The sequence below is a fragment of the Vidua chalybeata genome, chromosome 6, assembly GCF_026979565.1.
Source record: "Vidua chalybeata isolate OUT-0048 chromosome 6, bVidCha1 merged haplotype, whole genome shotgun sequence".
In the NCBI taxonomy this organism is placed as follows: domain Eukaryota; kingdom Metazoa; phylum Chordata; class Aves; order Passeriformes; family Viduidae; genus Vidua; species Vidua chalybeata.
Window position 1 is genome coordinate 36,666,678 of NC_071535.1, and position 243,850 is coordinate 36,910,527.

At 39.9% G+C, this 243,850-nt stretch overlaps 8 protein-coding genes and 1 long non-coding RNA gene across 10 annotated transcripts in view; 8 read left to right on the forward strand and 1 right to left on the reverse strand.

Moving 5' to 3' along the window:
- LOC128789466 (cytosolic phospholipase A2 epsilon-like) overlaps positions 1-774 on the forward strand; it is a 20,447-nt gene extending 19,673 nt beyond the window's left edge. Inside the window, exon 21 of the mRNA XM_053945481.1 lies at positions 262-774. Coding sequence (XP_053801456.1) covers positions 262-500 — 239 coding nt within the window. The 3' untranslated portion in view covers positions 501-774. The remainder of the gene's footprint in view (positions 1-261) is intronic.
- Positions 775-6,896: 6,122 nt separating this feature from the next.
- Positions 6,897-40,211, forward strand: LOC128789468 (cytosolic phospholipase A2 epsilon-like). Its single transcript, XM_053945484.1, has 21 exons — positions 6,897-6,951; positions 7,389-7,424; positions 13,393-13,465; positions 17,139-17,275; positions 17,979-18,110; positions 18,893-18,933; positions 25,177-25,219; positions 25,675-25,738; positions 27,066-27,208; positions 27,366-27,455; positions 28,180-28,217; positions 29,830-29,965; positions 31,823-31,959; positions 33,121-33,343; positions 34,264-34,378; positions 35,180-35,317; positions 35,590-35,697; positions 36,506-36,697; positions 37,155-37,324; positions 38,328-38,514; positions 39,422-40,211. Exons 1-21 carry the CDS (start codon positions 6,925-6,927, stop codon positions 39,628-39,630), a joined length of 2,439 nt encoding a protein of 812 aa, XP_053801459.1. The 5' UTR covers positions 6,897-6,924; the 3' UTR covers positions 39,631-40,211.
- A 2,653-nt stretch (positions 40,212-42,864) lies between these two features.
- LOC128789467 (cytosolic phospholipase A2 epsilon-like) lies at positions 42,865-69,141 on the forward strand. Its single transcript, XM_053945483.1, has 20 exons — positions 42,865-42,937; positions 44,870-44,942; positions 52,346-52,482; positions 52,778-52,909; positions 53,265-53,305; positions 54,150-54,192; positions 54,778-54,841; positions 56,204-56,364; positions 56,580-56,672; positions 57,304-57,341; positions 58,010-58,166; positions 58,636-58,772; positions 59,231-59,453; positions 60,603-60,717; positions 61,407-61,544; positions 62,393-62,500; positions 63,593-63,784; positions 64,250-64,416; positions 65,834-66,017; positions 66,835-69,141. Exons 1-20 carry the CDS (start codon positions 42,911-42,913, stop codon positions 67,068-67,070), a joined length of 2,466 nt encoding a protein of 821 aa, XP_053801458.1. The 5' UTR covers positions 42,865-42,910; the 3' UTR covers positions 67,071-69,141.
- A 2,525-nt stretch (positions 69,142-71,666) lies between these two features.
- On the forward strand, positions 71,667-105,972 carry LOC128789367 (cytosolic phospholipase A2 epsilon-like). Its single transcript, XM_053945285.1, is given in 22 exon segments — positions 71,667-71,693; positions 73,393-73,465; positions 81,503-81,584; positions 81,586-81,629; positions 84,883-85,019; positions 88,297-88,428; positions 89,522-89,562; positions 90,002-90,044; positions 90,801-90,864; positions 91,626-91,789; positions 92,061-92,153; positions 92,675-92,712; positions 93,338-93,473; positions 94,989-95,125; positions 95,569-95,791; positions 97,221-97,335; positions 97,840-97,977; positions 101,008-101,115; positions 102,325-102,513; positions 102,914-103,080; positions 104,236-104,422; positions 104,635-105,972. Coding segments are annotated over 22 exon segments (2,547 nt in total). The 3' UTR covers positions 104,844-105,972.
- Positions 105,973-112,917: 6,945 nt separating this feature from the next.
- On the forward strand, positions 112,918-165,683 carry LOC128789680 (uncharacterized). Its single transcript, XM_053945849.1, is given in 43 exon segments — positions 112,918-113,517; positions 114,730-114,819; positions 123,372-123,444; positions 126,651-126,787; positions 127,253-127,384; positions 128,478-128,518; positions 129,876-129,918; positions 130,766-130,847; positions 131,239-131,415; positions 131,544-131,608; positions 132,558-132,595; positions 134,420-134,567; positions 135,439-135,575; positions 136,541-136,763; positions 137,167-137,281; positions 138,347-138,484; positions 139,425-139,532; positions 140,710-140,901; positions 141,627-141,793; positions 143,104-143,290; positions 144,398-144,608; positions 147,999-148,052; positions 148,276-148,411; positions 149,057-149,140; positions 151,786-151,858; positions 152,817-152,953; positions 153,339-153,470; positions 154,945-154,985; positions 155,664-155,706; positions 156,321-156,390; positions 156,586-156,755; positions 156,897-156,977; positions 157,717-157,754; positions 158,398-158,533; positions 159,175-159,311; positions 159,719-159,941; positions 160,636-160,750; positions 161,064-161,201; positions 162,470-162,577; positions 163,114-163,305; positions 163,768-163,934; positions 164,374-164,560; positions 165,131-165,683. Coding segments are annotated over 43 exon segments (5,775 nt in total). The 3' UTR covers positions 165,340-165,683.
- LOC128789368 (cytosolic phospholipase A2 epsilon-like) lies at positions 147,683-155,032 on the forward strand. Of its 2 annotated transcripts, XM_053945287.1 has the most exons (7): positions 147,683-147,770; positions 147,999-148,052; positions 149,057-149,140; positions 151,786-151,858; positions 152,817-152,953; positions 153,339-153,470; positions 154,945-155,032. In XM_053945287.1, exons 3-7 carry the CDS (start codon positions 149,096-149,098, stop codon positions 154,987-154,989), a joined length of 432 nt encoding a protein of 143 aa, XP_053801262.1. In that variant the 5' UTR covers positions 147,683-147,770; positions 147,999-148,052; positions 149,057-149,095; the 3' UTR covers positions 154,990-155,032. The 2 variants fall into 2 exon arrangements, with proteins under 2 accessions (XP_053801262.1, XP_053801261.1); XM_053945286.1 differs by lacking the exons at positions 147,683-147,770; positions 147,999-148,052 and adding an exon at positions 148,362-148,411.
- Positions 165,684-176,223: 10,540 nt separating the features above from the next.
- On the forward strand, positions 176,224-209,296 carry LOC128789681 (cytosolic phospholipase A2 epsilon-like). Its single transcript, XM_053945850.1, has 22 exons — positions 176,224-176,271; positions 176,385-176,486; positions 176,816-176,899; positions 181,287-181,362; positions 191,896-192,032; positions 192,821-192,949; positions 193,610-193,650; positions 194,204-194,246; positions 194,682-194,745; positions 195,699-195,868; positions 195,993-196,082; positions 196,804-196,841; positions 197,869-198,004; positions 199,459-199,595; positions 199,906-200,131; positions 201,816-201,930; positions 202,344-202,481; positions 203,377-203,484; positions 204,495-204,683; positions 205,469-205,635; positions 206,297-206,483; positions 208,506-209,296. Exons 1-22 carry the CDS (start codon positions 176,224-176,226, stop codon positions 208,814-208,816), a joined length of 2,736 nt encoding a protein of 911 aa, XP_053801825.1. The 3' UTR covers positions 208,817-209,296.
- Positions 181,364-188,810, reverse strand: LOC128789370 (uncharacterized). Its single transcript, XR_008431390.1, has 3 exons — positions 188,534-188,810; positions 182,279-182,328; positions 181,364-182,175 (listed from the first exon to the last, which is right to left on the reverse strand). It is a non-coding gene; the product is annotated as an uncharacterized LOC128789370 (long non-coding RNA).
- Positions 209,297-212,447: 3,151 nt separating the features above from the next.
- EHD4 (EH domain containing 4) lies at positions 212,448-239,486 on the forward strand. Its single transcript, XM_053945761.1, has 6 exons — positions 212,448-212,683; positions 220,375-220,551; positions 224,926-225,023; positions 229,158-229,570; positions 232,364-232,528; positions 234,917-239,486. The coding sequence occupies exons 1-6, from the start codon at positions 212,448-212,450 to the stop codon at positions 235,451-235,453; spliced, it is 1,626 nt and encodes a 541-aa protein (XP_053801736.1). The 3' UTR covers positions 235,454-239,486.
- The last annotated feature ends 4,364 nt before the right edge of the window (positions 239,487-243,850 follow it).

Here is a 243,850-nt window from a genome sequence, read left to right on the forward strand (position 1 = left end):
AGATAAAGAGCTGTCATCTCAGAACTCAGCTGAAAAGCTGAGCATACAAAATTCCAAATCTCAAAAAAATTAAATATTCTGATGCAAAACCTTAGTTTAGAGAGGTAAACATTTTGCATGGAAAAGCTTTTCTGCTGGTCAAGTCTGGACTGTAGCCAAGCAGCGAACTAGTGGATTTTATTGTCTGTTACTGTGTAGTTTGCACTACCTGGTAGCAGTTTTCCACCTCAATACCTTTGCTGTGCTTGGTTCTGGTTTCAGATGTGGAGCGCAGTCCTGCAGAGATGGAGCAAGGAAGAGTGGACGTGTCCAGCTGTGCTGCTCCCTATGGCACTGGCCTGCTTACGTACACTGAAGAGAATTTCAACAAGCTGCTTAACCTGTGCAGCTACAACATCCTGAATAACAAACACCTAATTCTCCAGGCTTTGCGAACTGCAGTGCAACGAAAGAAGCAACTTAAAAACTGTTCATCACCTAATTCAAGTAAACACTCTTAAAGTGTATTTAGGAGAAAAAAAAAATCAGAAGGAGATACACAAATGTTTTGGTACTGGACTAATAAATATTCACCAGCTGCAAGCTCACAGCTCTTTGTGATGGCAACAGAATTTGTGATACCAACTCCTTTGCTTTGACTTCTGCAACAATGAGATGGCCGGTGTGTAGCTGCTGCTACAGTTTTATTCCCACTGCCATCCGAATAACAGACAGAATAGCGTTCATGAGATTCTTGTACTTGTCTTAGAAAAATGATTTCTTAAAAAAGTGTAGTTAACTGGTCTTTCTTAGATCTTATTTTCTGATTGTTGTATGCAAAAACATACATGCAGAGTAATAGCTACTGTTCAAATATTAAGTAGCCATGCATAATCTTATTAAAAATAAGAATTTTGTAGTTGAAATCATTGAAGTTTGGGGGTTTCATTAACTTCTATGGTCTCAGCTCAGCTAGTGAGTTGTTCTGGGAAAAAAGTTACTCTTGCTTTTGATACCGAGAAATCAAATATTGAGTGAACAATGAGCTTTGTGAATAACCTTTGAGGAAAGATGAAAGAAAAGCTGTCACTTCAACTGTGGAAAATGAAAAATGGAAGGAAACTCTGCTTTCAAGGGTGCAGGGGACTGGAATGATAACTCAGGAGATAACATTATATGTTGTTACCTCTAAGACAGTCCTTTTCTGTGCATCAGTTCATTTAACAGCAGATAACACCAGCAGTCCCTGCAAAGCTTTGCTGCAATATGAATCAAACCAGTAAGTCTCCCTTCATAAGAGGAAACTGTTGGCAGTAATCTTTGTGTCTCTTTTTCATAAATCTAAAGTGGTCAAGTCCAACAACTTTCCTTTTCCTTAGATACTGATCTTTCTGTTTCACTAGCCCTCTTATGCAGAAAGCCAGCTTTTCACCTTCTTTCCTTGCCCTTGGTTAGCATAATTTGATGTTATGTGTCACTTGTAAGACTGCAATAGTTTTCTGTGAGTATAGAAGAAAAGGAAATGTCATTTTGACAGCTCAGTTATGCTCATTAATTTATTTTTAAAGAATAATGGAATGGAGGTTTTAAAATGTGATTATTTTCTTTTGCAAAGTATCTCTTCAGTATTTTAAAGATTTTCAAGCTTCATTACTAGAGCTCCAGGAAGAATGAATATAAGCAGTTCAGTGTGTGTGTGCCTGGTGTATTCCACCCACTGGTTTTTGGTGGTTGCAACACTTGGCTCTGGACCTTCAGCTTTACTCACCCAAGGTGTGGTGATGATGTGTGCTTTTGGCAGCTGATCTGGAAAAATAGGATGGCTTAGAATGAACTGAGGAAAGATAGTCAGTTTTCAGAAGTCTGGGCCTATTTAGCAAGCCACTGAAAAATCTTAGGTTGCCTAAATGGTCTAGTTTACCAGCTCAGTGTTTTGACTCAAGTCATTCAGATGCTGGTGTTTGTGGTGGGATCTGGTTCCGAGCATCTAACACTGCATAAGACTAATGTTTTAGCTGGGAGAGCCAAGCTTAGTGGTCTTGCCTTGATGGCTTGTGAATTTTCTCCAAAACTGACTAATTTTGTTTCTTGTTTGGGGAAGGAAAGGTCTTCTATTGAAGACCATTGAGGATGTTCACATTGCAGCGATACTTCAAAGTCTTGCCTGTGATGTGACAGTGAAAGGCAGCATGAAAGGACAGGAGAAAAGATATTTATTTGAATGGCTTGCCAGCTATTAATAAAAAAATAACAAAGGAGACACATACATTATTACTGGCAGTATTTTTTAAGGATGGTGCTGAGGCTTAGGCTCAGTGACATATCAGCTAGATTTTTCAAAATGATTCAGCATTGATGCAATTGTTCTATTTAAGACCCAGGTAGGTCAGCAGCAATTTTTTTTTTTTTTTTTTTTTTTTTTTTTTTTTTTTTTTTTTTTTTGTAAACACCTGTTTGTGACCTGTCACACAAGCTCTGCTGAATGTAATGTCATGATCCTGGAAACAATTAGCTGTGAATCTTTACAGTCTCTATTAGGGCTCAAACATTTCTTAGGCTGACTGCAGATGAAGTAACCCCCTTAATTAGCTGGTATTATGAGGTGACTTCCTGATATTTTGAGAATTGGTTCAGATTGAAATTGGCTCTAGATTTCCCTGTAAAGGTCCTGGGCTATGTGTTTTGCCTAATTATTGGGTAATTAGCCGACACAAGCTGGTGCTGGTATTCCTCACACCTGTGGTGTGTTGGGGTTAGGGCAGTGAAACAGCTGCTTGAAGAGTGCCTGAAGTGTTGAATGAACCTGGAAAGGTCAGGCAACCTCTGAGTGCTCTTGCAAAGGTAAAGAGAAGTGCTGTTGGATGCTCAGATCTACAGAGCACAGGGAGGGACAGAGATAAAGGTTTTGAGCTACTGGTTTTTGAGACGAGGATTGCATTTGAATTTCTGTTGCAACAAATCTGAAGGCAGGGTTGCATATATTAACAGCTGGGCAAACACTTTAGTGATGATTTTTGAATGGTAAAGCAGCCCAATTACTTCATGTGAGTGAGTAGGAGGAGTGAGATTTTATCTCTGCAAAACATATCAAGGGCATGTGGAGTTGTTTTAATGCAGTTTCGTAATAGTCTTTTGAAAGCACAAGCCCTCCTTCGTATATGTCATAATCAGAATAGTGTCTCAAGCAAAAATGTAATCCCCCACCCCTCCACCTAGTGTGATCTCTCTCACCAATGACTGAAAGAATATTGTAGAGTTTTGAATGCGTGGTACATAGAAACATGAAAATACAATGCTAACATATTAATCATATTAATGTGAATGTTCTATATATATATCTACATGGGGGAATATTTTTGTTTGGTTTTGGGTGTTTCTGTTTGGTTTTTTTATACCAAAGAGTTCCTTAAAATTAGTGTCAGGCCAAAAATTACCAAGTCAAAGTTAAGTTTTTCAGAGTCTGAAATCTGACACCTTGGGATAGGAAAGTGACACTTGTCATCCCTGGTACATCTTGTCTGTGGAGGTTATTGAGTTCAAGTCCTTTGTGTAACTAGAGTTGGACTTGAGCTGCCTGCTCTTCTTTGACTGGCAGGATGAGGTATTTGTAGATTTTGGAAACATACAAAAAGAAGGAAAACAAAGTGAAAGACAATACCCAGGGAAAATCCCCGGCTACAGATCTGACAGTATGTTTGTAAAATTGCTTAATTTTTTAATACTGATTAATTATTTTCTAATGTGACATCTGGCTATCATTTTTTAACACCTCTAGCATGTGATTTGAATGTTTACCCTTCTTGTTATGTTCAGGGTGTGTAAATGATGACTGCTCCCATTGTCATCCCAAGGATGGTACAAGGTTACTCTTCTATTGCAGTAAAATGAAGTCCCCCATTAGTCATATATTTCTGTAGTCCTCGACTATCAGAAGGTGACAAAGTGGTACATAAGGTAATTGTGGAGTATTGAAAGCGGCTGTTATTCCTCCCTGCAATCTATTGCAGTCAGATATACAATTATCTGAATGTCATGTTGGGGAAACTAGTGTTTGCAGCTGGCCAGTTTAGATCAGAATGATATCTTTTCTCCTGCTTGTCTTAATACATAGGTGCAAAATCATGTGCATGTAAATGTGCACTTGAAAGTGCATGATAGCAGAGGAAAATTACATCTTCCTTTTTACTCTCCTTGTTACTGCTCAGAGCTTTAAAGAGACTGTAGAGTGTTCTGTCATCAGTTAGACAGTCTCTCTAATCTTCAAAAATCCAAGTAAGAGTGTAAGTAATACGTATATGATGATCTCTGGCAATTTAAAATTATTAATGTGGAAATGTGATTGCTAAAAAGAGGTAATATATGGCTCTTTAGACTGGGTAAATTCAGACATGGATTTGCTTAATGCATGCTTTATGGTTGTCTTTGAAATTGTCCTTGAATTGTGGAAGAACTAATGAAAAATGAAAGAAAACCCAACATGTTACTTGACCTTGGAAATTATAATCTTTTTGAAATTATAATCCTAGGTACACATTTCTACTTCGAAAAGTCCAGTGGGACAAATTACAAATTCATGATTTTTTATTTTAAGCAGGTGGTGTAGTAGACACCAGGAAATAAGCCATCAAGTTTTTTCAGTGCTGACAAGGACTTACGGTCACAGGTGTGTGAGCATTCAGTACTTAGTTCTACCAGGTATTCACTGTGTGAATGAGAAAATGTTGAGATCATTATTCTTGCCTGCCATAAAGATGCCAGGTCTTTAAAAGATAATGTATTCTAAAGCCTTCTTGTGTGATGTGGACAGGTAATGGTTAAGGAAGAAAATGCCAGCCAAAAACCTGATGGTGGTCATGAGCAGGAGAGGGAGAATTATTTAGGAACATGTTTTGGGAATGACAATGATGACATTGTTTTGAGATGAAGAAAACAGTCTGAACATCAGGGAACCATTTAGTGGGTAAGATGCACTGACTCTGGAATAATTTAATAAATTGTGAAGTGCTGTCCCATGTATGGATCTTAAAAATAATGTGGGTAAGAGAATGTAGTGTCAGGGAGTCTTGTATTGGCTGTGAAACAGCTGGGATGATATAAATGTGTATAGGTATATATACCTGCTGGTACAACTTGGGCAAGGTGAGCTGGATAGTCTACCCGCTTTCCTTTGATAGAAGGAGTTTTGCAGATGTTTTAATGAAAATGGATTCTTTAAATTTTAATACTGGAATATTTCCAGGGAATATTCTTTCAGAAGCTGGAAAGAACTTGTTGTCTGAGAGGGCAAGTAAGTGATTCTCAGCTGTGACTGCTCCATCTGAATTTTTTCCTAAGGATTCAACACAGATATAAAGACAGAAGTTACAGGAGATATTTTGTCTTTGGAGTAGAGATGCACATGTTCATTGGAAGTACTTTTTGGTCATTCCTTTAAGGAGCATTTCAGATGCTGTAGATTCACATTTGAGCCATTTTCCTTTGATTCTGAGAAGACAGTGTAAAGTGTGCCTATGGAGCAAGCAGCTAGCCATTAAATACTCCAGATAGAAACCACCAGAGTACCTCTTATTCTTATTTTGAATAAGATCTTCTGAAGAGGTATCACATGTGTTTATGACACAGACATCGACATAGAAGGAAGCAACTTGTATCTGAAAAGAGGATTTTACTCCAGTGATGTTCCTTGGACAGCACCTCCTTTCTTCCTCTGTGCAGAACTATTTTGATACCAGCCTAGATGGCACAGGGGAGTGCACTTAGGTGGCATCCACTGCAGTTTACAAGGTTGCTTTCTTTGCCTGCATCAAGTTAATTAAACACCAATACAAGTAAAATTGATTTAAAATAATCACTTCAATTTCATGATGTAAGACTGAGTACTTGCTGCCTCCTATCATCAGTCAGAGAGGCCAGAGTCTGCTCTTGCATGCTCCAAAATCTACCAGCCTGCACATGCATGCTAGTTTAGGGCTACTCTGATACACTTTACAAGGCAGTGAGTCACTGTACACTGGGGTGTAGAGCAGTCAGGGAGGGTTTTGTGCCCTGGAGTTTCTCACAGTGTGTCTGCTGGGCTCACTGTGAGAACAAGCACACACAGATCCCTTTGAAGTAAGCTCCAAGGATGGGTGAACTGCTGTGCTCTCCGGGCCCACGCAGGAGAGCACAACTCTCTCTCCTGCCTCACCCTTCCACTCCCAAGTTTCACCTGCTGCTAATAGCTCCTTCCTTCCCTCTTGTTTGATTTAACATCAAACTGCAAGATTTTTGAACATGGATTAACTTTTTTTTCTATATATACAATAAATATCCAGGTAAAGAATACTTAGCATGTGTTGAGGTTGTTAAATGTAGCACAGAGATGCTCAAAGTAGCTTTGGGGGAGCATGGGTGCTGCAGTTGTTCAGTTGTGGCATCGCAATTGAGTCACCTTGCTGAACTGCAGGACTTACCTGCCTGAACTGTGCTGCTATGGGAAGACTGCTACAGGTATTTGAGTTTATGGTTTGGAAAGAAGCTGCTGACGTCTCTACTACCTTGCAGCATGATGGTGGCAGTGTAGAGAGACTCCCAGAGCTGTGATTTAATTAATCAGAAGCACTTTGCTTGGGGGTTAGAGCTGTTGCATAAATGCAAAACTTTTCATTACCAGTAGTATTTCAAGAGAGCAATACCTGGGCAGAAAGGAGCTTCAGCATCCTCCCCGAACATCACAGTGGGTAGAAAAGGAATTGCTCTTCATTCTGCTGACTCAGTTGAGGTGCTCTAATAGGCTGCAAGAAGCAGGGAGGGGACTGCCTAATGACTGGAAATAATCAGGGGGTGGGGCAGGTGAGCCTCGTCATAAAATCCCTATTCCTCCACCCCTAACCTGCATGAGGAGTTCCTGCCAGCCATATAACTCAGTAACTTTTAACACTGGACTTACATGCACCTGGGGCTGCAATGGGATCAAATTTAAGTACAAGTGAGGTAAGCAAAACAAGGTGATAGCAAGTGTAAAGTGGGTAAAATTGTCTGGTGTTCCAGTGAAGTTGATCACCGAGGAGAACGAGTGGTTTGTGTTGTATGGGCAATAAAGGGAAATCGAGTTTGCTGTTCCTCAGGTCTTGTTGCAAGGATGGGTTTCCTAGTCTAGGCTTTTGCAGGACCTCATGGCACACTTGTGTTTTCAAGCCAGATTTTAGGGCTAGCAACATTGCTTTTTGTGCTTCCCTGTAAACAAAAAAAAGGAAATAAGAAGCTGGAAGAGAGTTGTGATGGTGGTCAGTAAAGCACCTAATGATGTAGTTAAAAGGCATAGCTCTAAAGGTGTCCTTGAATGTGAGAAGTTTTGACATGTCAGCCTAAAGTAAGCATTTAACATGTAGTTTAGTTTTCTTAACTTTGCCTTGTGTTGTTTTTCCTAGACTTTTACGAGCACCTCAGCACCAGCGGTGAGAACGGTAGGTAGCAATTAGCTGGCCCTTCATTAAATGCTGTCCAGTGCTGAATGTAGATCATCAGAAAAAATTCTAGGAATTCAATGGCTCGGGGGAAAACTGTGTTGCAAAGTTTACTGAGTGTTGAAAAGCTGAGCTGTGACTTCAGCTATGTAGATGGAATATTGCCGTGGCTTTCCATAAGCTTTAAATAGTCTGGCCACTGTTGGTGTCTGATGCTTATGTGTTGCACTTTATCTGGGCTGTTTGTACTTCAACTATATCAATTTCTAAATTAGTCCCTTCTTTTTTGATTTCTCTGGATGAAATATTCCCATTTTCTTATAATTTATTCCTTTATAAGAAAAACTTTTATGTAGGTCTTCCAGTTGTTCCCAGTGCTCTGGTATTCCTCGTAGCCTTTCTTTGCAGTGTAATGATCTGTCCTCGAGGTTGCAATTCTCTGTGCAGAACAGCATTTACAGGTAAAACAGTGGAATAAATGTGGCATGTTCAGTGTCATGACAAGCTTGATCTTATCAGCCTAGTAGGAGTAGGATCCCAAACTTCTGTGAAGGCAAAAAAAAAAGCAAAAGGTGTTTTGTAAAGGCTGAATTGGGGATGAATTCTTTGCACAGACAAATTAAGAATGGCTGGGCAATTAGCAGACATTTATGTTAAGAGGTATTAGCATAAAGGAAACATATCAGATCAGCTTCTATGAGCCAGTGAATGGGGGCAACAGCACTGGCAGCAGGATGAGGCTGTCCTCTGGCACTTGCAGTGGGTTTGGGGCTGCCAGTATCAGTTGCAACTCTCTGGGGATCTCTCTGCAAGATGGGCTTTTGCCCCTCATTCAGTGATGTGGGGGTCCCACCTTTGCATCCACATAAGGAAATCAGAGTGATATAGACAGTCTTTTAAATGGTGGTAAATTCTATTTGCCTTGTGGAGGTTTGCTGTTAATGATAGTATCTGATGCCTTTTGTGCCTGAGAGTCACTTATTTTCTCTGTTCAGTGAAATGCTGTGGTAAAGACTTTGCAGAATACCTTCAAAAACTGGCTTCTAAAATGATGTTTAGGTCTCTGTATATAGCCTTGCAGCCCTAAGAGGTATGCTAGAATCATAAACATTCTTATTTTGAGTTCTAGCCTGTGTTTAGAAGATCAGTCTGGGATTTTAATCCGTAGTGCTTTTTACATTGTTTGTAGGTGCAATGTACAATTGCATGGCTTTAGATCGTTACTTTTATCTTCAAGGTATTTAGGGTGACAGAACTGACCTGAATACAGTACCTACAATTTACAGCAGGACCCAGAGCCCCTTCTTTCTGCCTTGAATCTCCAAGGTTCATTGAGGTAAAATTCAGGAAGGATTTGAACTTTATTCCTTTTTTTCCCCATGAAAGTTGGTATTTATGATAACTACATAAGCCTAGTTGCCTGAGTTGCTTTTTGTTACTCAGTGGCTCAGTTGAGGAAATGAGTTTTCATTGCCAGAGTGAGTTTCAGGGCAACTGATAGGATGTGTGGGATTTCAATTTGAGCAGCTATATAAATTCAAAATGTAAAACAGCTGGTGAGAAAAATTTGTTAGTGCCCTCATGCTGACAGTCAAAAGAGTAACACTTTTCAGATCACATAAATTACTGATAAGGACTGGTGTGGTCTTGAGGGAAAAAAAAAAAAAGCATGTTGAACTGTGGGAATACTTGACCTGGTTTCTCAGATTTGGATCCATTCTAACTCATGTCCAGCTGTGGAGCTGCAAACAGGAAGAGGAAAAAAAAAAAAAACCCACATGAAAATTGCAGTCTCTGAAGCCACAGACGTTTTGCATAGCTCTTGGAAAGAAGTAGCCATTGACTCAATGCTGCTCCATTTGTTTTTATTCTGAAACAAACTTGGTAACTTCTACTGACTTGGTAAGACCCAGCTATGGGGTATTTTAAAATGAGTGAAATAAATACAAAATAGCAGTACAAGGAAAAGTGTTTCTTATGCATTTGACTTTGCCTGAGGTGAAATCCTGCCTGCCTTCAAACTTCTTTGAAGTTAAAAGGTGCCACATACCTGACCCAGGTCAGAAGCAAGGCAGTGAGCTGTGTTTTAAGGCCCTGCTACTCTTTCTGATAGGGTGAGTGATTTCTTTGTTGCTTTTCAGAGTTTTTAAAGTAGTGATGAGATTTATATTCCTCTTTGATGAGAAAGTTAAGGGAAGAGTGCTTTCCCCCAAATACATCTGGGCTTTGATAACTACCTTTTCTCTTGACATAACTTGGGAATATTGTATGAGTTTCACTCTTTTCTCCTTAAGAAAAAAAATCTGTGAAAGACTTTTAAGCTTGGAACTTTACTAAAATGGAGCAATTTTAGAGACCAGTTATATAATTCATTCATATGGATGAGCACTCATGTATGTGAACACTCCTATTGACTTCCCTCAGACTAGATATGTGAGGATTGCACAAGTGTGCCACAGGACTTAATTGAATTTTTATCTGACGTAGGACAGTGTGACCAAGTCTTGCATTTGCAACCTCATATATTTAAGTAATTTCAAAAGCAATCATTAAAATGCCTGGCTTGTGTTTCCGGTTTATGAGGTAAGATTCATGTTTCAGATGAAATAAATATAGAAGCCGAAAGTTGCAGTGTGTGTAATAACTGGCCTAGGAACTTACCCAGCCTGTGATATGGTCATCATCACATAAAAGGCAAGGATGTGGAAGTCCTTGCCAATTGCTAGGAGATTATCCAGTTTAGGACAAGTTTTTCTGTGTGACTTTGAGTAAGTGGCTGACAGCTAGACTTGGTAATGCATTCAGGCACCTAAAAGTTAGGAGTTATAAGGCTGGACTTCCAGGACTCTAGTACGGGAATGCACTCCACAACCCAAAGTGAAGCACTGAGGATCATTTCCATAAGTTTGGAGAGTAAAACACACCAAAATGGAATTGTAAGAGCTGAGCAGAGAATTGCATAAATGGTACATCCAGGTAACATGGGCAGCTGGGAACAACTTTTATAGTTCCTATCTCCACGTGGCACTTTGGCTGCAGGGAGATATCACTATCCACTTGAGATTCACCAAGTAAAGGTCTTGGTGCTTGTCTTCCATGAGCTGAGCCAAGGGTAATCCTTTAAAATGGTGTTAAGCCCAGAAATTAATAGAATTTCTACGGAATGGGGAACTTCTGCCCAAGTCCATTTTCTGTAATCAAGGAATGCAAGCCTCCTTCTTTCTGGATAAGAGACATGCTCCACATGTTACAATTTATTGGATGGGGAACCAAAGTAGGGGAAAACATTTATGTTTAGTCCACAAAGCAGGGACCAAACATAAATGTAAAAATCATGCCAGTAGATGTCAGGGATAGACAAGCCCTGGCTGCTGGTCCCTGTGTCTATGAGGGCTTCTCTCTTTTACCCATTAGTATTTTATTCATATAGAAAAGTAGTTGTAGCACTTCAGCTGTATAGTCTGGGCCTGATATCTTTTGGTTGCTTTTGATTGCAGACAGTAATCCTTTTTGTTTGTTTGTTTGTTCATTTTTTCCCCCAAAGAACTTTTTAATTTCAAGTCTAGCCAAGTTATCCTTTGTGGACGTGTTTGGACCAATGGAGCAGATAGAGGTGTGATACAGTCTTTGCGACAGCTGAGATGTCCCACACCTGACAGTGCCAGAGTTTGCAAACTGTGCTCCGTAAACCTGCCCAGACATAGAGACTGGACAGGTCAGATAAGGTAGAACAAATGTGCTCAGGTTGGTGACTGCTCTGACCCTCCTGCTGCTGTCTCACTGCCCCTCAGCTCTGCATCATCAGGCCCCCTGTCAGCTCAAAGGGAAGTGCAAGATGATAACCTAGGGATTACTCAGGTTATTTCTTGGAGACAGTTCGTGTTCTCTGCTGACTTTTCAGAGGTGCTGAGGTTTTCATTGGTGAGGACTAAGACCTCCTTCATTATACTGGCTTATTGTCCAATGTCAGGTTACGGTCCCAGTTGCTTGGCAAAGCATTGTGAAGCACTTCAGGGTAAGTCCTGTGATACTGCTGAAAAGACATAATTTGGCAAAATTTATAGCCCGTATGAAGGAAATAATAGCAAGGTACATTTTATTAGTTAACTTCAGTGTATAATTTTTGCTTTTGCTGCTTTATGATTAATACAGGCTCTTCTGATGCCTGCATTAAGCAATAAAAAGCCCATGTGTTTGTGTTAAGACACTGTATTAACTTTGTGAGGTTATAATATATCTATGAAAATAAGAGAGAGAGGGCTTGTGGGTAGAGGTAGAATCACAGGATATTCTGAGTACGAAGGGATCCACAAATTCCATTGATTCCTGGACCTGCACCATCCCCAGGAATCACACCGTGTGCCTGAGAGCATTGTCCAGACTCTTCTTGAACTCTGTCAGGCTGGTGCTGTGACCACTTCCCTGGGGAGCCTGTTCCAGTGCCCAATAACCCTCTGGAGGAAGAACCTTTTCCTAAAATGCAACCTAAACCTCTCCTGACCCAACTTCATTCCATTCCCATGGGTTCTGTCACTGGTTACCACAGAGAAGAGATCAGGGCCTGCCCCTCCTTTTCCCCTCGTGAGGGTGTCGCAGACTGTGATGAGCTCTCCCCTTGGTCTCCACCAGGCTGAACAGACCAAGTGATCTCAGCCACTCATATGGCTTCTCCTCAAGTTCCTTCACCATCTTTCTTGCTCTCCTTTGGACACTCTCTAATAGTTTCATGTCTTTCTTGTATTGTGGCTAAATATGCCACAATATGTGCATAAAACTAAAAGTGCCCCCAGCACTTGATGTGAGCACACCCCAGTGCAGAGCAGAGCGGGACAATCCCCTCCCTTGCCTGGCTGGCCATGCTGTGCCTGATGCCCCCTTTGGCCTTCCTGGCTGCCAGGGCACTGCTGACTCACATCCAGCTTGCCACAGAGCAGGGCCCCCACATACCTTTCCTGTGGCACTGCTTTCCAGCATCTTGTTCCCCAGGCTGTATTAGTGTCTTGTTCTCACCAACTGCTACAGATAGAAAGACTAGATAAATTTTTGGGCACATTAAAACCTGTTTCTGTTCTAAAACAGAATCAGTAAGTGGAAAGCTAAATACCAATTTGAGCAAGTGTTGAGAGCAATGGTATCTGTACATAAATTGGTTTTAAAATGAAAGATGGTATATATGAAAGAGGAGATATTATTATGTGTGAGAGAGTAAGAAGTTAAGCAGCAATCTCAAAGGTGAAATGGGGAAAGGGTTAATTTATAGCCTGAGGAATATGAAGATTCATTAGTATGAGCCATAAAGGTTATGAGTTATTATAGACTTAATATCTCTGAGCTCAAGGTTTCTGATATCTAGTGGGGTCGTGAGTTAATTCCCAAGATCAACTCTGGGATGATTTTTGTAGCTTTCTGCTGGGGGTCAGAGCTGAAGATGAGAGGTTTACCAGGGTCTTCAAGAGAAGTATCTTATCATTGTCAGCTGCATTTCTATTTTTGGCTATGTGCAGAAGTTTGTGCTGGTGTGGGGGCTTGTGCTGGTGCATGGTATACAGTTCTACTTTCACAGCTTCTGTGACAGTATTTGGTGTCCCAGAGACAATCTGTTCCACTGCAGGCAGTGGTGTGTGAGAGGTGAGGACACCCACAAGTGTGCTCTAGGGGTCTTTATTGTGATAATAAGGAAGCAATGATAGGAAGACATGATCTTTATCAAATCAAACTCTTGGCACCTATCATTAAGTGATTTTGAAATATATTACTTCTATTTCAGGCCTGAAGAGAGTTCTGTGCCAAAAGTCTGTACAGATCTTTCACTGCTCCGCTTGGTTTGATGAATTGCATTGTCTCGACCTTGAAAACCTTGTTCTATCTACATCCTTATAATTTCAGGGTTACAGTAGTCTGTGACTACAGGCTAGAATAATAATGTCATCTTTTTTTCCCTTTTTTTCTTTTCTGAATTTTTGTGCAGGCACCAGTATCTCCCTTCAACTTGCTCACTGTAAAAATACTAAGAGTAAGGAATGCCCGGAAGGCAGATTTGCGTGAGTACTTCTACTATTGTTGGATGGTTCTTATAACGTTTTAAAGAAAATATTTGGACAATGTTATTGTTCTCAAACTGTGTAGGAATAAAAACATGTATTGCTGTAAGTTTGAAAGGATCATTTATATCATAATACTGAAGCACTGCTTTCTTGTTTTAAAGGGGCTGACTCAAGCAAGGTGATGCATTTTATGGGTTTTTTTTTGCATATCTTATTGTGTGAGATATATTTCCTACCCTTCTGACATCAGACTTAACTGTTGATCTGAGATCTTCTCTGGAAACAATGAAAATCCTTGTGTTTTTAAGTAAGAAACCTGAGTATTTCCTACAGAATTCCTGGATGGAAGAAAGGAGAGAACTGGCAATGCAGATGTAAAATCAGCAGTAGCAGGAAAGCCTATGAAAAGAAAATATTTACAAGCAAAAACATTCTATTACTTCTGCAGAATTTGTACATATCCAGGAAGTGATGATAAAATCCAGTGTGTCTTGGAATTTATTTAACCTACAGAATGGAACCATTTAAAATTCAGAAAAAAATTAACATAGCAATACTATGAGTACTAGACAGGAGTTTAAGTGAGGAATAGTGAGGGGAAGTGAAAAAAGGATATCTAGAATAGAGAATTCAAAAGAAAAAGGTGAAATAAAGACAAAGAAAATAAGAAAGTTCAAGTCTAAAGACCACGTGAATAAATCTGAAAGATATAAAACAAAGAGAAAAAGTCCACACTATGTTTCCCTAAATCTTGCTGAACATAGCAATGTGCCGAGCAAAAATTTTAGTTAAGTAATTTGTAATTTTGTTAAGTAATCTGTATTTTGATATAGATTTTAACTTGTGTGATGGGTAAAGAGTAGAGGGGAAACTTACCAGAGGTTGGATTTGGTGGTTTCTGGCAGGAGGGATGTGGTTAGGTCACATGGAAGTTGTGTTTAACAGCAGTATTTTTGAATGACTGATCACGATCAGGGAAGAAATCTCTGCTGCACTTATATGTAGTGTTCTGGGTTACTTAAGCATCTTCCACAATGTAATACTACTGTATTACATTACATGTATTACTGCTTATTTATCTTTTTCCTTTGGTTCATTAGACAAAGTATAAGAACACTTTATAAGGTGTAAAGTTAGGGGTTTCTTAAAGTTCTATTTTTATGTATAGAAGCACACATTCCATGAGCTTATAGTTGTATGCACAACTTTTTTATTTATCAAAATCCAAATTTTAAAGTGCTAAATGGTGTTTTGCACCAACCAAATATGTGATCTGACTAGGCCACCACTGCAATTGCATCTACAAGCCCACATGAACAACTGAGTGTGCATTTCTGTATTCCTGTACATCTGTACTGCCTGCTTGTGTTTCATTTCCTTGTGGCTGTCCTTCCCAGAGCAACTTGCTCACAGTCACTCCTTATCACAGTGAATCATCAGGTTCTTTTTTGGCTAAACCTGTTGGTATGTCTGCCATACCGTATGGCTTTCTTACTTGGTATTCTGGTCTCAAGAAGCAGATGAATATCATATCTTGATCCCCTTGAGATGCCCTAAATTCAAAACTTGGGCATCCCAAGCATTTGTTTAAAGTGTATCTGGCAGAGAGATTTGTAAGCTTTTCAACAAGAGTCTTTCTTAACAGAAAATTTATTGTCTGAAGAAACTATATTATTGGGAAAAAAAACTTGTCCATTTCTTTGTCTGCAGTGGGAAGGCTATTTCAGGCAGTGTTTACTTTTTCTGACACATCAATAAGGCAAACATTTCAGCTAGTTTTCCTTGAAACCTGAGTATTTTCAACTTGGGAAAATGTCCATTTTCTACCTGTGTCTAATAGTAAAACTATGATGCTTGTTGCAATTCTGAGTTAGCATTTATTTCCTTCACTTTAGCTTTCCAATTTTACTGGTTAAATCTTGGCGATCCCTATGACTGTTTATTTCTCTTACGTATATTTTCTCATGATTGGAGTGTTTGTGCTTCATTTGTTGAAGTGAACATTTCTTCTTGTTCATTGACTGCCATGTTCCTGTTTACTTTACTAATGAAAAATAAAAATACTTTAAAAGTATTCCTCCCTACTGATGTTTCAGAACAAGATAATTTTAATAGATTTGAGTAGAGGTCTGAAAATCTAGACTATGTTTTGGACCCTGACATTGACTGCATTATGGGATCTTGGGCAAAGCATAGCATCATAGAATGGTTTGGGTTGGAAGGGACCTTAAACCACCCCCCTGCCATGAGCAGGGACACCTTCCTCTAGATCAGGTTGATCAAAGCTCTGTCTGGGGTGGGGGATGGTCTTGAACGGTTCCAAGAAATTCAAGTTTTCTCAGTGTACTTATTTGCATAATCCTTATATTGCTACTGTGAAGTAATCAGAGTGTCTCATCCTCTTTGAAAATGGAAACTGCAGCATTTAATCATCATTAACCATTTGCATTTTCATCTGCTTACATTTGTGCCTCTGCTGAACATCTGATCAGTTGCAGCCTTCTGATCAGGTGTGGCTTAGGATTCTTTCTGGAAATGCTTTCCTTCCCACAGTCACAATCCAGGTTTTGCTGATTGTGATAGCATGGTTAACAACACAATAAAGGCACGGCTTGGCTCGTAGGAAAACCTAAATCTGTGATTGTTATGGAAAGATAAAGAGGAAATACATGAAGTAATTGCTCTTAATAGAATGTAATAACACTGTTACACATTTTGCGCATGATGCAGGGATTGACTATGAGCTGAATTATTTGGCCTCCTCTGACTCACAAGGCTTCTGTAAGAACCAGGTGACTGGTTGAGCATTACTGATGTGAAATAGGGAGATTGCATTACAGGTGTGAGAGAAAGGCCATCTGCACCTGTATCATGCTTCTGTTGAGTCTCACTCCCTGGAGTTCTCCCTCCAGTCCAGTTTGAGGACTCAGAATATAGAAGAAGCTGATTTCTTCATTGGACTTATGGCTTCCCTCCCCAGCCACTTGTGGTAGCAGCATCTTTCCAGTCTGCAGGCAGAGTAGTAGGAAGGAATTGAACACAGAATAATTTAATTACGGTGATGAAATGGATTTTGTTTCTTGATAGAACACTGAGAAGCACACGACTTCTAAAAACTTTGTCAAATATATGAATGAATAAGTAATAGACACATTCTGATTTGTGATAAAGAAATCAAAATTTTCAGTTTTGATGGGAGAGCACCTTTCATCAAAAAAATCCGTCCTTCAGTTAAACTAGCATGTTAATAAAGGCTTTCATTAAGCTAAGGTACAAAATCTGGGGAAGAAATTATAGAAACCAAGTCTCTCTATTGCCCAGATTGAAAGTTGTGAGGTGTGTTGCCTGTGCCAGCCATTTGGATAATCATGAAGATAAAACTAAATGCAACATGTACTGTCTATGGAGGATAGTGCAATTTCAAGTATAAAGTAACATTTAAAAAAAAAAAAAAAAAAAGCATGTCTGACTAAGAGTGAAAAGGTGGAAATGGCATTGCAAATATGTGAGGATATCTGTTCTCCTGTTAGTGCTTCATTGTATTATTTACACCTAATCCTGTATATTTTAGCAAGAAAGCCCCAACTGTGCTATCTTTGTCTTATTAGGCACTGTGCAGGAATTTTTTCTCTGGATACATTTTAACTGTGCTCATCTTCTCCTTGTACAGTCACCCTTTCAGATTGCTATGTGACACTGTGGCTGCCTACTGCCTCAGCGGAGAAGGTTCGGACCAGGACCATCAGGAACAGCAAAAACCCTGTTTGGAATGAAGCTTTCTGCTACAAGATTGACCGCCGTGTCAAGGTAACTGACATCAGTTCTTTTCACCATTTGGTGTCTGCAGTTAGTCATTAGATTATACAGAACTGCAGTAAACCAATACATGCATAGCTAGTTCCAAACACAGAAGATGTTAAAGATTCCTCAGGAAAAAAAAAACAAAACCCTGTTGCTTACATTCTCCTTTGTGTTGTTCTATTCCCCTTATTTGTAACTTAAACATTTACTATACTGCAATAAGAAGGAAGTGCTGTTCAGAATACAGCCTTACTATTCTATCTCCAATCTTGACATAAACAAGCAAAACCCAAGAAAAAGGTCACACAAATAGCAAAATCACTCAGCTCTAGGTATTGTGAAAATCCTATAAGCCATCTTCGTGTACCTGTGACTGTTTTAAATACTTAGAAACAAAGACCATAAAATAACTGTAGAAACATTTAATGCAATTATTTATCACAACTCAGGAATGTTCTGCATGACCTGTTTGTCTTGTCTGCCTGAGGAAATGAAACAAGCTTGCTTCTTTTTTGTATGAAGAGTTATCAGTAATCTGACATCTAATAAACCCAAGTCTCTCTCCTTTTTCTCTTTCCCTTTCTTCTTTTTTCTCCTTCCCATAAAACTGGAAGAGCAAGGAAAGAAAACATAGTCTAGAGATTTTCCTGCCTTATGGAGCTCTTAGATGTAGTAGTAACTCCATTATGTTCTTAACCTCTTTGTGCAGAACGTGCTGGAGCTGAAGGTCTGTGATGAAGACACGGTCACCAGGGATGATGAACTCTGCACAGTTCTCTTTGACATAGATAAGCTCACTGTGGGACGTACTGTCCGCGTGAAGTTTCAGCTGAATCCACAGGTGAGCAATGGAATTGGTGAGAACAAAAGTAAATTCTCTCCTTCCATCTCAACAGATCCTTTTACAGTGTTTCATTTTAGGAAACATCTATTTAAACTATATTTTGCTGCAATTCTAAGAAAGACTTCAATGAGTGCTTCTTGCTAGCTTTTGTTTAGAAAAAATATCTATGCTGAAAATATAGGCTGGAACCTGCAGCAACTAGTTATCCAGTCTTCAATCTCAATATTTCTGGGATGTTTGTTGGCTCTTGAAATTCATTCTGAATTTTCAGCTCCTTTTAACTGTAATGGTATTAAAGAGGCTAATTCTTTTTGTGTTGGGAATTAAAATCTGAACAAATGGCTGTTTCAGCAGAACAGCAGTTCTTAAGCATGAAGATCACAGAATCACAAGGTTGGAAGAGACTTTCAAGATCATTGAGTCCAACCTTTTCCCTGACACCTCAACAAAACCGTGGCACCAAGTGCCATATCCAGTCTTTTTTTAAACACATCCAGGGATGGTGACTCCACCACCTCCCCGGGCAGACCATTCCAGTAATTTATCACCCTTTGCATGCTTATAAAGCATTTATTAAAAAAATTAATTTTAGCAACTGCTTTTTCAATATCTAAAAATTCAGTATCTTCAGTCAAAACTACAGTTTTCTTATATTCTGGGAATTTTCCTAAATTCTGTTCTAAGTGCATATTTAAAAAATTATATGTAACTGGTATGATGAAAGCTGTTGAGAAAAACAAGTAATCAGTCTTTCTTTTTTTTTAATCTCCTCTCTTCAGGCACGTGAGGAGCTGGAGGTGGAGTTCACATTGCAGAACACGTGAGTAGAATCCAAAATTCTTAATAAAGTGTTATATTCAGTATAAAAATAGTTTGAAAATCTGGTTCATATGTGATCATGCTTCTTAAACCTGCAGTCTCTAAAAGCAGCAGCTAGATGTTTTCATTCAAGTACAGTAAAATGGAATTTTTGAATACATACTTTTAGATTTAAAATATCTGAAATGTGATTTTTTTTTTTCCTGTTTGAATTCTGCCTCTTGGGCAGCAACTTCTTCCTGTTTTCTTTTTTCTCATTGAGTCAATGAGATATACAAGGAAGTATGAGGACAATGACAATATTCAAGAAGTTTTGACCCTTAGGAGTGCCAAGCCTAAATGCCCTAATTACCCCCTTGTTGGGGAATCTGGTTTTTCAAATCCACAACATTATAACATGTACTTGCATAAGCTGATCTGTTCAATTCACCTGGCTACACATGGGGAGCTGGGGTAGAGAAAGCAACCAAATATTCTGCATAAAGTAAGGTCCAAAGACCACTGTGGGAGTCTGAGGACTGAGGAACCAGGAAAGCTGGAGGGGCAGCAGTAGCTTCACTTGGTAGGCTTGAAAGACATTGGTAGAGTTTCACTATTTAGAGGATGTGCTTAAGAGAAGGTACTGCTCTTAGATGGTACTGCTGGAATCTCCTCAAGCCATTTGGGACACTTCAGGAGGCCTAGCAGGATAATACTTGGGTGGATACTTTGAATTCCTGACAGCAGGGGAAATAATAACGTGCTGGTGAAAGGACAGTAGCTCAGTGTTGAGAACGGCGAAGGAAAGATCGTAGTGTTCACACACAAAAGTGCTATCAGAGCTGAAAAGAGTTTCAAAATCTCTCTTTACAACTCATGGAGATGCACGAGGGTGGATTGTTTGTTGTTTATTGTGCACCAGAACTGGCAAAAGGCCCAGCAATATCAAGACAAACAGTGCCTGTCACATCACAGGAGTGTCACAATGGCAATAGGGAAGCTCCAGTAGGCATCGCAAATATCCTGTCTAGGATCCTCCTTCTTTTGCAAATTACAGGATGGGTTATAGAGTTGGTACAGAGAATCACACTCTTGATAATCCTGTCTTTAATGGGGGAGGTCCAAGTAGGTTGTCTGGCTTGGATGTTGTGCTCAAGTGAGTTTATGTATGGGAGCAGAGGCTGGGACTTGTCTTGGAGTATGTGTTTGCTCTGTGGCAAACTCTTCTGTCTGACCTTGCAGCTGATTGCCTTTTCCTGGAGTTGTATTCAATAAAGTCAGAAATGGGACAATTTTTACAAGTGATGCCTGAGTAGGAATTCTACCGATTGGAAGATGATGGTTGGAAGTGTACCACTAAAAATGATCCTCTGTAGTCTCAAGGGAGAGGTTTTAAAAAGCATGATAGTCATGGCTCAGTTGCTTCAGCAAGAAGGCATCTGTTCTACTATTTTTCATTCATTGTGTGATTCCTGAGTGACCAGTGTAAGAGTTGTGGCGTGAAGAGCTCCACATGCAAAGGCAAGAAGGTGCTGCATTACAAGTGAGGGGATGTCCCTGTGAGCTCACAGTAGGACTGAGAAAATGGGCTTCATGCCAGAAGGCAGATAGACCTTTCCCCTACTATCCTCATTCACATTTCTTGCATTTGTGTGGTGGTCAATGCTGTTCTGCCCATCAGCTGAGTCTGTTATAAAGGTCTAAGCACATCTGGATTGATTAAATAAGTGGTCCTGGTAGGCTACTGAGAAGGGTGTTTTTTTCCCTTCACTTTGGAATGCGTGATGTCAGGAGTAATTAATGAAGGGATTTGTCCACTAAAATTGGAGACAATGGATTGCATAGATAAACTAGAGAGCCCTGGAAAGGTCTGAACAACTGAAATGAAGTAGTTGAGATGGGTCACCAGAAAGCTATGGACTCAAACCAACCTCTTTTGTGTTGAACAAGCTCAACAGGTTTTGCCAAGATTTTTTGTCAGTGCTGGATGGGAGAAGTGTTGACAGAGATTAGAGATAATTTTCAGTGGGAAAGAGCCCTCTGAGTACAGCTAAGCATGTGGGATAGTTTCTAGAAATCCTATATTGCGATGGGAACAATGAGAATGTACTTTTGGGGGAGTAATATGGCAATTTCTTTTTGAAATTAATAACTATTCCCACCATCAATTTTCCCTGATGCTCTTTATCCACAGTTTTTAATTTCTTCCCCATCTTCATTCATTCTAGATTTTTCTAATTGCAAGGTTTATTACATTAGCTTGTTCTTTCTTTACAGCATTTCAGATGAATAATACCACACATGAAGTGTAACCCCAGGCCAAGAATGTTTCCTGGGTTGCACCTATGATAGTGGCTGTGCTGCTCCTATTTTTGTTTGCCTATAACCTCACTGCAAAGGTTGTGTTTTGTGTTACTTTTACCAAAAAAGAACATTATAAAAATTACCTCATGTTACATTAGAGGGCTGTATGATAATTTGCTCCTGCATCCACTCCTGTTATATTTTATTTAAAATGGAAGAAAAGCTTCGTTTTGTTAGTGGGTTTCCACAACAGGAAGATGAGCACCCTCTCTAGTTTTGCCTCACCCTTACGCCACTGCTGCAGTACCAGCAGATGCTCACCTCTTTGCTGCAGAGTGGCAGGCACTGAGGGCCAGATGTTTGATCCTAACAACACAGAGAGGAAGGCATACTCCTTCCTCCAAGTGCCTTTTCACCAGCAACCAAGCCAAGGGATTGCAAATGCCTGCCCAATGTTTTCTGGGCCCATTACACGAGCCCAGCTGGCGTGAGAGCTGCCGCCCTTGGGCAGCAGTGACAGAAAAGGTAAGGCTGTTGTACACAGGTTGCTGGTTCATGTGCTGTAGTGCTTTTTGTGCTGTTCTCTGGTGATTATCAGTGGTAACCTGGGCTTTCTCCCGTGTCTCCACTGGCAGGGTGCAGCATCAGAACGAGCCCATCCGCGTTGCTACAGGGACGGGGTCCCGCTGGAGCAGGTGGCTGCGCTCGCTCAACATCCCCCTCCCCTCTGACTTCTACTGAAGGCCACGCCTGACACTGAGGGGCCACAAAGAGGCTTCTGGTGAACTGCAAGGTGATTTGAGTTTACAAGGAAAGGTCTAAAAGCCCCAGGGTATTCGCTGTATCTGCTGATCATTTCGGCGTCTTTTATCTTTCAGATGTCTCAAGCTGAGGAAGTGCATCTCTAGCAACTCTTTGAAGAATGAAGGACCACTCTTACACAACCTTTCATCTCCATTCCCTCTCCCTTTTTTTTTTTCAAATGTGAAAGACTATGTTTAAAACAAAGCCCAATTAACACAAATAAATGTAAATAGCTGTACAAAAAGCTGTATAAAAGTTAAATATTAATTATTGAAATATGGCAAAAGCAGAATTTTTAGAAAATAAAAGTCTTTTTTTTCTTTCTGTAGTTCTGCTGTGTTATTTTGAGAATTCCTTCTCATGTGAAGGGGGATCCAGCAGATCATGCAAGCCATTTGGCTTGGGCACTGCTGAGATACCCTCAGGCCGAGTCTCCATTAGTTGGGGACCAAATGTACTGTTTGTATTTATGTGTGGAGGAGCACTGAAGGCAAAAGTTTTATGTTAAGAAAGAACCTTTGAGGTGAATACAGCTTTCTTACTGAAACAGTACCATTGCCCATGCTTCTCCTAGGCTGTCAGCTCAGAAAAGTAGCCTGCATTATTATAGAAGCTACTAAAGGAAAGAAAAGCTGGATCTGACATGAAAGGGTTCAAGTTTTTTAGATAGGTATCAAAAATCCAGATTCTCTGGATTTTTCAATGGAGCATAGTAGCCTGTTCTAAATGAGAACTGCAATATAAGAATCTGTGTGACTGCAAGTTCCTGTTCAAAATTATCCATTCCATTATAAGTCAGTCATAATCCAAAAATGAGAAGTCAGAAGCTTGATGTATACCAGGTGTTGGGAAATGATCCCTGGATTTATAGAGTCCACTATGGCCTTAGGCATTCCTGCAACAGACTTTTCGTGAAGAAGGATGCCCAGAGCCTCTGTTTTTTGTCTTTCCCTGCTACAGGCCATAATATGCTCCCAATTCTCCTAATGAATCTGAGGTCTGCAATAAAAAAAGCCCACAAATCACAAACTGTGATGGAGAAGAGAACAGGAGCATAACTCTGTGTGATGAGAGCTGTCTAATAGCAGGTTGGTTTTCAGAGAAATTACCAGCTAATCCCAACTAATGGAATTTATTCAGTGCTCTTAAGGTAGGCAAAATATTCAAAGATCCCTGCCAACCTGAGCTCTTCTGTACCCACCTCAGCTATGTTTCTAGCCACAGCTGATTTCCTAAGATTCAGAGACAGATGAGTGCCCTTGCTCTTCTTAAAACAAAGGTGTGGGCATCAGGTTAAAAAAAAAAACCCAGAAAAAATAAAGTGTCTGTCTTATGCTGTGGCTAGTAGAAGCCTTGAAATTTGGGATATAAAAGTTAAAAGAGCAGTGTGGGGAGTAACTAACAAGTGACAGCATCTGGGCGTCCTTACAGTGGTGGCAGCAGAGGTGACAGCCCAATAGAGACATCTCAGCCATTGGTCCTTCATGACTGAGGTGTCCTGGTTCTTCCCAGGGGTCTTCCAAGCTCTGCTCTGTTCTGTACAATAATGCAGGTTCTCCCACCCTGTTTGAAGATCAGGGTTTGCCTTGGGCCTCCAAACTTTGAACCTAACTTTACACTTTGCTGATACCAGCTACTCAAATAATACTACACTTTACTGGATGTTTACCTCCATGAACAGATATCTTTACCTGTCTTTGCACTTTCATTTCACCAGGGAATGCTGACTGAAGTCTTTGAATATCTATCATGCTGTTTCTTGCTTTACTTGATGTTTTAATGAGTTATTTGAGGACAATGACACCACATGTCATGTAATGTTACAACTATCTGACTACAAAATAGTAATTAAGTACAAAAATTTGTGTCTAAAGCAAAACTGGAGTGGTGCTTGCACACATTTACCTGTATGCAAATGGAAACACTGAGTACATTTTTACCAATTTCTTACCAATGTTCTTTGAACTCTTTAGAAATACATTTCCAAAAGAAATTACAGAATTTTAAAGTTTATAACTGGGGGGTTTTGACCAGAGGTGTTTGCTTGAGTTTTGTTGTTGATGTTTTCTTATAACGGAAAGTTTTCCAGAATGTTCTTAATGTTCTTTCTGCACTGTATTTAGCCCGTTCATATTTTTCTCTTAAAGGAAATACTGACTTGGAAACAAAACTTCAAACTGTTTATGAGCTTTGCAATTCTGAGTAAATGCTATCATGTGTGTTTATACTGAAATCTAATTGTTGTGGTAAATTTTCACTTTAAGTTGATAAAAACAATGTCATTCATCTAATTTTTAAGGAATTGAATTGTTTAATTTCAGCTGAGATAAAATATATGCATCAAGTACAGAACTAGATGAGACCTCAAAATGTGTAATCCATGGCTTGCAAAGTCTGAATAAACAGCTCATATTCTCTGCAGTAGGTTGGGGAGTCAGTGCTCAGTCCTTGACAAGTTACATACATATATGTATTCACTTTGGAGTAATCTCAGTTCTTGAGACATTATATGAATTTAAATCTGTAATTTAATGATATGGTAACTTATGAGATATCCTTAATGAGACACTGCCTGGTTTTTCTGATGGAAAAATATTTTAGAATGTAGAAATTGTTGGCTGCAGTATATGAATTCACCCTGCCCCTAGATGTAGAAACACATCTATACATACAGTGACCTATTACAATCTCATGTGTGATTTGCAGTCACTTCATAGAGGTAAGTACAATTTTTCCTGCCATTAGGGTAATTTTTTTATAGATGTGGAAAGCTAGGCAGTTGTATTAGTTTTTGAAGTACAAAAACCGGGGTAAAACTCTGTAATGCTCAAAAGAATCAAGATAGATTTAACAGCTGCAGCTGTCCTCAAAATCAATATGTCTCATACCAATATTATTGCATGGTTTACTGAAGCAAATGTGTAAGACCACAGGAGTATAAATCCAGCTTCATATTTTATCATGAGTGGATGGAAAAAACTGCAACTCACCTTATCATCTAATCCTAAGCTTTAAAGTATTTTTGAGTGAGAATGTTAAAGTCAGAAATGTCAAAGGTCATGTGAGACCTAATGTGTTAACCATAGACTTAAGTATTTGTCTGAGTTTTCCCACCCATGACATTATCTTCCTTTTTTTTTTTTTTTTTTTTTTTCAGTCTGGACTTTCCTGATGGCATTATTACAAATGGAGTACTAGTGGTAAAGTACATATTTATTATGATTTTTCTTGTGTCTGAATAACAAGTGTTCATGTTTCTAACTCTGGAAACTTTGAGCTGTGTCCCAAACCCAGTACTGCCACCTACTTTCTTCTATAAATGACAGGCTCAGAACTATCAGGAGTTAATTAAGAAAGTGTTACAATGCTCATAAAAATAGTCCCATATGTTAATACAGTCATTATTTTGAATAGGGCTCATCTTCTTTGCTTAATTGTCTCTCCAAGTTCAAGCAGCTCATGAGTTGTTCCTCTGCATTTCAGTTTTGGAAAGAAATACCATATCACTATTGCCCTCGTGTTATCTGAAGTCATAGTAATAGATAATGATTGTCTTGCTCATTGATCAACCAGAGGGGTTGGTTGGGAACAGAATGAATCACTTGCAATGACATTTACACTTCTCTCAATCATCATTCATCCTCTCTTGCTGCAGGCACGTGAGGTTTCCTGTTTGGAGGTTAGAGTGGATACAGGGAAGCTGAAGCAGCAATCCACAAGTGAGGTTATTGCTTCATTAGCCTATTGTTCTTGTGTTGTGATTCAGTCATTGTAACAGATGTTGAAAAAAATTAATAATCTGTTGTGCACATTGCTCTGTGTCATATAATACTTAGTTTTGCCATGCCCCACCTTGCAAAAAGATTGTATCTGTCAAAATTCAAGTTTGTCAAGAGCTTAGTTATGAGGCAAACCTTAAACCGATGCAAAAATAGAGCCACGTATACTAGACTGAAAAACTTGGAAAAATGAGGTTCATTCTCTTTGTTTATTGTTTGTTCAAAACAATTTTTTCTAAGTGGAATCTTTTAAAATTATGTTATAACTAATATGTAGAAATCTTATCCCATGTGTTTGATTTGGGTTTGAGTATGTACAAAGTTTGTGCATATTTAGGGTTCTGAAGGAGACTTTTTTTAGGTTCCTTAATAAAAATAATCAACCTAAGTTTAAATGCAAAGTTGTATCAAAGGGGTCTTCTCAAATTGCAGGGAAGACGTCTGCTACCATTGAATCACCAAAACAGTGCTTTGTCTATAAAATATAGCTCTAACAAATACAGCAGGATTCTTCACTAGTTTTTACGTTTATTTAAATGAAGAGTAGCTTGTGTAATGCTGCTCCTGGGGCAAATCTCAAAGACTCATGACTGTTCTGAGTTAATTTGTGAATGGAAAATTGACTTCTATGAAGAAAATGGTAGCAATGACTGAATTGCATTACAGGAAGTTTCAGACTGAGATGTAACGTGGGGAGGAAAGGTTGACCTAAAATTACATGTCTCTTGGCTGTGATCTTGCAGGAGAACAGCATATGATCTCTCTGTAAACATAAAGGCTTTTCTGTACAAGAAACACAACCTGCAGGTTGTTTCAGTTTTGGTGGTGTGGGGGCACATGCCAAGTAGTCTGATTGAATTTTGGGTTTATAGAATTATTTGTTAGTCTTAATATTACAAAATGTGTACTGTGAACCAGAACAGACTGACATCAAATAAATGACTTTTATGCAACATGAATAATCCAAAATGCCTTTAAACTGACACTCCTCTAAATCCAAATCTTGGTTTAATTTATTCATGGAAAGCATCTGACAAATAGCAAGCTATAGTATTTTAAAAACCCGTGAATTCTGTACATTGATTATTTATATAGATTCACTAAGATATTTAGATCAGTTTTCACCCTATTTTTGCCACCTGAAGTCTACTTAATGATTGTAGTGTAAGAAAAATTCAACAAAAAGTGAAGGTTGGGTTTTTTAATTAGTTATGTGTGATTGCTTGCAATAGCTAAAATTCTGCTTGTTCCTTGCCTCTCTGTTTAGACCCAGAGCTTACATTTACAGTGAAAGGATCACATGAAGGAAGTCAGAAGATTTTGCTGGACTCTGGCCCCAGCCTTCATATAATCATATTTCACTGCATCATAAATGACCAGACAAGGCTGGATGTCATATTACCAGAAGAGGTAAGTTCTCCTTCTGTCTATTTTTATTAACTCAAATGAAATTAGAATGAGAAATTAATAGAACCAGTATATTGAACTAGCCTTCTGAGTGGAGAAGTTCTAGAGATGATAAACCTTTCATGTATTCATACCCAATTGCTTTTTTACATTTTTTCAGCTGGCTGGTGGAAATGAAACAGAGAAATCTGGGGTCTTTTCTTTCCCCCTGAATTCACTCCCTTTGCAGAAAGAAGTAATACTAGAAGAGGTGAGTGCTGTGAACCTTTTGAAATATGTATTTTAAAATGTACTTAATATTGTCCTGCTAGAAATAAACTTACCATGTAAACAAAATCACTGTATAAAATTGTGCAGCTATTCATTAGAAATGTTAAAAAAAAATTAAGGTTGCCATATTCAGCTTTAAGGAAGAACAGGTTAACCATTATTTTAATAATACAACAGTCATTGCAAACCTGCATCCTACAGTTAGAATTAAATGGTTTCAAGGAACAAGAAATGACTGTAAAATGCACATCCATGCAAAACCACTTTTTTTTTTTTTTTTTTTAATATATTGGGGTGATACTGGCTAAGAACTGAAAAAAGACCAATCCAGATTATGGGCTTAATTCAGATTTTAGTTTGTCTAAATATTGATATTGGGGGTGCTTTTGTGTGTATTAAAAAAAAAAAATTAATAAGGTAACTTTTCTTATTCTTGTTGTCCCTCCTAAATGTGCAAACTAGGAAGTGGAGTAAGCATGCAAGCTTGTGGCACACTACCTGTCCCAAACACACAGGCTTATTAGAGAAGAGAAAATTTGATTCCAGGGCAGGGAGGCTTTGGTTATTTGTATAAAAATAATGTCCTTAGCCAAATGATTTATTATTTGAGGACCAGCTCCCTTAGTCTGAGTGTCGCCCGAACTTGAAGGAGAGAAATGTTTTAAAATTTGGTAGTAATTACCTTTACCTTTCTCATTTTCCAGGATAATTCATTTCACTTGTGCTTGACAGCGAGAAAATGGTAAGATAGCCTCTTTTTGTCCTGTCACCCAGGACTACTGTAAACTGGTTATGTAGGCTTTTTCTGTGATAGGAGCAGAGATGAGCACGTACTGCGTGAGTGCTGTGTGCTGTGCTCACGTGGTGCCTGAGGTAAGTGCAAGTCTGCTGCACTTACAGCACTGTGCAGTTCAGCAGGAGTCTGTGAGCCTTCATTCAAAGTAAATTAGTTGGCTTTATGCCTGTTGTTCTCACACATGAATAGAACTGTACTATTCACATATTATTTTATTCCCCATTTATGTGAATTGTCAGATCTGCACAAGCACTGGTATAACCTCTATCAGTCTTTAACTTTGCCAAGCCTTTAACTTTAGCCTGCCTTCTGCCCCTTCTGCTTCACTGAGCAGAATGGGAGCTGAGACCTGACCAGCTGCACCTCTGCCAACCCACTTGCAGGGACAGAATTGCACCAGTGATAGGTAAAATTGAAGACAGTGACATTTTATGGTAGAGCTGAAAACTGCCTGTGGTTCACAGCACCCCCACTATGAGATGATTTACAGAAGGAAAGCAGGGTGGATTTTCACAGCACGAGAAAACTCCCATAACAAAATATATTGACCTCTAAATTTAACAGACACAAATATAGAAAGAAAGCAAGAAAAATGTTAATCTACTGCTAAAGGAGTTGTTTGTTTTTGTAAGGTAAATAATTTGACCTTATTCTGTTTTCAAAATTACACTGTGTGATAAATCAAATTTGTTGGAGAAAAGAGGTTAGTAGCATTAATCCTTGAAACATTAATATTGTGAAATATTGGTAAAAATTATTTTCAGGACAGAGTTTGCAGCCACCAGAGGGTGATGTGACCCAGAAGGTTTGGTCAATATTTAGTGTTATTCTCAGTAATAAGTGTATTTATGTTACTGTAGGCACATAACATTAGCTGCAATTTGATTGGGTTTACACCTTTTTTCCTGAATTTTCTTTTGCTTGTGCTTCACATTACTCAAGGGACAAAATTCCATGTGTTCGCACATGTGAAAAAAAAAAGTGATGGCTATTCTTGTATATTGCAGGATGAAGCCTGTGAGTACTTATCTAGGAATATGTTCAGGACACAGGTGAAAGGCTGGAATTCCCAAGAGATTGAGGAAGGGGTGATGCTTGCTCTGCAGTTCAAGCTTCATCACATAACTCATTAGAACCCTCACTTTAAATGCTGTTAGTGGATTGTCAAAACCTGAGAACAGGTGATAATGTTATCACTTGAATTTTCCAGGATGTTATAGATAAACAGGAATGGGTACAGAAAAAAATACTTTTAAAATTAGTCCTTTTGGTGATCTTTCCCTGACTTGGGTGTCTTGTCTTTTTGTCCATGTTCACAAGAGATCTAAAGTACCTTGGAAACTTCTCTTCATCCACACTGCTATTTCTTGCTGGCAGTAAATTTTTTTTTTTTTTTTTTTTTTTTTTTTGTTGGTTTGTTTTTCTTCTTTTGTTTATCAATACACAGACTTGGAAATAACTTGCTTTACAGATTTTTTTTTTTTAATTACGTGCCCTACAGATCTTGAAATCAGCTATAAATGATGTGTGCATCCATTTATCCCATTGTCTGTTCCAGCTCAGGAGACCTGGATGTGCGCTTGGGGTTTAGCCTGTGCATGGAGGAGCAGAACTTCCTGCGGAAAAGGAAGAAATATGTTGCTGCTGCTCTGAAAAAGATTCTTAATTTGGAAGAGGATCTGAAAGAGCATGAGGCAAGCCAATACAGTCCCTGATAGCAACTGCTCTCAGGGGAACAAATTACAACAGCAAATAAAATCCCAGCTTAATTAGTCCTGTTGATGTGGGCCAGGTTTGGTCATCTAGGGCCAGGCATGAGCAAGACAAGGTGTGGTCTGTTATGTAGCGGAGTGGAGGAGGCAGGATAATGTCTTTATGGATCCAAAAACTTCTCAACTGCTCCTCAAACAGTACATTCCTGTTTATTCTGGATATTGTTCATGGGTCTCAGGAGGAAAATTTATAGTGGGTAGACATGGAACAGCTGGGGGATGCTGCCTGCAAAACAGAGGGCCTTAACACAGAGATAAGGTGGTAGCCATGGCATGTGTGTAAAGGGTTTTGAGGGGGAGAAACAAAAGTTTACACACAGATGTCTGAATAAAAATTCTTGGAGTGGTTTCTGCAGCATAATAGCTGTATTGTTGGGAAAAATGAGGAGTAGAATAAAACCATCAATCTGGCAAAGAAGAGTGGATCTTACAGCATCACTGAGTTGTAGAAGAAATATCTGATTGTAAGTTTAGCTGTATCACTCTTGACCCTGTTCCTGCCTCTGTAATTGAGTCATAAGCTTTGCAACCGCTGATGCCTAACTGGGTTGCTGACACTCAGAAAAGTACAAATATACCAACAGCAAGAACACTCTTTAGCTGACAGTTAAAAATAGAGTGCTGTGGAAAATGTGATTCAAAAATATTAGTTTGGATTTCAGAACAGAGAATAATACAGGAAACAAAGTTTTCAACAAAGTTGAAAAAAACATTTTTAACAATTTTTACAAGCTGTCTGAGAGTTTCCTCACACATAGAAAACTGTTTTCTGAAAGATCTAATTACTGTGGCTCTCCTATTCATGGGTTTAATTCCAGAAATATGGGAAAATATCCCCTCTACCTTATTAACTGACTTATATTTGAACTGAAAAAAAATCATTAGAGTTTTAACTTTTAAAAACATAGGTTAGAAAATATAAACCCCAGAATATAATTTTTGGAGTTTATTCTGACTTTAGTTAAGATTATGAGATTTTCCTCATTATTATTTTATAAAATTTCCTAGATTTAAGATCTTAAAGAGTTTACAGGTTGAAGAACATCTGTTTTCTCATTTTTCTGAGCTTTTGTTTTTTTCATAGAGCAGGAGAATTATTTCCTTCATGTTCTATTCATTGACTTTGGAACACAGATTCCTTTAAGAAATTAGAAGCTAATACTTGAAAGGTATAAATAGATATTTTCCATGGGGTGTGTAAGCATCCACACTCTGGATGCTAACGAAAGCAAAGGGTGTACTAGATCAGGAAAAGATAAGGAGAAGAATAGTCTGTCTCTTCAATTACACTTGGATCATGGAGGGGGAAACCCTATCAATGACTGTGCTTCAGGACATAAAGTAATTAATGGCCTGGGGCCAGGAAGGCTTTGGCTATTGTGTGGTCTGGCTGATTGTAGGGTGCTGTGCATTCCTGTGTGACACTGGTCATTGTTAGAGGCAGAATCATGGATCCCTAACTTGCTCCAGTGTGGAAAATCCTGTATTTTCCCTGACAGCTTCTAATAATACACTTTGAAAAAAAAATTCCAGGGTGATGAGGTTCATTTCCAGTTGTATGTTAAGTAAACACCTTCCCACCCCATCTGAGAGCCTTCCTTCTTACAGCAGTCAGGCGGTGGCGAAAGAGCCTTCTGCAGCAATCACATCCTTTTCATGCCAAGTAGCATCCCTGCTTGTATCAATGCCTTCGACCTGTTATCTGATTTCCACAGTAAGGGCTGTTTGTGTCTAACTTATGCACAGCTTTTGCTCCTTCTGCCTTGATGTGTTGACCAGGTGCCAGTGGTGGCCATTACGACAACCGGGGGAGGAACGAGATCACTCACAGCGATGTACGGCAGCCTGCTGGGCCTCCAGAAACTCAACCTCTTAGACTGCATTTCCTACATCGGGGGTTTATCGGGTACCACATGGTGAGAATGACCCAAACAAGCTTTTTGTGTTCTCTGCTCAATACTGTTGACTCCGTACAATACTATTAGCTTATATGGCACTTAGCAAAGCAAAAGAATTTCCATTCTCCCCACAAGCTACTCTCTGTCCACCTGGAGCAAAGAAACAAAACATACTGAGTAAGAGCTCAACCACCACACTCATCAACTGCTTTTGTCACCACACTGACTCAGTTTATGCCTCATATCTTCATCTAAATGCTCTATTCCCTTTTCATATTTTATCAGTTATACCTTAGACTAAATACAATGAATTTGTCTTTAGACTGGAAATTGAAGATGGGAAGAAGAATTTATGCCTGCCATTTGCTGGTTATTCTCACTTCCATTTTGGATTTACAGTGCATCTCCCTCTGGTAAAAGATGTATTTGGTGCTAGAGGAATTAATATTGTCACAAAAGGCCAACAAATGATATCAAGTTACTGACCTTGGAGAGACTGCAGATATGGTGGCTTGTTGTGATGTGCTCTCTTCTCCCAGTGGGCATAGAGCAGATGATGTCATACTTAAAATAACTGAAGTATTTAATCAAGTAGGTTCTAGGTACCCCCACTCCTCTACACCTGTTTGGAAGTGGAGAATTTTTTTTCACTGAGTTGTGTATCACTTTATGTAAGTCCGAACTTCAATGTAAGTCTAAACTTTCTTTTAACGTCTCTGTATGTATGTGGAGATCTGAATGTACCTGTCTGTGTTATGATTTTAAGGGGACAAGTAAGAATGGTCATATGAGGACATGCCCAGAACTGCCCAGTTTTCTTGCTGGCACAAGCCATTGGCAGATATATGGGAACAGATGCAGAACTAGAGCAGAGTAGTAGTGACTGCTCCGTGGAATACTCCCCACCCTCCAGGAAATAGATTTGATGAATACTTGTGGAACCTTTGAATTTAATAGCCTTGGGTCTTGGTTTCTTTTCTCCCTTGAATTTCAAGATAATTTTTGAACCCCTATTAATACATCCAAACCAGGAAAGCTTGGAGGTTTTGTTTGCTCCTGAAATTATAGTATTTTAAGTGTGAATCCCATAAGAATTAAGAAACAGGTTGCACATCTGTTTTCTGAAAGCAAACCACAGCATTACACCTCTTTCATTGTTTTCTACTAACATTTCTTCAGGACCATGGCCAACTTATATGAAGATGCTAATTGGTCACAAAAATATCTAGAGGATGCAATCAAGGAAGCTCGCAAGCAAGTAACCAAATCCAAGATCTGCTGTTTTTCTTTGGATTGTCTGAAGTACTATTACAATGACCTAATGGAGAGGACTAAAGAAGGACATAACACTTCTTTCATAGACCTTTGGGGTCTTGTCATTGAATCCATGCTACACGATAAGGTATTGCTCCTTTTTTCCACATACCTGCTGAGCTTCTGTAGCTGCATTGGAGAAGAAAATAAATCCTGGATGCCATTCACTAATACTGATGCAAATAATTAGTTTAGCAGTTGATTATATATTATATATTTAGATCCATTATTGAAACATTGCTCTAGATGTAAAGAGAGGCTGACCTTGAAGTGAAGGAGCCATGTCATAACAGTTAAAGGTGTTCTTTCTCCTTAAAAAAAGAAGTACCCTGAAAAAATATTTTGAATTGTAAGTAAATAATTTTGGACATAAAATAGTCTGACTAGAAGAGGCACTTGAAAATTTGAAATAATTTGCTTCTCTAGCATAAATGAAGATATGCATTCATAAAGTGACCTAGGTATAGACTGCATATGGTTCACATAGTGAGAAAGACCATTTTCTAAATATGATACCAAGTTTTAAGAAATTTTATTAATTTAAAAATAGTGTATCTTAAACAGTTTCCTTCTGGTTTAAGTTTGTACAATGAAGTCTTAAAATGTCATGTGCAATAGAATATATTCTTGAATATGCATATATTTGTAAAATACCTTAAAATATGATCAATTCTTTGCTAAGACCCAGCCAAGGAAAGAATTTTACCTTTCACTTAGCTGCGTGATTTTCCCTGGAACTGTATTTTTTTTTTTTTTCCTGGCTGAATCTACAATCAACTTCTCTGCATATCGCAAAATCTGAGAACTCATATAGGGTGTAGCTGCTTCTTATGGGATACTTGACAAATTTGGAATATCCCATGGCAGATATTTCAGAACAATCCAGTTACCTGGGAATGGAAAGGAGAACTTGAATAAGGCTGGCTAGGGCTGATCATTCATGTTATATTATTTGAAGTGCAAGTTGTTTTTCACCTCATTCCATTAACCCTTTTTAATCAAAACCAGAAAGACGAGCATAGACTCTCAGACCAGCGTCAGGCAGTGGATAATGGCCAGAATCCACTGCCCATCTATGTGGCCATCAACCTCAAGTCCAACTATAGTGCCCAGGCATTCAGAGGTAATGGTTATGATTTAGATTTCTTAATAAATGTATAATTTAAATGTTCTAAACTAAGATGATATGGATATAAACAGATTTATTAATACTATAGTCTTTTCATGCCAATTGCAAATAAAACCCCAAATAAGTAATTAAATTTTCAGATAATAGTGACCAAAACTTAAAAAAAAAATCCAAATGTGTTTCATGTTTAGAATTTGAATTCTTTATTTTCCTAAAAGTGGAAACATAGTTATACCACAGAAGATGTCAAAGTCACACAGTTTATCCTGTCACAAAAATGAATGAAACAAATTCTAGATGGTTCCATGTGGTCTTATTTTGAACAATTAAAGAAAAAACTTTGGATTTTTGGGTCCAATGTCAGGAAAATCACTATTTCCTCTACTATTAATTGTCACAGTATTTGTTTAACATGTACAGCTAAGTACATGGCACCAAGTGTATGCTAAGCTCTCTGTCACTAGAACCCTAAAGGAAACAAGTTATGCATGAGCAACACATACTTTGGGGTAAGGTTACGTCTATTAAGGGAATGCCTGTGGTTTCATTCAGACCAGGGCTTTTTTGCTGGAGGTTGCTGTATCACAGCCTAGAGCTGCCCTGCCACAGTGTGGAAGGACATCATGGCATCAGTACTGCTGGCAATACAGATACAGCCACGGCTGGTGAATGGCATGCTCTGAACTAGCCAGTGTCTTTCTCATTGTGTTTGCTTCCTGGAACTCCTCTGTTTAGTATCATCTAACACATTGTCTAACATGTTGCTTTTTCACGGTCTGGCTGCTGTTGCCATAGAGTGGCTGGAGTTCACTCCTTATGAAGTTGGTCTGCTGAAATACGGAGCATCTATTCGCGCAGAACACTTTGGAAGTCAATTCTTTATGGGAAGGATGGTGAAGAAGCTCTCAGAGACTCGGATCTGCTATATGCAAGGTGACTTGCCTTGGGGAAAGATGGTCTACTGGAGAGACAGCTGATATGGGTGAGAACATGGTCTGTGGTGGGCACCACTGGGAAGACACCGGCAGACAGGTTGAGCAGGTGTGACTTTACATTAGCAAGGATGTACTCACAATGTATGCCCACAAAGGCATCTGTACAGACGGAAAGGAAGTATCCAATGGGAAGAACTGAAGGTATGTATCAATTAAGATTCTTCCGAGGCCACTCCATCAATCAGCTTCTATTCCTCTTTCATGTTATAGGCATGTGGAGCAGTATATTTTCCATAGATGCAATGTATGTCTGGAATTTGGCTGCTGATTCAGAAGATTTCTGGTGCAGATGGACCAGAGACAGAGTAAAAGATATAGGTGAGATTTTAAAATTTTTTGCACCCCTGGTATGTATTGCTTATGTTCTGTGAAGATGTCTAATGCATAAAGAAATGCTGTCAAAGTCAGAGAGTAAAAGATGAGGAAAGAGAAGCAGAGATGTCAACTAAGAATTTTTTTCTGCCTGATTTAAAACTAAATTGCGCTTCTTTGAAAAAGCTTTGTAAAAGCTGAACTTTTTCCTGAAGGTCATACAGACACAAAACCAGTCTCCATCAGAAATATAAAAATAATATTGTATCAAAAACACATCTTACAATTGTTAAATTAGGATATGGTCCTCCTTGGCCAGTAATAACATGGGTAGAGAAAACAGATCTTGCAGAGGGCTGATTTCCCCACTGAACTACCCATGGGAAAAGCTTGCTCTTGCTGTTAATTGCACAGGGAACCTGTAGTGACTGGTCTCCTAACTTACTTGACGCTGGGTGACACCGACATGCATTCTGAAGGTGTCCTATTGACAGGTCTCCCATATATTTTGGGACTACTCTCTCCCCTCCACCACATGCTAGAGTAGAGGTGGACATCATTTGAGGAAGCTTAGAGTGGAAGGTGGTCCTTACTGTCTGTCAGCCTTACTGCCTGTCAGCTGGTCATTTAATTCACTGTCTAATGATGAATTTTATTTGGTGGCATAGACCTTAAGGGCTTATAATTATGTTTGATTAACTTTGGAGTGGGGGATGATGATGATACCTGTTGTTATTAGTCACTCAATTTTTAAAAATATTGATCATTTCAGAAAATTATCCTAAACTTAAAATTTCTTCTTTCCATCTTGCAGCAGAAGAGCCCTTTCTGTCTGTGAATCCCTATGAAGTAGACACGTGTCTATTCACTCCCTCAAGTGTCTTCTCCTCCACTCTGCGAGATGTCTTAACAGGACGTCCAACCATTGCACAGTATCCCAATTTTATCAGAGGCTTCCAGCTGCATAACAAGTACCTGGAGAGTGAAGGATTTTCTACCTGGAAAGGCACAGTAAACCAGCATGCTTTTCAGTAATATTCTAAGAAGGTTTAGGTTCTGGTATTCGCTTAGGATTTCCAACAAAGAGGAGGAGCTGAGACTGACTTCTGAAATGCCACTTCTTCTTTTACAAATGGAAAACATGAAAGCCAGATTTAAACAGTATTTCAGTTTTGGTGGGGGCTGTTGAAGAGTGAAATTGTATCTGGTTGTCTGGGGATTATGTTCCTGTGGATAAAGTGAGCCCAGCCTAAGGTAGCAGGAGAGATCTCCCCTCTAGGGCTAAAGCAGCCTGTGGTGCCCAGGAAGGGGGAAGGAAAAAGCAGTAGTATGTCACTTACTCCTGTAAATAAGTACAGCTAGAGTGAGGGCAAAATTCTTGATTCTTTATTCCTCACCTTCCTTCAGAGGAGAAATCAGTTCTTGTGTTTTATTTGTAGTAATGATAAATAATTATGTTTCAGACACAGTGATAGACTCCTTTCCAAATAAACTGATGGAAACAGCAGACAATGAGCTCTCCCTGGTTGATACTGGCTTTTTCATTAATACCAGCTACCCACCACTTTTGAGATCAAAGAGGGAGGTCGATGTCATCCTCCATTTGAATTACAGCGGAGGGTCCCAAACACTGGTAAGAAAAGCCATGGTATCTGAGATCTTTTTCCTTCATGGTCTTTTGGTCTCTACCAATTGTCAGGTAAAACACCTAACTTTTCAGTACTGGAATGTGAATTAGATTATTATCTAATTTATTATTTAGATCATTAGGCAATTTATTTCTCTGTAACTAAGAAGGATATTAGAAGATGATGATGGATATAGGCATTTCAAAATCATCAAGGTCTTCACTGCAGTGGATCCAATAGTTTTTAAAAACGGATGGATTATATTATAAACTGATGGAGTGGTCTGAAACTCTGCTACTGATTTTGGTTATCCTTGTACTGAACGAATTACAAAGGCAGTGGAAAGTCCTGAAAACACTTTAACAGACTAAATGAGAAAACCTGTCTTGGCCTTTATATCTCATACCACTCCTATGGAAATGTAGTGGCTAATGCCAGATTGATTCATAATTTGAAATAATATAATAGTGTTGTATATATAAATATACAAAGGTTTATAGTAAATATAGCTGTTAAAGTTTTTTTATGAGGTCACAAGATATTGTTGGTAAGTGTATTTATTAATAGGGAGTCATTATCAAGGAACACCAATTATGCAGAGGACAGAAAGATGGGGAAAGTGGTAAATAATAAAGAAGTCAAGACAATGATGCAGAGTAATTTGGACTGATGTGTTTCTTCTCCATTCTTGTAGTTTCTTTGCCTTCCCCTTCTGAACTTCTTTCAGTGGAATCATAAAATCAGACCTCTGGGTTTTGGATTCATTTTCAAGTTCAGAGAAAGTGACTGTTTTCTTGTTTTGCCTAAAGCAATGTGGAAAATAAGATAAGCTGCAATGTCTGGTGTGGTTATGATTGTTTCCATCTGAAATTTAATATTTTGCCAGAGGGAGATTCAAACCTTAGAATATTCCTGTTAGCTGCTACAGTTTAAAATATCCAGGTCTCTGTACCAGTTTTGATTGTTTATAATAATTTTATATATATATATCTTTTTTCTTTCATCCAGCCTCTGGATCAGATTGCGAAGTACTTCTCAGAGCAAGAAATTCCATTTCCCAAAATTGAGATAAGTGAGGAAGACAGGGAAAACTTGAAGGAGTGCTATGTGTTTGAAGAGGCTGACAGTCCACAAGCTCCAACAGTGCTTTTCTTTCCCCTAGTAAATGACACCTTCAAGAAATATAAAGCTCCTGGTGAGTCATCTGTGATAGCAATTTTAATAAAAAGTTGTTTTCCTAGTGAATTCTTTCCATTTCACATCTAATGTGTTTGTCACTGTCATCTCTGACCTTTCCAATGCCAGCATGGGTCTCATCACTGAAAAAAAAACTCCTCTGTGTCAGTACATCTGAACTATATGAACTCCAGAGACTTTCTTAAAGCACTTGAGATTCTTAAAGCACAGGCAGTTATTTCACAAGAACAACTAGTTAGTGTTTATTTCACACTACTAGTTAGTGTGAAAGCAAAAATTCTGATACTTCTACACCTTGAAGGGTAGGTTCACAACACAAGATGTTTTGCTCTACAGACATGGACTTGTCATGCACTGCTGCTTGCAAACAAAGATGAGAAAAAACCTTCTGCTGGTTTTTGTGTGAAGCCCATTCATTCAAGATTTTTTCACATATTTAAAAGCAATCTCCCAGACTGAGCCTTGAGTGGGGAGAGATCTTTGGTTTTAATTTAATTATGTCCTCTGTCTGAGTGCAATTATTTCTTCTGAACTTTCAGTGAGGTGGCTATTATTTTGTCTAGTATAAGAGTATCTGGTTTCCTTTTTGCTTGTGCTTTTCTAGTTGGGTAAAAAAGACTGTGTTGTCCCAGCAGTGGTCTAGCATTGCTGCTGCTAATGTTCTTCTAACTTCAAGCTGTTTGAGTGATGTAAATGTCAAATGATGTAAAATCATATTTGGACAGAGGCTTGATCCAGGTGCTGAAGAATACAGTGCTACGAGCACAGTATTTTTACTTGCCTCTGGCAAATTATATCTTTCCTTCCAAGTCCCCCTTTTCTGCCTATATTATGTAAACACAGATAGGAGCCACATATTGCAATAAAACCTTATTGGTACATCTCCCTGTGGTTTGTCTCCTTAGGTGTGGAAAGGAGTCCTGAAGAGATGGCTGAAGGCAAAGTTGATGTCTCCAGCATCCTCTCCCCATTTACAACAAGAGAGGTCTGTTTCAGTGAAGAGAATTTTGACAAACTGGTGAAACTGACAGATTACAACGTCCTGAACAATGAGAAGTTGATTATTCAGGCCTTGCGCTTGGCAGTGGCACGGAGGAAGCAGCGGAATTATTAGCCACCACACACTATCTTCAGTCTTTCATGTGGTGTTTCTTGGGTTGTCTATGGTTTGGTGAGGTCAAGATGTTTGATTCTTATCCGTGATACTGCAGTGGAAATCACATCATCCTAAGGACATTCTGGACTCCACTCTAGTTACATGGCTCTTCAGACAAACAGATTGGAATTTACCAGTGGTTTAATCCAAAACAAACTTCAAAGCAGTACATTTGTTTTTAGTTTTGTTACCAAGTTACTTTACTAATTGTTATGTATTCAATATAAATTATTATAATGTTGTGGAAGATAATAATGAATTATGTGGCACATTAAAATTTGTATCAAAATAGTATTTAAATGGTGTGTTTTCTGTGTGGCAGAACAACAATCCCTTGAACTGGAATTTCTTTGGTAAATAACTAATTCATTGTGCTGGTTTTGCTTATTTAATTATTGAAGGTTGTCATCTCTGATTTGATTGTCTGTCCACTATGAGATTTTTATTTAACTGTCTTCACAAGTCTTTGAAAATAAGTTTCTGAAGTTAGTATCAGTGTTGTTAAAATTTATACAGTTTTCACCATCAATAAAAAATTATCCCTGAATTAGATTATCTTTGTTTCAGATCAAACATGTGCTCTCTGAGCTGCTGCTCCCAGAACCACTTATATTCAGCCTAAACAGTAGACGTATCACCCAACTTTCCTTTACTTTTCTCTTGGAGTTTCTGCTGAGTGTCCTGTCTCACTCATCTTTACCTGCCTTTACTGTTCCTGAAGGATGACCTTGTGATTTCTGCCCGTGTTTCATAAGATGGGAAGTGGCTACTAGCTCTTTGTGCAGAATAGGCAATGCGAGAGACCCTTTTGGGATCTTTTCCAGACATACCTTTCACACCTGTTCAACACTTAGAGGAAAATGGTCTTTGCAGGGATTGTTCTGAGATATTGGTTTCTCATTATAAAAAAACCTAGAGGTCTTCTGGGGGACAGTAGTTGCCAAAGACTCCTCTCACAACTCTCTAATAGGCAGATCACAAGCTCAGTCTTTCCCAACATCAGCCTTGTACTGTGGAGCTGTGATTCATGTAGAGATTAGTCCCAGGAGCTCAGAAAATGTTTTTTATTATCTTCCTTTTGTTAATAAAAGACTTCCACTGTTGCAAGGAAATTCAGACAGTCACCAGGGCAAAGTTAGTATTGAGATCAGGATAGTCTTGACTATCACCAGAAATTACAATTTTTTTTTTTTTTTTAATGGTATGAAGTTCTAGGTAATGGATGGTAGAAAAGGATTATTTGATTTATTTCTAAAAAAATAACCAGCTGATGGGGCATCTAAGAGCACTTTGGGTGGAAGAGGAGAAGGAGAGGGCAAATTTTTTTCACTTATGAGCATGTTCATTCGGTTCATATACCTGAAACTTGAAAGAGCACGGTGTAACCCTGCTTTCAGGTACAATATTGTATGTTTAAATCTAGATTATTGTCCCTCCATGTGTGAGGCAGCTGTAGTTGTGGTTCTGCTTCCATACACTAGAATAGCTAGTTTTTGGGATGCTTCTGGGTCCTTTCTAGAGGTATCTTTGTGTTTACTGTCATGGTTTCCTAGACATTTTTGCTGGAAATGAAACAAAGTAGGATGGAGGATGTGTCAGTCTGTTTTACAGGGGAATCTTGCTCAACAATAGGATGGAAAAAAGCCAGGTAGGTGCAATATGCAGCCTGAGACTGATTAACAGTGCTTTTCTTTGTGTCCTGCTGGTTGACACAAAACCTGCCTTTCCCTCTCTGAGAGTTCCTATTACTCTGAAGCTCTTCAGTTTCCCCAGTGTTTCAATATTGTCTTTTTGAAACAGAGTACCAATAGTGATTGTTATATATATATATATATATATATAAAATATTAAAATATATAAATTATATATATATAATTTTTAATGTCAAGATATTCAAGATGACTGATAAAAACATGCAGGCTTGTAACTGCCATCTCTCTAGGAATACTTTCTTTATGGGTTACCTCCCTTTTACTGCTGCTTCTGTGATCTGTTAGTTACCCATCCTTAATGTGTTCAAAATTTGTCTGGGTGACCTTTGTTGGATCTAGTTCTTAGGTCAGAATGTCTTAAAGTGCCAAATATTTTAGGAAATTAAATTATATCATGTCATTGGAGTTACCTTTATCAATGGATTCTCAATTCATTGCAAAGTGAAATGAGATTTTTTTGAAATTGATTGATCTGTTAATTTTTATAATAGCAAGGATGATTTTAAAAAGACAAAATCAAAATCCAAACTCCCATTTTTTTTTACTTCTTGTGTACTAATTTTGTTTACTCCCTCAATGAAGCAGGGACCAGCTCACATGCTGTGTAGTGTCCTGTGCAGTGAAGTCTTACAAATGTGGCGACATAAAGGGTATGTGAGAATGTGAGGAGTAATTAACATTGATTTCAACATTTATTTAATCCTCCCAAATATATCTTCTTAGAGGTCGCTCACTGAAGCATCTTAATTCAGATGCACAAAGTAACAAAATTTTTGAGAAAGTAAGTGAGCTTTTAAAGCTTTTTCTTTACAAGGGAAACTCTCACAGGTCCCACAGGTGATTTGGGAATTGTTTAATGCAATATTTGTCCCTGCAATATCTGCTTGGCTGAAAGACAATTTACTGCCTGAACAGAGCAAAATGGAAGGTGAGATGGATATGATGAAAGCTTTTTCAGACATATCTTTAAGCAAAGAACACAGACTCCCTAGAAGCAATAAAAGCTACAAAAAGGCTTTTGTATGCACATTGGTCTGTTTGGATGCCCTTGGCCAAAGAAGTCCTGGACAGACTGGCTGCTGCCAGTCACTTCCCCACAAGGGACTGCAGGCTGACCGCTCACCTGTGGGCAAGAGCGTTGTGGCCTCCTCAAAAAGTGATGAGGATGCTTAAAAGTGTAAAACATTTGTTCAGTGCCTATAACCGTGAAGGGCAAATCACTTTTCAGTCTTCATCTCCGTCTAACTCTAAGTGCAGAGACCATCCTTCTGCAGTGCCGGAGCCAGGTGCTTCGGTGCAGGTGTGCAGCCCGCGCTCAGCTCCCGGGCAGAGAGGAGGAGGAAGAGGAGGAGGAGCTGGGATTGCTCAGGTGGTGGCGGCGGGGTGAGGCTGCTCTGAGTCAGGCGCTCACACACCTGCCTGCCGGCTCCTGGCCGCTTAAAGCACACGGAGCTGCCTGCCTGAGACTCCTCCGGACACATCCACTCGCACGTTTCACACCTGGCTCAGACGGGGAAAGGACCGCGATGGGGCTGTTCTACAGCAAGAGCCAGGTGAGAAAAGGCAAGAGGAGGCTCTGCAATGAGCTGAGCGCGCTGCCCTGGGGGCAGAGGGGACCTGCTGTAGTTGGGGATGGTTCACCTCTTGTATCTTCAGCTCTGAGAATTGTCCTGAGCAAAGCAGGGTTTCTTTCTGACTGAGTTTTGTGACTACTTCGTGTTTTGGCCTTCCAGAATGTAAAAACTTTATTGATGTAATAATTTACTATTTTGAAAATTCCTAGTTAATAAGAGAAGATACCTTTTTGCTTCCACCCAAATGGGATAGGCAAAACAACACACTGAGGAAAAATAAGGAGTTATCACTAATGTCAATGAATGCATAGGGAAAGTAAGAAAACTAATATTATGTGAGATGTTAAAGATAGCACTCTTAAAAATGGTGGAAGTTTTGGGGCATAAGGGAATGAATGGTAATGTATTGTTATATACTGATCTATGTATTTGTTGCAGTGATACTCCCTGCTCTGTAGGTAGTGTGCATGAAATGTCTCTTACATGTGTTTGTTGCATCACTACTCAGTTATGTTCTTTTCTCTTGGTTTTTGGTGTGGTTTTGTTGGAAGTTTTTTGGGGTTGGAGTTTCTGTTGTTGGTGGGATTTTTTATGGGTTTTTGTTGCTATTTGGTTGGGGTTTTTGGATTTTTTTTTTGTTTGTTGGATTGGTTTTTTTTGTTTTTTTTTTTTTTTTTTTGTAATTTAAAGCATAAAGTGTGCAATTTTTCCTCCATTTATTCCTTTAAGAAGGACAATTATCTAGAGAAAAAAGTACCTCAATTTCAGCCCCTACATATTAATTATCACATTTTTCTGATCCTTGCTTAAGGTGAGAGGATGACTAAATCAAAGCTGTTTCCTCACAAGTTTGTTAAATGACTTTTGGTAACCACTTTTAGGTTTAGATGGTTTCCCAAAATCATAAAAAGGCTTGGGTTGGAAGGAATCTTAAAAATCATCCAGCTCCAACCCCATCCCTAGAGGCAGGGATATCACCCACTATCCCAGGTTGCTCAAGGCCCCATCCAACCTGGCCTTGAACCACTTCCAGGGATGGGCACCCACAACTCCTCTGGGCAGCGTGTTCCAGTGCCTCAGCACCCTTTGAGTAAAGAATTTCTTTCTAATACCTGATTTAAATATCTTCTTTTTTTAGTTTAAAACCATTCCTTGTCATCCTATAAGTAGCTGTGTAAAAAGTCACTCTCCCTCTTGTTTATAAGCCCCCTTTAAGTACTAGGAAGCTGCAAATATTTCCTTTGATAGATTCCTCAGAGCTTTGCTTAAAGGAAGATTGAGTGAGCTGAATTATTCAAAGAGAGGTAATTAACTACAGAGTTGTGCCTTTCACTCACTCCTCCTGAGAAGTTCGGGATAGGTCTCTGGAAGGCCCTTTCCAGGTTCTTTGTTTTTTTAAAAGCCAGCACTGCTCTATATCAGACATAAGAATGTAATTATATAGCTATAAAGCAGCTGATGAGCAGCATCATTACACCCTGATATCATTACTAATTCCTGCCCTACTAGATTGTTTGCTATTTGTTGTGAAATATAATGGATATATATGACATCCTGTGAATTTTCTCAGACCAAGATGTGTGTCAGCTGTATTAATAACACAGCAAGGTTCTTTATCACACCTTTCTATGAGATTGGGTTGTAAGAGTCAGATACCTGAAGGTTTACCACAAGTGTCCTCAGAATGGAAAACGGAGGACTGCTCAGAGTCAGAGGTCTGTCAGAGGTCTGCTCTGTGGTCACACCTGGCTACAAACCTTTTGGGAAGAAGTCAATGCGCAATAAGGAACCTCAGTTCAGAAATGTTTTTATTGTTTGGAACTGAAACACTAATTCAATTCTATCTCTGACTATACTTCTGTTCTTCCTTTTTGCATTCTCATCCCATGCATTTTGTGTGCTGTTCAACAGACAGAACCGTCTCCATGCAACTTGCTCACCGTAAAAATCATACAGATGAAAAATGCCAGGAAAGCAGACTTGCGTGAGTATCTTTGCTATACCTCTGGAGCATCCTCATGCTTGTAAAACTACTCTCAACATATCAAGTGTCACAAACACTACAGACTATATTTAAAAGGAGAGAGATAGAAGATGTGTGATCCTGGCATGCTGAAGATGAGGTAACACAGTTAGAAGACATTGTTTTTCCTTTATCTTTGTCCATATAAAACTGAAGTGTAGCCACCAGTTGTAATGCAGAACATGTTTGCACAGATTGCATAAAATATTTCAGATCTGAATCTGCAAATGAATGTTCTTTTATTCACAGGAAACATTGCAATAAGAACTTTCTTTCCATGGTTCTTTCTTACAGTAATGTCCACCCTGTGTAACCCTGGGCCTCATAAAGAATATTTGATGTGAGCTTAGGACTGCACACTTGCCATCTCTTACAGATTATCAAATTTCATTCAGCAATAGGTATGGCTCACAGATAGCTTTTTCTATTCTTAAATCCTTTTACAAACTGTCCAGGAATCACAGTTATGCAAATATTTATTAATGGTCCATAAATATCTGAACTGCAAAACATTAGAAAAAAATGTCTCAAATGAAAACCACCTCCTCCTGAGAAGAGGGCTGATTGTCTTGCATCTGTTCATTTATACACATAGAAAGGTCTGAATGCAGAAAGTTTCTATATGAGCAAGGCCAAGCTGAAGTTGTTCACTTAAAAAGATACAGGACAAGATATTTTTGTACCTTTCTAACATTAGTTGCTTCAAGTTCTGCAAGAGTTTGGAGACCAAAGGTATGTGAAGAAGAGTTTTTCACTCTGATTTTTAGTGAAGAGCAGTAAGATGCTTTGTTGTTGATGAAAGTATGGGGAAGAAGAATCCATACGAACCTTCTCACTAGACTACTTGTACAGCATGGAAAGCATATTTGAAACTCAGTTATAGTCTGGAGAGAAATCCCTGCCTACAGCTAAAACCCATTTGAATGTACAAACATTCACACTGAGCTGAAAAAAGAGGTGTGGAAAAATTGCAACCCTTAGATATCTCCCTAGATAATTAGGTTCTATCAAAACATCTGCATAACAATGAGTTTATCAAAATTCCTCTCATCGTTTTTCTCATCTAGATCAATGCTTTTCATTTTAATCTTTAGGATGTTTTTTTTTCTGGATGGGGTTTATTATGTTTTGATGCTGTCCTATTCAATACTAGGGCATGAGACAGGGAGTGAAATGCTCAGCCTTTTCTGCTTCCCAGTCCAAGCAATGTCTCACCACCCCATAGAGCTTTCTAAAGGAGCAGTTTGTGTGACAGAGGTGATTTTGAAGGGGAAAAAAAAGCCCAGGACAGGCACTTGCAAAAGGTGAATGCTTTATTTGCTGTGGATGTTCATTGTGTAGGAAAAGAAAATCATACCAGTCAGGGTGAACTGCCTTGCTCATATATTTAAATGTTGAATCTAGTTTTGACTGACAACTGCTTATTTCCAGTAACATTTGATTTTACTGTGTGAAAATTTTCAGCTGTATTTATCAGAAAGATTTGCTTTTAAACTGTTTGAGGACGTATTTTTCTATGCAGTCAGACTCACAGAAGTCACAGAGTTCAATGACAGGCTCTTTATCATATAATTAAACCTATAGTTCAAAAGTTTAAATGAATTAATTTAGCTTCTGCTTAGCTTTTCTGACAATGTAAAGCTAGTGCGAATTGAATGTCCATAACTTTATAGGACTTCCACTGAGAAGCAGCAAAATGGGAGTCTTGAGATAAAAAAAAATGCAAAGAAAATTTTGCTGGTTTGTGTAAAACCAGGGGAGTATTGTAGAGTTGATTCAGTCATCTTTACAGCTTTCTAGAGATTAGCTTGACATAGGCTTACAAACTCAGAGGCACATGTCCTCCATCACCAGCAGACTTCTGTATTGGACCATTTTCCTAACACTGATTTTTTTCTCATTCTTCCTTTTCTCAGCCCTGTTTTTGTTACTTGCTCTTTCTTGCAAAATTTTATAGATAGAACAAGATTGTAAGTGTCACCTATTTTTGATTCACCTTACTGATTTTTGACATTTTAAATTGGCTTCTTCTATCTCTTGCTAATTGTGCCTAACGTTGCACTAGGTTTCTGTAGAGTTTTCAGATCACTTTGCTTAATACTTATCTAGTGCTTAAAACATCTCCCACCCTGGTGCTGCAGGTTAACTCTATTATTGGTCTATCTGCTCTGTTTTCCAGGTAATAGAGAAGGGAAAATTGATCCATAACAAGAGAATCTCAAAACCTCACGAACATCTCTTATGGAATAGATAGTAAAAGACCTTTAATAGGAGTTCAGTGCATAAGGGAGTATTTTTAAATAAGACAATTTAAAGTTTTGTTCTGCTTTTTAAACCCTGAATCTTTTTAGTGCACCCCTTCCCACTGATTCCTCAGTGTGTAATTTATAACACAAATTTCCACTTGTGTATTAATGCATATCTGATATCATTAATAACACATGTGAATTTAGTGCCTTGTTTGTGTTCTTCACATTCCCCTTTCTCACTGAGCACACCCACAAGCTTATCAGGCCCATTGGGCCTCTTGATATTCCTGGACCCGTGATAGCTTGCCAGTTCCCAGATTTGGGTGTGTCCTCCACAGGCATCCTGATTCCCTCATGTGGTAAGGCTTGGATGTGCATCAATCCAACCCACCCTTGAATACACAGCTTTGTCTCCTGAGATTTTGCAAATTTCAAGATCAACTGCTCACCTTGGGCAACCACCATAGCCCTGGGACAAACAGAAGGACATGACTTTTACAGCTTGGGAGTTCCCCATGGCAAGAGATCATGAATGCCAAAGTTTATGCAGGTTGCAGGCAGAATCTGGAAAAGTTCATAGAAAAAAAAAAATCCAGTTAAAGTAGGCTCAGGAAGTCTCTGTATCTTAAATTGTGAGGGCTGAGAGAGCATTAAATGACGTTTTCCCTCTTATACTCTCTTTAGACACCCATTTATAAATGTGAGGCATGATATCCATCCTTGATAAGACCAAAAGTCTTTCACAAAAAAGTGGACAAAGGGACTAAAAACCAAGATGCTGCAGAGAAATCATTAAGTGGAAAACAAATAGAAAAGCAAGGAAGCAGAGTGTTAAAGGTTAAACAATGTGAAAGTAGGCTCCTTCATGGGGATACTAAGTTCAGCAATTTTAAGCCATCATTCTCTGCTTCCTGGAAATGCCCAAGCCCCCTCAGTGAACATTGAATGTGGGCCCTTGGCTAAATGGACCTTGACCACTATAGAGTTAAAAATATTCTTCATAATTTTCTTAGTAAGAAAATTACAATTTTCAAGCTTTTACAGATTTTTTTAAACTATGTTTTTTTAAATTTGGAAACTTCAAGTTTTGGATTTTTTTATATAAGACAAATTTGGGTACTATATTTTATAAAATCATTAAGTATGTTTTATATTTTCAAGAAAACTTTTTTTACAGAATTGCAGTAGCAATTCTGCCACATATGAATCATGTGATATCACATATCAATTCATGTGAAAGTCCCTTGAGATCCAGGAAAAAAATATAGTCAGTAAAATGCATTATTGTTTGAGGAACTGTGTTCCACCACAATACTTATTGCAGGAACATGCAGACTTCCTCTGGTGTTCTGTTCTTGCACTGTTGTTATTATTTCATTGTTATTTATTACTTCACCATTTAAGCAGTTGCAACTACACACCAGCAGCCTATTGTTCTAGGTGCTGCATGAAATATGATTATAAAATCAGAGGATGTGGACTGATAAAGACAAACAAGGAAGGTTGTTTAGCAACATCTCAACAAAGGAGTGTTACAAGGAGGGATGTAAATGAGATTACATAAATACAATTTTAGGGATACTCGTAGGGTGCTCCACCCAGAGTTAAGGGGAGGGTAGGAGAAAGTGTGAAAGTTTTTTCTTGAAGTTTACCTATTAGAAGATGAATACTGAATGCTCCCTGGGGACAGGAACTGATCTCCTTGGACAGAATGAATTCTGATAGTCCACCTGTAAATTGCCTTCTGGAAGGCCACAGAAGTAGCCCACGTTCTTATTTAAAAGATAGTACTAAAAGTTTCAATGACATAAATTATCTAGTATTTTGCCCTCTAGAAGACAGTGATGCTGACTTGTCCCTCAGCCAGATTGAGACCACATTCTTAGTTCAGGTCCTTTCAGCACAATCAGAAAAAACTATACCTTAAGTATCATGAAAAAAATCTACCTCCCAGAAACAGTGAGGAGCTAAAGGCAGTCCATGAGGAGAAAGATATTTGAGGCTTCTGCCCAGATCACAGGTGGGCTGAAGCTTGCAGCTGTTAACATCAAAAAAAATGAGATGGAATTAAAATGAAGACGTTTGGTTGAGCCCTGTTTAAATTTGAGCTCTCTATGAGGCAGGTGAGATTTCAGCTGCTGTTTGGGATGCAGCATGTGGCTGCAGCTATGGTGTTTTTTAGCATGGGTCATATTGCTGTAATGCTTCCTAATTGTAAAGCACAATTAAGATCCAGTCCTGCCTGCTATTATCCTGGAAGATAATTAGACACTTAGTGTAATAACTGGACGAGGAGACTGTGCTTTCATAAATACCTGCTGCCACACCTCCCTTTGGCCGGATATTGCCCCACAGGAATACCATGGCTGCCATCCCAAGCATGTTTGAGAGCTGTTAACATGTCATGGTGGAGGGGAGGGACCCAAGAGGTGACTGGTGTGATGCTGTGCCGTGTGTATCCTGTGACAGCCTAATTGCTGTAGTTGGGCATTGGTTAGGCTGACATACAGTGTGGTGGGGGTTTGCTCACACGTGGCTGGCAGTGCCAGCCTTGTGTGTGTGCATGCAAAGGCAGAGGGACATTGCAGTGAGACCCACCAGGCAGGGCACAGGATAGGCTGTGGAGTGCCATTTCTCACACACCTGCTTATACCTGGAGGTGGTCAGGCAGAACACCAGCCTGAGGTATCCAAGATGTGTAAAAAAGGTTCCTGGGTGTTGTAAATGCCTCCCTCTTAACATCTGGAAAATAATTTACAAACAAGAGGTAATTAGGTTACAGAGGACAGTTCTGAAGTGCAAAGGGCATCACCAAACACATTTTGCAGATGGGAAAAGAGAAGCACACTTGTCTAGTGGCTGTCAGAAGTCTCCCAGAGAAAGTCAGAGATCTAAATAAGAAGTCAGAGCTCTGCTGTCTGACAGGTAGTTATTTCTCAAAGGTGGATGATACAATGCAGTAGCAGACAGTGACCACTTACAGACAAAAAATAATCGATGGAGTTTCAAAATACTACTGCGTTCTTTGCAACAGATCAAGTCAGAGCATGTGTTACTAATTGGAACATGTCAATGAAATAAACTGATTCACCCATAGACTTACCCATTTGGATCCTTCTGATCCTTCTCCTAGTGGTGACAAGAGCCAATAGCAATCTGTGCTAATATCAGTCTGGGCTTCCCAAAAACGAAAAAATATTTTTGTAGGGACATTTCCTTATGCACACAGAATTTTGGGAGCTATTAGAATTGTTAGAAGCTCAGCTGATTTATATGTATTTTAATGTGCTTTTTTAGAAATCATAAATCTTAATATATATGAAAACTATTACATCAGTCACTCTTCAGTCAAAGAAATCTTCTTTCATTCAGAGTTACACAGAAAAGATTACTTAAGCCTCAGAGAAATCAAGGGCAAAAAAAGGCCGATTTTGTTAATTCTTGAGTTGCACGTGGGGAGTCAATAACGGGTCAAGTCAATTATTTTGTGTTTCACAAAGTCAAGTCTGCCAGTAAAACTAAGTGTGAAAAGACTTCGGCCTATTCAGATGCTGTTCAGATGAAGGTGTGTCTGCTGTGTGATGGCAGGAATGCTTGAGTACATGGCATCACAAAAAGAGGAAATACAATTCTACTAATGGGATTGGCATTTATGGCAATGCTCCCCATGCTATCTTTGGCACTTGTATAGGTTGTCGTTCCTAACTAAGAGATCATGTTCTGTAGGGTGACCATCCCTGACTTTGAGTGTGGGTCCACAAGATCATTAATCTAATGATTCATACTTGCTTTTTTATTTCCTAATAATGATGACAAATATATTTGCAAGTAGATTATTCTGACCTCAGAATGAAAGCGCTTGTTGATGATGCAAGCCCTGCAGACTGCTGCTAACCACTTCTTCCTGCTAAAAGCTCCTACATGGAGGAGGGAAGGGTTCAGGTGGGAAGTCACACTTTACAACTGGCCACTTCAGCTGAGAAAGGAAAAAAACCACTAAAGCTGCCTTCCCTACATCTGGAAACGTTAAAACAAATAGGTGAACTTTACAACCTGTACGTGCCTCGAATGGAAACAGCAGAGCAATGCAATTTTGTACAAAGAAGCAATGTCAGCTGGGAAGAACATGCTGGGAATGACCAGATAGTGCCATGCTGGGAAGAACAGACAAGCTTCCACCTGTACATGAAGTGTTGCAAATACCTTTGCCACTCTGGCTGAGGCACAGAGACGCAGGTGAAAATAGTGACATTAAGCAATACCTGTTTTTATACAGCTTTATTGCTGAAAACTCTGCCCCAGTACAGCTGCTTCTCAAAGCAAGTGTTATCCATCAAACTGTTCAGCATTTCAATGCTTTTCTTATAATCTTCTTCACAGAAGATTAAATTCAATAATTTAATCTCCACTGGTGATTAATCTTATTTTCTTGGATTTTTTTTCTTTATATTTTCTTGAAAAACTCTGTTGCTGAGTATTTCCTTTTGTAACTTTCATAAGGGAAGAAAGCAGACTGAAATCAGGTGCCTTGGTAGAAGATGTGCCTTCTGTGACAGAAATTTGGCTTCATGGGAACCTTGAATGCAACTAGCTCTTGCCTCCTCCACAGCCAGAGCCTCTGAGGAAAAGAAAGAAAGAGGAAAGAAAGGATGCTCAGAACGTAGACAAGACAGAACTTACAGCTAGACCTACTCTAGACATATAAAAGCATGTTCATGCTTACCTGTGGAAGTCCAATGTGTAGGAGCTGGGCTCTGTCCATGTGCAGCCCCTGTCACAGCCGCTAATGTTGATGGTGGGCAGCCCTGTGAGGCCACTGTGTGTATGTGCTGCTATGTGTATGGATGGCTCTTCAGCAACACAACTGAGTATTTTGAATGTTTTTTTTTTTTTCCCAGGACTTGTAAAAAAGTAGTTCTCAAGAAGAACACACTGACAGGCTTTTACAACAGCAAAGCAAGATGGTTTTCTAGCAGCAGCTTGATGGTACCTTAGCTAGTGCCAGGCCAGAATTCTGTGTATTGCTTTATGTACAGAGCTTAAAAATGCCCACCTTACAGGGGACTAGATTGTTGCATTGGACCATTGCTTTCCTGCTTTCCCTGTCTTCAACAGTAAGTCAGTCTGATTGCTACGTGAGCCTGAGCCTGCCAACAGCTTCAGTGCAGCATTTCCGCACCAAGACTGTCCAGAACAGCAAGAACCCAACATGGAACGAGACCTTCCACTTCACGATTCAGAGCCAGGTTAAGGTAAGACTGCAGATACCTCCAACAGCTATTCTTACCAGATATCAAGCATACTATATAGTCCTTCATCTCTGCAGGTCCTTCCGAGATCCTTTGTGACGTATTCATACTCTTTTACTGTACTTATTTAGATTTTGATGGTTGGATAAGACTGTATCTGCCTGCATAGTCAATAGAGTACACAGAGAGTAACTGCAATATTTCTATTTTTTCATTCTTTCCCAAGGTTCTTCTGCTAAAGTGAAATATCTGTAGCATGTTACATTTGTTAAACCTTTCATATTTTCTTTTTCCCCAGAACATTCTGGAGCTTAAAGTTTGTGATGAGGACAAAGTAACTGAAGATGACCATCTCCTCACTGTTTTCTTTGATGTCTCCAAAATCCAGCTTGGAGAAAACATTCAGCTAAGTTTCCAGCTGAATCCACAGGTATGGATAAAATTCAAGGACAAAGCAGAGGGTGTAGTCAGGTGAGAATATGCTTGTGTGGAGAGCATGCCAAGAGGGAGCAGGGGGAAGCAGCCACCAAGAGGCCCTGCAGTATGGATTCCACTTGTCCTGCAAGGCCTACACTAGTAGTCTGCTAAATTAGTAGAGAAGATGCTAGGAGCAGGTGATACTAGAAGTATAACGGATATAACATGAAGAAATTAGGTCTGTGGCATGTGAAGCAACAGAAGGTGGACACTGATTTATAGAGATCCCTGAAGGGCATAGATTCCTGTAGGGTATCTCTCTCCATAGGAGACCAAGCTGTGGTGACTGCCTTAATTTTCTTTTGCAGGGAAAAGAGGAACTGGAGGTTGAATTCACAATGGAGAGCAGGTGTGTAAGATGAAATAGCTGGAGGGATAAGATGGAAACACAAGGGTACTGCTGCAAATCAGTTCACACTTGCAGTCCCCTAACACTGCCAACATCTGAATAAAACAGAAGGTAACTTTGGTAAAGTGTTTAATGTAGAAAAAATGCATGATGGTGCATGGTATGCATGCATCTACATTGGGCATCCAGACACACATAGAAGCAATCACAGGTGCTAGTGGGAGCACAGAGATATCCCTGATGGCAGCTGTTCATCAAGCTGAAAGGCAGATTCTACATAGGAGGAAGTTTTAAGTTTCCCCTCTTGTTCTTTACTGTGGGATCTCAGATGTTTGCTCTGTCATAATAAGTTTTTTTTCTGTGTTTCTTTGCTGACTGTAGAGTTAATGGAGAAAATAAGCATGTATATCAGTCCTAGTGCTGCTGATTTTTAAGGCAAATGGCAATTTCCCCCCCTCTTTTTTATGGCATGTTGGATGAATTCAGCAGCTTTTTAGCTCTGATTCTACAGGTTTGAACTGAGCAATTTTGGCCAACAGTGTGATTATGCTATCCCTGTGTAAATTGTCTTCAGTGTGTCAGAAAATGATCCTCTCTAATACAGTGAGGAATTCCTCACTGTTTGGATGTCCACAACTGTTGCAAAATTCAGACTCTAACCTGTGAGAGGCAAACTGGATTGAATATGCATGTGGAATTTCTGATTCTGTTTATCTATGCTGCCTGTCCAAAGATGCACTTTATCTTTAAAAGATAATGAAATAATGCTTAAAGAAGAGTCAGAAAAAGAGAAAAGTAAGAATGTGCTGGTTTTGAATTGATTGTTTTCCATTTTGTCTTTCAGTCCAGATCCTCCAGAAAACATTATTACTAATGGAGTTCTAGTGGTAATTTTTATTTCATAATCCTTTTCCCTTCTGTATAGGAATGCTTGTTGCAAAGCTGGTGTTAAAGGTACCAGGCCATTGTGGTGGCATGGAGGCATTGACCAAGACCAACATACACGGCCTAAAGCTGGTGTTGGCAATGGATTTCTCACATGGTCCCAGCTAGTGACTAGCGCTGGGAGAGGTTAAAGTGGTGAAGACACTGACCTGCTGCCAGCGCTCACCTCTGCCTTAAGTGAGCTGGGCTCTGGGGTATGACATCCCTCCCTCTCCTGGGGAGAGCTGGGCACCCTGTTTGGAGAGCCTTCTCCTGTGGCTGATCCTCCCCCAGGCCCTTGCCGGGCCACTCCTGCAGGCAGAGCGAGCAGATCCCTTCTCTTTCCTCATCACTATGAATTCTGTTATTTCCCATGGGGAAGTCCAATCCCATCTTCCTAGACCTGGTCGTAGGGTTAGAGGCTGGCACCACCTCTCCCCTGAGGCATATACCCCAAGGCCCTGTGGGCATGTGTCCAGTGGACTGGATGAGGTCATGCTCTGTTGACAGTGAATGCCCTTGTCTTTTGCCCTGGTTGTCTCTTACAGTCTCGTGAGGTTTCCTGTTTGGACGTGCAGGTGAACGACGGGAGGCTGAGGAATGACACTATGGGTGAGCCTTTCACTGGCATAGGGAGCAAATCAGGTTGCCACTTAATGGCAGAAGTACTCAGTGTTTTACAATTGAGCATGCTGGTTTTAAAATTATTTAGGATGCAAGACAAAATCTTACTGATGCCAGTGGCCTGTGGAGGTGGTTGTAGTTGATCAAAAATATACAGATTATTCCTGAATTTGGTGACATGAGCGCATGGTCTGATTTCCCCACAAAATATTTTCCTCTCTAGTGATGTCTTGCCAGATATTTACAATTTTCCAAAGCAGTTATGCAAAGAATTGAGGTTTTTTGGGTCCTAAACTTGAAGCTAACTCCTGTTGTCTCTGGATTCTGGGACAAAGTAATGGGCAGAATGAGAATTGGGCCTCTTTTACCACCTAACTTCATAGAATTTCTTTAGGTACAACCATAAAGACCATTGGGTGAAACACAAGACACAGTATATTAACAATGACATTTGCTGCACACTTAAAGCAGCATATCACTGCCATGTCAAGCCCATACTTGTGGAACTGTGTGCCTCCTACGCAATTTTTAAAGTACCTTCTTCTGACATCTCATGATGACCCAAATCCAGCACACTGCTTAAGCAACTGGATGATCCAGTCAAGCTCAGAGAAAAAGTTTGCCAGATGTGACTGAGAATGTTTAAGTGAGATAATTCTTTTGAAGGCTGACTATATACTTTGGAGTGTGTAGCTTTACAGAATATATTTCACCTTGAACCTTGTGGGTTGATATCTTTCTACATAAAGGCCATTTTTTATTACTTCAACAGACATATCAGATGCTTTTTGCATGAAAGGAAAAAACCACCAGACATTATTTTTTAAGTGCCAGAAATGTTTCAAAAGAAATATTACAGGTTGAAGGAAAGAGAAACATGATAGAGGGACTGAGATTTAACTGATACCAAAGAGAACCGTGGTCTGATACCAAAAAGTGTTTCTCCCAAAAGTCCAAAATTTTTGAAGTATCTCAGCAATAAGACAGTATGTAATACCTCAAACATTATTCTGGTGTAATAATAACGTATTTTGCACATTTCAGACTTTCAGAAGAGAGTGTCCCCCCAAACTATTATTGGCTGTGAATCAGTAGCTAATGAACAGAGCTGCAGTCTCTGCTATCATGTATATATCTAAGTGGAGTGGTGCTATAGCAACAGTCACTATATGACACGTTCTGTACACCATCTCTAAAACGGAAACCCTCAGATAAGTCAGTCTATTTATTATTGCTATAATTTGGATATCAAATTGATGTTGTTACTTTAGGAAAACATATATTACATTACTGTGTAAACAAATTATCCACATTTTTTGAAGATCTTAAGTTTGAACACCTTTGCTTCAGAGAGGAAGTTTGCACTAACTGTGGACGGGTCATACGAAGGAACCCAGATGCACACGCTGAGCTCCTGCCTGTGCCCGACGTCCCCGGCCAGGTTCCACTACATCAAGTACAACCAGTCATCGCTCACTGTGGCTCTGCCGCGGCGCAGACGGCTCAGCAGGGTATGTGAGCACCACTAACACGTACCTCTTTCATTGGGGACCTCTAAGACCCGAGTGTGTGTGCAGATCTGTGTGTGCGTGTAAGTGAGACAGAGGAGATTGGTTAGTGCATGTATGTGAGACAGAGGAGACTGCTTTTACCTTTTTTCTCTCTTTTATTTTTTTTTTTTTAGAATTGGTAACTTGTTTATTTTTTGTCTTACCTCTTTTTCCAGTCTATATCAAGTCAAAATGAAAGGAATATGAACGAATCTGTGACTATACCTCTGAACTCGCTTCCTATACAAGAGAAAATAGCAATAGGAGAGGTGAGAACAAGTCTTTCTTAACAGAAAACAGCCCAACAGGCATTCTATGCAGTGGAGTCTTCGAGTTCAGTGATTCAGTTCCTGTCAAATACGAAGCATGCTGTGGTGTAAGATGTGAATGACAGTTGCTCTGCAACTATGCAGCAGTTACTTTTTCTTTTGTTTTACAGTGGATCCAGGCATGCCCTGTGAAACCCTGTTCTGACTTTAAACTAACTTCCTCAGGACATATCTAATATGTATGTTCATCAACATAGTGTGCACCCTAACAGTGTGACAATTAGGACTTATATTTGCCAAGTGAATACCTGAAGTAGAAGATAAAGTAGAGATCATCCATATGGTTCAGATGCCCATCTTTCAACAACCTTCCCAAACAATGAATGTTAAACTATGAGAAGCTGAGGGGCCCTAAGCCCACCTAGCTTGGGTGAATGTCTTACTTTTATTCAACCCAGACTGTGCTGGAATTTGTGAAGGTCTCTCACAGTCCAGACCATTGCTGCCCAGATTATCCAGCCACATTGCTGAATTCAAAGATAGTGAAACTCAGGCCATAGATGGAGTTGGGGAGGGAGGTGCAGGAATAACAACCTGAGCATGCTTACACTGTTTGTATTGTGATTTTCAGGATAGGACAATTGACTTGTACACAAAGGCAAATGAATGGTAAGTGAGTCTCCAGCAAGACCTGATTCTGTAACTGGGAGGCATCTGTTCCTACACAAAGCTCATTTGAAATCAGCAGGGGTCGATGCAGGCTCAGATGGGAGCAAATATGTGAGTTCATTATGGGTTGTAGGCTTTTATTTGTAAGGTTCTCTTTTTTAATTGATGGCAAATTAAATCATAGGTCCCCTGTTCTCCAAATTTCCAAGCTGCTAGTGCATCTCAGCAACAGGTCTTGGTTTGTGTGCACTATTATGAACAGAGATGAAGAAAGCAGCTCCACAAAGAAATCACATTTCTGAATTATACAAACAAAATAGCTTCAAGGCATGGTAGCTGTTTCTCTAATCTCACAGCTGCAGTGCCTGTTGACAGTGGTTATCTAGTTACAGGATGCATGGTAGCACTACTGAAAAATTAATTATATGAGCAAATAAAACCAGAAGTCTGTAGTAGATTCCATAATGGACAGTGTGTCATGATTTGCTCTGCCTTCCTATTTGCATTTGCATTTTCAGCTACAGCAATTAGCAGAGGCCTGTCCGTGGTGTTGTTTTTTCCCATTTATTACATGATACTGCCCACAAACTCTCTGTTAACACACACAAGCACAGCTAGAGTTGTCCACAGTGACTAATAATACAACAATACCTGTGCCCTGGTCTCAGGACTCAGGGTCTGTGTTTCAGACCAAGAAACCTTGATGCCCGCCTGGGGTTTGACCTCTGCACAGATGAACAGAATTTCCTGCAAAATCGAAAGAAGGTAGTTGCTGCTGCACTAAAGGATGTTCTTCATCTGGAGGAAGATCTGCAGGAGCACGAGGTACCTAGTTAAGGGCACTTTTGGGGGATTTTTCTCTCTCCTTTCCCTCAAGCCTGGAGATGAGGGATGATTTTTTTACCTCCATCAGGATAAGGAGTGAGGATCATTAACATCAGCTCATCCTCCAGCGCACTTTGCCACCAGTGTGATCTCAGCTGGAGAGTTCAACTGTCTGTTTAGATGAGCAAAATCTGTGTTTCCACTCAGCTTACAAGTGAATTATTTGAAGGCATTTCAAACCAATAGTTTGATCTGTGTTTCTTAAAAATCCTCTCTGAAGTGCCAGGACCTAGTATGTTCCACTGGGATATACAGTATAGAGAAATGTTTCTTTATCTCTTAATTTATGTGTTTTATCTTACTAGTGTCTGGATGCTACTTTTGCATTTCTGTATTCTTTTGACATTATTTTTGCTTTAATGCCACTCTTTTATCTATGCTTTCTGCTCTTTTTTTTTGTGTCAAACAGGTGCCTATAGTGGCTGTGACCACAGCAGGGTGTGGCATAAGAGCACTCACTGCCATGTATGGCAGCATTTTGGGTCTCCAAAAGTTGCGTGTTCTGGATTGTGTTTCATACATCAGTGGTTCATCAGGCACAACATGGTGAGGAGTCATTTTGATACTCTTGTTTGGATCTTGCTATATTAAGAAAAGACTATGTTCTATCTTGGATTCAGAAAGGGTAAAGGTGATTAATGGAGTTATTGCTTCCATCTTTGTGCTATGAGTCATCTATGAAAGAATTATTGTGCATCGTGACCTATCCCTAACGAAAAGAGGAGACTTTATTGGAAGTGTAAACATCCTTAATCCTATGGAAAATGTTCTTTTGTTGTTATTAACTGTTTGACAGAAACAGCATTGACAACTGTTGTGTTGCACCTCAGATTAAATGATTTTTGCCTGGTTGCCTTTAGACTTTCATTTCTGCTCAAAGTAAACTCAAAGAGTAACTAAAAGATAAAATGATATGCATCCAAAATTCTACAGGGTGTATTCTCTGAGTTTCAAAAGCATCTTGTTAATTTCTCCTTGCATTCCATCATGTTTCCTGTCTGCAGGACAATGACAAAGCTATATGAAGATGCTGATTGGTCACGTAAGGATCTTGGGGAAGTAATTATTGAAGCACGGAAGCAAGCAGCCAAGTGCAAGATGGGGGCTTTTTGCTTGAAAAGTCTGAGGAATTATTACAGAGAGCTGAGCCAAAGGACCCAAGCAGGACATAAAACATCTTTTATTGATCTGTGGGGGCTCATGATTGAAGCCATGTTAAATGATGGGGTAATGTCTATACATCTTTCTTCTCATAAAGTTCTTGACTTAATATTTACAACCATTGCAAGAAACTAGAGCCCTAGGAAGAGACACCTGGTCAGTAACACTGTATTTGGTGCATAGGCAGAACACCACTTATTTACATTAATAAATTAGAGACAGTAGTATGTCTACATTGGAGCCTGAAGTGTGATTGAATGTGCCAGAAATACTCAGACTAGCTCTAAAGTAAGCAAAATGCTGATTAATACTACAGCTGTGCAAGAAATTGTTAAGGTTCTTGGGTGTTTTTTATGGCCCTATGCTTTTATCTCTCCTCTGCTGCAATATTTGCACAAGCTGCACTCTTAACTTGAATGTACTGCAGATGTACCCATTATGTCCAGCAGTTTGTGACTTAGTGATAAGGAAGTATATAGATCCAGAGCTGATGAGATATATTAGCTGCAGTGGGTGCCCTTCAGCTACTTTGAATTTGATCTCTCAGGATGTTCAGTTTCTAATTTTATTGTAATAACACAAGCAAAAACTTTCTGAACTTTCTCCAGACAGATGATAGCTGGAAAAAAAGCTATTTTATTTCCAAATTCTGTAAACATGGCTTATTTTTATCTAGATGAAACAGATAAAATTAAATACTCTAATTTCATATCATATTTCACACAGTGTTTCCTCAGTTCTACATAGCAAAATTTGTTAGAATTTAATTTGGCTGAAGTATACTCAAAACCTCCATTTCATGTATAAGTTGTTAGTATTGTACAGCTCAAGAACTTTTCCTCTGCGGATTTTAACTTCCGATATAGTATTAAAAAAAAGAAATCTTGATTAGAAGGGTCGTTAACATGCTGCCTTGAAGAACTCTTATCATTAACAGATGATATGATAACAGCTGAATTACCCACATATGCTGCATATTCTAACTTACATTTAACCATACAAAGCTAGAACAGAATGTGAAGTGATTCACTGCTGTCATTGTATACTGAAAGCTGAACATGGCCACTTAGCTTAACAGAAATTGTTCCTGCTTTCTTGTCCTCTGTTATTCAAGCACATGGAAATAAATTTAGGAGCAAATTCAGGAAAATGATGTCTTAGTCTTTATAAACTGATGTAAGCTAACTCTTTGTTTTTTCTTTTTTTCAAATCCAGAAAAGCCACCACAGACTTTCTGATCAACGTCAGGCAGTGAACCAAGGTCAGAACCCACTGCCCATCTACCTTGCCCTTAATGTCAAGGACAAAGTTGCCACCAAAGATTTCAGAGGTAATGTTTCAGTTGTGAAAAAGAGCTATATTTTCACCCAGGGAGATACACTGTGGGGATACAGTAAACAATGATGAATTGTTTTAAATTCTCACTCTGAGCCCAGAGAAGCAGTGTTCAAAAATATAAAAAGTAACTGAGCAGGCACATGATACACATCAAGAGTTCAGTATTTCGTAAGATCTCTTGGTATGTGATTGTGTATTTTCAGGTATTAACTTCAGACTAATAACACAACATAATTCTATGACATAGTCTCAGAAATTATATGAATTCTTCATGAAAGTGATTCACTAGAGCTTTAAGTTTGCTGCGTATATGTTCTGGTCCATGATGGGAACTATATGATCTTTAAAGTCCCTTCCCATCCAAACTATTCTGTTACTCTGTTTCTCATAGCTGGCTAAAGGCAATAGAAGTCAATGTGAGTTCTAGTCCACCTTCCATGAGAAAACTTTGTACTCACTAAATAAAAAGAAGAATTTGAATTTTCTCCAGCCCTGACATAGTTTTTTCACAAACCTGGGGACAGTGTGATAGCTGGTTCAGCAGTGGCTGCTGGTAGGGTTTGCTCGGGACAAATGCTAAGCCAGTTTTCTTGTGAGAGCCAATGTCTGAGAGGCTTATTCCAAACCTGACAACTGGGCTATTTTCTATAGTGGAGCTAACCTTGGTGCATGTGTTGGCAGAATGGGTGGAGTTCACGCCATACGAGGTGGGCTTCCTGAAATATGGCACCTTCATTCGTGCAGAGGATTTTGGCAGCGAGTTCTTCATGGGTCGCCTGATGAAGAAACTCCCTGAGTCACGAATCTGCTTCATGCAAGGTAACTCACCAACCTGGAGGAGTGACAAGACTTTAATAGAAACATTAAGGATTCAGGAATTCGTGCCCAGAAACCTGTTAGCATGAGGCAGCAGAGGCACAGAGTGAGTCGCTGACAGGCTCCCCAGGGAAGTGGTCACAGCACCAAGCCTGCCTGAGCTCAAAAAGAGTTTGGACAATGTTCTCAGGCACAGGGTGTGATTCTTGGGGTTGGCCTGGGCAGGACCAGGAGTTGAGCTTGATGATCCTTGCATATCTCTTCAAACTCAGGATATTCTATGATTCTATGTTTCCTGAGACTCATTCAATTGCCCTTTCCAGCAAAGGTGGTTTTATCATTTGGTCTAAGATAAAAATAAACTGAAATGGCAAATAAATTTTCATGTAACTTTGTGAGTGCTTTTGAGGCATCATCATTTCCTGTAGCTTGCAAAAACTTTTCAAAGTTGGAAATCTATGATACTCTCTGGAAGCCAAAGAAAATGTTGAAAAGAAATCAGTGGACTGAGAAAGAGGAGAATCAGAGAAGGAGCTGGCTGAAAATATTTCTTTAACAGAGGAAAAAGGAAATGAAAATAGAAACATGAAAACTGACTACAAAATTAAAAAAAAAAAAAAAGTTACAGGTAAAACATGATGAGAGGGAAAAGACTTAAAATTTTTTTCTGAAATAAGTTTGCCTAGATAGGTTTGCCTTTGGAGTCTACCACTGAAATACATGTCTGAGCTTATGCAAAAATTGGATAGAAATTTGAACAAGTTAGAGAAGAGCTGGGAAAGGAGCAGAAGGCAGTTTTAAAAGAACTTGTGTTTACATCTGCATTGCTTATTATCTCTCCCACTTTCTAGGAATGTGGAGTAGTATCTTCTCCAAAAATCTCTTGGATGCCTGGCACGCAGCTGACAATTCAGAAGACTTCTGGCACAGGTGGACCCAAGACAAAGTGACTGAAATAGGTAAACGAAAATACCTTCCTCCAGACCCCTCTTATAGGGTAACTGCACTCACATTTCCCATTTTTGAGCTTTTCTGTTGTCCTATTTCTCTCAGTCTTTGGGTATGGGACATACCAGAAAAATTAAGTTATTTGATTTTATTGAATAGTCAGTGCTTTGCTTAAATAGTGAGACTATGACAAGAAGGAAAGGCACCATCAGACAGGCCTTGATATAAAGGAGATAGGGGTGGACACATATGGTGGTCCCTGAACTGTTGTCCTTAAAAGGCTGGAAAAGAAATACTTGTGTCAAAGCCTCATGTCATCTATTTGTTATCCAGAAAGAAACTTGATTGTTTGTTTCAATATGTCCTTGCCTTGCACAGCACATCCCTCCCTCAAAATCTGACTAAATTGAAAGACAGTAGATGTCAAACAAGGTCAATATGTTGGAGCTCCTACACCAGCTTAGAGAAGTAGCTCCATACTGAAAGACCATTCCTTGGAAATACTCATGAGCACCTTCATGGCAAAATTCAAGCAAAGCCAGTAAACAGACATGGGCCACTTTTCTGTGGACTGTATTTTCATAAAAAAACCCCAAAGTCTTATGTTAGAGTTTATATAAATAATTTGCAAGTTTTGTTGAATTCAGGTGTCCACAACTGAACCAAATAGAACAATCTAGCTTTTTAAAAGTAAAAATATTTAGTTTAAAAGTAAAATGCTGAAATTTTTCTATGCTTTTCAAAATAAACTTTAAATGTAATATTTAACCTACATGGAATCTAAAAGCAGTAATTCCTTAAAATGTATTAATAAAATTATTTTCTACGTTTGTTGTTTGCTTGGAAAAGTGAATTACTTCAGTGTGTACCAAAATCATACTGTTTTATGAGAAAAATGTTCTTTTCGTCATGTGTAACCAACCAGAGTTTAGAAAGCACAAGTTTATACTTTTGTCACGAAATTAACTGGAACTCACAGCAGATCATAAGGAAAACAATGCAATGCTGAGCTGTGAACACATGATTACAGAAGACCTGTTGACCTTTGCTCCTCTTTGTGTCTTGCCTCTGCTTAATATGCCATTTATGCTGTGTATCTCCAGAGGAACAACCAGACCTGCCTGAGAAACCGTATGAGATGGCTACGTGCGTTTTCACTCCTACGAGCGGCCTCTCCACGACACTCCGGGACATCCTGACGGATCGCCCTGCTGTCTCCAAGTACCACAACTTCCTAAGGGGCTTCCAGATGCACAACGAGTACATCCAGCATGAGCATTTCAAAAAATGGAAAGGTGTGGATGGCTCTCCTGCCTACATATCTGCTTGGGGCAGGCACAGGGGTTGGGAATTAGCAAACGATGTTTGCAGGTCCTGAAGAGAAATGAGTGGGTTTTGTGGTTACCTGTTAGTGTTCACTGAGAGGAGGGAGAATGAAGGAACTTCTCACACCTTTCAGTAACACAAAGTTCAATTATTTAGTCTTTGGGTACTCAAAGTCCTCACAGGAATAAAAATTGCTAGGGTGGGGCTCTCCATATAATGCAACATCTGTGTAGGTTTAGGTGCAGTTCATGGGTTTAGGAACACAACAAAATGTGAGTGGACATGCTGAAGGGGCTTTAGGATTGCTTCACGCTACCTACCCTAAAGCAAAGGGAAAATCCTGGATGGGAGGGAAGCTCGCCTTCCTTTTGCCTTCTAACTTGACAGATGTCTTTTTGCAGTTTGCTAATAGCTCTGAATCTTCCACTCTTTAGACACCTTGCTAGACAGCTCTCCCAATGACCTGAGAGGCAACTCAGAACACCTGGAGCTGGTGGATGCAGCTTTCTTCTTTGAAACCAGTTACCCACCCCTTATGAGACCAGAGCGGAAAGTGGATGTCATCATACACTTAAATTACACAGGTGGATCACAGACATTGGTGAGAAGTCCTAAAACTGATTTTCTTTCACAACAGCTTTTGCTTTGCTTTCCACTACTTTCAAACAGGTGTCTGTGAAGCATGGAACTTAATGGAATTTAGTAACATGTTGTTTTCAAACCTTAGAAGAAGAATGGAAATTTCTAGAAAGGAAAATATGTGTATTTTTCTCAAATTACTTTTGAAATATCCCTAAGTTCTTCACCAGTGAAATACGGACTGGCAAAGTGAAGTTAAGAAAGTCTAGCTGCAATGTCTATTATAGTCTTATATATAATATTTAACAGCACAAATATAGTTGGAAAACTTTTGTGACTCAATCTGCATTTTGCTTATAAATGTATGATTTTTTTTCTTTTTTATTTTAATGTTGATTTTCTAGGAAGAACAGCCTAGTGAGTAATGGGTTTCTTCATCTCTATTTTAATATCTTTTAATAAATGCATTTTTTCTCCCTAAATAGTGGACTTGAAGTGAGGTATCAAATGCATTTACTGTTCTTGCAGGTATCTAATTTGGTTAAGATGGTTATATACATTTTGAAAGCAGTATTTACCAATAAATAGACAGTTTTAAACTTCAAAATATAAAACAGACTTGTAATTTTAAACCTGTCCCTGAGGGACACACCAAAAACCAGAAAGTTCAGTGGTTAAGGCTGTGTCAGTTTTTCAAGTGGAAGACATTTCAATGATGCAATTACACATGAAAAATACTTGTCTTTGTACTGCAGTGGAAATGATAATATCTTAAACTATATATCTTTGTTGTAGTCTGAAATCTTTTGGACATACTTAATTCAAAATGAGGTGGTACTTTTTTGTTAGATATTTTAACAAAGTTGGTCACCACAAATGGGCTTTCTGATGAAAGTTTTTAGTGCTGTATTTTAAGGTCTAGAGCATGTTATTTGAAAATCTTATGTTATTTCTAAAATTCAAAGTTATAGATATGGGTAGATTGGTCTTAAAACCCTGCTAAAGTTTACTGAGTTCAACTCACAAGTTATCCTGCTATATAAACATATAATGGGATTGGGAATCCTTCTGTGTTAGACTGCAAATTTAGTTTTGCTTAGAGCCACATTTTTCTCACTCAGTTCTCCTTTAATTAATGGTCTATAACATGATTTGAATTTATCTGTTCTGTTCCTACATCATATTCTCATTTTAGAGATGTGCTTTAGTACAGGTTTATACTCTCTTTGCCATCTTGAAATTAGGTGTTTTCCTGGAAGACTATTTCCAAATGGTTCCTCAGGCAACTGGAAATCAGTCCTTGGGGCTGCAGGTGTCCGCATTATTTCTGCTGTCTGACTCTCAGTCTGTTTTGTGCGACTTTGCATGAACTGCTGGGCTTTGGCAGCAGTCTGACCTTTGCTATCTTTTCTATTCCTTGTGCTGCTGCTGTTGACCAGCCCCTGGAGCAGGCTTGCAAATACTTTGCAGAGCAGGAAATTCCATTTCCCTGCATTGGACTGATGGATGATGAGAAGAACCTGAAAGAGTGCTACATGTTTGATGGTGCAGACACCCCAGGAGCTCCTCTGCTGCTTTATTTTCCATTAGTGAATGACACTTTTCAGACATATGTAGCACCTGGTAAGTTAACAGTACCCAGGTAACTTTATTGACTCAAGAAACATTCCCACTCCCTGGGTGTTTTTCCCTCAACCCAATAAAGCCTCCCTTTGTTTGCTTGTTCAAACTAGTAAATAGATTGCAAAATGGGATGATTCAAACTGTTTGCAAAATCTGGTGAAGTCTTGTGCATATTTTTATTTGTGTCTTGGTGCAATTCAGGGAATAGAAGAAATGTGTTCCTCAATTAGAGGAATGGAAACTGATCTCCTCTTGTAATTTCCAAGAGTTTAGTGAATAGAACAAAGTATATTTTTCAAATTATGTGTGGTTTTATGACACTCAGTTCTAGGTGAGAATCACAGTGTAGAATGGTTCTGTGAAGGGCCACTGTGCCTTCTATTTAGGCCATTTAATATGCTTGTTGAATATGCTGGAGTATCAAAGTAATCGTACATGAAGTGTCCTTCTGTATTTGAGATGGAGACTTTGATTTTAAGATGATTTCCAAGCCAACTGATATTCTACTTCCTTCTGTCCCAAATACCTTTATTCCTTTTGTGTTGTACCAAAGAACCTGCCTGGTCAGCCTTGAGCAGTGGTGACCGCGCAAGATGATGTGCCATGAGCTGGCCAGTAGATGGTGCTGATTGCAGTGGAAATGACACTTGTTTTATTCCAATGGGCTTTGCTCAGACGTAGATTTCTGAGAGATCACAGCACTGCACTTATCTTCATAGTAATTGCATTTATGATCTCTCCAAATTATTATTGACCGATGAAAGTATGGTATTTCTGTGGGACTATACAAACACATTCCTTTTTTTTCCCTTGACAGGCATGTTACGTAGCGCTGCTGAAATGGAACAGGGCAAAGTTGATATCTCCAGTTTCTCCTCTCCATACTCAACCAGGGAGGTCTCGCTGAAAGCAGAAGATTTCAACAAGCTTCTGAAGCTGGCTAATTACAACATAATGAACAACGAGAACATGATTCTTCAGGCCTTGCGCATGGCTGTGGCACGGAAGAAACAAGCCCTGAGCCAGCCCTCACAGGCACAGCCCTCTGCTTGAACAGCATTTCCCTGTTCCTTACTAAGCATTTACCAAGACAGCATACATGTGATAAATACTTCACCATTCTTGACAGGGGCCATAGCTTTCTAAGTAACCTTCTCAATCTTGTCCAGAATTGTGGTATTAAATTCAGCATTTTCTGTTGTTAATACCATCTCACTGTGATGTTCAAAAGATGAAGATTCAGCTGTGTGTGATAGTGAAATAGCATTAGCTCTCCTTGTTTGCAATCTCTTGGTGGATAGTTGTTAATATTTTTTCATACACAAAATATTTTGGCATTTCATTGGACTATTGATAACAAAACCATAAAGCCCTCTTCAGACACCAAAGGTGGTCAGCATCAATTTAAAACATTTTACTTTGTTTTAATAACCTGAATGAAATGGCCTTCTGCCTTTAGAGAGGTTTTTTCCCAGGTGCTTCTTTTTGGTCATGAATTGTCATGAAATAAATATTTTATGAAGGATGTTTAATTTTTCAAATTTGTGTTGGACAACAGAGATATGGATCAGTGGCCATTTAGGTCTTTGATCATCTATTCTTATCAATTAAATCAAACTTTAAAAATTTGTTTTGAAGGACTACTGCTGTTTCCTCTCACAGCCAACTGTGTCCTGTCCCAGATCACATATATGTTCTGCAGTTATCTCCCTGAAATGAAATTTTGCTTTAGCATCATTTGGAACTTGTTCAGTACAGTATACTGAACTATTATGAAATCAGAGAGCATGTGAAGGGGATTGCAGGATGTATGGTAATTGAACACTGGAGACATGCAATAAGATGCCAATTTTCTGTTCACTGCATCACAGTGTATTCCATACTCAAACACACTTAAGGCTAAGAAAGGTCCAGCAGAGAGAAGTGTTTCTGGTGAATTCTTCCTTAGAGGTAACTGGAGAGAAAGAGAGAGGTATTTTTTTCTAGATCTGGAGCTGGTTAAGAAGTTGGTTTTTACTGGTTTTACATAAAGAAGCATTGTGAAAGAAGGGCAGATGTTGGCATCTAGGAGTTTGTCAAGGGTCAGCCAAGATGAGCCTTACAGGAGTCCCTCAGAGCCTAAACAACTAGGCAAGAGTTATACAAGAGTATCTTCTTTCCACAAATTTTCCAACAAAGTACATAGATAATTTCTGCCTTATATTCTAAAATCCTACTCATTGTTTTATTTGAGCAGCCACTCATGGACTCAAACTTAAGGTACCTGACCTGTCAAAATGGGTATAATGACTGACTCCTTAATGCCTGCCAGGGAGGATATCATTATATTTGTCAAAGTCTTCCCATGACTGCAAAGTTCTGGGCATTTCAGCAGCTTTGTAAATTCTGCAGGCTCCGAAGAACTCTGGTGCAGTTTCAATTCTCAAATGTTGTTCCTTGTTGGAAATATTTTTGTCAGGATTAGATACTCTGTTTGATTTTGCCTGTGAACTTTTTCAGTGATGGTGAGCACCTGCTCCTTCCTGGTTTTACCAGCCTCATACTGGTTGGAAAAAACATATTTCTGAGACAATGGAAATAGTTCTCTGTAGATGTCTTGAACAGCCTGCTTTACCTTTTGTATGTCCCATCTCAGAATCTGTGATGCACCCTAAAATCTCAGATGATCTGAAGGAAACCAGAAAAGGTAGCTTCTCAGCCACTGGCATGGTGTTCAATTACTTTTTTCAATTTTTTCAATATTTTTCAATTACTTTTTTTTTGCTGGCATATGTTCAATTATTTTTGTCCCAGGTGCCAGTTCTGGCACTACTATTAGATTTTCTTCAAGCAGAGGCACTCGACAGCCAATGTCTGGGACAGGCTCTGTCCAGCTCCATGCCCTGCAGCACTTCCTGAGGAGGAAATTCTTTCAGAGAGAACCCTTGGGTAGGAGAGGTGACAGAGGCCTAGAGATTGGCCCATCCTTTTCCTTCCTTGTACTAAGTTGAGCTAGTGAACACTTTTTTTGTTGGGTAAAACACCTCTTTTTTGTAAAGTTTTGTTATTAATATTTCTGCTGTTACTGTGTGTTTCTTATCCCACTGTGTTTTGCTTTCAGTAAATTGTTATCTCAACCCATAAATCTCTCCTTTTGTCCCTCCCTTGCCAGATGGGAGTGGGAAGAGGGGGTGTCTTATTTGGAGTTTAATTGCTGGCTGGTGTTACACCACCAGCAGTCATTCCCTACCTCAGCTGAACACTGCTGTGTTAGCTCTGCATGGCAGCTTTTGGTAGCAGAGGCCTACAAGGGCGGCCTATGTGAGAAGCTGCCAGAAGCTGCCCCTCTCCAGCAGAGTCAATGCCAGCTGGCTCCAAGACTCACCCACCTCTGGCCAGGGCCGAGCCCGTTGGTGGCAGCTGTGCTGCCTCTGGGATAATGCATTTAAAAACGGGAGAAAACGCTGTGCAACATCAATATCAGTGGGAGAGAGGAGTGAGAACATGTGAGAAACAGGCCTGCAGATATGGAGAGAGAAGAGGTGCTCTAACTTTGGAGTTGAGATTCCCCTGATGCCTGTGCTAAACAATTGTTAAATAAGTATTTAACTGGCTGTCCAATGACCGTGGTGAGGCAGGCTGTCCTTCTCAGCCCTTGTTGGCCCATGGTGGAGCAGATATTCACCTGCAATCCCTGGAGGACCCCACATGGAGCAAGTGGATGCCTGAAGGAGGATGTCACACCGTGGGAAGCCTGTGGCGGAGCAGGTCCCGGCAGGACCTGTGGGCCCATGGAAAAGGAGTCCACACTGCAACAGGTTTGCTGGCAGGGACCCACGCTGGAGGGGTGTGTTTCTGTGGGACTGCACCCCAATGGAAAGGACCCACACTGGAGCAGTTTGTGATGAACTGCTGCCTCTGGGAAGGTCTCAGGCTGGACAAGTTCATGGAGGACTGTTTTCTGTGGAAGAGACCCCACACTGGAGAAAGGGAAGCTGCTGGGGTGGAGAAGGTACCAAAAATCAGGAGTAAAATAAAGCCCAGGAAGGGAGGGATAGGGAAAAGATGTCTTATGATTTAAGTTTTTTTCCTCATTATCCTACTCTGATTTGATTTGTAATAAATTAGGCTGATTTCCCCAAGCTGAGACTGTTTTGACTTGATAATAATTGGTGAGTGATCTCTCCCTGCCCTTATCTCAACCCACTTGCCTTTCATTAAGTTTTCCTTCCCCTGTCCAGCTGAAATAGATGGGGTGTGCATGATAAAGTGACTTTGGTGGGCACCTGCTGTCCAGCCAAGATCAAACAACCACAGCTTCTCAGTGTTGCTTGGCTGTGTTTTATTGAGGGTTTTGGATTTTTTTTTTTGGTTGTGGCTTTTTTTTTTTTTTTTTGTGTGTGTGCTTTTTTGGTTTTTGTATTGTTTTGTCTGTGTGTGTGTTTTTGTGGATTTTTTGGGGGGGGGAGTATGGCAGGGGAAGGGTTTACCTAAGGGGAAAACATATTTTTCCATAGTCTGGCTATTAACAGGTGCTCCTGGCCTCTCATCATCATCATCATGTCCTTTCTCTGGACTTACTTCAACAGGTCCGTATCTTTCCAGCGTTGGCGCTCCAGAGCTGGCACAGCACTGTAGGTGGGGTCTCACCTACAGAGCAGAGGGGCAGAATCCTTCAACCTGTTGGTCACATTTCTTTAGAAGCTTTCCTATCTCTTTAATTGAAAGGTTATTGAGGGTAGATTCCTAATCCTAAAATGCTGGCTTACTTAAATAGTTTTCATTCAGAGAAAAGTTGTAAGGCCAGAAATGACTCTATTGTATATTTTCTTGACCTGAGGTTGGAAGGGGAAGACAGGTTGTGGCTGCTCTGAGCATATTGTATCACCTCCTGCAGTTCTGAAGAGGTGGTTTCATATTGGATGTCTGGGCGTGTTAGTAGCTGGACCCATACAATGGCTATTGATCTGCTGCTGCACAATCTTCTGACGGAAATTTGAAGACTTTGGTGTCATTTTTGCATCATAATTGGATGACACTGCGTTGTGTTTAAAATATTAAGATGTTAACATTTAAGATGAATCAATGTGTGCCTCGAAGTTTTATGTTTGTGGAAGTCTTCTGAAAGCAGGAAATTTATATCCCACTAACAAATATACAAATTAAATTGAGGAAACATCTACCAGTAAGCAACTTCAGCCCCTCTATCTCCAAGAAAATGAAAATAAATGCAATTTGGTTTAAGAAAAAGGCCTTCTAAAGTTATTTAATTTAAAATACTTTTGTTTGCTGATTGAGGTGCTGTGTGCCTACATGTAGCTACTATTATCTTCTCTGGTTTGTTAATTGCTGAGGCTTCTAGAACATAGATATCCATGTGTGTTATCACCCCCTTATCTTGACTTGCTGGTAACTCTTGGCACCTTGGTGTGTACAGCCTTCCCCAAACACACACCTCTGGTATTTAGCTATCAAATAAACCAGCAAACTCCCTCCCCTTTTCTTCTCATACTTTCCCTTTCATGCAATGAGGAAGGTGGGGCTTGGATAACCACTTGCTCCTCAGCAGGTGTCTCCTTAAATTTTGAAGAGGTAGTTTGTGAATCACAGTTGTTGCCTCTGACAGTGAAGTGACAATCCATCTCTCACTTGTATGCAGCTGGGAGCAGGATGGGCTCATACTGGAGTGCTCATGAGGTAAGGATGTGAAAACTCTAGGAGCTGAAGATGGCCTGGGATGGGTTTGTGGCTGGAATTCTGGTGGGGAGATGACTTTTTTTCCTACTTTCTTGTATGTATTTACTTATTTATGTAAGGATGACTTATATCTTTGCTGGTGTTAGTTGCCTTGTGGAAGGCACTCTTGGTAGTGAAGTTCAGCCACAGTGGGTGATCCACATGGAGGCTGGGAACCATTCTGAAGTGCCTCACAGGAGCTTTCTGTGAATTTGGGATGAATCTGTGGTTTGACTCAAGCATTATGTAAGCTGTGCTCTTTCACAGTGCAGCATCTGCCAGCTGGGACTATAAACATATATGGTGTCCAGATAGCTGTGCTAGCCTAAAAACAGTAATTAATAGTGATGTTCTTAGTTTTATATTTGTCCATGACTAATGCAAAAAAAAAAAAAATATCTTGATCTCTCTCAGAAGTTGGGGGGGGTGTGTCTTGTTTGTTTGTTTGTTTGTTTGATGGAACATAAGTGGCAGGGAAAGCCCTAAAACTGTCTGTTGGGTTCCAGGGAATGAACATACTCTGTCTCCTTCTCAGTTCTGTAATTAATCTTCAGTTTGCTATGAACAGGTTATTTGATTATTCTGTGCCCTGCTTCCCTGATTATATAATGGAGATGATAGAGCTTCTCTCCATATACATGGATATGTATTGAGATAAATGTGCATTGATGCTTGCAGACCTCAAATGGGGCATCCCCATGGCTTAAGAAATAACACATGTGAATGTCTAACCAATCTGGTCAAAGTAATACTAAGCATCTACAAATTCATCTTTTTGAACAGAACCTGGCAATGGTCTTTGTGTGGAAAGTATGCACAGAAAGCAAGGAAAGAGACTGTCCTCTCTGCTCTTCCCCTTTCCCTTAAATACTGAAAGAGCATCAAGAGTAAAAAGTAGAGGCTTCTTAGAGATAGGGGGGGTAAGGGGAGACTTTTTCCACACAGAACCTAAACCCAGACAGATGGCATTAAAACATGCCTTCTCTTTTGGAGTTAGACATAAAAATCAGACCAAGATCAGCTTATCATAATTTAAGAGTGATAGGAGAATTTGTGACTTGTCACCTGGATCAATTCCTAACTAGAAAAGGAGAGGAGTGACATAACTCCCTTAAGGAATGCGGTGGAGTCATTTTGCAAGCAGAGAATGGGAGAGGAACTAGGAAATGCTTTCAGTGAAGCAATAGCTAAAGTTTCAGGTACTAAAATCTGCAAGAATTAATAACTGTTTTGAGTCAGGTCTGTTATTTGCCTTTCCTTCTGCATTTGACTTCTCAGCTAATGATCCTTCTGCAAATATCTAGTATCTGGTTTGAGTAGGGAAGTTTCGTTAACATCTTTTCCAAAGCTGTTTTCTGGCATCTGCTTTTTTTCATGTTGTGCTGCATTGTGCTGATGATGCCTCACTCACCAAACAGACAAAAAATTATTTCTTCTGTCAATGACATATATACACAGCAGAATATTCCCTCATTTTTTTTCCATTTTTTAAACTCTACATAGACGTGATTTTAACTTCCAAAGGAATGCAAGCAGTTCATCTTTCAGTTTTGCTGCATAGCTTTGAAAATTGCAACAGGAATTTGTGGGAAAGCATGTTTTATGAAGCATAAACAATTTAACATTAATGCAAGTAATAAACTTTTTCATTTTTCTGCAGAGTGATGAATGCCCCTGCTGTTCATTCTTTGTGAAAATCATAAGAATGAAAAATCTGAGAAAAGCAGATATGTGTGAGTATCACAGTTTTTCTTTGCACTTTTTAGTAGTTCAGTTCTGAAAGCAGAGAACATGTGCTTGCTACTGGCACTGTAACTGGTATCTGTGTATGAAGTGACACCATGGTTTCAAATATTGATGCATATTTGAATTTGAACTATGCTTTGAACACAGTTTTATATAAACAGTACCTTTTGGTTTATAGCATGTTACTATTATTAGCGGAAATAGCAAATGTCTACTGTGGTGTACTGTAAAGTACCTTAACTGCTAACAAGGTTCAGAGCCAGACTGATGAACAAATTCAGGTGTTAATTTTCAGTTGCAGTTTTTGAATTTCTTTTTGCTTAAAAGAAAATAAAAGGTAGAAGGAGCATTATATATCCTACTGTCAAACAACTTCTTTTTCTGTCAAAATTGCACTGAAATGTATTCGAAGTAGACTTTTCAATATAAACAAGTACCATTGAAATGTTCCCAACGACTTGGAATGGGTGAAAGTGGAAGTGAAGAGAGAAAAATCTCAGCTGTTACTCAGGTAGGAGAAACAAAGCTCAATATCTCAAATATCTGACTCAGAAAGAACAAGTCAGGAAGAAAATGGTAAGGAAGTGAAGATAAACCTTTGAGTATCTAATAGGACCAAGTGAACACAGCAAGTATATTTGCCTCCATGGAGATTGCTATTAAATTCCTGCATTTCTGCCATTGTGTCCAGCACAGGGATATTGCCTTTTCTTGAAAACAGCAAATCTTTAGAAAAAAGTGAAAGGATGTTTCAATTCCCTCTCTGTCATTTCTATCTCAGCTGAACAGTTTTCTGGCATGTTACCACCCCAAGGGAATTTTTAAGTTGCCCTGACAGGCAATAGCATCAAGACAACCACCTGCAGAGCTGATAACCAAACATGTGCCTCTAGCTTTAAAATCAGGGATGTTTCTTTCTTTCTCAGAATTTTATAATGGTTGGAAATTATGATATTTACATTCTTATGTACAATAGAACTTCCAGAAATCCATAGCTATTTATCTTAGCTGCTTACCTTTTATTAGTCTTTATCCTTTATCTTCATTTTGAGCAGACGATTGATTACCTGACTTCAGGTTTGAAGCTGTAACACTGGAGATTTGCTTCCAAAGCCAGATGTGGAAGAAGATCTTTGCTAGAAAGAGTCAGAAGAAGCTAGGTGACAGGGTCGTAGAGGAGCTGCTTTATCCATTCCCCATTCCAGTTGCCTTTATTGTGTGCAAGAGAGCACCACGTTTTATTTTCTCTCTGAGAATCAGGACCAAGTTACAGCAGAGAGTCAGTGAGTTTTTATCTCTCCTGTGCATGTATGCTCTCTCAGAACAAATAATTTTGTTAGTGGAGCCATGCCACATGGTGTGATACACACAGAACAAGAAATGAGACTGTTAAAAAGCATTACATTGAATGAGAAAACCAGTGTGAGAGTGTAGTACACTTCTTTATGTGGCTCACATTTATTTGTTTTAATTACTATTTCTGTACAATTTAAAGTTGTTAAGAGAGACAGAGATGAGGACCAAGAGTTGAAAGATGGCACAGAAATAATTCCAGCTGCAAAGAGCCATTGGTGCTCTGCTGGAATCAGAATCTGATTTTGGAAGACTGCCTGTCAAGCATGAGTACACTTTGCTTTCCTTCAGCTGTGGCACTGCACACCTAATGGGCCCTCTTTGTGCAGAGGGCCTGCTACCCGCAGCATCTTGCACACGGACATATAACATAGGACTTAATTTTTTATTATGGGTTAGCTGTGGCAATCACCTATAATCATGCTATTGACCTTTTCCCAGTGTATCAGACAAAAGGTTGTGTTTGTACATGGTGTAAGTGTAATAACAAGGATTAGGCTGCTAATATGCATCAAAGTCTGTTAGGAATAAGGCTTACTTATGAACCAGAAGGAATTGCTTGCTAATTATGAAGGTTATCAGGTAACTATAATCTAAGTAGTACATATCATGAAGACATAGCTGTTGCAACTTCTAGGCATGTTTGAGTTTGGCTAAATTTTCCTAGTGAAAATTTAAAAGAATAGTGATACCAGACCAGTCCAGAGTCTCATTTGAATTGAGAACATGTCCCCAGAACTGGCTTATAATAAATGCTTTGGGGTATGATAAACTCTGAACCATGCTTTTCCCTGCCCCACTTTTCCAAGAAGTCTGTGGTTCTTGAGGTCTGTGGCTGAGAGATCTGGCTTCTGAGTCAACAGTAGTGTTTGCATTTAATTGTCATACCTCAAATTATTTGCTTCTGGAGGCCATTAAGGGATCTTATTTTGATACTTGACATCTCACTTTGCTCTGGACAGGAACCCAGATACTGAAATTTTCAGTTTCACAGGAAAACACCATTCCCAGTTTCAGGATGTTATTCTTTGGGGAGGTCTATATGGTTATATTGCTAACTAAATAGTTACAGACATTTCTTTTTTCTCTTTGCTTTGCATGGGCATGAGAAAAGCCTACATGAGAAAACCTTGTCCTTTTCAGGCTGGTGTGAAAAGGCCTTTTTTGCATATTAGATATGTCAGCTCTTACACCAAGACAACTGCCCCCTTGTATTTATCTCAAGAATTGCAGAATGCTAATCATTATATGACTGCCTCTGCCTCTGGCTTTAAAACAGAGACAGCTTTGTGGCTGTCACAAATCTTCATAAATACACCCAGCATTTCTGCAAAATCTGCCTGGAGGATGCAATTTCTGTGCAACTGTCCAACAGGGCCTGCCTGTTGGCAGGCAAAATGGGGAGTCCCTGAAAGCATCAGGAGCAAAATTCACAAGCTGAGGTGCCTGGGCTCTCCACGTTCTTGTTTTCCAAAAGCTTGTCCACCAGACAAGATCACTGGAAGAGGGCATAGTTTTTCTGTTCACGTCCCACAGTTATTTCACAGAAGCCAACTTTATGCCAGGCTCTGCATTTCCACCATTTAACCATGGCATAGTTACTTTCTGGAGAGACTTGTCTGCCAGCCAAGTACCACTGCATTTCACCCCATATGCTGCTTATAACAAGAGCTGGATGGGTGTTGTGCAGATTCCCCAGAGCAGATCTTGTTTTCAGCGTGGCTGCCCAGACCTGCCTTGTTGTGTACAGTCCCGCTGGAGCACACCCAGCACTCACTGATCCCAGAGGCTGCCACTGCAGTCACAGCAGGCCATGGGCTGGCACAGCTGGCAAATCAGGTTTCACGTGGCCCTTTTCTCAGTAGCTGGGTTCACTGATCTTCCAGGAGATAAAATATCTTCTACACAGCAAATTGGCATCTATGGAAGAGAAACCTGTTTGCTTCATGGGCTACAAGTAAAATATAAATGTAACATTTTCTACATATCTGTATTTTAACAGAAATACTCTATTCAGAAGACAAAAAATGCCTTTAGAATTGGTGACACATCCTAATTGGTACTTAGAAAAGTCTAAGGCTACAAAATGTTTTTCCTGGAATAGTCTACCGCTACTTTTTATGTTTATTTTCTTTAGTATGAAAATATAATCTCAATCAGCATTCTCAGTAGATAAAGCTTTAGGCTTCTCTTTAGGCTTCTCTTTAGCTATAGTATTAAATCTGAGCATGTTGCTATGTAATTTCATAGCAAGCTCACAATGCTACACTGCCTATTGACTTTAAAAGTTGGAAGGCAGTAGTACTAATGTTTTTCCTTGCATCACCTAAACCCTGTGTAACACATCAAAATAACAAAACCCCTTTCAATGCCATGATCTCCAAAGGAAACTGGTGTGGAAAGGACTGGTTGAAGATATGCTCACAACATGCTGTGTATATCTCCTTTTACTTTACCTCTGACTGTAGCACCAGTGCGAGAGGGTAGCAGCAGTTTTTGTGCAAAGAGGGCACTCAGGCAACGTGGGCAGTGCCAACAGGCAGCTGCCTGGTCTGGCCACTACTAATGGCACACTCAACTTTAGGGTGAAATTGCATCCCGTGGTCATTGATGTTTGCAATGGTTAAGAACAATCCTGGGATGTAGTCCCTTTAAAAAGAGGATTAGTGTCTTTTTGGGGCACCTCATTTAGGTTCCTGATGTCACTGCATCCTCAGACAAGCTGATTTTGCATTAATGGAGAGGAAGACTAAAAGAGCCCAAGACAAATGCTTGGCAAGAAGAATCTGCGCAAGGACAGAGAAGTCATTATGTGGACAGCTGCCAAGTTGCAACAAATCCTGTAAACAGGGATTTCCTAACTGGTTAAGAAACTGAAACAGGTATAAAACCAGCCAGTAATCACAAGAAGATCCTCCCTGTGATGTCATATCCTGGAGCAGGGCTTTTTTTACTGTAATTGTAAGCTGATTAGATCAAGTTCAAGAGCTAATTGCATAACTACTGAGGTACCTGTTGAAATGGAGGCCTGGTCTTGACTGATGTTTGTAATAAAGTCATAACCACAGTTAATAATAGGAGTAACAAATGAATGGATAATGTCAGTGAATATTACATGAATCAGTTTCATAGCTGTATTTCTTAACAACTCTGTTCCTTTCTATTCAGTCTTCTTTTTGGTTTCAACCACTCATGCAAACCAAGACTGCTCATGCTCTTCCTCAGTTCATTGTTACCAAATACATACATAAGCCTAGTTTCCCCCAGGTTACCTGTTTTGTATTCTCTAATCTAGAAGATTAATTCCTTTTTTCAAGTCTTTTGTGGCCATGATGAAGTGTAGTGTATATTGTATTATATACAATTTTACTGGACTGTATTAATGGAAAATAGTGTGGAGACAAAAAGCCTCCTCTATGCCTTGATAGCAGCATAAGCTGCCACTAAAAAGGACAATGCTATTTATAATCAAGGAGATCCTTATTTGCTCTGCACATCTCCTTACAGCTGTGGAAATAATTGCTTCTCTTCTGCTAGGTATCAGTGGGTTGTACGTAGGTGTACACACATCTTCTTGCAGCCATGCTGGCGTCTGCGTGTTTCTGTGTGCAAGAACAGAAAGCTGTTCTTGTGGTCAAAGGTGTTGTGTGTGATGCTTCTTCATGGCTTCCTTTAGATTCTTGGTGTAGTCTTAAAGCAGAAGAGTTTCTCGAAACCATAGCTCCTCATTTCCAAAGCCAGGGCTTCAGCAAGGACATCAGGAGCCTCATAGAGGCATTAGGAAGTTGAACTGATTTACTCACTGAGAGACTGTTGAAAGTAAAGAACCTTAGGTAAATGGTATGGTCATCTCTGTCTCAAAAGGAAAGGTGAAATCAGCTACTGTTCTCTAATACTGTACCAGTGCAGATGGCATTGCAGGTATGAACTTTAAGGACTGTAGTGATGGTACTATGTGTTCCTAGTAGGCTTCATTATCACCTTTAATGGGGGCTTCCAGTTAACAAGTGGTTGAAACAGCTTTCAAATTATTTTATAATATTTTAAAATGTCAAAACCTGTTTTAAAACAGGTTTGAAAAGGGTGGAGGCAATGGAAATGAACAAGGGAGAAGCTTGGGTGGAGAAGAGAGGCTGGAATGAGTAGGTGGTGATGGCAGCAATGTAGAACCACATGGTGCTTTGAGAGGACACAGGTCCATGTGGTGATTCAAGATCCTTCATTCTTCCTCTGCCATTTGGCTTTCAGAGTTAAAAGACAGTGGCAGACTCTGCTCAGGAAGTACCTTTCTAGTTTGCACTCAGAAAACAGATCATTATGAAGAAGTGTGTTCTTTGATTTCTGAATAGGATTTCTGTTTACACATTTCCTTGGGCTGAGCTGAGTAACACCTTCTCACCATTTAAGAAAATGAGCTGAGCATTGCCTTTTCACATGCTTATAGTCTCCCATATCTTCTTTGAAATTTTTGTACCTTGAAATTTTTGATCATCCTTTATAAGGGCCGTATTTTACTCTATATCCTGCTTACTGTTGCACAATTGTATATTGAGTTTAGGATCAAAATATACTTTGCTTGACACTAAACATTAACCACAAATTGAATATCAATCAACCTGTGTTGACGGTACTATTATTTGCTATTTAGACATTCAAAGAATTAATAAATAACAGATATTGATAATTCTATTATTCAATTATTATATATATTGATAATTCATAAATAACAGAAGATTGATAACAAAGATTTACTCATTACAGGAATTGCTTCAGGATTTTTTGAGGTATTTGTTTGATGGGCTGCCATGGTTTAGAAATGGTACTTCCCAATTTAGTGCTCCCACTAAGACTCTCTCAACAAAATGCCACTTGCTTCTCCCACTGGGTAGGCTGGAGAGGAGACTTAGAGTCAAAAATGGTAAAGATTATGGGTTGAGATAAGAACAATTTACTGGGAACAGCAATGAGATAAGAAAGGAAGCCGTAACAGTAACAATATTAATGAAGAGACTCCCTTCTCCCTTCTCCTAGCAATAACCTCTGGGTCCTGGCCATGGCCTCTCTTGGCTACTGCAAAAATTAACCCTGTTCTGGCCAGAACCAGGACTCGGGACAAAGGTACAACTTCTCATGTTTGATATTTTGTTATAAAAAATATATTTAAATACATTTTGTTCATTGAGTCCCAATAGATTTTTCCACCTCAGTACCTGTCTTGGTTGTTCTGGTTTCAACAAAAACAGCAGCATTTGCAGTTCATCCAGTTATGAATTATGCAGTGTGACTGATATCTGTCATTAGGGATTTGTTCTTTCTCTGCCCTCTGAGCAGGGACACATTTTGTTTTACGCATCTGTCTCTCTTAGTATCCTTACCAATGGATGTGGATGAACGCTGCTGAGGTGATTGGTATGATCAAAGCACAATAAGGCCTGCGGTATGTCTTGGTCACTGTGGAGGCTCTGAACACCTGGAATAGTGCCAGGGAAAGCCTTGCCCACAGGCAAGATTCTCAGAGCTAGAGGTCCTCCATCAGTGATGCCCTCTGGAGTTTTGGACAACCTTTTTGCTGAACAGAGGACACTGTAGATAAGGACCAAGAACCCAGATGTGATTTGGTATTATGTGCGAGGCCAGTGCAAAGTAGAGAGGTTACATCTGACATGGCTGTGATAGTTTGCACTGCTGAGAAGATATATGAAAATGTCCCCATGGGACTATGGCTCCTCTCTTGGGCACTTTCTATGACTGTACTCTCAGCAGGAGACAATAAAGTAGTGCTGCAGTAAGTAGCCAGTGAAGGTTAAAAGTAAGGTTCACTCCCAAATTGTGGTGCTATTGTTTGCAGCGTATTCTGCAGTTAAATTGACAATAGTTCTGAATATTTTCCTGACAAAGGTGCTCATCTTTTCTTACTTATTTAGGACCAATCTTGACCAAGAATGCCTTGTCAGGGGCATTTCTGGGTCAAAATAATGATGCTTAAGGAAACAAAAAGTTTTAGCTAAACTTTTTAAACAATTTTGTTTCTATTCCCTTATTGGGTGAACAACATTCTTGTGATCACTTTCTGAAGAAAGAAAATTTGTGAGTGTTGATTTGGTCATTCAGCTCTTTCTGGTATTGATTTTGTTCCCACTCCTGTTTTCTTTGAAATCCAAAGCATTTGTGTGTACTGCTTGCAGCCTGTTTCCAAATCTGTTTCTATGATGTTTTCTTCTCATAGTGGTTTCTTTAGATGCACTAACTACCCTCTGTATCTGCATCAACAGTGTTGATGTCTGACCAAGACTTAGTTTTGGCTTGTTTATTTTTAAAAGGGAATGAAAGAACCTTCTTAAAAATCTTAGCTAGCGATAGAGCTGAGATTGTACCACATTATCACCCCAAGATGGTCTAAGGTGGAACAAAGAAAATCTGACTGTTTGATTGACCCCCTTTCCAAAAATATACAACATTTTGAGTCTTACTGGCTGATTATCTGAGGGTGGAAACAGTGAAAGAGTGGCAATGCTTTTAAAAAGTCTAAAAAAGGGTAAGCCTATGGAAATGCATGATTTGTAGTTAAGCTGTGCATAGGCTTCTCTGCATTACATTGTGTTGCTTTTTGTGTTGTTTCATTTTGACAATTGCATTGTGATAGTACCTGGAGACTCTATGTATGGATTTAGGCCTTGTTCCTCAGACACTGAACCTTTTTAGAATGAAAAGGTGGCAACTCTTCCAAGGAACTTAGAGTCTTATTTCATGTGTCAAAGAAGGTTTGGAGTTGTTTTGGAGACAGCACCCAGCTATCTGGTAATTGATCCCTTGGGCTGGTGTACCATATAAAGATGTCCTATCACTTCTTTCCCTGATAGTCAACCCCGGCAGGGAAATGGCTTTGCTGTTTTCCATGGACTATAACTGACATGACATGATTATCCTGTTTTCTGCCTGCCAGCATAAACACGGAAATTACATGGCAGCATTTCCATGTGACACCTTATAGGTTCACCTGGGCTGGTCCTCGTCTCTTGAAGCAGGATGAAATTTAGCTTGTCTGTCACTGTTTCATACATGTCTAAGTACTAGAACAGTCTGAAGTGAGTTACCTAAAAAATTTATAAAATCTCTCTTGCCACTGCTAAAGCTCTAGGAGCTGGAGCAGTCTTCTAATTTTTGCCTCTGTTCAAAAGAGAAACAGATCATTATCCTCTTTGTGTTAATAATTTGGACATTACAGAACCGATTATTTAACAAAAGTTTTGTTATTGTTTGATTAGCAAACTCAAGTCTTTCAGCTCTTTCTCATATGCCAGGCTGCCTAAGTCAAGCCTCTTCAATTTGGATATGTTTAATAGCTGGTAAGAGTTAAAGCATTTTATGGTGGAGAGAGGGAAAGAGTGAAAGAGAATACAACATGGAAGACACTGAGTGAGCGTCCACATGTTCCTCTCCAGGGCTAAAAGTGTATGCAAAAGGATCTCAGTGCTAAATTTCATCACCTACACTTATGTTTAACATTGTATATTTGGGATCTGTTCCAAAATGTAATTAAATTTGTGTTGTTTATGTAAGTTGTCAGATGCATTCTGCAACATTTTAGTTTGGGGTATAATTTGTTATTCTTTGTGCAGTGTCCTGCCTTTAATTCCTGGTTTTCAGAGTCAAATACCTTTGTCTCTATCTACATTCTTGTCTTAGGCTATGTTGAGACGGAGACCTCAGTGGTTGCTAACCTAGTTGGTGCTAAATGGGGATCATCAGATTGTGGGACACTGTTTTTGCTCTTATTAAGGGTAAGCAGCCTTGCTAAAGATTGGACTAACCTCTCAGGTTAGTATAGGTCAGAGAGGATGAAGAACTGAACCTTCCACAACTCTATCCAGATACAAGAGTGTAAGTCACAAGTTTAGCACTTTGATACTCTGAAAATAACGAATGCCTTTCTTCTAAACCAGGAGTCACAGCTTGTGTGTACAACAAAGAGATATTCCAGACCATAAATGAACAAATTCTCTAAAACACACACACATCATTAGTGCATAACTTGCAGTTGCTAAAGAAACAGCCTTCTCCTCTGGTACCACTAACTATGCAAAGCTCTTTCTCAAAGATCTTTTTCAAATGTTAAAAATCAATGAAAGAGTTTTTGAAAATAGTGTGTGGGAGACAGCTAAACAAATAGTTTTATTACCAATAAATTGTTATCAACGGGTATATTGTCTATATTCTGCATTTTAAAATTGCAAATGCAGATGTCTCTTATTGTATGTAATATTGGAATATTTTTAAACATTATTGCAATGTTAAAGTAATCTCTTACCTACTATGGGCAGTAAGGGGAAAACAATCAAGTGCATGCTGAAAAACTGGAAGATGTTTCATGTTCAGACAGTATCAGAAGACTTGAAAGATAAATCATACATACCCTGATTGCACAAATTGCTTTAAGCAATACCTATTCATTGCAGCATGGCTTACCCCACAAGTTTAAAGACAATGGAGAAGGAGAACCAAAAGACTGGTAGAGAAAGAATAATATAATTACTGATCAGACTCTCTTCCTGGGTCACATCCAAGCAGATTACAAAAGTGGAAAGGATAGTTATCACTGTGTTATTGGTGGGGAAATGCAGACGGAGAAGCAAGTTTAAATTAAACCAATTGCCCTGAGTGACTTAGCAGTTTGTGACAGAGCTGGGACTGGAACCAAGCCAATGACCAATGTCATGAGACCTTTTCTAGCAGGTTACCCATACCTCTCAGCATGTATCCCACAGTACCAAACTGCCTGTTATTATACCCAAATCTGAGCTATACTGTAAATACACAACAAGTTTTTAGGGCTGGAGATATTGGAGACAGCTGTAGTTGCCCAGCAGACAAAAGAAATGTCAATTCCTTAGAAAGGACAACATATTTGCTCAAAATGGGAGGGCTGGAAAGGGTGGATGACAGTGTAGAGAGACTGAGCCCCAGCATTCTTCACTACATTGTCAGGGTCTCCGTTCGCTACCACAGGTTCACAAGGCATCAACTCATTGATGCTCTTAGGAGCAAATGCCCTGCATTGCTCCCTGCTAAAAATCAATTATCTCCATAGCAGTGTCAGAGAGATTCCTAACCACCACCAAATACTCCACATATATCAGATTTACACACAAAGTTGCACAGATATACAAGTACCCAACTCACCTCTCACCTGAGAACTCTGGCAACCCACAGGAGACAATTCACCCACACCATGTGGCAGTGCCCAGCTCACAGAGCAGCCTAGTCTAGTGAGAAGTGCCCCTGTCCACAGCAGGGGGGTTGGAACTAGATGGTCTCTAAGATCCCTTCCAACCCAGGGCATTCTATGATTCTGTGATAGCTGTGCCCACCCAGACAGGTCTGGAGACAAAACAAAACCAAAGCAACTGCTGTGTACTAAGATTTAATTCCGTACTTGTTGCTCACTGTGCAACCTTCTGTGACAGAAATTCAACCTTCTTTCTCAGAAATTAGAATTTTCTTCTCTATCAGGGCTCAGGGTTTAAATCACAGTAAGATAAAAGTGCACTGCTGTTTTTGCATATTGTTTTTCATGGTGAAGGTATGTGATCACATATTGGGTGAAATAGTCAGCTCATTACATGGACTGGATTACAGATATGTGGGGGCAGCAGACCAGATGGGGAAGGTGGTTGAAAAAGTATTTGACTATTGAGTAAAGGTTCTCTTAGAATGTGTAGGCATTTTTCTTCTCCATCACAGAATTCTCTTGATTTGCAACCAACAGGGCACGTACCAATAACGGGTTTGTTAGGTCAAACTAGCTCTGTGTACTCTTTTCTTACCAGTTGTCTTTATTGCAGTGGTTTCTTTGAATCTCCACTCATGACCTGAGCTCTGACTTGCAGGAGGTAACAGAGTAGCAAAGAGTTTTGAATAAAAAGCTTTAGTAGTTTTGAATAAAAAGTCAGAAAAGTTATTGAAACATGTCCTTTTTGTAATTTGCTGTATAGATTCAGTGCTATAAGGCTATGCTTTAAGATATTTGTACAACATCTATTTTCAAATACAGTTAGCCAAACTGATTGCTACATAAGCCTGTCCTTGCCCACTGCTTCCCCGGAGACTGTCCGGACCAAAACTATTAAGAACTGCAAAGATCCAGTGTGGAATGAAACATTTTGCTTCAGGATCCAGAGCCAAGTAAAGGTAAGATGCAGAGTGCATTTGTTTTTATTTTGGGGTAGAGATATCACGGTGTGATCAATATGTAGGGCAAAATAAAACCAGAAATAAATATGTGTGAAGGACTACAAGGATACAGGTAAGGGGATTTGGAGTAGAATGTAGCAGCAAAATTAAATTTAATTTTCTGATATGTTAAAATTAACCAAGATATTTCAAAACCATTCCTATAGTGTTCTATCACTTTTCACTTTTTCTTTTCCTTTTTTAATCACTGCTTTTCATGAATAAATGTGAAAATTTCAGAGTAAATTGAATAGTGTAAAAGATATGTATGAATTAGGTAGTGAAAGTATCACAGGGTTGTACTTGTTTACTATTCCTTTGTAATGACTAGAAATACAAAAAAAAGTGACAAAGCAACAGCTGAAATTTGCAAAAGAGAACTTGATGAACTTTTACCATGATGATATCTGTTAAAGCTTAAGAAGATTTGCAAGTCCCACTATCTTCTCCCTCCAAAAGACAGCATCAACATCAGGGTCTAGGAGTTCACAAAGATCAGTGGTAGGCTAAGTAAACCAAGCTTACTTCACACCATGGGCAATCAATCTCTGCTTTACAGCATGCACTGTTTATTTCCTAGTACTGGTGCCAGATTAGGACTCTCTAAGGAGGGAAATCAGGAGGCCAGTCCCCTGGCTCTCTCAAGAATTGATAAACTCCTCTAAAAGAGCATTTGAAATAGCTCAGTGTGTTCCTACACCACAGGGTCTCCAGCAAACCCTCTTGCCTTTGACTGCAGAAGTTGCCCATGATACATGTTCTCAGGCTTTCTTCCACAGTCAGGTGGTACTGGCCCAGTTTGGTAGCTTTCAGCTTTCAGATGTCTGCCCGTCTGTCGCCTACAGCTGGTGCTTTCCCTGCAAACCTAAAAAAATTTCAACTTCTTTCAAAATGCCAGTGAGGCACAATTTCATGAAAGCCCTGCAGGTCTATCAGAGAGGTAAAAGGCAAGGGAAAACATTGCAGCATGGGAACAAACACCCACTGATCTGCACACAAGCACCTGCTCTTCCTGAAAGGTTATTCAAAACTACAATACCACACAGAACAGCTAAAAAAATACCTTGGCCATGGAAGCTGCTTGAACTAGTTCTTCAGGAGTAGTGTTTGGGAAGACCTCATGTTTACTTTCTGTAAATTTGCAGCAGGAGACAAGACATGTGACATTAGCTAGAGTAATTTTCAGTGTGTGGCAACCGCAGCACGGTGGTGGTGGCTGCGGCTTGAGTGTAGGCTGAAAAAATGTATCCTGGGGATCTGGGACAACCAAAGCTCAGCAGTTAAGGCTCTTGCAGGTTTCTCTGTACATGCTGCAATTCCTGCACTTATTATCCTCTGAGCAGGACCAGAGTTTGCTGATCTGGTTATTTTCTTCTTTCCTGTTTTGTGTTTTGTTGAGGTATTCACCTTCCCAAATTATGGTGGCCAGAGCTCAGCAAAACCATATAATGCACTGTCACTGTGGAAGAAAAGTGACTGGGCATGTTTGTCCTGGTTTTTCCCAAGAACAGCAGTCTTTACTGACGGGCATCTATTTTGATGAGTGTCTGACCAACAGTTGGCTAGAAAGGGCTTCCCAGGCTTGTGCTGTAGGCACAATTCCCACAGCTCCAGGAGGGTGACCCTTCCCAGAGCTAATGACACACAGCCCTGCCAAGGGCTGTCTCTGCTCATTACCTGTCTCCCAGTGATGCTGCCTCATACTCTCTGTCAGGAGAGAGAGAAACAGTGAACTTCCCAGACACCCCTGGCTGCTTCCCATACAGCATCCCAGGAGCACAGCCAGAGATCTCCCTTGGCCAGCCAACACCCTGTGCATGCTTCTCCTGGCCAGCTGGGAGTAGCTGGGACTGCAAATCAGTTGGTCACTCAGAAAATAAATCAGTAATTTAAGCCAGATAAGTATATTTTATTGCAGTACCACAGCTAGGAAAACTGATCTGCTCCTCAGTGCAAGCCTGCCTTCTATTAACTGCAAACTATTGCTTTTAAGCATATCACCTCCATCACCTCCCATAAACTTTTACAGGCTATTTATGGCTGGCCTATAAACCAAGGTGCTGTGGCTGCTGGTCTCTGCCTCTTGACAGTATGTTTCTATTAGGAAGTGTCAGGGACAGGGCTGACCACAGTACAATACTTTTAAATGGGTGGCCTTGAAGGTCAACAGCATTTCTGTCCTCTGACAGTAAATTGCAAACTCAAGGTTATTTGCCATCTTTCCCTTGGTGGTTTCTTGCAGGATGATAGATGTCAAAATTGAATGCTTGAATTCTGGAGTGGCTTCCTTTCAGTGTATTTGTCTAGTCAATCACTTATCACATTTAGGTATGGATCTTTCTGAGATACATTATGACCCTCTAAGACAACCAAGTTCACATTCTCACTCTCTTTTATCCATGTGTTTGTGTGTGAGACCATTAGCCTGTGTGTCTTTAATAAACGTCAAGCCTCTTAGCAAGTTGCAGTTAAATCTGATGCATAAGTAAGAATCTGAGATAAGCACTCCCTGTAATTTGCATGAAAATGAGCTGCTGAATATATTGAGGGAGGCCTGAATTATTGCCCCACTGAGAAAACAGCAGTTAAGGTTCACTTGCTCAGCACTCTGGGAGGCATCTTTGAGGCAGCCCACGTCTAGCTACCAATCAGGCATAGGAAGGGTTGTTACCCTCTCCTGTCCATCCAAACAGGCAGGTGACAGAGGAGGGAGAGGAGGAGATTTATACACTGGTATTTGTGCATTTTAACAAAAGCATATCTCTTTCTGTAGATTCCATGGTAATTATCTGCATGTGATCTGTTTAATAATTTACAGGAAAAAATGATGCAACCATGAAGTAATTATATGGTACATACTTAATGTATGTTAATTGCTGCTTATATCCAAGGATTTTTATTCTGCCAATAGCAACAAAGTCCTGACAACTAGTTATTTTCCTACAATTCAGGAAAAAGTGGTAACCTCATACCAAACTGTAGGTGAAACATGGTTTTCAATATTCAGTGATTCTACTAGCTTTTGTCATTTAAATTACTCTGCAGGAAAACTAAACAACAAACCTGACTCTGTGTTAGGTTCAGGATATCTTCATCTCTGTGTGGATGCAAAGGTTGTGCATGCTCTCTCACTTCTCCCCATGCTTTCTCTGTTTTCCTTAACATGCTGAGCACATAATTTTGTGTCTCTGTAAGGTCTCAACATAGGATCCTAATTCTGTACCTCTGTTCACAGAATATTCTTGAGATGAAAGTCTATGACGAAAATGCAGTCACTAAAGATGACCTCCTCTTCACTGTTCTCTTTGATGCTGCTAAAATCCAGCTTGGAGAAACTGTTCACTTGACATTTCAACTAAATCCAAAGGTGAGAGATAAAACTGCCTTGGTCATAGGAAGAAAATATATTTTTTGATATTATCTCCTAAGTAAATTCTTTTAAAGCAATTGTAGGTAGGAGAGTTTGTTTCCTCTTGGTATGCACTTCATATACCCTGTGAAGAACCTTCCAAACCTTAATCAGCAAAGTAGACAAGGACATGATCCTGCAGGCTTTTGCTAACTCATCAAACCACTTAGCAGGTGTTTTTTTTCTGACACCAGAGTTGCCTTTTTTCCCTCTTTCTTGACTCTGTTGCTCAAATAGGTTTTGTTGGAAATACAAAATTTTATTACCATTGCACAAAGTTTCTTTGTTAGAATTTCTTTTCCTGGCACAAGCACTTGTGAGTTTGGGCATAATCTGGCACAGATGCTGCAGTACTCCCTTAAAAACTGATTCCTTGCCCTATAATTCTTTTGAATATACCCAAAAATAATCAGAAGATCCATACTAAGGTACTAAAACCAGCTGATGGCCAGTTGCTCAAACTATTTCATTGTTTCAGGGTGCCTGAACACTTACATGATGACTTCAACATGGGATGTGGGTATTCAATTTAGATATTTCTATAGATTTGCTATTTCACTGACTTTCCTTATAGGGTACATATGGGTATTCAGCTCCACAGTGATTTCAGCAGGCAGTCTGCCTTAACTTGTCTGGGCACTCATTGATGTGTTGTCCATGTTATAGGAGTCCTTTTGATCAGAAGAATTGAGAATGCCCTCTTCTATACAGCAGCATCCCTCTTCAGATAACATTACACAATAATAAGCCAAGCCTTTGGACAGTTTTAAGCCAACAGTTACTGCTGCAGGACTGCCTGCCCTTCTACTCTGCCTCACCACCAAACAGAAAAGGACAGTTTGGTCTGAGGACTAATGGTTAACAAAGGAGGGAGAACATTTTCAAAATCACTCTAACTCAAATGCTTTCACTCCTTGCACTATACCCTGGAGCAGGAGGGAAATTTGATTTGATTGAAGAACTCTTTCAGGAGCCAGAATAATAATTGACAGCCATAGCTAATGAGAAAGAAAATTAATTCAGATGCTTATAATAAATTATTTTTTTACAGACGCAGGAGATGCTAGAGGTTGAGTTTACATTGGAGAGCATGTGAGTAACATCCACGGGGAACCACAGAAGTGCCCCTTTGCAAGCAGTCAAACATATGCTAGCATTTAGTATAATATAGTTTAAAATACTCAGCATGACAGCAATGGCTGGTGTTGATAAGTTAGTTGCATATTGGCTAAAATTCTATATTCCTTATCCACCAAGAATCATTCTAATTATTAATTTATCCTATTACTTGCTGAATGAGGGAGGATAATAAGAATTGCAGTCATCATACTTATTAAAATTATTGTTTATCATTATGATTTTTTTAAAAAAGGGAAAAACTCCTTTCAGATGTGTCCCTAAATTAAAAATCAGAGACATGTTTGAGACCATGCTGGACAAGACAAACTTCAAGAAAGGTATTATTCCTTGATGTTCATTTAAGGATGTATTTAGGATGTATTCTTCTGATTGCATTTTTTTTCTCTTTCAGTCCAGTCCCTCCTGAAAAGCTTGTGACTAATGGTGTATTAGTGGTAATTTTAAACTATTGTTCTTCTGTCTTTGTTTTCATCATAGTGATAGGAATGGTGAATCTGGCAGGTGCCCCAACACCTCACTGCAGCAAGGCTGAAGGGGAGGGAGATGTGGGTTAAACACAGGTAGCTATCCTGTTGTGCTGCTCCCTGCAGGGGGATGTGTTAGGAAAGAATGTGCACAGCCATTTGGGATACTCAGAGACCTGTTCACCACCACAGGCTGATATCAAGCCTATTGACAAAGCCTGAATAGTCTTTCACTGACTTACTGCTGCTCTGTCATTTCTTTGGGAAACTTCTTCTGTGACTCCCTTATGGCCATCCTGTTCTCCTCACTGCCACTGGATGATATGGAACTTGCTTTCTCAGCTGCCTGTAACTCATTACTTAGAGGAGGTAGCACTTGACTGTCCAGCTTCACCAAAGCAGGGCAGCAAGGACATCCCTGTGATTTGGCCAACCAATCAGTTTATCCCCAGGAGGTCTCAGCATACTCCTATTTCCCCCCTGTTATTTCCCTTCTCTTTCCAGTCCTGTCCAAAACCACCACAGCAAGTTTTCTTTCAGTTGAAACCTGTCACATTTTCAGAGTGACAAAACCTGTCACATTTTCTCCTATCAGCCTAACAAACACAGGGTGGACTGTTTTCCAGACCCCAGGGACTCAGCTGACCAAAGACAGATAGCAATGAAGTGACTCAGATATGGCATGTTTTATATACTTTAACCTCTCATTTTTCATCCCTGCTACAGTCTCGTGAAATTTCCTGCTTGGAAGTCCTAGTGGACAACAGATGGACAAAAAAAGAACCTTCAGGTTAGACTTCAAACTAGAAGCAAAACCCCCTTATTTTATGGTTAACTGACTTTTCTTGGTTGATTGCTTGCTTTGGGTTTTTTTTTTTTGTTTGTTTGTTTGTTTTTGTTGTTGTTTTTTTGGGTTTTTTTTGGTTGGTTTTTTTTTGGTTTTGTTTTTTTGGTTTTTTTTTTTTTTTTTGTTTTTGGTTTGTTTTTTTTTTTTTTTAAATAGTTCTGTTTTAGTTTGTTTCATTTGTTTTGGTTTTGTTGGTTTGGTTTTTTGTCTGTGTGTTGTTTGTTTTGTTTTGTCATTTTCTTGTCACTTTCCTGCTTTGTTCTTACAATTAGAGCACAGGAACTGGATGGTTAGGAGTGTATACGTAGGTTCACAGATCCAACAGTTTGTGCTAACTAACTATAAAAACTGGACTTTGAATTAAAGGAATGAATCTTACAAATGCTGTGAAGTAGAAGAAAAGACATGTTTCTATCTCAACTTAGGTTTTGTCCAATTTGCCTGTATGTCTGAGTTTTTAAAACATCTACAGCAGCTTTATAAGCTTTTGTGGTTTGTTTTTGATTTGCTTCTTTGCTTTTCTTCTCCTCCTATTTCTTGTACTGTTCCCTTGCTGGATAAATAGAGTTTGGAAGTTTGTAAGCATTGTTGAAGGATTTATATATAAGCTTCTGAAAGACCATTTAATGTTCCATTTCTGGAATCATAGTCATTAACTCTCTGTATATTTTTAATGTTTGGATTTTTTTTTTTTTTTATTTCAGAAAAAGACTTCTTGTTTTCAGTGAAGGGATCATATGAGAAGAGCCAGACCCTGTCGCTGGGCTCTTTCTGGCAACCTCTGAAACCCCTGAACTTCCATTACATCAAGTACAGCCTGTCAGAGCTGTGCATGGCTCTAGCAGAGAAAAAAACTCATTTCTGCTCGGTATGTGACCATTAGCTTGATTAAGCACAGTAAACTCATGGTCTTCTACACTTGACTCAGGCAAATGGAAAGAGTTTGTATTTTTAATAAAGAGCTATCTTTCATGAACTTCAGCTCTGAAACAGCATTGTAACTCCTAAGACACAGAACTATTAGATGCCAGCTTGAAAACTGTTGGACAGGGACCCCATTTGAAAAAAGTAAATGGAAGACAGTGCTTTTACATGGTGTATACATGAAATATTTCTCTACATTATAATTTATTTTTCAGTGTACTTCAGGTGAAGACAAAAAAGACTGCCATGCATCCCTCACTATTCCTCTGGATTCACTTCCATTCAGTGAGAAAGTGGCAGTAGCAAAGGTGATTGATACCAACTTCTTACAATAAATGTTAAGCTTTAGACCAAAGATCAATGGGCATGAGTTAATTAGATCAGTGTGAAGTAGGGGTTTAGATATGTAACTCTTAGTGCCCTTAGCTTCCTAACGATTCCTGTTATCATGGATCTGTACATTTTCATATAACCTAATAGAAGGTTCACAAAAAAAAAAAAAAAAATCACAAACACATGACAAATGGATTTCTGTGACCACCTCAGAGACTAATGCAGATCAGAGCAAATGCAAATGATGAGGAAGGATGGAGCACATTGGCAGAGCTGATTTTTACTGTATACTGCTCTCCTCATCTTTAGTATAAAACAATATAAGGAAAATAATGTTGACTTGGAGAAGTTTTAAGATTTAGATGGATTTTCTGATTATTATGGCTTTGTGGCTCGATGTGGCTTTTAGAAAAAGAGAAGGGCTTAAGAGCTGATGGTAAAGAAAGAATGTAGAATGATCTCCAGTGTTTATATTGTGCTGGGTTTTTTTTCCTAGGATGAGACAGTCAATTTACATGTGAAGTCAAATGACTGGTAAGAAATTCTGTCTTTGGGTTTTGTGGTTGTGAAAAAAATATGCTTTTTTTTGCTTTCTTACCTATTTCTGTAACAAAGGGAGAAAGTATTGAGTAAATGATTATTTTTACCTATTCACCTATGTTCTTTACCTATGTCCAGAAGGTGGTTAACTGTGCCAGGTGAATTTTCCTGTTATGCTGCTATATGGAAGTTCAATTTAGATGGGATGAATAATGTTTTCTGGTTGCAACATCTGTAGAGCTATATATTGAGAAAAATATGTGTTTGCTTTCATTTCCTTCTTTGTGAAAAATAGAGAGTATTTGTATTTATAAAATCTGGCAGTCCTGAGGCAAGAAATCCTAAATATTCCACTGTTTTTAGTATCCATATATGGATTGCAGTATTTATGTCCGACACTTCCTGAAAATCAGTGTAGTAATAAAGAATATTTCTTTCTGTAAGATTTTGCTGCTTTGCAGTTCATCAGCCTTATCTATGCCATCTGTGATGTGCTTTTGTGGGGCCACAGCAGCAGCTTTTCTAAGCCTCATAAAAAAGTTGCAACTTGTAAGCAAGTATCCAGATATTAATTTTAAGTGATTTTGCACACCCTGTTTAACCCTGGACTTTGTTTGAGGTCCAGAAACTTAGATGTTCGCTTGGAGTTTGATCCATGTACAGAGGAGAAAAATTTCCTACAGAAAAGGAAGAAGTTTGTGGCTTCTGCTCTGAAAAAAGCACTACATTTAGAACAAGACCTACAAGATCATGAGGTATGGGGAGTATCACAGGGACTGTAACAGGAATAGGTTATGCTCCTAGCCTTTTGCATATTGTTCCTTAACTAGCCCTGATACATTCACTACACCATGTAAAGCACTAAGGAATGATTTTCTACATTTTCTATTTTAGATGAAGAGCCAGGATAGCATCAAACCCTCTTGATACACATTTTCCCAGAAAACATAATGCCATAAATCAGAATTTTTTCTCTATTTATTTTTCATTTGTGCATTATTGATCTGGATAGTATGACTGATCATACTGGATAGTATGACTGATCATACTGGATAGTATGAATGATCAGTTTTAGCTGATCATTCAGTCACCAAGACCTCCTATTTTATCAGATTTTTGGAGGGAGAAAATCTAACAGTTAAGGTAATGCATGATACTGGCTGATGAGAAGGTGTCTTATTTTAGACTCTCTCCTCTGGTGCTCATCATCTCAGCTGTAGTTCCTCAAATAGAACAAAGCCATTCAACATTTTTTCTCTAATCTGCTTGTCTGAGTAGTGTTTGTATTTGTTAATGTCCTCACTAGCGTGGGGATGGTTAGTGCTTTAGGGAAGGAGCACAGTCTGTGATCAGGAACTTGAGAAATGAAGAACCAACTTGAGAGCTGGTAATTTTTTTTTCACCTGTGTTTTCTCCTTTTTCCAGGACAGGCAGACCAAAGGCATATTAGCTAATATATGACAGCATGGTTTTAGACATTATAAATTATGCCCCCACTCACAAATTGATCATATTACTACTGTTTCTCATTGGCACAATAGTTTCAATCAAAAAAACCAGCAATTTCTTAAGTATAAGAATTTTTAGGAGAAGTACTTCCAACTATTATTTTCAGATTTTCCAGCAGGTGAATATTTCCTTATAGTTAAATAAATGCAAATCAGAATACTTTGCTTTTACCTGAAACGTTCGATTTGAATCAGGAAACTGTTGAGTATTTAGTTGATGCAATTGCCTGGAAATGTGTGTGGAAAATGTCAATGGGCTCCTCTTCTCTCAGTGGGTTTCTTAGAGAAATTTGTCTTCCTGTAACACAATTTAGATTTCCATACAATTAGGCTTCATCACTGCAATTATATACTCTAGGTACTTTGTAGGAAATGTCATCTAGCTATTATGCCTGACTTACAGAGAGGATGAACTCTGCTTTTTATCAAAACAGACCTCTTAAGAAAAGATGTTTTGCTAAGGAAAATGCAGTCTAACATTGAAATGCCTTGAAACTATGGGTTTTGATAAGCCAGCGTGTAAAAATTTACAATCAAAATTGATAGATTTTGATCAAATCCTCAAAATCAGTTAGTTTTGTTTTGTTTTGGTTTTTTTCTGTGCAAAATGCACAGTTTTCATTTTTTTTTCATCCCTGCTTGGGGAAATAGTGAAATGTTGGAATTTTTTGTGGTACTGACATGCTACATTTCACTCAGCTGTGATCACTTATGCTGGTAAACAAAGTGTTGCTTACCACTCCTGTGTTGATGATTAAACAGGTACCAGTTGTAGCAGTGATGACAACAGGAGGTGGCACGCGGGCATTGACATCTCTGTTAGGCAACCTGTTGGGTCTTCAAAAGCTGGGTCTCTTGGATGCTATTTCATACATCACTGGGTCATCTGGTTCAACGTGGTAAGGAGATCCTGAACAGACATCACTCATCACCTCTCTAGTCTGCTGTGAGATATTTATTCTCTTCATTTTTGTAAAGAAAGGCATGAGTTTCATTCTTGAGATTTTTTTATTGCTGCATTCGAAGCACATTGCCCAGGCCAGTGAATGGCCTAGGTGCTGCTTTCTTTCAGCTCTAGGATCTTTCCTACTGAGTCACTGGGGTGCAAATCACAGCCTTGTGCATCAACCTTAGTAGCAAGGAGGGGCTTTTTTCAAGTCTTCAAGTTTCACTAGTGAATTGGGGAACTCCTCTAAATCAAAAAATCTTTTCAATAATATACTAAGTTCAAAAGATGCTTTTAAAGAAACTCAGCTAGTTCATTTGATGTGGACCTTAAATATAAGTCTAAAAAGTGAAAGTTTCTATGCACATGACAATGCACTCCCTTTCTTTTCCCCAGGACTTTGTCACATTTGTATCAGAGTGCTGACTGGTCACACAAGGATCTATCAACACCGATTGGTGAAGTCCGCAGACATATGACCAAGTGCAAGCTAAGCTGCTTTTCCCTGGAGAGCTTGCAATACTATGCAAAGGAGCTAAAACTGCGGAAGCAAGAGGGATACCAGATCTCTAGTGTTGATTTTTGGGGGCTTCTGCTGGAAAAAGCATTAGATGATGGGGTAGTGTTTTTCCAATCTTTTCTCTAACAGCTACTGAATCCTATTGTGTGGAAAATGAAGCTCCAGGGACAGATGCCTGAGAGCATGCCAGTGTTATCCAGCAGATGATTTCTGCTGATTAACAAAGGGGTTTTAGAATTGTTAAGGTTGGAAAGGCCTCTGTGTCCAACCATTAACCTATCATTATCATGTTCACCGCTAACCCAATTCCCCAGGTTCCACATCTACATAAGTTTCAAACACTTTCACAGATGGTGATTCCACCACTTCATTGGGGAACCTGTTCTAATGCTGACTAGCCTTTCAGTGAAGAAATTTTTCCTAATATTCAATTTAAACCTCTTCAGGCACAACTTAAGTTCATTTCCTCCTGTCTTATTATTTGTTACTTGGAAGAAGAGATCAATCCCCACTTATCTATTACTTCCTTTCAGGAAGTTGTAAAGAGTGACAAGGTCTCCCCTGAGCCTCATTTTCTCCAGGCTACACAGTACCAGCTCCTTCAGCTGTTCCTTGTAAGACTTTTTCTCACGACCCTTTCCCAGCTGCATTGCCTTTGCTCCATGTTGTTCTATGGACATGCTCCAGCACCTCAATGTCTTTCTTATAGTGAGGGCCCCAAAACTGCACAAAGCACATGAGGTGTGGCCTCACCAGTGCTGAGTACAGGGGGACAATCACTGCCCTGGTCCTACTACTACTGCTGACACAGGCCAGGATTCCATTGGCCTTCTGTTCATGTTCAGCTGCTGTCAGCCAGCATCCCCAGGTTCTTTTCTGCTGGGCAGCTTTCCACACCCCCTTCCCCCAGCCTGTAGTGCTGTATGGGGTTGTTATGACCCAAGTGCAGGACCTGGCACTTGGCCTTGTTGCACCTCATATGATTGGCCTTGGCCCATTGATCTAGCCTGTCCAGATCCCCCTGCAGAGCCTTCCTGCCCTCCAGCAGATCAACAACTCCCACCCAGCTTAGTGTTGTCTGCAAACTTGTTGAGAGCTTTGTCCTTATGTATCTCTTAACCCATAATTAGCAGCCCAAGGGGCTTCTGTAGAAAAGAAAACCTATGTCTCCTTCTACAAGCATGACTATCTGAGTACCTAACTAAAGAGTCTTGCTCTTGGTTTATTTTCCTCTGTTCCTCCCTGTGAGAACAAATTTCCATGTGAAGTGGATGTATTTACTAAAAAGAGTACATGACCATTTTTTAAAAAAGCATCCTACAACTCCACCAGTAATTAAATAAGCCTATGTGGATGTGTAAATGTTTAGATCATTCCTTGGTAATAAAAATGTCTGGACATAAAATGGATCGAGAGAATAGCAAAATTAAGAGGGAAACAGCTATGTATTTTGCTGTACTCTTGGAAGCCCATAAACTATACCAAGAAGGTCCCTTGATTTTGCTCTTTGTCTTTCATCAATTCACAGAAAAATAACCACAAACTCTCAGATGAACAAGAGGCATTGAGTCAGGGTCAAAATCCCCTACCTATCTACATGATCCTCAACATCAAAGAAGATTACAGCCTTTCAGAGTTCAAAGGTGATGGCAAAAATGGGTTTATTTGGTGTTTGAACTATCTGCATTATCAGCACTTCAACCTCTTCTACAGCTGACCCATAGCATTTATAAACAGTTTCTTCTCTTCCTTAACTTTTTTTTCCATTTCCAGACTTTATGCCTAGGCTATGGGAGGAACTTATCTTCTGCAGGACAGGAGAAATCTTGGCAAGGTGTTTAAGGACAGCCAAGGTTTAAGGACAAGCCTCCACATGTGGGGTAGCTCAGGCTGACCCCTCTTGGTATAAACTTCCCTTATGTTCTCTCTGGAGAGGGTAATTGGAAAGTTCTGAATAAACAGCACTGCGAAACGTTACTGAGTGAGTGGCTGACACCAGCTGAACTCTTTACTCTGAGGAAGGCCAGTCTGTGGTCACCCCGCAGATAGGGTTTATCCAACAGCTGCCTTTTTGCCTTTTCATTGTCCTTCCATCAGGGAAGTAGGGATAAGATTAAGATTTAAAAGTTTGTTTTATGTTTCTACAGAATGGGTGGAGTTCACCCCTTATGAAGTTGGGTTCTTAAAATATGGTGCCTTCATTCGTGCTGAGGATTTTGGCAGCGAGTTCTTCATGGGTCGCCTGATGAAGAAGCTTCCTGAGTCCCGAATCTGCTTCATGAAAGGTGATGTGGTCTATTGCAAAAATTTGAATTGCATAAATAGGTACTTTATTTTTAATATAATGCAAACTCTGCATATTACAACCAGTGCCCTGCATCATGCAGGACTGAAGCCAATTGTATACCATGTTGTTCTCACCTCTGCCTGAATTCCTTAGACAATGGAGATGGGCTAAAAGTACTGAGAGAAAATTTCAACTATTCACTGTTGCTCTTGTCTTGAATAGTGATGCTCATGCCTGAAGTTTCAGAGCTGCTTGAAGAGGCTAGGTTCATTTTGAACCAACCAACAGCAGAGTTCCACATGAAAAACATTTGTATTTTGAAACCGAAATCTTAAAGTCAAATTTGTCTGTGAATGGCATGATCTTAGATGCCAAAGCAAGGTTGTTAATGAGTTTATTATAAAATACAGCAATTTAGAGTACTTTTGTCAACTGCTACTGATACTTTTGCAAGTTTAATAGTATTCTAAATCCTCTGTAATTTTGCTACCATGATAAATCATTGAAATTTATCATTCTTAATTCAGTAAATTGGGTAGCACCCAGTAATATATGAAAAACAGTTTTGTAGGTTTTATGCAATTCTTGTTTGATTTTTGCTTAATACTGGAACTCTCTACTATGCCCCTTTGTACATTGGTTCTCTGGGGTAAAGCTGTCTGCAGACAAGTCCATCTACTCTTAAACAGATATTTTACATGTAAATAAGCACAAGACACAACAGGACACCAAGAACACAGGTAAAAAATGGTTAACTTATAAAGTGAAAATCCATACAACCAGCAACACCACATGGTATTCCTTATTTGGTATTCAGAGAAGCTGTGAATGTCTGTATTATGCAGAGGAGTCCAGAATCATATTATTCTAAACATGAGACAATAGTTGGGCATAAGAAAGAAAATATTGTGCTCAGTCACACAAGCACTAAATCTTACAGCTTTATTAGCTATGCTAAGAGCTTTCAGTGATGTCATGCGTTAAGAAAAGAGTTGTTTGAGGGAAAAGACTCAGAAGAAAACACAGGATCCAAGAGTATGAATAGATCTGAAAAAGGCAGGAGAAATTAATGCATAGGAAATCCCACTGGTGGTGGCTCTGAAGTTCAGATGCAGCCTCCAGTACTAGAAATCCTAAATCCAGGAGCTTGAGATGCTGGAGAGTACGCTGGAGAAATCCCTTAATTCTTCCCTTTTTCTTTTACTCTTCTATTAAGCACTCTGTGCTGACTGTTAGAGGTAGGAGGTAGGTCACAGAGCTAGGTGGGACTACAGAGCCTTCTTCTGAGCATGTTATGTCTCCATTGCAGTTCCTCAATAGCAGTGGGGTAGTGTACTCATACCCGAGGTGGCCAGGTAGCAAGCACACCCAACACATCCAGCCTGGGCTGAGCTCTGTTCTCAGCCTTAGCACCTGAGCCTGGTGATCCCACAGCCACGTGTGTGTCTTTATAAAGGACAAGGTAGAGAGTTAAAGCAATGTTGCCATCTAGTGATACCACATGCAATGCCCTCTTGGGTAACTATTAAAATGTGCTATTAGTTACAGCGTGATAATTTAAAGACAAAAGCAAGGTGTCATTTGCAGGGAGAGGAAAGACCTTTTCTAAGAGCAGTGGCTAGAGCTGGAAAAACTGGATGAGCTTACAGGGATACAAGACCCTCATGTTTCCAGAAGAAAGGCTGGGGTGCACAAGGGCTTGTTCACTCTCTTCAACTCTGTTGGCCTAATAAAAGATACCATCCCTCTTCACAGTTCTTACTTCAGCCAATACAGGTACAAAGAAAATTCAGTGCAAGAGGTTAGGGCAACTTTGCCATGTAATTATAAACAAGTTCTGAGGAGACAACAATGTTTGAAAGTCATTAAATGCAGGAACAGTGTGTAACTCCAAGGGTAAGGGAACCTGAAGAGTTACAGAGTGGGAAGACACCAAGACAGGAGAAACCAGAGGAGCTGTCTTCTTGTAGCGGGGTTGGACAGAAGTTTCTCAAGCTGCTGAGATGAGGCTGTCTTGACAGAAACTGGCCAGTAATTATGTACAAATGAACTCTGCTTGACAGTTAAGTGTAGATCCAGAGAGGCCCAATCTGATTTCTTGATTATGCATTTGTTATATTTCCTAAGTGAGTCTATTTTTACAAGGACTTCTTCTAAAACAGCAGTCTCTTGGATTTCTGTCCCACTCTAGAAACAAACCATGTTTTAAAGGGAATTGTATTTCTACTAATAATGTATGGGATGAATAATTATTTTATTGTGCAACTCAAATTATTGCATCCTGTACAATGTATGGCTTTTGCAAAGCTTTCACTGGTAGAGATTTTCAAGGCAAAGCACAGCCCTGCCTTCTCTGCTAGAGTTCCTCTTGGGGCCTGTGACAGAGGTGTGGAGGAAGAAATACTTTTTAAAATCCAAGAAACTTGTGGAGATTTCTGCACTGTGAAGACACTTTCAGATGTTCTTTTATGTGGGATGGCAAAAGTGGGAGAAGCACTATGGGAATGAGAATAACAAATAGAAGGGGAAGGGTCTCCCTCAAAAGACTTTGTGCAGAGAGAAATTTTAGAGGGACAGCAAAGATGTCTTTTATTTAGAGGACTTTTATGCAGACTATCCCAGACTGTACTCTAACCATTTGATTCTTGACTGTCCAGAAGTAGATTCCAAACATTTAACTGAGTATCCACTTGTATATGACATATTTTGTAGACCAGACGTGTATTTTATAGGAACTGGCATGGTTTTGCTCACTTATGACAGTTGCTTATAGGATGGATAATGTTGGTTTGTATGTGGCAAGGAATTAGAATGGCTGAAGGCCTCACACAATGTTTTAAACTATTTAGGCTCCTCCTTGACGAAAGAATGCTAATTGCTGAAAAGAAGTTCATACAGTTTTGGTGATAATTTGGAAACCTCAAGACTTTCCAATACTCCTTGCAAAGTTGAGAGATTTTTTTTTTTAAGGGATATTTTCTATTAGAATGTTTCTGAAGAAGTTTCCCTGTTCTCTACCATTGCACAGGCCTATGGAGCAATGTCTTTTCATACAACCTCTTGGATGCCTGGCATTCGTCGAATCCTACACAGAGGCGCTCACTGAGGTGTACCCAACACAGCACTGTTGATACTGGTTAGTTATGTTTCTGTTTTACCTGGTGCCTCATTGTCACCAAATGACACAAGCAAAAATGATGCATCACAGCCTTGGTCACGATGAAGAGACTAATTTATTTTTTCTGACTCCAATCTTTTATAGTTCTCAAAAGATGCCAGTGGATTGGAGGGTGAACGTGCCACCTCTCCAACAACACTGGACAAACTACCTGTACATCAAATTTCTCCGCCTCTATGAAAGAATGCAAAACAATAGGTTATTTACAGAAAGTTGTGTGGGAATGTTCTCTACAAGAATGTAAACTCAGAAGGCTTTAGAAAACTCTTGATAACCAGGGCAACATCTCATAAATCCAGAGGCTTCATGTTGTCAGCTGTATCTAACTAGGTTTCCTCTCTGAATTTATTCATAGCAATATTATTTCTATTAATCTCTCTTATACTGAATTTATGCAAATATAAAACTACTGAAGGTTTTTAACAGATTGTTTTTGCTGGGGCCCTTTGGTGAACCTCCATGTTGTAACAAACATCTCTGTGCTGTGTTCTCTGTCTGCCTCAGCAGCTGGTGCTTTTCATACATTGTTGTTGAAGACTTCAATTGCATGCAACTCCATTTCAATGTTCTTTGATCTTGATATAAACCTTTTTTTTTTTAAGAGGCCTTGGTTGTCCTTTCTGTGTTTAAACGCAGTTAGTGAGTTTGGTTTATGGGTTTCTATCACTTTCTCCATGGAAGTGTTGCAAAGCCTTAAGCTAAATAAATCAATAAATGCATGTGACAGAAAGTGATTGGGAAAAGAGGCAATCTCATGAGGTACTATTTAGCACCACCCTATTTCTCTGTTCTTTTGTGGATGTCTCAGTCTCCTGACAGCATTTTTTTTTTCCTTACAAAGCTGATTTTTATTAATTTTGAAAGGAACAGGTCCAGATTGTGAACCTACCCTAATCTCCATCCAGGGAATTGATCTGTGAGTTCTATCAAAGAATGTATCACTTTTTCCAGTTTTAGTAAGTTTGCTGCCATTCTGTTTCTCATGGAATAGGCTTTACTGAAGACTGACTTTCTTCTTATTCCTATTTTGACATTGATTTATTTGTATGTTGCAATGTCTTATTAGGATCTTCTTTTCCCTAGCTAATATGAGATGCCTTCTATTATTTTAAGTATTGAAAATAACTGTATCAAAGCAACAATTTGTTCATCTCCTCTATCCTTCAGAAGAACCTTCTCCATCAGACAGGAGACATGAGTTGGAGACTTATTTGGTCACCCCTGAATGTGGCATCATGGGCATCATTCGGCGGATCCTGACAGAGCGGGTGATGGTTTCAAAGTTCTACAACTTCCTGAAGGGATTCCAGCTGCACAATGAATACCTTCAGAACAAAAACTTCTGTATATGGAAAGGTAACATCCTTCAATATAATTGTTTACCTTCTTAGATAGTTGGTGTTTTCATCAGTGAAGGCAGATGATGAATATTTGGAAATGAATATTCTAGATAACTATTTAAATTTCATACAGTCAAATCAGCTTCAGGAATTTTCTTGACTCCAGGGAAAGAAAATTACTGTTCATCTGGGGTGGAAGAATAGCAACATGAGAATTGAAAGAACTCTCTTTTTATCTTGAACAAACTTTTCTTTCATGTGTGAAGGCTGAACATCTGTAGTGTTTCAGGGTCTTTTGGAAAAAGTAAATGTAATGGATAGCCAAGAGGCATTTTCCCAATTTTTCCTTATTAGTCAAACAACAGATGTACTGTTTCTTCAGTGAATCGCTCATCATAACAAATATTTCCTTTTAGATACTGTACTAGAGCATTTCCCCAACCAGCTGACAGAAACAGCAGAGTTCATGTGCCTGGCAGACACGGCGGGATACATCGACATTAGCTACCCACCACTCATGAGGCCAGAGAGGAAAGTGGATATTGTCCTGCACTTAAACTATTCTTCTGGATCACAGACTTTGGTGTGGAAAATGCTCTCTTTTCTTTGATAAACAACTGCTGCCTTCTAGCCCTCCTTAACTCCTAAAGATTCAGAATAATTTACGTAGAATAAACTAATTCTGGGAGAAAACGATCCTTGGTCTACAGCTCCCTGTGCAGATGCTTAGGTCTTGAAGTGATGCTGGGAAATCCCCTGAAAACAGGAGTAATACCAGATTTCTACATATTTTATTTGAATTAACCCTCTAATAGCTGAATGCTATCCCCTAGACCTCTGTGCTCCTGTGATCTCCATTTGGCTATCTAGATTTCAGTCACATGGAGTGTTTATGTGGTACTAGTTACCACCACTGATGGACTCATTACAGTTGTGTTGTGATGTTCATATAAAGTTACCCACATGCAGTATAATTAGAAATATTTTGTCCAGTTATCTTTAGAACAGTAACTGGATTTTTTTTTGTTGTTGTTTGAAATTGTGGAAAAGAATTGTCCTTTGACAACATATGCTCTTTCAAATACCATCTGATAACCTGGTCTATAATTCTTGTTACTAAATATGGATAAGACAGAAATTCTTGAGGACTAAAATTTTCATACATGTCAACCAGACTCAGGAAGCAAAATCCTACTTTCAAAAATTGCTAACACAACTGCAAGATTAACATTTTAGTTAAGATGATATTTGCTCCCAGATCACTGTTTGCTTAAATCCCTTTTCAGAACCATCCTAAGGCATCTAAGACAGAGGCTTTTAAAAACTTTATGCCAAGTCAAAAAAAAAATTGTAATTTTGCATTTTAAAACTGTACTATTTCAGATTCTTGCCCATTCTACTTGTTTCGGGAACTTCTCCGAAAGAGGCATCTTTCTGTATCCTAAGCTGCTAGGCCACCCTTCCCATAGTCATGGACTTTTTTCCTATCTTGTAGAGATAAAGGCTAATGAGGAGAAGGAGAAGGTAGAACACCAATCAGGAGTGCAAGTTGGAGGCTGAGTGTTGAATTGTTCTGTTAATAGTACTTAATATCTCATGTAAGAGATAAGGACAGAAGAAATATTAACAGCGAACCCTGTTCCCAAATATTTGTGAAAGTCTTTCAATGGATGCATTAGGAAAAGTGATAGATTGTGGCAGAATTTTTAACATTTTCCTCTTTTCTGTCTGAATTCAGCCTTTGGAAGAAGCCTCCAAATACTTTCAAAAGCAGGGAATCCCATTTCCCAAAATCCAAATGAGTGAAGAAGAGAAGAAAAATCTAAAGGAGTGCTACATCTTTGAAGATACAGAGACCCCAGAGGCACCAACGGTGGTGTTTTTCCCGCTGGTGAATGACTCCTTCAGAAAATACAAAGAGCCTGGTAAGCCATGGGATGGCCCTCCCACCACCTGGCAGCTCTTTGGCTGTGGAATGGGAGACATGGTGTAGCATGGTCTCCTCCCTCCCCTGCTGTGCCTCCCATGGGAGAGAAACACAAATTCCAAGGGAGCGAAGAGTAACGTTGTGCCCCACTGGAAAGTGGGAGGTGGAACCATCTCTCTAGCCCACTGATGATGTTTCTTTATTTGTCAGGTGTGGAGCGCAGCCCTGCTGAGATGGCTCAGGGCAACGTGGATGTTTCCACCATTTTTTCCCCCTACTGCTTAAACAGCTTTACCTACACAGGGGAGGAGTTTGACAAGCTGATAGAACTGACCAGCTACAACATTCAGAACAACCAACATCTGATCCTTCAGGCTTTGAATTCAGCCATAGAGCAGAAACGACAGCACAAAAAATAAGCACTCGCCTGTGATTCAGAAAGATATCTGCACAATTTTTTTTTTTTTTTAATTCTTCTCTGGAGAAGAATCAAGAGCTGTCTTCAAATGAGCATAGTAGACTTTGGAAAGTAAAGACTTGTCTCAGGCTGTGGTTCCTCTCTACCACATGGTGATCCTAGATCAACCAATCAAACAAAATAATGATTAGACTTGTGCTTTATTTATGTTGGATTTCACTGCTGCTGAACTTTTTTTCATGCATATATGTGTATATGCAGTAAATTGAAGGTCAGAAAACATTGGATTTATTGAAAAGTTTTTGAAATGCATGAATCTGGGACAGCAGTACAAATTCTTTCAAAATTTGTTACACTAATGGAAATTGTATGTGAAATGAAGACAAATGAGCTATGGATACTTAATTTATTCCAAATCTAGTGCAACAGAAATATACGTGATAAATGTAGACAATTTCAAAGAACATGAAAACTGTATTTTCCTATAATGTCAGCAAGGAATTTTTGTTAGAAATAACATGCCAAGCTAAACATAATAGATAATCTGGGACTTCACATGAAAAATACACATTTTCTATACTTTTGAATTTAAAAGTTTATTACAGCAGCAGTATTTAGCTTTTGAAAATCTCTTGGAAGCTACTCTTTCATGCCATTTTGTGAGTCAGGATCAGCTCTTCCAGTGTAGTTATAACTATGCAATTCACAGTTCTACTTTCCACTGAACTTTCATGGTATTTAGACGATCCAGCTCAGCATCCATGTCCTGTTAATTTCAGCAGTTTTCATAGTGTTTCTTGTTATTATAAGATGGGATGCTGTGAGAATTAAAACATCACAAACTGAGAGACAGGTTTTGTGGTCAGAAGGCAAGCTAAGTGCTTTACACTGATATCCATGGGTAATTAATGGGTAATCATATAACATTGTCAGTCCCTGCCTGTCTAAAAGCAAGTTAGGATATATGTAACTACTATAAATAGGACAAAGTAATTTGTTGAAACTGCTTATTTTTGAGATGAAGACCAAAACAATTATTTGCTTTAGGAAGAATTTTAATAAGACAAATACAATGTAAACCTGTTTCATTACAACAAAGATACTAATCTAGAATAAAAAGATATAATGCTTCAGTCAGTATCGGTTGCCCTCAATTACTTAAAATTTAAATAAAATACAGCAGCTTGTCTGTGCTGAAGTAACATGTATTGGCAAACACAGAGCTATGAATAATGTATCATAGGAAAAATAGAAAATTAATTTTTAATTCAAAATGAAATATGAACTTCTAAAAGCCTGAAAAATTCTCTTCCTTCTTGTTATCATGATCTATCTCTCTTCCTTCAATCTTTCCTTTATGCCTTGTCTTTCGTCTCCCATGCTCACCTCTGATGACCTCAGCGCCCTTAGGGGTGCTGTGTCCTTACCCCAGCTGCTTTTCCAGGCCCTCACACCTTCATCCAATTTGCAGCCTGGGTTCAAACCTCTGGTGTGCTGAAATGGCTGTTTACTTGTTGGTGCTCATCAAGGGCTCCCCTCTTTGTGATCTCTGTTGCTGAGTCATCTGGTCCCTCTCGGCATTGCCTCTCCTCTGTCCCAGCTCTACTTCCCTCCCAGGCTTCCCTGGTTATCATTATGACAACCCCATTTGGTGTGACACATGTGTTTGCTACTTCTCCCAACTGCCCATCTTACAGCTGAGGTTTCAGGCACCTTCAAGAGCTGCAAATGGAGTTCCTACCCCCATCACCCCAGTCTTTGATGACACCAAATTTCAAGAACCCTGCTTCTCTCTTCCCATTCCTGCCTTTAACTATGCCCCTTTGCTTCCCTTGATGTTCTCTTGTTTGCTGGTTTAACAGTGGGAAGCCCCATTTACCCTCAGTGTGCCACTGAGGTGTTCCCTGCTGCACCTGCCAGGGTGGGTTTGTTCTCCTCCCAGCAGAGCACCTGCAGAAGATTCTTGTCATCTGTCCTTGCAGGCCAGCAGGGAGGTTTTGTGTGGCTTTGTCTGCTGGCATTGTTTTGTTCTGATTCAGCAATTAATAGGGTAGCTTTCCTATGCTCTGACTCTGGGCTGTACTGAAGCATTACAGGAATGTAGGGAACAGTTGCAGATGTGGGCATGTAAAAGCACTTTTTGGTTTTGTAGGTTGGGAGTGTCCCTTTTTACAGGAAAGAGGAGTGACTTCATGGAATTATCCCTTTGAGGAAGAAAACTAACTAGAGGGGAGAGAAGCACTGCAAAAATCTAGGCCTATGCTGTATCATGGTGTTAATACTAGCAGGAGTTTACTTGATTTTTCCTAAATGTGTTAATAGATACAGCTCTTAGTACATGTGGTAATAGGAGCTACAAACACTAACACGCTGACCTCCTTAGTTGTAATTAATATGTTTTGAATCTTTTCTGTGTCTGTCTTTTTATTCTTACCTATTCATTATCTATAGTAAGTGAAGGGATTAGCATGCAATTGCAGCTGTGCCCCAACCCTTCTGATTATCACAATGGTGCATGAAGAACTGGGCAGCTCAGTGAGGTGACTCAGACCACAGGAACCTAAGGAAAGCAGCAATGGGATTCTTTAACTTCTCACAAGGCAAGGGAAAACTTGGGCAGTCCTACTTGGTGAGTGCCACTGAAGAAATAGGAGCCAATGGGATGGTTTGCAGCAGGATTTTGTGCTGATCTGTAGTGCAAGGAGTGATCAAACAAGAGGTTATTGCAAACATTCTGAGTGAAGTGAACTAGTAATTTGTGAGACTACAGGTTGCACCACATGAGTGAAGGGAAATGTGTTTGCCACAGCAGATATAGGAGAATGTGGGTGGTAGAACAGGACTTCCATCTTAGAAACCCTGTGCTAAAACCTGCTCCCATGTAAAGCTCTGCTGTGTATGTGCAATATCCCACTGTCTTACTAGAGTGATAACACTGCAGAGGAGGCCATCAGGGCCTTATTTCCTCATGCCCTGGTCATGCTATGCTGGTCAACAGTTAAAATGGCTGCATCATTCATGCCACTGAAGCTTTGTAGCTTTGAATTCCTCCTGAAAATCTCTTCCTTGTAGGGTTCCTGCTGAAGCCCAGCACTCCTGTAGTCTTCATAAAGTACTTCTCCAGCATTCCTCCCACACCTCCAGCTCATGATATCAAAATTCTGTGATATGACATCTTGTCACGTCTCATGTTTTTTCCTCCTTGGGTCCTGAGTATTGGAAATCAGGGCACCCCCAATGGGAAGAAATGATGATGTCTGGCTCCAGATCAGAAGGCTGAAGGATTTTCTTTATTAAAATGATACTATAATACATTAACATTCTATTTAAAGAGATACTATCCTATTCTACATACATACTTCTTACTTACCTATCAACTAACAACTTGTGACTTCTCTGCTGAGAGTCCGAGACACAGCTGGATCCAGTTGGTCATTGAACCCAAACAACCTTCACCAGAATCCAATCAAGCAATCACTTCAGGTATACAATCTCCATACCAAATTCCACATGGGGAAACCAAAGGAGCAGAGATAAAGATTGTTTTCTCCTTTCTGTGCTTCTCCTGAGAGACAGAATTATGTCTCTCTGTCCAGAGAATGTGAATGCCACATCCTGAGGTCTTCTTTGCACTCCCTCCAACCCACTATAATTTCTCTCCTTTTCTCCATGCAGCTGGACATCTCATCCAGATGTTACAGCCTGATCTCAGCTGCCATAATGCTTGTAGTATTCATGCTTGTTCCAAATATGACCAAACCTCATCATTCAAACCTGAAGCTTCTGGAGAAACAATTACAGTACAGAGGAGATATGAGACAAAGGGGATAGATTAAGAATGATTAAGTAAGATTATGATGGCTTAAAATGTGAGGAGGGAGAAAGGACAGAAGAAAAAACAAATTATAATAACCGACAAAAAGTGCAAAATGGCATTTTAGCTATGAAGTATTGAGATGGACAAAGAAAGAAAACACATACTTTGCAATCCAAGAAGTCAATCGTAAAGAAAATATGGCAGGGAAAAGAAAGAGGAAATCAGGAACTAGAAGTTGGTGGACATAAACATTTAAAACAGAGCTCAAAGTATATCACTCTTCTAATTTTTTTTCAAAGCAGTCTCAATAGGCTGGCCCTTTAAAAAGAAAAGCCACTAAAAATCTCTAATCTAGAAAATTTCATGGCACTAAATCTTACTGATGAGGTTCTGACCATCTGGGCTTACCTGATACACACCCTTCGAGTACTTCCTAGCTCCCAGCTCTCTCTTATTTTTTTCTGCCCTTAAACACTGGGAAAAGATGGTTCCTTGGCCCCTAGCAGTCTAACTTTTCCTGCCAACTACTGCTTTTTGCAGTCTTCTCTCTCCCAGCTAATAATCTGTTTATTAGTTTGCCCCCTTCCTATTTCCTTTCTTCTGCTGAGCAAATGGAGCATCCTTAGAGACTGACAACTATCAAATAAGGACCTGCAAGTTTCTACATATATTAATATGTACTTTTAAATCTTGAGCAAGTTGTTTCTTCAATTCTGCAATTTCTGCTATTCAGCTGGATGACAGCCAGTCTTAAAAGCAGCTCATGCTCCAAATTCCTCCTTGAGCTGCATTTCTTTTAACTTAATACCTACTTTGTAAATATGAGACTATAAATTGGTTTTGACATTTAACAGATTATATGATAGCCTAGAATTTGTTGAAGATTAAATTCGTTGGTCCCATATACAGAAAATAATTCAGAAAATCCTTCACAAATGTTTAACAAACACCTTTTCTAGTCACTCATAGTCTCTAGTCCATGATCTCTGCTGGTGCAGGAGTTGATGGCCTGTTACCCACTGCTGGGTTTGGGCACTGGGAGGAAGAACTGTGCTGGTCATATTGCACTTGTGCTGGTTTTCAGCTCATGGGGATATGATAAACTCACATGTAGTCTGCACAAATATGGAGAATTAACAGTGATTCAAAAAACTTTGGAACTGCTCTCATAAAACTGAAGTCCTGGGAAACTTTCTCCAAGTACAGAAAAACATCCCAAAGTAAGAGAACTCCAAGCACAAAGGACTTACTCACTTTACAGGTAACCACTGAGGACTGTGCATTTGTAACATGCATAAAATCTGAGAGAGATAAAACAAAGTATAAATTTACACTTCAATTAGGCAGCTCAAAGACTGGTATGGTAAGTTTTGGGCTTTATTCAGTGCATCAGTAACTGTAACATGAAAGAAATGTATACAGGTATTTAACTGTAAGTGCAATGATGTACAAAGTCATTAATGATGGTAGCCTCTCTACTGGGAAAGGAATACCTCTCACTATCAGAGGTTTGTTCTAGTTATATGCTAGATGCATACAAATGCTGATGCATCTATACAATGGATGCAAACTGCCATACTTTCTCAGTTATGATCTTAACAACAATGCATTCTAGTATATTTAAACTTTTTAGTTAAAAAATTATTTCCCAGAAGATTAATTTTTACCTGTTGCAGGGGTAATGCCACTGTCTCCTGTGAGTTTTCTTTCCTGCTCCAAATCTCCTTTCTTCACCAACTGCACAAGTGATGGCCTAAGACACCACTCTTCTCCTGCAGGAAGAGCATGTAGCTGAGCCAGAACTCCTATCTGACTCTGCTCTCCAGTGCTATTTTTTTGTATAGAAGTATTTGTATATCTGAGAGTGGTGAGGCGGACACAACCAGTCCTGTGCTTCTATCTTGTTAGAATAATCTCAGGCTCATTTTGCCTGGCCTGTTTGAGGACAGGCAAGAAGATATTGTTGCAAGGCATTTAGGAGGACACTGGCTGTCTGTGGTTTTGGTCCAGTCCAAGACTGTGATTAAAAGGAATTGCAAAGCTACATTTGAACTTGTTGAAAATTTTGTTATGTAGTTCCATTTCTCTACAGCTTGTCTCTGCAGTCGGATGTAATACAGGTACCTTTGCCAAGTGAATGATGCTTCTGCAAACTGCATTGCAGGATGAATAAGAAACCTAAGCAGTAGAGGAAGTAAAAGGTTGTGCTGGGTTTGGCACATTGTGTGATAAACAGATAAAACTGTGATATCACTACACTAAAGGAGTAGTGTGCAATTTGCTGCCAAGGCAACTACATTTAGATCTTTGAAACGGGTGGGTTATTTTCCTTCATCTATCCTTAAATTACTGAAATATGCAATGTAATTAAATTATTGAAATATGCATGATATATTTCCACTTGAAGCCTCTGCTTTTCATTCTCCAAGTTGAAAACCATCCAGCTTTGTACATTCAGATTTTAAATGAGATGGCACTAGTTCAGTTGTTAATGAGAACCTTGCAGTTTTCTTTCTTTACGTTGCTCCCTGTGGAGTGACTCAGATGGGAGCAGAGTACCTTGATTTAGCTGAAGGCTGTCCAGATCATTATAGATAGCCAAGTGTGCCTGTAATGGGGAATTCACTCTGCAGACATGGAAGTCTGTACATAGAATCCATCTTTCTTCTCCACAGGCTTCCTTGAGGACAGAGAATCTCAGCTTTCTTAAGGTTCACCAACTTTAGAGGGATTTCTATCACTTATCATCAGTTATGCTAATGGTTCTCTGAACTAACCAGCCTTGGGAAAGTTGTTATGCTCTAATGAGAAGTATCCTGGTATTTTTAGTATCCCATGGCAGGTTTTCCAAGGTCAACCAGGTCTTCGTTTCTGACCAGATTTAAAGAAAACAACAACAGCAACAACTACCAAACAAAACATTACCAAAACAAGAACAACAAAAACCCCAAAACAAACAAACAAACAAATAACAAACATCAAAAAACCCCCCCGAATGACTGTTGTTCTCTAAATTAAGCTGCAAAAGGAGTTCTCCAGGATGCAGCTCAGAGTGTCTGTGACCTGAGGCCAAAAGATGCTCTTATACTTCCAGTGTGGGCAGAGCTACTTTTCATGCTGGGAATGCAGATGCTATGACACAGCCTACTGTTACTGGAGCTTCTAGTTTGTTATTTATTTGTTTTTCTGTGTTTGGAGACGGTAATTTCCATTGGGTAAGCCTGGAGATGTTCATCTGCTCTTTTGTTCATGTTCTTCAGTTGAACAAATCTCTAAAATAAAAGTGATAAAACTTAACCACTGGATACTGTATTCCATTCATCTTGACATGAGTTTCCCACAGTTGTCATTAGAAGTTCAACTGCCTTTCTCTGGAAAATGTATAAAAGCATGACTCTTACCTGCTTTGCACAGCTATTACATGTTTCCTTGTGCCTTTTTTGCTATATTTAAGGTACTGCTGGGTGCAGCAGGTGTCCTGGGTAATGCCTGGAGCCATAGGCATTGACTTCAAGACCTCTCCTACCCTCTGCAAGTGTCCTTTTCCCCTGCTGTCCTGTCACACCCCGGTGCTGCTGCTCCCAGCCTGTCAATCACCTCCTCACCTTACAGCTCACCTCGGCTAAATGAAGCCCCGGCCCTGCACCCACACCATGGCCTCTGGAAGAAGGAATGGGAGCAGCCCAGGAGGAGCTGGGAGCTGCATGCCCATGCAGCGATCTGCCAGGCGGGGGGAGCCTCCAGGGGTTACCCTGTGGCACAGGGTTCTGCCCCTCTGCAGGCACTGAGCTCAGGTCCCCCCACCTGTGGGGAGACGTGGACCAAAGTGCACAGGGCTGTGCCAGCATGCAGGGAACTCACTGCCAGCTATTTAGATGCACAGGCCTTTTTCAGGGTCCAGTTTCCCCCACACGGAAGGCGTCGCTGCTCAGGGAAGAAGTGGGTTTGAAGGAGCAGGCCTCGGTGGCAGCACCCTCCATGCCGGGACTCCGCTCACACACAAAAGGGCAGCAGCAGTGCAGGACCCGTGGAGCAGGTGCAGGCTGGGAGAGGCTCCCAGCCAGAGGAAGGTACCACATTCCTTTTGGCTGGGATGCTTGTGCTGTAAGGTCCTTCCCTGGAGCAGTCTATCCTTGGTGCTCCACTGCCTTCGCAGTGGGAGGGGAGCCCTTTACTTAGAGAGATGAGATGGGTGGGGCCTCGGGTAATTTTATAAAATAACAAGTCATTGACTCCCACAGGAGTACATCCTGCAAACATGTCTTGGGAAGTGCTGCCGGTGGAGGTACCAGAAGCAGATACTGAAAACGTGTCTCTAGAACCGCTGCCCACGGAGGTGCCAGGAGTAGAGCCTGAAAATATATCTCTCGAATTGCTGCCTGTGGAGGTGCCAGGAGTAGATCCTGAAAACATGTCTAAAGGCTTCCAGTCCCTGGAGGAGCAAGGACTATATCCTGAAAACAGGTCTAAGGGATTCTTGACCATGGAGGAGCCAGGAGTAGATCCTGAAAACATGTCTAAAGGATTCTTGACCATGGAGGAGCCAGGAGTATATCCTGAAAACATGTCTAAAGGATTCTTGACCATGGAGGAGCCAGGAGTATATCCTGAAAACATGTCTAAAGGATTCTTGACCATGGAGGAGCCAGGAGTATATCCTGAAAACATGTCTAAAGGATTCTTGACCATGGAGGAGCCAGGAGTATATCCTGAAAATATGTCTAAAGGATTCCTGCCCACGGAGGAGCCAGGAGTATATCCTGCAAATATGTCTCAAGAACTGCAGCCCGTGGACGTGCCAGAAACACTCTATTACATTAATAAAGGGGGGACCATGATACCATCAAGTGCACTAGAGGTAAGAAAACAGCTTTAAAGTTTCACTTAATGTTCTCTGCATTTGACAGAAAACAAAATCCTGCATTGTGAGTGTTTGTATTCAAGCTAGTGTGCAGATTTGCTGTCTGATGGGACTATACAGCAGTTCCTCTGCCTGAAGGAGTTTAAGGTAAAATTTTCTCTTCAAGGCTGTCAGTGGAAAAACTGCTTCTGAATCAACTGGAGCCAAAGATCTCATCTTCATAGACAAAATGAGAGAAGTCAGAGTAGTATAGGGACAGAAAAAGATAAGAAAGGGGAAAAAATGAACAGGGGGAGAAACTTTCTTCAGGGGACTGAATTGTCAGCCTTTTTTCTTCTGCGATTAAATACTACTTTTATTAAAAAGCTCATATTTCTGTATAAATAGCAAGATTTTATCATGTATAATAATGTGTCAAACCCATTTTTTTGTTGTTGAAAATGGGATAACTAGAGACCAGGAATAGAGAATTGAATTTCACTTGCACGTTCCCTTTTTGGTTCTGATTTTTTTTTCATTTTGCTTTGTATTCTCTGCTTTGTTTCAAGATTTGCATTTAATTTTAACTGTAGTACCTTATGCATTGTTCTGTGTGCTCTCTGACTGGATGAAGGCACATCACTTCAGGAAGAACTTTGGAAATAGAAGCGGAATATTTTCAACATTTTTTTTTTTTAGAAACTGTCCTTTAATGGTGCTCTATGAAGTGCTTCAAAGGGGGCACCCTACATTGTAGAAGTATTTTGGAACTTCTCTTTCCTGAAAAAGATTGAAACATTAGATTTAAAATTTTGCAACTGCAGTGTTTCACATTCTGTGTTCAAAATCACAGAAGATATTCTGGGATATTTTAAACTGAGGTTTAATATTGGTAAGAGCAGATTGCCAAAAGATCACACACAAAACAAAAAGCAAACATTTTTTACTGGGTAGAGACACCTTCTAGGTATCTTACAGCTGTGATGGTCTTCTTTCATTTTTTCATTGAAATGGTACCCCTGACATGGATTTTTGTGCCAGTGTGCACCAAAACATGTGGTGGTTTGTTCATTAATCTGAGTGCAATAACACAGCTGGGTGTAACCAACAGCCCTTCTAATCAAGGTTTCATCATAAATTGTTGCAAGTAGAAATTAATTATCTATCCTGATAATACTGCTGCTGTTGTTTTAACATTATCATTTATTGTTTCTTTCTTCTTTTCTTCAGGGTGGAAACTCAGGCCTCGGTTCCTTGGGAGATGCTGAATGGCAAAAAAGGAAAGACGACAGTACTGGGCCAGACCAAGGTGATTTCAAGGTATTAAGAACAAGAGAATGTAGAACCAAAGAGTGCTAAGGATTTTGTTTTTCTCAAAAAGGGAGAAGGCTTAGGTAGATAAAGAATGATGGCAACAGCTTGAGTGTTACCAGGGAAATGCTCCTAAATTTATTGCTTAAATAATTGTATTCCTCTTATGTTTATAATTTTCACAGAACATAGAATGGTTTGGGTTGAAAGGCACCTTTAAAGGTCATCTTGTTCCAAATTCCTGCAATGAGCAGACACCTTCAAGTAGACCAAGTGGCTCAGTTTCCATAATTGCTTGTTTTATTCCTCTGTTACATTTTCTTTGGAACAGACTGAATATTTAGTATTTTAATGTCTCACTTACTTGTACAAGAAATCTACTGGTGAGCTTTCTGTTCCACAATACTTTTTGTAACTGAAAGGGCCAAAAGTAACAGTGAGACATGCTCTGCTGCAATGGCTTCCATAGCATAATTTCCATCCTTGTAATTTATGAGGGAGTCCTGGATTATTGAACTCTGATCTTTCACAATTCTGTGCTCCATCAGGAAAGAACCGGTAGAGGGATTCTGTAAAAGGAGTGATGCTTGAATGTGCTAGGGCTATTTCTTGGGCATGAGTGTCAGTCAAAGATTTTTTTTTCTGCTAGAAATTACTGGTTTTGATGGGAGTTCCCATTCTGCTACTGAGTCTGCAGTGAGTCTGGGCATTATTTCCCATCTGCCAATGGAGAAGTTCGAGTGATTCACGTAACAATTTTGTTTCATGAAGTGCCTGCTTCTGAGACAGATAATTCTGCGAAAATTTGCACTATGGTCCATGCAGACAAGTTCTACTCAGGCAAAATGAAGCTGAAAAGGAGCTTTGTCTGAAAGTTGAAATCATACAGTGAATGGGCAGACAGGTGAGCTTTGTGATAAGCTGCGTGATTCTGCTGCAATTTGGGTGCTCACAAATTTAAACAAATTCTTATTCATATTCACAGTATTTTTTGGTTTTTCACATACACTCTTCAAAATTTAGCTATCGTGTTTTCCCAGTATTAGGATTATTACTATTTAAAAAAATAGTGATGTTAAAAGATTATACTGTATTTTCACAGAATATATTATATAGCAAGTCTAGGGTCTTTGTGGCATTTCATCTTGCAAATATTTAGGTTACAATGTCTGCTATCTCCAGCCTGGGGAGATACTAATATTCTGGAGCATGTCTAGGATGAAGAATTCTGTAGATAGTAAAAACAGGTGGAAAAAATTATTGATCAATTTTTGGTATAATACCTGTTCCTTACAAGGGGTTAGGAACTTAAAAGCACAATGAGAGAAAGAAAAAAGATTTGAGCTCCTGGGTTATAATTACTTACAATAATTATACATATGACAAATATCTTCTTGTCTCCATTTCTTAATCCCACACAGTGATGTGTTTGTTTTTCCATTGAGTGCTCAGGATATAGACTTAGATCAAAGACATTAAGGGTCATGAAATTTCAAGAGGACAGATGTGACAGTAGCAGGCCAAAAGAATCATCTGATATATTCATAACCTTCTTCTAGACCACTATATTGGTCCTGTCTCACACTGAGGGATTACTTTTTACATTATAAAATTACAAAATTCATGCCAATGCTTTGGTGATGGACTGAGTTGTTTTTGTATGTGGTTACAGAGGCACTGTTTTTGTCTGTGTTCAGAATTCCTCACTCCATCCTATGCACTTGCATGATCATTATTTGGCTACACCAACAATCATTCTTTCATGTAAAGGATGCATATATATTTTTCTCTCCTCCTAATTTTTTCTCAAATATTAATTTTCCATCACTGAAACTACCAGAAGACTTAAATATGAGGGTCTCTGCCTGCTCAGAGGGATTGCCTGTGAGAAACCTACTACAGCATTTGCTAGCAACTGCATGTCTCTTTACACCAACGTGCTGATTTTTATCTGCATTAAGAAATCAGTTTGGGCCTTGGCTGGTACTTAGACCCATGCTAAAGTAACAGGGAGAGCCAGCTCTGGTAGTTCAGTGTTTATACCAAAATATTTGAAGATTGCAGCAGATGTCATATAATAGTGCATGTGAGGGAAGGGGAGGGGAACAATTGGATGCACAGTTCTAAATTCACCATGAGCCATGTTTTAATAAGGCTAAGATGCATCATATCTCAGGCCAAGTCATACCTCATTTTCCTGCCAGACATGGGCTCCTTGTTCTTTCAGGGTTGTGCAGCTGGGACAGCTGCAGCCCTTAAACAGAAGAGGGACAGGTTAAGCTCTCACCCTTGTGCAAAGCAGGAGCTCTGGCTCCTGCTGGGTTTTGGAAGTTGGAAGCAGCTCTTGACATTATGGGAAGAGTGGGGAGCTGCCACACTGCAGAGCAAGATGAGGAGCAAGTTGTGACATCTGCTTCTGGTGCAGGTTGGGCTTGGAAATGTGAACAGGAGCTGAGGCAGGCAGGAGGGCTGGGACCAGGCTCCTTGGCATGGGCTCCTTGACTTCCACAGGGGCCAGAACCTGCTGTCAGGAGCAGCTCCAGCCCCAGGCTCAGCATCAACTGGAATCAGGAGTCTACTCCTGAGCCACCCCCAGCCCCACAGTGCTTGCAGCAGCATGGCTCCAGCAGCAGCTCTGCTCAGCTGCAGAAGCTGGTCTGAGCCCAGGTGCCTCCTCTGACACCCTAAGTGTTGGTATGGGCTTGCCTAAAATACAGACTGCTGAAATTACACGTTCCAGCACACCTCCACCTTCAAAAATGAACCTCACAGAATCAAATGGAGCCACTTCCCATCAGCTCAAAACTTTGAAATATGGTTTGTCTAATCCATATTTGACATCAAAAATACAAAATATCTGTACCAGAGAATGCCCTATAAATGCCCGTGAGAACTGGTAGTCAGAACGAGAGATTTTCAGAGTGTGATGCATGTCCTGTGGTAATGTCTACCTTAGGATGAGAATCCAGAAATGTTCAACAACTGTTAGATGTAAACATTAATTTTACAGTTATCTGGAATTAGGTGTAAAGAGTCTCAACCCTCTGATGGTTCATGCTCAGCCTAGTTTCTTTCTGTCATATATGTTCTACTTAGGGAGGGCAGAGCACTATAGAAGGGCGCTGGCTTTTTTTTTTACTGATGGACTATTCTACTGCTCTGGATACGGTTTTACATACGGAAATAATTTTGAACATGCAGTTGAACAGTTGAAGTTTTCAAATAGACCTATTTTTCAAATCGGAAGGAGTCTGATTGTTAAACATCTGCAAACACTAAAAGATGAAGGTAATGTTAACAGTACTGAAAGGGCTGTGCAACTAGCCTGGGTTATCAAGCAAATAAAAAATCTCTGCAGATTTATATAACAAGGAACAGAAATAATAAATAATGCTTTTATTTATTAAATATAATTATGCATCTCTGTATTTATGGGATCACTGTGCAGTGAGAGTATCCATCTTGTGTTGATCAGTATTTGAAATTTTGGTTTTTGGAAATGTCTTTCAAGCATAGTATAATGTACATAGTCTCATTCCTCCAAAGTTTTCTGAATACCATGATGGATATATGTATGAGGAAGCAATCATCTGAAGGATGCAATTCTTATGACCTTGCATATACCTGTCATGCTCCTGTGGATGTGGAAAAATTTTTCCTGCTGGAACCAGGGTTACTGTGGCTGTATGCCTGAGAGGGGCTTTTCCATCTGGGTGTTGGCATTTTAAATTCATTGGTATCCAATCAAGACTTCTACTACTCCTGATGAAAATGTGGTCTGATCAGAAGAAGAAATGTTACTCATAAAACCCACGAAACACACAGCTGGTGAAAAGCACTGCTGTGGCAGCAGTGATCATCAGCATCACCAGCATGCCCACGCACAGCCCCATAGCCCTCAGCTGAGGTGTCCTCCCCAGCCTGGAGGAGGTGAAGGAAGGAAGCAATTAGAGCACCTTTTCCATCGTGGAGCCTGATGTTGTCAAGAATGAGGAAGAACTTCAGAGAGGTGGCCAAGAGCAGCAGGGCTGGGCAGCCTGCCACGGGGGATCCCGGCACATCCCACAGCATCCCATGGCTGTAGCAAGCTGGGGCAGGAATTGGTGAGTGATGTTCACAGCCTGAAGCATCCTGACTGCAACTGTAAAAAACTCACATACACTCTTTAAGGAGACCTGACTCTCAGACAGCTCAAGATAGACTTTCACGCACCACCAGCTCTAGATGCACCATCAGCAAGGAATGATTTGGTCCCTGGCTACCATCTAGTTAAATTAGCACTTGGAGATGAAGAAAGGAGTGCCCTGCAACATCCTGGGAGTGATTTCATCTCAGCAGAATGCTTCTCCGGGCCAGGAATGCAGGAATACCTTAGACAAGGCAAGGAATTGATATTTGCCAGGAAAGGCTGCTGAGCTAGTAGAACACATAGAGGAATTATTACTGGGTGATTGTAGGAAAAATGTGTGGATAGAGAGGAAGTTTTTTTTCGTGGGGTCCATAGATGACACCTGTTTTTTTCAGGTTGGTGTGTAGAAATGGCTTTTTCAACCATTTTCAACCAATTTACTTTTTCAACAAAAGTAAATTGATTGTGCTAGAGGTATTTTTAAATCTTGTCTGATCTTAGCAGGATGGTTTGTGGAATAGTGTGCAGTGCAGTTGCACTGGAATAGGTAATAGTACCAGCACACTGTTGCACATAGTTTCCTTTGCCTCCTCATCACAATTTTTCACCTAGCATGACAAAGACCATCTACTCATGAGACCAGGTGGAGCACATTCCACATTTCGTGTAGAAAATCAGCAGCTGGTTGGAGGCTGCCTGCTTATTGATGATGATACAGTTTTCACACACAAACTGACTCTGAATTTCAGGATCTCTGCGTTATTCTTCTGTTAGTTTATAACTGCTTTGGAATAAATACCAATCTAAAAAGAGCAACAATCAAGTCTGAGAATGTGTTGACTGATCCTGAAGGTTCAAAAGTAAATTCTCTTCTCTGGATCAGTGTTGTTGGGTGACTGATCTTTGTTCTGGGAAGGCAACTACAGTATTCTGCTATCTAATGGAACATCTATGCTAAACCAAGCTCCCAACACTAAAAAAAAACTTAAAAGCATTCACCCAGCACACATTTGACTGTGTTGTTGTGGAATTGTGTGACTGGGGTAGGCTACAACAAGGGAAGGGATGAATGTTCATACTATTGATATCACAAGCTGGAAAGATGTAGCTAGCAGTCGTCCATGCTGACAGACTCTGTTCGATAAAGAAGCCTAAAGGCTGAAGAAAGCAAGCTACTGAGAGAAAACCAAGTTTAAAAAAAAAAAAAGGTAAAGAAGTCTCATGGACTCTGGTCTCATGGACTCTTGCCTCATTAAGGAGTCCTGCCATTTTAGAGCTCCACAGCCACCTGTGGCAGGATGTATTACACAGCTAAACTAGTGGAGTAATTTACAGCAGTGCTTCTTGAGATGGATGCATGCCACACATACCTACATCTGAATATAAGCATGACTTTAAAGAGGGCTGCAGAGGCACAAATGTTCCAGGAATGCAGACAGCCTGCATCACCAGAGTGCTCATGACAGAGAAATTTCTGTTTTCAAATTCTTACTCCTCAGCTGGGAGAAAGTGGGCATCATTCACATGACAGAGGAATCCCTTACTTATACAAACGCAGTAACTTGGTGCCAAGTATCATACCATGTTGCTCTTTCTCATGGGAAGAGCAATAAAATCGGAAGAAGAGACTATGAGGTCTGTTTTACATTAGATGGAGCTGCTATTTGGAGAATCGCAGTAAATCACCGGGACTTCAGAGAAACTAGCACTGTACACCCTACTCATGCACTGGCACCTCAGAGTGCTGTACTGCATGCAGCTGTGCTACACACATGAGCACAAGTTGGGAAACACCAAATTGAAGACAAGCTGAACGAGTTGATAATCTGCTGTGGTGGAAACCTCTCTGTATATGGAACCTCATTACCAAGCAGTAGCTTTTTTTTTTTTTTGGTAAAGATATCATAATAGGTGTTAAGTAAACAGAATAACAGAATCTCTGTCTTTTGTTTTATACATGCATGACTGCTATTTTCTTTGTCTCTATAACTAGACCCTCGTACATAATGTTACAGTTGTCACAGCTGCTATTTAAATACATTTCTTTTGTTTAAGATGTTACCGGAATTAATTAAAATAGCAAATCCTCCTGGGAGCAGAACTGGCAAGGCCTGATCACCGGGTCAGTTGTACCCTCTCTATTGTCTTTGCTGCACCACCGGCAGGTGCCAGGGCTGCCAGGACGACTGACGCCTGGCTCCTGCCTTTTCCTCGGGTAACTGTCTGGTGGCATCTGCCTCTCCCCTAGTACAAGAACAGGTCCTGATTTCTGTAGCTTCTGTTAAGCCACTGATTTTTTTTTTGTTGTTGTTGTTTTTTTCTGTAAAATTTCAGTAAATCCTTTTGTGAATCCTGTGTGTCTAAGAATTGACTTCCCCATGCTAGATAGGGAAAATATGGCTAAGTTGTTAGAAAGCCATTGCATGGGAAGCTGGAGGAAGATGATCAGATGGTAGAAACCATCTAATATTCCTTAAAGAAAAAAAAATTCTCCTATCTAAGAATCACAAATTTCTTTGCAAATAATGAATTCATTGGTTCTCACTCAAGCAATGCCACTTGTCAGAGGAAATGTTGCTGGAGCTGATCCAGGAGCTGGCAGCACCTTGCACAATCTTTGGAGATAAATGCCTGCTACAATTTCCCCCTTGTTTATGCAGAACCTGAGGAACAATGAGTTTCTGCCTTCTAGGGCATATGCTGAGGTGCCTAAGCTCATTCCTAATATGTGAGTGTGGTGATCCACTTTGCTAATTACCCAGCTGAGAGGAAGGGTAAATTAACAGGGTGTAGAACTATATTAACATGGCTATACTGTTTCTAAAATCTGAACCAGTGTTTTTGCACGGGGTAGCTATGAGGACATATCCTTCCACCAGTTGTCTGCAAATTTTGCGGCTTCTGTAAGGATTTTTCTCTTTTGAGAACAATTGAAATAGAAGGTAAATAGATTTTGTAGGTTGAATTTCAAGAAGCACTAAAAAAGAAAAAAGACATCAATTTCTTGAGATGCATATAAGAGGGGTGGAAACAGCAATGGTTTTTACGAACTCTGTAAAAAGATTTTAATATAACATGATATGTTAGAGGAGAGAATAAAGGATTCTAATCACATATTGGAAAAGTAATTTGTTGTCATGAAAGAGGCATAATTATCTTTCTATCTGTAAATAAGACCCTTTTGCTCTGTTCTCTTGAGAAAAAAAATGGTTTAAGTGAGGTTCTTCCAGCTTCTGTCTTAACATCTATTTTGTCTGGTTGTTTATAATGGCTATAGGAAGTCTCTGAAGTGCTATAGAAATAGAAGAATGCTCCTAAATGAGAGGAAACCTGTTGATAAAAATAGCAATTGTCAAAAAGAATTATTTGTGGGGCTCTGCTGTAACCACTTATACAGGTGGAAATGTTTCTAGGAGTGTGAGGAAATAACCATGTGTCACAGCCACAGGAAATGCTGATTTATTTATTGGCTTGGTCAAAATAACCTTTTGCAGTTAGCTCTGAGCCAGAGACAGGTTTATACAATGAGCCAGCAGGAAATCGTGTTCCTTAGAAGTAGGAATTCACATTTATCTTCTAATAATAAATAGGAAGAGGTCCCTGCCACAAAACTTGGAGAGACTTGTTTTATAGAAGATTAAGGCCAAGATATTTAAAGGGAACAAAGGAAGTTTAGCACTTTCAGTCTTCAATTTTTTTTTGGAGGAAGGTAGTATGTTTTATTTTTCTCCAAAGGCAACCCATACCTAAATCTTTGGATCCTAAATCCTCTGGAAACAATTTGCAGCCATTGGCTTATCTCATAGTTGTGATTTACAAAAGCTTACATTACTATTACTCTTTTTCTTGTACAATTGTAAATTGCAATAAATCTATGTTTTTGAAGCAGAAAAACACCTCTGAAAAAGTGATACTTTGGCTTTATCTCATGGGAGTCCACAACAACAGATATTCTCCACAGCATTTTTTTTCCAATCCTACAGGACCGTATGGGTGGTTACTAGGGGGACTGACTCTAACTCTGACTCTGATGGCATTTTGACAACATCATCATGGAGCCCACCAGTGCATTTAATCTGTTCCAGAGACTTACTGTAGTTATGTTGTAGACTCAGCAATTTCAGACTGAAAGGTTTTCCAAGCATCCCACAGGCTGTGTAAATTGTCAGGGATTTATTCCTTTTTGGAATTCAGAGTCTTTTCTGCTCTGATGAGCAATCTGGAACCTCAGAGTAACAAAGCACAAAGAGTGAAATATATAAAATGTTAAGACATTTTTAACAGCAGAAGCTTCATTCTGCAAAATAGTGAGATAATTGACCCAAGGTTTACTAACTGTTTTTGTGCTTTGTGGCGCCCAGTTAGTTTGCGCATTTGAAATTTTTTCCCACCAAAGGCTTATTCAGACCCCCTTTTTACTGTTCCTCTCTAGATAGAATCCTCTCCTTGCTACCTGTTGACCGTAAGGATCATCCGGATGAGAAATCTCCAGAGAGTGGATGCCTGTAAGTATCTCCATTCTTAATGGTAACTCAGGAAACAGGCAAATTATATATTTTATAATGTTGTAACAACATTTTCTTAGTGTTTCTGAAATAACCCAGTGTTTATGTAAATTAATTGTTGTAAACCAGGTCAGTGCTTGCTGCTGTTTCATTGTTCTCCCTGTGCTTTCTGACTGGTTCCAAGATTTGAATGTGTTTTTGGGAATAAGTACTTTCTGTCAAAGAAAGGAGAGTTTCTGACAGAGGTAGATGAAAGACTCCATTCCATGTTTTCAAAAACAAGGGGTAATTCTGCTGATGGGTTGTAGCACCTTGGGAAATGTGGCTGGGAGGAACAAACCTTTTCAACATCCTCAGTCTTGGTTTTGACAAAGAGGAATTGAACAGGAAAAAGCTTTTTACAATCATTATGACCAGGCTAATGCCATCATTAATTACCCTGAGGACAGTTAAAAAAACATACTAACTGAGGGCGGGATGCTTGGTCCTTTCTAAGGCTCCTGCAGCAGTCTCGCAGTTGAGCAAGAGTGTGAGTCACGTGGCAGGAAAGTGGTGGGAAGGGAGTAAATTGGAAAGGAAAACACCACCGTTTCGTAAAACAACATGGACTATCCACATGCGCACTGTGGAGAGGTGTTCCACACAAAATAGACAAGTTAACAATTTGTTTTGTTTGAGTAAATGGAGCTATGTGACTACCTGTGAAAGGATGCTGAAATTAGTTTGAGAGTGAAGGGAAATTATGTAACCCTCACGATTCTCTTGATTCTCCTGTTTTGCTGTGAGCAGCAGTGATTGGCTGTATAATGTCTTGCACATGAAGAGTCAGGAAAGATCTGAGACACAAAGATCTGGACGTATCATGCAGTACCATTCCTGTCTTACCTTGTGGTTGTCACATGTTTTTCTGGAAGATGTATCAGAGGACTTCCCTGTGTCACAGTTCTGAGTGAGGGAGACAACAGCTGTATCCTAGGTCCCATCACTGGGCTGCACACTCTGCACCTCCTTCCTGGTCCATGGCTGTGGCACTTGTGTGGTGAAGCAAGAACACAAAGAGGTCTCATCAGGGACTCATCTCAGATCTTCTGCGTGTCAGGCAACAAGGCAAATAATGAGGTTGTAGAAAGAGATTGTGCAAGCAGAACTGAGGCAACATTTTGCATTAAATACACAGCTGACTAGTTTGGCTGCATCTACTCGTATAATTAAGGATTGCTTGATATGCTTTGTATTTCAAAGTACAGTTAAGATATACAGGAATGATGAATCACATCAGCAGAATAAAATACTTGCCAGCCAAACAGCCATCAGTCATTGATCTCAAATGATAAAACCAAAGTCATATAGTAGTTACAAAAAATCACTTCTAATGCATTTTAAAATCAGTACCACTACTTCTAGATTATCCAAATATATTGAAATACATATTTTTGCAGTTTCAAAATTCATCAAAACATTATTATCTGCATGAAATTTCCCAGATTAAAAATAAATTAATAAAAACACTTGAGGAAACAGAATAACTTGAAACAACGTTTACATCCAGAGGGACTGAATAGGCTACAGTCCTTAAGAGTGAAAGTGAAATTATCGAGGAGGACATGGAAGCTCTTGCTACAAAAAGGAAGAGGCAAAAAAGGTGAATAAGGAGTCATTTTTCACAAGGAGGCTAAGAAACAAAAGTGGTGGGAAAGTAGAATTAAAGCAGATGATATAACTCTAGACAAATACAGTGAAATTGCTGTCAGAATCTAATTTTTAAAGCCAAACTAAGATATGAAATGTGAAATAGAGCAGGACAGCAGAAGGCTAGGGCCTCCTCAATATTTTCCAAGCAAAGTTTTCCATCAGAGGAATTTGTTTTTACTCAGTAGGAATATGTTGAATTCTCCCAGCTTTTTTTAGGAAAAAAAAGTTGACAGAATTAAACTTTGTTGTTGTTTCTGCCTTATAAAGTTAAAAAGTTCAAAACCAATAGTTAAGGTGCCTATTGACCTATCACAACGCATACATAATTTTGCAATCAGTTCCAGGTTTTTTTCCCTCTTACTTGGACAGAAAAGCAGCAAGGCGTCTTGAACCCTTTCAACAGCATAAAATGCAGCCTCCAACCAGTTTGAGACAGTCAGTAGCTGTAGGGTGACATGAGGCAAAATCTGATGGTGAAGGAAAGAAAAGAAGTAGAGAAAAAGGTCCTGTTGCAGACAGGCAAGATTTTACTTTTCCCCACAGGTCAGTGTACAAGCTCCTGCTCCCTGCTCTGCCCTGCCCTGCTCTGCTCTGCAGAGTCCTTACCTGCTGCTGCAGGATCTTCTCCATTTACTGCTGCCATCACTTGTCTCTCTGAAAAGTCTCTCATCACAGGACATCCATTCTCAAAGCTAGTTACCTTTTGCATTACATAATAGCTGATCATTTTATTGTTGAGAACTGCATCAGAGAGGTTTTAAAGGTGCCGAAGTACCTTGTATAACCTCCAAGAAGAGACACAGTAAATGGCATTTTTGTCTGTAGCTGTTTGAGATATACCTTAAATTAGGTACCTGTGAGGAAGGAGGTGTAAAGTCTTTCACTTTCTCCTGGTGCCTTTTGGGAGAGAGACTGTGTCCCTCTCTTCCTGTAGGTGGCAATTAGTTAAATTCCAATGTCTAATTCAGTGAGCTCCTTCTGGAGGAAGCCGCTGCCACCTCATACAGCAGGTGTAGTTCTGCAGCTCCTTTCACAAACCCTCTCAAAGAACATCACTGCAGGCAAGGCAGAGATGAAGACCTTTTGCAGCTGTTCTCAAAAAGTGGAGGAGGGTCCCAACCCCTCTTATCAGACAACAGCTCAGGATGTGTGTGTGTATGTGTGTGTGTATGTGTGTGTATGCACACATGAGCACAGGAAAGCTTGTTGGCTGAGAAACTGAAGTGGCTGACTGGAAGAAAAAATTCTCAACCTTTTTTTTTAATAAACAAGATCACTGTTGTCTGTAAATCATGCAAGGAAGAACAGAAGCCACCTCCTCTTCTAGGTCATCTTGTGGTCAGTGCTTTTTCCCTCTCAGAAGGGAATCTTGAAAAGTTACACTGCATCAGACTTTTCTATCTTTAAATAACTTAGTCTTGTTTTTGGTACAAGTTGCTGCAGTAACCTCTCCAGTGTCCTGCAGCTCTGCTGCCTTTGCCAGTTAGCAATTGTTTTGCCTCTCCCCTGCCCAGTAAGCCAGGCTGATTGCTATGTGTCCTTGTGGCTGCCGACTGCGACGTGTGAACGGTCACGCACTAAAACTGTGAGAAACTCCGACAATCCGGTGTGGAACGAAACCTTCTACTTCAGAATCCAGAGTCAGGTCAAGGTAAGGAGCCAAAGCTGTCTGCTTGAAGCAGCCTAAAGATTTTGTGTATGTATCTCCTGAATTGTGCCCAGGAATTGTTTGAGAGGTGGCACACGACAAAGGACTGCTCAAAGCATTTAACAGCAGAGATGACAGAGTTCCTGTGTCTGTTCAATGGTGCCAGAGGAGGGCCAGAAAGCGAGCTCAGTTTTAAAGTTTTAGGGAAACGAGAGACTCTTACAAGATGGATACAGAATCTGGGAGTTACCCAAGCTGTTGTATACCTATAGCCAATGTATTTTGTCACAGCAATTAAAATGAACTCGGCAAGAATTAATATGCAGTTCAAGTATGTTTTTCTAAAGGAGGATGATGTTTAATTTCTCAACTTTTCTTCTCAAGCTCATTCTCAGCAATACTTGTTGCCTGGAGCTAATGATGTCCAGCCTGATAAACTATAACAAATTCTTCTCCCTCTTTTCCCAGAATGTGCTGGAGCTCACGGTGTATGATGAAGATTTTGCTACTCCAGATGACCATCTCCTCTGTGCTCTCTTTGATACTGCTAAACTTCCACTTGAAAGAACAGTGATCCTGTACTTCAAGCCTAGCGCAAATGTAAGAGCAACTAAACAATTAAAGCAACTAAGAAACCAGTGGAGAGTTACAGAACAGTTTCAAAGTCTTTCTGAACCTGGCATGGACTACTTATCCCAATAATGAGTACGTTAATTGTACTCATTCAATTTATATTGAATACCCATTCAAATTATAACCACAAAAATGTGGTTTAAAAAAATCTGAATTTGAGAGTCTGAACTCTTCTTTACAATATTTTATAAATTATTAAAGACCATAGGTCTAAAACAGTGCAGTAGGTAGGAGAGGAATCTAATTGCGAGCTACCTCTGAGCAACACCAAGGCCATACAGCTGTTGCAGGGTGAATAATCTGCATATTTTTTTCTCCATGTAATTCATAACCTGAGTAATTTCCATAATTCATAAACCCCTGCCCCTTTGCTTCTGTCTACTTTCAGCCCAAAAAGCAAAGATCAAGCTGCCCCTGTGTGTATCCCACTATGAATGGATGACAATTCACTCTGTTTCTGTTTCCCATCTATAAAATGGGAAAAATAATCTTGATTCCATTTGAGATCTAAGGATGAGATCAGCAAAATATCTCACATACAACTTCTTGCTACCAGGGACAGATTCTGGTATCCAAACCAGGTTGTTCACAATCAGCTTGTACACATCAACACTGCCTTACTTGGGGTTGCATAACACAAATTCTGAATCACTCACTTGTACTGTTCTCTGTCTATTATGGTAAAGTAATGGGTGTAAAGTATGTTTAATTTCCAAAGATAATAGCCAGTACAGTAAGTCATGGCAGGACAGTGCCAGGAATAGTTGGAAGAAAAGGGTGGAATTCAGAAAATAAAGGAAGTTGCAAATTGTTTTTCTGCAGCAGCTTCACTCTAAGAAGTATAGGTTGTTTTGGTGATATTATGAAGTCAGAAGGAGATGAGGAAGGAATCATTTATCATCTGGCTGAAATGTTGATTCAGACCACCCAGTCTGAAGTATTTATCACAGGCTACTCATTGCAACCAATAACTTCAATATTGCCTATCAGGAACTTGGGTTTAGACTAGGGGCAAAGCATTATGTAGCTACTTCATTTAATATCTTCTTCTTGCTTTCAGGCCCAGGAGGAATTAGAGGTTGAATTCAAATTGGAGGTCGCGTAAGTGATACAGAGATTATTTTAAAAACGCAAAAACTGTTAATGATAAAACAAAAAAACAGTATTAGAAGTCATGCTTTGGGTATTTCTGTAAAAAAGTTCCAGCCTTCTCTTACATTATTGCTGCAGTCCCCAACACCTGACAGATTAGCTTGTTCTGTAGCTTAGCTGCTCTCAACAAGAGCACTGCCAGTTACCCAGAGAACTGTGTGGATGCCCCATCCCTGGAACGGTCATGCTGGATGGAGCTTTGAGCAACCTGGTGTAAAGGAAGTTGTCCCTGCCCATGGCAGGGGATTGCAACTAGATGACCTTTAAGATTCCTTCCAACCCAAACTGTTCTATGATTTATCTACCTGGGGACATTCCAGAAGGCTTTCTGAGTGTGCAAGCATTCCTGCCTATCATTTTTTCCTTGCCTATTTCAGGTTATGTATTGGACACATTTTTAGTGTTGAAACATACTAGTTAGGTTTTCAGTGTATCTCCAATTCCTTCAGTTTTCCTTTGCAGTATTCTTTGAATCCTAGTTTTCTTTCTGCCTAAAACAATCACAATGGGATGGGAACTCTTGTAAGGATGTAAAGCTCATTCTCCAGCATCATCAGCCTACCATCCATGAATCATCATTTTTGTCTCTGTGTTGCCACAAGGTAACTAAGACATGGCAGAAAAAGTGACTAGTCTAAGGACAGCTCTCATGCTATTGGAGAGCCAAGGCTAGAAGTCAAGTCACTCCACACCATCTCCTGACTTCACCTGAATGATCTGGAAAGCTTTTGGGTTTTTCTCCTATGTAATTGGTACTGGCTGCCCTGTGCCACTTTGAAACAGGCTCTCCAGGGAAATGGTCACAGCACCAAGCCTGCCAGAGTTCAGGAAGCATTTGGACAATGCTCTCGGGCACATGGTGTGATTCTTGGGGTTCTCCTGTGCAGGGCCAGGAGTTGGACTTGGTGATCCTTATGGATCCCTTACAACTCAGAATATTTGCATGCCAGCAAATACTTATAACTGTTTTCCCAACAAGGACATGCTGGTGTATCAGCTGAAATACATTTATTTCACGTGTTACAGTGAGAAGAATTTGACTGTGTAACAGGTGATTCCATTTTAGATGATCATGAGATTGCACTGTAAAAAAATAACCATGTTAGACATTGCTCTGCTTTGGTACAGAGATGAGTCTCCTCAGAGCAGAGCTCAATCCATGCAAGCAAGGAAAGGAGCTTGTTACATGCTTGCTGGGGTCCCCTCAGACTGTTTTTTTTTAAGTGGGAAGAAAGTGTAACATCCTGGGTAAAGATCAGCAGGATTTGTTTAAATTTAAAAAATCCATGTTTTTATTTTTTCCCAGACCTGGTCCTCATGAAACGATTGCTAGCAATGGAGTGCTGGTGGTATGTGTCTTTCCCAAGATATTTTCTATAAGTGATTCCTTAATGTAAAGGGAAAGGGAGGATGGGGCTTAAAGAAGCCAGTAGGCCAGTTCTTTCTCTTTCTTTCCTCTTTCCTATTTAGATACATTCAGAAGGGGATATTTTATTTACCTGTTCATTGGAGGTATCCCATTTATCCTATATTTCCCTATTTCCGATTTTTCCTATAGTTCACCACACCACACTACACTCACACACACACACACAGAATTTTTCTCTGGTATTAGTACTTAAAAAAATGTACTGCTGTTTATCAGAACACAATGATACAAAAAGGCTGAGAGGTCACATTATAATCTACCCAGCCCCTTCTTTCCCCTGGAGATGAGCCATGCTCTGTGGTTGAGGTCTGTATGAAATACTGACTTGTCAAAAACACATTATGTTGAAGAAGAGTGAGCAGCATAAAAAAAAAAAAAAAAAAAAAAAACCCAAAATGCTAAAAGCAATGCTTCTTCAGAAAACCCTTCCTCTACTACTGACTCTTGATCTCTCAGTGACATATCTTTATTTATTTCCTAGTTTAATCCTTTGTATTTATGCTACTATCATGAAAATGGTCCTGATTTTCTTCCTTTGTATATTCCTCTCACTGTGCTTAATCTTAAGTTATTGTCACACATGTGATCCCTACAACTCCCTCCAAAGCTTTTCCTTTTCTTTAGTCAGAATCTAATGGGAAAAAGCCCAGAGATGCCAGGGAATTCAGAACTCCAGGTGACTCCGAGCTGAGGGGTCCACAGCTCCCTATAATGGGGATGGGATGTGATGATCTTTCTCACAAAATCCTGCAATCTGTCTTTGACAGTGTCGTGAACTTTGCTGCTTGGAAGTTGAAGTGGCAGAGAAGACGAAGCAAAAATCAAGTAAGGTTACTGCTTTGTTTACCAGTAATTGCATGCTTACTTATGAGAAGATGCCCCTTCCATATAATGTGTTAGTGAAATAAATAGTGCTTACAGTATTCAGTGAAGTTAATGTCAGGTAAACACATTAGGTTATTATAGACTCCAATGACCTCATCTAGATATATCTTAATAAGACCTATTAAATGCACAGTGTAGTTGAAATCCCAGTTCTATATCACAGCAGGAATATTCAGAGTCCCCTTTCTATCAGAAAAGCATCCACTTTGCTCTTTTCCCTCTAGTGCCAGCACTTTGTGTCTAGTGCCAGCTCTGGGCAAAGATATGCCACCTGAACCCCGCTTTTAATCAAGCTAGCATATTTTTCTGGTTAATCCTATTAACATTTGTCATGATCTTTGTTTTGCTGCTTTAGAGAAAGAACTTTCCCTCACTGTGAAGGGCTCCTTTGAGGGGACGCAGGATATCGTGCTGGGCCCCAACGGAGCCGTCAGCCCAGCGTGTCCCACCGAGTTCCACTACATCAAGTACGCGGAGCCAACGCTGGATGTCATGCTGCCAAAGAAGAGGCGCTACCACCCTGTATGTTGGAGTGGCCTCAGTGATGGAGGGATTTTGAGTGGCTCTCAAGAAAGTGGGAGGAAGGAGAGAGGGTAAACCTGTTCCTGGTTGTGTCCTAAAGCATGTTGTTTTCCCAGTGGTCCTGTAGGTACAGCACAGAGACGGGCTCCCCAGTCGTGATGCTGAACTCGCTGCCCATGGGAAGGAAGACGACCATTGCAGAGGTAAGCATCCATTCCTGGTGTTGGTATTAAAGGGTTGCTCAAATAGAAACCATTCCTTATAAGGTTGTCCCAGATGGCCGCTAAGAGTGTCAGAAATGTTCTGATTTTCTATGACACTTTGAGGAAACAGGAGCTTTGTTTCCCCAAATGTTTTCTCCACAGAGGCAGGTTGTCCCTGTATTAATCTCCATTATGTGCCAGTAGTGGAGACAGAGACCTACAAGGATATAATAAAATATCATCCTTCCTTCAGAACATCTCCCCCTGTTTACCCAAAGGCTCTGACTCCCGCTTTGCTTTGGGGCCAAATTGAAAGTTGCTCCTCAGACACAAAATAGGAAAACATCAATAAACCTGTCCTTAGTCAACCATATATTTAAGAGGACAATATATTAAAATATGCTGAAAATATTAGTCATAGGGTATGTATTTTAAATAATATAATGAGAATATTGATTCAAAAGAACCATTAAGATATCCTCTCAGAACAAAGCACATTTTGTAACTCAATATGAAGATTGAAATAATGATTTTTAAGAGAGGATAAAGTGTGGGCAGAAGTAAATGCAGACTTTGCAATCTCTTCACTGTGAGACTGTGGCCAGGATGTCAAAGATGTGCTGTGTACTAGAGCTTAAAGAATGGAAAACACACAAAAAATGGTCATTCAGGATGCTGCAGGAAGCTTATGAGTCATACAGGAAATGGGACCTACTGTGTGAGTCTCATAAACCTCTTATACCAGGATGCTTAATGGTTTCTGCAGCCTGGAAGGATTTAGGTAGGGATGTTCCACTAATGATAAGTGAATGCTTTTGGAAATATATGCCAAGATCTCAGACATTTAAGTTTGTGATTGCCAGACTTTGCTGGGTTATAAATTAAGCTGTGACCCCAAGAGAGAAAGGGAAAATGGAAAATTTAAAAATTACACATTCTTGTTTTCCAGGAGAAAAGATTTGACTTGAATGTGACAGCAAAAACTTGGTAAGAGATTTTCTTCTATTCCTTTATACTTGGTTCACTGATTTTGATATTGTTTTAGCCACATGGAAATGACACAAGCAAGCATTCTCAGTCTGAAAACTAGAATGTGCTTATAATAAAACATAAAATACATGCATAATATTTAATACATAATTAGCCTTAGGAAGATTTGACTTTAATCAGTTGATAAAACATTAAAATAAACATGTGTTTATTTCAGCATTATCCCTTTCCTTCTGACCATAGAATATTTTCTTTGGTCAATATCAGTCTCTGAAATTCACAAAAAGAACAAAGCTAGCTGACAATGACAAAAAAAGAGTAGTCAGATGTAAATATTTAGTTTAATCAGGAATTAAGAATTATTTTTTGCTTTACTGTCAATATTCACTGGGGATGAACCTTGTATTCTGTTAAGTCCAGTTATACTATATATTGAGTAGAAACTAAGGTAAACAAATTAACTTGTGGTTTGACATCTGTAGACATGCTCCTTAATACTCATCAGTAAACATGGAGAGACTTCAGGTTATCCATAGCTATATGGAATACACAGAACTGGGCAAACTGACATTTTTTTGTGTATGTCTGGCTAAGAAATAAAAGGAAAAGAATAATTTTGAATTCAAACGGAGTTTTCTGTCATTCATTTCAAACAGCAAGTGGTCAATGATAACAGGAAAATCACTGTTATTCCACAACAGGAAAAACACTTCCTGCTTATTTATTTTACTTTCAGAGAACTTTAGAAACAGTTTGTTCAGATCTTGATTTACAGTAGAAACTGGCTTTTGCAGCTGCACCTAACTCAATTCCCATTGTGTGAATTCATTTACAAATAAGGTTATAATAGTTTATCCAAATTTTATTTTATCCAAATTTGGTGGTGGAGAAAGCTCATAATTAAATTTCTTTACTAGTTTCTTAGAACTTATGGACCCAGTAGAAGAGAGAGGTTCTGTCACTGGAAGAAAAAGCAAACCCCTGGCATTTAGCAATGTAGCTCTGATCTGCCCATGACCATCTCTTGCCTATTGATGTCTTGTAGGAGCAGGACAGGAAGAACCAGGAGGCAGATTAGTGAGCAGAAGAGCAAAAATGTCCAGGGAAATAAATTACAATTGTGGGGCCTTAAGCAATGACTTATTCAATTTTAAAATAGCCTCCAGTGAAATCTTCCTCTGGGAGAAGATGTATCTTACAATTTTTGAGTGAAGGTTGATGTGGAATAGAACTTTCAGCGTTGAGCCCTGAAACAGCCTGTGCACGTGTAGACACAACACAGCAGCAGGGGTGGAATCCTGCCCGTCCAGGATGTCACCGAGGTCTCTCCAGCAAGCTGGGTTCCGCGACCACCCCCCACAGCAGTAATCACCGCTAGAGGGGGATGCTTTCCCACTCCAGTTGCTCAAAAGGAGAATTTTCATTCACATTGAATATGCCAGCCTGTGAAAATTGGGTGTTATTTTAGATTTTGAATGGGAAACTAACTGTGAAATGGGAATTGATACTTTCACTTTTGACCACTTCCATGGATTTTCTAAACTTGTCAATCTTTTAGTTGTAGAATATTTATTTAAATATTTTTTTATTTGTAAATACTGTACATTATTTCTCCCAATTAGCAATAATTAGGAATAAAGCCACTAGTTAGTCTTACTAATTGACATGAGTTTCATACTTTTAAAAACAGTAAAATTATTCTCTCTTTCTCCTGTCATGTTGCATCATCCTGTTTGAAGGGAAGGGTGCTGTAGATTATCTTTGATCAACATCCTAAGATTGATATGGGTGTGTTAATATATGTGTCTGTTTTTATCTTAGTAATTGTTCATGCCACCAAGACCTGGACATGCGCTTTGGCTTTAACTTATGTTCTGAAGAGATGACTTTCCTGGGGAAAAGGAAGAGATATGTAGCAAGTGCTCTCAAAAATGTTTTTCACCTACCACATGATCTGCAGGATCAAGAAGTACGTGTGTGCTGAGGGGATAGAACTTGAATCTCTAGTGCTTTTATGTACTCCTGTAAATGAGTGGTCAGCAAGACAGGCCACACCTATCTGTTGTGCAGGTACCAGCTGGCCCATGTGTCTTAACTACATTTGCTTCTGCTGCCAAGGTTTGTTATTGAAAACACTAGTTGTAGTCACCATCCTTCATTACTATCAATTTGGAATTTTTCATAGTTGAGGTGTGTTCATTCCTGCCAGGCTGAGCTGTCACTGCTTTGGTTCAGAAATACTGAATACATTACACAGCAAAGATTTTTTCCCTTATTCAAGTTTCACTGCTTTGTGAGAGTTTAGGACAAACATCTTTGAGTGCTTCTTATATCTTCTGTTTCTTGCAGTTTTGAAATTCCTTAAAATAGATGTAATTTATTTTAAAATAATCTCAAGATACTGAAGAATAGCAGCTGAGGCTAGTTTACAGGTAGGTATGAAATGAGTATATTTCTTCATGGGATTGGCATGCAGGTTTTCATACAGAAGTAATGAAATAAGAAGAATGGAGTGGAGAATATAAGAAGGTGGAGTGAGAGATGCATAGAAAATACATTGTTGCTTCCACAGAAGGTTTCTTCTTGTTCATCAGTACCTGTATTTGCCCTAGAGATGGGCAAGAATCCAAGTTTGGGTTAATCTCTGAGCCCATGTCTATCCAAAGGGAAATAAGTGGCAGTAGCAGTTGTTGCTGGGTTTTGGAGTCTTTCCTTCTGAAAAGGGACCTGGGCTCTGAGATCAGGACCTGGGCTGGCTGTGGTGACCAGACCCCATTGCAGTATGGGATGCAATTTGAATGCTGTCAGCGTGAATGTCCCATTCTCCCTCTGCCCAACAGGTCCCCGTCGTGGCTATCATCACGACAGGTGGAGGACTGAAGTCAATGACAGGGTTGTATGGCAGCCTCATGGGACTCAAGAAGTTAAATCTCCTGGACTGTATAACATACATCAGCGGGCTGTCCGGCACCACATGGTAAGCCAGCTCGAGCAGGAGGCCTGACCAGGCCTTTGGAGGGTCACACTGCTGCAGAGAGTAGCTTCTAAAAGCAGACAAGATCAGGAGATTTTCTTCAAACATCATATAAACAAGTTTCTCAGTAACAGGCCATTAAATACTAGTTTGATTTGGTGCACACTTTTTCTATAAGCAGTTATTTACTGTGCTTATCAACTCCACATGTGCAGCAGTTAAATGTGCATATGACAATTTCACTCATCAAGATGCTTTCTAGGTAAGTAATTACTGTGGATGTAACTGTGGATGCCCATAGCATCATCCCTCTTCCTTTCTCCACTGAATCCCAGCTATTGTAGTCCCATCAGCTTCTGATACTGGCTGTGATTTCTAGCTGGAAAAAACTGCTGGACAGTGCACACTGACCCCTGCAACCTGCCAGCTTTGTCTTTCCCTGGGCAGTGTTATTCCCTGCTCACAGGACCTACAGCTGCCTAATGTCTGATTGTCCCATGCAGAGGAGGTTGGTAAAATAGAGGTTGATGTTAAAATAAAGCATAGTGATATCATAAGATTAGCAATAAGTGAATCAAGGCAAGAGGCAGCAGCTAATATGATGAATTTAAGGTTCTGAAAAACAAAGAAAATTTCTTATCTCATAATATATCATTTTCTGCCTAATTTGTGATTCACAAATATATCTATGTTCATACCTGGCAGTTTTATCCCTTAAGCTTCTGCCAGTTCTGCTTAAAAAAAAAAAAAAGGTTAAGAACATAAAAACCCCACCTCATTCTTCAGGGCCATTTTTAAAAATAGTCATAGAAACTTGGAAGTGTTTGTTCTGCTGGATGGAACAGCTAAACCAGAGTATGTGTGAGCAGATGGGAATCCCTAAATGTAAATCTCTGTTCTGAAAACACGAAATTTCCAGGGTTTTTTTGCTCCTTTTAACTTTTGCTGTCTGTATTGTCTTTCTCCAGGACCATGGCCAACTTATACAGAGATGCCTACTGGTCACAGAAGGACCTGGACTCACATATTGGTGAAGCCCAAAAACAAGCAACAAAATGCAAGATGGGCTGTTTCTCTATGGATCGCATGAAGTACTACAACAAGCAGCTTTGCCAGCGGAAAGAAGAGGGATACAGGACATCATTTATAGATCTTTGGGGTCTCATGATTGAGTACTTACTAAATGATGGGGTATGATGTCTATTCCATATCTTAAATAACCATGTGTTTTTCCCTAGAGGGAAACTAGTCCATCATTTCAGAAAATGTACCTTGAAGCAGAGGGGAATTCTCTGTGTTAACAAAAGAGCAGATTGTAGTGGTTTTGGTTCGCCCAATCATAGATGTGTGCAGAAATAGTTGTCTCCCTCCTTATCTTTTTGTGAATCCATGCACAAAGCCAGGCTGGAGCCTGGGAGCCTGGTCTGTGATGGTTGGTGGGGGTACGTGCAGTGAGTGCTCCGTGTGGTGGAGTTGCCAGGGCGTGTCCTGCGTGCTGGGGGTGGAGTTGCCTGGCTCCTCCCATGCCAGGGCCAATGAATTCACCATGTGTCCTTCCATCTCCTCTCATGTAACACTTTTTCTTCAAAACTAGAAAGACCCCCACAAGCTTTCAGATCAGCAAGAAGCACTGTGTGATGGCCAGAACCCATTGCCCATCTATGTGTCAGTCTGTGTCCGGGACAGTTACAGCACCAATGATTTCAAAGGTAAGGATGTCTTTTCGGACCTTCTGAGGCTAAAATTGGCAGCTGAATTCCTGTCATCACTCTTCTCTTCTTGGTAACACTTGGAGAAAACAATCCTGATGTGTTAGTTGCTTTTTGGAGAAATAACCATTGCTTCCATACCTTACAATTTTAATACAAGGTTTTGGGGGAGCAGCATTTCCCTGTCTCAACATACATAGTAGAAATTCTGCCAGAAAGGCCATTTTGAGAAATATTGGAATTATCCAATAATTACTTTTTCTCAATGACCAGTTATTGTTTCAGTATAAAGAATGGCCACATAGTTATGGTAGAGTTTGGGAAGGCTCCCATCTGAATCTGTTGCTTTTCTCATTGTTTTGTTTGTTTGTGTTTCTTTCCTATGGAGGATTAGAAGGAGGAGAAGGGGAAGAGAAAAATTCAGATCAAATTTTTTATTGTTGAGGCAAGAAAATGAACCATTTTTGAAATGAAAACAAAATTACAGTCCATGACATTTCTGTCCCAGTTTTCACTTGTGCTGCAGTTATATCAGACAAGTGCACTTCACTTGGAGAGGATATCCAAGAAGGTCAAAGACAAGTTCTGTTTCTATTAGTACCACACAGAGAGAGTATAATTGGTCTCTTACAGAAAAAACAATTTCTGAGGAGCTGAGTACCCATCTTTGTACATAAACAATTATTTAGGGAAGATAAATTAACTGTGTTGGTGAAGTACTGGTCACCTGGACATGGCATATGGAAGGGCAGAGCAAAACTACATAGATGCTGGAAAACCCTGGACTGGTGTGTGCACATGGGGTGTGCAAGGCCTGGAGCCTTGCCATGCCCCCAGTGTGCCACTTGTGCCACCAGCAGCACCACCATGACCAGCACAACTGCTCCTGCCTCCTCATCACCACCATGCCCAAGCTCAGACGCCTCCCTGGAGATCTGCGTTTAAGAGTGAGGCTTTGCAAAGGCAACATATTAAACATAACTCAGACCAATGTATGCCCAAGTTTCCTCTCTCCCTACACCTATCTGGGAGCCCTCTAAGTGTCCCGTTGTGGCTGTATTGCAGAGTGGGTGGAGTTCACTCCCTACGAGGTGGGACTGCTGAAGTATGGCGCGTTTGTTCGCACGGAGCATTTTGGAAGCGAGTTCTTCATGGGCCGCATGTTAAAAAAGCTCCCTGAATCCCGCATCTGCTACCTTCAAGGTGATGTATAGTGTTGTCCTGGCACAGAGGCACTTTGGAGGGGTGTAATGCTCTTAACCAGTGGCTAGATAGTTCTGTCCTAACATACTGAACACTGCCTGCTGGGAAATGGGAGTGGTAGTTTATCCAAAAGTATACAGTAAAAAACCGCGCATATATTTTCAGTTTCTTGTCACTGTCTTGGTAGATGAGTTGTCTGTATCTTAGAGATGGAATAGATGAAGATCCTTAATTCTTTCATTGTAAGTAAGAGCTCCCACTTTTTTTGGTTATTCTTATGATTCCTCTCTGAATGCATTCCAACCTAAGTCCAATTGTGATAGATTTAAATTTACAATGACTGGTGATATAGTGGCACTCTGTTTTGTCAACAAAGCCACTAGCGCCCCTGTGATGAGGCAGAGAGGGGTAATCCTGGATGGAGAAAAGAGTGCACAGTGGAGCTGGAGCCCACTGCATGTGTGAGCCTTTACAAGCTGTGATGTGAGATCTTGTCTTAAAAACAAGCATCTGAAAAACCAGTTCATCCCCTTGTGAAACGATTCAAGGTGTTTGAAAGAGTTACTGATCAGAGTAAGTGCAGAAAAAGACAAGCTGGAGAAAGGAAGATGTGGATGGAAAAGATGTGTTTGTGGTGTATATGTTACCTGAATTCTTTATTTTGACTCTTGAGCAAGTGTGGTTTTTTTTTCTCCTTTACTTGTTTCACATTCTTTGCTCTCTTTACCATGTGGCAGAGCCAGGTAGTAGGTTAGGCACAAAGTTGGTAGTAGCATAACCTGAATCAATGACATAGAGAGTTAAGAGGAATTTAACAGCATGGAAGTTTATAAATATTTGCATTAAGTACATTAAAAAATTAAGCCAGGAGGTCAACATAGAAGGAAAAGGGCATTTTCTTGTTAAAATATATCCTTCTGTTCACTAATTGTTTTTACAGGTATGTGGAGCAGTATATTTTCTGTGAACCTTTTACAAATATGGGGACTGTCCCACAGTTCAGAGGACTTCTGGAAGAGATGGACACAAGACAGAATAGATGAAGTCGGTGAGAAATTACTAAGCCTTTCATTTATGGTCATTTATTTTTCTATGTGACTTTTGGCATCATCTTGTCAACTTTGCTGAAGCTGGCATTATAGGATCTTACTAAGAGATAGTGACTTCTCACACTGAATAGAGTAAGAGGAAGTGCGTAATCAGGGAAAAGCTGCTGTAATTACAACATTTACTAAAGCTCTACTGGTTCCTTCAGAGGAAGTTTTAGAGAGGTCAGACATTTCTCAGGAAGCGTTCCGGCATTATAGTTCTCACTTAGCCATACAGAACCAAGAACCAACAGCAGAGAATATGGTACTTTTTACTGCCTATGAGGAGAATAAACCTATCAACTGCTTGATCAATGTTTCCTGGGTTTTTATTTTATTACTCAGTACAGTAATTACTGCATTGTATTCATACTGACACAAAGATAAATGAGGCCCAGAGGGTATTTTCTGAAGCAATACAGAAACTGTGATTTTATTGCTAAATCACTTGATATGATAGTAACTATTATTACAGACGTCCTGAAAAATACAGAAATACAATGTGCAATTGTGGAAACCACCAAGTCTCTCCTGCTTCGCTGTCAGCTGGCAAAGCACACTGTCATTTCTAGAAACCACACCTTGTGCCATATTTCTGCTTTTCACCCATATGCCATCTACCCACCCCCTAAACTACCCATAGTTTCTGAATATGAATGTATGCCCCAGGTTTTCCTGGGGTGCTCTCACTCTGCTGATTAAGCATGTGCTCATGTAACCATGAGTGATTATTGGGTAGCAGCTGTCACTGTTGCAATGGACACGGTGGTTGCTGTTGCTGCCCATCTGACTGAGCAGCAGCATATTCATCAGCCCCATTTTCTCCATGCTTGCTTCTGTTTCATGTTACCTTCCTATAAGGATATTTAAGTTCTGACAGAACATTTTCTGAATTGCTTAATTCCCTTAAGGTGTCCTTTTTCCATGACTAAAGATTGCTTCTGATGAACTGTCTTCAGGCCAAAGCTTAAGACTATCAGCAGAGCTTTGTCCAGTAGCCATTCAGTTCCCTCAGAAGAGTTTTTGTGTGTTAAGTGAATCATCCCAGAAGAGCTCCTGAGAACTCCTTTGCACCAGGGCAGCCAGAAAGGAACATAAGGCACCAAGCAGTTCACCCGTTTTTCTCCTCTCCTCTAGATGAAGACCCGGTGTTGCCCACAAGACCCCACGAGCTGAGGACTCGCATGTACACCCCCCCTGGCCCCCTGTCCAGCGCCCTTCGGGGAGCACTGACCGACCGCTTCTCCGTTGCCCAGCACCACAATTTCCTGAAGGGCTACCAGCTGCATAACAACTACATGGAGAACGAGCACTTCTGTCGGTGGAAAGGTGATGGTGACTAATATTTAACTGGCATCCTTTCAGGGAGTTTTGGGGTGGGGAATTTAGGAAAGAAGCCTATCAGACTTGGCAGGGGATAAAAATCCTACCAAGAGAACATTTATTTTCTGAATACAGAGAAGACACTAAGACCTCAGTGTTGCCAGGTATTGAAGACTTAGTATTTGTATTCGTTTCCTTCAGCTGAGACCTCTGCAGTCCAGACTGAGAGGGTAGACTTAAAGCTGACAGAACCAAATTTAAAGTGGCAGAGAGCAGAGTGAACATGGGAGAAAGCTTAATTTGGCAAGATCATACCTCTAATGTCAGATGCAACTGAAATATCCAAGAAAATTTTGCCTATAAGAGAAAACTGGAAAGGAATGGGGCTTTCATATAAAGGATTGAAAATACATTGTTCTCCAAAACAGTGACAGATAGAAGATGAAACAATGACTGAAATGAAGCAAGGCAGATTTAGGTTAATTATTAGACATAGCTTATTGGCACTAATAGGTGTGCCATAACAATGCAGTATATTGCCTGGAAACTCAACACAGGTGTTTCAGAATAGGAACTTAGGTGTTTTGCAGTCCTTCTCATGCCTGTTTGATGATTTAGTAGTGTGGCAATTAAAGGCCAGGCCTCTGGAATGGTCAGTTGCACCTTACACTTCTTTTTCTAGTCAAAATACCCACAGACCTATTCTTATTCAAAAAATATTTTCTTTTTAGACACTGTGTTAGACTCACGTCCCAACCAGCTGATGCAAAATCCTGATCAGTTGGGCATGATAGATGCTGGATTTTTCATCAATACCAGCAGTGCACCACTTTTAAGGCCACAGAGGGAAGTGGATGTCATCATCTATCTAAGTTATACTACTGGATCACATTCATCGGTGAGGATGTTCTTGTTACCATGTGTAGTGTTTTACTTGTAAATGCTCAGCCTGTAGCATCCAGAACTGCTGGTTTTATCAGCTGTTCACTTTATAACATCTGCATTCCCCCATGTTTTTCACTGTAGTGATTAATACTGTTCCTGTTTCTTCCTGCCATTCCTGGACTCTTTCTTGATGGTTTATGAACATGTTGAATTATTCAAGGGGGCGTCAGCATGGTCTTTTCCAGAATAATGGGAGGAGCCTCTTCTGGTTTATGCTGAATCAAGCAGGCTTCCAGACCGTGTACAGGAATATTCATAAAAATGAGGAAGTCATTTCTTCTGACTTAAGTTAGAATTTAAAAAGAGTTAATTGAATATTAGCAGCAGATCATTTCTGGGCTGACAAATAAGACGCTATCAGTAAAATATGAGTGATGAGCATCTTCCTGCAGAAAACCCATTTTGTGGAGATAAAGCTAATTAGCTTCTATAAGAGCTGGCAAAAAAAGAAGTTTGGATCTTTTTATGTCAGAAACTGAGGTTAGTTGAAAACTCAGTGTTAAGCACTTTGGCCTTCCTAAGTAGAATTTAATTTTGAGAGTGAGAACAGCTGTGCTACTGCTAATAATCTATATGTTGGATGCAATTAAGTTTTATTTCAGCCTCATTCATTGCCTAGATAAAACTTACAAAAAAAGGCTGCTACAATTTTAAGTACTTTAGTAGAAACCTTTTTCTGCTTGATAGTGTTTGCTATTAGATGCTGCAAAGTAAGCAATACAGTGCATATTAGTACATGATATTTTATTAAACATTTCAGGGAAAAGATATAGCATAGCCTAATACTTCAGATTTTCTCAGTAAAATATTAATCTCCATTAACACTGTGCCATAATGACTGCACAGGCAGCGATATAATTGCACATTCAAACTTAACTTTCTTATCTCCTGGCTTCCAAGCACATATTATACCATAAATATTTTCTTGCTGGGATTTCCTTCTCTAGTTAATTCAATACAATGTATTAACACAGGCTCTTTCATTTGCTAAAACTAATGCTTTACCCTAAACTTCTGCAAATTACTTCATTTTTTTTAAAGGAAAGCAGTGTGCTGGGTGAATTCTTTAATTCTGAAATTGTGTTTACAGCTTGTGATTAGTAATGTGGTCACTATGTGTGGTAATTATATATAGAGTAACCCTTGATAAGACAGGACTCGTCCTATGGATCTGAGTCACTAAACCTTAATAGTAGATGACAATTTCGGGCCTTTGGAAAATGAAGTTGATTTCCAGTGCTGACCATTTTTCTGATCCTCCAGTCTCTAGATAAGGCATCTAAATACTACTCAGAGCAGAAAATCCCATTCCCAACAATTTCTTTGACTGATGAAGATAAGAAAAATCTGAAGGAGTGCTACATCTTCCAAGATTCAGATTTGCCGGGATGTCCGATTGTGATTTTTCTTCCCCTCGTGAATGATACCTTCCAAGAGTACAAAGCACCTGGTAAGTTACAAGTAGTGGCAAAGCATTAAACAAAAGACACCACTGCTTCCCTGACTCAGACAGAGACTTCTTTGCTGCTGGCTGTCTTTGCTCACTGGATTCATGGGGGAGCACTTTAGGTAATTAAACTTATTTTCCCCATCCCTGCCAAAGCTATTATATTCACTCATGTCTTTGTTGTGGCCTTAAGAGAACCAACACAGCCTGTGTCTTCTGGATGGTGTCTACCTTCACCTCTCTCCCATTTCTTACTTGAAGTAGTCCTACCTAATTGCAAAAGCTTTTTTCCTGTGAAAGGTATAGCTGTCTCAGATTATTTCCCACTGCATATATTGTCTATTGTTCAGGTTTTAATTCTACACTTGAGGAACCATAGTGTCACATATGAGTGGCGGGGGAGAAAGAACCTGGCTTTCATGCTGAACTCCAGTAATGTTAAGATCAGTCCAGGGATCATTTTACTGACTGTGCTGTGTTCAGGGCCTTCTACTCCTTTTCTGCCAGGTCATATGTTTTGTACTTCTCTTCTTTACTGCAGGTTACTAGGGTGCATTTGCTCTGCTCCTTGGTAGCCGGGAGGTTAAGCCCAAAATGCTGCTGTTGTGGAATTTTTGTGACACAAAAATCAGAAAGGCAGAGATGGATCCTGGTGGCAGGTGCCCTGGACCTTATTCAGCATTGCAGGAACTTGTTTTCCACATGTTTCTATTGCTCCTTTCTCACTTAAATTCTATTCTCTTTCTAGCAATTAATCTTCCTCAACTGAGGTTCATAGAAAACCCAGCTGCAGTGCATGGACAGGGGCTTTTGGAGTGCCCTTTCAGGCTGACATCCTTGCCTGATCCATGGCTTTAATGAGACAGATGTTTCTGTGTAAGCTGTAGATGAACACTGTGGTGCCATCCCTCACTTCTCCCTTATGCTCTCCTCACTTCAGACTCACAATGTTCTCTTGACTAGGGTGGCAATATGTGACCTGCATTGTTTGCATTTAAACCCTATGAATTTTCTTCAGGAGAAAAGTACTGCTCTTTGACACTTTATGGACAGTTTGACACTGATTAAGATAAGCATCATGTCACAGCAACAACAACTCTTTCTCTCCAGGTGTCAAGCGCTGTTGCTCAGAGATGGAGGAGGGCCAGCTTGATTTGACCAGCTCCTGTTCCCCCTACTGCATGTTCTCGGTCAGATATACTGATGAGAACTACCGCAAGCTGCTGAATCTCAGCGAGTACAACATCCTCAACAACTCTCAGATGATTATGCAGGCCTTGCAGACAGCGATGCAAAGGAGAAGGCAGAAAATGTGCTGATTGCCTGTCCAACTGCCCTTATCTTCTCAGAGGAGTTTTTCATGCTCTAGGACCCGGAAGGGACATAGCTTTTTCAAACACTGGCTGTTCTGCACTACAGAAACCACCCCAGCTGGTGCAGTGGTTTGCTGGGATTTTTCCATTCCCAAGAAGTGGTCTATATAAGCAAAGACGTTGTGTGGGAAATTTTTACTTGCATTTTGTTCCATAAATTAAGGTCATCTGTAGAACACTCTTTGCCTAAAATACTTGTTAGATTTTTTTTTAATAGTGTGATTTTTAGCCTAACTTATTATAATATATGACATAAAGGAAAATAATTTTTTGTCGCCACAGTGCTACAGTTATACAACACAGCCAACACACCTACAGGCTGTAAGAAGGGAGTATAAACTTCTGTTCCCACAATTCTGCTCTGTGGAACACAAGGTGCAACCAGCCCTGCATAAAAAAGAGAATCTAGGACACAACTGGAAGCTGGTATTGGATCCCTGGGTCAACTCTGTATTTCAAGTGTCCCAAAGAGCAGCCACAGAGGCTGGAAACGCAAAGAGGGACAAGTGTGTGCACACAACTAGCCCCATGATTTGCATCCACATCCTGGGCTCTCTTGGGCTGTGAATGAATCATATGTGATGGGAATGAGCAACTTAGGAGGAAGTGGCGTAAGACTTTTCACATAATTTTTTTTTTAAAGCAAAGGGTGTAATTTGGGCACATCAAAATTCCCTGTTGATTTATGTCAGTTTTAATTGGTTTGTACTGAGACAATATATAAAACCTTAACACTTCCATTTGAAGCTTTCAAAATAAAACACCTTGGATCTTGTTTTTCCTGTTGAGTTACTTCTCATAATAAAATACCATTCTTAAATTAAAAAGAGAAAGTATTTGAAAATATTTTACTTCCAATAGATAATGAAAACTTTGCTGTGTTACTCAATGTAACAGTTTAGGTCATATGCCTATTAAAAAAACCTCTAATTTGTTCTTATTTGTTTAGTTCTGCCTGTACAAACTGAGTAGAAGTGAGTCAGAAGTCTGAAACAACTGAGACCATCTTAAAACAATCCGAAGACCATGCATGGGATCTAGCACAAAACCACCAATTCCATTTGTTGTGGGCTTGCATTTTTAAACTTCCTTCCTTTTGCCTTTTATTGAAAGTGCCTTTTTTTAAACTGTTCTAAACTGTGCTGAGGGTGAGCTGTAAAAATTATAGATCTGTAACAACTTTTGTATCACAGGAGCAAGTCAAACTGAAAACACACTTTATTAATAAGTTTTGTGTCCTAAAGACAGCTGGGAAAATTTTGAAAAAAGAGTCTATTCAGCCAGAAAAAAAGTCTATCAACTACATATTATAATGTGGGACTAAAATAAACCAGGGAAAATGCTTGGGTAAGTTGAAACATTTCATATTAATATTTTACAAAACATCTTTGTTTTGAAACATAACTTTTTTTTTAATAGACTGCCTACCTCGTCAGCCCAGGGAATCCAACCTGAAAATAACAGGGTTCATTCACAGCCAAATAACATGTTTGGCTTGTTACAAAATGACACTCTGAGGATTTTCATTTTAGCAAGGAGAGATGACAAATTATCTTTACAAATTGGTTCACAATGACTTTTCCAACATTTTTGTCATTTATTATGTCCAAACAACATTTACATCTTTGTGCAACTGTAGCCTAATATTGCCAGCCTAAAGATGATGGTATAAATATTAACATTTGAAACTTGTCAGGTTTGGAACAACTATGCACTTCTTTTTTTTTTTTTTTTGTTATGTTATATGGTAGTTTTACTAGTCATAGTCAGAAATATAATGCTATGTGCTCTGCATATAATAATGGGAATTGCCTTCATTTTTACCTGAAAACCCTGTTGTGAAAAAGTAAACACAAGTTTTAGTCATAAACTCTTGCCACCTCCAATTCTGAAGAAATGTTATTTACATGCAAAAATTTTGTGTATACAGTACAAGATAATAAAGGCTTGTTTGCAAAATGAAAATTCTGCCTTCCTCCACATATTCAGGCATGCCATTAATATGCTTCAGGTTCACAGTGTGAACATTCCTTGTTCCTGGAAAACAAAACTTTTTATCTCTGCAAAGAGCATACCAAATACTTGCTGTGAGCATCATGGATAAAGAAATGTCTCCTTTAGAGACAGATTGCAGGAGTATGGAGTGAACCATGGTACCTCCCTCATACTGTCGTTGATGTGGATTGTAAATGCTGTCCATGAAAATGAGAGTTTTTTGGCCACTGACACTGTGGGACTGAAAGCCTCAGAGGTCCAGTCCTGGTAAACAGTCTGGTTAATAGTTTTGCCCTCCAAGGAGATGTTATAGTGAAGTACTGTCTGTAAACATGACTGACATGCTAATGCTGTCAATTTTCTGTGACCTAATGAAAAATGCATTTCATCAAGCTACAGCATTGAGCTGGCACCCAGAAGAAACATGCCACGTGTGTATACACAACAATCTTTCATGGCATCACAAAATACTGTACCCTACAGCAAAAATGTATTCTACGAAGTGGGCTGTGATGACTGTTGATATTATTTTGCATGGGAATGTGTAAAGGGGACCTGTGCTGGCTGGTGGCAATGTTTGACCAGTAAGCTCAAGAATGCTCAGGGAATGAGCATCTTTTTGCTCAGAGATGATGTACTGGGGAAGCAGGGAAGCCAAAAGAATCCCTTTCCCCAGAAAGTTTGATCTGTTGTGATCTGTTGATGATGCAACAGTCTTTGGCTGCCTTTTCTAATCCTCTTCCAGTGAACTGTGAGCCATGCCAGCTTCAATGGCACAGGTGTGTGGACAGGGGCAAGTGTCCTGCCCCAGCTGTGGTGTCACAGTTGTGCCAAGGACTTTGGGGAGGGCAGCGTGAGGTGAGGGCTGAGTTTTGCATCTGGCTGGCAGGTTTCATGGGATCAGACACAGGCACTTAAATGCAGCTAGTTTGCAGCCAGAGTCAGTCTGAGCTAGAAAACGGTGCAGAAGTATTCATGGGTGTGGAGCTAAGCTAAGGAAAGTCATTGCTTCAGGACTCTACATCTAAACACAAAAATAATAATAACAAGCCATAGGAAAGGAAAGGGAAGGAATACAATGACTTGAGGAGAGAACCAGCCCTGCTAGACCTTGGGTGAGTAGCTATAAACCACCATATGAGTGTGTTGCTCTGCATGCCTAGACCTGGGATTGTAGGGTCATGTGGTTCAGAAAGCCTTAAACTGTTTTTTGCAATAACCAGGTTAGTTTGAGAGCAATAGTGTTCTCTTTTTTTTTTCTCATTAACTGTTTTTTTTGTATCTGCTTACTGTCACAGATAACCTAAATTCAATTTATGTACTCTTGCTGTATCGTATTGCAGAGTATATATTTCTGTGGGCTTTGACGTCTTGCTACTTGAAAGCTCAGTGCTCAGGTAAGATGTCATCCTTCTCTTATGTTTAGTTTTAAACCTGCCATTGGCCAGTATAGAGCAAAGTGACTCAAACACAATACTTCCACCTGCTATATGGGCAAAGGTATTTTTTCCGACTTATTTGACCACAGGATTCAGCTTCCTACCATAAGAAAATGGGAGGGGAGTAACTGGTTTTAAGAAACCAGTCAGAGGTGGGGCTCTGAGTCAGTTTATAAAATAGTTGCTCACCTGCACCTGGGACATTTGAACCACTGGTGTCTGTGGAAGCTGGGAGATGTGAGATTGCATTGCCACAGATAACACTGGACGTGTGTGTGAACGCGACCACAATGGACCAGGATGGCATTTTGTCTCAGGTAAGAAGGGTGCAGAGCAAAGCAAGGCATCTGGGATCTGAAGTGGTTGTGCTGCATGTAGTGCAAAGATGATACTACTTTCCTGACCTGCCATTGACTATAATGACTCTATGCAGGATGAAGAAAGTCAAGGATTGACATCAATATTGAAACTTTTAAAGTTATAGTAAACCACAGAAAGAAAAAGAAAACTACTTGCAGAGTAAGAGCTTGTTTACAAGGGGAGCATTTTGAATATTCAGGGTTTTATTAATTTGAGAGACATCACACATGCAACTTTAGACGAAGTATTAAGTAACATAGAGGTGTACTTCAAGATGAAAGATTAATAAAAGGGTGTGTTTATGTGAGACAGGTTTGCTGTTCCTTTAACAGCCAGGGCCAGGAGCTGCTTCCCCTCCCGTGTGTCATGAAGGGCGGACCTTACCTGGCTGCTACGCCTCTGCTCGGGCTTAGTGGGGCAAGCACAGCCCAAGCAGTGGCACCGGGCACCACAGGAAACCCCAGTTCCTGCCAAGGCTCTACAGCCAGCACTGACCATGGGCTCCCTGTCCCTGTGGCTCTGAAGTTCTCAGTTCCCAAAGTGGATTGCCTTTAAGAGAATGATGGTTTTTTCAGGGATAATGTTGGCCCTTCTTGTTCCAGGAGCTGATCACTCAAACCTCTCAACAAGGAGACAGAACTATGCAGCTGAATCCTGATGGGAAACAGTGGACTTCTCTTACAAAGGTACCACAAAGGAGAATTTCAAAAGGAAACTGTAAAGGGGACTTCCTTGCTGGGTGGAGGCTGGGTGAAAACAGATAGGGTTCAGTATCTGCCAAACAATGTAATTAGCTACTGTAACCTGTTCAGTTCCCTCCATGAGACACTGTCCCACTTACTGCTTTGATCATTCCACTCTGTCTTGCTTCATGTTAAATTCCTAGTGTGGCTTCCTGTCCTTGGCACAGGGGGATCAATGTCTGTTTAAACAAGACTAACATCTTTAAAAGGATGGGTTTCGATAGGCTTTTTCTATACATCTTGCTAAAGCACAAGGACAAGTTTCCTGACAGTGTAGATAGCAAGAGCTGGGAAATCATGCCATTTATTCTCATAATAGTATGGCAGAATCTTAAAGTGGATTTTCAACACCTGCTTTACTGAATTAACCCCTCTTCTGGCCTCTAGTAAAAACTAATAGATTTCCAGGAGCCTTCAGACATGAAATCTCTCCTTCAGGAAATGAGAGGACTAGATGTATAGATGTGCTAGAAAAGAGTTCTACCTTTGCTCCCTCTAGTTTGAGGCCATTTAGTAATAATTAAGAACTCTCCCTTGTTCTGTTTTGTGATGAGTAAAGTTGCTGAGGGGCAGGTGTTGTGCTCAGAGTTTAAGGAATAGCTAACCTTTTCTTCATTAGCTGAATGGAAAACCCAAAGATGAGAAAATATACCCCGCAATACAACTCTCTACACTTCAGGGGTTGCAGCAGTTTCAGAAGAACACACCAAACACCTCAAATTTTTTAGGCAAAACTCACAAAGCTGACAGGATTTTGGTCATTTGTTATTTATAGCTCTGTGATGTATAAGCCAAGGTTCCTTGGGCATGACAGGGCACATCCACATGCCTGAGTATTTTATTCAATCTGCACTGCCTTCTTGACACATTGGGATTACCATGGAGCCATGAAGGTGGCTCCAAGGGATCTGATCCATGAAACTGAGTTGAGCCCTTCCTGGAATTGCCCTCTCCGAAGCCAGTCACTGGCAGCATCAGTTATTGCTTCTGTAATTACTGAGCACTTTCTGTACCTGCCTCATTTCTGTGCCTCTAGGAGTTAGGTTTTAGACATGAATTCAGCTGCACTTGGTAGTATGATCCACAGCTACTCTTGGGACCCTTAGCAGTGGTTTGACACCCTTGATTTGCACACCAGTGACCTGGTGTGCAGCTGCACAGCACAAATATTCTTGGTGTCTTTTCCCAGAGCAGGATACTTTGGTTACTTGAAGGCTGATTTTACCTGTTTCTTCATTAGACTACTTGCTAACTGCCCCCAATCTCAACATCATTAGCCCTGGCTGCCTGCATTGATACATTCAGGTTAAACATTTAGAGAGACTTCACATGGTGTATTCCATTAAGCCCATGAACACCCCATGATGCACTTCCCCTTTTTTAACAGAGCACATAACAAATTGTTCTGCTCAGACAGTCCAACTAATAGTCTTGCTCTCCTTTCCTGCACTGCCTGTGTCACGCTTCTTTCTCAGTGGGTCTAATGAGGTCAGTGTCTTGCTAATGCCACTTCAGGGCTGGCAATGGTCTTTTATAGTCATTTTGCAGTATAGGTAAAGTCTTTAACCTGTCCATGGCCCCGTAGTTGTGCTAAGCACCTTTCAGGTCTTTTGGAGCAAAATTTTCTTGCAGATTTATATGCCAGTATGTTGTGTCTTTTCTCCCCTCTCCATGACAGTAGAAATAATAAGTTATGTGGAATTGTTTATTTTATGGGAAAGGGAGAGGAGATATGAACTCATATCATCAATATGAGATCAAAGGAGCAATGTGAGAGGCTAAGAAGTCATGCATGAGGTCAGAAACATGGTCTAATATGAAAGAGGGAAGCCGCAAGAAAAAACAGGACTTTCTTATCAGGTGTGAAACACTGTTTACATTTCTTAGGCAAAACAGTGCAAAGAAGCTCGAGATGTGAAGAGTTTACATACTTCAAAACTAGAGAGAAATTTCTCGCAAGAAGTCAGAGGTGACCTTAGCTCAAGAGGGCAGCTATATCCCTGTAAATTAAAAACTCATGCATAGTAAGTAGCATGGTGGAAGTGCAAAGCAGCAATCTCTTTCTCAGATCGTAAAATCAGTTTGGGGATCAGAGGTCAGCACTTAACTCTGCAGAGTACTGTACATTTAAAAGAGCAGGAATATGAGAAAATCATATCTCATAGCCCAGGAGACCGAATATATGTAATGACTGGATAGAAGGTAATCACCACAATAATAGTTCTACCACTTGAAAAAGGTCTAAAGCATGTCTTAATTTTCTACCTTGGAAATTTAAAAAATAAATATTGTCCCAAGCTGGGACTGAATCTTCGCACTTTGTGCTTTTAGCTAAGAAACAAATAAATGCTCTAATAAGATAATCCTCATATCATTCTACAGAAGAAAAGAAGTATTTCAGTCTAGTACTCGATTTAGATGTTAGCAGGAAAACAAATGTATTGGCCATTTCATAATCAAATAGAAAATTCAACTAAATTGTTCCTGAGCTGGGAGTTTATCTCTCTTGATCACTTCTGTCTTCTAAATGTGCTATCTAACTTTACTATTCATTCCTGTCTTTTGTATGTTTGTTTTTTTCCCTGCAGATAGAATCCTCCCTGTGTTACTTACTGACTGTAAGAGTCATAAGAGCAAGAAATATCCACCAGGCAGATGTCTGTAAGTATCTGTCGTGCTCTACAGAGGAGCTCATGGAGGTCCCTCTCACCTCCGTGGGCTAATAGCTAGTCCTGCTCCAAGAAAAGGTGCTTTCTAGATTTCTTCCATGAATGGAGACAGTTCTGTTGTTGGTGTGCTGGTTCCAGCAGTGAACATAGAGTGTGTTGCTCTTCTTTGCATCAGCCCTTGTTCTGAGCTGAGGTAACTCCATAAGGTCACAGCTGTGCCTATCACACACATTTCTCTGTGTCCCCAAAAGGAGCAGTAAAAGCTCTGCAACTGTTGAAAGCAAAAAAATGTGGAAAGATCTCCCATGTTTTCCTCTGGAGTATATTTATGTGACAAAGAACACAAAAAGGTTGCATTAATTGAGTAAATACTGAAAGATGAGAAGACTTGTCTCAAATTTAGCTTGTATTCAAAGTTTTCTCAATGCTAAGTAATCCAAACTACCATACCCTAATTCTCTGTGTGCCAGCATTCCCAGATAAAAGCCCATCAGGTGTTGTTACATTTTGTAGCTCCTCTGGCTTCTGTTGGCCTGGAATCAAAATATAATAGAAGATTGTATGTTTACTTATGCAGAAATCAGAAAGCTTTTTCTTTATGTTCTGTTTGGATAAATGAGAAGATATCACTTTGTTTCCTTAATGCTTGCTGCATTTGTCCTGGATTTTTTTTATCCTTGGCTAAACTTATTGCTTGATGACATAGAAGAAGGAGAAAACCCTTCGCCTTTAATGTATTTTTATATTTTTAATCACATTTATTTAGAGAAGAGTCATGTCACCCTTCCTTTTTCTCCATTCCTCCTACCTAAATTGTATTGTTTATGTTGAACAAATACACTCTTTTGTATCATAGTGTCTCTCTTTGAAAACAGAACTTCATATTCTTCAATTAATTCTTTCTTCTAGAGCAAATGCTCATTTTAAACATGTTTGTGTTTTTAATACAGTGAGCCAAACTGATTGCTATGTGAGCCTGTGGCTGCCAACTGCTTCAAATGACAAATTTCAGACTAAAGCCATCAAGAATTGCAAAGATCCAGTCTGGAATGAAACCTTCTACTTCAGGATCCAGAGTCAGGTCAAGGTACTGAACTGGGACTTTTCTGGTAACTGACCAAGGGAGCTACTAAGACTTTTTATATTTTTGCAAAGGGACATAAGCAATTTTCTCAAGAGGCAAGGAAAGATGCAGAAAGATGTGAGAATAACTCATATCTTCATGATGGTTTCCATGCTGTGAAAGACAATTGTCTCTCTCAGACATAGGTAGAATACGACATTTGAATGTCTATGATTTCCTCTCATTCCACCTCATAGGTACTGACATGGACTTGATTTCCTGTCCACCTCCTTCCCTTCCTGTTCTTTTTCTTTTTGTCCTCCCACTGTTCACAACAGCTAACTAAAACAGTTGTTTCCAGGATCTCTTATTTCAAATAAAACCTAAAGTCCTTTTCTTCCTTTCCCAGAATGTGCTGGAGCTGGCACTCTACGATAAGGATGTGGTTACTCAGGATGACCACCTCTTCACAGTGTACTTTGACATAGCCAAACTTTCCCTGGGAGAGGAAGTCTTCATGCACTTCAAGTGTGATTCACAGGTGAGGTCTGAAATAAGAAATTAAATAGCTTGCCAAGAATGCGTTTGTTAGCTTTTCTGCCTAAATTATTATTTGTAAAATTTTGCCTTTTTTCTTTGTTTTGTGTCAGCTGCCTAGCCACATAAAAATAAATTGGTTTTCATTCTGACGTACCTACACCTGGATCTGTAGGCACATGGAAGGGTCTGGTGTTGGCCACAGAGGTTCACCAATTGCAGGTGTATTGGCAAAATTGTCACTTTGCTGAGCCTGTCCCAATTGAGGATCAAGGAGGGTGTCCATGCCAGTAGCTGATGCTTTTGTCATAACCTATGACTTAGCTTAATAATTAGGAAGTAAAAGCTCTGTGATCAGAACTAAATGTCAAACCAGACTAGTTGCTAATTATGGAATGTGGCATGGGTGTTTAAATAAAGTCTAAGTCATGCCACCCAGCTTGGCAGCAAGAAATAATCCTATCTTGGATGTCCAAGGAGACTAAAAGTTGCATATCCCGTCTCCCAGTATGTTCTGTCTATCATTCTCCTTTTCCAGTTCCCTTCCAGTTTCTGGTGCATCTGTCACATGCCACTCCGTTGAGGAATTACCTTATCTACACACACCCAAGTGCTACACTGCACTTCTTTGTCTTTAAATGCCTTATTTGACAATTTTGTTCCTTGTAAAATGCCAAAGGAGCAGTGTGTGGACTTCACTAAGCTCTGGTGAAATTAAAACTTTGGCTAGTTGTACCCAGATGGTCACTTTGAGTGGCTACAAGTGCCATATCCAAGCTGGTTTTTTTTGTGTTTGTGACTGGTGTGCACAGCCACACCAGTCAGAGCTCATAGTCTTCAAGCCTTTGTAAACTTTTTTGTCCTATAGTATTAACTTCATGGTGTCTTTAATTCAGTGGGTAATTTGAGCAACTAAGTAGCCTACAGTATGGTCTCACTTTGATGGTCATCATCCCTCTGTCTCCACTTTTGTTTTTCTCTTGCCTGTGCTTTCTTTCCCCTGAGGTTTATACTCTTTTTCACCACTTTACAGACCAGGCCTTAATGTCAGATTTACCTCTGTCCCAAAGCCCTCAACTTGTTGCCAGACAAAGATGTTTTCCTCATCCACAACTGCTTTGCATGTCACCATTTCTCTTCCTGACACCAGAAGGCTTAGGCTCTCCCCTTCAGCAGATCCCCTTTCCTTCTGCTGGCAGACTCAGAATGAGACAACATCTCTTCCTAGGTCTGTCCCATAGGCCCCAGCAGAAGCCGTCAAGCCAATCAATTTCTGTGTTAAAAACTGCTATGACAGCCATCCACAAGCTTCCTATCAGTAGAGAATCTTGAGGCTCAAGACACACAGATGTGAGGTGATGTGTGCCTCTATTTTAAATGCTCTGCTGGTCACAAACAGTGCATGCATACCCAGATTGTGAGAATGAGAACTGCCAGTAAACTAGTACCGAAATAATTTTCCTTTCTTAATTTTCCAGAGACGAGAGGAGTTGGAAGTGGGATTTGCCTTGGATAATATGTGAGTAAACATGAAATGCAACATTACCTGGAATAAAAAGAAACAGCAATTCAGAGGCATGTAATAATCTAGTCTGATTGTTCAGAGTGCATCATTCCCAAGGAATCTCTACTATGAGCTGTGTCGACAAATGGGTGAATGCCAGGATGACCTCCCATGAACTTCAGGCAAACGGAGAACACCCTAAAACCTTTTAATTGTCTAATGTAGTGAACATTATTTAAGACCAGAATATTGCTGGCTTGTAATACACTTGTGTTTGAGATCAGCAACAGGGTCCACCTCCCTTCAAAACACAACATGGAATATTGCACTGGATTTCTGATCCAGTGCCTTTATTGCTCCATCATCCAACAAAGCATGATTTTTTTTTTTCCAAAAGTGGATTCCACAAAACCATCCTTGGCCTCAGCTTGAGACTCAGCATAAAATCGCTACATGGTTTGGCCTCAGAGCACCTTTGGCATTTATTTTGCTGAGCTCCAGGACTGGATGAGCCAGTAGGATGACAATTGTGCCTTGACATAGTAGAGTGAGGAAACTTGTACAACAAGTCTCCTGGGACTTTTCTTTCTAATCCAATATGCAGGTAAAAATATGCAAGAGGAAAATCAGGAGAAGGGTGGGGCTCATGAGCTATACTGTTATTGTAAACGCATTTATCTTTCTGTTTCCTAGTTCAGGCCCTCCTGAAACCATCATTACTAATGGAGTGCTAGTGGTACGTGTTGTATTTCATCATCTTTCTTGTCCTGTTGCCACACTTGTTTCACTTGATTCACGGTCATGGGACCACATACCCCTTGACTGAGACAGCCAGCACATTGCCATTTCCCACTTCATCATGACACATCCTTGTGGGTGGCACCTCTGGAGACAGTGTGGCTGGAACAGCATGGGGAGCCCCAGCCCAACACTCCTTCACTGTTGCAAAGGAAACACATGGAAGTGGTTTAGGTCGGAGACATCAGTGCAGCAGTGAATTCTTCCTTAGACATCACTCCTCCCGAATTCCCATATTGCTGAAGAGAGAGAGTTTGTCCTGTCCCATGCACATATAAATTTCCACATTCATGACTGTGCTTTTTACACAGGGACTTCCCATCCCTGGAATTTTCTCTGCTTTGGGAAAATTATCTTTGCTTGCTCATGAATTGTGTTTAAAACAATCCTCGCATCTCTGGGATCCTGAAAGTACTGCCTCCCTTCTGCAAGCTCTGTTCATCCACACTGCACTCCTGCCTTGCCCTGGTTGTGTCCCGTTTAGATTAGGAACCAGAATGTCATATTGGAAAATTACCTGCCATGATGTATTTTACTGTTCACATCTTACAGTCTCGCAAAATCTGCTGCTTAGAAGTTCAGGTGGTTGAGAAGAAAAAGAAGAAAAAAGAGAAGAAATCAAGTAAGGTTATTTCTCCATCAGCTATTTTTAACTGATGTGCTAATATTATGAGCACAATTGGCTTAATGTAAGAATTAAAAAGCCCCAATAAATCCAAAACATGAGAACAGCCTTGTGATAGACTCTGTAAGAATTTTTTGTTACTAGTTTTGATGAGAAAACTAATCTGTGTCTGCTTTTGTGTCATTTTCTTAGAAAAAGAATTCTCCTTTAAAGTGCAAGGCTCTTATGAAGGCACCCAGGACATTGTGCTGGGATCTAATCTGGTCTTCAGCTCTTCTTCTCCTGCCAAATTCCACTATGCCAGATACAAGCAGCCAATGCTGGATGTTACACTACCAGGGAAGAAACTGCATCCCTCCTCAGTACGTTACAACTCAGCTTTAAAAAAACATAATAATGGCATGTAAAATATTAGACACCATAAATAGTAACATCAATTTGCATTGTGGGCAGAGAGTAACATTCCTTACAATATAAACCTCAGTTTATTTGTATTTTTTCAGAATTCACATGTTTGTGATACAGGCTTTCCAAATGTGGAACTTCATTCCATTCCAAGTGGAAAAAACATGATCTTAGCAGAGGTGAGTGCCTGCTTTTTTAGTGGGAGAGGCTGAGAAACCTGGATGTGGAAGTCTGCATCCCCCTGATGATTACCATGGTACTTTCTGACAATGAAAGCCTGCAGACAAAAATGGCACAGCCTAACATTGGCAGGTGTTCCAGCAATTAGGCCAGGTTGTGCCTTGTTCTGTTTGAATAGATGTGGGGCATCTTTCTACTCCATCCTGATCTTACTTCACATTAATGTTGAAGCTCTGCTCTTCCCCTTCTCACACACCAGTGGGGCACCTGAACTGACTGAGGTAGTGTCAGACTCCTGCTGATGCTGACAGTGCTTTACAAAGCACTTTTAGATTCATGGTTTTAAAAATCCATGTAGAATGAAAGGATCATGACTGTTGTGGGGTATAAGCCACAGAAAGGGGGAACAAATACTGCTGTATAGAATCATAGTCCAGCTGGCTGCCTAAGAGGTATTGTTAGTAGAGATGGGTAGGGTGTACATTATCATGACTCTGCAAACAGCAGTTATCCTCAGATGTTACATTTACTAGACAACATCAAAAATTATTGAACAGCTTCCCTTTCAGTAAAACACTACAGTCAATTTGCATAGGCTGCTGGATTATTCAAGCTCCTTATTCAGAGCTCCTGATTTGTACCCACATTGCTAGGATGGCACAAGATAAAATTCCTCCTTAGGCTGCAGGGAAGAAGCAGGTTGTCAGCACTCACATTGTTCACATTCTTGCTTTCCAGGATAAAAGATTCGATTTATATGCAAAGGCAGAAGACTGGTAAGAGACTTGGCCGCTCTTGTAGGTTAACTTTTACTAAGCTGAACTCACCTTACCCTAGGCTCTTTACTGGGGAGGAGGCACTCACAGCAGGACTGTAGGTGGTGTCGCCAGGTGATGTGGCATTCACATGAGCTGGAAGCAATTGCATGTAGTGTAGTGTAATACATGTTGATAACCCATACTGAGACATGAATAGAAAAAATAATATTACATCGATTATGCTACCCAGTGTTATGCTCAGCACAGTCTTTTACCTTTTCTTTAACACTGGGCTAAAGCACAGCCAATCATTGTTGATAATGAAGTAGGAAAAATTTCTCCCTAATTCAAGAAAGGATGAGCAGTTTTTCCTATAGCTCTCAGTTCACTAAAATATGAGAATCCAGATAGCAGGTATCTCAGAAATTAGCTGCAGGGATGTCTTTCCTTAGGTTTTATTTTGATAGCTGCTTAGAAATTTATCAGTACTTTTTTCTATCCTTCTTTCATGCAGCATTGTATACTTGCTTGGGTGTGTAGGAAAGGGACCTCCTGTAAATGTAGTATTTTGTGGATCAGGTTCATTTTATTGCATTGGAAACTCTGAGTATCTCTACCAACAATAAAATGGAATATTCTTTTTTCCTGATCTCTGCTTCAGCCCAGACCACCTTGATGTGCGTTTAGGATTTGACCTCTGCATACAGGAGCAAGACTTTCTCTGCAAAAGGAAGAATTACATTATTCCTGCTCTGAAGAAGGTTCTGCAGCTGGAACAGGATCTGCTGGACCATGAGGTCTGTAGGGAAAACATTTAAAATATCTCACCAGTATCTAGCAGTGAGAGCTTAGTGGTATAATACAACCTCTTTTTCTTCATAGTTAAAATGTTTTCTTAAAACTTGTATATACCTCCAATACTACCCTATGCCTCTAAATTCACCCTGCTGTTTGTGTCCTTTGCAGTTGCTATTCTGAGTTTAACACTTTTCTTGCTACACCTTTCTTGGAAGCCAGACCAGATATTCCATATATAGGAATGGCTTCTTCCACACTTTTTACTCTACTATTGTTATCCTTGTCGATAGTCCCTCCTCTCTTCAGACTGTGAGTTCTCTTTTTAATTCCTGCTTTTTCAGCTGATCTTTTTCTCTCTTACTGTCTCTTTTGGTTCGAATTAATGCATTTCTATTTGTTTCATACCAAACATCTCTGTTGAACACATTGGTGACAAGTGTCAGATACCTAAGCAAAACTGGTCATTGCTTCTATTCCTGTTCTCCTATATAAAATAAATAGTAGGTTATATTTGAGTAGAAATAATTTAGAAAGTAGTCTGTGGCTGGGCACACGTGGTGGTTCCAGGCTTTATGTATCACTCTGTGGTCAGGTGCAGCTGCCGTGTGACGCTGGCCCTTTCTGTCCCTGTGTTGCACAGACCCCGGTGGTGGCCATCATGACCACGGGAGGAGGGATGAGATCCTTGACTGCACTGTATGGCAGCCTGAGGGGGCTCAAGAAGCTCAATGTCTTGGACTGTGCCACCTACCTGACTGGCTTGTCTGGTACTACATGGTGAGTGGGTCTGGGCAGCCCTTGGCTGGAGAGTCCCTTATGACACCAAAGTGCTGAAGGAGGCTGGGGCTGATGTACACTAGTTTACCTATAATAACTTCTCAGCAGTCCTACTTCTCAATCTTCTTCCAAAATTGACAGAATAAAGTCTTTTCATGGGGGAAAATCACATCATTTGCGACTATAGGAAAACAAGTGTTTTTCTAAGAATGGTTTATGGAAAATTGTTCAAGCTGTTTTGACAGGGGTAATGACTGACTTCAAAGGGAACATGACAGTTTCATAGGGAATTGAAGAAAGGAAACACTAATCTAGAATTTCAACCAGAAACCTTAAATGTAGCTATTGCCTACCTCAAGCTTTGGTGTGCTTTTTATCCCTCTTCAATATGTATTTCCTCTTCCTAGGACCATGTCAAACTTATACAGAGATGCTGACTGGTCACGAAAGGATCTCGACAAGCAAATCAGTGAGGCTCGAAAACATATGACAAAATGCAAAATAAATTCCTTTTCCTTGGAATATTTGAAGTATTACAAAAAGCAGCTGGGCCAGCGGAAAAGAGAGGGCCGCAAAACATCTTTTATAGATCTCTGGGGGCTTGTCCTGGAATCTTTTTTGCATGATGGGGTACAGTATATCATAAAGCAGCATTTACTGTGGCTTACCATTTTCTGAACATTTATTTCTGGAGAAGATATTTTTCTGTTGGCTCTGAGAAAAGCAATTTGTTACGAGACTGTGCAAGCAAATGCACAGCCTTTTCCAAAACATTTGGTGCCAGCCTTGTAGATACTCATCCATGGTGGAAATCAGCATTCTTGCTTATTAAATTTTGAATATGTCTTTCTGAGAAAACTCCAAGACTAACATTTTGAAACAGTATTACCATTTAAGAATTGTTTTTCATATTCTGCAAGTTACTTGTTTAGAAATAACAAAACTGCAGACAGTAGGCATGCCCATGAGAGGTGTTAACAAAAGGACCTGCAGACTTCTGAAAGGTGCGAGGTCTTGCATAAAGCTTCAGCACAATGCAATAGTATGTTTTATATCAAAAGTATTACTTTCTGCTCTTTGTTATTTCTTTCCATTTTCATCTTAATGCATCATCAAATAATCTGGCATCAGATTGGATGGATGGCTGCAGGTATTTCAGTAACAGAACACTTATGGGAATTTTGAAAAATATGGAACATTTCAGAAGATAAGCCGAGCACAAATCATACATTAGAGGCAGGAATTTTTCTGCCCTGCAAGCTTAGATGCAGAGAATATTGCCATGCTAATTTTTGTCTCAGTAACTGTATTTCTGGAATCACAGAAAGACAACCACAGACTCTCTGATCAGCAACGGGCCATTGATCATGGTCAGAACCCACTTCCTATCTACACTGCAGTCAATGTCAAGAACAACTACAGCACTTTGGATTTCAAAGGTAATTGTGAGACTTCTGAGAGTCATTTGTCTTTAAGGTGGTAAATCATGGAACAGTCTTTTTAGACAGCCTAAAAACCCCCTCTTATTTGAAGACCAGAATCTCAGCTGATGTGTATTCATATAATATCCTTGTGGTCAGGTAAAAGTTTGACTGTCTATGCAACAGACTCAAAAATATTCCAAAACCTTTCCATGTTCATAAGCTTTCAGTTGTAGCGTGCTTATAACTCATTGTTATTGGTCCAAAATATTAGACTCAAAAATTATTTTGAGGGCTATAATAACATTGTTCTCTGGGTTCTTTTTTACAGAATGGGTGGAGTTCACCCCATATGAGGTGGGATTGCAAAAATATGGAGTTTTTGTTCGCAGTGAGGATTTTGGCAGTGAGTTCTTCATGGGACGATTGATGAAGAAGGTTCCTGAATCCAGGATCTGCTTCTTGGAAGGTAAGATATTAAAAACAACAAATTTTACTGCTTGTTTTGTTTTGGGGATTTAGGTTTGGGTTTTTTTTTTATTTTGTTTTTTTTTTTTTTTTTTTAATGTGAGCTATATAAACACACTCTAATAAAATATTGATGCAGGACTAACATGGCAGTTTCACCAGAGAGGATAAAAATCTCTTTGCTGAATTAATATTTACTATAATGGATTCAGTTTACAGTAAAGAAGAAAATTCAAAGGGACCATCAAATAGTTATTTACACTTTTAAACCTAGTTTTGAATTAAAATATAGTATGGCTTCAGTACAACAATAAAATTGAAGTCCCTGGGAATCAGGGATTTCAGGCCATGCTACCCCAGAAGGGTGAATTTATGAACCTATTGCCTGTCTCACGGGTAGTCAGTATTTTGTATGCTCCCTATAAACATTTTACATGAGCCTTCATGCTGATTTTCCACTGCATCAGGGAGCATTTGAACATGCATTTGAGCATGGCAGGCCCTCCTGCTCCAGAGGAGCATGCCACATGTCACTGGCTCTGGTTTCCACACTGCCTGGGCAAGGCTGGGGGGAAAACAACACAGCCATCCTTTAAACCTTTTTGCTGTTGGCTGCAGGAGAATATGGCTATGTGTTCTCCTGACAAATAGACAAGCTGTCAGCTTGTGACTGATTTCACAAGCAAACTTCTCTTTGACTGGCCACTTCACTGAGCAGGAAGGAGACACTGTACAATTCTAGCCTCAGTCTGTGCTGGATTGTCACATATTTGCACTCCCTGAATGAAAAAACAGTGAGAACTTGCACCCTAATGGATAACCAAAGAAATTGCTTTTCAAGCTCAAAAATTCATGGTCAAAACTGAATCCTTGGTGTGTTAACAGGTTTATTCTCAAATGGGAATCCTACAAAAGCAGAGACTGTAAGATTATGTTGTAGTTATGCTCTTATCAATGTAATTCCACATAAAATCTCTTGGATTGCAAAATTTAATCTTTTCTTTTTATACAAGCTTCATGATACTTGAGGTTTTTTCCCCTAAAAATACAAATTCCATAACAATTCAAAAATATTTCCATCCCTAAATACCTATAAGACAAAATATGGATACCAAAAATAAGGTCTAAAAACCAGCAGCCAAATAAAAATGACATGTCATGTTTTAACACAAAATAGCAAAAACAAACTGAACAAGTTTCATCTCATCATAACAGTCTGAGATTCATGATATGTGAATGTTTGAGTTAGAAAGCTCTTTTCTTTTACAGGCATGTGGAGTAGTTTATTTTCATTCAATGTGTTATATATCTGGAATTTGTCCCATTCATCAGAAGATTTCTGGCATAGGTGGACCCGGGACCATATTGACAATATAGGTAAACAGCCATCCTTCTTTTTCACTGTGTATTTATTGTTAAATGGAGTTATATGTCTCATACTGCAAAGTACAAATAAATAATTTAAAAATCTCTGGTCCTGTGATCTATCAGGGGTCAACACTGATGCTGGTAGATGATTAAAATGTTCAGAAATAATAAGATTGATCTGTAAATTATTAATAAAGCAAAATTATTTTGACTGCTTCAAGTGGGAGCTACAGTAATACAAAGAAGCTCAACACATGTCTTTTTCCAAAGCCTGCATTCAATCTGTTCAACAAATGTGTATGTCTGGAGTAGACTTTTCTTGCTGTTTGACACTGTATCTTGGAGGTTTTTAATCCAAGCCCAGACTGTGTCAGGAAATGGTATTTGTCTAGTGAGAGGAGCTTCTCATTTTCTATTTTGTTTGGTCACTTATGCTTGTTGGTCTTTTAAAAAAGAGAAAGCATCGGAGTTTATTAAGTAGCTTGACTTCTTGAGGGCTGACCCTGCTCTGGGCAGGTGGAATTTAACAGCTTTTCCCCGGGCAGAGGAGGAGCCCGCGCTGCCCGTGAAGCCACAGGAGCTGCGGACGCGGCTGTTCACGCCGCCCGGGCCCCTCGGCAGCGCCCTGCGCGCCGCCCTCACCGACCGCGTCTGCATCGCCCAGGAGCACAACTTCCTCAAGGGCCTCCAGGTGCACAACGACTACCTGGAGAACACGCACTTCTGCAGGTGGAAAGGTAACAGGAGACCTGTGGGCCTGGGGAGCCAATAAACAAGTGGAACAAAACAACCCCCCCAGTTTGATATTACTGCAGTTGGAGGCCAGGTTTGGGCAGAATCTCTATTAGATCAGTCTATGATTGATCATGCTGCAGGACGTAGCATGGCGTGGTGCTGAGCGCTGCCAGTGGTTTGCTGGTGGCCCTCACCTCCAGAGGCTGGGCCACCAGATCCTTGCTCCCTTCCAAGACACACTCGGTGGGGAGGCACGGTAAGCCCCCTTCATGGATGTTCTTACTGCAGGTCCAAAACTGCATGTGACTGCAGCTGAGAGGGAGAAGAGAAAGGATATGGCAAATCTCCCTTCCCCAAGGACTGTAACCAGTCAAGGCTCTGTGGACATGGTGTAAGGGTGGAGAAACAGGCCAGCAAGTTTTGCAGTATTGCACTTACAGAAAGATTTTTTTTTTTTCTTTCAGATACTGTGTTAGACACATTTCCTAACCAGTTGACACAATCAGATGAATTCCTGTCTCTGGTAGATACTGGATTTTTTATCAATACAAGCATCATGCCACTTTTAAAACCAGAGAGAAAGGTGGATGTCATCCTGCATTTAAATTACAGTGCAGGATCTCAGATACAGGTGAGAGTAATTGAAACCGTCTTTGTGTCTTCTTCAATATGTGTATACCTGTAATCTTTTAACACTTAGGTGCTTTTTATATTGGTCCTACTAAAAATCTTAACCTTTAGCATTTTTAATGATGAAGAGCAATACATCTTTTATAGGCTGCACATAGTCTCATTTGTTTTTCTTGTACGATAGACTGTATTGTGCTAAGACTCAGGAAAACAAAACAAAACAAAACAAAACAAAACAAAAAAAAAAACACACAAAAAAAAAAAAAACCACAAAAAAAACTTCTGTCCAGTGTCACAGTGCTTTTGATTAGGGGTTAAGAGAGTTTGCACAAGCAAACACAAGCAACTTAGAAAGTGTCTACTTTATTACTGGACTCCAAGAAATCCTGAGTCTTAAAATCCTATTTGAAGTCTTAGTACTGCTCTGTTCCTTGATCCAGGCTTTGGACCAGACCTGCAAGTACTGCTCTGAGCAGGGAATCGTTTTTCCCAGGGTGGACTTGAGTGAAGAAGACAGGAAAAAGCTGAAGGAGTGTTACCTCTTTGATGGTGCTGAGACTCCAGGAGCACCAGTACTGCTATTTTTCCCACTAGTTAATGATACCTTTCAAAAATACAAAGCACCAGGCAAGTATTCAAATAGGTTAAAAAGAAGGTTTACATCATGGACAGCCTATTAAAAGGAATTTATTTAATACTTCAACTCTTGAACTTCACTGTTGACTCTTTCTAGTACATCAAATATTTCTGTTGTTTAATTTTTTAACCATGATATTTTTTTAACTGTGAGATTTGGTGCCAGGGCTGTGATGTTTCAATCCCAAAGCTAGTTATCTTGCAGGTAATTAGCTTCCAGGTAACTTTGATGAATCTGCTAATGTGTTCATCCATAGATACACACTGTAGGTACCTTCAGGTACAGCTAAGAACTAGAATGCAGACCCATGTAAGAATAATCACCCTTTTTTCTCCCCTCATCCTGTGAAGCCACTGGTATGCACTTGAGCCAGGGACTGAGCTGCCAATTTAATAACAATTATTTGGGTTTTTTTTTTTTTTAATTAAAGCCAAGCAAGTAATTCACACTGTGAAATCTCTCTGTGGAGAGACACCTCTTTTCCTTCCTCTCTTAAGAGTTTGCTTGTTTATGACCAGAGTGATTTCTCTCAGCAGTGATTTCTCACCCCTTCCTTGTAGGTCAGAAGCGCTCAGAAGCAGAGATGGAAGATGGCAAAGTTGATCTCTACGGCTGTTGTTCCCCATATTCAACATATTCCCTTCAGTACACTGAGAAGGCGTATGACTGCCTGGTTCAGCTGAGTGAATACAACATCCTCAATAATGAGAACCTCATTAAACAGGCCTTGCGCACAGCAGTGGCACGGAAAAGGCAGATGAAGAAATAATGTCAGACAAGAGAGGGTGCTTTTAAGTCCCTTGACCTGCTGAGAGTCTGAAGGTCTCTTACAATTAGCCAGCAGGCTTCAAAGCATTCCTGTTCAATCCCACTAAATGGTAATCTCAGGTGAACAAAAAAGACTGAAGAAAAACTTTTTCTCCGAAGAATTTCACTGCAGAAATCATTGCAATTCAGTTACAACCATCTTTGTATGGTACAGAGGATGGGCAGCCACAAAGAAGAAGGTGCTAAAATGATAATAAATATGGTGCTTGTTGCCCTGAGAAAGAGCTTTAAATGTTTAAGCCTGACATCTTCAAGGCAGACCATATTAAAAGCATATTTTATTAACTTGGCTTGTGGTTTGAATTTGCAAGGTGATGCTCAGATAAGCAGCAACCTTTGAGACAGGTTTGTGATTGGGATCATGGCACGCTGCTTAGAGAAAAGCACATGCAGTATGGAGAATAGCACGGTGGAAAGGGACAAAGGGACCTGGGGGTCTGTGGCAAGTTGAATGTGAGTCAGCAGTGCCCTGGTAGCCAGGAGGGCCAAGCTTGTCCTGGGGTACATCGGACCCAGCATCACCAGCCAAGCAAGGGAGGGGATTGTCCCACTCTGCTCTGCACTGAGGCAGCCTCGCTTCTAGTCCTCTGTGTGGTTTTGGATGCTACAATGTGACAAGAAAGATATTAAGCTGTAAGAGAGTGTCTAAACCAGGGCATTGAAACCATGAAAAGCCTTGAGGGGAAGCTGCGTGAGGAGTGACTGAGGTCACTTGGTCTGTTCAGCCTAGAGAAGAGGAAGCTGAGGGGAGACCTCATTGCAGTCTGCAGTGTAAATGTCTTGTTGGTTTGTCAGGTTTTGTGTTGGTTTTTTGCTTGGTTGGATGGTTTTTTGTGGGTTTGTGGATTTTAGGGTTTTGGGGTTTTTTTGTTGTAGTGCTTTTAGAAGGTTACATTGAAAGTTTAAACTTAGGTGGAGTTGAGTTTCTCAGTGTACGTAACAGTAGACTATCTACAATTTGTCGCCTACTGAAACCACCTATGGTAACATTTAAAATTCTTTGGAATGCAGAAGATACAGACTAGAATATGAAATGCTGTGCTTGATGCATCCCAGGATGCCAGTGCATACTGCTGGCCCATCCTGAGCCTGTTGCTGACCGGCACCCCCAGGTCCCTGTTCTGCAGGGCTGCTCTCCAGCCACTCCTCTCCCAGTTTATGTTTGTCTCTGGAGTATTGTGTGTCTTCCTGTATTGGGTTTACACCACTGGCAAAGTGTTGGTAGCAGGGTGGGCTGCTGCTGGGGTGGCCTCTGGCTGCCAGCTGCATTTCAAGGCTAATGTGGAGGATTTTATCTCTGCTTTCCAAACAAGTAGATAAAGATATTCACAGTGTGCTTGGCTAAGTCGTGTTACTCTGAAGCTTTAAACAGCATCATCAGTCTGGCAGAGGGATATTAAAGCAAAACCTGGAGGGATACCTAGCTTGATTGTATGCTTTGCCTTTGCAATCCTTGTTTGCAAGTACATAATAAGCCTTTAGCAGAATGTTGAGGGACAGTTTTCCGGGCTTTCCCACTTTTGCTTGCTAAATGGAAATTTGCTTGCACTTCTTTTATAAGTCCATTTTATAACACGGTACAGAGCTATTCTATTGTCTAACTCTCGTGAATTGCTATTAGGCTGTAGAAGAACAAGTAAAATAACAAAGGAGCTTTATATCGTACTAGATTATTAATCTGATTTCTTTTCCATGGCTTATAAAAGCCAGAAGTACCATCAGATCATCTTGTTAGACTTGATAGATGTCAGACTGTTACCTGCCATGCAGTTACTGAAATGTCAGTCTTGATGATCTGTGGCTGACCAAAGTCTATCTTGAAGAAAAATGATCCCTCTTCTATTATAAGTATCAGGAATGGTGAAGTCATCACATTTTGTGGAGCTATGTTTTGGTCAGTGATCATCTTCCAACAATGGGTATGCATCTTGTTTCCAGCCTCATTTATTTTGGCCAGAGCCCAGACATTAGCACATTACATCTTTTCCTAGTACCTTAAAAGCCATTGCATAACCACTGGTTCTTTATTAGGATCAATTTTATAAAATAGTTTACATCACAGCCTTCTTTTCGTCAAACTGGTAGATGCAACCCTTCAAATTCTGATTATAAACTCCCCTTTATGTGAGGTATCCAGCTGTTTCTCTGCTCTTGCACTTCCTCCAATTCTTCATTGTCTCTTTATCAAATGCAAACTCCAGTACCTTCCCACTACTACTACACACTGAGACATTAACATTGCTTTGTAATTCTTATATTCTTACATATAGATGAGTCCCCAGTTTCTATATATAGAATCCAGTTGTTCTCATTTGCCTTTAAAGGCTTCTCACCAGTTGTTTGTCTTCCATAAGCTGATCAGTTAGTTTTTTCCACACTCCAGTCTTCCCTTTGTATGGGGGAGTAAATTGAAATATACATTCGGCAGTTCTTTAATCATAGCTCACACTCCAGCGCATTAAATTTTACCATGGTTAACCAGGCCAGTCTATCAAGCAGGTCAGATCATTCTTTATGATTGCCCTGTCCTTAATATTACTCCCTCAATCTTTGTTCTTCTGCCAATCTGGCCAGTCAGGGTGCCTTGTTTACTTCCAAAGCACTCATGAAAATGTTCAATAGAGTTTGAGACTGCTAAATTCTTAAAAATTCCTCAAAAGAAAACTTTTCAGTGATATTTATCACTGATGACTACTTCTGAAATCAGTTAGAAAAAATATTCTTTACCTTCCTAATACATACTTTCTTTTCAGTCTTTGCATTAAAAGATCTTTGCACAATAGACTAAAAAAAAAAAGTGATATTTCAGGATAGAATAAAATCTGTTTCTTCCTATTAAAAAACACTATTTCTTACTGACTGGCTACCAGAGACAGCTCAGGGTTTACCAAAACTGCTCATCACCTTATAGGGAACCTCTGGCTAATGCTAACCCCAGAAAGATCTCTTTTCCATGCTGTTACCTGGCATTGCCATTTTGCTATGCCATGCACTTTTCTGGGAGGACATCCTGTAATTGCTTTGACATCCTTTGCAGCCTTGGTGCACTCTGGTCACTTAAAGTCAGCTTCAGTAACCTGCCTTGCAAGATCCATAAGACAGCATAGGACAGTGTTTTGGTCTCACAGTGGCATCACCTCTATAACAGACCTAAAATAAGGAAATTAAAGAAGAATTTCTGTGCATAGTCCAAATATAAGTAATACTTTTGCAAAGTTAATAAGAAAAAAGGAAAAGGAAAAGGAAAAGGAAAAGGAAAAGGAAAAGGACAGCTATATCTCTTTATTAATATCAACTTCCACCAGCTTTCCTATCCTTTTTCCCTGTTCTTTTATTTCACAACTACATGGTTTTTAAGCTCTTTACTGAACCATATGGCTAGGCATTCAGTTCACATGCAAGAGAGGTAGGTCTCTTACTTCTGTCTTCCTGCAAAGTGTTTCAGACATAAATTTTTACTCCAAATCTCCCCTGGTGTTTTTATACACACACACACAACATGCACACATGCATATATATGGAATTTGATTGGGTGGAACCATCTGCTGTCCAGACAGTAAATTGTACTAGTTAATGACTGTCCTAAGGCCAACTAATTACACATCAACAATCTTTTTTTGGCAAAACACTCCCTTGTGTGGTGGAGTGCAGTTTTCAGTCTATAATTGCTTTGTATGCTGAAAGTTATATATAATATAAACATGCATACATTAACAAATGCTGTACAAAATGTATGAAGCATAAATGTACAGAATGTATGCAACTTGAAACCAACTCTCCATCTAACACAGGTATTTCTATCAACTACTTCAGGGATGATGGAGCATTTGGCATGCATGACTACTATCCCACATTTTGAGGAATAGCAAGAGAACCCAGAGCAGTAATATATGATAATTGATTTTCAGTTAGTTAGATATTGTGTTCATTACGGCAATGGCAGCCAGCATAAACAAACTACTGGCACATTACTACATCCCCCTTGCTACTTTTTAGAATTGGCACAATATTCACATTCTTTTGGTAGTTCTGCAGTACCAAGAATTAAAATAGCTGAAGCATAGATAGTCAAGAGTCCTAGACTATGTTTAGAAACTAACTGGTAAGAAAGATATCTGTTCTGTCTTATTATGTGTTGTATGACTATGTGATCATTTTCATTATTCATTGATGAAACATGTAAACTGTCTTCTTTTTGAACACAGAATACAATCAGGAATGGTATTTTATTATCATTCCTGATTTAGCTGCATAATTAGTAATTATTTTGCTTTTTATATGAAGTAATAAATCCAAACCTTTGATAGCATTTTGCTTTCTCTTCATAAACATTTCCTTTTTATTTGCACATATGAGCTTATTATTTTCTTGGACTTGTGGAAATACAGCAAATAATTCATTTTCCTTTCATGTCATATCTGTGCAATGTGATCTAACTGAGTAGGTTTTAGTTATTACATCACATAGAGTCAAAATATCAAACACGTGAGAGTTTATGCAAGAGCTATTTAGACAGGTTTCCACATGCTTTAGTAACGTGTGGCTCCCTTACACTTATTACAATGGATATTCAGCAATGTTTGCCACTAAGAATTTGTTCTTCTTTAATCTGCTTTCTTGACCTGACCTAGGAGTCATACTTGACTTTGATGTCTGTGAGTTTTAGCACAGTATAATGTTGCAATGGTGATTTAATTTCACATGTAATAGGATGTACTTACAAAGTTGCCTATCTCGATCTCCTGGAGAATGTTTCTTTCCTTACGCATTTCTGAAACACTTCCTTAAGATGTTTTGCAATGGTTTCTTTAAAGTTGTTCCATACAGAGCTGTCGACATAGTTTAATCTTTGTGATCAGCCCTTTTGTGAGTAAGTGGCCACACTAGATTCCTGCACAGGTTTGTATTTTATTCAGCTGGAGCATGTGGAATGATGGTGAGACTCTTTTGCTTACCAGTCCCAAATTCTCCCATGCTTGGCTCCATAGACAATTCTGAAGCCATGTGGAGTCCCCGAGAAATGGCACTGTTTTGCTAATACCCATGTGGAGTCATGTATTGTAGCATCACTGAGACCCCATCCCACGGGCAGCTGGCACAAGGCATGGTGATAGCTCAGATGGAACAAAGGGCAGCTTTGACTCCCAACAGAGCCTGGGTTTGTTAAGCATTGCTTACATGACCTACCAGGTGCCCTGGAAAGGCTATCATTCCATCTTCCCAGTGACAACATGCTGTATATGGGGCAAGATTGGCTGCCATGCACACCAGTTCAGATTGCTCAATGAATGAACAGCACACAGGGAGATACTGGATGTGAGAGCTTCTGCAACAGCCAGGCCTTTCTCATACAAGGAAGAGGCACAAGGAATTTCAGCACTGCAAGAGGAGCTGGAGTGAGTACATCACCTAACCCTGTGCTTCCTTTTCCTCTTCAGCCGGCAAATGGGGCGGGAAATGCCTAAAGTGGCTGGCAGCCTCTCCTCATCTGGGTATGCCTTCTTAAGGATGTCCTCTTCCCATAGCTTGTGTTTTCTCACCAGGGCTCTCACAAAGGAGACATCTGAATCAGATGTGAGCTGTGGTCTCATAATTCTATAATTCTATTATCTTTTGTAACATAGAAAATGACAGAAAAATCAGGAATTTCATTATACCAAATCCTGGGGCATTGCTGTGTTGAGAAAAGCAGTCTCGTGATGTGTGCTGAAACATGCTGGCTATACATCTCTTGGCTGGAAAGGCAATGCACTCAGAAAGGTGCTGTGGCCACTTTTACACTGAGGAGGTAAAAGAGACCCTGCTTAACAATGGAGAAGGCTTGGAGGAACTGCCAGAATCAGGGTTGAACCTGTCACCTGCATTGGGGTTCCCTTGATCTTGCCTGGGACTCTCAAACAGTTCTCATGGGAAATGGCATTTTTCTCTCTATACTCAGGAAATGCACTCTATTAACCAACAGATTTATGCATCAACTAGTTTTTTGTAGTGTACTTCATCCCTTGGAGCTAACTGCAATGAACACTGGAAATTTAAAGCTGATGTTAGCCTATGATGTCACATATGTTAGACAAGGATAGTAAACCCAAAGGCATAGCTCTCCAGCACTTGCTGATTTTATTAAAACAACAAGATATGATTAACCTACTACAGCTGAAAATATTTAGAGGCCAGTTATTTCTGGATAAGTTGCTTTAGAAGTCCCAACATCTTTTAGTGTTTGATGGGATACTGCAGTGATGCTGGCAAGATCTAGAATGCACAAGGCAGGGTGTGCCTTACAAAGAAAGAGTAATTTAAGGAATTGACATATAAGCTCTATAATAAAGAGGTTGCATTTATGCATATGCACATGTCTTCTATGAGTCAAATCAGAAGTCAGATTATATTCTGTGAAAGAATAAACAGACCAAATAACCCTGCAAATATGAGGTACTATCAGTATTTGTCCAGGACATTAGGTACTTCTTGGAGAGTTTCTAAATATTTTCTGAATACAGATTTTTTCTGAGTCTGAGTAAAATTAGCATATATGTAACATATCTGATGTCGCCGTTGAGCAGGACGGGAATAGAGAACTCCAGGTTAGAAGGCAAAGAGAATGAACTCTGATTTATTTCAAATGCACTGCTCTATATATAGAGAACATTGAGAAGACTAATTTCATTGGTCTTAGAGTAAAAACATCTCACACCATTGGTGTGCAGTGAATGACGCACGGTGACAGAACATATCTATAAACAATGTGAACAATAAGATAGATTAGAGAATTATTTACATTCTTTCCCAGCTGCTTCCCAGGCTCTCGCCTGGTTAGAAAACCTTCTCTTTCTCTCTGACTGAGCTGAGAATATCCACATTCTATACTCCCTATTTGTCATGGGAAGGAACATACAGAGACCTTCTAAAAACAAGTTAATATTTCTAGTGGATAGAAACACTCCTTTTTCTGCTGATTTTTACCTTATGGTTCAAATTTTCTCAAGCCATTTCACTTTTTCTATCCTAATGCCTTCATGGTTTAGTGGTAGACTCAGCAATGTTAGATTAACAGTTGGTCTCAATGGTCTTAGAGGTCTTTTCCAACCTAAAAGATTCTATTAATCTGTATTTGAATTACAGATAAATATGTTTATGTATACCTTTCTCATTATGACATATATATATTTATCTTGTTCAAATAGAGACCATATGGGTCACCAGAAGCTGCTATGTGGATTAGGCACAGTTTCACAGTAACTGCCATATTAAAGCCTGATTCTTGTGAGCGATATTCAGCATTGCACTTGTGAGGACTGTTAGGATCTCTTGATTTCTGACTTGGACTTTAACATTTTTGCTTTTATTCAGCTGGGCCACAATGTAATAATACTTTCAATGCCTGAAGCATCGCACTGATGCACATCAGCTGCATTTACCTATATCCCTGAATAGAAAATGGCTGTTTCTAGTAAAGATAGTTATCAGGAATAAACCAGAAGGGATTTCAGTGAAGCTCCCTTTCTCCTATGTTCAGGTGGTCTGAAAAATCTGAGACGAGCATGCGCTGAAGGATCTGATATCAAAAGCCCATGGTATAGGGATGAGACATAATGAAGAGTTGGTAGGCTGCAGAGAAACTGTAAAGGATGGGAAAGTCTGAAGAGAACAATCATGTAGAATGATTGACAGAAGTGGAAAGAAAACACAAAATCTGTCTGATATTTTATTTGTCCTTAGCAGTCACTTTAATAAATCTTTTAATAATTAAATCTGATCCAAGCCATGTTTTTAAGCATTAATATTGAATTCCTAACTCAGTTGTAGTTGTAGTTTTAGAATGTGTTTATTGCGTCTTAGACACCATCAGACTAGTCAGGGGAAAAAAATCATTGCAGAAAAAAACCTTAAATGAAAATAGTTTCAAGGCAGAGCAACTTTGGGTGAACTGCGTCTCATCACTAACTCATCAGCTGGCAGACAGACCACAAAACTGCCTTAAGTGTAGTATCTTGGTATGGTCCAGCAAAGTTTCTCTGTTCCTTGCTGCACTAAATGTATAATTTGACCACTGGGGCTCTGCCCTACAAGTCAGGAGTGCATTTCTTCAGAGAGTTGTTGCAGCCCCCTCCTGTCAGTCTTTCCCTCTTAGATTTCCCATTTGTCCCAAACTTGTCTCATATGCTCATAAAGCTGCTGCTGAACTTCAGCAGATTGCAGCCTGAGGTTTCACAGAAAACCCAACTTGATATTGCTCCCTTAATGCAATAAGGGACCATAAGCTACCACTGCACAGCTGTGCTTTATGGACAGCAGTCCCAAGTCAGGCTGTCTGCTTCACCACCACGGGGGGCCTTTGGTGATCCTTAACCTGAATATGGCTGGAAGTTTGTATTGGCATTAGCCACATTGAATTTTGCATTCTCTGCCACCTTAGTAATCACAAAACTTCTTCTTTGTTATTTGAATGGATACCAGAGAGGATTTTTAATTTCTATGCTAATAGAGCCTTTGCCCAGGGGTGTTTTGCGCCTTCTCATTGCAACGGGGTGAATCAGGTGCTAACAACAAAACCAGGTTCCTCAATGTCATGATCCCTCACCATCAGTAACTTTGGAAACAAGTGACTAAAGAAGACATGCTGATTACCCAGGGTGAGATTCATCTCAGCTATCTTCAGACATTCAGAGTTAGGTGTCAAGTGTGGTCTGGACATTTAGCTTCTCCAGAAGAGTCCAATGTGGAGGTGTTTAGTCATTATTTGCAGTTGCCACTCTTTTTTTCATACACTCAATACAAAGAAAACACAACCAGCTTCTACTATGAGTTTAACTTTCAGATGACTTAATGGTCAAGTGTATCCTAAGTGCACATTTTGTGAAAAGGATGAGTTTGCCTCAAAAGGAATAGCACTTCATAGTAAAAAGCAGATTTGAACTTTGAACTAATTTAGGAAATTTAATACCAGTGCCAGCTTTGAGTCAAAGGTACCCTTGGCTACCTCTGACTTGAGCTTAAAGAACAGATATTTCATATAGGGAAGGCTTAACTCAGGAAATAAAAGTTAGTTGTCAGGCAAGAAGCAGCTCAGTCAGCTTCCTAAGAGATGCTGAAGGCTTCTTCCCCCACCTCATTTCCTTTTGTCTTAAAAGCAAAGGTGCAATATGACAATGTAAATGAAAACAGGATCTCATGCAAAAATCTCACACCCATTAGCTTCCATACATTTCAGAAACATTACCTCGATCTGACAGCCTTTGTGTGGCACAATTACAAAGAAGTTGTAACAAATGTTCTCATTCCTCGGTTGAGGTATTGAAACTCTTCTAGGAACTTCAACCAGGGACACGGGTAGATTTTAGCAGAAGAAAGAGAAAATGTGTGTGCTTTTGTGCATAGTTACTTTTATCTAAATTGGTTTTTGTCGCCATTCTCACAGAAAAAAAAATTCAATTTTTTTTTACAGAAATGCAGGTGCTCACCTTAAGTATAGCATCAGCCAAGGACTGGGAGAGACTTGTGACTCTCCTTAACCTACTGTGGTAGATTATCTAATTCTGGCTTCAGTTAAGCAGTTACAGAAAGTTTCAATATATTGAAGGTGAGAAAGGAAGTTGAAAGCAAACTTAGCACTTTCATTTAATGATAAAATAAATGTGCTTATTTCAAGAAGCAACAACAAAAAAAGATAATGTAAATATAAAATTAAACCTAAGAAATCAAACTTTTGAAAGGATGGAATACTCCATGTAAGATGATCAGATTGTCTTAACTTGTTCTTCTTGTAAGAACAACTTTTCATATTGATTCCTGTGTTCACATAAGGAAAGTATGTAATGAGACTTCTAGAAGTCATTGGGTTTGTCTCTAGTTTCTGTTAGTCAAGGTCCTAGTACAAACTCATACCCACAGTCAGAGTGGCAGTGATTTCACACGTATGCCAATCTCTAAGAGGAAGCAGGATGCTTTGTCATCCTATTAATCTTGAGTTCTTTCATAAGCATTAATTTTAATCATTCAGGAGGACTTTCAATGCAAATGTATGTGGGCCTAATAATGCTTGCATAATGTCTTAGAAAATGTAATCACTGAGCTTCCTAGAGGTGTGCTGAACGCATGCAGATCCTCATTAGATTAAAAAAATTCCAACAAAAAATTGTTGGATCAGTCCATTCAATTCCAATAATCTGCTAATAGTGTCCATCCAAATGACAATTTCAATACAATTACTAAGAAATCTGGAGCTTTTTTGCATAAGAAATTGATAATGTAGCTTGTGGAAACATTTAATGATTTTTCAAGGTAAAATGTTTGAATCTCATTTAAATTTGTTAAGTTGCATGTATTAAATGTGAAGCCCAGAAATAAGAAAGACATTTCAAAAGGAAAAAATGATAAAATGTGGTTTAGGGAGCAGAGAAATGTTGCTTATCATAACTTCTTTTATTTCTTTTGAGATAGAACACTACAAGAAAAATGAGCATGTACACAGAAATCATGATGTAACAGCACTTTTCAGGGAAAAATGTTCCTTCAAAAGAATTCTTATTATCTTCCTATGTAAATATCTTTATTCTAACAACCATCTCCATAGCTGTTTTTAAATTTATTTTTTATTATGAATGTAATCATGTATTGAATTCAGGTGTTTGCATGGAGAAAATATGTTGATGTGTTTATTAGGCTATTGCTATCCTCACTTAGAATATCACTGTAAGGCTATCTCACAGAGGTATCTCTATCATATCATCAGTCAGGTTACAGCTGCTACTGCATCTCCTTGAGCCCCAGGTGGGAATGATTTTGGGCCCTCAGCACCCTCTGCTCAGCCACAAGACCTGCAGATATGAAGGCTCACACCTTACAGCAGCTGCTCTTTGGACGAATAATGTGGGTGGGAAATTTCCCTATTTCAGAAAGCTGGAGGGGTGGAGCTCTGACTCATTGCAATAAAACACCTGTTCAGCAACTTCTGAGACTTCGTCAAGATTGTAAATTTGTTTTCAGGAGGCACTGGCACCTGTGGAGCCCAGTACTAAGGTGCCATTCACAGCAGCTGCTTTTAATGTAGCAGCGATCTCGATGGCATCAACCTCTGCCTTATGTCAGGTAAGTGGAAAACAGAACAACCCTGGCAGGAGTTTCAGACTTTTGATTCAGATTTGCCCCTGAACTACAACAGGTTAAGTCCCCTGTTATCTATAGGATGTAAATTTCCAAGAAAACAAGATTCTTCTTTCTTGGGTACTTGCAGTTACCAGGACCTGGAATCAGAATCTTTCCATATAGCACAGAACTGGTATGTTCATTTTATTTGCCACAATAAGGAGGTGCAAATTGCCTGTTCCACATTGGAATGCTACAGTGGGGATTTGAAATAAGTAAAAAAACCTGATCTTTACTCTCTTTTTCATCCCCTGTTCTTCTTCCCTCAACAGCATTCAAGCAGAAAATCAAGACCCTTGGAAAATGAAGAAAGAAAATGGATGATGCACTACGTGGCCCCAAGTGATGATGCTAAGGTACCATATTTCTACAAACTAAAAATATGGGGGACTAAACCAATACTTTTAGGAGAAGGGTAGGATATTCCACCCCCCCCCCCCCCCCCCAGTTTGGTTGTTAAAGATTCACGTGGTTATGTAGAAATACAAATATTTAATGAAAGAAAATTTTCTTTAGGTGCAATGTCTGCATAATATTAATAACATAGAATGTGTTATTTCCATGGTTTTATTCCTTAGAGAAATCTCTTAGTGAAAATGTTCTTGATTTGCTGTTAAAATGAGACTGACTTTGGCTTTCTTCTAATGCTATCTATTGACTAGAACAAATGGAGAATGCTGGCAGAGTCAGAGAGTCAGAGCATGGTTGTGGGTGAACCTTTGGGGTTTGGTCATTACTGCCAGTTTTCAGAACAAATGCCCACTTTGATCCCTGTGCACTTCCTCACAGCAAAAGAACAACTCTGGGCATGTTTGCAGGGCCTCTGGCAGAGACAGAATTGCATCAAACATATAGCAGCTCTATCAGTGATGATTTTTGCTGCTGGCATTGTGCCAAGCTGTCCCAAAGTAAAACATGGGGGCTCCAAACAAAAACTTACTTTTGATAACATTTTAAATGATGTGTGATTCAAGCATCTATAGCTTATATATGCTTGGTTGTTTTGTTGTTTTTTTTTTGGTTTTTTTTTTGTTTGTTTTTTTTTTTTTTTTTTGTGTAACCAAACTACCAAATGAACAGAAAACTACAAACATTGTTTTGCCTGTGTATGTCACAACCTTATCAAACTGATTGATCAAACTGATCTCTTGTTAACAGCATGCTGGCAGCTCCTACAGATGGATATTAGTGTACAAAAGGTACAAACTACCAGTGGGGAGTGAAACTTGCTCTAAAGGGCAAAGTAGCATAACCAAAACTGACATAGCATTTAGGTGTTCCTAATTTGTTCTGTGCATGTGTATGCTAAAGCTCAGCAACAGAATGTACTAAAGCAGGAAAAGCAGCTGTTGGGGAAAATGATGACCCAATCTCCTTAGCAGTTTTGTAATGATTTACTGTATTCATACTGAAGTTCTATTTTGGTTTAGAATATCCATGGCTAAAAGCAACCAACCCCTCTTTACCACTAACATAGTTACATTTACATAAAGACTGTTAGAATCTAGCATATGTTTCAGAAAATACATGAAGTAATACAAAAAAATGATCCTGTGGCCATAATCTCCAGTGTATTATAGGCAGATATGGGACCCTTTCCACAGCTTCAATTCATTATTCATGCCATAATTTCTCCCTGCCAAATGAACTTATGAAAGTTCTGTTTGCTGTGCACAGGCATTTAACAAGAAAGGCATTCTCAGACACTCTTTATTTACCTCCTGGTTTTGAATGTCTCTCTCCTCTGTAATAAATCTTGGCAGAAAACTGGCACTAAGGGCACAGACTTGTCTAAACTGGCCAATTTCTGCCTCTTACAGGTATTGAGTTTCCTGGGTAGCTTTTGTTAATTGCCTCAATTTTTGTAAGTCATAGCTTGCCATCCTCTGCAGGAAGGATAATCATTAGTAGAGAGCTATCAGAAAGGATAACATTCTTGTAGCAGACCTTGACTTCTAAGAGAAGTGAACAGGTATAAACCTAATGCAAATGCTCAAACATTTGCCTAAGCACTTGTTTCAATTTGAGAGGACTTTGCATAGCTGTGTGATGAACTGAATAATTACTGGATTTGGTTTAGGAAAACATGCCTGGGGCTGTGCATGGAATTTAGCTGTTCCCTACCTATAGTGCAAAGTCAAATATGCTCCTCTGCTAAATTTTCAGGAAAATGTAACGACAATTCACAACTGTGTGGAGCTGGCTCAGCCTGTGTTCTCATAATGCTGAGATCTTACCTCCCCTGTTTAGAACATAGCCACGTGAAATATCCTGTGCCTTACATACGACTTTGAGCAACAATGATTAATTTATTTTTCAGTTTTGGAATACACCCACCCATAAGCCAAATTATTATATATTCATATTGATGAAGATAATGCATTTTTTTGGCACTTAGCCCATTTGTTGTTTTGGATGTGCTGCTCGCAGCAAAAAGTGTTAGCATTTTAACCAGTCAGCTCACTGAAGCCATTCTGATACAATTCCTGGTTATAAGCTTGAGCTCATGGGCAAGCCTGATGGTTATAATAGGCACTGGCTTCTATTTAACATGCCTTTCAATTACCCAGTGTTTTATAAAAACATCAATTTTGCCATTTTTTGGGACAACTTCATAGCCTGGAAATTACTGCATTTTTTGTGCAATTTCCTTTGATGACCTTCATGTCTTTCATTCTTATAGAGATAGAAATTATTTGAGAGATTAAGCTAAATTTTATCATGATGTATTCCCCATGGTCCAATGCTCTATACACTTCATCTGATGTACTGTCTTGTCTCACTGATTTCTTATACTTTGACCTTTTTATCAGTCCTTGACTTCTGTCACAGTAGCAGCATGTTTGTATGTTCTTACTCTTATTTCACTCAAGAGTTACTTCCTGTTATTTTAATTGAAGTCTCTCAGAAAATAGATAACATCTAATTATTTCATCATCTTCAACCAGCTCTGCTCTATTTCACTTCAGATTGTCTTTTCCAAATTTTGGTCATTAACTTTCATAACAGCTTCTTTCTTTGGCCACCCCTTCTTGTTGATGATGCTTCATGTTGTGACTTTACTAAGAATTACTGATCTATTTGTCTTCTGCCATTATCTGAACTTCTCCTTGAGCTCTCTCTGAATATCAGTGACCACCTACCTACTGGTCACTGAAGTTGCCACCTATTTCTTGACCCACTATATAGTGTGCCTTCAGTATTATTTGTCTGAATCTTTTTGCAAATACATAAGTGGCATCATAATAAGTTTGGCCATTTTACAACTTACACAGATCCTTGCTACTAGAACTGCACTTCCTTGCTCCTAAATCTGTCTCATTTTAATGCTATAATATTTTGTTTTCATTAATGCTTTGCTCAGAAGTCCTTAAAAAATTCTTCATTATTTCATAGCCTAACTCAAGGTGACTTCTTAAAATGCATATTATATATAGATATGCTATTTATACCTCCCCTTTTGTTGGAGATGCCCAATTCAGGATCTGCTGATAACATATTTGTATGCAGATTAAAGCTCTTCACGCAGCAGTCAGACCTCAGGGCTGTTTGCATTTTCTTTCCCCTGCAAAGCCTCGTCCTGGAGTCATTTTATGTTACTCCTATTTAACAAGATCTGTTACTACTATAATCATACATCAACTGCAGAGCTGACTACTCAATACAATCTGAAATTCCTTCTTCTGCTTCTGTTCCTAAACAGTGAGAGAGGGAGCCATCCCCAGTGCTGATTTACCCTTTGCATTCAGTCTCTTTAGTACAATCATGGTTCAACTCTCTTTCCTTTCTATAAACTTGAGCTGTTTTGATAAATATTCCCCAACTGTTCCCACAGTCAGAAAATCAATGTAACCATCTGTGCTGCAGCCATAGTAAGCATTGTCTGTTTTCTCCTTCTTTTTGCTGATATCCTGCTTGCTCTAACTACTGCTAGGGGACATGATGAGAAGGATCTTACATCTTCAGAGAACAATCAGGCATATGTGATTGTCACAACTTTTACAGATCCAGATGGTCAGGCCTGGCACCTCCAACAAGGAATTGGAGATAGCCTTCTTTGAAATTAAGGATTGTAGTCAAAACTATTCCATGTCTATCCATCAGATAACCATATTGGTAAGGAAAACCTCTGTTCTCACAAAGCAAACTCAGAGTGTTTGTCCAAAGCCATGTGTTGTGTAGTCCTGAGACATTCCCTAAGGTGCTAACACTCATCCTTAGTCATCCCTCTCTCATGAAAATGATTATTTTAAAAACAAGCAAGAAAACATAAAAATACCCCCCTTCTCTCCAATTATCCAAGAACTGCATTAAAAGAAGAATTTTTATAGGCCTTGATTCTATCTACAGCATAACACAGGCTGTTGGTCAATAGCAAGCCAAATTTGAAGCATCTCCGATTTCTGAATTCACTGAATTTTGTTTTCATATTAGCTGCTGATGGTTGTGTGTACAATTTAATATTACTAGCTAAATGAACTTTTTCAGCTTATTTACACCATCTTAACTTTCCTATTCATCCTCTCTTTCCATACCTTCTCTTTGTGCTTAGCTAGCTACAGGCTTTAGGAGTCAATGAAGTTTGTGAAGAAAGTGAATTTGCTGCCTATTATATTTTTGATGTCATGCCACCTGGAAGAGGCAACTTTAGCAGAACCTTGGTTCTTTTCAGTGTTTGGTTGTATTACAGTCAATACATTTATTCAAAACTTTAAGATACATCTCCTTTGTTATTTTTTTCAGCAGGAAGAAATGACACCTTACTCCTTGCTTACTGTAAGAATCATAAAGTTGAAAAATGCTCATCAGGCAGATTTTTGTAAGTACCAGATTTCTTTATTGATGTTACATCATTCTCAAATTACTGTATTAGCTCCTTCTTCTGCTAGATATTGCACAAATGCAAAACACTAAAGTCATACTAGCTAAGAAATCACAGCTGAAGGCAATTTATGCCACAGATTATCTATTTGCAATCTCAGAGGTTTATTTGGTTATTGGGTTTTTTACCATATTATTTATCTAACAAGTTGGCTGTTTCAGGGGCTTGAAAATACCTTAACATCGTTTTTAACACAGATATGTTTATATAACATGTTCATGACAAATGCATAGAATATAGAGCTGAAATACTTACACACCAGTCCCTCTTAATTCTTTGGTTATCCTGAGCATCATGACATCAGCTGACTCTTGCCCCCCAGTGAAAGATGTTGGACAGAAATCTTTTGGGGACTGTGGTACATGGTACATTACAGCTGTCATGCAAAGAGTTCTGCAAATGTGTGATATTTGGACAGCCTTTTCCTGTGGTTCACATTCACAGAGATTTTTCTTTGAGAATTTTCTCCTGCCATTCCTACATGTGTCTCATGAACTTGGCACACCACTAATAATACAGTTTTGCATATCCCTTTACCATACTGTTCTTCCTTCTCTTGTTTTGCATTTTCTTTCCTTTCTGGGAGATCATGATGAAGGTTGCTGAAGCCATAAAATCCTATAGATAAAATTTCTCACCATCTCTTCATATTTCACTCACTTCAGTGTTTCAAGAGCATGCATGTCACCCTTGTCAAAATTCCAATCAAGTGGAGAGAAGTGTTCTGTTCACATTGTCTGTAATATTAGGCTGCAGAAAATAGAAGAAATATTATAGCATAGAAGAAAAGGTCAAATTAATTTTTATTCCTTTTGAGAGCTATGAAACACTGCATGCATGTGCAAGACCTCACCTTCATTCCTCTGAACTGTTGATTTAATTTCTCTTAGTATCACCTTTGTTCTAGAATGAAAATTGAGACAGATAAGAACCATGATTCAGCTGCTTATGCAAAGGGATTGCACAAAGTAAAATGATGCTGCATTCTCAGAAAACAGTGTTACAGTTGTGACCTTGTCCTCCATCCTGAGGACAGGGAGATTTCTGAGAAGTCTCACTTAATGAGTTGTAGACATTTTGAAAATTCCTCTTAGCATCAAATGTACACTGCAGAAGTAAAGCTCAACACATGTGGGCTCAGTTTTTAGCTCTGTTCACAGACTTGTTGCATAAGAAGCTTAGGTAAATTTATACATCAAAACATTCTGTGACTCTGTTGCCCTGTCTACAAAATATAGAGTATCTTCTTCAACACATTTTGTTTCTCTCTTATCTATTTAGCTGATGTGCTCATTTTGGATCTCCTACTACTGTAGAGAGACTTTAATTTAAGATGTTAGGTAAGGCCTAGAGACAGTGGGAAGTATTTTCAGATTCTTTTGTTAATTGCCAGTAAATAAGGCTTGGGGACCAGTTGTAGAAGAAAAATTTCTTTTCTTTCTGTCAGTAATTCCCCAGCTACTCTGTGAGCCTGTTTGAGCCTGTTTCTTAAGAATGTCATAGAATGAAGCACTGTAGACCAGGATGCTGTTGAACAAGGAAGATAAACAAACATCAGATAGCTCTTTGTTGACTAAGTAACAACCTATCTCTGCTTTCAAAGAAGTTGAAGTCTCACAGGAAAAATAGTGTGATACTCTGGAATTTAAAAACTTAAGAACAATTCAAAAAAGATATATTGTAGCTTTCAAGTGCTTGATTTTGCACTGATATTGATGTTCTTTTAGCTTAGCATTTTTATTTTAACATTTGAATGCATTTGAAGTATCAGAAAACTAAAATAACTAGACATGCTACTGTGTGCTAATGAGAGTAATAAAATGATATTTACCTAGCCTTTTCTCAGCAATATGATCTTTCCCCTGGAAAACTCATCAAAGCATCTGATACAGTGTCAGAGTCCAGAGCATCCCTTTGGCTGCCCTGGATGCCTTGAGACCCTGGCAGGGGGCTCAGGGACCTCGGCAAGAAGTCAAAAATACCTGTGGCTTTGATTTTAGCCCATGGGAGAGGCTGCCAACCTTATATGAGGAATTACAAGCCAAAAGGGTTTGAGTAGTGTAATAGGGGAATTGACACAGGATGGAAAAGTAGAATTTTGGGGGTTTTTAGAATGTAATTCAGGAGTACAAGACAGAGAAATCTGGGCGTGCCCTAGCCTTTTCTTCCGTCTTCTTGTCCTCCATGTCTCAGTGTGATAGTGACACTATTCTATTGGTTTAGGATAGGGACACACTGTCCAGCATAGATTTTAGGTATTGGTATGGGAACTGTAAACATGATACACATAATTTTGAGTATATAATGTGGGAGATGCCTGGGGCTCAGGGCGGACTGCCATGGCTTCTGTACTAGCCGGACCTTGGCAGGTCAGAGAGAAACTATTACAGATAAGAAGAAATAAACAACCCTGAAAACTTGGCTTCACGCATTCCAGACCTTTTCTTCAGCTGCCAGGCTAGGGAAAAAAGGACTTTCACACTCTTGGGGTTTTTCCAGCAGACCCTGACAATACAAATGCTATCTGACTGTGAGATATCTGTAGAAGACTGACAATTTTTGTAATAACATTTTTCAGATTTCTCTAGATTTTCAGTTTCCTTGTATCAAATCCAGGAGCAAGCCACCTTTTCAATCAAGAGCAGCCACTTCTGACTTGCTCTTTCTACCTGCATGTTGTCTTTGCATCTTTTTCAGCATGTGCAGTGCTCCATTCCATGATTTTTCTCTGTTTGTTGCAAGTGCAGTCATATCAGGTCGTTTGGTCATACAGTTTCTACATTTTTCTTTGGCTTACTTGCCAAATCCTGGCTTCAGGGAACACCACTTCTGTATATTTCCACTGATATTTCTCACTGTCACATGCACCCAACTTAATTTTGGCTGTTTTTTTTAAATATGCACCTCAAGATCCATGGGATGTGTGTTTCAAAAGCCTGGGATAAAATCCAAGTTTATCCTGAAATCTGATGTTACACCTTTGCCTGTAGACAACACATGCTGATAGAGTTTGGCACACAAATAAAAAATTAAAGCGAAAGGAAAACAGTTCACTCCTCCTGAATGGGCCAATTGGCCCCTTTCATATCAATGCTCTCATCCCACCCTTTTTGTGGTGTCCTCTATACTTGAGTGATGTTCCTCTCCAACATCTGCTTCATGCTACATATAATTGGTTTCTGGCTTGTCTTATCTTACCATGCAAATGCTCTTGACAAACCTGTGCTAATTATTTTCCACTGTACTCCTAACTAACCTTTATGCCAATTAGTAATCATGGGTCGGACTCAAACATATCTGGCACTCCCTGATCTCACCGTGGGCAACAGAGAGAAAGGCACCCAGATAAGATCACTTGCACTCATCCTGCTGCCCTGCAGGCACTGAGTGTCATCACCAGGCTCCAGCGCTCTATGCAGCTTGGTTGTGAAGCTGGTGGGGGGACTAGAAAAGAACAAATTCCATTAAGGTTTGAGTCTCTTGCAGGCTGGTGCCTGTTTTGCAGTGGTATTCCCCTCCTCAGTCCAAGAGTGCATATAGCCCTTGGTAAAATAATGACTTTTTAGGTCATTGGTGTGTCCATTTGCTCCTTCTCAGCTGGAAGTCAGTGCTAGGGCTTTTAAAAAAGCTCATGTTTCCTAACTGTTAATGGTGTTCCTTCTTCTACAGAACTCCCCATGAGTGGGAGGAATATGTGGTCAGGATGAGATGGCAGGGGAATGGTGTATTATCTTCTTTTCTTGCTAATGACACCCCTTCCAGTGTTTCCCAAAAGAATGGAAAAGGAGCTGGGTGATGGGAGAGGAGGACCATGGCGGCACAGGCTCTCCAACACCTTCCAGCAGCTCTCCTTAAACAAATGAGTTATTGGGTGGCCACACAAAGCTGCACCAAGCTCCCAGCCTGGCCCATTTTCACCATCATTAGAGCTTACTCATTTTATGGCAGCCCCTAAACCCTGTGACTGAAGCTGACATCCTGCCCCTGCTCCACAGACAGAGGATGAGTGAGGGGATCTGCTTCATCTGGTATGCCTGAAGCCCAGGCACCAAGCGAGGGGATTTGCCCTGAGGCAACAGAAGTGGAAGCAGACCTCTTCCAGATCCTTAGCACAGGTGAACAGACTTGCAGTTACATCATCTCTCCACCCCTACTTAGTGCCATGTGAAAGAGCAAAACTCTGCTGGACTCCACTGGATCTCACCTAATCCTGAAGACCTGAGTAAAGAGGTCTCTGTGACAGTACTGCTCTCTGAAACTGTGGCAGCCTACATGGGTACCAGCTGATTCCATGTTCCAGGAGTGACCTTTGCTGCTGGAGTGCACATTCTGGCTCATTAACACAGATGAGGTGAAGAGTGGTGGTATCAGGTCTGGCTTAACACATTTAGCCTCACTGGTGCTGAGTGTTTGCGATGCTCTTCCTGGACTGCAAAGGTGAATTTGAGCTCTGTGCCCCAGTAAGAAATTACCTGGAGTGAGCTTCGGGTTGACAGGTGCTTTTTTTCTGGGACACAGTAACTTTACTGAGAGAAGTCTTGCCAGATCAAGAGGCTGTCGGAGATGAGGTAGGAAAGTTAGCCTTGGGCTGAAATGTGACTGCACTCTGGTATATTTTCTACTGTAGAAAACAGACACATGTGGAAACTTTCTTAGCTGTGGAAACAAACCTCTTAGTCTTAGCTGGGATGTCAGAACAATCACTCCTCTCCCTCAATTCTTCTGTTTTCAGATCATCCTTTGGTTTTTTACCTTTTGAATGAAGAAAGACCTCGTGTATTTATAAAAGAGGAGCTCAGAGACTTTGTCCTCTAAGAAATTATGTCCTTATGAAATTATTTTGTGGAAGCTTTTACATTATCCCTTCAGAAGAAATGAGTCAGTTCTGCAACAGTACACTTGGAACCTTTGCAAATCAGAGTCATTCTCCAGAGATATTAAGGGTTATTTTTGCTACAGAAAATAAGTGCAAAAAAAATTTAGAGAGATTACAGCTAGTGCAGGTGGTACTAATGGCTCTGCCCCAGGAAAGCAGGGTGCCAGTGGGAGCACAGTGGCACGGGAGGGAGAGGTGACCCAGGGTATGAAACTTTGAGCTGGGACTGCAGCAGGTACTGCACCCACTGAATCTGCTCCAGGGAGAAAATCCTACTTTGCCACTTGACTTAAATGGCTGGACTGGGTAAAGGGCTCATTCACATGGGGACTCTGTTCATCCCTGGTCAAAGACATCACTGATTAAGCACAGTTCACCAATGAGCTTTTGTTATTTCCACAAGTAAGCCACAGAGAGCAATATTGTGCTTACAAATGAGTGTTGCACCAGGATAGTGGCAGAGCTCTTAGCTGCATCCAAATCCCCTCTCAGATAGCAGTAGGAGGTATATCCTTAATACTGTTTGTATTGTACTAAGCTGCTGAGAGAGAATGTTCCCAAAGATCATGTCCAGCAATTGAGAAATGGGAGCAGCTCTCCTCCTCCTCTTGGGTGAACTGTAGTAAACTAGGATTCAAGGAGAACCTGTCTGTGCAGGTGAAGAATATTTCACTAGAAGAAAACGATTCTTTGTTTTGGTGTTACGAAATGCAGTAACAGGACAGATGGGATTTTGTAGTTTACATTCATTGTTCCTATGAGACTAGTTTTTCTTATATGCTTTGCTTTTCAGTGCTGTAATTTTCTCCTTACCTGTGATGGAGATGAGTGATTTTAGCACGTGATGGTTCATCTCAGGTGCACCTAACAGGACTGTACTCTCACAGAGTAGCACACGTAGCTGCAGTTCCGAACTATTTCTTCAGGTCTTGTGTTTTTAACTGATCTTTAGCTCTAAGACTGTCTTAAGCAGTCTCATCATCATAAAAATTGAATCAGAAGCTACAAATTGGAAATGGACACCAGGGTCACAGTGCTGACTTTCAAAGAGACTGTGAGTTCAGATGTCTCAGCATTCACATAAGGTGACATTATGTCATCAGGGAAGTTGCAACACCTGCACTGAAGTAAGGGCTTGGCATGGCATGAAATGCTAATGAAGCCCAGCAACTGCATTATAACTGGAGCATGAAGAAAATGTAAATAGATTTTTTTTGTATTAGTTCTCAGGTAGCAATGAATAAACTGGAACATTTTCAGTAGCTCTCCTGTACACTTTTTTTCAGGGATAAGAGAGAGCAATGTAAGGTGATTAGTCATTTCAAGAGCTCCCATAAAATAATGTTATCATGATCATCATAGTATTCAGCAGACATTCAACTATCCTGTTATTTTTTATTTATCTCACTGTTTGCCTTACAGTTTAGCCTCAGTTCAAGTGAATTCAAGTCACTTCTATAGAAATACATAAGCTCAGTTAGAACCACAGCATGGGAATACTGTCTGTCAAATTAAAGGAAAACATAGAAAATCACAGGAATCCTATGGAAAACAATAACCTCTTCACATTGGTAGGGACTGTAGATGAATTGTGGCAAAATCAGGTGTGGCGTAGTCCCCTTTCTTCACAGGAAGAGAATGTATTTTGTCCTAGTGGTATCATCTCACCCCATCTTCAAAGCCAAATTTTACATACAGGAGTTACTAACACTATTATGTAATTTATTTGTCTGTGACCCACTAGCCTTGTTACAGCAGAATTACACAAAGTGGCTGAGGTGTGGAGGCACTTCTGGAGATTGTGTAGTCCAGACCGCTGCCATAAACAGGATTGGCTTCAGTAGGTTGTTCAGAGCCATATTCATTTGGGTTTTGAACATCTCCAAGAGTAGAGACTTCACAACCTTTCTGGGCAATTTGTGACAGTGTGTGGTGGTGGTTACAATGTCAAGATAAAAATTAAATTTTTACTTATGTTTCAGTGGGATTCCCTGTATATTGGTTTGTGTCCTTTTACCTTTCACTGGGCACCACGGAGGAGGGTCTGACTCAGACTTAATTTATTTTCCTCTCCCCTGATCAGATATTTACAGAAATTGATAAGACTCTGTAAGCCTTCTCTGCTTCAGGCTGAAGAGTCTCAGCTCTCAGCTTCTCCCCACAGAGCAGATGATCCATTCCCCCATTCCCTTTCTGGACTTCTTTGTTCAGATCACTTCAGCACATCCTTACCACTCTTGTACTGGGGAACTGCGGCATTCTGGTGTCTCTCCCAGGTCCGGAGCAGCCACCGTGCCCAGTGGGGCACCGCGGCTCCTCTGGTCCTGGTCCCGTCGCTGGTCCCAGGCGCCGCACGCCCCGGGAAGGTGGGTCGGCTACTTCTACCGCTGCGTGCGAGGGATCTCAATAAAGGGGGTAAAGGAAGGACCAAATTCCCCGCGGCAGGAGCTGAGAGCATCTTATTGATGAGGCCCCAACCCCAGTGTTGGACAATATGGCCGCCTGGCCTCTGCTGCGTGGGGATTTTATAGGGGGTGGAGCGGGGGTGTCACGTGCTCTGGGGAAGCCAATGGGGACGCAGTAGGGGACGGCACCGGGGCCCGGGGCGGTCCTGGGGCGTGGCGTGGCCCGGGGAGCCAATAGGGACACGCAGGGGCGGTGCCGGGGCCCGGGCACTCCCGGGGCTGCGGGGTGTGGTGTGGAAGGCAGGAGCCGATGGGGAGGCGGCAGGGGCAGCGCAGGGGGTCCGGGGCAGCCCCGGCCACGGGGGAGGGATAACAGCGGGAAAGGACCCACAGGAAGACACAGGGGGGATGGGAGCCAGGCCTGCATGGTAAGGCAACTCGGGAACCGGGTACTGCCGGGGGGGGGGGGGGGGGGAAACCCGGGGAATACATGGGGGTACACAGAATTTGCTAAGACGCACTAGAACCCCGACCTAAACCCAAAGACCGGGATGCAACAGGGATCCCAGAGATGTGGCCTTGTCAGTGCTGAACAGAGAAGAAGGACCACCTTTCCAACTGCTGGCAACACTCCTGATCCAGCTCGGGAGGCTGTTTGCCTTACTTGCCACAAGGACAACTCACTGGCTTATGTTCAACCTGCTGTCCACTAACATGCGCAGATGTCTCTCTGCAGAGCTGCTGTGCAGCTGGTCAGCCCTCAGCCCATCCTGGTGCTGGGGTTTTGCCTCCTCCTGTAAAGGACTTTGCATTTCCCTCAGTGAACTTCATGAGGCTCATGTTGGTCTGGTCCTCCCACCTGCACAGGTCCTTCTGAATAGCAACGCAGCTTTCTGGGGTGTCAACTACTCCCCCAGGTTTTGCTCCACCTGCAGACTTGCTGAAGCTGACCTCTGTCTCATCACTCACATTGTTAATACAGATGTTAAACAGCCCTGGCTCCACTATCAGCCTCTGGGCTACACCAGCAGAGACTGGCCTCCAACTGTACTTTGTGCTGCCGACCACAGTCACCTGATCCTGCTGGTTAAACCAGTTTTTAATCCACCTCACTTTCCATGTATCTATCCTGTACTTCATCAGTTTGACAAGGAATTTTCAATAGCTGATTTTACATAAATATTTATGAAATCAATACACATACTGAACAGTAATTTTAGAAAGTAGAAGATATTTTGCCAAAGAAAACACTCCAGAAAATCAGTAAATTCCAGATAAAACAGTAACAAAAGTTATTCATAAGTCCTGCAGCTGTCCATTCATGGTTGTCTCAGAGCTTTCGTACTGCCAGCTTTCTCAGTTCTATCACAAATCTTATTTTATACAGTGTGTGATGAAAAAATGAAATTTAAAATAAGGGCAAAGCATTTTGGTTTTCAAGACCATTTTGGTTTTCTTGAAGAAAGAGAAAGGAAAAGAATGTGCCTTTGCAAGTACAGCAAAAATACAGAAATGTGACCTTCCTGCACTCTGTGATAGCTAGAAACTAAAAGGGAGAGAAATTATGTCTTAAATCAGTTCAGAAATGTTAATTTCTGAATTACATCCCCCTCATCCACTTTGGCAGTTTTGGAGATGCTGGATTCATGTTTTTGATACACTTGAGATTGGCAGTTGTGTGTGCATTAATGAGAGGAGGGATGGTCCAGATGCCCTGAAGCTGCATTTAGTTCTTGGCTATTGTACAGGCTCTAGATCAGAGGCAGTGATACCATCTATCAGGATGAGTACATCACAGCTCAGCAGGCTGTCAGGCAACACAGTGAGGGCAGGACTTTCAATTATCAGAGAGATCAGCAAGCACAGCCATCCCACTCCTAGTAAATTACATATTGTACTAGTAATTGCCAAAGTCAACATATTATCCTGTCACCTCCATTATGTTAAAATCTGAGACTCTGAAACATTGTCAGTGGAAATAATTTCAAAGACAGGCAATCTACTACCTTCTAGAGAGAAAATTCCTGGCAGTGTCAAGAAATTCCTTCAAAATTCAGCATGAAGTGTTACATGGGGATCTCCCTAATTGACAGGCATCCTCCCCTGAGGATGTCGCAGGCACAGGGTCTCTGGATTTCAGGCAACACCTTATTTTTAGGCAAAATATCCCAAAGCAATGTATCCTGAAGAGAAACATGGGGATGAACTCACTTCTAACCTTGAGGAGCTGACTCAAGACCTGCACCATGCTTACAGATAGTAGGTGCTCTTCTCCCTGCCTGTGAGGTGGTTCTCTCTGTTCACTGCCACGGCACCAGACTCCTCCTCTTTCCTGGCAAAAGCCTGTGTTTACAGAACAGGATGGATCAACCCTTCTAGCTGCCACTGGAAAAGTTCCTGTCCAAGGTCTGGGAATCTCTTTGGTGTTCACTTCACTTCAGGATTTATGGGAGATGGTAACTTAGAGCAAGTGCAGTGTCACTCCACTCCCTCCATCCACAAGATGCAAATCCTTTCTGCCACTTCACTTTTCCTGGGAAGGGATGTGAAGTAGGAATTAGATTCCTGGTCTTTCAAGCATCAGCAAACACCAGGAAATGGCTCCAGTTCCTACTGAGCACTTGAAGTAGCAATTGAACTGCTGGAAGGCCTCTCCCTTCCTACCCCGCCTAGGGAGACCAGGATCAAGGTCACTGGAGTAATTAATTTTCTGTCATAAAGAGTTAATAACCAGATATGTCAGACATCTACTATCTGAATCAGACTTAAACCTGATTCTTTTGATATTTCTCACGAAGTTTGATTGCTACAGAGACAATTTGTGTGCAATCCCTCTCAGGGTCTGAAGTTAATGCTCTGCTGCCTCTGTCACAGTTTCGCCTGCCAAATTTTCTTAATATGGAACAATACAAGACTTCTGAATATTCACACTGTTCTATTTGCTGCCTAGGATTGTATTTTTTCTTTGAATGCATAAGATTATGCATAATTGTTTGAATATGCTGCTTAAAAAAAATAGTGTTGAGATGAGCAAATTAATTTTATGCAGCTGTCTGATTTCTATCTTACTGGTTTGGCCAATGTTTATCAGAAAGAACTGACCATCTCTCACCCATGTTTAAGCTTCAGTGTCTCCACTGCTTGTATCGTGCCTCCTCTGCCTGATAGTTTGTGCTTATGTTTCTACAGTAAGCCAATCCGATTGCTATGTGAGGCTCTGGTTGCCAACAGCTTCAGATGAAATATTCCACACCAAAACCATCAAAAACTGCAGAAATCCTGTGTGGAATGAAACTTTCTACTTCCGGATACAGAGAAAAGTCAAGGTAAACAACCCAAAACCTCTCTCTGCGCACTGTCTCTCAGTTTAGCCCAAAACCCCTAAAGTAGAAATATCTTCTAGTGCATTTCTGAGTTTACTTAAAATTCCCCACACAAGCTGAAGCAAAGCAATTCTGGCTTTGCTGGAATACAATTTACTCCTAACAGATAGTTGTTGTTATTTACGTATGGGTAATGAGAGTCTGACCTCCTCGGGGAAGGCTGATGGGACCCCTGACAGTGACAATACAGAGAAACTGAAATGAAAATATAAAATTACACTGCAACAGAAAACCACATCTTTTTCTGAAAAGACATGAAGTAATGGCAGGAGATGATGCCAAATTCTAGTATGATTAAAATTTTTACTCAGTTTGCTGCTGATAATTGAACTACACTCAAATACCTGTGAACAGGTGGCTGAAAGCAGAATGTCCAAGCACCTAGAAGGGTGATCATTGATATGAACTAATCTCTATTGCCCCTGCCGATATGAAGCAATATAGGACTTTTGGTAATCCATATTCCTCCCTAGAAGATTGCATTTTTTATGAGATCTACTTAAAAGCATAACAGCTGACCCAAAAGAGATGTCAGTTCAGCTTTAATTGATAAGACTAAGACCTGGTTCTTTATACTTGCTTTCTTGCTCTTCCTTCTCACAGTTTTTCATCAATTATTTTCTATTTCCTCTCTGTAAAGCAGATGCTAAGCCTGGAAGAGCTGCAGAATGTCATATTTCTTTTATGTCATACATGCTAGTGAATTAGATATTTTTTATTTCTTTTCCTAGAATGTTCTGGAAATTACTGTTTCTGATGATGACATCATTCATGATGATGACCGTGCAATTGTGCTTTTTGATGTAGCTAAAATCCCCCTTGGGGAAAGAGTTCTTACAGCATTCCCACTAACCCCAGAGGTAAGAACTTGGTGAGACATTTAGTACAGCTTGATGTCCATTCTCTCCCCTCTGTTAAAGAGATGTACTCTCTCTTCTGGTTTTACCTCCAGGAGCAGCTTGGTGGTAAAGATTTAGCAAAATTTATTAACATCCTGAAAACTGCACATTAGTGACAAAGTAGATGGCCTTCTCAAATTCCTGTTGGTTTCCTTTGGCACAGGTCACAGCCAAATTTGCAACCCCCAGAGTAGATGCAATTTTAGGGAAGCTTTGCACTTTCAATAATCTGATAGAAAATAACACTTTATCTAATCCTCACAAAGACTATAAAAACCAAAACAATGCAAGCACAGGGAAATGGCCTGTTTCCACAATATTTTCCTAAACACTAAGCCTTAGCATATCATGTTCAGCACATGGAAGCTGGCAGAGAAGAAAGTGTGAAATAGGTTTGTTAGGGAGATTTATAAGCACTGAACACCCTTTGTTCTTCAAGTACAATTGAATTCCTTGGGGAAGAAAAAGCTGCCTCTGTCCTTTAATGCTGATAATAGCAAGTACAAAACAGAATATTTTTACTTATTAAATGTAAAGGACACGGTGCTTGCAAAAATTAAGGTCACTTTGAAAACCTCTGCACGTGCTACTTGAGACAGCATCTATATTTTTTATTTTCAGGGGAAGGAGGAGCTGGAAGTTGAGTTTGTATTGGAGACCATGTGAGTAAAACCCCATTACTATTGGTAGCTTGGAGTTATGCATTAGTGCAGGGAAACCTTTTCTAGATCCAGTACCACCTTAACAGGCAGAGACAAGTTTTTCCAGACTTAACATGTGCATTAAAAAATCATTATATGAAATGGAAAATGTGGAAAAGAGTTGAGAATTTTTAATTCTGTGACTTTCTCTTAAGATTTTTGACTTACATAGTTCACAGTTGGCTGGCAAACCCCACTGCAGTAAGTCTGCACTTTTACTGGACAGTGTTCTCTGGGAAAGTCATGGCTGAGGAGAATGTTGCTAACCAGCTTGTGTCGTGCTTGTGCTACTAAGGCTGTTGCAAGGACTTTCCAGGTGCCCTACAGCAATTTAATAATTTCTGCTGGGTCATTATGTGGCATCTAGTGTCAAGGGAGTATACTTACAGAAATAATGAGAGGGAGCAAAGAACATAATAGTAATAAAAAATTTAGAGAGAATAATGTGTCCTATTCAGGACAGTATCCAGAATGTATTGTTTATAAATATATATTATTTGTTCTTATTTTCCAGCCAGGGTTCTTCTGAAACCATCATCACAAATGGGGCAATAGTGGTAAAATAATGTTTTGCTTTTTTTTTTTTTTTTTTTGTGTTCTTTCCCACATCATTTCTTACTACAGCTGACTATAATGTCAGTGAGGGAAACATTGCAAGTCTTCATTCTTTAGTGATACTTTCTCTTAGGAGCTTTATCTTTAAAGAGAATAGGATGGTCTTAGCGAGCCTTCAGACTATTATAATTTTCCCTTATTTTGTCTGCATCCATTGAAAATGACAATTTTCAGAGTGTTTAGCATAGCACCATCTTCCCATGTATAAATAACGTAATTCTCACATTCACTGTGTTTGGCAAAAGTGTCCAACACAGCTGCACCCCCCATTCAAACAATAACCTTTCCTACAATGATCCTTTCAACATCTACCAGCACTGGTGGTGAGATGGCTGGATGAGTTACCTAATTCTCTGTCCTCATCACACCTACCGTAGTGTCGTGAAGAAGCCTGTTTGGAAGTTCACTTGGACAGCAGGAGGCAAAAGAAGCGTTTCTCAGGTAAGATTATTACTTCTTAAAATAAATATTGGTGATATTACTGTCTCTAACAAGCCCTGGACATTGCATCAGCAAAATACTAAGGCTTTAATTGATCATTTAAGGTGATTTGTACAAAATTTGTACTAAATTTGCTGTAGGGAATGCCACCAGTCCTGCAGCAGGTATAGGCTCAGGGTTCTGACTTCATGGGGAGACTTGTGCCAGACTAGAAACAACTAGAATCAGATGATTATACAGAAGGTATCTAAAACCCCAGTTGAGATTCTGCAAACCTCTGCTGCAGTACTGCTAAACCCTGAAGAAGCTTAATTCCTCAGGTATATATTATAGCATTAACTTTGCTCAAGATCTCTGTCACTTCAACTTATGCATGTGCACAGAAACACCTCATTTTTTGCAGGGGTTAGCCACTCAGCAGCTGGCTCCTGCCTGACCCTGGTCAAGATTCAGAATCTAGAAGCTCCTCTGCCCACATCCCCTGAGGGGCTGGATCTGGTAGGCAATCTCAGAGCATGCATAATGCACACTGGCAGGATTAGCTGAACTATTCATATAAATAGGGTCATCTGCTGCTCATAATAGTCAGATCTTATTTTAGGGGACTGAGAACTTCTTCAGCTCATTATTTGGCCTGGGGTGAGGATGATTTACCATGCAAAGTACCTGTTTGTATTCACTGTGTCATGATGAAACTGCAACAGAAAAGCAGCCATCTAAAATTCAGTTCCATCCGTGTCACGTTCCCATCTGACTTCTTGCTCAGCACATTATAATGATACAATCACCTGAAATGTTTGGGGTTTGGATCACTTTTAGAAGATAGTTTTCTAAATACAAAGGAAGAGGAGAAGGAATTTGTTCAAAGCTACCTTTTGCTTCTTTTTTTCCTCTCTCTCTTTTTTTTACAATTATAAGTAATTTTGTGTATGTATTTTATCTCATTGTTTTAGAGAATGAGCTAACATTTACAGTGAGAGGATCCTTTGAAGAAACTCAGACAGTTTCAGTGGGCTGTGACTCCCACTCCCCTCTCCCAGATCCCACTTTCTTCCACTATGCCAGATACAAGCAACCCTCCCTGGATGTTGCACTCAGAAAGAAGAGGAGGCTTCCCACCTTTGTACGTTACCCCAGAACATGGTAGACAACACAGACAGTTCTGTGACCTGACATTTATGTATGAGGAGGGAGCAAGAGGAGAACATTTCTATTCTAACCAAAAAGCACTCCATGTTCCTTTTCAGTGTGCTTGCATGTCATGTGGACCAAGGAGAAGTGTCCCCTTGACAATCCCTCTGAAGTCGCTCCCCTCTGAGCGGGAAGTAGTTGGTGAGGTGAGTGTCTGCTGGCCGTGGGGAAACCTTTGCAAGCTTTTTAAAATTCTTTCTGATTTGCATGAAGCAGAAGCCAAGGGCCACTTCTCTTTTTACAGAGACAGTTGTTTTCTAACCTCCCTCCAACCTAGGGCAATGCATAGTGAAGTGAATTATTTGGAGCAAAATAAAATGGGAAATCCATGGGAAAAGGAGGAAGAAGAAAAATATCTAAGCTGTTGCTCATGGTCCTGGAGGTGACTGGGTGCCACTGGGACAGAGTGGTAAGGCTGCAGCCAGGCACACTGCCCCAGGAAGCAAACCCGAGCCACAAGCATGGGGTGCTCAGCCTCTCGGGCTTCCCCCTGTATCTGACATTGTTATGTGAGAAGCTCTGGTTTCAACACCCATCTTCAGTGGGGGATCCTTCCAGGGAGGTGAGCTGTAGCAGCTCTTCTGGTATTTATTTGTGTAGCTAACTAGTACCAGGCAAGCTACACTGAGTTTTATGAGAGAGATAACATGTGGCCTACAGATGACAGTGTACTAAAGTCTTATCTATTAAATCAGTGCACATCTCTGGTTACTATTGAAATACTGAGAAGAGATCTCAGTTATTTGAGATTCAGAGTTTTGTAGGTGTAATGATGACCCAAAAGATCTAAGTCTCAGTCTGAGTGAGGGAAAGGGACTATTTTAAACAAAATATCAATATTCATCATTTTACCTTTTCAATTTTCAGCACAGAAAATTTGATTTGCTTCTGAAGGTGAAAAAATGGTAAGACACCTGTGGTTTTCCCCTTGGTTCTTTCGATTTAGATAGTTGTAAATCAAGTTCCAATCCCTTTGTTACTGCCTTTGTCCTGAATGCTGGTCCATCCTCATTTCAGACTATAAAATAAAATATACTCAATACAGAATGCAAAGATTTGCAGCAATGGAGTTTTTATAATGGGACTGGGAGTTAAGAAAAGGTCTTATAAAGAACACACCAATTTTCTATTCATACTGTGTATGGTATACATATAGGTATATGGTATACATACATGTACTCTAAGATGTGAAACAAATTTGAAATAATAAATGTACCTGTATTTATTGTTTTGATGTCTACTCAAAGACATAAGTGCAAATAAATTCAGTGAAGTGATTGCTTATTTCTAAACCAAGGAAACACACTGTGTGTTTTGGAATATTGTTCAGGCCTTAGTAAAATTTATAAGATGGATATGTTACATTATGTTCCATATTGTAACAGAAGAGAACTTCCAGAAAAGCAGATGCTTTTTCCATCATGCTGTTTATTTTCAGTAAATATGCTATGAAATATAAATGCAGTTTACAGCTGTCATTTAAAAACTTCTTCCTTAGAAGCCTATGCAAGATTTTCATAGCAGCTTTCAAACCACAAATGTAGTGCTTATAAGTACCAAAAGAACATCTGATCATGTAAATATACAACTTCAGTAGAACGTTTCACAGATATCAGTGGAAGTTCGCACAACTTTTAAAAGCCACCTTTGAAACACTGCCCTCTGCAGGCTTCTGGATTTATGTCTGAAAAGGAACGGCTATTATTTGTAGCTATATTTAATTCCAGGCATCTTTGTCAGGGAGAAAAAAAAAGAAAATCTTTTCATTTCAAAGGCAGATGGACTGTTTTTCTCCAAGAAAAAAACCAGAAAATTTAATATCTTCCTCCTTTGCTTTAAATAGACCTGGTAGTGAAGGCATGTCTATTTATGAAGTAAAGCAATTTAAATGCTGGCTTAGGCTACAAATGTGATGTATAATCCTTGCTCCAGCCAGGAAGACCTAGACGTACGCCTGGGTTTTGATCTGTGTGCCCAGGAACAGGATTTCATTCACAAGAGGAAGAAGGTGGTTGCAGCTGCTTTGAAGGACATTCTCCACCTGGAGGAGGATTTGCAGGATGATGAGGTATCTGAGACATAATTATTCTCTGCTTTCTGCACAGATAAGTGTCAAAACATAGTATTGATGGGCACATTTGTTTGGAAACCCTGTATTTTCATGTACAGGCTACAGCTGAGTTCTTTTCTCAGTGGCTGACTTATTTTCTCTGTTCTAGGGAAGAAATGAGTACTCATCATAAACATGAATAAAAAGCCTGTAGCCCTGAAACTAGGCAATCTAGCCTTGTGTTCAGTAGCAGTCTGCCCCACAATGTAGAGAAGGGCTTGGTGCCCTCAGAACCAAGGCCAAAGTTTCTTTTTGACCAGATCTGAACTGTGGATTCAGCACTTCATTCCCTCATGGTTAAAACTGGATTTTATTTTGTGTATCCTTTGTGCCACCATTTAGGTTCCTGTTGTGTGAACATAGCACACTGCCAGTCTGATTTCATCTGCTCAGCATGTTCTTGCTCAGCAAACAGGATTGATAACAGATATTTTAAGGCAGGGGAAAATCAGGTTTCTCTTCTTTTTAATTAATGACCAATGACTGGAGTGTGAAGCCTAAACTCAAATGCAGACATGATAAATTTTTCTTGTTTTGACCTAAACTGAGTTCAGCTTTTCTTGCACAGCTGGACCTTTCAGACACAAGACTTTGCCTTTCAATGCCAGCACTAAGCCATGGGTCATTCCAGTCCCCTCAGAGGTAGAGCCCATACTTCCCTGCAGAACATACAATCTCTCTATATTCTTCTGATTTGTACGTGACATTAATTCACTCCAATGCACAGAGCAATCTTTACTGTTAACGAAGCCAATTCGTGTTTATGAATTAATTCTGTTTCTAAGACTGCCAGTCCTTGGATTTCTGTATGATCACGGAAGCAAGTAATTGCAGCTCACTTGCATATCTAGTACTGTATATACATATGTGGTAGGTGGAGTGAGCATGGTTTCTCTGTCCCTCCAAAAGCTTTAAAAAGGAATGGTGTCACCAGCTTCTGGTTTCAGGGGTTCTGAACTGCCTGTGCTCTTAAATCCATCAGTCATGACATTTCTAGTATGGCCTGTGGAATAAGTTCAGTAATTTCAGCAAACTTCAGGAAAAGAGAAATGATTATTGTTCACATGGAAACAGTGAGACACCACTGATATATTCTGGTCTGATAATAATCTAATTCAGATGAAAGAAGGTACCACTTTAATTTTTTGCTGCTCTGTGTAATGGTTTTCAAACAGAGCACTAATAATGTGATAATGGATTTCATGTTCTATTGCAGAGCTGCTTGACAGAAGAAAATATGAAGTATTTCTTACTCCTTACATGCCTCATTATTAATTCAGGTTTTCCTTCACATTGGACTGGTGGCATGTTTTCACTACTTTAGCAGTGTTGTAAATTTCTCCTTCTAATCAGGGATGTTTCTGTCCCTTCTCAGATCTGTCAATAAACATGTGTATTTTGGGATTGAACAGGTACCTGTGGTGGCAATCATGACAACGGGAGGTGGAACCAGAGCTCTGACAGCCCTGTATGCTCACCTCCTCAGTGTGCAGGAAATGAATGTCTTGGACTGTGTCTCATATATCACTGGTCTATCTGGAACAACATGGTAAGACCAAGATAAGAACATAGGAATTTTTCATAATTGACATCAAGGAGTGATATTGAGCTATATGAGCTTGACTATCAAGAAAAGGCTTTCTTTTTCTGCTGTGGCTTTTTTGTTGTTGTTTCTTTCAGTGGGTATTTTACCACATTTGCAATTAATTAAATATGTGGATAGTATCAAACACATGATGTTTTTTCATATAAATGAAGACATAATACGCAAGCCTCCATAACTTCCCAAAACTGTGCTTCAGAGCTCACACTTTTCCTTGTGGGTTTTTTTTTGTTTGTTTGTTTGTTTGTTTTTTTAGGACCATGTCAAACTTGTATGAAGATCCTGACTGGTCCCAAAAGGATCTCAAGGAAACCCTCAACGATGTCCGAAAGCATGTACTTAAAAATAAGTTTGTTACTTGTTTTGCCCCTGATCGTCTGAAATACTATTTGGAAGAGTTGCACCAGAGGAAACAGGAAGGACATCAGCTGTGTTTCACAGATCTGTGGGGACTCATCATTGAAACCATGTTACATGATAAGGTACAATAACAGCACCTTTCTCTTCAGATTTGAATATCTAGTGAACACAGCAGTGAGGAAAGACAGTAAATCGAAAACTACTTGAGATTGGAAGGGACCTCTGGAGTTCATCTTGTCCAAGCAGGATTAGGAAGGGCCAGCTACCCTGAACTATGGGCTTTGAATATCTCCACAGTTGAAGACTCCACAAATTCTCTGGGCAAGACATGCCAATGTTTGATCACCCTTATGCAAAATAGGCTTTTTGCTTGTTTGTTTGTTTGTTTTTCATATAGATGCTTAAAGCATGTGCCTTGGCATTCATTATGTTTGTTAGCTGTATTATACAGATCTTAACCTCACAGAAGGTACCTCCTCTGGTACAGAAAGAATGGGAATGAAAAGAAATAACAGGAAACTTACACTATGAACATATTTTAATTTATTCCTCACAGAATCTAAAAGGGACTTACAAGAAGGTTGGAGAGGGACTATTCACAAGGGCATGTAGTGGTAGAACAAGGGAGAAATGGCCTTAAGATCAAGGAGGGTAGGTTTAGATTAGGTATTAGGAAGAATTCTTCACTATGAGGGTAGTGAGGCACTGGAACAGGTTCCCAGAGAGGTTGTGGACCCCCTGTCCCTGGAGATCTTTAACACCAGATTGGATGGGTACAAACCTGGTCTTGTGGAAGGTGTCCCTGCCTACGGCAGTAGGATTGGAACTAAGTAACTTTTAAGGGCCATTCCAGCCCCAATCATTCTGTGATTTTCTGAATTCACATGTAAATATCTGAATGAAAATCCTGCTGTTCTTTTAAAAGAGCTGCACAATAAGGCAAGGCAAAGGAAAATCATAAGCCCAAAGACAGTATCTCTGAGCTGTTAATAAAACATCACCCTGCAAACATTTCTGTCAAGAGCCATGTTCAGGCTCTATTTTAATCTTCATGAATATTTCTTTCCCACTAGGCCATTTATACTTTAGAATGAGAAAACATTCCCCCTGTAATATGATTAACTCCACACACATGCACATTTCTACTGCCTGGTCATAGCACAGTGGTAGAGACTCCCTGGGATTGTGTTCAGCAGGGAGCTGTGAGTGTCCCCACAGCCCTGTCCCCTGACCAACAATAGCCCAAGGGAAGCCTGGTGGCATTGGTGGCACAGCCATCCTTCCACGGGCTGCTCTACTGAGGGGGAGCACCTGCAGCTCTGCTTGTAGAAGCACACTCAGAAATCTTGGTTCTGCTCCCAAACCATCCCGCCCTTTCCACCCTGCCTGAGCTCGGCAGCAGAAGGGCTAAGGCTTGCTGAACACTAACTGCATGAGCCTTGTCTCTGTCATTGGTCTGAGGAAAAGGTGTCAGAGAGGGGTTTACTCTTTCATAATGAAATATTTCCTGTCAAGAGTGCTTTTCAAACATTCCCAGACATTCTTCTGAAATAAAAAGTGTGGGTAACAGCATTTTCTTCTTACCATATTCTTTCAACATATGAATTTAGGATTATTTGTGTGCTGAAGCGTTGGGGCAGGGGAGGGGCAGGGATAGGCTTGACAGCACCTTTCTGAACTAAGCAACTGGGGAGCATCCTAGTTGGAGTCATATATGCACTTCATTGTCAGAACCCAAGTTTAGATGAAGTGGGAGGCTCTTTGTGTCATCCAGTTGTCCACAGCTACTGTCATTCTTCAAAACAGGAGGACTGCCATAAGCTCACAGACCAGCAGCAGGGACTAAATCAGGGTCAAAACCCCCTGCCCATCTACCTCTCTCTCAATGTGAAGGATAAAATCAGCGACCAGGATTTTAGAGGTAACAATACTCCAGAATTGCATTCAACATTTAATCCCAATTGGGGTCAATTTAGGATTCAATAAGGATATCAGTTCAATGCACAAATACTCTGACAGGCTAATCCACCTCAGAGGAGAAATGTAATAGTTAATATTTGGAAGACCTTAGTATAATTCAGTATCCAGGATCAAAAGCAGGACAATAGAAGACATTATGCACTTCTGTAGAAACTGTAAAAAAGTTTCTAGAGACATATAGATGTAAGAGGACAATTTATTCTGCATGTTCACCACTGTGAAATGTACAGTAAATAAATGCCTGCTTGCAAAGGGCATTAATTAGAAACCAGTCTGCCTTAACCTGGCCAATATCATGTTTTATTCAAATAATTATGTCTCTGTAATTAGTCTCTCTTATGCCTTTTCTTTTAGAATGGGTGGAATTCACCCCTTATGAGGTAGGATTCCCAAAATATGGTGCCTTCATTCCTGCAGAAGATTTTGGCAGCGAGTTCTTCATGGGTCGCCTGATGAAGAAAGTCCCAGAATCCAGAATCTGCTTTTTGGAAGGTGATTTGTTGTTCTGGGAAAAAGTAGTATAATGTAATCTGCTGCTGCACAAACCTCTCTTCTGAAATTAAACAGTTAGTGTGTTTTTATCTGCCAGGAGCAGATAAATAACAGATATAAATAGCAGATATGGTAAAATACCAGAACTGATAACAGGTCACAATCTGCATGATTTTTCATTTTCTCTGTGATCTTATTCATCTTAACAGATTTATTGATTTAATCTGTAGTTATGCTTACTGACATGAGACCTTCACAATACTTGTATGTATTTGTCAGCAACAAAAGTTGTGCATCATTGCTGCTAAGTTAAATCATCAGTTTCTTCTGCAGCCTGAGTCTCTAAAACGCACCTATCTACAAAGTTCCTGCCACATCTAGCCCTGATTAATTCTTAAGATAAAATTTTCATTTCAGAGTGCAAATAGTCGTAATATTTATCTTTTTTTCCCTCTTGCATAAAAAAGTGAAAGCAGTAAGGAAATCTTTCTTCCCTTTGCGAAAGCAATCTCTTGCCTCATTTTCTTTCTACTTCCACCAACTGCATAAAGGAAAAAGGAAGTTTCAGGGTTTTTTTTTAGAAGCTGAAACTTTTTGCTTGTGTGGAGATTTCACTACAGCTAATGGTGAGGCGTAAGGAAGCAACTTAGAATCTCTCTGTCCCTGGCTGCAGTTTCTGGTAAGGACAAAGGTCTTCCCTTCTGTGATCAGAAATGCTCTCAGGTCACCACCCCCTTTCTACACCTTGGCACTTTCTTCCTACCTTCTCTAGAATGATGCAGGGACATTTCTGCCCCTGTTCCCTGAAGTGTCCAGTGACACAGTTATTTGAAAGGTTTATATCAAATTTCTTTGCACCTTATTTATTTTCTGTCAAATACATCCTATGCCACAGGGATCTGGAGCAGTGTATTTTCCTTGAATCTCATGGATGCTTGGTATATATCTGTTAATTCAGAAGACTTCTGGCACAAATGGACACGAGACAAAATTAGTGACATAGGTGGGTTATTCTTTTGTTTTATCTTTTTTTTCCTCTCTGTGCTGCTACTGTCTTACTGAATTTTTCAAAGCTCTTTTAGAACATTCTCTTCAGGAATTTCTATTATCCACATGCAAACCAGAAGGAAAGTCATGCCATGTATTACATATAGCAATTATTTCAGATGTAGTGAAAAGTACCCACAGGATCCATCACAGAAAAATAAAAGAGACAATGGCCCTCTTATGAGATGTTTTCTCAGCACCAGGGTACAACTAGAGGAAAATATCCCTATAGATGGAAGATGCTCACATAGCATTCCACAACCTTCCAGCTCCTCTCTCAGAAGTTGGCCATCAGAGAAATGAGAGCAAACAACATCCTTGCATCTCTGAATTCTACAAAACGGAAGTAATTCCAAACTAGCATAAGGATGAGATTTGCAAAACATGATACAAAATTAAGAAATATCTGCAGAGTCAGATTTCAAGGACAAATACACAAGACAAACACATTACAAAGAAAAGATGACAAGGAAGAGAAGTATTTCAAAAAGGCTTACTTATTTTATCTTCTAGTACTTGTAAGGGAGTCATTTCTGGTTGTTAAATCAAGGATTCTGTGTTTGATAGTGAGGAACATTAATCATGTTTGTGTGGCTGAGAGATTGTTATTGTTTGGCCTTTTATGTGTCTGAGACAGAAAATGTGGCAGAGAGAAAATGGAGTAACAAAGGAAGACAAAGTTAAGTGCAAGATATTTAATGGATAAAATCATAGCAAAGCAAAGAAATTTCTAGTAGGTGAGGTGGAGTCTTTTGCAGTACAAATAAAGCATTTATCACTGTGAAGTGAGAAGAAGAAAGGGATTTTTCAAAGCTTAGCTAAAAAAACAATGAGATTTGTGAAAATCCTGGAAGTAAAAAGATAAAGAAGTCCAAGTTTTCCAAAGATATTAAACCAAACGATGACTGCATAGATTGACTTCAACAGTGGAACTACATATATAATCTGTTACTCTTTCTTCAGCAGATGATGAAGCCATATTCCCTACAAGACCAAATGAGCTGGATACTCGAGTGGTTTGTCCTCCTGACAGCTTTTCAGAAATATTCCGAGATGTTGCAATGTTACGTCCAGCAGCCTCAGAAATCCATAACTTCCTGAAAGGCCTCCAGATAAACAACAACTATCTAGAGAGCAAGTTTTCCAAGTGGAAAGGTATGGTAACAACACCCTGCTTTGAGTTATAGTTTAAACCATCCTCGTGAAAAAGAAACAATCCTTAAAAAGTTATCAAGCTGCTTTTTTGTTTTGTTCTGACAGTATTTGAAGCTGCTTGTCACTGAAAACTAAAATTAGGTAGCAGGAGAGGCTTCAAAATAAGTTATTTTAAAAAATTCATAAAGTCTCACAACTGATAGGTGAGAAGAATCCCAAGACACCCATGCTCAAGGGATGTGGCAGGAAGCTTTGTTTCCTGTTACATTTTTCCTTCTAAGTAAGATATAATCTTTGTAACAGTATTCCCCATCATCCAGGTAGGGATTTTTTTGTTCAGTCTGGCACTAGATATTCCATGTAAAATTGTAGCTTTGTGCCGCTTCTCATAGTGAGCAAGGCACCCAACATATTTAGTCTTTTTACTGTGTTGAGAGAGCAAGGTGCCACTTTAATTTGTTTCATATTAACAGAAAAGAAAAAAAAAAAGAAGGAAAAAAAACCCACACCAACCTGATCAGAGTCACACACAAGATGAATTAAGTCTATTCTCTTGGGCCCCAAGTTAATCCTTTTTAGTCAGAGGAAAGCCAAAGAAATTGCAGAGTAAAGAGTGAAAAGAGGAAGCCATATGAGGAACTGAGAAATTACTGAACTGCAGTCATCAGCTATGTAGGCAGGTCTAGGACCCAAGAAAAGTAGAAGGCCTTTTTTGTCAACAATAGACTTTCCTCAGCCCTTCCCTTGCATTGGGCCTTCTCTGAAAAAACATGCTTATTTCCTAGACTGTGAGCTGGACTCCCAGCCCAACCACCTGACAACAGCAACAGACTACCTCATCCTGATTGATACTGCGTTTGCCTTTGCTACCAGTTACCCACCCCTTATGAGGCCAGAAAGGAAAGTGGATGTCATTTTGCATTTCAACTACAGCTCAGGCTCACAGACAGGGGTGAGTCTTGCACATTGCTCTTCACTGACTTCTGTTTCATCACTGAGTTCCCAGAATGGCTGATCCTCTACTCATAGAAACTTTTGGTTTTCCCCAATATCTGGGAAGTGTTGATAAGTTAACAGTTTACTGTTAACTGGGGCTCACGTATCTTTACGGAACAGTACAAATGTTATCAGGAGGTAATAATTTAGTAAACCGTACCTGCCCCTTTTTACATGTATGTGGTTTTAGCTGATTTGAAGGCAGTCAGAAGTAGAATGAATGAAGCTAATTGCCTTTAAACATTTTCTAATATTTCTCAATGAAAATAGAAAATATATTCCTATACAAGGAAACATGTACCTTCAGGACAATATAACTGCAACAATAGAAGGATTTGATGTAGAAGACCAGATATGCAAATAAATGCAACAACAGTTTGCATTTAGGAATGTCAAATTCTTTAGGAATAAAAAGTTGTTTAGAGGCAATTTTTTCATAGCCAAATGTGAAACACATAAACAACCAACGCCTAAATTGGATATGTACCATAATCTGTCAGAACCTATCCCTTGCCCCACAAATATTCCCAGTGAAATTAGATTTTTGGTCAAATTCAAAGTTCTTCCCATATGTTCTGATGTTTTGTTTTGTTTTGTTTTCCTATTGTGGCAACAAGCCCCTGAAAGATGCCTCTAAATACTTTGCGAAACAGGGAATTCCTTTCCCTACAAAGGTGCCAGATGATCAGGAAACTCCACATCTGAAGGAATGCTACATAGTCGGTGATAAAGAGAGCCCAGAAACACCTATTGTGATATTTTTCCCTCTAGTAAATGACACCTTCAGGGAATACAAAGCACCTGGTAAGTTAACAGTTACCTATGACATTACAGCCAGTGGCCACTTTCTTCCTTTTTTTTTTACTAGATAATATCTGTTTTCCAGATCACACTGTAATAACAAACTCGAACTCTCTTTGCTTAGATCTGAACCATATCAAGAAACTTAAAATATGTGATTTTTCCTGGACAGTAGAGAAACATGTGAGATTAGCCTTTGGCACATATTTTCCTCTTCAGATTTTTTTTTTGGCTTTTCATGAGCAGATTGTAGTTAATTGAGGAAAACAATATTTTGTTTATCTGCAGTAGCAGAAATTAGCAGGGGTAATTTCCTCTCATACTTGTCATCCTCTCCTGTTAGAGAATGCTCCAAGGAGTCTAAGGATTTCATTGTTTAAAATAATTTCTGGGCTTACAGTTAGGCAGATAACCTTGAAAAACAAAACTATGAACTAGCAAAGTGATGAAAATGTAACAGTGAAGCATAGTGAAGTGATGAAAGTACAACACTGAGCCATTCCAACAGTGTCTGTTCCCTTTGAAATTGAAAGAGTTTCAATAGCAACATTGCCAGTCACTTCTAAACAGATGAATTCTAAGTCCTGGTACCATGGTCCACATGCCATAATATTCTCTTGCTACCAAAGCTTCAGTTACTTCTTCTCCAGATGCTAAAATTCCTAACTCAGATTGTGAGTTCACAATCTGAGCCCCACAGTATACTTGAAAGCCAGAAGTTCTAGGTTAGTACATGGTACATTCAATTTAAAACCAAAACAAATGCAGAAACTATTGTCCCAGCTGTATCAATCCTTACCCTTTTATATTAAGTAAGTTGTAAAAAATAATATGGTACTTTTGTTTTGTCAATTGAGTTCATTGCACATTTGAGGTGTACAACTGGGGTTTTGAACAGGATTCAAATAGACTAAGGATATTTATGCTTGTACACACACCATTCTACTCCAGCTCTCACCACTGATGAGATAGCCCAAAGATTGCTTTCTGCAGTTGCCTTTTGTAGACAGAATTAAAGAAAGGGAAAAAGAAGAAAGAAGTAGAAGGAGAGCTGAGATTTAGCTTCTGTACTGCTCTTCTATACTGAACTGCTCTTTTGTATTGCTCTGTTGAGGGGGTTTGCTTGCTTTCTTCCCCTCAATAATTTCCAGAAATAAGGGATGCCTAGCCTAAGTCAGTTATCTACTATCAGGTGTACCCTCCTGCCATGGCTCAGGTGGTGCAGGTATCTGTGACTGTGGAGGGTGCTTGTTTCCTACAGTAATGCCCTCTTGGCAATGTGATGGTCTCACTGGATGCTGACAGAAAAATTCTTATGTTTCTGATACTCTCTTTGACAGTATTACCTACCATTTCTGGGTTGCTAATGCTCTCTTTCCCTCATGCCAGCTGTCAGAAAACCAAAGGGTCTGTGGAAATGATGAGGAAGCATAAAAACATATGTGAACCTGGTTTGATCTGGGAAAGAGTTAATTTTCTTCCTAGCAGTTGGTATAGCGCTTGTTTGGGATCTGGAATGAGAATTATGTTGCTCTTCCTTTTCTGTCCCGTGAAACTGCCTTTATCTCCACCCACATTTTCTCCCTTTGCTCTTCTGATTCTCTCCCCACCCCAGTGGTCAGGGTGTACTGAGCAAGCAGCTGTGTTGCTTAGCTGCTGGCTGGGGTGAATCCATGGCATGAGATTACAGGATACCACACAGCAGTGGGTCTCCACCTACTCAGGTCTCTGCCTATGGGTGGGATCTTCAGCTGTCCTTTAGCAGTCACAGGCACGTACTGGAATGCAGTAATCTTCAGAATCCAACAAAATTAACTGACCTCTTTCCTTCCATGAACCTATTTATTCTATCTATTAGCAGATAGACAGAAGCTCAGCCTGCTCCTATGCCGTGTCCCATCGGTGCAGAGTCGAGCAAAAAACTGATTTAGTTTAGGTTTGTGATCCACTATTTGTGCATGCCTGAGAAACACCCAGACCCTAATTGTTTTTTGCAAATTAACCAAGCCATTGCTTGTCTGTTAGGTGTGAAGCGTAGTCCCTCAGAGATGGCAGAGGGTGAGGTTGATGTTGACAATGCCTGTGGCCCATATTACATAAACAATCTGAGCTATTCAGAAGAAAATTTCGACAAACTGGTGAATCTAAGTTACTACAACGTCCAGAACAACAAAGATTTGATTCTTCAGGCCTTGCGTACAGCTGTGGAGCGGAAAAAGCAGCATAAGAAAGAGCAAGCGCTGCAAAAACCACCCGATGGCCGTGGCATGCGCGTGCCTGCCAGAGAGGGAACCCAGCACTTGGCTGACTGCCCAGCACCAGGGAATATGAAATAAAGGATCGGCCTGTTGGTGAAGAAGAAATGGAATTTTATTAGGAAGTGAAGAAAAGCCAATGAACGCTAAGAATAGCACTTCATTTGTCATCAAAAATGTTAAGCCTGTCTGTCAGTGGAGGGAATAAACTCAAAAAAACAGCTCTTCCTTAATGAACTCATGTGCTTCCCTCGTTGACAACCTCAGGAGCGTGGCTAGGTGAGGCTCTGCTCCACCGTACTTGCAGAAGTGACCTTCCAGGCCAGGGCCAAACTGCATGGACGAGGAAGTGTGAGGAAGTTTACACTGACTGTTTGTGTTCTACCTGTGCTATAGAAACCGAGGATTGCCGGTGTGGAAATGCAGTAGAGAACAAAACCCATTGTCTCTAAAAAAAAATCAAGGAAGCCATTTGTGAACTAAGAAATCTTTATGTGAATGTAAATAAATATTAAATTTATATAATAAACGACTACTTCTGAGTAGGAGTTACAGCAAATAGTTTTCCTATCAAATACATGTTTCAGCCACTTATTTTAGGTGCTTCTTCCTCTACTAGCAAGACAAAGAAAACATGCAGACATTTCATAGCTGCTGAAAAAATTATTGAAGAAGAATGTGTACCTGCTCCAGACCTAGATGTAAGCTAGTTCAAGATTCTGGGACCCCTTGAGTTTAGGATTACAACTAAGACGCATCTATACAAGAACCAACTCATGTTATTTGTCTTAGCAAGCTGGATTTAAATGCTATTGATAATATGTTCTTTAATATTGATAATATTAAAATGTTTGAGACTATTACATTGAAAACACAAGAAACACAGACAAACCAAAACTGAAATTGTGTACCTAATATCACTCATGCAAATGTGATTTTTTAAACTTGCTTTAGAGTATAGCAAATGAAGTTAACAGAGCATCAACTTTCAACTTTCTGATGCTTTGGTTGGGAGACTAATATGTTTCTTTTCCAGCAAACAGTCTGGGTTTTTGACAGATGGAATCTGTAAAAAGTCTACATTCATTCTTCTTCTATTTTTTTTAATTCAGTGATATGATTTTATTTATTAGACATCTAATATCCACAAGCCCATGTTTCCTACAGGCTTCCCCACTCCTGAATTCTGCTGTAGTATTCTTTGTCAAGAAATCCTGTTATTGTGGGCCAGAAATGGAAGTCTTACAAACCCCTTTGCTCTCAAGGTCGAGGGTCTCCTCCTAGGTGGTGCACAGCAATGTAACCCCTCTGTTTGCCACTTAGGTCAGTGAACACTTACCTGCATGCTACAGGAGCCCATACAGCTCCTGGACTGTATGCCCAGAGTTTATCTCCCATTGAAATGAGAGAGCAAAGACAGCAGTCATGCTGGTGAGTGCTGGATCCCATAGTATGGGATGGGATGTAGCCAGAGGGCACAGCCAGACCTGGGAATTTGGAAGCACTCCCAGGTTCCCATATACAGTTAGAGCTTTATTGTCTGAAGGGCAAAAATTATTTCACCGACAGCAGGAAGCATTTAGGCAGGAAGTCTGAAGACAAGCAGAATGAGGTGTGTGAATGCAAACACTTCCCTGCCCTTCCTGCTGCTTTCCTGCAGACACGAAAGGGTCATAGAGAACAATGAGCACTTTACCCCATTTCAGAAATCTTGCGTGGAATAATTACTCAGTATCTCAGTTTTCTACATTCAACAAGAATACAGAGGAAAATGTCAAGCCCGATCAAGGAGGTGGAACTGCTTCCACACAAGGTACAAATAGCTGAGGAATCTGCAACCTAGAAAAAGAACAGGAGGAGTGAAAGGCAGGGAAGAGAGGTGCATAAAGTCTGTGCATGTCTCTTCTACCACACGACCTAGGGAGGATCAGATAAAACTAGCAAAAAGCAGGTTTAAACAAAGTGAGGTAGTTCTGCACACATGTAATTAAGTTGTCTTGTTGATAAAATTTTATGCATTCAAAAACCTGATTGAGGCATTCACTGGAAAATTTTTAGGGGCTGAAAAAATACAATGGCTCTGCATCTGCCTCAGTCTTGCACTGAGTCATGAATTCCTAGAGACTCGGAGGACAGTCTGAGGCAGTATCATAGCTGCCCTATGAGGTGTGTGAGCTATGTAAGCTTCTCCAGTCACTAAATACTGGATTTAGCACCACAGATGAGCGGGAAAGGAATCTCACGCCACATTGCAGTACTTAGGTTTTCCACAGCTCAGATATTTTTTCAGATAATTAATAATTAGGAGCAGTCAGACCTCTAAAGATATGGTGATACAAGACTAATTTAAAAGAAATTACTGAAGTAAAATAGAGAAGGTGTAAGTAACTACAAGGATAACTTAATTACATATGAATTAAGCCATAGAGAAAATGAATGGCAGTTAAAGGAATACAAAACCAAACTATGAAAAGGAGATTTTAAAAACTGAGGAAACCAGTCAGCAAGACCCTATGTGAAATGGTATAAAATCTTTGGACTCAGCATGGAAATTGCAACAAGAGAGTTGCAAAATACATGTACAGCCCTAAATAAAATGCAAAGCAAGGAACCAAGAAAAGGCAAAGTGGTTAAATGCCCAGAACTGGGCATTGCTAAAGTCTAACATCTGTTCTTTGAGGAACAGCATAGAGAGGAAGGAGATGAAAAGAGCACATCTAAACCTGCTGATGTATTTAGAAAAGACCCAGAGCATATAGAGAAAAAGCAGCATTCAATATGGAAATGAGGAGGAAGAAAGGTACATAGATAAAAATGTGAAACGGTAGATGTACTGGACCAGCAAAAGGGAATTTAAATGATATGGATGCTCTGAAGGAGCCATAAGCGTGTCACACAAAAGGCACGTTTGTAATACAGTGTTTAAACACAGTTTCAGCAAAAATTTCCTCTCCTTTTCTTTTAACTGAGATCCCAAGGTGGTTTGTTTTTAGTTACTGAGCATAAACTTTAATGTCAGAGGCCAAAAAAAATAGTTGTTTTATTGATTTCCAGGATTTTATTGATTTCCAAGGTTGTAGTGAATCTGGTGTTACACTCCACTAAAATCTTCTGTAAAATCAATGCGCAAGGTGGCTTAACACAATGCAGGACCTAAGGTTAGAACTAATGGCTGTATCTTCTACACACGTCTCACAGAAAGATTTCCATGTTATACTAAGATTTTTCACTGTGTATCAGCAAGCAGTTGCCTGAGGTCGTAGCTAAACGCCACTGCGCTTAGTCACACATTTCTTTTGCATCCAAAGACAGCAACCATCATCAGAAAAACACGAAAAGCATTTGGGCGATTCTACGTTCAGATCGGAGCTGTCAAAGCGTTTCCGGATTTCATCGCAAGGGGCTGAATTTTAGCATAGAAGAGCAGGAGGCACAATTAACCTCCAGAGGGGGACTCGTGGCCAAAAAAAAAAAAAAGAAAAGACGAACTTCCCCTTCAGAAAAACCCCGAACCCACCCGGCTCCAAGGGCGCGTACTGCAGGGAGACGGGCCCCGCCCGGCCGCGCCGCTGAGTGGAGCGCGGCAGCGCCGTGGCACCGCCTCTCGCCGGGGCCGGGCGGGACCGCGGCGGCGGCTGCGTGCGCGGGAGGCGCGGCGGCGGCGGCGGCAGGAGCAGTGGCGGTGGCAGCGCGGCGGAACGGCAGCGGCGGGATGTTCAGCTGGCTGGGGAAGCAGGGCGGCGGGCGGGAGCGCGGCGGCGGCACCGACGTGGTGCAGACGGTGACCGGCGGGCTGCGGGACCTCTACCTCCGCAAGCTGCTGCCGCTGGAGGAGCACTACCGCTTCCATGAGTTCCACTCGCCCGCCCTGGAGGAGGCCGACTTCGAGAACAAGCCCATGGTGCTGCTGGTGGGGCAGTACAGCACCGGCAAGACCACCTTCATCCGGTAGGTGACCCCCGGCGTGCGCAGCCCCCGCTCCCGCGGGCCCGCCCGGGAAACGCCGCCGGCGCCCCCGCCTCGCCCGCGCCGGCCGCTCGGTCATGCTGGCTCACCCCCTGCCCGGGGTGGTGCTGCCTGCGGTAAATCCCTCCCACGCTCTGGCGGAGCACCCCGCGGCGAGCCCGCCCGTGCGGTGCAGCGCTGCCCCGCGGTGCGAGCCGAGGCCGGGCAGCGCCGTGCGGTGACAGGCGGCGGGGCTGGAGCCTGACCGCGCCCGGCGGCTCCCCAGCGAGCGGGGCTTACCGAGAGCCTCCGTGCTGTGTCGAGGGTGGTGCCGCTCCCGACCCTGTTACACGCTCTGTACCTCACCGCTTGCTTCCTAGTCAAGAATATTTTCTCTATTTCATGTTCTGCTGAGAAAGTGTAACCCCGTTGTCTCCTTCTTCGTAGTTCTTTCAATCCCTAAGTTATTTCAAAGGAAAACCAGGGGCTTCGTGTTAAAACGGTATGACTGCACTGGCCATGGGGATCGCTTAACTTTATCTCCTCCCCTTTCTTTCCCAAAAGTAGCTTAATGCACAAATCAGATGTGATCATAGAGGAGTAAGGTGACAAGAGTTTCGGGCAAAAACCACGTGGTATCTGGAAAGTCTTCCCTTCCATGTCTGTTTATTTTGATCAATTACGTTGAAGAAGCAGTATCACTACTAAGGCAGTTTAACAGTGTTGTTCATGTTGTAGTACTTTCTGTCTTTCCTATATTCCTTATTTCTAGGTTACTTAGTAACTCATTTTTAGGAAGCTGGAGCGTATCTCGGATAAGCACAATGCTATGAATCTGTAACTATTTTGCATATGTTTGTTCCTCTCACGTGCCCCTTACAAATCTGTCTAATGTTTTGCCCAACTCTGCAAGAGACACTGAGGGGTCACGTTTTGACCTGCTTGTATCTGAAGTTCATTATAGTCCTTCTGTAAAATTTACAAATAGTTATCTTGAAGTTCCAAAGATTACAGGCAGCCTTCCATAACACTGTTTTCTTTTTGCAGGGCAAAATACCTACTTCCCCTCTCCGCTGAAGATCGATGTTTACCTTTAATCACCTGAGAGCTTTTCAGATGTTTACAGAACTAATCATGTGTCTTTTCAGTTTTTACAACTAGCTAATTGAAAGCTTGAAGTCGAACATAGTTTCTTTACTGATTATTACATAACTCCCGCAAGCACAGAGAGAGATGCTGCTCAGAGGAATATTTTAAAAATAGAAAAAGGGCTGTAATTAAAAGAAAAGAAACTTAGTTTCAGGATCTCCACAGACAGTCACAAGGTGTGAGGGGGAGGGGTTGTTGAGCTGGATTTTTCCAACGTTTCTCTAGGCATATCCATTCGTTTTCTTCTTTAAAATTACAGTTGCTTTGTTAGTCTGTATATATTTCCAGATAAGTGTTGTTACTTGGCTTATGGAAGAGGGGTGGGGAGAGCACAGGTAATACAGAGGGAGGCAGAATGATCACAAATGTGTGCATACCAGAACTTGCTGCCTGTCAGCAGCATTGTTCTGTTACTAGCAATTCATGGAAAACTCTGTGTCTGCCCTCCTGTAAGAGTTTGCCTTGGTTGAGAGCACAGGTTCTTGGTTTGTGGACATTCAGCTTTTCTGTCCTTTATAGCTGCCCATATTTGACTGAAGTACAAGTCAGTATTGTGCTTAGAAACATTAGTATTCTTTGCAGTGCCTTGTGTGTATTTTTGCTACTGTTACTTTGTAGCTTGTTATCACTGTAACAATAAAATGCTGAGCAAAAGGGTTGATTGATACTAATGTACAGTCTCAATGAGAAAAGACCTATGCTTTATTACAGCTCTTGTGAGCTTTTTTTAGCATTTGTCAGTGCCAGGTGAAGATGCCTAGACAATTTTGACAGAGATGGAAGTTTTCAAAGATGGTTTCTCATGTGTTTTACTAAAATACCTGACTTGATGCAAGAGGTGGCTTCTACTGTGACATGCCCTTCTTTTTATTCTCTTACCCCTTTCTGCTGTGCCCATTTTAGGTAGCTTGCAGCGCAGTTTCATCTTGTACAAGGTATTGGGGAAGACAGGCATTGACTGCAGAGCCCAAATCTGTAGCAGAATATCTCTTATTGCTTCTAAAGGCTCTCACTATGACCAACATTCATTACCTCAGTGTTTTCTATAGCATAGATAATAATTGGCTGAATCAGCAGGAAAAAATGCTCCGCTGCATATGGGCAGTAACTTGGACCATAGTGTCACAGTGACTGTTACTCAAAATCCAATTTAGAGGAGAAAAAGAAGGGCAGAAAAAGAGAAGTTCTTGTATGCTGTGTGCAAGACTTACAAGAAGACATGGGAAAATATTATAGTGTCCAGGTCAGCCAGAAATAAATTCAGCCTCTGGTAGGCTGAATCTCCCATGGAAAAATGTCTTACCCTCTCAAGATTGTTATAATCCTTTATTTGTTCTAGGATGAAGTAGCACTATAGGGGATTTATTCCTCCAAACCTTTTAATAAGCAAACATTATTTTAAATTTTAAATAATTCAAAACTGCGTAAAAAATTATAACTGCTTTTTGTTCACATTTCTTGACTTCATAGTCAGGAGGGCATATTAGGTCTACCTGAGTGTTTACTGTTGGGTTTAGGTGTGAACATAACAATTCTGTTTAGCTGTCAAATATTCATTTGGGATTTACTTTGAGACGTTATCGTGAGAACTTCACATTTTCATACCTCTGACACATCCATATCCACCCAGTTCCTTCCACTAAGTCTTTATGGAAAACACTGATGTACCAGTGACTGAATGTCCCTGGGGATTAAGATATGGAAACAAACACTTCCAGGTTTCTGACAGCTCTTATGTTTTCTCACTCAGTGCTGTTTATCCGCTTTGGCACTTGGAACAATGCAGTGAAACCAGTCAGTTTTGCTGTCTAAGGTGTAGTGTGGTGATAGTTTTATTCGTGTATTTGACAATGCTGACAATTCAAACAAATACGTCCAGATGTTAATGCTTGTCCAGTTGTGTTTAATGAAGTGGGAGTATGGGGAGAGCCAGTTGTTATCTTACATGCAAGCTGCTTGGCCTTGCAGTTTCTGTAATTGTCTCAATTTCTCATGCCTGTTTTAGAAATAAAAAGTGGGGAAAGGGGGGACAGGAGAGGAGAATTGTATTGTATGAAAAAGAGATAAGAGGTAGTCAATGCAAATAGGTAGTTTCTTTCATTCTGTTTTAGAAGTGTAGGAGACTGATTTTTTTTTAAGAACTTATCAACATGAGACAAACCAGAAGCAAATTCCTCAGACTGCCAGCCTGTGCTTTTACTTTGCCCACAGGTATTACTCAGAGGTTAAAAATTGTAAACTTCCTGCTATTTAACTCATTCAGAGCTGACTTTTGTGAAAGCACCCTTTTGTATGCATAATGTCTGGAGTCTGCAAGTAGTGTGTGATCACTTGTGCAGCTGCATCTATTTCTTTGGGGGTGAAGTGGGAGGAAGGTCCCTCTTAATTTCTTTGGGTGAAGGCTGTAACTTCACTGGCTCTACATGAAAGCTTTGGATCCTTTAGAGTAGAATTTTTACACAAAAGCAAATATCTGCTAGTTTTGCTGTGTTAAAAAAGAAAAGTGGAATACTTGGTGCAGTATGTAGTATGGAGGTGAGCAGCCCTCTAAAAGAGCCATGAGTTTATCTGCCAATGCATCACAGGGTATCCGTGTTCAGCACTGCTCTGTCCAGCTCACTTGCTTTTGTGCATTGGTGTGGCCTAGCTAATGCATTTGGACTTCAGATGGTCTGTGACTTAATCTTTTCTATCTCTGGGAACTTTGTAAACTAGTTCCCCATAGTCTGGCTATACATCTTGCAGAGGAACCTAGATGAATGTTTATTGGCAAAGCTGAAAGGTTATAGCCCAGGTAAAAACAAAGAGAGAAGAATCAACAGGATGTCTGTTGTTTGATCTAGACTGTCTTTGGGGCATTGGCTATTTTAAGGATTCTTCCTGTGAACCTTTTTGAACTTCTTCTCTGCTGAAAATTCCTGAGAAGAGCATGTAGTTGCAGATGCTGAAAATCCAGGTATTTTCCTGTGCTAATGAAGCATTTGGTACAGAAACATTGGCAGCTTTTCAATTTACAGGAGACTACTCTTACCTTTTGTGTGGGTAAATAAGACTGTTCTTTCACACAGAGAAGTGTGATACAGCATGTTGTGGCTTAGCCCACCCCACAGCTCCAGCTTGCAACCAAGTGCCACACAGCCACTCACACCCTGCACAGTGGGATGGGGAAGAGAATCAGAATGGTAAAACTGAGAAAACTCATGGCTTGAGATAAAGACAGTTTAGTACGTACAGTAAAAGCATCACAGGCAAGGCAAAGCAAGGAATTCATTCACTACTTTCTATGGGCAGGCACATGTTCAGGTATTCCCAGGAAAGCAGGGCTCTATCATACATAACAGAGACTTGGGAAGAGAAAATGCTATCATTCCAAGTGTCTCCTTCTTCCCCTATCTTTATATGCTAAGCACGATGCCATATGGTACAAGACATCAGCTATCCCAGCTGTGTCCCCTCTTTGTTCACAGGGTGGGGTGAGAAGCAGAAAAAGCCTTCATTCTTAAGGCCTTGAGTGTAAGTGCTGCTCAGCAGTAATGAAGACATTCCTGTATTGTCAACACTTTTCAGCACATATCTAAAACACAGCCACATAATAGTTGTTGTCCAAGCCAAACCCATCACACTTGAGCACAGCCAGTGCTCAAGAAGAGGTTTATTTTAGTCTGTACTAATTCTTGATGTGCAATTGTGAGCCAGTCTTAATGGAAAATACCTGTGCTGCAAAGTGATTTCTGTGTCCGTTAATAGTTGTACCAGGCAGAGCATTGTGACTGTTGGGTGGGGCTTGGTATTTGGAAGGAGGTCTTGCCTTCCTGGATTGCTATCGCTATAAAAGCCTGTTTTTTAAAGCTGCCTTTATGACATTAACTTGGGAGTATCATTGCAGTTTAGCAGCACTTTATTCTGGTTTAGTCATTTCAATAAACTGCTAATTGGAATTTGCACTATCAAGTGCAGAGCAGCAAAAAGATGTTGGAAATCATGAAAGATACTCTATACTTGTAACTCTTTAAACATGCTACAAATTCATGAACAGGCCATGAAATTACTTTTTTAGGCATCTAAAAGACTGTCAGCACTGAATTTCTGTAACCATGCCGTAATTTATGAGCTTACAATAGATGGCAATTATCCTGTTATCCTGGAAGTGTCTTGCTGCATTTAGATCCCACCATGTAGTTTTCCTTGACCCTGGGGTGTGGGACTTCATTCCTGTGCATTTGATTCAATATATATATGTTCTTTACTCCTGCTCTTGGAGCATCTTCTTGTATATGTTGTCTGTCACCTTATGAGTTGCTGCCTCTGTCAGCAGAAGCCTGGGAATGACAATTTGTATCAAGAGAAAAGCTTATTTACAAGTCTCTTAGAGACCCTTTGTCTTTTCAAAGAAGGACAATGAGGAAAAGCAGTGTTTGAAATAGAACATTTTATCATGGCAAGTTAAAAACTTTATTTTAGAAGACAAAAGTATAATTGATCTTTCAAAATCAAAGCCATGGACAAGTCCAATCTGGAAAATTTTAGCAGCTCTTGTGAGTTAGCTTTGGCATCCTGTTTTAGAGAACTCTGGTGTGCAGTGATGTTCTGTGAAGAGCTGGGAACACACATTCATGTTTCAGGTGTTCCTCTGTTTGCCACATCACCTGAAAATCCTCGATTTCCATGAGGGCTTCAACTGGTGAGCAATTAAAGGAGTTTTGTCTTCACTTCATTTAGAAAATGCCATGATTTAATTTGTACAGTGAGGGATCTGCTGTATTTTAAAAACCTGTGTGGCCAGAGAGGTTTGAGTGTTTCATTTGCTTTTGGAGAGGGGTCCGTTTTATTTTGCTGTTACTGTACATTAGGTACAGTTTATTCTGGAGATAAAGCAGATTGGCATGTTTGGCATGATTGTTCTTATGTTCCTTCTTCCTCACAAGTTTTAGTTTTGGCATTTTTTAAATTTCTTTTTTTGGAAGCAGAAAGCTACAGGAAATCTCATGTAAATAACTCTTGCATGCTCCCCGATCGTAGGTTGAGCTAATTGGAGCCAGTTCGCTAAGGCTAGTGGAAAACAGTCTTTGAAATATGTAACATATATTTAGTTCCTTAAATTCAGCTTCTGTCCACTGATCTATAAAGTTTGTGAATGCTTGGGTACTTTATTTGAAGACAGAGATTGCTCAGCAAGTATAGATACTACGTAAAATGTTTTTTGCAGCAAAAGCAGCCAGCAAGTCCTCTCAAATCAGTATTGATTTAGGAAGCTATAGCAGAATAGGCATTGCACTGTTGGATTAAATTCAGAATAAACCTGTATTAAAAGAGCAGCATTAATATAGATGCACTAAAGCATAACTAGTGCTGTTGTTGCATGCAGGACCACCACCTGTGCCTGAAGAAGAATTCTCATTTAAATCCAGTTTTGATTGTGTAAATAGTTAAACTGTAGTTGATTAAAATTGTGGTGGTTTTTTGGGGTTTTTTTTTTAAGAACGGCAGGGTGACATTGAAAACATTTTGTTTTAGTCTTGAGCGCCAAGATGGTGCTCTTGTGACTGAGGACAATAACACTCTTGCTTTAAAGTTAAGCAGTGTTGTCTGTGTCTCTGAGAAACATGGCAGTTGTCATAGAATGTGTGCTAGAGGGAGGTTTGCTCAAAGGACTTGGGGCTGCTTTTACTTCGCACCTGCCATCCATGAAGGGATGCAGACAGTCTTTTTATGTAAATAAATGCCCTGATTCCGTTAAGTTTTAATATTTAAATATCCACTTAATTAATTTCAGACCTGTTGTTTGGAAAGTCAAGGCCCTTGGAGTATGTGCTGTGTCTTCTGTCAGTGGACTACTCAGAGGGAGGTGCAAGATGGTTTCTGGTGGTAGAGCAATGCCTGACTTGGTGCCTTTTGGAAGTACTTTAGTGTTAGGCCTAAATTTCTGCAGATCTGACTTAGTTAACAATTAATTTTTGATGTGCAGGTCAAAAGAAAAAAAAATTTCCTCACTCCCAAAGAGATAAAGTTTTATTGTCTCATAATAGTTCTCTTTGCCTCTGATAGGATGAGTTAAAGTTAGTGAGATCATACCGAGTTGATTAAAGGGTTGGATCTGTCAGCCAACTGAATCTGCTCACATGCAGCTTCAAACCATTGCCTTTTTGTGCCAGCAGCACTGGTATAGGCTTGGAAACACTCAGAAAAGCAGCCATGTGTTGTAGTGTAACCTACAGCACTCAGGTCTTTGGTAGAAGCATCCACTTAAATGGTGCTGCAGTTGAGGGCGTGCTTTCCACACTGTCTTTGTAAAGAGATTTACTTATCCTTTTACCTAGCTGTTGTGAAAAACTAATTCAGTTCTCTTCCTCCTTCCCCAGTTAACAGAAACAATGAAATGCAGGAAAAATGTAACATTATTCTTATAGAATATGCATATCCTTGGGAATTTTCAAGCAAATTGTAGGTATTTCTTTTGCCATGGATCCCAATCATTCATTCTTTTGGAATATTTAAGTATAAATATAGCTATTTTGTATAAATACATTTATATTCTCCACCTCCAGATACCTGCTTGAGCAAGACTTTCCAGGCATGAGGATTGGTCCAGAGCCTACCACAGATTCCTTTATTGCTGTAATGTATGGAGAAACAGAAGGAAATGTTCCTGGAAATGCCCTAGTTGTTGATCCTAAGAAGCCATTCCGGAAACTCGGCCGCTTTGGAAATGCGTTCCTGAACAGGTGAGATCATCTTGCGTTCTGTCTTCTGATGATTACATTTAAATTGTGGCGTGTTCTGTTTTGAACAGCTTGGAATAAATATTGAAATACAAGCAGGAGTGGTGGCAGTTCAGGTGAATTAAACGGAAAAAGGCAGTACTGGGTAGGGTGGCATTATGATAGAGATATTCAGTTATCTGAATAGAAAATTGTTGTTAAAACCAGTTCACAGAAAACCGTAAAATGATCCACTGGGTGACTTGTTTGTGAGGCATGACACCAGGTGGAACTCGTGATAAGTTTATGCAAAAAATCTTCTCAATAAAACTAATAGGTTAGTACTATTTTTTAAAACTACCATTAAAAAAAAAAGAAAAAAAATATTTCCCTTTGGTGCTGTCTTGTTCCTTTCCACTGATTTCACTGGATATCTTGGTATAGCTATTTAAAATCGTGAATTGCTGGGATATGTAAAAAGACATACACGAAGGAAAAGATTCTAATGTGCCCCATGGATAAAATAAAAACTCAAGCTGTTAAATGTTTAATATTAACTACCTGGGTGTTCAGGTAGTTCCATAGACCAGAGAGATGATGTTAGCTTCTGCTGTGTATTTGTAAAAGGGGAAGAGTTGTTCAGGGGCTGCGAACATTTGGATACTAAACTGAAATAGCATGCTGAATATTTCCAGTTGAAAGTTAGTTACTAATAACTGTTCTTATTGTCTGAGCAATCACCTTGTTTTCTTCCTGTGTTTGATGGTAGCTTGACATAGAGGCCTCACTTTGCAAGCCAATTAATCTAAATTGGTTCTTTTTAACAATAAACTTTCCTGTTTGGCTGATAAGTATTGGCATGCGTGTTAAAAGTTCATCATGTACAATTTTATCTATTGCTGCGCTTATTCAAAGAAGAAAGTTTGTAGCTGCTTACAGTTGGCTTGGCTATCGCTTTGCAGAGATAAGAATATGTGCTGTGGGAAACTGTAGTCAAGTCCCATTTTAAATAACAATTTTGAGGTGATTGGCTAAATTCTGTCTTCCAGATCACTATTCTGTTTCTTTCTTTCCTCACCATTGTGCTCTCTCTACAAAAAATTAATATACTTATAATAAAAATTATATAACTAGTATTTTGCATAACATTTAAATATTTGCACAGAACATTTAATAATGGTATGTGTTTTTTTGGATGACTGGTGATGTAATTTTTTGCCTAAATCATCTAACTAGTTGTGTCAGGTTCTGACTGTTGTGCAAGTAAAATTATTGGCTAGTTAAAAAGATGTACTTACAAAGTAACTGACTAAATGATTCCAATTCTTTTGGTGACTGTGATATTGTTGTATTGAAGTGTTGTGAGCACCCTTATCTTCCCCAACAGTCACACTTACTCATTAGTTATTCAGAAGAGATCTGGGTGCTTATCTTTCCCTAGCATTTTTCAAAACTTACAAACTCCTTTCTCTTTATGACTTCACTTAGATGAAATTGTCTTAGGCCTCAGTGTCTTTGAGTCCCTACCAGGTTACCTGTAATCATAGTACATATTTTACTTTGCCTTCTCTCATTTGCCATGCTGACAGTTCTTTTTATCTGTTATTACATTTTTCACACCTGCCTTAATAGACTTCTCTCTACTTCCCCCCACCCTGTCCCACCCTCCCCCCCCCCAATTTGACTTTTTAAATGGTTTCCCAATCCTAGTGTTTTGTTTTATGGAGGAACTTAAGGCTCTGAATACTTAGACTATAAAGCTGAGTATCCTTTTCATGCAAGTTTAACAATCCAAATAACAGGAAACAGTGACTGAGGTAATGGAAAAAATGAAGCAAACAAGAACACGGTATCACAATCAAGGCTTGTACTTGGTAATTAGCTGCATTCATTTATTGATGTTACCTTGCTTTTGTCTTTTTCCATGACCCCTTCTAATTGCCCCATGTATCTCACTGCTTGTGGGACATGTTCTTCTATTAATCTCTTACTTATCCTGTATACTTGAAAGAAAAGTTGGGGAGGAAACCAAAGGGGGACAGTACCTAGTGTGCCCTTAGAAGCAGGTGAAGGAAGAATACTGCATTATACCAGAAAAGCATGTAAATAAATTAGTGCTGCTGAGAAGAAATGCATGGTCCTGGTCTATTTTGATGTGTCATAAGAAATTACAGTCATCTCCTTCATACAACTGTTTTTGTAACACTTCTTTTTTAAATCTCCCATTCAGGTGGATAGTATGTAGTTCTGTTTTTTATGATGCAGCACTTAAATGACCTGCATGAAGAAATAAGTCTCAGTGTTGAAAAGAGATATTCAAGTACCATTATCATTACAGTTTTAAGTTGTCTAAAATATTAGTATGAGGCAAGACTTTTAACCCATCTTTCATCTTATGGACATACTGTAAAAGCTAACAAGCAGTTAATTCTGAGTTCATGCTTCTACACATGTGTTTACTTTTCTCCTCCCATTGCCGCTAATGACTGCTGCAAAGATGGCAGTGTCTGCATTTCTGAGGTCTGTAATTCTCTATTTTATTGCATGGTCTTTTCCAGCTGTCCCAGTTTGGTGGTGCCTGAGTCAAGACACTGCTGTATTGTTCAGCTGGTATAACAGTGCCTTTCTTCCCATAAGATAGGTCTAGAAACATCTTGATGATACCAAGTGATACTGGGCTTTCTAAGGTTGGATGAGAGTGATAAGAAAAAATATACATGAAAATTCAGTCTTCAAATGTATATGAAAGCTACTTCATGCTGTACATACTAGTGATGTATGTATTTTTGTAATGGTTCACATGATTAAATGTGTTTTCTTTGTCACTTATGCACATCCATTATGCTTCCATGTTACGTGTTTGCTTTGAAATAGCACTGCCTTTAGGTTTTGGCAAGTTCAAATAATGTAATTTTCCCAAATAGTACCTCTCTGCTCTTTCAAAAATATTTATTAAACTAGTAGAAAACTTTCTAATGCAAGAGTTTGCTTCAGATATGAGGTATTTTTTATACCTGGTGTCCCACTAAATCAAACAATACATTTTACATTATGTTTACATACCCTCAGGTTTTATCAGGCTCAGATGGCTGCTGTTTCCTTATGCCCTTTTGGGTTTCAGGGAGAGGTACAGGTGATGCTGCCAGTTCTGTTTTATCCAAGAAGGCACACTGTGCTTTTGTTAAAGGTTCATTGCTACAAGGTCTCTTGCAGAACAAGGTGAAGTGAGGTGTTAGGACTTCTTTTCTTTTCAATTTCCTTTGAAGAATTTGCATTGTATAAAATACCATCTAGACTTTGATATAGTTTACATTTTGTATCTGATACTTGACTGGTTGAACTCTTCCTAACTCAGATCATCCAAGGCCTTAAAGGTCTTGCTTGACCTCAGCACAGCTACAATTTCCTGTCTGTGATGCCCTGTTTTTTGAGGCAGTGTGCTTTGTGAAGCCATAGGTTGATGCAGGGCAGCCCCATCTTGGAGCCTGAGGCTGCAGCTTAACCCTGTGTGGGGCAGCCTCACAGGAGGAGGGTGGTTTGCTCTGTATGCTGGTTAGTATCTTCAGCTGCTCCCTGATAAGAAGATTAAACTCTTATACAAATCTCTTTAAGGCAGGTTATGATGAAGGGCAGTGAAGTTCTTCAGTCATTAACTATCACAGAAGCATCATTTAGCTTGCAAGTAACACACCAAGTGTTCTGCACAGCTCTCGGAGTCCTCGTCAATTATTTATTTTTCTGTAATACCACCATTGAATTTGCCTCCTGTTGCAGTGGCAGGAGGTTATTGTTTAGAGCATACTGTGTGTAATTTGAACTCCTGCTTCTGGCAGTGTGATAGTTTTGGCTGGGAGGAACACTGGTGTTTTTCACTGATGCCCCAGCTGAGGACAGCGGTGGGTTAGGGAGTAGTGATCACTCGAACACTGCTAAATCAGGCAAGAGGGAGATGTGGCAGGGACTGGACCATAAACATATTGTCAGTATGTCTTTCTGCTTGCTCCCCTTTTCAGTCTTTGACTCTGGGCATAAGCTGGAGAACATGAAGAATTTTCTTTTGTGCATACTAATTTTGGTCCTAGCAAAATGGGTTTGATGGAGTCTTTTTGATGTTGCATTTACAGCCCAAGTTGTCAGCTCTTGCAAAATTTGAAGTCTTATCAGCACTTAGACATATAGTTTTACAAGGTTTCCCTGGGTTTTTTTTTTTGAGAAGTCTCTTCATAATTTTTCTTAAACATGTATGGCTGCGAAACATAGAAGTTTGCCAGGATTCAGAAACTGTTTTCAGTCTCACTTGAGTCTTTCTAAAATCAGATATATAATGGGGAGCTCTCAAGAAACAATCTGTATGTGAGCTAGAGCTTTGTTAATATTTTTTTCCCTCCTTTCCTGCAGGTTCATGTGTTCTCAGCTACCCAACGAGGTCCTGAAGAGCATCAGTATCATTGACAGCCCTGGCATTCTCTCTGGAGAGAAGCAGCGCATCAGCAGAGGTGAGTTGCAGAGCTTTATAGGCACCAAGCTCACTAATTAGTTTCTGCTCTACTGGACAAATCAGCATCCTAATCTCTGGGGAGCTTGTTTTAGTGGTACTGTATGGCAGTCTGTCCCATAGGTTTGTACTGCAAGCCCTGTACAACCCATATTTCAAGGCTGGATATTGGCTTTGGCATTTTTTCTCTTGAAAGCTGCTGGGGGTTGGTATTTCTGTTATGCTGCTGCTATGGCTGCAAATGCCTACAGTTGCATGGTCTGTTAACTAATTAGTGCTTTGTCACTCCCAAGAAAAAGTCTTATTTTGATCATTTTAATTGCTTTCCACGAAGTAATAATGACTCTTATATATACTACTGAAGTTCATGAATGAAGAAATATTTACAGAAATAGCTGTAGGTTGATCATGTCTGAAAAAATTCATGGGTGGGGCTATAAATAAGGAGGGTTTTTATGGGCACTGCTAGAGCTGCTTCTTAAGGTTGCTCAGTCATGCCATAATATAATACAGTGAAATGGTAGAAGGAGAAAGAGCAAATGAGAATATTTTTAATAATATGAAAATTCTGCAGAGACCTGAGCACTGTTTATCAAGCTGTTTTAAACATTAGCCTGTCTTGAGAAAGTATTTAAACAGAACAGAATAATGTAAACAACTTTCTTCCTTGCATTCTTCAGCTGCATTTGAGTGCCTGTCCCTTTTCTGTGGAATGGTAAATGGTAGTGATGCAGGGTGTGGCTTATGCTGCCCTCTGTTTTCAGGCCTTTGCTTAAGAGATGGAAACTTGTGTTTCATGTGTCTGTCAGAGGAAATAAACAATTATTTAACACATCACACCTGGGATTTTTTGAGGAAATCCTGGTACAAGCACAATATATGTCAGCTATGCAACAATAGTCTTGTCTTCATAATAAACTGACAGAATAAGGGACTAACTTCTTAGGACTATAATCTAAATTAAGCTTACCTAGTAAACTGATCTACCAGATGCTTCTGGACTTTTTTGTTCAGTGATGTTTTGTCCTCTTTATTACTCATAGTCATGCAAAGCATTCATCATGGGGAGAGTGCTGGACTTTTCTTTATGTGATTTGTTAGTGAAATAGTAGATGAACAGCATGAGAGCTCTACATCTCTGCAAGCAAAGACTTGAATGTTGTGAAACCAGAAATAAAACAAATACTGCATGTTGGCACGCTTACTTTAGACAGAAAAAAAAATTGAGTGTATAACTAATGATTTTTAGTCCTGAAAAAAATCTTCTCATAAAATGTCCACAAAATATTTAGATCCCAGTTTACACAGTCTGATAAAACCAGCAGTGGTCTGCTTTTCCATTGGGGATTCCGGCTCTCTTTTTTCTCCTCAAGTTAAAACCAGCATCTTAAATGCTCAAGTTAAACTACATCTTACCCCTTCTTTGCTTGTTAAATCAAGAGAAAATTCTGTTTGGCAGCATTCAAGTATCTGTTGATTCAAATACACTATTTGTAATAGTATGGAAGGGAACGTGAAATAAGCAGAAAACTAGAGTATTATATTAATATGCTGCTGAAAAAGTGAGCAATTGTTGTAACCAAATTTAAGACCATTAGGTAACGCTGTGGAAGTCTCAGACTTCCAAGTGCAGGACAGAGTTGTGTTTCACTCCAGGTTATGTTTCACTGGTAGTCCTGTGTTGCCTGAAGAACCATGATTCTTCACTACCATCTAGAATTGCTCCTGTGATTTAACAAAACATGGCTTTTATTCCCTTATTGTTCAGAAACTCCTTGTCTTGATGGTATGTGCCTTATCAATTGTTATAGCCTAGCTGGCCTGCCCTTTGATATGATAGGCTTCCACCTAATTTGACGTAGTACAGTAATTACCTCAAACTCTTACCTGTTTCAGAGGCTTTAACTTGATTAGATTGCATTTCATTATTTTTTTTACGTGTGATAAAGATTGTCCTGAATGTGTCCCTTGTCATAGTTCTTTTATCAAAGTGTGGTTCTCCTGTATGCTGTTCGGTTTAATCATGTTTAAAGTGTGGTTGTACCAAATACGAGGTTTTGGGAGTTGGCTATAGAGCACTGTTCTCTCAGTCTCCAGGCTTTGAGGGCAGGTTAAATAAAGGTTTCATACACTTAGACATCACCATAAAAGAAGTTATCTAAAAGTGCCTTTGTATTTATTGCATGCACATATTCCACACTATCATGAACAGAAATTACTACACTCAACCTTGGCCGAAATACTGCATAGTCAGATACATTTCCTGTAAATGGCTTTTGGGCTGCTTATGCAGTTTGCATGTAGTCAAGCACAAACTTGACTTGTTCTGTGATGCTGCACATAGCAAGGTTTGTCTGACCTGCTTCCTCAAGGAGTTGGTCTGACTTGAACATATTTATGCTATAAGTCTAATTTAGAATGTTTTGAAGTTTGAGTTGCTTTGATGGCTTTCTAAATTATTGTGTGTAAATGTAAGCAGGATTGTACAAGGTGTTTTCTGCTATCCCTGAATGTGCCTCTGTCAGAGAGGCTTCTGCTTTCTGGAAGTTTAGCTTGTGTCTAGCATTGGTAGGCTGCAGCTTTTCTTATTTAAAATGTTTGATGGAAGAATAACATTATAGAGCGTCAGTGTAAGACCTCGTCTCTTTGCTGTTAATGTTTTTTTCCTGTCTCACTAGCTACTGCTTAACTATATCTACGAATGAATGTAACATCTGTATAATATTAAAGTTTGACAGATATTACTAGGAGTAAATTGAAGCCTTCTGAGACCAAGAGAGGACTCAAATATTAGCTTTCATTTTAACATGCAGGAAAACAGTAAAGGGCCTATGTAAAATTAGAAGACTATTATAGTGCACTATTTCCCAGCATGCTCCATTTTTAACTCTGGAAAGCATCCAGGCCACAGATAAAGGAGCTGATTTCTTGAAGGGTCAACAGAGGGCAACATTCGAAGATGTCTCAAGACACACCTTTCCCACTCCTGTTGGCAGCAGGAGGAAGCTTCCTGCCTGTCAGTTCAGGGGCAGTGTAAGCGGCTGGAGGAGAATGTGCAGATGTCTGCCAGCATTGTCCCCTGGGCAGACAATGCCCGTCCCTGTGCTGCTTCTGCGACATCACTGGTGATGTTCACGCCCTTGCAGACAGAAATATCTGTGTGGGCTGCAAGATTTGGAAGGAAAAGTGTGTGTCTGGCAGGATGTAGGGAGGAACCCCTTTTAGGAAGGGAGAGGGTGCTTCGTTCATGATTGAATGGTGTGAAGGCAAGTGTTTCAAAGAGTTTGGGGAAAGAGTTCAGGGGAAAACGGATATTGTTTTTTCTTTAAAAAGCAAAAAGTTCCCAGTACATACTTAGCTGTTCCTTACTCATACTAGATGAGTCACATCCATGCCAAACCCAAAGCCGCATCACCAGTGGTGACTCTGGGGATTAGATGTGTCACTTCTGAATAAGGAGTTCCTGAATACTGTTTGTTGTGTGGATTAGGTACCAGCTGAACCTGTAAAAGCATTTAGACAGGTGCTATGAATAGACTTTCCTTTAGAACATGATAAAGCTTGTTTCAGGTGGTCAGGAAGGTCACTGCTCATGTTCTGTAACCTGTCATGTCCTCAGAGCCATCAGCAATGTAATCATGTTACTTGTAAATTGTACTTTTTAGTCTGCTGTGGTAAAAATAACAGCAAGCGTTACAAGGTAAGGAGAGATGAGTTTGAAAATGGTTTTAAATGCTGCATTTGAACCATTTTCCATTGTTAGTTCAGATAAGCAGTGCTACCAAAGTGACCAATATTGGCAGTGATGAAGAGATACTGTGATCAGCGCCCCACAGTCTTGTTTAGCTTGGATGCTGTGCTGGAGCCAGACTCCTGGAAAGAGGCAAATGTGGGTGTTAGACAGAAAAAAGGGCAGTGATAAAACAAAAGGTGATAATAGTGAGACTGGCTCAAGGAAATGCAGGATACAGTTGTCCTGACCTCACTGTCCACAGATACTGTCCTCTGGAGTAATAAATCTCCTTTTTGCCCCCAGGTAAAGGCTGTTTTCCTCTTGTTCTCTATCCCCAGCCCTGTGTTCTCCAAGATTCACTTTTCTGAATGGTAAGACTCTAACAGTGTGTTCTTCCTCCAGGCTATGACTTCTGCCAAGTCCTCCAGTGGTTTGCTGAGAGGGTTGACCGCATCATCCTCCTTTTTGACGCCCATAAGCTGGATATATCTGATGAGTTTTCAGAGGCCATTAAGTCATTCCGGGGCCAGGATGACAAGATCCGAGTGGTGCTTAATAAGGCTGACCAAGTGGACACACAGCAGCTGATGAGGGTCTATGGTGCACTCATGTGGTCCCTGGGAAAGGTGATCGATACGCCAGAGGTCCTGCGGGTCTACATTGGCTCCTTCTGGGCCCATCCTCTCCGAAACACAGACAATCGAAAACTCTTCGAAGCCGAGGCACAGGATCTTTTCAAGGATATCCAGAGTCTCCCGCAGAAAGCTGCTGTAAGGAAACTCAATGATCTCATTAAAAGGGCAAGACTTGCAAAGGTAAGAGAAGAAAAGAAAACAAAATTGAATGAGCAGTCTCTGCTGCTGTCAGTGTGTCCTTTCTCAACCTTGCCAATTTTTCTCTTGCTATAAAATGTGTATTCTTAGCGCAGTTTTTAATCTTTGATTGAATTGTCACTTTTTCAGGGAAAAAATAGTCACTTGAGGAGAAAGCTATTGGTAGAAGACAGGAGCTCTAATTTCCTGTGCAGTTATCAAACCAAATGCTTTTTCCTTCAAACTCATTTTAATGTAAACTACTAATCAAAAATGAAGAGGACTTGCAAATCCATCAGTATATGAATAGTTATTTGGGGATGTGTATCACTTCCTGTGTTGGCTTATTTAAATTTCTGAACATGAAGATAGACTTTCAGGAATTTTTTGTGGAGTTATTTTTGGGGATTGGAGGAGGGAATGAGGAGGGCTGTTGGTTTGGGGGGTTTTGTGGCCTGAGCTTTAGGGCACCCTGTAGAATTTGCTTCTTTGAAAATTCCATTTAAAATCACAATGATGTTGTGTTAAAAGTTGCTCTGATCCCAGAGCAACCTCAGAACCAATCTGTTTTGTAAATGTTGGCAGCATTTTGTTTTCATTTGTTACAATCATTTTGGCACTGAAGGAGTGTCAGTTGAGTAATTTTTAGATATTTCTGTGAAATGTAAAATAAAAATTGATAAAGGTAAACACAGTACAGAGTGCTCTTAGGGGTATGTTAGACAGTCCCGGAAGGGGAATAAACTGTTTATCTGCAGGAAAGCAGCAATGTAATCCAGTGTCATTTTTCTGCCTTCCAAACTGCTCTCGAAGTATTGACAGTCAAAAACCACTTTTTACAGCATTGAGTGTGGGGTTTCTTTTACCCCATTTCTGTGCAACCCTCTTCTTAATGTTTTCTAAAGCATTTACAGTAAATAGAAACAAAAGCAAACTCTTAACATGCTGTCAGATTTGGGCATTAAGCTTTTTTCTTTTTTTTTTCCCTAAGTCCTGTGACTCACTATCCCGTTTTGAAGATGAGGACTGTTCTTATCTACAAGAAACACATGTGCATACTGGCAGACCTTAAACCACTTAGAATACACATGTGAAACTGTTAGTGCTTATGAATTATAAACATACTTTTCTGGGTTTGATAGAAACATTATTTTAGACATAAGATCCATAAAATTACTCACAATTACTTAGAAACGCTCTTAAAAATACCCTTACTGAATCCATTAAGTAATTCTGAAGAAATATTTATATCTATTCTCTTAGGAAATTTCATGGGTTTATGCTTCTTTATGCTGGAGTTTTTTTCTCCTCTACAAAAATGTAAATTTATTTGCCATTAAAATGCATACACTTTTTTTAGCTATAAGGAAGTGTTGTTGTGTGAAATTAGTGAACTTAAGATGTGCACATAAAAATTGGCTACATCATTTTTCTTTTAAAAGCAAATATTTTTTTTCTGTTTCTTCCTTAGCAAGTAAGGAAATGAATGGGCAATTGCAATGTGCAGATTGTGTAAGGTCTGTGTAGAATGCTATAATACACGTTCTGTCATGGTTTGGTAGGTATTAAGTATTATACTTACACAACACCAAGGCAATCACTTGTTTCACTGATGCTTTTTAGTGGTAGTTTGTCTTTCCCCAGTCTTCAAAATTTCACCTGTTTATTGCTCAACAGTTTGCTAGACATACCTAATTTTTAACTCTTTTTTTCTGTGGGTGTGAAAATTATAACTAACTTCTGGTTTGTGGACAGCTACGTTCTTTTCAAATGAACTAGGACCTGAGTTCTGTAAAGACATCCTGTTTGTGGAGGTCATTTGGCTGCCATGGGGGTCAGAGCTTAGGGCAGCATTACTTCTAAAAGAAGGCTCTGCCCTGGTGCCTTCCCTCTTGTGTGCAAAATGAGTATCAATGTCCTGGATAGGTGAGCTCACCTCAGTTAGGAAGTGCAGCCACTGTTTCTGTTCTGGGCCTGATCACTTGTTCTGTGGCCAAGCAGATCCTTTTGGTGGGAAAAAGTAGTGGGAGAGTGGCAATGGGGAAGCGATGAATGGTTCAGAATAAAGGCATAAATAAGGTGGGCAGGATGGATCTTTTGATGGCAATGCAAGAATCAATGTATTTAAAGACACCCTAAATTAATGTCTTTCCTTATAAGCTGGAAAGGTGCTACTTCTCTCCCTAGAGCTTCACAAGGCAGCCATGGCATGCTGCTCCTCTTGGAACTGGCTGCTCTGTCATCTGCATAGGTGGCTGCATAAATATGGGTAATAGGTACTCACTTTTCTCTGAGAAAATAGGTAGGAATGCAATATCACTTCAAATAGATAGCCCTACCACTTAGCATACTTGGATTTCTGGAGGAATTATCCCATTGATGCCCACAGTGGCTGGTGTGGCAAACGAGCTACAAATCATACAGATGGACCAGTATGGCTGGAGCTCTGTGTATAGTGTCAGGACGTGGGGTTTGGAGCCTTGCCTTTTCTCTTGCTGTTGGTACTCATAGAATGCTGTACCAGGCTTCTCCTTAAAAGAGCAAGTGTGCATCTGTATTTCTTTGAAATGTGTTTCCTTTCTCTCTGCCTCTCAAAGGAATGCTGAAAGCAGCAAAAGCTAATAATAACTAATGGATAGCTAACTGTTCATGTAAACACAAAATTCCAGAAACAGTAGTTGATAATATCTTTCCTTAGGGAAACATATTTCTGTTTCTTTTTATGACCTAGGTGAGGAACGCTACTGCGAAGTGTCAGTAAACAGTAGTTTTGATTTCAGTTTTGCTTCTTTTTAGGTTCATGCTTATATCATCAGCTATCTGAAAAAAGAGATGCCCTCTGTATTTGGGAAAGAGAATAAGAAGAAAGAACTGATCAACAAGTTGCCTGAGATCTACATCCAGCTGCAGAGGGAGTACCATATTTCAGCAGGGGACTTCCCTGAAGTCAAGAAAATGCAGGTAAGATGATAGATTACCATTCCACTGAAATATCTCTTAACTTTGTAGCAGGATTGCCAAATTGGAAAAGTTAGAACAGAGTATGTCAGCGTTACAGCTTAGGGTGTTTGGCAGTAGAAGAGTTGAAATAAGTAATTTGACTGATATTATATTAGAGTGACTTGGAAGTGGTACAGACCAAAAAAGAATGGTAACTTTAGTGTGCATTCACTGATACAGAACTACACAAAGACTGTGAAAATAAGGAATAAATAATCTGACCTTCTGTCCTTTTTGTCAGTACTTGGTTTCTCCTGCAGGAAGTACTAAAGGCTTTGTGCATATAAAATGGCAGTGGACACTCACAGGTTAAGGGGCTTCTTTTGAATCCTAAATGTGGTTATATTTATCATTTTTGTGATGGTATCAAATATTTGTGTAGGTGAGGATATCTTTAGTCATCAGTTCATTTTTACTCTACTCTGTTCCTGTTCTTACTGGTACTGTTTCCCAGTGAGCAATAAAGGCAATGTGTTACTCGAAAAGTCCAGCTTAAAATCTCTTGCTTCTGAAAATAGTCTTTCCTGTCCTGTTAAGATTGTATTCTATGAAGGAGAGAGAGAGTTGTTCTTGGTTTATGCTCACAATTTATTTTTAAATACCTTTTGTCTCTTCCTCTTTTGGGCTTTCTGCAGTCTTTCAACCAATTTTCTGTCACTTTCTTGCCTATTTATTTCTGTTCTCTGATTTGAGATGAGTTAGAAGATATCCCAGGGAAAAACAGGTAATGTTGTGTTAATAGTGATTTCAAGCATCAATTGGCAATTTTTGTATCTCAGATCATAGGCTTCTTAAATGGCCTTTGAATTAAAGGGTAATTCAGCTTGAAGACTGAAGAACAAGAGATCAGGAGCCTGCAGTTTGTTCCGACTGTGGATTAGTCATGAGTGTGATGGAGGATGTTTTCCAGATGTATCATTCTGACAGTACATGTGGTACACTTGCACAGCTATCATCAGGAGTGATGATTGGCTGATTATCTATAAGAAGGCACAAGTTTCTTTTATAAACTAAAGTATTTCACCTGGGAATCAACTATTGGCATGAGATAGCAAATCACAGATGAAGCACAAGATGTATTTTAGCTAAGTTTTCACAGGCAGGATTATTGGAAGGGTTTCATGAGTTGGGCTTTGGAAGGGGATTTTGTGGCAAAAGTTGACTCTTTCTTCCCTTGCTGCTTTTGCTCATGATGCAGAGTGAGAGAATGAGAGATCTGAATACTGAAACAAAATTTGAATGAAACTCTTTCAAACTTACAGTACATGTCAGTTAAGCCTCAGCAGCAGATGGCAGCAAATATGTACAGGAGATCAGTCACTTCTGTAGTGAGGAGCAAAACTGTGTGAAAACAAAATTGTGCCAAAACCGATAGCAAGTTGATCTTTGCTTCTTGAGATTTGTTGCACTACATACATTTATTCTGATCAGGTGCTATAAATCAGGTGGTTGTGTGTAAATGTCACCTGAATAGAGTTTTTGGTTGACTGTTTTTACCCCGTGCTCCAGGTTTCTTGGGTTCATTTTGATATGTATAGGAGCAGCTCCTTGAGGTGATAGATGGGATTTGTTAAAGCAATTTAACATCATTTTACGGAAGGTGGGAAGTGGTGGTGATGTTTGGGTTTTTTTAACCTTTTCCACTGTAACTTTCTCTTCCTGGCAAGCATTTTGCTTGTAGAAAAAAATTAATAATTGCCTAAAGCATTTTTAATTTTCTGATACTGTGGTGTAAAACATGCTTGGGCTTGTGTTGGATGAAAACGCCACAAATTCTGCAGGGAGCATCTGACTTCATGAGTTCTGGCAGCACTGCTATAAAACACTGCTGCTGTTATCTCAACTCAGCTTTTCTTTATTGGTAAAGGACACCTTTTCCTGACCTAACCACAACCAAGAAGTCTAATCTATAAAATCAGATTAGTCCTGCAAACATTTGATTTTATTTTTAACTCTAAACACTTGCCTAAGTGCTAGCAGGACTGAGGACTTACTTGCACACTTTCTTAGATGTTTGGAAAGAAATTATCAAATGGAAGGTTGCTGGGTAACATTCATCAACTGCTGTGGTTTTATCCACTGCACCTTGAAATTTGTATTGTAAATGTAATTTAATAAATAAACTCATACACTGTTGCAAAATTGTCTTAGTGTGTTTGATCAAATATATTGGTTGTATGGTACATGTGTTTTGTTTCTCTGTCAAGAGGAGTTTCAGCTATAGAAACAGCTTCAAAAGATACTTATTTTAATTGAATTATTACTTGATTATTTTAAGTTTAAGCCCATTCTTTAAACTTTTCAATGTATTTGAATAGTTTTTGACTACTATCTCTGTGTCATTCACAGGAGCAGTTGGAGAATTGTGATTTCACTAAATTTCATTCTTTGAAACCAAAACTAATTGAAACTGTGGATAACATGCTGGCCAACAAAATTGCCTCCCTGATGAACCTAATCAGACAGGAAGAGAGCAACATGCCCACAGAGATGGTACACGGTGGAGCATTTGATGGCACCATGGCAGGACCTTTTGGCCATGGATATGGGGAAGGTGCTAAGGAAGGAGCTGATGAAGAGGAGTGGGTTGTTGCCAAAGATAAACCTGCTTATGATGAGATTTTCTATACTCTGTCACCAATCAATGGCAAAATATCTGGGATTAGTGCAAAGAAGGAGATGGTGACTTCTAAACTACCCAATAGCGTCTTGGGGAAGATCTGGAAACTTGCAGACTGTGATGGCGATGGGATGTTGGATGATGAAGAGTTTGCATTAGCAAAACATCTTATCAAGATTAAACTGGATGGATATGAACTGCCTGGCACGCTACCTTCCCACCTGGTGCCACCATCGCACAGGAAAATTTTCCAGACAGCAGAATGAACAATACAAGGAGAAGAGTGAGGATTTTGAAATTCCCACAGGAAATGTGTTGAAAATACCAAAATTTGAAGTTAAGCTTAGATCCTTAAACCTCACAGCACATTTCACACAAGCTACTGAAGTTGCTAAGCATGGCAGCAGGGAAACATTCATGTCACTGTCCCTGCTGACCTTCACTCAGTCATGCTTATCACAAGTGCCTTATAATAGCTCTGTCATAAGGTGAAAATGTTCTTGTAGTCCTGTGTCCATGTCTCACTGCCTTTACAACCATAAAGCAGAAAAGACCATGCATAAAAGTTGCTGACCTTCGCCAAACCTAAATACTTATCGACCCTGTCTCCAAAATATGCTAAATAGCACGCTGAAGCTCAAAATGTTAAATTCACCTGCATATGCAAGGAATATTTAGATGCTAAAAATATACTTAAGCCATTGAGTGAATGTAAGTATCTCTATAGTCTAAGAAAAGGCTGATATAAAATGAAATCCTTTTCTTTCTTTTTATTGTTTAATTGGAGTTAGAAAAAGATAGAAGAATGATGAGGAGAGTCTTGTAAGTGCTCAGAATATGAGCAAACTTGTTTTAAAACTTCAGATTCTATCTAGAACTGCAAAATACTAAATTTTTTTTCAGTCTGTCATTGTGTCTTATCTGAAGAATAGCTTCTTCAGTTTTACACAGCACTATATATTTAGTATTATCATTAGAAGAACTGAGATCTCCTTTGTTCCTTGGATTTATAGTTTTCTTTGCAGTTTAAGCTTAGCTTCTCTGCAGACAATGAATTTCTGAATGGTTCAAAATGACAGCAGAATGGTTTCTTAAGCTGAAAAAAACATGTTTGCATTGAAATTAAACCTCTGCTCAGAAAAGGTGTATTGCTCAAATTCAGCCTCCTTAAAGCACATCAAATTGTCTCAGGATATTTTCATTGGTATTTAATTTCTATTTACAGCTAATTATACAGTTATGTCTTTGTATTTTTTAATATATAATATATTTAAGAGAAGTTTTTAATTCTTGCCAACACAGAGCTGACAACCACAAGAGAGCAATTCAATTCTCATGGTGGCAGATTTGAAGGATGGGGAGGCTAACAGGAGCCGTTAGATTGACTGTAAAAAATTATAGACTCATTCCTCCAAATATTACTTCTTTATTGAAAACAATCCATGAAAGGAATGGATGCTTAATAAACATTTATTTTCCAACAACACACAATCAAAGTTGAACATAATGTCTCCTCACAACTGATTTTTATCAGTACCTTAAAAGAAGGCAAGTCTTCGGCCCTGTGACCTTGAGTCTTTCAAGGAGGGACAGTTCTTTCATAAAATCAAATTCGGCAGTCAGTTCTGGTCTATGTGTATGAGCAGGAATTGACTTGTATTCCATTTGTAATAAGACCCTACATATCCAGGGTACTGTAGTTTTGAGCACTTTCTTGTTAAGTCTCAGTAAGTGGCAGCAGTAATGCCTTCTGAGACAGAGCAAGCCAAAAAGTGCTTTAAAGTCCTTGCAGTAGGGGTGGGGCAGGGAATACTTTGGATATTGTCTCCTAGTTAAGGTTTTAGTCACACTTCCATGTTCAGTTTTGTGGATGATCTAAGAAAAGCCTCAGCTTCTTTTTTCAAATCATTTGTAGGTTGTCAGGTTTCACATCTTTCTGGACCTCTCATCTTTCTGCATCTGTTCTATTCTGAGGTGCAACTTTCATGAACTTTGTCAGGGCTCTTCCATGGGAAAACAATGATGCTATTTTAAGTAATGGCAGAACACCACCTTTACCTTGCCAGGTTTCTGGGCCTGTATCAAGGATGTCCTGGCATAGTTGAATTGTTCTGAGGACTTGATTTTTTTTTTTTTTTTTTTTTTTTTAGGTATTTTTCCTATCATTCAGGCATACCAACTTTATTTCTGTTACACCTAAATTAGGAGCCAAATTAACCTTAGTGCATCTCTGTGCACTTTAGTAGAGCTGTGAAACTTGATGCTGAGTCTGTGTGACTGTACATCTGCAGAGTAACTATTTTCTACATAATTTATTTTTGAACAAAAAAGTAGTCTACAGACATTGCAGGTGTTAAGAAGAAGAAAAAGGCTGCAGAAGTTGTAACGTGTGTTTGTTTGTGGGTAGTGTCTGCAGTCAGTACCACTTTATACACTACTCACCAGCTTAGTACTAGTGACTAGCTTAATCAGGAAAGCCATTAAGCCAGGAGAAAGAATGCAAGCTTGTGTATTGTGACTACTGGAGTGTAGGCAAAGCTGGGAGGATGTGAGAAGCTGCTGGTTTTCTGACTCTGCCTTACCTCGCTTTGCAGCAGCACAGGGCTGCAGCAGTGGACTCCTGCTTGAGTTCCCACCACATGTAGCTTCCAGGGGTGATGCTCCAGACATACTGGAGCCATGTGATCCCATGCCATTAGAAATATCCTCCTTCAGTGAGAAGAGCAGGGTAGTTTCAGTGGTTTTATTCTGTTTTTCTAGTTTTGCTGGTAGTAAAAGGGAGAATACAGCCTTTTCCTCAGTCTCTGTGACAATGTGCTAGCTTGGTCTTAAGGCAGACAAATTGAAATACATCCTTTTGAGAAGTTAAACCATTTTGCCTAGATGGAGATGTAGTATTTTGCTTTGTGTTCCTGTAGAGTTTGGAAGATGAATGCATGAAGCATGTATAGGAGTAGAGGTGGATTTTCTCTGGCTGTCTGGAGAAATAGAAGTGTTTCATGGTTGGCATCCACAGCTACATAAATCTATTTCTAGGTATGTGGTACAGTGAACTAGCATCACACTTAGATGATAGGAATAAAATACATTTCATGGGAACTTTAAACAGCAGTTTCTTGCACAACTAAAGTGATGGAGTAGGTTGCTGTTGCTCAGGGGAGGGGTTCTTTTCTCACTACGTCCTCACGGGTCCATTGGCCTCCTCCATTTGCCTTGCTGACTGTCTGCAAGCCTGTACAGTTAAACCAGCCACACACAAGTGTTTGGATAATGTTCTGTGGAGTTAGTGAATCTGTGTTAGAGGCATGAGAAGTGAGCAGGATTGCCTTCTCTCAGGATAGTATGCTCTATGTAGTTATTCGTAACAGCAGTATGAGGTAATCTTTGGTGTTCAGTGTGTTACTAATGTTTGCTTAAGAAAGGTGAAGATGTTGAGTTGATTGGATATTTTATGCCTAGGATTTTGATAACATTTTCTGCAAGAACATCCAAAGCTGTCTGTGAAATCTGTGCCTACTGATGTAGCCTACTTTCTTAAACTAAAGTAGAAACTGCTGCTTTTACCTTTTCTCCAACTATTCCACAGTATAGTTTTAATTTGCAACCCTAGTTCTATTCCTTCAGAAATTATCAGTTTTTGTTGTAGATTGGAACAGAAAATGTGGGGCTACGGTTCATAACCACAGTACAGGACACTTAAAGTGCAGCTTAAAAGCTGTGACAGCTTGAAATTGGAGAGTTTACAAAGATTTTTAAGTCAGGGTGAGGTCCCATTTGTTAATTGGGTGTGGTGTGGATTTTTGTGGGACCTGGTCTCAAAGCAGCAGGTATGTGGTCCCTGGCTTTCAATATTGTTTATTGCCAGCACTTGAAATGCACCTGCTTTTTCTTTCCGTCACTTCCTTCCCTTCACAATGTGCACTCATTTTAGTGGCTCTTTAAATTGTTGGATCTCAAGCAGAGTTTGAAGTGTATGGTTTGATGGATATGTGTAACTTAGCACTGAGGAATGATCATGAACTTCATTTTCTATTTCACATGCTCACCTTTTCTAATATTTTTGTTAAACACTGTTTTCACTTAAAAGGCACTCTGACTTTTGAGGAAAGGATTGATCTGTGCAGTGTGCTTCAGTTTGTCCAACTAGGCAAACAAAGTTGTAAGTTCATTATTGTTGCACTTTTATTACACAGTAAATTCTTTGCAGATACTGTAATATATTTTAATATGCTTTATAATAATTTTTAGAAAGCGGTGATAAAAATTGCTGATTTAATAAACTAATATTGAATTACCTGAGATTCTGGTTTGTATGCTTCTTTCTAGAAGATAATCTTCCAGTGACTCATATTTTGTAATCCTGCTACTTAAGGCTCATAGGCAGAGTAGCTATTTGGCAAGCTGCTGATTTTCCCACCTCAGATTATGTATCTATAATAGGTTCTGGCCATTTATTTTCTGTGCCCTTGAACTTGTTGCTGAAATTACTGCTTGTGCCAAGGCGTGGTTCCAGAATTAAATTTATCTGTAAAGAATTTTAAAAACTCACACAAACCTCTAGAACCTCTCTGTAATTAGCATGTTATAGCAGAATGTAATTTTGGAACTTCCTAATGTCTAAATGTGGAAGTTCTTTAAAGTCCAAGTGTGGAACATAAATCTAAAACTTCCTGTGTGGATTGAAAGTTTGAAACTTGATCTGAGAGGTGGTACTTTTAACTTCAGTGGGGGCACTAACCTTGAAAAGTAAGAGTCGATTGAATAGCAGCTTAGCACTTTGTTATGTTTGTCCCAAAAAATCCATGGCAATCTTCCAAACCATGCTGCCTACTACTTGAGAATAACCAATGGCATCAATGAAACATTCATTGTAACATTGTGCTGAAATTAATCCTCCAGCCCCTTCTTTCTGGCCCACATCTTGAGGCATTTCCAAAGGGCATTTTCCTGTGCCATCGGGATGCTACAGTTTAGCCATTGCTCCTACTGTGGTCAGGTTTCCTCTGCTGTGGAGTTCCTATGTAGCAGTGTTGGTGCCATGTGTCACACAAAAGCAAGTGTTTCACATGCAAACAACGTGGCTTCCTGGAGGCTCCATAGAGCTTGAACTGCGGTGACTTGCTGGAACTGCTCCTTATAAAAATAAAAAATAATCTGAAGAAGAGGAGGTTTTAGTGGTGTTTGAAGGTGGGAGGGTTGCTCTTTGGGGTTTTATTTTTAATAGAATGTTGTTTTACATGCTCTACATAGAAGACATTTCAGACTTTGAAAAATTTACAGCACACTTCAGCAGTTGTTCTCTCTAATCCACAATTTGTATCTGGATAATAAGAAAAGTAGACAAGTGTCCATGCTACCAGTTTGTAAGTTTTGCGGTAATTGTTGCTTCTAATATTTTGCACTCTTAAACTGTGAAACATTTCTGTTTTAACTCCTGTGGCAGTACTAACCTTGAAACATAAGAGTACTGGGGTGCCACTTAGTTTCTCCAAACCTTATTTGCTCCCATGTCTGGTTCATTTGTAGGGCCTTTGGAGCAGACACTGCTCGGGGTTTCCCTGATCTTGCCATGCTGCAAGTACTAACTGTGAATGCAGAGGACCTTTTGAAAGCTTGGCCGCTGGGCTTGCCTGCCTGACTTGGCTAGGGAAACACAGGAGAAAAGGTTGGCTGCCCTGCCCTGCTCAGACAGGTGAACAAATGCATCTGCTAAAAGTGCCTTCAGTTGTTCAGGGATCACAGCAATGAGCTGGAAATAAATATCCATACCAAATAAACACCTGTTGTGATCAAAACACAATCAGGAAGATGAGGTGTTTTTTTCACCAGTATGTTCAGAAGTCCTGAATCTATGCAGCTTTTCTGACCTGAGGGGAAAATATGGATGGAAACCATGGTTTTGAGACAGATTCCTCTCCCTTTTCCCATTGGAGGACTTCATGCTCGCACAGATTTGTACCTGCTGATAGACTATGGACTCAATTTCTGGTCCAGTGAATACTGGAAGCTCACTAATGCCACATCTAACTTGCTTTCCCACCTCTTCTTTTCTCTGAGATGGAGCTTGTCCATTATCTTTTCAAAGTCTTATAGCTCAGCAACCCATATTCCACCTCAGTCTGGAGCTCTGAAGATTTCATTGTAGTGAAAATAGCTCATGAATGGTATGTATCTCTCACCAGGTGCTGTATTTCAGATATACTGTAAGATTTCTATATTCACCATTTTTCAAATTTTTAAACAAGGAACTGCTGAAACATGCTGTTCATACTTAGTGATTCTCTTTTCTGATAATTCTGTGTGTTTTTTCTCTCAAAATGCATTATTTTGTGTCTAGTCTGAAAGTAAAAAATAAACAATGTAAGTATAACCAGTAAGCTCAGGGTTTGGCAATTTTTGCCTACAATGGAGAGTAATTGCCATTTTTATTCATGTTGTATTACCGTATCTTAGCTGTCATCTGCTGAAATTCACACCTTTAATGTTAACTGTTTATACACTTTTGTTAAATCTTTTTACAGTGTTTTTGCCAATGACCTTCAACCATTCCACATGACTGGACACCTTCACAAGGAAACTGGGATGGTTGGGCTGGTTTGTAGTCAGTAATCTGCTGGTCAGGGCAGTGAGGGACCAAAACCTGAGAGCACACCGTGGTGTGCACTGTCCCTGGGGGTAGGTGCAGTGCTCTGGCACTAAGGGTGCTGGGAACCACTTCCATATGTGAATCCCACAGTTTTCTTTCATCAACAAATGGAGCTAAGTACTTTAATAAATCCAGAAAATAGAGCTATGAATAAGAAGTTTCATTCTCATGCAACAGTCTCCATTAGTAGCAATGAAAAAATGGAAATACCTGATCAAATGATAAAAATGGCTAGTTAGATCTGGCAGTGCCAACATGGTGATTTCTAAGGCCCAGTTTCAGTTTCATGTTCAAAATATTAAGGCTATTCTGTCACTTGAAACCTTTTATCTATGTTTGTATGAAGTGGAAAGAGACTGAAAGTCCTTTGTCCCATGTGTTCATCTCAAAAAGCCTTTGAAGCTCTTATGTTAACCATTTGAGGTTCAGAAACAGAAGGGAAATTTCAGGATAATATAAACAGCTCCAAGGAGAAAATGTCTTTAACTCATGACTAAACAAGCAAACATATATTTTCTGTTTCAAAAAGATGACTGAACTTTTTCATGCCAGGAAAAATAAATCCATCTGATTTTGCTTTAAGCGGTCCTCTTTTTCAAATGCAGTGAGGGGCTCCAGTTCCTTTGGATGATGTAATTCGACTGTTCTGCTTGAGTTCTGCTCCCTGTTGATGTCATGTCACTGCTAGCCAACTATTCAAAGAGAAAAGCAACTTCTAGTTTAGACTAGAGCACGAGGAGGCTGAGGTTTATAACCACCCAGCATCTTGGGATGCCGGGTTAGATCCTCCCAGGCAGAGCCCAGCTTTAAGAGAAGCTTCATCCACTGTGGACCCCCCTGCCTGCAGGTGGGTGGCACCCTAGGGTGGCTGGTGACAGCAGTGCTGCCACAGCAGGTATGTAGGGGGCAGGGCATGGGGGGTGTCTGGGGGTGGTGTGCTGAAGACCTTCGGGGAAAGAAGCTGAGAGAAATACATGGCTATTTTGGGACAGGAGTTCAGCTGAGAGGCCTGTGAAAGCAGGGAATCTCTGCAGACTGAACTGGAGGTTGCCATGCCTCTCCTCAGCTGCTTTTGACTAACTCCTCCCAACTTTTCTTCAGCTCTAGTATTCCATTCCCACATGAGTGAACAGCTTCTTGCAATAACTTACTGTCTGCTCCTCTCCGGTGTTCTCGATATCCAACGTATAGTTCCTCTGTGCCGCAATGAGGTCTGAGATTATGTGTAGTGGGCGGTTAAGAAATATTCTGGGATCATGGTTGAGCTCACCTGTGTCCACACTACGTTGATGAAACTGAACATCAGCTGTTTGCTAGTGCTGGGGAGTGTGGCAGAGGGAAAGGACCACCTGTGGGACCCAGATTGCTGGCCCCAGGCAGCAGGATAATTTCTCTGCTTGCTTGGCACACTGTGAGCTACAAGACTGTAGCCCTGGGAGGGGGCTGCCTTTCTACCCCATGGAGTCCAGTGTCCTGGGACTCTTACTTGTGGAAGTAACATGGCTGGAAACACAGTGGGAGGTAAAGGACTGAGCTGTCATGCACGTGTTTACATTTAGCATGCTTATTTTCTTTGATATTTGGGAAACCCTCAACTTAGCAGGGCTCAGACAGGATTTTCTTGTACCTTCAGAAAGGTGTGTATGTTCAGCTTACATAACAAAGGGTGATGGATTGTGCCAAACCTTTCACCTGAGCCCTGTGAATAGACTGGGCTCCCCGCAAGAGCAGGCATGCGTGCGGTCACACGGCTTTGAAATCGGAGCTGGCTTTGCTCAGTGGCAGCACAGAGCACGGCTGTAGGCGCTTGGTACAATGAGGGGCTCATTAAGTTACAGGACTTTTGTCAGCTACAAATGGCCTTGGTGGGGATACTTTAGCGCAGGAAAGCGTCTGCACCCAACTGTGTATGTGTGTTCCTCTCTGGCAGACTCCTCCATCCCCGAGGGCAAGGGCAATGAGGAGGGGAAGCCAGTGCTGCTGCCTGGAGAGCACAGCCTGCGCTGCCCTGGGGAAG

What these genes read in the sequence shown, in the direction of transcription:
- LOC128789468 (XM_053945484.1), top strand. Translation starts at nt 6,925, where the DNA reads ATGGGATCAAATTTAAGTACAAGTGAG. An exon ending in GAGTTCACATTGCAGAACAC is followed by an intron (nt 18,934 to 25,176) that starts GTGAGTAGAATC and finishes TTTTTTTTTCAG; the next exon opens with TCTGGACTTTCCTGATGGCA. An exon ending in TTACAAATGGAGTACTAGTG is followed by an intron (nt 25,220 to 25,674) that starts GTAAAGTACATA and finishes CTCTTGCTGCAG; the next exon opens with GCACGTGAGGTTTCCTGTTT.
- LOC128789467 (XM_053945483.1), top strand. Translation starts at nt 42,911, where the DNA reads ATGGGGCTGTTCTACAGCAAGAGCCAG. An exon ending in TTACTAATGGAGTTCTAGTG is followed by an intron (nt 54,193 to 54,777) that starts GTAATTTTTATT and finishes TGTCTCTTACAG; the next exon opens with TCTCGTGAGGTTTCCTGTTT. An exon ending in AAGATCTGCAGGAGCACGAG is followed by an intron (nt 58,167 to 58,635) that starts GTACCTAGTTAA and finishes TGTGTCAAACAG; the next exon opens with GTGCCTATAGTGGCTGTGAC.
- LOC128789368 (XM_053945286.1), top strand. Translation starts at nt 148,385, where the DNA reads ATGGACCAGGATGGCATTTTGTCTCAG. An exon ending in TATCCACCAGGCAGATGTCT is followed by an intron (nt 151,859 to 152,816) that starts GTAAGTATCTGT and finishes TTTTTAATACAG; the next exon opens with TGAGCCAAACTGATTGCTAT. An exon ending in ACTTCAAGTGTGATTCACAG is followed by an intron (nt 153,471 to 154,944) that starts GTGAGGTCTGAA and finishes TTAATTTTCCAG; the next exon opens with AGACGAGAGGAGTTGGAAGT.
- LOC128789681 (XM_053945850.1), top strand. Translation starts at nt 176,224, where the DNA reads ATGAAGGCTCACACCTTACAGCAGCTGCTCTTTGGACGAATAATGTGG. An exon ending in TCACAAATGGGGCAATAGTG is followed by an intron (nt 194,247 to 194,681) that starts GTAAAATAATGT and finishes CACCTACCGTAG; the next exon opens with TGTCGTGAAGAAGCCTGTTT. An exon ending in AGACAAAATTAGTGACATAG is followed by an intron (nt 203,485 to 204,494) that starts GTGGGTTATTCT and finishes TTTCTTCAGCAG; the next exon opens with ATGATGAAGCCATATTCCCT.
- EHD4 (XM_053945761.1), top strand. Translation starts at nt 212,448, where the DNA reads ATGTTCAGCTGGCTGGGGAAGCAGGGCGGCGGGCGGGAGCGCGGCGGC. An exon ending in GGCAAGACCACCTTCATCCG is followed by an intron (nt 212,684 to 220,374) that starts GTAGGTGACCCC and finishes CTCCACCTCCAG; the next exon opens with ATACCTGCTTGAGCAAGACT. An exon ending in GAAGCAGCGCATCAGCAGAG is followed by an intron (nt 225,024 to 229,157) that starts GTGAGTTGCAGA and finishes TTCTTCCTCCAG; the next exon opens with GCTATGACTTCTGCCAAGTC.